This window comes from Pistacia vera, unplaced genomic scaffold (genome assembly GCF_008641045.1).
Source record: "Pistacia vera cultivar Batoury unplaced genomic scaffold, PisVer_v2 Contig164, whole genome shotgun sequence".
Lineage (NCBI taxonomy): Eukaryota > Viridiplantae > Streptophyta > Magnoliopsida > Sapindales > Anacardiaceae > Pistacia > Pistacia vera.
This window is the reverse complement of record NW_022195726.1, coordinates 335,857-622,128: the sequence shown is the minus strand read 5'-3', so window position 1 is coordinate 622,128 and position 286,272 is coordinate 335,857. Positions and strand designations below refer to the sequence as shown.

The window sequence follows — 286,272 nt, the reverse complement described above, 5'->3', positions numbered from 1 at the left end:
CTCGTATCGGCTTTTCCTCTGTCACTTTTTCGCCGGTTTTCTTGTACTTTCGGTGTACTTTTGCTCTTTACCCTTCCTATTAGGGAATTTATTACTACTTTTACCTCCCCGTAGTTCCAAAATTTTATCCTTTCAGGGGTAGGGGTAAATCCTCTTCTAGCACTAATTCTTAAAACGATCATTCTTTTCCATATAAAGTTGTGATATAGAAGATTCATTATTCATCTAATCGATTGTATAAGCACATTCGACTTTAACACCTCATTGAGTGCTTAGATTTATTTTTAAAAGGAACCTAACTTAGCAACACTTATAGAGAAAATGAATAATTATAAATTTTTATGAGAGAAAACAATATTATATAGAAGGAAAAGTCAAATTAAACGTAATGTGATTAATAGTAAAGAATTTGAATTTCATTCATAAAAACTAATTATTAATTATACATTATTACACTGATAGAATTTGGTAAAAACTTTACTATATTTTCTTATAAGATTTTATCCAAATTCAGTTTTATTAAAATATCTTCTTAATCAACAAGCTCTCATAATATGTAAATCATTAAGAAGCATGAAATTTTTTGAAGACAAGCTTGATTAAAATGACTTGAAATTATTTAATTTTTTTTTTTTTTAATACACTCAAAAGTTTCTATCATATAGTATTTTTACATTATTTGCACTGAGAAATCATCATCTTTTACGCTAATTCATTTTTCATGAGATTATTATAGAAACAATCAAATTTGTCTTTACAAAAATTTATAAAAAAAAGAATCGGTCGCGAAACGGAGTGATGCATTGAATTGGTCGGTAGAACAAAACTGACGCGTGACTTGGACGTAGTCGTGGAGCACGCTCTCGCTTATTATGTCTTCTCTTCCTTCCTTAAACAATGGGTTACATTAAACCCTTAAAAAGTGGACACGTTTTGAACTCACAACTTATGCTGTCATACACAGCCTCACAGCCACAACATAGTAGGCCCCATTGTCTGACGATCACGTGCAGGCCTGTCAAAACCACGTTAACTAAACTAGTTAGTTAATTTTAAGCGCTAATTTTGTCTTACCCTAACTCCTCCTACGTGGCATCACACATGCGCCGTCTCTACAGTCCACACAAAATAATACCGTTACCTCCGTCATCACCAGGATGGCTCTCAAACTTGCCCACGTGGTGAACAACGTGCATCGAACAGTCAATTGATATTATACACGTAAAAATTCGTTGGTGTAAAAATCAGCATCAACATTAACAAACCCCGAAAGGTTTGTCTAATTGGAGAAAGCTTATTCAGTCTTAGCAAAGTTTTTGGTTAGAGTCTCTCTTGTAACCACCTTTTACAGATTACAATCCTCTTTTAATTTGAGCTTTACATGACCTTTTTATAATCTGATATTTATGATATTAAAACTGTCCACTAAATTGAAAGGTGGCTACGGCCGCACGTAAACTAGCCAACTGCGGCAGCCACATATGGCTCTCTTGGCCAGGACGGAGCCCCTAAAGAGCAAAGTGAGGGGCTCATGCCTCCATTGAGCTTGAAAAAATTTAGTAGTACCCTTCTACCTTGAGTTTTAACATTAACACCCCTTCATTTGAATTCATTTTGTTTTTAATAATAAGAATAAGGATCATGCTTAAATATTATTGGATTCATATGTAAAAATAATGATAACCCCTCGCCTCATCTCTACACATGTGCACCATTATGGGTGTCTTTGCTAGTTTTTTAAGAACTATGGATTTGATGGCAATAGACAAAACCCAGAAGAGAAAAGACTATAGATTCCTAATTTTATTTGATAAGAAAATTGAGCAAGAATGGGTTTAAATCCGGTATTTAAGGAAGATAACTTATTATCATCTTTTTGTTTTTATTTTTAAATTTATTATCATACAGAGATTTAGTAAGATAAAATAAATAAGACAATAGGGATATTATCAATTAGGAGATAACATTTTTTTTTTTAAATTGAAAGAAAAGGGACACAAGTTTTAAAATAACTTAAAAGGGACAAAACTCTATTAGTTTTTATTAAATTTATGGAAAAAGATTAAAAGACATAAAAGCTCATACGCTAATATTTATTTAAAAAATTCAAATAAAATTAGTAGAAAATGCAAAAAAAAAAAAAAATGAATAACTAAATTTTTTTATAAAAATTAAAAAACCAAAAGAAAATAAAATTTATAACAGGAATTAAAAAACAAAGGAAATGAACATTATTATGGAAAAAAGTAAGTTTAAAAAATAGAATAATTACGGAAAGTTGCGGAGTTTTGACTATTTTTAAGCTATTTTAAAACTTGTGTTCCTTTTTCTTTTAATAAAAAAAAAAATGTTCCTTAATTAATAGTATCCCTTAAGGTGCATTTGGTTCAGGAAATATTAGATTACTGGGAATGTTAGATTACTGAAATCTTGTATTACCTTGAAGATTACTGGGAATCTTTAAAAAAATGTGTTTAGTTAGTTGAAATAAATTGGTAGGTATATTATATTAATATGTTTGGTTAGGAGGAATAAATTGGTGAGTATGTTATTTAAATTACTAAATTGCCCTCTTTTTAAATATTATTAATATAATAATAATATTATTATTATTATTATTAATTTTTAAATAATTTCTTTTAACACCCAATATTTCAAATTTAGCTAAAACATCCCCGTTTATGTAAAACTTTAATTTATAACAAACTCACCCCAACCATTCTGCCGTCACCTGCTGCCACAACCGGAAGTCACCGTGAGCAACCCACCATGACCAGGAGACCTCGATATGGCCGTTTTTGGCCATACTAATGGCCAAAAAGGCCATATTAGGGGCAGATCTAGGCAGAAATAGCCTGATCTATTCTGGCTATTTCTGACCAGATTGATGGGTCTGACTGTTAATGACCAGACCCATCAATTTGGCCAGAAATGGCCAGATCTGCTCCTAATATGGCTTTTTCGACCATCAATATAGTCAAAAATGATCATATCGGGGCCTCCCGGTTATGATGGGCTACTCACGATGACTCCAGGTGACTTCCGACAACTTCCCTCGATGGCCAATAATGGTTTGGCTGGCGACAAGCGACAACAAGGGGGTGGAAAATAGTTTGGGTAAGCTGAAATTTGTTTTGATTTTAAAGATAATTTTGTCTAAAAAATTAATTAATTTGAATGAAATAGTAAAAACAAGATTCATGTAAATAAATTAAAAAATAATAACATTATTATCCTAAAATTTTATTAATAAAAAATAAAATTGTAACAAAAAAAATTATCTAAATAATTTTATAATATTTAAGAAAATTAAAATAATTAGATTACCTTCAATATTATCAATAATAATTACTGTTGATATTTAAAAATCACTGGTGTCTATAGCCCCAATCTAACGCCAATATATAGTCCCCTGTTAATCTAGAATGAACGAGGAATTAAAGATAGCGCATTTTGTTGACTGGGTTTAGATTTCATTGAAGTGAAGACGTAGACAGTTGGTCTAATCCAGCTGTAAGAGATTCACCTAATTAGGTTTGGACGGTAGTAGTCGGCGGCTCGGCGCAATACCATTATTTACCATGCTCAAAAAGGGAGAGAAGGCACAAGAACAAGAATAAAAAATAAAAGGTCAACCATTAACTCATAAAAATTCAAGTCGTTTATGTACATATGTGTATAAACTCGTTTTGTTATAATACCTAATCTTCTTCTTCTTCTTCTTCTTCCAGCCATAATTCAAATCTTCCCCTCAAACAAAGCATTTGAAAAAGAATAATATTATATTTAATATAAAAATGGTGGAGCAACCACAATCTATGTCTATCTATTCCACCAACTATAACCAACTTAATTTCGACTATCACCAAATCCCACCTTTTTCATTCACATGTATTTACACAAACCCCAAACCTCAAGGAAAGAATATGCCAACCACCCTAGTGCAGGGAACAAATCATCTTCTTCTTCTGCCAAATTCCCACTTTAAGAATATGATCTTATCAATCCCAGATTGTATAGATTCCTTCTCACTAGACTCCCTAGTGAGAACAACACTGTCCCACCAACCCCAACTGTTTGCTCTTCACTTTCTGCCTTTTCATTATATATCAATGGCAATTCCTTCACTTTCAAATTACTCAATCCAACTTTTTGTCTAACTGCTTCAATTATCTTTGGATCAGCAGGGTTTCCTATGGCATCTGTTACATAGAATGCGTTTAGTGCCATCTCGCTTCTTGTTGATATTTCAGCTCTTGTGATATTAAGACCATTTTCTCTAAACGTTCTTGTCACATCTGCCAATAGCCCTTGCCTATCTTCCATACATAATTCTAGCCTCACACCCTGTCATTACAAGTAAATTGCACATTACTATTTGCAGATCAAACAAACATTATAAATGAAGTTATTCAACTCAGAACAAATGCAAAATTATACCTCAGATGCTCTTCTTCGCACTGCAGCTTGTAGGCATTGAATCACACGTTGCCTTTCAGGTTCTGAACTAATTGGAGTCCCATCAATGTGCTTAATATAAAATTCCTGAAACAACATTGAGAAATACTTAGTTAATAAGACAACTAATATCATCAAAAATTTGAGGAACTAACAGATAATACAATAAAAGAAACAATAAGTACCAGATATGCTCTATCTCCGGTTGTGTTAATGGTAGCATGAAACACCACATATTCCATGTCTGTCAACGTGCAAACAACATCGAACAAAAGCTTAGTCCTATCCTTGCACTGAACATTCACAACTGAGTAACCTCTTTCCACCCAATTTTGCACCGTTACTACAGGGTAATTAGTACAACGACTCAAAATGGGCTTCCTCTCATAATCCCTATCTGCAAACATCATCTGATGTAGCCTTCTCTCTGTGTGAGTGACCTCCATAGAAACAGTCGTTTTAGCACTCCTAATGTCATTATCCCCTTTCAAGACATTCCTTAAGCGTGCCTCGATTCTATCAATTTGTTGTGAGTCCTCAATTGGAGATCCTGAATTGCAATCTTTCACATAAATCAGCGAAGCAATTCGGCCATTGTGAGTCCACACTTTCGCTTCTACCACATTACACTGTAATTCAGCTAATACTGCAAAAACCTCTGACATTAGCCCAACACGATCCGTTCCAGTTAGTTCAAGTGCAGTTAAACCGCTAAAATCATTAACTCTTCCATGGTCCATGGTTCCAAGCGACTGCATAACAGAAACATAACGAAAACATAAATTTTCAGCTATAATATTGATCACCAATTAGTTCCAAAAATTAATTCCAAAAATTAATTCCAAAAATTAATTCTAAGATTATTTTTGGATGTAAATTTCTAAAATAAATAATATTTACCTCCTCAATGCAGCGAATAACTCTTTCGTCCGTTAATTTGTTTCCATTCAGATCAGTCACATGGAAAACTAAATACATAAAAAAGAAAAGCGTGTAAATATTACTTTCAAAGAAATTCTAACCAAAAAAATTAAAAATTAAAAAAAAAATTACCATCCATGAACCACCGTCCATCAGAAGAAATGTAAGCCTTTTTTATTGAAAGGTCCAGATCCGTGAGAACCTGAACAGCTTCTAACAAGATTCCATGTCTTCTAGCACTATCAACCTATGAAAAAAAATGACCAAATTAATGTTAATGACCGAGTTTCAGCCACTAAAATTAACACTGGTTCGTGTGTTTGTCAATTTTGTTATCAGTTCGTGGAAGCTAACCTTGACGAGAGTCGCAGTAGGGCAAACGGCATTGTCGATGACGACCCTGAAAAGCACCGAAAGGTCAAGTCAGTGAAACTGCTTTTTGATTTTGAAAATTCAAGCGATTGTATGAGAAATATCAACCCAAGACAGAGATCTTTGAAAAGTCTAAAGCAAGATTTAAGAAATTAAATTCTAGAAGGATGAGAAGAAATTGAAGAAAAGTCAGACAAATATTAAAATATTCGTTAATTAGACTAGTTTTCGTGATTATACTTTGATACAAGTCTTGATTTTCATGGCCAGATCTCGTACAGCACTAAAGGCCATGAATTTTTGTAAGAAAAATTTAAAGAAAGAAATTTAGAAATAATTTAAAAAAAAAAAAAAAAAGAGAGAGAGAGAGAACCCCGAAACAATTAGTGAACTTAAAAGTTTGATTTCAAGAAACAATGAACAAACCTGGGAGTGTTCATCCTGATAACAAGCTTCTCGTATTCATCTAAACAAGTGTGCCACTCCATTGTTTCTCTTTATTTCAACAAGCCTTGTATTTCCACCTTTAATAAGGCAGGAAAGTATGAAAGAATGAACAAGAAAGATAACAGAACAAATCAAATACCAGATCCTCTAAAAACTATAGCTTTAAATCCCTTCTTCAATTCTTCGACCAAATCGCTTTATCAACTCCCACCAAACTCTTTCTCTCCAATTTTCTTGTTTTGTTTTCTCTTGAAAAACCCAATTACCAAACTAAATTTATTTATCTCTCTTCTATGCAAGCGCAACGCAAACCACGCCTTCTTCTTTAACTCTCTCACTCCCTTTTTTATATGCCTACAATATTTTTTAAATTTTAAACCACGCGTCCACCCCTTCTAAAAGGAGGAATTACACGAGCAAGGTCAACCAGCGTCAAGCCACGTGTCTTTTGATCCTCAACTCTGGTTGGTTAAAATTTCCAGCTCCGATGCCACGTCTGTAAGTGAAGTGTACTTTGCGTGCGTTCGACTCAATAGAATGGTTGATGCTTCATCAACGGGAAGGGTCAGTCCATCTGGCAAAATGGTGGGTCCCATTATAGCTTGTTAATTAAGTTGTGATTTTGCCGACTCAAATTATGACATCCACACGTGACAACACCGCTCGTATCGGCTTTTCCTCTGTCACTTTTTCAAGCCGGTTTTCTTGTACTTTTCGGTGTATCTTTGCTCTTTACCCTTCCTAATTAGGGATTTATTACTACTTTTACCATCCCCGTAGTTCCAAAATTTTTATCCTTTCAGGGGTAGGGGTAAATCCATCTTCTAGCATCTAATTCTTAAAAGATATACGGATCAAATAATACTTTTCCATATATAAGGTGTGATATAGAAGATTCATTCTCATACATTAGATCGAGTTGTGTATAAGCACATTCGACTTTAATCACTTAGCAGATTTATTTTTAAAAGAGAACGCTAACTTAGGTCAACACTTAGGAGAAAATGAATAATTATATTTTTATGAGAGAAAATCAATATATATAAAAGGAAAAAGTCAAATTAGAATCGTAATGTGATTAATAGTAAAGAATTTGAATTTATGTTCATAAAAAACAATTATTAATAATACATTATAACCTGATAGAATTGGTAAAAATCTTTACTATAATTTCTTATAAAGATTTATCCAAATTCAGTTTTATTAAATATCTTCTTATCAACAAGCTCTCATAATATGTAAATTCATTAAGAAAGCATGAAATTTTTGAAGACAAGCTTGATTAAAATGAATTGAAATGTATTTAAATTTTTTTTTTAATCAACTCAAAAGTTTCTACATATAGTATTTTTACAATAATTATTTGCACTGAGAAATCAATCATCTTTTACGCTAATTCATTTTTCATGAGATTATTATAGAAACAATCAATTTGTCTTTACAAATTTATAAAAAAAAGTCGGTCGAAAAGAAGGTGGATGCATTGAATTGGTCGGTAGAACAAAAAATGGACGCGTGACTTGGACGTAGTCGTGGAGGCACGCTCTCGAACTTTTATGTCTTTGTCTTCCTTCCTAACACATGGGTTACATTTAAACCCTTAAAAAGCTGGACACGTTTTGAACTCACAACTTATGCTGTCATGAACACAGCTCAACGCCACAAACATGTAGGCCCCATTATCTGACGATCACGTGCAGGCCTGTCCGAAACCACGTTAACTAAACTAGTTAGTTAATTTTAAGCGCTAATTTTGTCTCTACCACTAAATCCTCCTACGTGGCATCACCACACGCCGTCTCTACAGTGACACAAACATAAATAATCCGTTTAGCCTCTCGGTCATCACCAGGATGGCTCTCAAAATCTTTGCCTCGTGGTGAACAATACTTTAAACTCCAAAACGTGCGTACCACTAACTAAACTAACGCCGCCCCACCAAATTTGAAGAATGAAGTTTGTAATTGTTAAAAAACTCTGGGCGGGAAAGCAGTGATCTTCCCGCCAAATCAGGCGCGGGTGGGACCATGTGCAAGGGAAAATCTAGATGGATAACGGGTTGGGAAAGAAGGACCCAGTGGTTGACGTGGAGAGCGGGAATAATTGGAGAATAAATAGAGCGGCTTTTAGCAGCAAACGAAAGGGTGATGTAGATGACACCTCATTATCCGGCTAACTTTTTTGAAAATCCCGCCTGGGATTGCTTTTGACCGTTAAGACTTGGCGCCAAACCTGAAAGTCATTTCACATGAGAGAGATTGATTGAATACAGCGGCGCGCCAATTTCTCCGTGAGACACTGGAACCAATGTTTTCCTCTAACGTTATTAAACATGACTATTTAATTAACACAAATGATTTTGCGAATTTTTATATATTAAAAAATATTATGGTTGGTCAAACAAGAATTTGACACATTCAGAATGAGAAGTGGTCAAATGAGTAGACTGTGCATAGGGGTGAAGCATGCTGTTTAAGTAGAGCACTAGCTCACAAAGTAGGAATTTGACTTGGTTTCAAAAAATAGTTTCTGAAATAGGCAGGTTTCTCCCACTCCCATGTATTATTTAAAATATTTATACCAATTACCAAATTAATAGACTGAGCTGATACTTACTGACAATAAAGGATAAAAAAATAATATAGTGTTGACTGTTGAGAGCATGAAAGTAAGTGATAAACCTAAGGCAAAGCAATTTAATTAAGAAGGGAGTTGACGCTTCGCGGGTTAATCTGAACAGCAGAAACAATTGGAGTCTTATCCATACTCTATAGCACTAAAAATAAAACTAATTCAATACCAAGAACAATCAAAATAATATCAAATTACATTAACACAATGATATATATGATAATTACTTTATTGAATATTTTTAATCAAATCGACGCGGTGTGTTTATTGCTAATAACCATGTAAAAAAATGATGAATTATACCAGCATTTTTCAAAGCAACAAGTAATTGAAAATAATGCATATTTTTTGAATTAATAAATTATGTATGGTTGAGGTTGACAAATGCAGGTAGTTAAAGCATCAAATGTTTGCCAGCTGGTGAAAGAGAGAGATATTGGTTTGGTGTGCCCAATGGCTTTGGGCTAAACCTCCTCATTACACAAAAATAAACACTTGAAATAAATATATGGAAAAAGGTTAATATCAACTCGCAAATTTGGTTACCCTATTAGTGAAAGCCACTATATACATATTTCAATAGACAATTTTGTAATATGAATCATAAGAAAAGAAATGTGGAAGACATTGGAGAATTTTCACTTCATTAACTATGCTTTTAGGATGAATTAAATCAACCATCTTCTAAAAAGCAAAATAAATATATATAATGCTAATGCAAGAATACACCAATTAGAGTGATCCGATTGACTAATGGGATAAAAACTGATGTGTACATAATTACGGATAACCAAAAAAGAATAAATAATCAGTGCAGTAAAGTAATGGTAAAGAGATTTTTAAAGTGGTTCGGCGAGCTAAACTCTTGAGCCTAAATCCTATTATTGTATTTGATGTGAGAGCTTACAATAACAATCCTAAAATAATTTATCAACCCCTTCTCCTGTGGAGGGGGTTTATATACAAAGTTTATGCAAAGGAAATAGCGAAATAAAGATTACAATTAAGTTAAAATGTAACTCTTAATATTCTGCGATTGGGCATTGTGATTGCACAATGTTGCTGTTGATCGATCCTTCCAGAGATATTCGGGATCTGAAGTTATCTGTGAATTGCTTGAACAACTGCCAAGATTGGTCGTGATTAGCTTGTGTAGGTCGAGCTATAACTCGATGAGCTTATGCTGAGTCAGACAATCAGTAGAATCGAGCTGGTTTGGATCGGGCTTAACCTCACAAATACTCTGAGTTGGTGGAAAAATCACACATAACAATAAAATATGTAAGTATCACTTCCAACATGGGTGCCTAGTCGAGTTCCCCTAAGAACTATAGAGGTGGTCATTAAAAGGATTTACTCAGTTGTTCAAACCCTCAAGGATTGGTCTGGTGGTCAAAAAAGTTTGTTCTATTCTTTAAGTTCTTAGGTTCAAACCTTGAGATTATTTCTTTGGTTCAAACCTTGATATCGTCCTAAAACATTTTGACTTACCTAGTCTTTTGGGCTTGTAAGGTGTTTATTGAACCTAAAGATTAGTTGAGGTAGGGCGTAAACTGGCCCGGATACCTTAGTTACTAAAAAACCAAAAATAAAAAAAACATCTAAAATTGGTCTTTTAATTTCCTGGCATGCGTCTATTGAAGAGCTTATTAATTGTGCATTAAATAACATAATTACAACTTAATCGTTGTAATGTTAATTTAATATATTTTAAGGTGGTGTGGACATGAGAAAGAATAGCTATCAAATTAATTGTTTAATTTCATTATTTTATTGGACTGTTTAATTGTACAGAATATTTTATCTCACCAAGTTGCTTAATATTTATTAATCAAATATATTTACACACAACTATTACTTTTACTAATGGTCGGTTTAATCACGACATGAGAAAAACAGTCAAATTTCCATGATTATCAAAATCTTTGGTTAAAATAAGTGTGTATAAATATAGGTGTATCTTGAGACCAAGAAATTTTTTGGAATTTCATAATGTGAACGGAGAATTGTTTACTCTTCATTAATTAAACTAACTCCATTAATGTTAATATACTAAAAAGAAATTAGGGCTTTTCATCTCAATCCCATACGTTTAATTAAACTTAACTAAGAGAGAGTTTTACAATGTGTTAAAGGTTTGTATGATACAACAAAAAAGGGCCCATTCACGAGATAGGCACATGAAATAAAGATTTTACATGTCCTATTTAATTATTTTACAATTACTGTACATATTTATAGATCATAGGTAACTAATTTAATGGTGCGTTACACCAAACCAAACAAGTTACAAGAGTGACACGTGTCCTGATAATCAATAGAAGATTTCGTTGTCTAATCACTTTACCAAAAGCTTTTTACTTCTATATTATCAATCATAATCTGAATAAAAATCAGGTTGATGGCAATCGCATATCTACAATAGGGTTATGGGCGAGGCTTTATTAAGTTCAAATTAAACCAAGGCCCACTTTTCTTCAATCTTGTTGTGTTTGGGCTCAATATCCAATGTCTATTGAATTGAGTAGTCGCTCTTAACCCAATCTATATATGCCTTTTCATTAGTTCGGATTCATCAAAACTATTTAGGCCTTTTTGGTATGAAATTTTCTGCCTTTATCCAAGAGAGATCTCTATTTTAATTTTTTTAATATTTACTTTTAAGCAAAAATACCACGACAACCAAACATCGCTTGTTTTGACGACACCGCCAACATGGTTGCCTAGATGAATTGGCGGCAATACAATCATGTTAGTGATGTCGACTCACTTGTTGTTAGAGAATTTTCTGACAATGACAGTCGACCACCATTGATAGGGATGTCAATGAGACGGGTTGGGTTGGATGCTAAGAAATCCATGCCCATGCCCATCTATTTTATGAATATCTAAATCCACACCGTTATCCATTCTTAAAAATGGGGTGGGTTTGGGTTTGGGTATTTTTTTTAAGGAAAACCTTGGATCGTCCTATTTGGTCCATTATATATATATATATAAAGTTAAGTCTAACACAATATATATAAACTATTTCTTCGAATAAATTAATTAAAATGAAAAATAATACTTTTTAACTATCTAATATAAATTTTTTATTCAAAATTTAATACTTCGACTACAAAAATTACACAAGCAAATCATAAACGAAAAAATAAAATAATATTAAATTGAATTATAATTTTATAATAAATCTAATTCCAAATGACGTAAAATCATAATTCATAAAAACTAATTATTTGGACAATGTAAAAGAAAAAATTTAATACAAAATTAATGTTCATACATTATAAAGTTGAATAAAATATATGATGATAGTAATTATACATTAAACAATTTAATTACATACCTTATTTCCAGATACACAAGTGTAGAAGATGATAAGAAATCAACTTGAAGTAATTCAATGGAGGAATAAGGTTGTGATGGCAAGGGTTTTCTTTTGTTTGAAAAAAAAGTAAATAATATGACCTAATTTAAATAAATCTGTAAATTTAATGTTAAATATTGAATACAATTATTTATTCATAGTTATATATTTTTGGGGTGAATGGAGTAGGTCGGTGTTAAAGTTAGCATTTTCACGTCTGCCCCAAAATAATTTGGATGAAGATATTCAAATCCAAATCCAACCCACCCCAAAATTTTAGGCTCCGTTTGGTTGGTTTTTGCGAATACTATTATTAGTATTCCTAAAAAAGTTAAATAGTAAAATGCTCAAAAACTCACAATATTATCTAATATTATTCAACTTTTTTTAAATCCCCTAAATTTGTTAATTTAATTAAATACCCCTAAATATTTTTTTCGAAATTGCAAAAACACTCCTAAACCCACATTATACCAGATTTCGGCCACCACTGTCGGAAGTTGGCCGAAATCTGATATAATGGCGCACTACTTGCTGAATCTGGTCGGTAGTATGCCGATCTAGCCTTTTTCGGCCAGATCCACGGTAGATCTGGTCGAAAAAGGCCAGATCTAAGGCAAAGAACGGTCAGATCTTTGGACGTAACCAGACGTCAACGACGGCCAACATATGGTCGTCGTTGACCATCAACGATGACCGTATCTTTAGCTTTCGTTGACGAGCAAATGCGGCCAGATCTGGCCGTCAATGACCAGATCCACCGTAGATCTAGCCAGCAAATGCCATATCGATGCACGACCGGCAAGTTCCAGCCGGTCATGCACCGATACGGCGACTCCGGCCACCCTCCGGCGGTGGTGACTGGCTGTGATTATTCAATGGGTGGGTTGGGGGTGTTTTTGTTAACTTTCAAAGTTTTATTATAGGGGTGTTTAGTAAATAAACAAACATAGGGGGTATTTTATTAATTTTCAAATCCTACATCGTAATACCCGCCCAATTCAAATTTTTTTAACTTTTTTCAAAAAACTTTTCTAAAAAATGCAAAAAAGTGAACCAAACGGAGCCTTACTATCCAAATCCAACCCATTAGGGTGGGGCTCCACTTATGGGACATTTTGACATCCCTAACCGCAGGCAATAATTGGATTTATTTTATTTTTGAATGCTTTTGTTAAAAAAAAAAGTCATGATTTAAGTTAATTTTAGGGTGTTTTGGTAGTTAACCTTTCAAATGTAGTTTTCGAATTCTAAAAGCTATAAATACCTACTTTTGGAATTTTTTTATAAAATAGGTTATTTCAACATCAGCTTGTTGAATAANCATTTTGACATCCCTAACCGCAGGCAATAATTGGATTTATTTTATTTTTGAATGCTTTTATTAAAAAAAAAAAAGTCATGATTTAAGTTAATTTTAGGGTGTTTTTTTAGTTAACCTTTCAAATGTAGTTTTCGAATTCTAAAAGCTATAAATACCTACTTTTGGAATTTTTTATAAAATAGGTTATTTCAACATCAGCTTGTTGAATAATCACTTTTCAAATTAGTTTATTAAACACTTTTTAGATTATAGATTATGAAATAAGTGATTATTTGAGAAGCTACAACAAACCCAAAACCACCCTTAGACTGTTATTGATTTAATTAAGAGATGTGATATTTGAACCCACTTATTTTATCTCAATTATTTTATCTCAAACACCAACTGTTTATTAAAGGGTAAATGTGTAAAAGAAGATAAATTCATAAACTTAATTAACCATCTATAGTGGTGAAGAGGAAGCTTCTGTATAATCTTTCATATAGGACTGGGCATATATTCATGAAAGATAGTTTGTGATTTTCAATTGGATGATGGGCCAATAGAACCACTCGATAAATTAATGTGAAAATAATATCTCAAGATATCAATTTTTTTTTTTTTTTTGATATAATAGGTGCTTTAGAAATCTTTATTAAAAAATACAAATATTTTAGTCACAACATTTTATCCGCAAATAAAACATAAAAGTGGAGTTAAATAACATTTTCATCCCTATGGTTTAGGGAAAGTGACACTTTTGTCTAGTGAAATCAGAAAGTGATAGAATAGGTCCTTGCCAAACAACTGTTGCTACCCACTATTAAACTATGTAGGGGTATTTTTGGTATTAATAAGGGTGCGTTTGGATCGGGGTCATATAAGATAACGGGGGTAATCTTCGTTTATTTTGCAAGATTCCGTTGTTTGGTTTGTAAGTAATAAAATATTACGGGTATCTTTCATTACAAATAGTGATTATTGTTGTTAATGTTGGGGGTAATCCGATACTCTCCCCCTGAGGTGTTATTTAAAGATTACCAGGTAATCTGAATTTTATACCTATTTTGCCCTTAATTAAGTACATTTTCAGACACAATGACCTTCAAATGTCTACCAAATAACCATTACCCAGCCTTCTTACATTTGAGAATTTAGCTAAAATACCTCAGCCACAAAAAAGTTTAAAAGTTAACAAAATATCCCCAGCCACCTAAGACCACCGTCGACTGCTAGCCACCACCGCCAGTTGCCTGAATCAGTAGTCGTAATGGCAGACGACCCGCGGGATCTAGTAGGTTATGTGCCTGTAAGGCCATTTCTAGTCATGGATCACAGATCCATGACCGAAAACAGCCAGATCTGGCCGTTTCTATGGTTGTTTCACGGCCAAAGATATGGCCATGAGACGGCCACAGATCTAGCCATGAAACAGTCGCTGTTTCACAGCCACATCTTTGGTTGTGAAGATCCATGGTCGGAAATGGCTTTGTTGGCGCACGACCGACCATATATAACCAATTGTGCACCATTCCGTCGACCAGTCGTGAGTCATTCTGTCGACTTTTGACGACGGCCAAGGGCGGTGGCTGGCTGCCGGTAGTGGCTTGGGGTGGGTGGGGGTGATTTTACTACAAATTAAAGTTTTATATGACTAAGGTGTTTTTGCAAAATTTCATATGTAGGGAGTTAAAAGAAATTATTCAAAAAAAAAATATTATATTAATATTTAAAAAGGAAGATAGTTGAGTAATTTATATAACAAATCCACCAATTTGTCCTCTCAATCAAACATATTACTCACTAATTTATTCGAACCAACCAAACATATTTCCTAAACATTCCCAGTAATTTTTAAAGTGATTTATCTTTCTATTAATATAACATTCTCTTATTATAAAATATTATATGATCCAAACGCACTTTAAGAAATAAATCTTATAAACTTACAAAATAAATTAAAAAATTGGGTTAAAACTAACCTCAACACCCTAAGGTTTGATAAATAACGAAAATCTCGCCAAGATTTCCAAAATAACAAAAAAGTTCTATGTCGTTAATGAACCGTTAGTAAGCTATTAAGAATTATACTATTTTAAGTTAATGAATATTTACGTACTTGCCTTTCAACCTTTTATTTTAAGACCTAAAATTTAACATAGGTGGATTTTTATTATTTTATAAACCTCAGGAGATTTTTTTTCTTTTTATTTAACCAAACTTAGCAACATTTAAAAATCAATTATTTAAGAATTGTGTTTATTAGGAATTGTGTTTGGGATTTTTATAGCTTACAAAATAATCAATTATTTTTTACACTACAAAACAAAAGTAAGGTAAACAACTTTTAAAATAGATTAATTTTGAAGCTGATTATAAAATAATTATTTCCATAAAAGCATTCTAAAAGCTAGGATGGGTAGCTTTTTAAAAATTAGATTACTTTTAAAGCTGATTTTACATTTTAAATTGACAAATATACCCATACACAATTCTTCAAATTATAAAATAAACTTTAAATCAACATTTAATAAATAATTTTATAATTTATTTATAAATAAAAAAATATAGAAATACTTTTGGTTATTGGTACCACTAATGGTGGATAACTACCATTAATTACTGTCAATGTCGATCAAATTGCCATTAACCAATGGTCAACAATGACTGTTTGAAGCCAAAATTGGTCTTGATGGGATCGAAAACTTCCGTCTGAAAAAATTCGATGATTCCACTAGATTGAGATGCTTGATTTGGCCATAGGAGGTGACAAAAGATTCAACCACCTTTTGCGGCCTAAATTAGCGTCAAAATCTGGTTAAATCACAATAATCTTGGATCGAGAATTTCTCGTCCCAATGGAACTGGCTATGGCTACAATGTGCCACCATTGATTAACTTTGACCATCGATCAACATTGGTTTGACAAGTGTTGACCAATGATTGACAACCATTGACCAAATTTAATATTTTATTTTTTTAAATTAATTAATAATTTTTTTTATATAAATTATTTTAACAATCTTTAAATGCTTATCAATTATAAAAATATTTTAAGAAATAAAATATATTCTTTGGTCATTATACATAAAACAATAATTTCAAAATCTAATTTACCAAAAACATTTATACACAATTTTGAAAATCATAGCAATTATAAAAGTGACATTTACTAAACATTTTCAAAGCTAATTATTTCTAGTGTTGAGGAAAAAATTGATTAAAGCCAAAGCTACAACAATATGAAACTAGTACTAAGTCTTTCAACAACCTAATGTCCCTTTTTCATTATATGCACAAATTTTTGTCTATTAGCGACTTGGAGTCTTTTCAATGCAATTCTTATGTGGCAAACAATTATGTGTGATAAAATATGAGTTAATAAACAATTAATTGTATAAATAAGAGATATAAGGGTTAACAAAGGTTTATAGTGTTTCAACAACAATCTGGCATATGCCACTCCTCCAAGCTTCTTCTATTAGAATGTTCACTATCTATAGGGGTGGGGACTTGTCGGTTCGGTTCGGGTTTACCTGATTTAAATTTGGTTTATATTTTTAAACCCGAATAAAACCATATAAAGAGTTAAAAAAAAAAAAAAAAAAAAGAGGATAACAAATCAAAGTTACAAACGCTTGAAGTTTTAATGATTTCAAACTCAATAAATAATTAAAGAGAAAAAGAATTAAGTAAAAAAGACACTGCATCATAAGGGGAAAAAAAAAAAATAACCAAACTTAATTTCATGCAAAGAAGAAAAAAAAAATATAATAATAAAAACTTCCAAATACAGTTTAAAACAAAAATAGAAGAAGTATACAAAAGTTGAATGCTTTAAATCATTGGGTTAGGAATGTTTAGCGGAAGCGCCCCGTTGCCTGGATTTTAAAACTTCCTCCCCAATTGTGCCATTATGATCGAGGTAATAACAATTTAATGCAAATGACACTGCATGTATATATGTATAAAAAACATGAAATACAAAACAAGAGTAAGAAAAGGTTACCGCCCTTTGCTATTTTCTTTCTCCTTGTTGAATCCTCATTGAGTACCCCGAGTGTGGTACCTCTAGATCGATACACACATGATCTCTCGTCGATGGGAATTAACCCACTACAATGGAATAAAAAACAACTTCTTCCTTAATATGGCAGAGAATATCAGTGGCTAGGGTTTTCTTATAATTTTTCTCTTATGAAATAATGAACCCTAAGCCTCCTTTAAATAGCCTCCAAATATTGGATTAGTAGGTCATTCTTGGAATATTTTATTCCACTTTAATTTATTCTCTGATGGATTAACTAATAACTAAACCTAGGCCCAGTTGAGTGTTAGCCCAATTTAGGTCTAAGTTTAATTATTAAACCCATTTATAAAGCCTCCTTATTTGAACTTAATTTTTAATTAATTAATTAAACTAATTAATCAACAATTAATTAATTTATCTAATTACAAAAATACCCTTTTAACCAATTCTACTAATTAGTCAATTAGGACTTCTGGAAACTTTAATATCCTCATTAACTATTTAATAAAAAAAATCATCGATTCCCATCAAGCTTAAAAATCCATAATGTGTGTGACCTAGAATTTCTAGGTTCATTTATTGATTGGTAGTAAGGTAAATATCAATTCTTGATATCCATCTTCCTTACGGACCATGAGTGACACCTAGCAGTATATCATGATCCCCAATCAATGAATGAAGTGGGATCATATGAACCTGTAAAATTGAGTGTTTCAGTCATGTCACCTCATTCCCTCCGATGTTGTGTTCCAATCAAGTGAAGACTATGGTATAGTCAAATCCCTAAATTGATCACATAATTCGGATCATCTTAAATGTGGAATTGTGTTTCTATAAAACTATTCATAAAACACAAATGCTTTGGCCAAAGACTTCCTCCACATTCGTTGATCCCTTGGAACACACAAGCTTGTAATATTCGAGCCATCAGATTCCTTATTGAATACGCATAACTGTACATAATTAACTCATGACCAACAAGCACTACACACTAGATATAAACAATCTAGTGATAACGTACTGAAGAACCATGAGCTCCCTGCACAAGACATGGGAGCATCTCAGGTCTAGGGATTAAGTGACACTAATGCAAATAACGATGATCATTGACTGAAGATATTATACCAATTTGATCAATCGTTCAGTGGTCACATTTGATGCTTCATTATCTAATAAATCACCTCATTACTCATGCCCTTATGATATGAGTCTCATCACCCAACCATCAACATCTCATGCTAATCAATGGCAGCACATGGTAATGCTGATCTTGCTATAATATTGCCTCCGATTATTATCACATCTGATCAGGAACATACTTAAGAGCGAGTCACATGAAAGAATCTTGATACCCATATTCTCAAACTCTTTGAAAATATAATTCTTTTTAGAACGAGCTCAGGGACATATGCAACTTAATTAAATATAGATGACTTAAAGTAGCGTAGAATAATCGTCATTTTATTAATGATAAAACATTAAAGTTTATATAAATGTTTCCCCAACCTTACATCTATCATTGGCTTTAGGGCACATAAACTAACATAAATTGCCAAATATCATTGATTTCTTTTTGAAAGTCCTTCCTCTCCAATTGATTACAAAAGATTCCAAAAAAAAAAAAAAAAAAAAAAAAAAAAAAAACATACGAGCACATTAAGTTCTATAGTATTTTCGCACAAATCACGTTGGCACATCTCTGTCTTTCGTTCAATTCATGGCACACATCACAAGAAGCAATTCACACGCATTATTGCTCGCTCTCAACATGCGCAACAAATCATTCAAACGGTGATTAGTCATTAAAAAGCAATAAGTGCAGTGATGCGTACTCAACAAAGATTAATAAAAACTTCAATAACATAAATTAAGGATTCAAATCGCCACGGAGAGACTATATCAAAGTCCCAGCAAAAGAAAATTAGTTCATATTTAAATGAAGAGAAATAACATTTGACAGATTGAAAGACATGAAATCTATAAAGAATAAAAGAAAACTTCTCTGGTTGATGATCCAAAGCTCTCAAAAGTAGACAACTTTCTTCTTCAAAATTGTAGCTCCTCTTTCTTTTTCTCTATTCTTTCCTCCCTTTCTTAAATTGCTAAGGACATCTATTTATAGTGCTAGGCTTCTAGGGAAATTTTGGAATAATATTGGGTGAATTAAACTAAGAAAATCCGAATAAAACTCAGCAAAAGAACCTAGGGTTTGTTTCTCCTCCACACAAGTCGCGGCGCTATTGAACAATTTTAATTCATCGCAAGTGCACAAATCAATATCACAGTATACTGTGCAGAAATAAGGGTCGATCCCATAGAGATTTGTAATCATTCAATTAATCTTAATATACTATGCCTTAATTAAACTAATAAATTCAAGTAAATCTGAAGAACTAATAACTAAAATAAAAATAAAGTAACACTAAATAAAAAACCAAAAAACCAATCTCAACTGACTTAAAATCCAATAAACTAAAACCTAGGTATCCAATTCCACCATAGTTATCCAACTTTATGTCACTAATCACTCTATGGTTATCTCAATTCACTTTCTAGGGTTTGTACTCTCGTAACTAAGGTATTATTGTAAGACGTTCGAGATTAACCTAGTATTGCTAACACTAAACTAGTTAGGGCATATAGTCTAGCCTAATGATTTAAAACCCATTAAGACCAAGAGCACTAGAAATCAAGAACCAATTCACATTTGCCAGGGTGTATGCACATATACAAATAATTCATTCACACCAATTATTTAAGACTAGCGTATGGCGTCTGCCTAATCTTAACTCATACAATCTATTAATTCACATTAAAGGCCGTCACACAATAATATTAACTAATGATTGAATAAATCATAATAAATGAATCTAGAATAAGATTGAATTATTAAAACATTAAGCCTTCAAATTAGGCTACATTGGATCCCTAATAAAGAGTTTAGTTACACATGATCATAAGGAAAGCAAACCTCAAAACCTTCCAAAGCATGAAGAGCAAAAGAAGATGATGAAAAACCCTAGGTAGATCTCATCTCCTTCCTTGCATNAAACTTCCAAATACAGTTTAAAACAAAAGTAGAAGAAGCATACAAAAGTTGAATGCTTTAAATCGTTGGGTTAGGAATGTTTAGCGGAAGCGCCCAGTTGGCTGGATTTTAAAACTTCCTCCCCAATTGTACCATTATGATCAAGGTAATAACGATTTAATGCAAATAACATTGCATGTATATATGTATCAAAAACATGAAATACAAAACAAGAGTAAAAAAAGGTTACCGCCTCCTTTGCTATTTTCTTTCTCCTTGTTGAATCCTCACTGAGTACCCCGAGTGTGATACCTCTAGATCGATACACACAGGATCTCTCACTGATGGGAATTAACCCACTACAATGGAATCAAGAACAACTTCTTCCTTGATATGGCAGAGAATATCAGTGGCTAGGGTGTTCTTATAATTTTTCTCTTATGAAATAATGAACCCTAAGCCTCCTTTAAATAGCCACCAAATATTGGATTGGTAGGCCATTCTTGGAATATTTTATTCCACTTTAATTTATTCTCTGATGGATTAACTAATAACTAAACCTAGGCCCAGTTGAGTGCTAGCCCAATTTAGGTCCAAGTTTAATTATTAAACCCATTTATAAAGCCTCCTTATTTGGACTTAATTTTTTTATTAATTAATTTAACTAATTAATTAATTTATCCAATTATAAAAATACCCTTTTAACCAATTATACTAATTAGTCAATTAGGACTTCTGGAAGCTTTAATATCCTCATTAACTCAAGCTTTAATATCCTCATTAACTCTTTAATAAGAAAATCCCCGATTCCCATCAAGCTTAAAAATCCGTAATGTGTGTGACCTTTTTAGGTTTATTTATTGATTGGTAGTAAGGCAAATATCAACTCTTGATATCCATCTTTCTCACAAACCATGAGTGACACCTAGCAGTATATCATGACCCCCAATCAATGAATGAAGTGGGATCATATGAATCTGTAAAATTGAGCTTTTCAGTCATGTCACCTCATTCCCTCAGATGTCGTGTTCCAATCAAGTGCAGACCATGGTATGGTGAAATCCCTAAATTGATCACATAATTCGGATCATCTTAAAATGTGGAATTGTGTTTCTATAAAACTATTCACAAAACACAAATGCTTTGACCAAAGACTTCCTCCACATTTGTTGATCCCTTGAAACACACAAGCTCGTAATATTCGAGCCATCAGATTCTTTATTGAATATGCATATAACTATGTACATAATTAACTCATGACCAACAAGCACCATACATTAGATATAAACAATCTAGTGATAACGTACTGAAGAACCATGAGCTCCCATGCACAAGACATGGGAGCATCTCAGGTCCAGGGATAAAGTGACACTAATGCAAATAACAATGATCATTGACTGAAGATATTATACCCATTTGATTAATCATTCAGTGGTCACAATTGATGCTTCATTCTCTAATAAATCACTTCATTACTCATGCCCTTATGATATGAGTCTCATCACCCAACCATCAACATCTCATGCTAATCAATGGCGGCACATGGTAATGCTGATCTTGCTATAGTATTGCCCCCGATTATTATCACATCTGATCAGGAACATACTTTAGAGCGAGTCACATGAAAGAGTCTTGATACTCATATTCTCAAACTCTTTGAAAATATAATTCTTTCCAGAACTAGCTTAGGGACATACGCAACTTAATTAAATATAGATGACTTAAAGTAGCGTAGAATAATTGTTATTTTATTAATGATAAAACATTACAAATTTTATATATAAATGTTTCCCTAAACCTTACATCTATCATTGGTTTTAGGGCACATACAATAACATAAATTGCCAAATATCATCCGATTTCTTCTTGAAAGTCCTTCCTCTCCAATTGATTACAAAAGATTCCAAAAAAAAAAAAAAAAAAAAAAAAAAAAAAAAAAAAAAAAAAACAAACAAACAAACATACGAGCAAATTAAGTTCTATAGTATTTCACTAAAAGCCGCACAAATCATGTTGGCACATCTCTATCTTTCGTTCAATTCATGGCACACATCACAAGAAGCAATTCACACGCATTATTGCTCGCTCTCAACATGCGCAACAAATCATTCAAATGGTTGAATAAATCATAATAAATGAATATAGAATAAGATTGAATTATTAAAATATAAAGCCTTCAAATTAGGCTACCTTGGATCCCTAATAAAGAGTTTAGTTACACATGATCATAAGGCCAGAAAGCAAACCTCAAAACCTTCCAAAGCATGAAGAGCAAAAGAAGATGATGAAAAACCCTAGGTAGATCTCATCTCCTTCCTTGTATTAATTCTCTCTAAGTTCAAGTCTCCCCCAAAAAAAACCTAAAGACATCCTTTTATAGTGCTAGGGTTGTGTGAAAGTAATGGGAAAAATCCTATACAAAATAGGCGAATAAAATTTAGTTCTAGGTGAAATAGAATAAGAGAATCCTAATGAAATTAGGATTCCTTAACACAAGCCGCGCAAAGATATCCAAAATAGTGTTGGGAATTAATCAAACGAATACACAACGGAAAACAAAAACTTAACGATTAAAACCTAATGCCCAAAATCCTTATAAGATATATAACGTTATTTACATGCTTAAGAACAATAAAACCCATTCATTTCTCACCCACGTTGATGGCTCCTTCAATTGATCGTTGAAAAACCCTTCCACTTCAAGGATAGAAGTGAACCAATGGAAATCCACACAAAGGCAAGACTCCACACACAATCAATTTGCTAGAGTGATTTATTTAGTTTAAAGAAGAAAAGAGTTAAGAAAAATTTTAGAGAAAATTTTTCTCTCAACATTTAGCTTCTGCGACAATTCAAGGGTTATGGGAGATTTAAGGATAAATGCCATTTTATAGGCCAATCCTAAGCTCCACTTATTAGGATATATTACTAATATACCCCCATCTAATTAAATAATTAGATATAATGATTTTCGAAGAAATTAATTAACTGGGTATTAAGCAATTGTTATTTCAGTCATCCAATAATAATTATTCAATATTTAAAACATATATACACTATATATATATAATGAAATTTTATTTATTTAAAATATACATATGAAATCTTACAAATTAATTCCAATACAAGATTGGATACAGGCAACAACCTTTCCAGCAAATTTAATTGCTCTATAAGATTGATCAAAATACCCATTCGTCTATAAATGAAGAAAATGTATGTTGCTAGTTATCTTCTTTAAATTGTCTTTTAAATGTGTAACTCGTAGTCTCTTCATCATATCGGCAGTAAGTAATATCGCGATCAACACCTTATTAATTGTCTCATCCCACATAGACTAAGATTGGCCTCTAGCAAGGCATCATGACAACCCAACAGATTCAGATTCAACATATTTGCTACCTGTCAATAATATGTTTACCATACAATCAAATCATTTCATCATCTATTATCACATTAAGGTTTGAAGCACATAAATAATGTCAGCTTCAAGTATTAACTACTTTGACATTTTCAGATTTGGCTATCGGACTAATCGACCAATCGAGTAACAACTCGATTCTACTGTGGCCACAGATTTAAGGTCGTGCTCTCTTACCAAATATCTCACTGAGATAGTTTCTTTTGTACTAAGGAGTGATGAATCCTTTGTTGATCCACTAGTGTACTTCTCAATGTAGCCAATCACTACCATACTGATAACCCTGGACAAGATTACATTAGGCTTGTGTCAAACTACACCAATGTTTACACACGACGCTTTGGTGATCTCAAGTCGAAAGACCATATGCACCACCATCCGTTAGAGGATATATTCCATAGACATTGGGGTTACCATCTATATGGAATCCTCCATATGGGCCAGTCCGGTGAACTCGTGAATAATAAGCACCTATGCGTCGCACCAAGTTGTCACCAAATAACCTTGACATGCAAGATCTGTCACTACCTTCTAGTAGGGTCATTCAATGCTATGATAGTCTATCATAATATATGTGCCCTAATTCAGGATAATACCAAGGCTATGAACGTTTCTAGAATGGCCACCATAAGTGATCATAGGGATATCACAATCAAGACTTATCACTGCTCGATTCTCTCATCACAGTTCAACCACTCTAAGGGCATATATTAACACATATAATATTGGGGCTACAGACGTTTCTAAAATGACCACCATAAGTGATCATAGGAATCTCACAATCAAGACTTATCACTGCTTGATTCCCTCGTTACGGTTCAACCACTTTAAGGGCATATATTAACACATACATATAGAATATGATTTATATAATATAAACGATGTCTTTTATTAATAGAATAACATTATTCATAGAGTCAATATACAATAATATGATTGGCTCTAGGGCACCTACTCTAACAAATAGAACACGCTAGTTTCTGAATCTGGAAAGTTGTGAACTTATGAATTATAAGGCTTCAAATAATATTTCCAATGCTTCAAAAATTGTCCAAATCTGAGGTCTACAACTCAAGTTATCATAGAAACATGAAAGCATGTTCCAGAACCCTTGTTTGCTTGTCTTCCATGCATTGATGTAACTTTTGGATCAATTTTTAACCATTTTTTTATGTCTAAATTGATCATGACCAAAACATGAAAGTTATAGCCTTCTCTCTTTGATTTCAAACGCGACCAGAATCAAGTCAATTAGAGTTTTGTAGCTCAAGTTACGCCCATTTTTGTGCAACATGTTCATGCACGGCACGACATAAAAATCCTTTGCCGTAGCATAATTCTTGCCAATTTTCATTCTTCTCCCGCTGCAACACAACAAATTCCTGCCGCGGCGGTCGTTTTGAGAACAATTTTAAAAAAGTCATAACTTTTTCGTTTGAGCTTCGATTCACAAACTGTTTGTTTTTGCACGATTTTGATTCTTTACTCTTCAACGTGCATGCTCAAAATTTCAACACCTAAGTACTTGGAAATTCAAAAAACATATCCGTAATTCTAGCAACCAAAAGAGATATAGAAATTAAGTAAAACTAACCAATTAACCTAATTTCCACACAAAATACCCTTAAAATCACTAAGTATGGGTGCACTTCCAAGCACTTATCAAGTGCACCCTTAAACTAGGGAAAACTTGAGAGTCCATCGCTGCGGTAAAACTTTTTTAATGTCATGATGCGCAAAGATGTCCAAAATCGAGCATGATAACTCCCAAACATGGCAAAGTTGTGAACATATGAATTGTAGCCCTTCGAGTCATATTTTCGATGCTTTAAGAATCGTCCAAATCCGAGGTCTACAACTCAAGTTATTGTAAAAATACTGAAGCATGTTCTAAAACTCTCAATTTGTACTCAAATCTTCTTGTTTGATTCAAATCCTAATAAAATCACAAAATAAATAAATAAATAAACAAAGGTAAGAGTAATCCATTGAAATTAAGACCTAAAGAGCAAAAATATAAGTAATAAGAGTATGAAATAGATATACAAATTCACGATCATCAATTAGATAAAAAAAAAATATATTTTCTAGGTTAAATTTGATAAAAGATAATATGGTAATTTTGAAATGGAGTTTTTCTGATGTATAATCAAATAACAAAAGTCCTCTTAAGATTTTAGAAATAACAAAATCCCCTTATTGTTAGTGAGCTGTTAGATTTTATAATTGAATGGATGGATAAATATTTATCTAATTACCCCTATTGGCCCGTTTGGATGGAGGGAATATTAGATAACTGGGGTAATATTTTTTAAATTGAGCAGAGGACGATGTTTGGTTGATTTGTAAAAAATTATTCTCGAAATCTTTTATGACAAACAGTGGCATTTGGAGGGTAAGTTGCCAGGAATATTATTAAAACTTACCACAAGTAATCCAATTTTGTGTCCCATGTTGACCCTAAACAGTTGGGCATTTGGTCCAAATTACCCTTATGTTAAGATTTACAAAACACCCAATTCACTCATGTAGACCCCTTTGTCCTAACTTTTTAAAATTTTTGGATGACATTGCCCTTGTTATTGTCATTATTTACAAAAATGCCATTGTACCTAGAACTGGCCACCACCGCCAGCCGCTGTTGATTACCGTCGGAGGCTGTCGAAAGTCACCATAATGGTGTAAGACCGATCATATAGGGTCACCCATGCAACGGTGAGGCCTTTTCCGACCATAGATCATAGATCCATGGTTGGAAACAGTGAGATTTAACCGTTTCACAACCAAAGACCTGGCCATGAAACGGCCAAATCTGTGGCATTGCCCGCGGCCACTGGCGGTGGTGGTTGGTTGCCAACAGTGGCTTGGAGTGGGTAGGGGTATTTTTGTTAAGTTTAAAATGTTTTTGGTTGCCAGGGTGTTTTTGCTAATTCTGAAAAGTCAGGGCTTAAAAATACAAAACAAAAAATACTATTATATTAATAATTAAAAAGGAAGGTGTTAGGGCCAAAAACCATCCTTGGCCCAAATAGGAAAACGGGAATGACAATGAGGAAGACATCAGGCCCAATCCCGATGCAAACCAATCCCGATTAGGCCCAGTTGATACGAGATGTAGTCGGCCCAAACCGTCCGGGCACAAGCCTCCTAATCCCAGTTCACTTCCTGGACCTATGAGCGAGTTCAGAGCCCACGGGTGCGCACATATCACTTTCCTATTCGAACACTGGTAAGGTAGCTCACTACTGCCCTAACTCCTCTAGGGTCCGTGTCAGAGTCACACTAGGATTCCCTTTCACGCTAGGATAAGGGCATGAAAGGGCGTATCCCTGGAGGAAACGGATTGCTACGAGAACTCCCAATCCCACCAAGATTGGGAGACCAGACAGTCACTATATAAACAGAGGCCAACCCTCTCACAAGGGAGATTACACTACACCTATAGACCCCAGAGTTCTAGCTTGAGAACTTCATATCACAGCCGTAGTCACTGTAACAACTTCTTTCTACTATCATATTCATAAAATATATCAATAAAAAGACAAGTATATTTATCAAAAAGGTTGGGTCCAAAAATTTTCTTTACTTAATAAATACATTCTTTACATAATACAATATCATTTGTACAAAAGACTCTAAAAAAGACAGTGGACAGTGCAGTCAAGTCTCCCCGCTTGCCGACGTCCATCGGACCACGTCCTCACCTATGTCCTAAAAAACAGAGAAAACAATGGGGTGAGCACAAAGATGCTCAGTAAGTAAATCTTCTACTCTATAATTGATGTGTGTTTACTACAACATGCAAAAACTAGCAAGTGCACTAGTCGCTCAAGTAATAAAGTGATGGGTAGGATATCGTCCCACGAGGACTGTTAGCAAAGCACTAAGTTTCCTAACGTTATCAAGTTGAAGCAATCGAAATCTTTGGATTGGTGGGAGCAAATTGAAATGAAAAAAAAAAACAACAATGAAATTAAACAAAGAATTAAATCTTAATTAAGAAAGCAAGATGAAACACGGAATATCAATTTAAGCAAAACGGGTAGGGTTTTGACTTCGTTTGGATTTTTATGGGTTAAACTTAAAATTACACTATATTCACATTCATGCACAATGGTTGTAAATCGAATTCACTAATATGTTAAACATACCCTCTCGGGCTATGTTTTCCTATTCATCCTTATTAACATTCCGCACCCAACAAATTGAAGGTTAATAATTCTGAATTCATTAAGCACAAGAATCCTAAATTGATTTCATTAATTCTTGAATCTATCTCTAGCATCCAATACTATAATGGTGATTACCCAAGAAGCCTAACATGAATTATTTCTCAATCTCATCATGTTCATCACATACAGCATTCAAATTCAGAGTAACACACAACCACAGCTTATTCACATGGAAATAACACAATCAAATACTTAACCCATTTAAATCCAAACTAACATCAAAACCCTAACCCATAAAAGATTGTTCATAGCTAAATTAATACTACAAAAACGGAAATAGAAATAAACAAGTTAAACATAATGAAACTGAGATGAAAGATAAGAAATCTCCCAAAAATGAATCTTCTGTCAAAATCTGAATCTTCTCCCTTAAACAATCCGAAAAACTCAAAGCTTTACTCTCAGAAAAGTGTAAAAACGGCTAACCCTAAAAGCTGAACTCCTTTGGCAAAAGGTTAAGTTTTTCTTTTATACTTAGTCCAAAAACCCAGCCAAAACCCGCACAACACGAAACTGTGCGTTTACAAAACTAAATAAATTGACTGTCGCCGCGGCGAAGAATGAAAAATCCCAATCGTCTTTGGCTTACTTCGCCGTGGTGAAGACAATTTCTTCGCCGGGGCGAAGCTCCTTGAAAAGTTATGAAATTACAGAACTGCCACTCTGCTTGCTTCTTCGTTCGATTCTTCGATTCTCGGCTCTCTTCCTTGGGAACAAGCTTCATCGTGCTTTGTCCTGCTCCGGAACTCTCCTATCTTCTGAGATCCGCTAATTTCTGAGTCAAAACTATCCAATTTTGTCTTTATTTGCTCAAAAATTCCATTTTAACCTGAAACACGAAAAGTAAAGAATTAAGCACCAATTCAGGTAAAAATGCACTAGAAAGTACCTGAAATCCGACAAAAAGATCAAATAAAAACTGTATAATTTACGGATTATCAATAATCCCCGTACAAATCTGTTCGTACTCTTGTTACTCTCTCTAGTTCAATCTCTCTTGTTCTTTCTCTACTTACCATTCTTTTCTTTCCTTCTACTCTCACACCCATGGAGAATATCATAATCATACATGGATGAGATATTAAAGTATAACAATGCATTTTCTTTCTATTCTTTTCTTATTCTTATTCTTTGCCGGTCCTGGTCGATGCATGGATTTGGAACCCTTGGTCATGTGAGTGTACTCTCTCTCGTGTATAGCCCTCATCCGCATGTATTCTCACGGCTATACAAATTCTGTTTCTCATTCTCATTCCGCTCTCTCATGGCGGGACCGCTCTCTCTCTTATGGCGGTTTACATGCGAGTAATTCTACACTCACGGGTTCCCCATCACACGACCTATTTTCTTTTCTTTTCTGTAGCACTTAATAATCATTTAATTCTCTAGTGCTAATTCTTTCTTTCTCTTTATTCTAAGAGAATTGGTTCTTTTCTTTATCTCTATTCTTAGAGAGTTTCTTTCTTATTTCTCATATTTCTTTCTCATTTCTCATATTTCTTTCTCATTTCTCATATTTCTTTTTCATGTGATTACTCAATTAAACATATGCATATGGATGGCTCATGCCTAAAATCTTTCTTATATGCATTCATGACATGAAAATATGCTATGTTGCATAAAGTAAGGTTCTCTACTTCTACTCATGCTTCTTTTAGACATTTCATCAAATAATATGTGTGCATACATAAACTCTATTCTAATTGTTAATGATATTTCTTTCTTAATCATCCAAAATAGGAGTTCACCTCCTTTAAAACATCATACATCCTGCAAGGAAAACACACTTCAAATATTCCTCTCAAATTCTTCTAATTCTATCCACACTTCTACCAAACTTTAACAACACAATCCACCCTTCTCATGGTGGAAATTCTTTCATATAACAACATTGAACTCATTCATGAATTCATCAACTCATTTCAAACATAAAAATTCAAGCATTAATCACATATATAAAATCTCTACACATCATTCAATCAAGTAAATCACAACTTAGGTGAATTTACTTACCTTAAGCTCAAGGAGAAACCACTTAAGCTCTCTACTCTTTCAACAATAAAACTTACATCTAGAGTAAGGATTCTCACCTTTATAGTGCTTAGGATCAACTTGTAACAATTTCTAGTCAAAAGCTCTTCAAAGATCGTTGGAAACTTGAATGAAAATTTGAGAGAATTGAAGGATGAAAGAGGCGGTGGTGAAGAAGCAAATGAAAGGGTTTCTAAAACTAAACCCTTAATATCTCATATTTTCTCCACTCTTTCCCAATATACCCTTGCTTCTTCTTTGAAATTCCACCTATGACCTTTCATTCTTTGCAAAAACAACCCTATTCAAACTATTCTCCATGCAATTTCCTTGCATTTCACTCCTCACTTTTCCTGCTAATTAGGGGTAGAATGGTCATTGAGTCCCAAAAGGAAGAATTCTCTAAAACTCAAGGAAAAATTCAGTCGAGTCTTCGCCGGGCGAAGCTATTTCTTCGCCTTGGCGAAAACTCACAGCAGCTACATGGGATGTAGCACTTCATCGCCGCGGCGAAGCTTTCTTCTTCGCCCCGGCGAAGACTGTAACATCCAGATTTCGCCAAGTCTTACAAATTTTCAAGGCATTCACTCAACCAAACCAATACACCCTTTCAACTAAGGATAAACCAAGCAATATTAACAACATACATACTCAAATGAGGATAAATCAACAAACATTCAAGCCATTCATCAACTCTTAACTACGTATCTCAAGTGGGGCATTATAGTCACAGTCCTCGACTAGACTTTTGGTAACCTCTCTACTCCCTAGCCCTCACTAAATCAGCTTTTCAGCCTTGCTGACTTGAGCGTCGGAGTGCCTACGGCAAACACCACCCCTGTGTTTTCCGTTGCTTCACGTTTGTTTCTCTACGTGTGTAGGTACAACAGATCGCTAGTGGCCTCAACCTCACGGGATCAGACCCTTTTTCCATACAGGTAGATTTTTACGTCTACAGTTTGGCACCCATCGTAGGGCCTCTAGCAATCATTCGGTTCAACAAACCCTACTATGTAAAGGAACTTTCTATGGCTGACAATTCTGACAACGCTAACCTCGGCCTCGAGGCCAAACTGGAAGCTCTGACTGCCCTCATGCAGCAGAACTCAGATAAGGTGGCTGCACTGGAAGTTGAGAACACTGCCATCTGGACAGAAAACACCTTTATTAGGGTCAAAAACTAGTATCTGAAAGAGAAGGTAAGTCAGTTTTATGACCTTGAGCTGCTGCTTTCTCAGGTACCACCCAATCGATTTCTCACCTCAGTTACATCTATGCAACCTTTCCAAACCCTAGAGCCCAGACCCGTGGCCTTAGATAAAAGGTTGCGTCAACTATGTTCGTCAGTGGTCGACGATTCGGTCCTAACCCATGGAGAAAAAGATTTGCTAGTGGAACCCTGCTCGGCCGAACCATCACAAGATCACGGTGTCCAAGCGATAGAAAGCCTACTCCAACAAGAACCACCCATCCTAGCCATCCCACCTCACCTCCAGTCAACCATCCCTACACCAAACCCATTCAGCTCGGCTTACACTTGCGGTTAGAACGGCCACCCACATCAAACCATCCTGTTCGAGTCCATCCATCCCAACGGACCGAGCAAGTACCAAACAAACCCCCTGACTATCCATGTAGGGCGAAACACTCAGATCAGTTACAATGGGGGTCATCCAACCGGAGGGAATGAACGGTGATCCAAGCTACCAGGCGATACATAAAGGAATGATCCACTAGGCAGCACCACACAGAATGACCCAGTAAAAATTTTCGAATGCAATGGCCGACCGAGTCAAACGGGATGACCTAGTGGTATCACCCCCTCCCATGGAACAGATTTTGGCCAAGAGGCTGGCCGATGTAAAGGCAGTGATGAGGCGTATACCAGGGATGCCAATCCCCACCAAGAAGAGTAGGCCCTACTGCTACGCCGATTTGCCTTTTGTAGATGCGATCGCCCTAGCCGGCATGCCCCACAAATTTACCATCCCTGACATGAAGCCCTATGATGGCACAACCGACCCAGATGGTCACATAGCCTCGTACAAGCAGCGAATATTCACTGTTTTGATACCCCAAGCGTTGAGGGAAGCCTACATGTGTAAGAGTTTCGGTTCAAGATTATCTGGTCCATCACTACAGTGGTACACGAATCTCCCAAATGGTTCCATCGACTCATTCGCATAGCTCACCAACACCTTTGTAGAGCAGTTCTCTAGTAGCAAAAAACTCGAGAAACTATCTACTGACCTATACAAAGTATACCAGAGAAGGGGGGAACCACTGAGAGAGTATGTCAGCAGATTCAACAAGGAGAAGATTTCCATCCCTTCTTGTAACCGCGAGACAGTCATAGATACTTTCAGGAAGGGTCTCCTCCCGGATGGAGAGTTATACAAAGAGCTGACGAAGCTTGGTTGCACCACGATGGATGACGCTTTAGCCAGAGATGTGATTCAGATAAGGTGGGAAGAAGATGAGATGAATCGGGCAGTGCACGCCAAATATGACCCAAGGTGCAATGATAGAATGCCAGAATTTAGATCAATTGAACCCCGTCACCAGCCCCCTCCTCGTAGCCATAACAGAGTAAGAAAACCATATGACTGCTAACCACGCAGAACTGACAACAAACAGGTCGGATCGAGCCGATACAAAATACCAAAATACAACCTCAATGTCGAACCAGCCCAAGTGGTGGCGATCATGAAAGGAATGGGATCTAGTGTTAAGTGGCCAGGCAAGCTCAATGCCGAGGCAAGGAGAGACACGACCAAGTGGTGCGAGTTCCACGACGACTATGGACATAACACCTCGGACTGTACTGCCCTACGCTTGGAGGTCGTCGTACTATTGAAAAGGGGACACGTCCGAGATCTGCTGACAGATAAAGGGAGGCACACCATCAGCCAGAAAAGCACTAAAGAAACATCTCCACCCCCGCGAGAGCCCACACCAAAAGGATTCTGCTCACTCATCTCCGGGGGGTCAGAAATCAGCGGGGTTAGTTACTTATTAGCCAAATGATACACCAGGGCTAGCAGCCACCATGAGATCTAGTCCATCCACCCGGTTTCTCGGTCATACTCCCATCAGGTAATTCAGTTTGAAGACGACGAGCCGGTCACCCTGGCCGCCCCTATCATGACGCTCTAGTTGTCTTTCTCCAGATCGCCAACATCCTAGTCAAGAGGGTATTCATAGATGGGGGGTCATCAGTGAACATTCTGTTCCTTGCAGCAGTGAAAGCTATGGGTCTGGAATAAGAAAACATCAATAGACGGCCGACCCTACTAGTTGGTTTTAATTCTGAGCAGAAGTACACCATCGAAGAGATCGTCCTTCCTATCTATGCCAACTGAGTAAACAAACAGACTGCCTTCCTAGTGATCGACTGCCTTTCACCATACAACTCCATCTTGGGCCAACCTTGGATCTATGACATGAGAGCGGTCCCATCCACTTTCCACCAAACGATAAAGTTTCCTACCAAATGGGGAGTATGAGAAATCAAGGGCGACCCGAAAGCTTCCAGAGATTGTTACAAGAACGCCTTCAAGGGCATGGGTAACGCTTCATAGCAACTACAATCCTATCTAACCCCTCCGACCGAGCCAGATCAACCATCTATAGAAAAGTTGGATGAAGTGCAGTTACATCCGGATGACCTCAAGAGAAAGACATAGATAGGTTCCCGCCTCAAGCCTAAGACAAGAGAGAATTTGATAGAATTCCTAAAGTAGAATCAAGACTGTTTCGCCTGGTCTCACGCCTACATGACAGGAATTAGTCCAGAGGCAATGGTCCACCACCTCAAAGTAGATCCGGATCACTAGCCAGTGAAGCAGAGGAGAAGGAAATTCGCCCAAGAGCGTAACCGGATCATCAACAAAGAGGTTGAAAAGCTAATGAGTAATGGTATGATTAGAGAGGTCTACTACCCCGAATGGTTGGCCTATGTCGTGGTTGTAAAGAAAAAGAACGGGAAAGTGGAGAGTCTGCATCGACTTCACTGACTTTAAAAAAGCGTGCCCTAAGGATTCCTTCCCGCTCCCACATATCGACATGATGGTTGATGCGACCGCAGGCCACGAGCTCCTTGGTTTCATGGATGCTTTATTAGGTTACAACCAAATCTTGATGCACTTGGACAACCAAGAGAAGACAACCTTTATAACAGAGAGGGGAACCTACTACTACAAGGTGATGCCATTCGATCTGAAGAACACTGGGGCTACCTATGAACGGCTAGTCAATAAGATGTTTGCTGAACACCTCGGGGACACCATGGAGGTTTACATCGACGACATCCTAGTCAAGTCCCTGATAGCCGACCAGCACCTTGACCACCTCAGCTAGGTGTTCGCTGCCCTAAGGAAGTATAACATGAAGTTGAATCTGGCCAAATGCTTATTCGGCGTCTCATTGGGTAAATTCTTGGGTTACATGGTAACTTAACAAGGGATAGAAGCCAACCCCGACCAGATCAGAGTGATCCTCAGTATACCATCCCCAGCTTGCATAAAAGACGTCCATCGCCTTGCAGGACAATTAGCCGCCTTGAGCTGATTCATCTCCAGATCCACCGACAAGTGCCACCTTTTCTTCCATGCACTCAAGAAGTCCAACAAGTTCGAGTAAATCCCCTCCTGCAAGAAAGCCTTGCAACAACTGAAAAGGTACCTGACCCCCCCTCTGTTCCTTTCTAAGCCTGTGGACGGGGAGAAGCTTTACACCTATCTGGCGGTCTCAAAGACAGCAGTCTCAGCAGTGTTAGTTTGGGAAGAGGATGCGAAGCAGCTATCGGTCTACTATGTCAGTAAGTCACCCCTCGACGCAAAAACACGGTACAGTCAGCTAGAGAAACTAGCCCTTGCGCTCATCCGTGCATCCAGAAAACTCAGGCCGTACTTTCAGTGCCACTCCATAGTTGTACTCACCTCATTCCTACTCAAGAAGATACTGCACAAACCAGAGCTATCGGACCGACTCACACAATGGACAGTGGAGCTTAGTGAGTTCGACATATCATACCAGCCTCGCACTGCTGTCAAGTCCCAAGCATTGGCAGATTTCATTGCGGATTTCACCCCGAGCACTACTATGCGAGCAGAGGAAGAAATAATATGCATGGACAGTGGGTCACCCTCCAAGTGGACTCTTTCAGTGGATGGATCAAGTAACGTGAATAGAAGCAGACTCGAGCTAGTATTGACTACCCCACAGGGAGACGTCATCTAGCGGGCAATACAATGTGGGTTCAAGTGCACAAACAACGAAGCTGAATATGAGGCTCTCATCGCTGGACTCTCCCTAGCCAAAGAAATCGGAGCGAGGAGACTAGAGGTGAAGCCTGACTCCCAGCTTATAGTTAACCAGCTGTAAGGTACTTACCAGGCACGCGGCCCAAAGATGGCGGCATACTTGAACTTGGTCAAAGAATTGCAGGCCTAATTCGAAGAGTTCTCCATCACCCAAGTCCTAAGAGCGGAGAACTCTCACGCTGATGCCCTTGCCAACCTCGGCTCAGCACTTCAATGTTCTTCCCAGTCATCCATCCCTCTGTTATTCCTACAATGACCAGCCAACTGGAAGGAGCAACCACCAAACAAGCCGCCAGAGGAAGCAATAGATATTGAGCTAGCCGACTGCTGGATGACCCCGATAGTCAAGTACTTAGAGCACAACGAACTCCCGACTGACAAGAGCAAAGCACGTCGACTGAGAGCAAGAGCTGGCAGATTCACCATCTATGAGGGCCAACTCCTCCGGAAATCATTCTCCGGTCCCTACCTCAAGTGCACAAGCCTAGAGGAGGCCGAACATGTTCTCGCCGAACTCCATGAAGGAAAATGTGGAAACCATGATAGGGGACGCAGCCTTGCACACCGAGTGATCATCGCTAGATACTACTGGCCGACCATATGCACTGATTCAGCTGCTTATGTTAAGAAGTGCGACAGTTGTCAGATATTCGCTCATGTCTCACACCTCCCACCCGAGCGACTCCACTCCACTCCATCCTCACACCTTGGCCCTTCATGAAGTGGGGAATGGATATAGTGAGGAAACTACCGACCGCACCCGGGCAACGAGTCTTCATGTTGGCTGTGATAGATTACTTCACTAAGTGGATCGAAGCCGAAGCTTTCGCACAAGTTAAGGACAGAGAGGTAAAAACTTTTATCTGGAAACACGTCATCTGCAGGTTCGGGATACTAAGGGAAATCGTCACCGATAATGGATCCCAGTTTATCAGTTCAAGCTTCAGGGATTTCTGCGACATGTGCGGGATCAAGCTTAGCTTCTCCACCCCCCATAACCCCCAGTCCAACGGCTAGGCCAAGTCATCAAATAAAACCATCATACAGACCCTGAAAAGCGACTGCAAAAAACAAAAGGTGCATGGGCAGAGGAGCTACTCGGAGTCTTTTGTTCCTACCAAACTACAGCTTGCTCGTCAACAGGCGAAACCCCTTTCTCCCTCACATACGGTTCTGAAGCGTTCATCTCGGCCGAAGTATCAGTTCCGTCCACCAGGCTTCAATGGGTGGACGAGGAAATCAACAGCCAGAACCTTTGCCAGAACTTGGACATGGTCGATGAGCTTTGCGAGCAAGCTAGCATCTGTAACGCTATCTACCAGCAGCAGGCCGCCCGACACTACAACCGCAGCATCAGGATCAGAACTTTCAAAATAGGTGACTAGGTCCTCCACAAGGTCTTTCAAAACACTAGAGAGATCAATTCTAGCAAACTCGGGCCCACTTGGGAGGGTCCCTACAAGATAATCAAAGAAGCTGGGAAAGGCGTCTATCGACTCTAGACTCCAGAAGGCAAAGACATTAGCAACAGTTAGAATGCAGTCCATCTCAAGCGCTACTACTTCTAGGTGAACTCATTCGTTTAAGTGTTTGCTTCTTTTTGTTTTTATTTTTAAAGGGATGAGTGGGCCTATCCACCTCCTCATAGACAGTCAGCCTTATGGCCCGAATTTAATGAAGTATTATTTAGAATTTCATATCGTCGGATAGACCTTGCTCGATCAAATTATTTTTACACCTTCGGATTAATCCTACTCAATCCACGAAATTACACCTTCGGATCGGCCTGTCTGATCCACAGATTTACACCTTCGGATTGACCCTAGTCAATCCATGGAATTACACCTTCGGATCGACCCTGCCCGATCCACGAAATTACACCTTTGGATCAGCCTGCCCGATCCACAGATTTACACCTTCGGATCAGCCTGCCCGATCCATGGAATTACACCTTCAGATTGACCCTGCTCGATCCACGGAATTACACTTTCGGATGGACCCTGCTCGATCCAGGGAATCTACACCTTCGGATCGACCCTGCTTGATCCACGGATTTACACCTTCATATCGACCTTGCTCCATCCATGGAATTACATCTTCGGATCGACCTTGCTCGATTCACGGAATTACACCTTCAAATCGACCCTGCTCGATCCACGGAATTACACCTTCGGATCGGCCTGCCCAATCCACGGATTTACACCTTTGGACCGGCCTGCCCGATCCATAGAATTACACCTTCGGATCGACCCTGGTCAATCCACGGAATTACACCTTTGGATTGACCCTGTTCGATCCATGGAATTACACCTTCGGATCGACCCTGTTCGATCCAAGGAATTACACCTTCGGATTGGCCTGCCCGATCCATGGATTTACACCTTCGGATCGACCCTGCTCGATCCACGGAATTACATCATTGGATCGGCCTGCTCGATCCACAGATTTACACCTTCAACCGGCCTCACCCTGTTCATGAAGCTACCCATCTTGACAGCCAGACGGAGTGAAAGGTTTCTTACACCTCAAAATCGACAAGTCATCGACCCAGCCTAGCAGAGAGTCTACACGACTCAGCCACTAGGCCGTACCAAAGTCACAGCACAAGCATAAGAGTCCAACCCCTAGTACATCTAAGAACAAAGATTGCAATCAACAACTCACTCACTCATCAGGAATATATCAAAAACAGAACAATAGGTTTTAACATATAAACAACCTTAGGCGGCTTAGTTTAGAAATACAATAAAAGGCATACACGCCAAGAAAGGGCATCGCAGGCCCCAAAATACATGAGCAAAGCAGAAATAAAGCTAAGTGTCATCGATACGAGTCGTCTCTCCCAACTCCGACTCGGTCACTCCATCGCCAGCACCAGTACTTGTCCCTGCAGCCTGGTCGCTCACATCCCTAGTAACCAATGGTCCCGGTCGACTAGCAAAATTGAGCATCTGCTCATCAATTTGCTCCTCCGTATGCCCAGCCCCCTCCTCCAACATCTCCTGCATGAGCTGGATGTCTTCATCCGGATTCTAGTGGGAAGTGTTCCAGCCTTATACTCGAGCATAAGCTCCCCCCGGGCCCTAATAATGGCATCATCAGCAATGGTGAGACACTACTCCTTGAGGGACTCAATCTCTACAGTCTTCTCAGCTAACTCTCTCTTCAGCCTCTCCAACTCACCTTCGGTCGCCTTCAGACGCTGCTGGCTCTCCTACTCGGCCTTCTGGGCTGTCGCCTCCCTCTAGCATAAACTAGTGTTCACCTTGGACACATCATGTATCCTCTTCTCCTGTGCCACTACGGACTTCCACAAATGCAGACTGCTTGTGAATGCCTGCACAATAAAACATTGTCATCAGTACAATCGTGATGAACAAAATAAAACGAAACTCCTACCATACTTGAAAGGCGCGGGATACCCCCCAGTCAGCGGCAGCAACTGCGCCCATCTAGTTCAAACGCGCCTCATATGCCGGGAATAAGAACGAGTCAGCGAGCTTGCTCATAAAAGCCGCGTTAGAATAAGTCGATGCGGTGGCCGGAGTCTTGAAACTAATCATCTCGGTCACCTCATCCAAGACCGCGGTCTAGGATGACCCGACTCCGGCTGTGGGCTGGTGACTCGACGGCATCGCCAACACATCCTCTGCTCTCACATCCTCTTTGGCCGAGGATTCCCTCCTCATCTTCTCCCGACACCGGGCGATGGACTCACTCGCACTAGGGACAGTGAACTTCTTCATCAGTGTCTCTGCAAGCGCAAACTCTCCAACGGTTAGTGGGTTTAGCCTTGACTTACCATAAATGATATGATTGCAGTACCGAGCCAGAAGCACATCCCAAGTCTGCCTCAATGAAGGGAAGGGAATACCTTGCTGAATTGCCTCTACTCCAGCCCAAAGATGGCTAGTCCTGAGATTGGACTTTGCCAATACTACTCGCTAATCCCTCTGCGCCTTCGGAATGCCTAGCACCTTCTGGGTCACCACGTCCAAGCCGTCTCTGTTCTGCCCGACCTGATTGTACTCAAGCTCTGCAAGCAAAAAACACAATAAGATTTAGTAATCAAAATACAAAAAAAAACACAAGGTTCTCACCAGTAGCTCGCCAACTGCTGGGGATATCGCCCTAGCTTCTCTCCCCAAAGACAGCCTGACCTTTCACAAAGAAGTACCGGTCCTTCCAGTTCTTGTCGCTGGACCAAAGATCAGTCACCAGATGAGACCGATCATGCCTAAGGTTTATCAGATACCGACCCTTCGCTTTGTCGTTCTCCTTCAGAAAGTATGAGTACAACAACTAGTGTAGCCCGAACATCACTTGGTTCCGAACACAGAGGTCCTCCGGAGTCATAAGCAACCTCCAACCGTTTGACATAATCTGAGATGGGGCAATCATGAAGTGGTTCAACACCTCCCAGATGAGGCGAGGGATATCCAACCTCAACCCGTTGTGAAACCACTTCTCATAAACACTCACCCAGCCTTTTGCCTCCCAATCAACCCGCTCGTACGACCGTGGTGCCCGAATCTCGACCGAACTCGGAATGTGATACATGGTCCGGATGCGCAACACATCGCTATCCTTAAGCATGGGCGGGTAATCCCTAGTCAAGATCCCACTACCCTATTGGCTCGGCTCTTCCTCAGAGCCGTTACTAGACGAAGATGGACTACCAGCTCCTTCGGAGTCTTCCTCATTTCCCCCATGCTTGCCCGAACCACTCGGACCGGCAGCACTCGTCCCTGGGGTAGCTACACTAATGTCGGTTGGTACACCCATCGGAACACCCCCCTCGGACATCATCATAATGGTGGGGGCTCGTTCGTACTCATTCCCAGCATCTACCACAACCCCGCTTGAGCTATCTAACTTTGAGTCTGACATGTCGACCTGTTCACCCAACCCGACCGACCGACTCAATCTTACAATCAAACTCAAAAACCCTAAGTGTTGGACAATAACTTGCCCCGTGCTACCTACCGAACTAGAATGAACTAACACCTCCAAAATGTTGCTCGCCCCCTAGCACCGGACGACCTGTCACCGTTAACACTAGTCAACCTGCACAACCCGAGTTAAAAATCTGGTCGACCTTCTCAACCGAACGACTTGGACCCTGACCTAGTACCAAGCCCCGAATCACCGATCGACCCCTTCAGATGGCACGACCCTCCCTACTCGGTTGGATGGACTTGATGACCCACTTAGGCCACTTATAACCTGCTTATTCCTACTCGCCACTCAATTCGGTCAGGCAGATCGACCGAGCCAGTATGCTATGTAATCTGGTGTCTCCTTTGTCCTGTCCAAAAAAACCCGAAAAACACCAAAAATTGGGCAACTCGCCGGAAATCCATTGGAAATCCCAAAATTCACGCCTATTCTAAAAATCAGTATTCTAAACGCCTCAAAACCCAGTCGAAACTACTCGAAACTTCAAAAAAATATTCACCCTATCTTCCAAAAACTCAGCAAACAAGTAGAATAAACCAAAAAATCAGCCTAAAGAGAGAGTATTTACCATAAAACAACTTCGAAAAACTGCAGGAAAACCTTCGCCACTCTAAGAAACTAGAACAAAGAGAAGAAAAGAAGACAAAAGATTTTAGTTTTGTAAAAGAATGGGGCCAGAACGCGAAATGGGAAGACGAATAGTTTGCTTCCCCGTTTTATTAAGAAAAATCTGACAGACGAAGACACGTGGCGGCTTGCGATTGGCCAATAGTCAGAGCAACCCTTCATTTTCCCGCCTCCAAAGCGAAGGGTTGATCGCCACTGTACACGTGGCATGCATCTACGACACCACTGTACACGTGGCATGCATCTACGACACCTAGGAAACCGCAGCGCCGTACAAAAGCCACGTTCAACCGCCCTGCCCTCCTGACCGATTTAGCACGAGACTGCCGGAATGGACCCAACAGGCTCCCATGTTTCATAGGTCTAGGAGATTCTCTTGATCGGTCGACTGGCTAGGAGCAGTTTAGCCCATGTTCACCCTTGAGACGATCAAGCCAAGAGGCCTCGCCCATTCGGTCTTCCGTAGCGGACGAATGGTTAGCCATAGGTCAAAAGTTTGTGCATTTTATTTAGCCCTATGGCATCCAGTAAAGAGAAATGTGGTATCACAAGCGCACGTCATACGTTCTAGTAACCCGACCGAGGCAATTCCTTCCACTCGATCACCTGGGTAGCCCGACCGAACGAACATTTAGTTTAACGTTGTCTTTAATTTACTCGACCTGGCATACCGAGCAGAAACCCTTGTCATAAGAGGCTATCTCATTTCTCCAGTCGGTCGGACACACCGAACGAGCACGTGAGCTCCAGAAGTCTCATCATCTTATTCCCCTCGGCCCTTCACACCGATCGGACAAACCCTCTTGGGATGATCGCATACTCCAGATCGACAGTAGATACCAAACGATCCCTGACCACGAATCACCTGAATCAAACTGATTGGTTGCGCTGACAGTCGGTCTTCTGGGGAAGGGAAACCAAAAACGCCTCGATCGCTTTCTACTCTCTGACTTAAGAAAACCTTAACTCAGAAAGTGGGGGGCAAACTGTTAGGGCCAAAAATTGTCCTTGGCCTAAATAGGAAAATGTGACTGACAATGAGGAAGACATCATGCCCAATCCCGATGCGGCCCAATCCGGATTAGGCCCATTTGATATGAGATGTAGTCGGCCCAAACCATCCGGGCACAAGCCTCCTAATCCCAGTTCACTTCCTGGACCTATGAGCGAGTTCAGAGCCCACGAGTGCCCACATATCACTTTCCTATTCAAACACTGGTAAGGTAGCTCACTACCGCCCTAACTCCTCTAGGGTCCATGTCAGAGTCACACTAGGATTCCCTTTCACACCAGGATAAGGGCATGAAAGGGCATATCCCTGGAGGAAATGGATTGCTACGAGAACTCCCAATCCCACCAGGATTGGGAGACTAGACAGTCACTATATAAACAGAGGCCAGCCGTCTCACAAGGGAGATTACACTACACCTACAGACCCTGAAGTTCTAGCTTGAGAACTTCACATCACAATTGTAGTCACAGTCCCCGACTACACTTCTGGTAACCTCTCTACTCCCAAACCCTCACTAAATCAGCCTTTCAGCCTTGCTGACTTGAACGTCGGAGTGCCTATGGCAAACACCACCCCGGTGTTTTCCGTCGCTTCACGTTTGTTTTTCTACGTGTGCAGGTACAACAGATCTTTAGTGGCTTCAACCTCACAGGATCAGACCCTCTTTCCGTACAGGTAGATTTTTACGTCTACAGAAGGCAATTTAGTAATCTATATAACATATCCACCCATTTATCCTCCCAACCAAACATATTATTCACAAATTTATTCGAACTAACCAAATATGTTTACCAAACATTCCCAATTTTCAAGATGATTTTTCTTTCTGTTAATATAATATCCCCTTATAATAAAACATTATATGATCCAAACACCTCTTATGTGTTTATTTTAACACCAAAAAGTTAATGTCAAGGGGATTTTTGTTATTTTTATAACTGTAAGGGGGATTTTTGTTTTATAACTATAGAGTGATTTTTGTTATTTTTATAACTATAGGGTATTTTTGTTCAACTATACCTAAGGGGGATTATTGTTATTAACTCTTTTTAAAAAAAAAAATGATTCGGCAATTAGATTTGGGTAACGGCAATGGGTTTACACTACAGGGAGTATTGTGTGACTTTCCTCAAACCTCAGGATGAAAATGTTATTAACGAATCAGAAACCATTTACACAAGAAAATTGTTTTCGTACAGTAAAATGCCGCCGTTTATATTTGTTTCCTTTTCCTATCCGAAAATTCTATCTAGTTAAAACTTAAAACCCATCTTCCAAACTGCAGAAGCTAAAAAGAAATGGCCGCTCACTTTCTCTGCAATCTTCCTCCAACCATCAAAATTCATCAATCAAGTTCTACAACTAAACGCAACCATCCACAAAAAACATGGCTAGCAGGTGCAAGAATTATCCTAAAAAACAGTACTCTCTCTCTTCAATCCTCATATCTCAAACCCTACCAATCCAAGCGCCGTACCATCGCTGCGACCGTCTTGTCTAGCCTCCCCACAGCGTAATTACTACCTTCCCATCTCATTTTTGCTTTCTAATTTGGCTGGACTAAATTGTAGTATAAGGTTTTCTTGATTTTTGGTTATTTACAGGACACCATATGGCATTGGTTCAGCTCCCAAGTGAGTTTTCGTTGAATGTTTGGTTTAATGTAGTTTAATTTGCGTTTAGTGGGGATTCACAATTTGGATTTTGTTTTCCTTGAAATTATAGATGGTCATGTAGAGCAATAAAGTCATTTGCTATGGCTGAGTTGGAAGCCAGGAAGCTCAAGTATCCAAATACTGGAACTGAAGCTCTTCTCATGGGGATCTTGATTGAGGGTTTGTATCATTCCCAATTCTCTAGCGTCACTGTATTTTTTAATTGTTAGAGCAAATAATTTCTTAAAACTTTATGGGTTAGTTGTATTTATGATTTCTCTGCCTTTAGTAAGTGAACATAAAATGATGCTCCCAGATATTGTTGTTAAACTAGATTCAATCAGAGTTATGTCTATGCACAAACTAGTATGATTTCAAGCAACTTTTGAGTAAGAAATACGAGTTTCCCTGGGTTCTGGTTTGTCATCATTGTTAAAAATCTGTGAATGGGGTAAGTCGAAGAGGGATTTGTTAACCAATAATGTGTACTAGTTCTGCTATTTGAACTATGTGGTTGAAGAAGGAAGATGTGCTTATGCAGACCTGTTGGCTAATTTATTAAAATAGAATGCATTTTGCTTTTTCGTGATGAAATAAATGCATTTGAGGTAATTGATGAAGTAAAGAAAGAAATTAAAGAGAATATTAGTTTTGTGTGCATGTGATGGGCTTTGTCTGCAGTTTTCTCTACTTCCAAATTATTTTGTTTGAAGGATTTATACTTAAAAATGGTGAAGTATCTTTGACTTTGTATAATCCAAGGAGGGCCAACCGCAGAAATGTCTATTCCCATATTCTGTTAAAGCTATGTCACGACTCATTATTTTCAATCTTGAAAATGCCCATGTTGAGAATAGACTAGGAGAAATTGCTGCTTGAGAATAGTGAAGGGGAAGGTGAACTGATGCAGAATATCTGATTGCATCTAACTTGAATTTTTCATACGACATATTGCTGAGTTACTTACAATGTATTGTTTCGGAAGAGGTATTTTATACTGAATCATGCAATTATTAGAAATCATATGAAATGTTTTGATTTGGTATGTAGGTACTAGTGAGGCAGCAAAGTTTCTACGGGCCAATGGAGTAACACTCTTCAAGGTGCGTGAAGAGACTGTTAAGTTACTTGGAAAGGGTGACATGTACTTTTTCAGTCCGGAGCATCCTCCTTTGACTGAAGCTGCTCAAAGGGCCATTGATAAGGCTATTGATCAAAAACTAAAATCTGGTTAGTTTTGACTAATTTTCTGATCTATAGATGTATTGGTTGTTGTTGTAATTTTTTTATGCTCCAAAAATTCATCTTTCATAATGATTTTAGTGATGAATAGATCCATGAATATGCAAACAAATTAATGAAAAGGTTCCATTTGGTGGCTGACATGATCTCAACATATTGTTATAGCCGATTAGATGGTGTGAAATCAAATATTTGATTTTGTGCTTGAATATGTTCTATAATTCAAAATTTCTGATTTGATGTCTATGCTTGTGAAAATGCATTTTGTCAAAAGTAAAAACACATTGGAAATGTTGGAGTTAGCGGGTTATTTTTTCTATCTTATGCCTTCAACTTCCTATGCTTTGTTAAATTCTGGTTTACTCATTTTGGAGCACAGGTCACTGTCACTTTTGAGAATTATGTTGAGAACAGTCAGCATGGAATCTCATTATGTTAGTACAAGCCTTTTCCTCTGGATGATTTCAGAATACAAAATCTATATTGATGTTTTGGAAAGCTTATGTTGTTATATATCCAAAAATTCTAAGCATTTGTTATTTGGATGTGTTATCTGAAAAATGCTTTAGTGGATATGAATTGAAGGTTACTTATTGTGAGGATTACTAGTTTGCAACTGCACATCTGTGGTTTTTATATTGATTTTATGTTTATAAAATTTTCCTGGATTGCGTTAGTCTTAGTTCTGTTACTAGAGAGACTTTCCTGATTACGTAGATGGAGACATAGTTAATACCAGTTACAATAAATACGATTCATCGTAGAAAAATGTAAAGGTTATTTATTGATACTTCTATAATAGAATAGTTTTATTTAATTTTACATAATATTTTAATGTAAAATCCGTCATTTACTTTGATTAAATGCAAAATGTATGAACTGTCACCAGAAAATAATAACTGTTCAAGCTTTCTTGAATGGACACTATTCCTATTCCCATTATTCTTATTCTTTTAATAATAATAATTATTATTATTTTTCTGTCTCTTATGAGACAGTTGCCATGCATTCATCATAATGGCTCTTACTTCAAATACAATTTGATTCACATAGTTTGCTGAGAACTCCAAATGCAGCTAATTGTTTCTCTTCTTGATTAGTTACTGCATAGTACATATTGAATGTATATCTCTTTGATAAATTGTTTTGTAATGTTGTGTATCCTACAGTATTGACAGTGACACAGTTTACACAATCATATCTTTCTCTGTTTTGGGGTTCACATTGTAGAATTTTACCTGTTGCACTTCCAATTGATTAATCAATCTGCCAATTGCAGGTGATAGCGGGGAAATTACAACATGTAATTTGCTTCTTGGCATTTGGTCAGAAGTGGATTCAGCTGGTCACAAGATAATGGCTGCCCTTGGCTTCAATGATGACAAAGCCAAAGAACTGGAGTCCTTGATTTCTAGACCTGGGTTTGTAGCTGACTGATACCTGCCTTCACATTCAATTTGTCCATTGGTGCAATTCTTTTTGATAAGAAGTGGATCAGTGATGCAATTACGAGCTTTTGATTGAGATTACTCATACTTTCATGGTCACAACCTTGAAGCCTTTACCGGACTTAACAATAGTTGGCATTAGGCCTTTTGACATTGCATTCTCCTGTGCTAGTTGTTCTCCATTATCGTGCATTTAGTTAAAATGCCCAAGGCATCAGTGCTTCAAAGGAAAGTGTTTTGTAATACATTTTAAGCGCATCTTCTTCAAGTCATTTCACTGGCAGCGTCTTTGCCATGTTCAGTATCATCTATAATGTGGTATGCTAGTCACTTGCTCATTGGCAATTCAATGTCTAGGATCATTAATGGCACAGCTATAATGGCCTTTACTGGAAGAAGTTAAATTTACAGTAGTTGCTTTAGATTATGATAAAAAGGACTGGAGATTTTACATGCTACCGGATGTTAGCATGTGCCAAGCTGGATATGTATTTGTGGCAAATTAGTTAAAGTTCATTCTTTCGCAAGGATAGATATACATTGCGTCAGTGATAGAGGAGTCGTCTGTACTGTAATATAAAATAAAAAGTATTTCCAGGCTTCCTCTAGGCTGAATTATTAACTGCAGATTTGTTATTTTCATCTTCGTTAATAACCTGCTGTAACCTGCAGGCAAGAAATTGTGCTTTGCAAGCTTCTTCGTCCCATTTTATCCTTGCAACAAACATTAACAATAGAGTTAAGCACGCAACCATTCCAATTAAAAATCCAATCAACAGTCCACCGAGCCCCAGTGCTGCTTTGAAAGCGAAAACTACGCCCAGTGGCAAGGCTATGAGGTAAAATCCACCAATATTGGCATACATAGCCAACCATGGCCTAGCCGTTCCACGGACAATTCCTCCACAAACTGCCAATGGGAAATTTACCACTTCCACTATAGCCATAAGCAACATCATCTTCTTCACACCCTTTATGATTCCTTTATCATGAGTAAACAAAAACCCCCAAAAACCTCTGGCTCCTATCATAACCAAAGCACCTATGCTACCTGAAATGATGCTCACTCCTAGAGACACATATGCTGACTGGTAAGCCACCCGAGATTGGTTAGCACCAAGCTCATTGGACACTCGGATGGATGCACATGTGACTAATGATAACATGACAGAGTACAGCAAATAGTCGAAGTTTAGCACAATGGCTAACACTCCTACTGCTTGTTTCGCATTTGATAGGTGTCCTGTCAACAAAACCAAGATCTCATAGCACCACCATTCAAGGCAGGTGGTTAAGCAACAAGGTCCAGAGAGTTTGAGAAATCTGAGCCAGTCGCACACGCCCTGCTCCCACCATCCTCCTTCTTTCCACTTCCCCTCCTTGTTGTAACGCTCCATCATCAACAAATATATTACAAGTAAAATCACAACTAGAGCATCACTTATCCATATTGCCATAGAAACTCCCTCAAGACCCTTAGTTTTTGCAAGCAAGATGTTGACAGGAATATGAAAGGCGAGTGCTAGTGCTGAGCTTAACAGTATAGGAATTGTTATGTTTTGTGAGCTGAAATAGGCTTTGAGAGGACAGAGAAGTGAAGTGAATACTAAGTCAGGAAGGAGATAAAAAAGATAGTGCTTAGCGACAATTGAAATGTCTTTTTGCTGGCCAAAATGGATGAGAATTTTGTCAACGTTAAGCCACAGGAAAGAAATAGGCAGGGTTGCTGTTAGTAACAAGAAAATAGCCATGAGAAGGGTCTTGTGGAGAAGCCTAAAATTTTTAGCCCCAAAAGCTTGGCCACATATTGGTTCCATGGCAGAACAGAGACCATTCAAGACAGAGAAGCCAGTTACATTAGCAAAGGTGAAGCCAAGTGTGCCACCAGCTAACTGCAACTCTCCAAGACGTCCAAGAAAGGCAGTTGTGATGGCTATCTTGGCAAACCATGTTAAATTCATACCCACCAGTGGAAGAGCCATAGCTTTTTGTGTTTTTAGCTCTAAAAGAATTATTTTCATGAGTGAACTGGAAGGTGGATGAATGGTTTCGTCTTGGAATGTTGATGTTGAGATTGAAGACATTGTTTTGGTGTGAAGCTGCGAGAATTTTGAGGGGTGTTTATTTTAGATTAAGGGTGGAACGCATGGATTTGGTGAGGAAGTTTGTTTGTAAAGATAGTGGCCTTTTTGTTACAGCCAATTAAGGAGACGGTGGGAGTTGCTGGTGGGATTTATACTTTTATAGTGCTTGGTGAGGATGAATTTCCTGAGGACCTATATTTCATTACTGTGTTACCATAAATATCATATTTAATTACCACAATGTAATTAATTTCATTTACTGTATTTGTTTTTAACTACATACATATAATGCCTATGTATATGTTCACATTAATTTTACTAAACTTACAGTAACTATTCTAAATAATATGATATAATACAATTTAAATGGGTGTTATATGTACAGAATAATATTGCAGTTTTCTTTTATCGACATATCATTCATCTATATTAATTAAACATTTATTGAGTTGATTTTTTGTACAAATTCATTCATGCAATTTATGTCATATTAGTTTGTATGCAAGAATTTGTACATCTAGTAGTGTGGTCAGTTTGGATAATGTTAATCACTTAACTATGGTCACCGGTGGCATAGGCTACTGATCTAATTTTTTTTCTTTTTATGTTTTTTCATTAAATTTAAAAGAGGGGATGACATGAATTTTTCGATTGAGGGGGGGAAGTGTTGTTTTTGAATACCTAGGGGACAACAAAAAAATTGGTCAACTTGAAAATCAATATTTGAGAACCGACTTTTTATGATGAGATACTTGAATAATAAAAATTGAAAGCCGGGAGCAATAGTAGTGTGGGTTACCTTGTTTTATAAGGAATCTATAAAGACTAGAAAGATCTAACTTTTCCTTTTCATTTCCTAAAGCGCTATTGATAATTTATTTGATATTCTTTATCTTTTCAGTTTTGTCAGTTTTCATATAATTTCACAGGAGGTTTGATTAAATCTTATAGGAATTAGATTTTGAAATAGTTTAACGAAGAAAATCCTGCTGGAACATATGCCCATGTCAAATAGAGGGTAAAAATGGGATGATATTTAGGACCCAAATGCTTTGTAAAGAATCCTCTTTTCAAAAGCCGGATTTATGGGGAGAAATAAAACATGGATTATATTCTGTTTTACTTACTATATTAAAATCGTAGTGATATATTACTGTGTAAAAAGAAAAGCAAACACCCCACTAATCATAATTATAGTCTTAGTATATTTGACACTTTGCAAACAATAAACATTGAACGTGAGCAATTATAAGCCAACAAGTAACTTCATTTTCACTTTCGATTATGAATTGTATTATCTTTAAAATGTCATTGGATCTCAGGATAATTGAATAATCCAATGAAGATACAAAGCTAGAGACATTTGTACACGAAATTGTTTAAAAAAACAAACAAATGTGATGGTGGATCTATCATTATTGAATCTTTTTCTTCTTTATATATATTATGACCACTTGGCTTTCCACTTGTTCCCCATTTAAAAAGCAACCACATCTGCCTCAGCTCTAGAGATTATTGTCCATTTTTGGATTGAGCATACGAAAGAATTTCCATTATTATTTTGATAAGGTTGAAATAGACAGAAATACATATAATAATAATAATAATCTATACAGAAGTATGAAATGAGAAGAGTATTTATGGAGCTTGAGTGCGCATGTATTGCGAATCAAAAGAGTTGCTGGTAGCAAACGAATTTTGAGTGTGTGGGGAATGATTCATGCAATTGATAAGAATAAGTAAAAGACATCTTTGCTAGGAACGAGGAATTATATATATATATATATATATATACTTATACTCAATCGAATCGAATGGAATATATTATCAAATATACTTATACGCATGTAAATATCCTTTGGTGTTTGATGTGATAGACACGTGTATAGAATCAAAGAATTAATAAATTAAAAGGGGTGTGTCGATAACACTGGATTCACCTGCATTAATGTATGATGCTTGTAAAACCCAGATGAAGATGAATGTGCGAAGTTATTGCAGCCAAATAATGAAATTGCTGCCACTGGTTTCTGATGTCCTTTTAACGAGTGAGTCAAAATCATATATCATAGAGGATGTACAGGGAAGGGAAAATATTCAAGTTGTACTGCCCCTCCAAGAACAAGAGTATCACAAGCATCTGGATCAACTATATAATTATAAGTATAATACTACACATATAATATTTTTCATACAATATGATGTAAAAAAAATATGATTGACTGATTTTAAATTAAAAATAAACTTTTATCTAATCATCTTTTACCATATCAAAAGTTGTATGAGAAATATTGTATAGAAATGTTATATGTAGTATTATTCTAATTATAAATAAGAAAATACTAACTATTCATGAGGATATGTAAACACTCATATAACTGGGACACCAAATACATCGTCTTCCGATTTGCTGCTGCACTAATCCATTGCAAGAAGAACATATATTCACATCAACTCCAACAAAAGAAAATAAATATAAATCACAATCTTTCTATACCACAAGCTAATGCTAATGTACATACTCCACTCCACCATTATCAATAATACTATTCTTATTCCATGCACCAACTCGCTTCAACTTCTTTATCGTTGTCACTACTCTAACAGCCACAGCCACAGCCACAGCCACAGCCATTACCATCTACCTCTCCTCCTCGGAATTTTGAATGGAATCCATCATCATTTGCATCCAAAGATGTCGCGGATCAGCTGGGGGAAGTGCTGAAGCTGATTTATGCATGGTTGGCTGCTATAAGGGAAGCTAAGAATTGGATTGTAATAGTGATCGATACATCATACATTGACTTGTAAGAATAACATATTAATGAAGATGAAGTTATTTGATTTTTTCAATAAGAATTGATTCATATAAGTTATTTGTTAATTGAATGAATTAGGGTAAAATCGCGTGTAATTCCACGTTCTTTATACTGTTTGTGGTTCAGTGGTTCCTGTTATTTTGGTTTTCATATCTCTCTATTCATTCATGCGAATATACAATTTTGTTTTTTCCAGGTAAGAAGCTTTTCCCATTAGTAATTGGCCATGGTTATGACAAGTGATGTCACGATGAATGTCTGTTTCTCATCAAAGGAGCTGACCAAGGTGGGGATGGGCTGTCAGAATTCAAATCAATGATGACTGCATCAACTAATTGAGTATCTAATTAAAATTAGAATTTATGTAACAAACGCTAGCCATTCATTTCTTTGAAAACAATGTTGATGTTTTACCCAAAGAGCTATTGATGATATTATAATAAAGTTGTAAAGGAAAATGAGGGGGGAATTTTCTATATTTGATTAGTTGCAGTCATGATTTCGTAAATAAGATACTTATATTGGGATGGGAGTTGTACAATATTGCTTTGTCTAGTCAATAAAATTAAGATTGGTGCTTGGTGACAATGTGTACTCATAAACTTCCAAATAACGTCAAGCGAATATTCAATGAGAGACTTTTTAGAATATCCAACACCACACTAGAGAAGGATATGACGTGAAATGGAAGGTGGATGAATGGTTTCGTCTTGGAATGTTGATGTTGAGATTGAAGACATGTTTTGGTGTGAAGCTGGAGAATTTTGAGGGGTGTTATTTTAGATTAAGGGTGGAACGCATGGATTTGGTGAGGAAGTTGTTTGAAAGTAGTGGCCTTTTTGTTACAGCCATTAAGGAGACGGTGGGAGTTGCTGGTGGGATTTATATTTTATAGTGCTTGTGAGAGGAATTCCTGAGGACCTATATTTCATTACGTGTGTACCATAAATATCATATTTAATTACCACAATGTAATTAATTTCATTTACTGTATTTGTTTTTAACACATACATATAATGCCTATGTATAGTTCACATTAATTTTACTAAACTTACAGTAATATTCAAATAATATGATATAATACATTAAATGGGTGTTATATGTAAGAATATAGCATTTTCTTTACGACATATTTCATTCTCTATATTAATTAAAATTTATTGAGTTGATTTTTGTACAAATTCATTCATGCAATTTATGTCATATTAGTTGTATGCAAGAATTTGTACATCTAGTGTGTGGTCAGTTTGGATAATGTTAATCACTTAACTATGGTCACCGGTGGCATAGGCTACTGATCTAATTTTTTTTTTTTTTTTTAGTTTTTCATTAAATTAAAAGAGGGGATGAATGAATTTTTCGATGAGGGGGGGAGTGTTGTTTTTGAATACCTAGGGGACAAAAAAATATGGTCAACTTGAAATCAATATTTGAGAAACCGACTTTTTATGATGAGATACTTAATAATAAAATTGAAAGGGGAGCAATAGTGTGTGGGTACTGTTTTATAAGGAATCTATAAGACTAGAAAGATCTAACTTTCCTTTTCATTTCCTAAAGCGCTATGATAATTTATTTGATATCTTTATCTTTTCAGTTTTGTCAGTTTTCATATAATTTCACAGGAGGTTTGATTAAATCTTATAGGAATTAGATTTTGAATAGTTTAACAAGAAAATCTGCTGGATTTTCTGTCTCTTATGAGACAGTTGCCATGCATTCATCATAATGGCTCTTACTTCAAATACAATTTGATTCACATAGTTTGCTGAGAACTCCAAATGCAGCTAATTGTTTCTCTTCTTGATTAGTTATTGCATAGTACATATTGAATGTATATCTCTTTGATAAATTGTTTTGTAATGTTGTGTATCCTACAGTATTGACAGTGACACAGTTTACACAATCATATCTTTCTCTGTTTTGGGGTTCACGTTATAGAATTTTACCTGTTGCACTTCCAATTGATTAATCAATCTGCCAATTGCAGGTGATAGCGGGGAAATTACAGCATGTAATTTGCTTCTTGGCATTTGGTCAGAAGTGGATTCAGCTGGTCACAAGATAATGGCTGCCCTTGGCTTCAATGATGACAAAGCCAAAGAACTGGAGTCCTTGATTTCTAGACCTGGGTTTGTAGCTGACTGATACCTGCCTTCACATTCAATTTGTCCATTGGTGCAATTCTTTTTGATAAGAATTGGATCAGTGATGCAATTACGAGCTTTTGATTGAGATTACTCGTACTTTCATGGTCACATCCTTGAAGCCTTTACTGGACTTAACAATAGTTGGCATTAGGCCTTTTGGACATTGCATTCTCCTGGGCTAGTTGTTCTCCATTATCGTGCATTTTAGTTAAAATGCCTAAGGCATCAGTGCTCCAAAGGAAAGATGTGTTTTGTAATACATTTTAAGGGCATCTTCTTCAAGTCATTTCACTGGCAGCGTCTTTGCCATGTTCAGTATCATCTATAATATGGTATGCTAGTCACTTGCTCATTCCCAATTCAATGTCTAGGATCATTAATGGCACAGCTATAATGGCCTTTACTGGAAGAAGTTAAATTTACAGTAGTTGCTTTAGATTATGATAAAAAGGACTGGAGATTTTACGTGCTGCAGGATGTTAGCATGTGCCAAGCTGAATATGTATTTGTGGCAAATTAGTTAAAAGTTCATTCTTTCGCAAGGATGGATATACATTGCGTCAGTGATAGAGGAGTCGTCTGTACTGTAATATAAAATAAAAAGTATTTCCAGGCTTCCTCTAGGCTGAATTATTAACTGCAGATTTGTTATTTTCATCTTCGTTAATAACCTGCTGTAACCTGCAGGCAAGAAATTGTGCTTTGCAAGCTTCTTCGTCCCATTTTATCCTTGCAACAAACATTAACAATAGAGTTAAGCACGCAACCATTCCAATTAAAAATCCAATCAACAGTCCACCGAGCCCCAGTGCTGCTTTGAAAGCGAAAACTACGCCCAGTGGCAAGGCTATGAGGTAAAATCCACCAATATTGGCATACATAGCCAACCATGGCCTAGCCGTTCCACGGACAATTCCTCCACAAACTGCCAATGGGAAATTTACCACTTCCACTATAGCCATAAGCAACATCATCTTCTTCACACCCTTTATGATTCCTTTATCATGAGTAAACAAAAACCCCCAAAAACCTCTGGCTCCTATCATAACCAAAGCACCTATGCTACCTGAAATGATGCTCACTCCTAGAGACACATATGCTGACTGGTAAGCCACCCGAGATTGGTTAGCACCAAGCTCATTGGACACTCGGATGGATGCACATGTGACTAATGATAACATGACAGAGTACAGCAAATAGTCGAAGTTTAGCACAATGGCTAACACTCCTACTGCTTGTTTCGCATTTGATAGGTGTCCTGTCAACAAAACCAAGATCTCATAGCACCACCATTCAAGGCAGGTGGTTAAGCAACAAGGTCCAGAGAGTTTGAGAAATCTGAGCCAGTCGCACACGCCCTGCTCCCACCATCCTCCTTCTTTCCACTTCCCCTCCTTGTTGTAACGCTCCATCATCAACAAATATATTACAAGTAAAATCACAACTAGAGCATCACTTATCCATATTGCCATAGAAACTCCCTCAAGACCCTTAGTTTTTGCAAGCAAGATGTTGACAGGAATATGAAAGGCGAGTGCTAGAGCTGAGCTTAACATTATAGGAATTGTTATGTTTTGTGAGCTGAAATAGGCTTTGAGAGGACAGAGAAGTGAAGTGAATACTAAGTCAGGAAGGAGATAAAAAAGATAGTGCTTAGCAACAAATGAAATGTCTTTTTGCTGGCCAAAATGGATGAGAATTTTGTCAACGTTAAGCCACAAGAAAGAAATAGGCAGGGTTGCTGTTAGTAACAAGAAAATAGCCATGAGAAGGGTCTTGTGGAGAAGCCTAAAATTTTTAGCCCCAAAAGCTTGGCCACATATTGGTTCCATGGCAGAACAGAGACCATTCAAGACAGAGAAGCCAGTTACATTAGCAAAGGTGAAGCCAAGTGTGCCACCAGCTAACTGCAACTCTCCAAGACGTCCAAGAAAGGCAGTTGTGATGGCTATCTTGGCAAACCATGTTAAATTCATACCCACCAGTGGAAGAGCTATAGCTTTTTGTGTTTTTAGCTCTAAAAGAATTATTTTCATGAGTGAACTGGAAGGTGGATGAATGGTTTCGTCTTGGAATGTTGATGTTGAGATTGAAGACATTGTTTTGGTGTGAAGCTGTGAGAATTTTGAGGGGTGTTTATTTTAGATTAAGGGTGGAACGCATGGATTTGGTGAGGAAGTTTGTTTCTAAAGGTAGTGGCCTTTTTGTTACAGCCAATTAAGGAGACGGTGGGAGTTGCTGGTGGGATTTATACTTTTATAGTGCTTGATGACGATGAATTTCCTGAGGACCTATATTTCATTACTGTGTTACCATAAATATCATATTTAATTACCACAATGTAATTAATTTCATTTACTGTATTTGTTTTTAACCACATACATATAATGCCTATGTATAGGTTCACATTAATTTTACTAAACTTACAGTAAGTATTCCAAATAATATGATATAATACAATTTAAATGGGTGTTATATGTACAGAATAATATAGCACTTTTCTTTTATCGACATATTGTTCATCTATATTAATTAAACATTTATTCAGTTGACTTTTTGTACAAATTCATTCATGCAATTTATGTCATATTAGTTTGTATGCAAGAATTTGTACATCTAGTCGTGTGGTCAGTTTGGATAATGTTAATCACTTAACTATGGTCACCGGTGGCATAGGCTACTGATCTAATTTTTTTTTTTTTTTTTTTTTACGTTTTTTCATTAAATTTAAAAGAGGGGATGACATGAATTTTTCGATCGAGGGGGGGAGTGTTGTTTTTGAATACCTAGGGGACAAAACATTACTTGGTCAACTTGAAAATCAATATTTGAGAAACCGACTTTTTATGATGAGATACTTAAATAATAAAAATTGAAAGTTGGGAGCAATAGTAGTGTGGGTTACCCTGTTTTATAAGGAATCTATAAAGACTAGAAAGATCTAACTTTTCCTTTTCATTTCCTAAAGCGCTACTGATAATTTATTTGATATTCTTTATCTTTTCAGTTTTGTCAGTTTTCATATAATTTCACAGGAGGTTTGATTAAATCTTATAGGAATTAGATTTTGAAATAGTTTAACGAAGAAAATCCTGCTGGAACATATGCCCATGTCAAATAGAGGGTAAAAATGGGATGATATTTAGGACCCAAATGCTTTGTAAAGAATCCTCTTTTCAAAAGCCGGATTTATGGGGAGAAATAAAACATGGATTATATTCTGTTTTACTTACTATATTAAAATCGTAGTGATATATTACTGTGTAAAAAGAAAAGCAAACACCCCACTAATCATAATTATAGTCTTAGTATATTTGACACTTTGCAAACAATAAACATTGAACGTGAGCAATTATAAGCCAACAAGTAACTTCATTTTCACTTTCGATTATGAATTGTATTATCTTTAAAATGTCATTGGATCTCAGGATAATTGAATAATCCAATGAAGATACAAAGCTAGAGACATTTGTACACGAAATTGTTTAAAAAAACAAACAAATGTGATGGTGGATCTATCATTATTGAATCTTTTTCTTCTTTATATATATTATGACCACTTGGCTTTCCACTTGTTCCCCATTTAAAAAGCAACCACATCTGCCTCAGCTCTAGAGATTATTGTCCATTTTTGGATTGAGCATACGAAAGAATTTCCATTATTATTTTGATAAGGTTGAAATAGACAGAAATACATATAATAATAATAATAATCTATACAGAAGTATGAAATGAGAAGAGTATTTATGGAGCTTGAGTGCGCATGTATTGCGAATCAAAAGAGTTGCTGGTAGCAAACGAATTTTGAGTGTGTGGGGAATGATTCATGCAATTGATAAGAATAAGTAAAAGACATCTTTGCTAGGAACGAGGAATTATATATATATATATATATATATACTTATACTCAATCGAATCGAATGGAATATATTATCAAATATACTTATACGCATGTAAATATCCTTTGGTGTTTGATGTGATAGACACGTGTATAGAATCAAAGAATTAATAAATTAAAAGGGGTGTGTCGATAACACTGGATTCACCTGCATTAATGTATGATGCTTGTAAAACCCAGATGAAGATGAATGTGCGAAGTTATTGCAGCCAAATAATGAAATTGCTGCCACTGGTTTCTGATGTCCTTTTAACGAGTGAGTCAAAATCATATATCATAGAGGATGTACAGGGAAGGGAAAATATTCAAGTTGTACTGCCCCTCCAAGAACAAGAGTATCACAAGCATCTGGATCAACTATATAATTATAAGTATAATACTACACATATAATATTTTTCATACAATATGATGTAAAAAAAATATGATTGACTGATTTTAAATTAAAAATAAACTTTTATCTAATCATCTTTTACCATATCAAAAGTTGTATGAGAAATATTGTATAGAAATGTTATATGTAGTATTATTCTAATTATAAATAAGAAAATACTAACTATTCATGAGGATATGTAAACACTCATATAACTGGGACACCAAATACATCGTCTTCCGATTTGCTGCTGCACTAATCCATTGCAAGAAGAACATATATTCACATCAACTCCAACAAAAGAAAATAAATATAAATCACAATCTTTCTATACCACAAGCTAATGCTAATGTACATACTCCACTCCACCATTATCAATAATACTATTCTTATTCCATGCACCAACTCGCTTCAACTTCTTTATCGTTGTCACTACTCTAACAGCCACAGCCACAGCCACAGCCACAGCCATTACCATCTACCTCTCCTCCTCGGAATTTTGAATGGAATCCATCATCATTTGCATCCAAAGATGTCGCGGATCAGCTGGGGGAAGTGCTGAAGCTGATTTATGCATGGTTGGCTGCTATAAGGGAAGCTAAGAATTGGATTGTAATAGTGATCGATACATCATACATTGACTTGTAAGAATAACATATTAATGAAGATGAAGTTATTTGATTTTTTCAATAAGAATTGATTCATATAAGTTATTTGTTAATTGAATGAATTAGGGTAAAATCGCGTGTAATTCCACGTTCTTTATACTGTTTGTGGTTCAGTGGTTCCTGTTATTTTGGTTTTCATATCTCTCTATTCATTCATGCGAATATACAATTTTGTTTTTCCCAGGTAAGAAGCTTTTCCCATTAGTAATTGGCCATGGTTATGACAAGTGATGTCACGATGAATGTCTGTTTCTCATCAAAGGAGCTGACCAAGGTGGGGACGGGCTGTCAGAATTCAAATCAATGATGACTGCATCAACTAATTGAGTATCTAATTAGAATTAGAATTTATGTAACAAACGCTAGCCATTCATTTCTCTGAAAACAATGTTGATGTTTTACCCAAAGAGCTATTGATGATATTATAAGAAAGTTGTAAAGAAAAAAGGGGCGAATTTTCTATATTTGATTAGTTGCAGTCATGATTTCGTAAATAAGATACTTATAGTGGGATGGGAGTTGTACAATATTGATTTGTCTAGTCAATAAAACTAAGATTGGTGCTTGGTGACAATGTGTACTCATAAACTTCCAAATAAAGTCAAGCGAATATTCAATGAGAGACTTTTTAGAATATCCAACACCACACTAGAGAAGGATAACCTCATTTTCAACTCCCTTTAGATCCTCAATCATGTCTTTTGTGCGAATTGAGTGTTATTACTTATTACAATCGAAGATTTGGGCTCTTACCTAACAATTGTAATTAAATTCTTTTAGTTAAACTGAAATTACCAGGATTGGTTAAATTAAAGAATGGATGCCCTCTTGAAATGTCTATATATCAATATAGAAAAATTAAATTCTACTTGTCTTTGCCGCGTTTTAGCCAAAGGGTTTTATTGGCCTTCTTTTTTTTTTTCTTTTGGATTACATTTCAACCCTTGATTAATGGGAAATTATAATAAATATCTCACTTTTAGAACCTAAAATAAAAACTAACCCATATCTAGAAATATCTTAAGAAATAATCCTCCAACAATTTGAAATACAATAATGCCCGTCAAATATAAGCAAATATTTTTCCTTCACTCAACAAGTCAAGGATACAAAATCTCTATCTGATAACTTAAAGAAACTCTAGCTAGCTCTCATCTTCCAATATGTAAACATGAAACTTGAAAAGATTATTATTGGCAAGGAAGGTTAAAGTTTGCTAAGTTCACTACTAAAAAAAACCCCATCCTTGATAGAATAATTTGATAGATTTTATTGATCGTTCTCAAAACTGTTAAGAATTTTAATTTTTGACAAATTTTTGATAGCTTCTGAACTGTCAAGAATTTGAAAAATTCCTTAACATTTTGGACGATTCTTGATAGTTATTAACTGTCAAGGATTAAGTTGAAAAAAAAAAATAAAAGAATCCTGAAATAGGGATGGGCACATAGCCCGGCCTCGTAGGGATCCGCCCCGACCCGTCTTGAACAGGGAGGATTTTCCCAGAATTTTTCGGGATTCGGGTCGGGCTCGGGCCCAAAATTGCCCCCAGAAATTTGGGGATGGGTCGGGGCCGGGATTGGCTTTGCCCCGGCCCGCTCCGTCTCATCCGCGGCCCATATATATATATATATAATATGATAATGTTATGAAGCAAAATTATACATTCGATATTATATATTATACATTTAACATTATACATTATATATAGTATACATTTGACATTATATATTATACATTATATATTGTATATTATGTATGATATATACTATATAAGTATAATGTATATAACATATATATGTTGTACATTATAATTTATACATAATATGCTATACTATTATCTATAATCTTACGTTAATATATAATATATATGTAATATATTATTTGTTGTTTTGATTGATTATAATGAATCAATAAATCACTATAATTTTTTGTGTCTCTCATTGAATCATTATTTCAATTATATTACCTAATTGTCTTTGTTATATTGTGAATTGTAATAGCTATTTATTTAAAATTTATTATAATATGTATGGTAGTTATTTATTTAAAATTTATTATAATATATATGTATAATGTATCATATATAATACATTATATTATATATTAAAGAGACATTATATATGTATACTTATTACTTAATACAATAATACATAATATTATATTATTAATATATAATATATTTATATATATGTATAATGTATTATAATTATCATTGTGATATGTAATGTATTTATATTTAATATGTATATTATAGATTAAAATTTTTTTTTTTTGATGATATGGTATTTATGTTTTATATGTATATTATATATTTAATTTCTTTTTTGGTTGGTATATATAATTGAGAGAAAATAATAATAAAAGTATAAATTAAGGAAAAAAGAAAAACCCAAACGGGGAATCCCCAAATTCCTCATTTGGGGAACGGGTTTTTTTTCAGAGATTTTCCGAATGAGCTTCGAGCCAGGATCGGAGAATTTCCTCGGGTTTTTGAGTGGTCTCCGTGCCGCCCCGGCCCGTGCCCATCACTACCCTAAACATTTGCTTACCTAATATTTCATTAAGGCAAAAGTTTCCCACCCATTTTTCATTAAAGCAAAAGTTTTCCATCCATTTTTCATTCTCTCTACCCTAAATTATTTTCCCCTTTTCATTCTCTACATCTCGCTAAGCTTTTCTCTTCGATTTTTTGTTCTCACCTTAAAATCCTTCTCCGATCTTCTTCGTTCTCACCCGATTATAAGACAAGCTCTGGTCTTCGAGTCCGTGACTTCAGTCACTCACCAATTCGTCATTCTTCAAGCTCTTTTCATTCAAAGTTAGGTACTGCTGTAATTTTGTTTTACTGGTGAGAATTGATTGTTTTTTTAAATGAAAGTTCGGTTCTTGCACCTTGTTTTCATTTGGGTTTAGCTTCATTTCTTTGCTTCTTTATCTTGTTTCAGTATTAACAGTGAATTAGTTGCTGATGTGTGTTTGGGTGTGAATGTGTAAATGACTTTGGATTAAACCTAGAGAAAGTTATATTAGGAAAGCTTTACAAGTTATCTGCACTAATTAAGAGTGAAAGATAATTGTAGGGAAATTTTGGGTACCTGGTTTATATTAATTTGCCTTCATGACCAGGGTGGATTAGGGTAGGGGTTCGTAACTTCAGGAGATACATGCGAGTTTGGGGCATCAAGAGACTTCTAACATGAAACATTAACCAATTTTGAACAGCCATAAATCTTGAGCAGACAAGTTGCAACTACTCTTCGACAAGTAGAGAAGGAGAGAAAGAAATGGAGGCAGTGGTAACAGCACAACAACTGGCGGCTCTTTGTGGGTCTCTTCGTAAAGCCTCCTTCAACTGCGACCTCATTCACTCTGGTATCCTCTCTCTCTCTCTCTCTCTCTTTTCCATATCCTTTATAAGCTTTATGAGTTGTGTTGTGTTGTGTTGAGTTTCTTCTAACAAATCATGGGTTTCTTAAACTAAAGTTATGTAGTTGGTGAAGGACTCCGTGAAAGGCATAGAGATAGAGCACATTGACATTGCACCATTGCCAATGCTCAACACTAATCTCGAAGTTAATGGAACTTACCCTCATGTTGTGGAAGCGTTTCATCAAAAGATTCTTAAGGCTGATTATTATCTCTTTGCTTCTCCTGAGTATAATTACTTTGTTTCTGGTACTCTCTTGATACCCGTTTGCCTATATTATTATGTTTTGCAATGATTTAGTCTGTTGTGAAATGGGATTTTTAGGAAAAGTTCATTTAGTTTATGACTTGTTTGTTTAAAATCCTGAGATAGTTCTTGACTTATAGGAGATTCCAGCATTATGCAAATTTATGAAACCTAAAATGGGTGCATTCTGACAAATACTGAGAAAGATTTTGGTTTGTTTTCAGTATTTTATGACATGTTTCTTTTTACTGAAGTTTGAAAGTAGTAGAGTAAGTTGGATAGAAATTTTCTATAATGAAATTAATTTTTTTAAAGTATCATGTGGAAGAACAAAGATTAAACAAGAAAAGTAGAATTGAGGGCATAAGATCTTTTACTGAACTGAAGACACATTGTCGGTTCTAGTTGGAAGTTGCAAGTGAGTGGACAAGGTATCAAATTTGTGCCACTAGGACCATATCCGGAGTTGGGTTCTTTGTCATCATTTATGGGGCCTTGTGGGTGATATTTTGAGTGTTCACATGTATGGATGACTTGTATTTCTTAATTTGTAATAGTACATTGTGAGGAAAATCACAAGGATACCATTGACCTTTAATTGGGAATCGTGTTGTCTTGGTAATGATTATAACTCAATGAGTTGGCTCATAAGTTGAGTACCTTTAATTCGTGAGTCACACATGATTGTTGAGTGGTGAAAATGCAGATTTATTTGGTGATTTGGAGGTGAAATTGTAAGGAATTCAAGATTTAACGCATTATTTTGGATGAGTTTCCTTATTTGTTTTGTTATCTTCCAGAATCACGGGTTTTGTTGTGTTTTCAGGTGTTTAGATGCAAAAAGATGAATTATTCATGCTTGTTTGGTGTTCGGACATCCTAGACTCGTCAAGTGCAGATAAATCAAGGCGAGCGGAAAAAGTGAAGTTCTACAACCGAGTCGCAGCACACTTTCTGAGCCACGGCGTGAAGACGACGCAACTCATATTGCACCCCAGCAAAGAATAATTGCGCTGCAGCACAAAGTCGACGAAATCCAAATTAGCCGTGGCGTAATTCATCCACGCCACAACGTGATAGGGTTTTTGTCGAAGGAAAAATCGCTTCGAGCTATGCTGCAACGCCATTCAACTGCGTTGTGGCGCAAATCATGATATTTAGAAAAAAAACTCCGCATTTTCCAGCCTATTTTTGGCGACCCATATTTGCAAGTTGCTCTAGTAAATGATTGATTTATGTATGTAAGATGCCCTCGACAGGTTTAAGTTGGTTTGTGTTCGTTTTTGGTACTTTTGTGCATAATGGGTTTTTGTTATTTAGACTATGCTACACGCCACTAGCTAGTTTAGATGATTAAAACACTAGGTTGATCCGGTTGGCCACGGCATGACCTTACCTTGGTAAGTATCGACCCTAAGATTTGGATCGAGAAACATCAGTTAGATTAATAACATAAAGTATAATAATTATGGTGAAGTTGGATACATTAGACCATTTCTCATTGTTTGATCATTTGTTTAGATCTCATTTTTATCTTAGTTGTTATTTTTAGTATTTTTGTTAGTCTTACTTGAATTTTAGTCAATTTGGATTTTATCAAGTTGTTGAGTAATTTTATTATCTCACTTGATTTTGTTGTTTTTGTACAATATTAGATTAATTGATAGCTCGACTCTTTGTGGGATCGACCCTTATGCACTTTACTGCAATAGTGACCTGTGCACTTACGGCGGAATTAAAGTTGTTTTCAACCAAACAATGATTACTCATAAAACTAATTTGCATGACTTGGATTACATCTATGTAATCTGAGGATTTATGAAGTTACATATTATATACAGTATCTTAGTTCACAATGGATAAGTATTTTAAAAGCAATGATACTATATTTGTACAAAAGTACTTAAGCATTTTGTTGTTATCGTGTATTCTTATCCCCGCATGGTTGTGCATGTATTTCCATTCCTCCAGGAAATGAAATTTCGCTACTTACTAACATAGAGAGCTTTAAGGTGAGATTTAACTTGCTCATAATTGTTTTTTGGCCATTTTTCTTTCCTCAGAGATATATGGTTGGTCAATGTAATACCCTGGCAATCTTGGTCTAAGATATCTAATATGTATATGATCTTTAGTCTAACTTGACAGTCTAAATCAAGCAAAGGTTTCCATCATCATACTTCCCCATTAAGAAGGAAATATTCATACTGATTTTGTTGTTTCACAAAGGAACGATTTCTGATCACATTTTTGCAATCATATATGATGTTTCAAACATGAAAAATACATACTAGTCCATGTTGCTTTTATAAAGCTACAAATCTGATCTCATTTAGTGTTTATAGGTTGAAATTATCCATTTTGTTTTCGTGTGAAACTTAACTAGTATGCTATCAATATTTAAAATGCAGGTGACAACAATTCTATCACTTGCAAGTGCATGCTCGGCAGTTGGGGTCACAGTTCTGCATACAAAAGACCTAACTTTGAATTTTAGTTTTGTTTTCGTTCGCTAGTTTGTCACCCGATTATGTATCAAACGTTTAATTATTGATGCACTAATGCCATGGGTCTTTTATTCATGTATATATACTGAATTTATCTACTTTCCATCTTTTATAGTTGTTTTTGTAATATTTTAAAACTTATATTGTTGTTCAATTTTTGTTTAATAAGAGCAACAGTAATATATATACCATTCAATAAATTAATTGAGACATTGTTGGATGTCTAAATTTATTATTGAATTGTGATAATTGTTGTTAGTTGAGGAATATTATGAATAATTTTGTTGTACTATTCCTTGATTTAATTGGTAATAACCAGGAAAATAAACTACAAAAAAATTTCTTGGTAGTTTTAAGACTGTCAAGGATTTGGTTAAAATTAGGCTATATCCTTGACGGTTTTCAAACTGTCAAGACCCTTTCTTGACAGTTTAAAAACTGTTAAGGAACCCTCTTCTTGATAGTTAATATCTATCAAGAATTAGAGTTTTTCTTGTAGTGGCTGTTGGAGAAGAAGAGGTGAGTCATTTTCAATATGTAATAAACTTTATTATTTGACACATATGCAGTTAGGGATGGGCATTTGCCTTGCCCGTCGGAGTGACCTCCTTGGCCCGAACAGGACAGGGATTCCACGAACCAATTGGGGAATGGGCCTAGGCTTGGACCATGGAAATTCTCCAGCCCTAGGGATGGGGGTAGGTCGGGCCTGCCCCAAACACACACACACACACACACACACACACACACACACAAATATATATATACATAAAAATAACACAATATCATTTCATTAAAAAAATTAAATATTAGATCTTTTGTATGCAATCTTATTAATATTCAATAATCATCCACAAAATTAGAAAATAAGAAGCAATTTATAATTTTATGTTCTCATTTTAATTAGATGCCACTGTAATAGGTTTAATATAATAGCTCGAAAAATTTTTAGTCAGGTATAAATCTTGTTAATCTTATATTCGTTTGACTAGTTTAAAATCAATCAATGAAGCAAACTAAACAAATTAGTTAGAAGAAAGAAGATCAACTTTATACAAGAACAAATTAATTACCTAAATCAATATTTAAAATCGTTGTAAATTAAAATTACCAATTAATTAGAATAAGGAAGAGGAATTTTATGTGATATTCAAAGAATTCATACATTGTATTATAAAGACAGAGAGACGTGATAAATTGTATCATATAACAAGAAACAATAACTATATTTACTAATTCTAAAATCCTTAAACTAGACAATAATCTTCTCTAACATCTAATTTAATACACATAACTACCATTCATTAATCATGGATTATATCTAACAAGTCTTACTACATATTATAATTAATTTGTGACATTTCATTTAAATAATAATTTATAATTAATTATTGATTATATCTAATAAGTCTTACTCCGAGTGATAAGGAGGGTTTTATTTGATTGTGATAGTTAATTTCAAATAAACCATTTCTAAGTTAAAAAATCACCTTAATAAAAATATAAACTAATAAACAAATTAAAAAGTTAAGATAATTTGTAAATAAATTAATTAAAGATGGTAAGTAAAAAAAAAAGAGCCGGGATTTTGTGGGGGAAATCCCCGCATGGGAGTTCTCCCTACGAAATCCCCGCATACGAAGTGGGGACGGGGATGGGGCTCACCTCAACTCTACAGACTAGGGACAAGGATTCCCTGATATCCACGTCTTGGGATCGGGTAATCCCCCAGAAGGTTGTGATCGGGCTTGGGGAATCCCCTAGGGGGTTGAGATCGGGCTCAGGGAATGGGGTTCTTGTCCTTTGCAGTTTAGTTATAGGTCTTGTTTAATTAGCGTTTTGGTGTTTAAAATAGGGTAAGAGACTATAATACTTTTTTCTTTTTTTTTTTTGGAGTTTAAGTGTAAAATAATATGAAAATATATATTGAAATATCAAAAATACCCTTGTCTCTTCATCTTCTCCTTTTCTCTCTCTGTAGCCAGCCCCATCACTCTCCCTTTAACTAGAAAACCCAATTGAACATATTTTGGTTTGTTGGCTAGCTGAAAATAGCTTTGGCTACTATATTGAGTAAATGCAAATTTTGCAGATACTTCACATCAGTTTTGGGAGAGAGCATGACCAGGGTTGTAGAAAGTTTATGGAGCTATCAAAAGTTCTGACAGGTTTGTAGATGATGACAGTCTGATTCTAAAGGCTCAAGTTCAAGTCATAAGGAATCATTATTTCGTTAAAGCAATAACGATGATTACTCTGTAAATTGTTCCCAATTTTACATGAATTTGGCTGAATGAAAAGTGATAAATATGGTTATGTTTGTGGTAACTTGTGAACTTGGATGATTACTTCATTATGACCATTTAGTACTACTATTATTTTTTGTCATAACCACATTCTGTTGCTAAATGTGTTATGAAATTGTCAGAAATTATGCCATGGTTGGCATTTTGTACGAAGTGACGTCCCCAAAGTCTTTATTTTGATGTTTGTTCTACATGTCATAACCCAATTCATGAATGAAGCAGAGTCTGGAAAGCCCAATTTATGAACGAAGGCCAATATAGACAATTAGTTAGTATATATTATCTACTCGTCTTAAATGAAACAGGAAATCAGAAAAAATGAAAAGGGAAAAAACCTCAGCATATATGTTGTTAAATTATTAATAAGTGTGAGATATTATGACTGCATCCATAATTTTATAAATCTTTTTCATGTTAGATAATATTAGCTCCATCTGAAAAGCCACACCTTATGAGATTCTACAGAAATATATCGATCGCATAAGCTTTTAATTACATGTGATTGTGCTTGTTATATTTTAAATACAACAAAACATAATCCCAACATATACACGACACATCGAAGAAGAGATTTGTTCTTAACTGCTTCAAGCACAAACAGCTAAGATAAGATATTTAGATTAATATTCTACCCCTTGTTTCTTTTTCTTAGCGGCTATGCTTTTTTAGGCTGCTTGTATATTATCAATATAGAACAGTACTAAAAGTTGTAAGTAGGCTTAAACTATAATTATATAGTCAAGAGCTATGTGCTTATTGTCTCAAAAACTTGAATATAATTAGTGCTGCCGTACGCTGATGAATACAATTTCTATCTAGGCATAATTTAACCGAACAAAAGAAAGGGTCAAGTATTAGTTTAATTATTATTGGACATGATGTGAAATTATTTATATATTTAGTTTTAAAATCTTTTAATGTGATAGTTTAGTTGTATCATAAATTAAAGCTCCAATTTCCAAGTTGCTTCTTGTGGCATCGATTATTTGTCCAAATGGGAATTGCTTTATCCTTACATTTGGGAAGACTAATTAAGAACTGAATTCTATGTTGTAAATCAAGTTTCACTTTTGGCACACAAATCTGTTGGGATGCATGCAATTAACGTTATCCATTATTCAATTTCAACAAATAGAAACGTATTCTCCCTATATTTGTTGTAAGGAAATTAAAATAATTATTCATCCTAATATAAGATTAATATGCTCCAGCCACTTGAAACCCAGATGATCATAAATATTATAAAAGATTGGCTATAAATGAAGATGAGAGTGAATTCCTTGTAGTGTGTAAACTTAATTGTATTTGGATTGTATTGGAAGTTGACCAAAAATTTCCAAGTTTGATAATGCAAGGCCGGGAGGCATATGAAGAGTGCAATGGTTGGAAAATTAATTAAGTAGGTAAGGCAAGATTCCTCATAGATTGGGATCCATCACGTGGGAACCTCATCAAGTTCAAGTTGTGATTTATTTAATTAGAGAAAAATTCAGTCTAATATAATCAGGACCACAATTTAATTAATGAACATGTGAAAGGGCTGCGTGGAGAATATATAAGCAAATAAAGATGGGATGAAACAGCAAGGGAGGACTTATAAGAAAGCAGAAACATGCAACAGTGCCAGATTCGAGGTGGGTGCCTTTCACATGGGACTTATTTTCTTTTCCTCCATGGACTTGTTCATATATATTTATTCTTTATTAGGAGATGGGATTTGTTTAATCATATCAATATGGACTTGATTAAGATACATAACATAAACTATACTTAACTTTGTCACCAATTAATTAAAGTAGCTTTCATTTAATTTTTTAATTTCCATCACCATTATCGTCAATAACTTCTCTCTCAAGCCCGTGATCAAATGCAGCAAGGAAAGAATGCTTGAGACGAAAGAGACAAACCTATCCATTCTTGAAGTTTTGACTATAAACTTAATCAATAATAATAAATATTGAAGGTGCTCTTTACTTATATTGAGAATATCAAGTCCTTAAATAAGTAATTTAATGAATATTTATTGGTTCTTCTTATTCAAATTCAATTTCAGGGTATAGTTTAAGATTAGATTGTTTTTAAAAAGGTTTAAGAGCCCAATGAATAGTCAGTTAAGAGCTTAATTATTGCCTTAAATTTAGGATTTTGACTATTTCATAGTTAAAATGCAGGATTATCTCAGTTTTTAAATCATCTTGACAAACTAATTTTGATTGGCCGTCATGTATAAAAACTTAGGTCAAAATAAAAAATGTTGGTTAATGAGCTTGCACAACAAGATATGAATGAAGGTCAATTAAAAGGAGGGTGAACCGGTGGGTGCTCCATTGACTGGCCTTGAACATGGTTTCGTTGTAAACTCCAATCATAGATCCATATTCTCTTTCATTAATTATTATTATTTGTCTTTATTAATCAAAATTAAACTAATTACAAGTGTTCGAAGGCCGGCCGGATCCAACCAAAAAGATGAAAGAAGTGGGCACGATGTTGAACAGGCTGTTAGTCGTCTAAAAGGGTCCTCAATTTCAGATTCTCTCAGCCAAGTCAGATCGAACACAACCCTTTATTTGCCAAAGAAGAAAAGGACATAGACCATAATTTTCATTTTTGTTAATGAAGTTGTTGTACTTATGATTCAATATAAAAAAATTGTCTTCAAGACTTTTAGCGCCTTGCCCTAATTTTTCAAATAAATTCAATGTAGGAGAAACTGACTGTGCATATTTTTATCTCTTAGATTGTAAGTTAATCCCAAAAAAAAAAAAGAAAAAAAGTCAACTTGAATGACAACAAATCAACAAGGATGGGGAAGATCCATCCGTTTATATTTGGCTGCAGCCTGCAATGCATATCATGCTCAATCTTATCCACTTCTAAATTGGACCTTTGATCATTAATTTTAAAGATATTGGGGGATTATCTTTAGCAACTTGAAATCCCCTGTAATATGGATTCTCAATGAACCAGATTTTAAGCTTTGCAAAGGGACAAATCTAGAATGAATAAACTAATGTATATATATGGTGGAGAGAATAACTTTGAACTTATTTGCGTTTTCTCCTCAACTGTCAACAAATTTGCCCAAGAATTAAGGATGACAATCCAAGGGATTATCGCCATTTTTTATTTTTTATTTTTGTATGATTGATTGGCATATAATTTTATTAATAATCAAAATGATCATGGTATTAAAGTAGTTATGAAGAGACAAATTAACAATCTATCATATTTCTAAAATTAATTTTCATCTAAAGACTGATAGTCTCTAGTCTTATTATATTCTAATTTATGATTGAATAGCTATTTTAATTATTCAACTTTTATAAGATAATGTCGTTTTGTCATTTTGCATAAATTATCTAACCAATCAACTTGGGAACAACTCATATATCAATATCTGTTATTATTTTGATAGAAATATATAAAATAACAGAAAAAAAAAGTGTGAATTTCATTACTAATACAATAAAACCTCTATATAATTATACTCTATATAGGAATAAACTCTACATAATCATAAAAAATTATATTCTCAATTTGGGATAGTTATAAATAAAAATAAATTCTACATTGTAATAAGTTATAATTTTTCTAATTCCCGTCTTAAGAAAAGTTACCTCCCTATAGTAATAATTATCTGTATATTGCAAAAAAAAATATGGTATGTTACATTAAAAGTTGAAGATAAAATAAAATATTTATCTGAAGTTGTTTGAGACAATAATTTATGTTTTAGAGTTGTTATTATATCTTTTAACTTGTGGGTATATTACTCACTAGCATGAACATTTTCTTATTAAAGCCAAAACATTTCTAGCTTCTCAAGCATATTTAGAGCTTCTTGACATGAAACTTTTAGTATTTCCGTACTATCAACCTCATAATTATTTCATTTCTCTTCTTGTTTAATTGTAGAAATGATTTCTTCTTTTGTAAAAGCGTACATGACTTGTTACTCATTTGGATGATTAAGGTTGACATTAATATTCATTTGATTAGTATAGTGAAGTTGTCGAATCTGATTACTCAATTCTACAATGACTCTTTGATTCTCCTCATCCACTTCATTTGTAACTTGCAATTATCGACATCGGGGGTCCTAATTTTGTAATGCTTAAAACAATTGGCAATTGTCTGTGACTTCACATAAGTTATCATGCAGCAACTACATTTACAATTTAATCAAGGACAGTTATCTTTGTTGGTTTCAAAACACGATCTTCTATCCGTTTCAAAAGTAGGCAATAGAAGGGTGAATTGAAACCGTAATATTATTAAAACATGAATTTAAATCCTAATATTATATTACTAAAATATGAATTATGAAATAAAAAAATTTTTTTAACTACACCTCTATTAAGTTATAACTTCTTCATAGTAATAAAATTAGTTAGTCACACCATTATGACTATAAAAAAGTTTTACTATATTTGATTAGTCTTAGGGTGACTACTTTGCAGAATTTAAACGAGAATCAGAGGTGCAAAAACATAGTCCAAAGTCNGTTCATATATATTTATTCTTTATTAGGAGATGGGATTTGTTTAATCATATCAATATGGACTTGATGAAGATACATAACATAAAATATACTTAACTTTGTCACCAATTAATTAAAGTAGCTTTCATTTAATTTCTTAATTTCTTAATTTCCATCACCATTATCTTCAATAACTTCTCTCTCAAGCCCGTGATCAAATGCAGCAAGGAAAGAATGCTTGAGACGAAAGAGACAAACCTATCCATTCTTGAAGTTTTGACTATAAACTTAATCAATAATAATAAATACTGAAGATCCTCTTTACTTATATTGAGAATATCAAGTCCTTAAATAAGTAATTTAATGAATACTTATTGGTTCTTTTTATTCAAATTCAATTTCAGGGTATAGTTTAAGATTAGATTGTTTTTAAAAAGGTTTAAGAGCCCAATGAATAGTCAGTAAAGAGCTTAATTATTGCCTTAAATTTAGGATTTTGACTATTTCATAGTTAAAATGCACGGTTATCTCAGTTTTTAAATCATCTTGACAAACTAATTTTGATTGGCCGCCATGTATAAAAACTTAGGTCAAAATAAAAAATATTGGGTAATGAGCTTGCACAACAAGACATGAATGAAGGTCAATTAAAAGGAGGGTGAACTGGTGGGTGCTCCATTGACTGGCCTTGAACATGGTTTCGTTGTAAACTCCAATCACAGATCCCTATTCTCTTTCATTAATTATTATTATTTGTCTTTATTAATCAAAATTAAACTAATTACAAGTGTTCAAAGGCCGGCCGGATCCAACCAAAAAGATGAAAGAAGTGGGCACGATGTTGAACAGGCTGTTAGTCATCTAAAAGGGTCCTCAATTTCAGATTCTCTCAGCCAAGTCAGATCGACCACAACCCTTTATTAGCCAAAGAAGAAAAGGACATAAACCATAATTTTCATTTTTGTTAATGAAGTTGTTGTACTTATGATTCAATATAAAAAAATTGTCTTCAAGACTTTTAGCGCCTTGCCCTAATTTTTCAAATAAATTCAATGTAGAAGAAACTGACTGTGCATATTTTTATCTCTTAGATTGTAAGTTAATCCCAAAAAAAAAAAAGAAAAAAAGTCAACTTGAATGACAACAAATCAACAAGGATGGGGAAGATCCATCCGTTTATATTTGGCTGCAGCCTGCAATGCATATCATGCTCAATCTTATCCACTTCTAAATTGGACCTTTGATCATTAATTTTAAAGATATTGGGGGATTATCTTTAGCAACTTGAAATCCCATGTAATATGGATTCTCAATGAACCAGATTTTAAGCTTTGCAAAGGGACAAATCTAGAATGAATAAACTAGTGTATATATATGGTGGAGAGAATAACTTTGAACTTATTGCGTTTCCTCCTCAACTGTCAACAAATTTGCCCAAGAATTAAGGATGACAATCCAAGGGATTATCGCCATTTTTTATTTTTTATTTTTGTATGATTGATTGGCATATAATTTTATTAATAATCAAAATGATCATGGTATTAAAGTAGTTATGAAGAGACAAATTAACAATCTATCATATTTCTAAAATTAATTTTCATCTAAAGACTGATAGTCTCTAGTCTTATTATATTCTGATTTATGATTGAATAGCTATTTTAATTATTCAACTTTTATAAGATAATGTCGTTTTGTCTTTTTGCATAAATTATCTAATCAATCAACTTGGGAACAACTCATATATCAATATCTGTTATTATTTTGATAGAAACATATAAAATAACAGAAAAAAAAAAAGAAAAAAAAGTGTGAATTTCATTACTAATATTTGATTAGTCTTAGGGTGACTACTTTGCAGAATTTAAACGAGAATCAGAGGTGCAAAAACATAGTCCAAACAGCCGGTTATGTATGTTTTTCATCTTCTAGATTTTTGAGAAGGAATTAGGTAAGTGTAATGGTTTATGTTATGTAGAAGGCAAAAGTAAAGAAAAGACGGATGCATGGATGCGTTGGTTCCACATGGAGCAACACAATTGGGCTGTCAAACATATAATTTGGGAGAGCTGTTGAACTAACAAAGAAGCAATAATATATATTATAGTTAAGAGTAAGAATGAATATGAGAAGTGAAGAATAAGAGAGTTGGGTTAGAGAGAGAGAGAAAGCCGACAGAGAGCATCTTTTGATGCATATGGGTTAGAGTCCGCAAGTCATGCGAGTGTCTTTCTTTCTTAAGAGTTGCAGCAAACTCTCCGGCGCTCGTGCTCCTGCTAACCCCTCTTTCTCTTTCTGAGTTTTGTCAGCGCTATCCACGCGTCTTTACTCTCATACCCATCCCCCCTCTACTTCTCTCTGCAGGAGGTTTATGCATGCGCTCATTTCATACCACTACTAGTCAACTTTAAGAAGTTTAACTACATTTTATGTTCAAGTTTAAGTACATGTTTCAGTTGATGGATTCTCTCTGGATAAATATGGACATATATTCATACTTCATCTTTTATTTAATAAGCTATTCTACTTTGTCTTCAGTTTTGGATTTTGATTACGATGTTGCATATATACGTGTTTAATATAATTGTAATTATGGATTAACTGGATAAGTACTTAAGCATGCATGGGTTCGTAGGGATCCTGGGTTGTCCTTTCACATAAAATCTTGGGTCCAAATTGAACTTACTAACCCATTTTCTAAAAGTTTCACAAACTATTTGCTAGCTCAACATTACTAATCATGGAATCCTTGAGTTAATTATTACATTCTGGTTGGTTATAATTTTGGCAGTTTCATGATCGAATAATGCATAGTAAAATAGTTATTAGGTAGCTTAGATAAATTATATCTTTCTTTTTCTTCTCCTATGTTGTGCCCTAGAAGTCTCAAAACTCAATAATTACAACTACGAGTTCTCAAAGGGAAACTAAATGAAATAGACCCGACGGGAATGGGGGAAGAAACACGTGTCGTATAGTGGACCCAAACATTAACATTGAAAGAGAGATAGAATTTGCAAAGCTAGGGTGCATGTGGGTCATGGAAAATTGAAGCGGACATCTCCATCTTGAGAGCCCCATTTTAATGCGCCACCTACTCTTTTCCTTCATTTAAATTACCCTGATGAAGTTGCTCCTCTATGAAAACAAGCTACCTTTACATTCTCTATAGACATTATAAAAGAAAATAACAAGGAAATGATGGAAGAAGAGAAGGGATGCATGGGAATGATAGATACGTAAGACAAAAATAACAAAAGGCAAGAATTATAATCAAATGGAGAGGAAGAAATTAGGAAAAGGTTAAAGAGGGCTAAGATTGGAGATAAGGAGCAAGTTGAGTTGAAGAAAATTAAAATAATAAGAGAAAGAGAGTGTTGGAGCGGACAAAAGAGTGAAAGTTTTGGGAACCATCCACCGCCCATAAGCGTACGCACTTATTACCCAAATTCAATCTATTCTCTCCTCTCCATCTAACCCTAACCCAACACCTCTTTCTTTTCTCCCAAACTCTCAACCTAAACACCATCGGAACCTCCACTAAGACTTTAATTTTCAGCTCTGAATTTGGTGGGTGACAACAATTTCCACTCATCTCTCTCCTTTCTGCTGAACCCAAGTTGTACTACTCTCCATTAAACAATTCATTCAACCAAGGGAGTAAGAATAAAGGAGAGTGGTTTCAATTTTCTTATTATTATTATTTTTTTTTCTCTAGCCTTTTTCCTTCCACTATCCTTCGTCTTTTACAATTAGCTCAACCTTTACGCCTTCCTACTTCCCTTTCTCGGTCCTTAATTTCTCACTTCTGTTTACGTTTTTGTGAGAGGAAGTAAGATCTCTGACGTAGTGGTTAAAGAATTATATACATAGCAAATTATAAGGCATGGATCCGGTTACAGCGCATGGACATTCTCTTCCTCCTCCTTTCCACACTAGAGATTTTCAACTTCACCACCACCAACAGCAGCAACAACATCAATTTCACCACCAACAGCAACAGAACTCAGAAGACGAACAAAGTGGCAGCAGCGGCGGCATAAACAGGGGTATCAAATTAGATCGCGATGAGAACAACAACAACAGTAACAACAACACAAACAGTAGCGATGGCAAAGAACTCATCCAAGCTTCGGGTGAAGGAGAGATGACAAGGAGACCACGAGGCCGACCCGCTGGATCAAAGAACAAGCCCAAACCGCCCATCATCATCACTCGTGATAGCGCCAACGCTCTACGCACCCATGTTATGGAAATAGCAGATGGCTGTGACATTGTTGAGAGTGTTGCTACATTTGCTAGGCGAAGACAAAGAGGGGTTTGCATACTGAGTGGCACCGGCACTGTAACGAATGTAACTCTTCGGCAACCAGCTTCACCTGGTGCAATTGTATCTTTACACGGTCGGTTTGAGATATTATCACTAGCTGGTTCATTCTTGCCACCACCAGCACCACCTGCCGCTTCAGGGTTAACCATATATTTAGCCGGTGGTCAAGGCCAAGTGGTTGGTGGAAGTGTTGTTGGGACGCTTATTAGTTCCGGTCCGGTGGTGATTATGGCTGCATCTTTTAGTAATGCTGCTTATGAGAGGCTTCCTTTAGAAGAAGAAGACCCTCAGGTACCAATGCAAGGGGGTTCTATTGGGTCACCTGGAGGAGTTTCACAGCAGCAGCAGCCACAGCAACAAGTTATGGGTGAGCAAAATGCGCCTTTATTTCATGGATTACCGCCTAATCTCCTCAATTCTATTCAGTTACCAACGGAAGCTTACTGGGCTACTGGTCGCCCTCCATACTAGCTGACAGATTTCATTGAAGGGTAATACGTGAATCAATTGAATCATTTAGTTACACACCATCGATCGATCTCACCTTCAGCAATTTACAAGAAGTCGCGGAATTTGTAGCTAGAGAATTTGGTTTGTTGAGCATTTCTCAGGTTTCTTAATTTTCTCCTTTAGTATTTGTTTCAGATTTGATGATTAGGTAATTATATGCTTGCATGTTGCATTGAAGGACTATGTAAATTCATGGATTCTCAGTGAGTTTGATTTTATGGAAATAACTGTTGCCTACTAAAGAACGAATATCGATAACTTTTCTCACAAAATTCAGTTGTCGGCCTTAGCCACAAATAAATCCCAATNAAACTCTCAACCTAAACACCATCGGAACCTCCACTAAGACTTTAATTTTCAGCTCTGAATTTGGTGGGTGACAACAATTTCCACTCATCTCTCTCCTTTCTGCTGAACCCAAGTTGTACTACTCTCCATTAAACAATTCATTCAACCAAGGGAGTAAGAATAAAGGAGAGTGGTTTCAATTTTCTTATTATTATTATTTTTTTTTCTCTAGCCTTTTTCCTTCCACTATCCTTCGTCTTTTACAATTAGCTCAACCTTTACGCCTTCCTACTTCCCTTTCTCGGTCCTTAATTTCTCACTTCTGTTTACGTTTTTGTGAGAGGAAGTAAGATCTCTGACGTAGTGGTTAAAGAATTATATACATAGCAAATTATAAGGCATGGATCCGGTTACAGCGCATGGACATTCTCTTCCTCCTCCTTTCCACACTAGAGATTTTCAACTTCACCACCACCAACAGCAGCAACAACATCAATTTCACCACCAACAGCAACAGAACTCAGAAGACGAACAAAGTGGCAGCAGCGGCGGCATAAACAGGGGTATCAAATTAGATCGCGATGAGAACAACAACAACAGTAACAACAACACAAACAGTAGCGATGGCAAAGAACTCATCCAAGCTTCGGGTGAAGGAGAGATGACAAGGAGACCACGAGGCCGACCCGCTGGATCAAAGAACAAGCCCAAACCGCCCATCATCATCACTCGTGATAGCGCCAACGCTCTACGCACCCATGTTATGGAAATAGCAGATGGCTGTGACATTGTTGAGAGTGTTGCTACATTTGCTAGGCGAAGACAAAGAGGGGTTTGCATACTGAGTGGCACCGGCACTGTAACGAATGTAACTCTTCGGCAACCAGCTTCACCTGGTGCAATTGTATCTTTACACGGTCGGTTTGAGATATTATCACTAGCTGGTTCATTCTTGCCACCACCAGCACCACCTGCCGCTTCAGGGTTAACCATATATTTAGCCGGTGGTCAAGGCCAAGTGGTTGGTGGAAGTGTTGTTGGGACGCTTATTAGTTCCGGTCCGGTGGTGATTATGGCTGCATCTTTTAGTAATGCTGCTTATGAGAGGCTTCCTTTAGAAGAAGAAGACCCTCAGGTACCAATGCAAGGGGGTTCTATTGGGTCACCTGGAGGAGTTTCACAGCAGCAGCAGCCACAGCAACAAGTTATGGGTGAGCAAAATGCGCCTTTATTTCATGGATTACCGCCTAATCTCCTCAATTCTATTCAGTTACCAACGGAAGCTTACTGGGCTACTGGTCGCCCTCCATACTAGCTGACAGATTTCATTGAAGGGTAATACGTGAATCAATTGAATCATTTAGTTACACACCATCGATCGATCTCACCTTCAGCAATTTACAAGAAGTCGCGGAATTTGTAGCTAGAGAATTTGGTTTGTTGAGCATTTCTCAGGTTTCTTAATTTTCTCCTTTAGTATTTGTTTCAGATTTGATGATTAGGTAATTATATGCTTGCATGTTGCATTGAAGGACTATGTAAATTCATGGATTCTCAGTGAGTTTGATTTTATGGAAATAACTGTTGCCTACTAAAGAACGAATATCGATAACTTTTCTCACAAAATTCAGTTGTCGGCCTTAGCCACAAATAAATCCCAATTATTTTGAAATTTTCATTTCTACATAAATGCAAAACTTGCCCTCGAGATTTGGCCTAGCTAGGAAGATCCCCTAATTCATCATCATAACTGGAAAAAAAAACACACACATATATATATATATATATATATATATGAAGCACACACCCCACTTTGATTTTCAGGAATCAAGGAAATAAATGGAGTTCATTTCTTGAGTCAAACACATTAACTCACTTCAATCTCTCTATGGATTTTTGCAACTTCAAGGCAAAAAAGAGAGGAGATATATTATGGCATATATATATATGTTTAACTAGAGTACAGGTAGTACAATTATATGAGTTGTTTGTGTGTATAAGGTGATAAGGTCAAAGGATGTGAATTAAAGCTATAAGTAGAAGGTGGCAAGTGAGTAAGGAACACAGAGGTATGGGGTTAAATAGTTATCATATGTATTTTTCTTCGATAGTTATAGGGTTTCTTAGATATGGAGACATGAAAATATTTGGGTACTAGTTGACACGTGCACTGCTCTGAACAAGCTCCTTTTCGAGGCAAACCTTAAAGGCAACAGCCGGGACAATGTGTGGGCTCTCTTTCTCTCTCTGTCTCTGGTAGATCCAGAGAATGGGGATTGGGCAGTTGTTCAAACTTCATACCTCAAGCCGAAAACCCATTACATCAGATTCCTTGCATTTGACACTTCTTTCTTCTTTCTAAAAGCTACCTACACCTTAACAGCCTTATCTATTCTTCTTTCATCATACTCCTATACACCCATCACTTCTAATCTCGCCTTTTGTTAATCTTATTGAGTAATTAACACCACCTCCCCCCCACCCCCCCCCCCCCACTTTTTTTTGTCTTTCACTTATTAATTTCTGTAAAAAGGCTTTTGTCACCAACCTCTTCTTTGTTGCTAACTTAAGACTAATAGTCATGTGTTTGCAAAGAGTGCATTAAACCTTGACTGTACATGAGGGAAGGAAGGTGTTATAAATTGAATTTCTATACATCGTGAAGTTGTTAGATTGTTATAGTGTATATGTGATTGGTCACCCTCATTATTTGATATAACTTTTGGAAGTGACATTTATCAATTTTAAACCCATGATATTTAAACACATCATTCTCTCACATAACTAATACATGTGATATTCTATTCCTAATATAACTAATATTTCAACAATCTTTACCTTAACGAGTTTTTCATTGAAGCGATATATATGACTAAGAGAACACTTGACCATCACGACTTCCTTGTTGTAGCTATACCAAGTTTGCTGCCAAGATGCTTAAACTGAGAACCACTCCATCAACAAATTCAATACGTTGTAATATCCATTGTTTTGTGTATATAACATCTTGAAAATACTCATTTTTCAGTTTGCTACTTAATACTTTGATACCACTTGCTAGGAGTTCGCCTGTGGAAATTAATAATATATAAAAGAGATACAATATTTAATATGGTTTGACAAACATAAGAGAGAAATCCACTAGTAATCAATACGAACACACAAAAGTACCTTAAAATTGTTTTTGATTAACTTTTTACAGGTAGTATATGCAATATCTATCTTTGAATTGATTCTCATCCATCTATTTATAGGTAATACAAGAGATATTATATTCCTAATATATTTTTTACTATGATTAAATTAACTTTCTTGAAAAAACAATTGAAAGAAACTTGAGTAGTTAATTAGCTTTAAATTAATCTTCTCTTGGTTGCAAATTTAATAGGATCCCTACATTTTGATCAATTCTTCTCTGGGCTAATCATGACAAGCATAAATAATATATAAATTGAAGTAGAATGAAAACTTGAATAATTGTGTACAATCCAGCATCACATGATTATGGTGATAAATATTTTACTTAAAAAATGTAAAAGAAGACACGCTAAATCAATTTAATTAAATAAAAATGGAATTAAACATGTTGTACTAGTTTTATATTACAAACTTAATAATACTGCTAGTCAGCAATTAAGTGTGCTGTGATACAAGTCCAGCATTCTCAGATAAGATTTCCCTGCATTTCTTCTTAGGGTACCATACACTCACTGTTGCAAGAATGTTTAATAAGTTTTTTGATGAATAAAATCAAATGCATTTGTCTCGGAGAAGCACAAAGATTGATTTAGACACCAAATATATGATGCTACCTTTGGGTTTGGGGGTTAACTTTGAAGCCAAGGAGAAAAAACACCGAAAGGTCATTTGTACAGATAAATCAAAGGGGGAGTTCGTACTCTGTAAGCTTCATCACAATAATCTCAAACAAATCAAATTCTGAATTTATTTCTTTACAAGGCAACCCTTCTTTCTACCCACTAAATACATACATATACAAATCAATTTATACATAAATTAGAAGCTACACAAGGAATTATCATATAACAAATTCAGTCTTCCTCTATTCTCTCTGTTGCTACATTTTAATTTTATACCAAAACTTCAAGAGGAACACCTCTACGTATTCCTGCTTGTTTATCTTAACGGAATTCGTTTATACTCTTCACCTCAATAATTTATACGTAGTCGCTTCATTTCAGCTTCAAAAGCAGGGCTGGAACTCAGGGTTCGATGTGCAAGTGTTCTTATGTCTTCCCGTGAACAATCTCGTGAGATGCGAACTAGCTCCCACAAGGCACCTCCGCTAATCATGTCTTTTGCATTCACTTCTGAAATGGAGTAAATTTAAGCCTCCTTTTCATGGCATTAATTGGGATATCATTTCATAACTAGAAAAGAAAAAACCTCACCATGTTGTGCTAAGTGGCAAAGGGCAAGCTCAATATGGCGCCGGATTGGTGAGGCTTCATTGTTAGCATTCTGTACAATCCATGGAAGTGCACCATCGTCAATCAGAAGAGACCTTCCACTTTTAGTTCCTGTCTCATTTACAAAATAAATCAATTCAGACAGAAAGATTGGATTACATATTGTCACAAAGATTATATATCGTCAAACATATGGTAGCATACAACAAAGCTTTAGGTTACATTCATTACATTAACAAAAAGTATTTACTCTAAGCTATTAACCTTGAGTTGAGGCTCTTGACTCGCATTTTGCAAAGTTTGCTATCCCACGAGCAACCTGTGCAAGAACGTCAGGATGTCCACATCTGACCATCCCAAGCAAAGCTTTGATACCTCCTTCAGCTCTTAACTTTGACTGCAGCTTATCTATAGAATAAAATATCATAGTACTTAGTAACCACAGTTCACCTAGTAAATGTTCATGTTTTAACCTCAAACAACCAACCAAATAATGACCCATGAAATAGAAACAGTCATATCACAGTTTTAATACTGAAAAAGTAGCTCAGATGAACTTTAGGTCAAGCAGTTTACCATTGCCACACAGATTAGCGATGGCTCCAGCAACCATTCGGAGGGTTTGAGGATCCTCAGCATTGGCTGCTGTCATTGACAACAAAGTAATGCCCCCTTGAGCCATTATGAGTTCTTGATTGGTTTCTGATATGAAAACATTCAATTATGGAGTTTCAAGAAATCAAAGTTGAAACAATTCGTGAAAAACTCATGAACAGTACACATATAGACTATGATAAAACAATTTAAATCACCGTTCATTGCAAGATTGGCTATTGCACCAGCTGCAACCCTATGTATGGTCTCATCCTCAGAACTTCTAAGTAGCATCAGCAAGGATGAAAGACCACCTGCTTCTACAATCTTCTCCTGATTTGATTCTGCACATCAACAAAAAAGTTCATACTTCATAAGAACTATGTATTAAGAAAATTGAAGTGATTGCTATTGAAAGGATTATCTTTTCTGCAGGGAGAGTTAGAAGCTATAGCAATTAACGCTGACTACATTCTCACCCTTATTATTATTATTATTACTTCTATAGATTTACCTAAATTAAAGTACCCAAGTTTATACTATATATTCAACAAAATTAGTTGGGGATGCAACATTAAAAAACATCAATTATAACTTAGAAGTTCAGAGCATGCTAAATTGAGGCTCAATTAGATTAAGCTGTTGACACAACAGAAATATATTATAAAATTTTGCAACTTATATGAGTTTTAGAGCTAAATAGAAAGGCACCTTCTGCAGCAAGATTTGCTACCACTTTTACAGCATGAATGCGCACATCAGCATCTTCAGCTTCCAGTAATGACAAGATCCTATGCAATCCCACTGTAGGGATATCAGATTTTAATGGTAAAAGAAGACACAGTAAAAAAATACAAAAAACAAACTTATATTAATGAATCCGCTAGCAAGAAAAAAATACAAAAAACTGTCCTGGCAGTAAACCTTGTTCAAAGAGTTTGGCTATTGAGGCCTTTTCTCCATTTCCTGAATCTTGGAGTTGTGCATGCCTAACTTGATTCATTAGAGAATCGAAGCCACCACGAACTTTGTCAGATCCACCCTTGTCAAGCCTTTTTCTAGTCTAAAAAACGATACATATAGGTCTAAATCAGATTTCAGATTGTGTAAATTGTAGATATGTGTGCCATAGGCATGTTTTAGCTTAACAGAAATACATATAGGTCTAAATCAGATTTCAGATTGCAAAAAGTGTAGATATGTGTGCCATAGGCATGTTTTAGCTTTAAAAAATGATAGAAAATGTGATGTTCTTAGGGCCTGGGGCCTGCCTTTTTTTTTTAATTTATTTAACACAGGAAACAAAGTATATTAACAAAAGAGATCAAAAAGTATAAATGTAAGTGAAATAGCTGTGATGCAGAACCGAGAGCTTATATTCAGATAATAAGTTAAGTCTTAAGATTTATATTCATTATCTAATAAGTTTGATGTTCCTTTAGATAAATTTTATTTGAATAGATCACCATTAGTAGAATTATCTATTTGAATAAATCTTATCTTCAGATTTATGTTAAGCGATCATAAATAGGCCTTGATGTACATCATTTGAAATGGTGAATATGAATACAAAATGCTTGAATATGGCCTTCATCATTTTAAAAGTCAAGTATTATGACAAATTACGATTTTTGGTTCCCAGAAAATTTGAATAGAAACAGGGTTATGTGCATGGTTCAAGCTTGACACTGATAGACCTCCTATAACTAAGATTTACAAGAAGAAGAAGGGAAGGGGCAATAAAAGGGCAATTGAGACTTAGTTAGGGAAATATTCCACGTGGATTCAAAAAAGGGAATTCGGTGTGACTCGACTTGGTATATAAGGGGGGAAAAGCATGATCAGGGGCATCATCACTTTTGGAATATTTATATAAGGGGGGGGAAGCATGATCAGGGGTATCATCACTTTTGGAATATTTGTTGGAAGGCCACTAGGTCCTCGAATTGCTAGTACCTTTATTTTCCTGCTTATTATTGTTCTTTGGATTTCCTAGCATCGTGTTTCTATTGTTTCTCTTTTCATATCAATATATACATATAATTGTTTCCTGTTGCTATTTTGATGTATTGAGGATTATTGGAATTGTTTTGTTGGATTGATTTCGGTTGAGTTCCCATCAAACACATTCAGTTATGGCTATCAAATTGTACCCTTTCCATGCTACATGAAACTCTATATAAGTGCTTTTCAATATTTTGGCAACTGAAACTTTTAGAAACCTCATTTTCCATCAAAATTTGAATTTTACAACAGCAAATCATGTTATCAAACAGTCCATTAGGCTAACTAGCTCAAAATGTCAAAAAACAAAAAACTGAAAATAGATGTGCTTTTACTCTCCCATCACAAGCAAACTTAACCAGGGTCACCAAAGAATAATGCATCATTACCATATGAAAACAATGAAATTATGAGAAATGTCTTAAACTCAGGGATGATGATGTTCCATATTGTAAATTCTGGAAAGTAGCTTGTCAATCATAAATACACCTTTTATCTCAGAGAAATTATCACTTCACTTACAAGAGAAAAGAGTTTTTCTCAGAATCAACTATAGGCCATTTTTTTCTAACAGATTAGATAAAAATATTCCCAAATTTTCAATAGAATTCAGTTACCCTCAAAAGTTGTGCTTTTGTAACTTATTCAATAAGCATCCAATTTCAATAAACTCTTTGTCAAATACCATTTAATTGAACTCCAAACAATTAAGGTGCTTGACCATCTACCTAATGTACTACTTAGTTCATAAGATGGAGAAACAATTGAAGAATAAGGAAAAAGAATGGAAAGATGTCATGAAAAATATGAACAAAGCTACCTCCAATTTACTGAAAGATAAATAGAGCATACCTCATCAGCTTCAAAACTTATGTGCAACAACTGACTTTGTAGTAGTGCTATCTCCCCTTCAAGTTTCTTTTTCTGATGTGCCTCATCTTCCAGCATCTTGCGAAGTTTTAAGATCTCGGTATTTCCTAATGCCTAGTGCAAAGAAATATACCTCTTATGTAACAACACCACTTATATGAAAAGATGAGTTTTGGGACAGAGACAAAGAAGAACAAAGCTGAATAAGAAATAAACGAGGCACAAAAGACACCTCTGATCTTTTCCATTGAGCTACTTGGCTCTTGAGATTATTAACTTCCTCTTCAGTAGCCTTCCTTGATTGAGTTTCTTTCAGAAGCAATTTTTTGACCTCTGCAAGTTCCTCAACAACAGACATCATGGAACCCTATGTAATGGAACAAATAATGGTTGGGACATGTTAGGAGACAGTTCACCAAGTAACCTATTAATAATATCCGAGGAAAAGAGAGAGAAAACATAAAAAGGGGACTGAAATGGGGTCCACTTGACTGAGTAGAGCAGTAGCACAACATAATATCCACAGTTTGAGAGACAGATAAGAAGGTTAGTTCTTCAAATGAACAAGCAGTAGGTCAGGAGGTTGAAACTTAACGTGAGCAGCATCTGAAAACACAGATGCTTAGGTGCTAATATAATGATTTTCGGAAAGGCTAGAAACTTTTCTATGGTTTGGCTTTTACCATTTATGCATAAAATAGTATAATGTGTAGAGGAATCTACCCACACCATTAAACAAGCTGAAGGTGATGCTTATACCAATCTTCACAGCATTGGCTATTCATTTATCAAACTTCTAAAACCACCAATGATGATGCTAAAGTTATAAAATGCTTTCATGTTATGATGTTTCATTTAGATAGACTTTTAGGGATGAGCTAAAGGTTAAGCTATATTACAAAACAACATTCAACAATTTTGAGTCCCAATATTGTCATCTAATATACTCACATCAAGGGTTCTCTATAGATCCACCTTTCATAGCAGTGGAAAATCTACCTAGAAAAATGCATCCATTACCTCTGAAAAAGAATTATTATTTGAGAGTACAAAAAGCAATAAAAGAAACCGATGGCAGAAAGGAGTACAATGAAAATAATTATCCTAAAAGAGGTAAGAGATACAAAAATGAAACAGAATATGGCTTTTTATAGTTTATATTTTTACAATTACACAGAAACCCGGTAATTTATGGCAGTGTTGCATGTTCCACATATGGAAATTATATGGCACAATGAAAAGAACGGTAATAAAATCACACTATTTTCTATTACCTACACTGCATAATAATAATGTATGATGTCATGATGACATATAAAGTCTATTAAGTTTTACCCTTTCATTTGATGTACCATCTTTTGATCCAATGATGATTGTTTCACTGCCCTGCTTTTGCTGATTTATCACCCATTTTTCCTCAAGCTTCTTTATTGATTCCATATAGTCTTTCTGATATTTCAATCTTTCTTTCTGGAAAGTGGAAAAAGGATCTCAACAAGCATTAAATCAGGAATTAATCTAACTCCTCAATGGGATCAGCATTTTAAAGAAGTTTGATGATCAAACTTGAAAAATTATAAAATAAAATTGTTGTCGCAAACAGTAATGTGAATAGTAACCAATAATAGTATTGTAATAGCTTCAGCTAGAGTAACCTGAACTGAGTTCAAAGAGGAAAAGTTAAGAAGAACTAGGAAATCAAAGGACATACAATAAGAGAAACTGAGAACATAAATGGACTAGAAAAATATAAAAAGCTCCAATAGCTACCAGCAACACTTTCCATTACACTAAAACAACTTCATTGTTGCAAGACCATGGTTTTAGCACTAGGCTTCCAAAGAGGATATTTTATTCCCTAACCATGCTGTAGATTCTACATTAATTTACATGGTAAACTATAAGCCTATGACAAAGGCTCTCTCTCTCTCTCTCTCTCTCTCTCTCAACACATAAGCAAAATCCATGTTAGAGATAATACTGATACATGTACTTACCTCCAATGAATCTGCATAATTTCTCTCAGCCTCAGAAATTCGACTTTCAGCTTCCAAAGTGATTCTTTCAATTTCATCCTCAAATGCTTTCTGCTGCCTTTCCTGCTCTGCAATTAGTTTGTCTAGTTGTATGTCTAGTCTTCTAGACAAACTTTTGTAATCAAACTCTTCCTTTAGTTTCAACATATTTTCCACCCTCATAGCCTGTAAGAGATACAAGATTTTGATATTCTCAGAGCAAAAAGAAGACACAAGTTATGAACTATTTATATATATTTGAACAAATCAGATAGAAAACACTCAATACTGCCATAATTGTATAACCAATATCGAAGCACAAACGTTGGCTGTCAATCAGAAATGTTAAATGATGTTACAGGAAAAACTGTAGAAATGAGCATGTGACAACCACAGCAACTATTTCAGAGAGGCATCTTCACATTATAAGTAACCCACCCTCTGTCCAAACATTATAGTACTGGCTGTCTCGCCTCGATGACGTGGAGATGGACCAATAGTAATAACAAGTGAAGTTCTGGCTGTGCCTGTTTAATATTCACAATGTCAGGAAGCACTTGTAACAATGTAAAAATCTAACAGTCCTTTACTCTTTAACACTTCATTATGAAAGCAAGTACCAATAAAGAGTAAAATACAGACACCAATCTAATAGACTACCTACAACAAAAAGCCTGCAAGTATTAATAAAAAAGGTAATCAATGAAAATGTCTTAAGCACAATTATTATAAATCCAGTAAACAGGATATGAACATTAAGCAACAGATCTTAAGAATATTTTTGCTTATAAAAGAGTGTCATAATCAACAATTATCAATACAATTTGATCATCCAACTTCTTATATCACTTGAAACATGACCATAACCACAAGTTCCAGTCCTCTATAAGACATCAAAATTCCATATAGAGATATGGTCAAAGAAAGTCGGACTCAGAACATTCACATCTAGAATTAATAAGTAGGCATTTAGTTTTAAGAAAAACTGTTCTGACCAATAAGTTCAATACTTTACTTTTTTAGTTGAAACTACAAAAGAAAAAAAAGAACACTGTTTTCCATTAAACTCACCTCCAAATGAATCCCGAAGCAATCTAGTAAGCTTTGAATCTCTAACTGGAACATGTGCACTACCTTCAGCCAGGGCATTAATGCACTTCCCTAAAGCACTCAAGGAGAGATTGATAGATTTAGCTTCCTCAAGTGTATGTCCCTCACTCCCTGCAGCATAATGAACAAACATATTTCAACATGCGAAGTTGACACCTAAAAGCTATACCAAAATGATACTGATTAGATGCATAATTAATCATTCTAGAACTCATAGATGCTTCTCTTGAAACAGTACAGACAACCGCACCCAATTACTTGCACATTTTTTTGAATTTAGCATAAACTACTCCGAATAGAGATACTTTCCCCAGTTAATTTATGACCAAAATACAATGTGTGCAAAACAATAAGCAAACAAGAATTTGTTCTACATAATAAGTTAATCCATATAGCTGAGATTATGGCAAAGGCACAAGAGTATTAATTAGATTTTCATAGATGCTTTTTGTGAAACAGTGTAGACAATTGCACCTTGTCACTGAAGTATTCTTTATATTTACCAACGCTACACTAGCAAAAGATGCTATCCTAAGCTAATGTGAAATTTACAAAATTATTTTGTCACCAAATTACAATGTGCAGAAGCTCAAAGAACTAATCTAATTTTATATTTTAATTGAAACATATTTTTCAGTTAAACTATCGATTGATTAGATAAAATCTACAAGCCTACATGTCTTTCCAAGTATGATTTTGCCGAACATATAAATGAAAGTAAAAATAACTAAGACAAACAGGTAGAACAATAAAACAACAAGCTTTCCATAAAGACAAAGAACAGAGCATAATAACTGATGACTCAGTCAAAATAAAAAAAGAGGTAAAGGAATTTATTTTCACAGTAAATGCAGAACCTGATTTATCAATTCGCTCTGAACCGGCAAGATCTACAACAACTAGTTTTCCCTTTCGGACAATAGGAGGCTTAAGTGCTTTAATTATGTGATTATTGTTACCATTTTCACCTGAATGAGTCATATCTCTTCCCTCAATAGATCGCTTTAAATGTACCTATAGCATTAGAGACACATATCATTGCTCCAACAAAGATAACAAAAATTCAGTCAACTGCCTAAGTTCGTAAGAATTCCAGAAGTGCAAGAATCATTAAAGTCAACAATCTCACCATCAAAATAGCATGACTACGAGACGATTCAGTATTTAATTTTGTATTTGCAGCAAAGCGGTGGGCTTCCCCTAATTTTAATAATTCCACAAAACTCTGTCGGTCCCTAATTTCAACTAAGGTAGCCCCAGGTAGTGAAACATCTCCAGTTTTTGGGTCTTCCACAATAGAAATGTTATCATTAGTAGGATCAAGAAGGTCTTGTATAGTCTCCATATAAAGCTGCACATATATTCCAAAACAAGTGTATTAGAAAGACTATAAGATCTGCAATAGTTCAGGAAAAAATAGAGGTTTAACTTGTTCTTCACAAAAAGAAAAATAAAAAAATAACATACATCTATAAAGGGTCCCAGGTAAAAAATACTTGAACTGTTATAAATTACTAAATAATTGCAATTTAAGAAACGAAAATAGATATCTGTAAGAAAAGCCAAGAACCTGCAAGTAGCAGACTGTGACAGAATCAGTCTCCAAAGAAACATCTGCTAATATATGCTCCATAGCGCGCACCATTATTCCACGAGTAGCTGGATCTTCTTCTCCAAGTCGTCCAAGAGTATATGTTTTACCAGTACCAGTTTGTCCATATGCCATGACTGTTCCATTGTAACCTTCCAGAACACTCTACAGAAGAAAATTTCAATAGTACATCTCACTAGGAGGCAGCCCACAAAAAATATGAAGAGAACACAGTATCATTCAAAGTCAGATAGATAAAAATTAAACACTTCCTTTATTGGGATTCTAAGGATTCCCAAACAAAATTGACTATTTGAGCTATTAAAACACATTCAAAGTCGGACTTCTTTTCCCCAAGCTTGTTTCATTACAGTTAATTATAAATGCACCATCCAAAAACATAACCTAAAGTAACAATAACCAACACTATCAAGCTGCTCAAAGATAATTATAAATAACCCTCATACTATGAAGCAAAAACAGATGAAAACAGAAAGTAGATCTTTGACATAGGCAAACCTCCACAACAGGCTTCGCAACAACTTCATAAACACGTTTTTGTGATGCAAACTCAGTAAGCACTTCATCAAACTCATAGGTCTCAGCATCCCAATTGTTTTTCCGTAGTTTCAACCTTTTAAGCTGAAACGGAGCGGATAAAGTACATATTAGTGCCATGAGACTTCTAATAAATAGTTAATCACGGATACCCACATGAAATTCTAAGTAAATTTGATACCTCAGGCTGTAATTCAACACAATCAGCAAAATCAGCATCTGCCACCATTTCCTCGGCATTACGGCATCTCAATCTTACAGCCACCCGAACCCTCCCAGGAACTACAAACAACAATAGCATCATTTCAATACATATACACAACATTGGAGACTCCTTGTGATCTATGACAAGAAAAAAGAGCTGTCCCCCTAACCTTGTATTAGTTACTCTAAAAATGAATGTGGGGCTATTAATATGGTAAAGACAAACATCTTTGGTTATAGAAAATTCCCCAAATTTTTCAACATTTTTGTTTTACCGACATTAAAGAATAAAGTTAGATTCCATTGTCAAAGTCGAGTCAATCCTTTACTCTAAATTATGTTCTCTTATTGGTCTATGCACCATAGTGATGAAGATGTTGAAAATGTAACTAACAACCTTAACATAAATAAATAGAAGTTAGAATGTCTAATTAGAACAAAATAAACAACTCTACGACCACATGTGATAGCACAAAATCATCCATGGAATTGCAGTTGTCTTCTTCAGGGAAAAAAATTAGAATCTAGCATCTTGAATCCCACACAATCATAATTCCAAAATTCCAATGACATACTATAAAACACCGCTTGGATTATAACTCTCTCTAGCATTTATCTCACAATCTAATCTTCAAGCAGCAACAAACATGTGGAAATAGAGATGTTTGAACCCTAGGTCTATCATTTCATCCTCGAGTAAACTAACGCTGAAAATTTTATTTGAAATCATTAATATGCTTATGTTGCACCTAAATCCAAAGTTGTAAACAATTCAATTTGCACGGGACAACCAAAAACGACCTCGGCAGTCGGTAAGGCCGAGTGAAGCTGAGCGTTTTATCTATCTTAAAAAAATAAATAAGATATTGAATCATTCAATTAACATAATGGAAGTAGCACAACAGAAGCATTTCTTCAGCTTTAAAAAAGAAAAAAATAATAAAAACTCCAGAAAATCGAAAAATAACAAAATGTAATAGATGTGTACAGATCTTTAATTGAAAGAAACTATAGAACAATCTAACCTCCAGCATCGTCCTTGAAGGCGGCGGAGGCGGCGGCAAGAGAAGCTGGAGTGCTCTTTCGGAGTCCGGAAACAGGTAAGGACTTGGACTTGGAAGCTGGTTTGGTGTTTGAATTGACAGAAAGTGGTCTGTCTATCTTGTTGAGAGAGCTCCTGTGAGTAGTACCGTTTCTGTGATTATTAGCCATTGTTTAAAGTTTAAACTGAAGGAACTTCCTCAGAGGTACATTGTGAGAAAATTATAATAAATCAGTGTTTGGAGCACAAGAAAATTTCAAGTTACAGAGACACAGCGCGTGTTGTGCGTTTTTAGTTCTAACTTCTGCGTCATGACTTTGAAAGTGGGCTAAAATCGTGAGAGTGGGTCCCGGAATTAACGCCCTTTTTAACTTTCATTTACATAAATACCCTTACTCATTGTACAAAATTATAAATTGTCCTGTAGCCGTGTCATATAAGAAGAACAATTTAATCACTATTTTTAGTGAAATAATAAAATGTATTGTACTGTTAATAAGTTCAGTAAAAGTTTGGAAATATTATGAGAAAGGCTATATTTCTGTTTTGACTATATTTCCATTTTCATTTAATTCAAAATCTTTTAATTTAAAAGAATTTTCAATTAAAAGATTTTGTGGATGATGTGTTTGAAATTAGAACAGATTTAGGCGCTATCATACAAACAAAAAAGAGTTACTTTTTAGTCATCATAATGCAATAAAAATTAACAACCAAATTGAAATTGCAAATTTGAAAGCAAAAGCAGAAGAGCACCAGAGGGAGGAGAAAGGTTGCATTAAAAATAGCAAAAGTAGAAATAATATAAAGAATAATATAAATTCAAATTCAAGTGAAAGCTGCACGCCTTCTCCGTGCCTTAAAAAAAGCCCGTAATCTTTTTTTTTTTTTTTGGGTTGTCCAGACGAGAGGACAATAATTCAACTAAAGAGTTTATATATATATATAGCAGCAGGCTTTTTGACTAAGCAAACAACACTTTTATAAAAATGCAAATACTGAAATTGTATCTACAGTCAAAATCAATGATCAATTAATGATTAAAAAGTTGTATATTCTTTGAAATAAAATATATATTTCACATGGTGGGTGGGTGATGGTACCTTCATAGAATGAAGATGGCAATGCAAAATCAAATAGAATCGCTAACCATGATTTAACATTTTAACTGTCTCTACCTTTCTAACAGTTCATATGTCTCTGCAAAGTTGAATTTAAGGTGTTTTATAGTTAAAAGAGAATGTAATCTTTTTTATCCTGGTGAATGAGAATTGACATAAATTAATTAACACCGCAGACCTTATGGGGATTTTGTCCTTATGATGAAGACAATTCAATTAAAAATGGTCCTCAATGTGCCTTAAAAGAGGTTTAGTACCTGTCTCCTACAGTCTACACTAACTAATGGAAGCAAAGCAAAGCTATAATGCGCCATATTACAGTATTTGCCACACCATCTATTTCAGTTCACCAAACGAAGTTGGCATTCCAAAACAATGATACACCCAAAATGAATGATTCTTTTATTGCAAATGAAAGATAAATAAATAATTTTTCCATCTTCTTATATAGAGGTGCTTGATCATTGGCCTGTCTCCCCACTCCCCATATTCTTAAGGAAGTTGGCTGCGATTATTACATCTCTTACACCATGGGCCTTAACTCTTTCACTTGACCTGAGCCGTTTGTTCTAGGCTTATTTACTACCAAATCTGGGCCTCGACTCCCAACAATAATTTAAGATTATTTTAAAAGAACAAAAAAGGCATCAGATCATTACCAACATAAAATTTCAAATGTGTAAACTGGAATCAAATAGTAATCTACTTAAACTGTATATCCACCAACTAAGACATGTAGACAAATAGATGGTAGTTTAGATGGCTGACTCAATTACTAATTCATTAAGACAAATTATACCTTCTTTCTTCTCATCTCCACCCAACCATTGTCTGAAACATTGTTGATACTTGATTTTGATATCAACGATCTCGCACGTGTAAAGTGCTAAGAGAATCTTAGAAGTTACAAGTGATATGATTGTAAGAGTTGTGTATGGTGCAGAGATGATAAATGTTTGAAGAAACATAAATAAAATATTGACAAGAGAGATTTTTATAGTGGTTAGATACTTTTTAAGTGTTTGTTGAACTCTAATTAGTGGTGCTGATGTCAGTGCATATTTTTTGCATAATAAACATTAAAAACTAAACCTAGGTTGACGTTTAGTAACTTGTCTAATAATTGTATAGTGTTGACCATTGAATAACTTTGAATAAAATATTATAAAATATTTTTAATATTTGATTATAAGTATTAAGTGTTTGTGTTGCAATTTTTATATATCTGAAAACTAGTATTTTTATTAATATTCTATTTATTAAGTATAATATATATTTATTTTTTGTATTACAAATCATGAATAACGAAAATATTTTAATTTTGCAAATAATTTGATTTATCAATTTTTCCATTATGTCTATTACAATGAAAGTAAACTAAGAAGGTGAATAAAATAGCTTAATAGAGATTAAAGTTTAAAGATGTATAATTGGAATTTAAAAATTGAGGGAACAACTTACACTGAACCGAGTTTGCTGTAAAGACAAATTAGTACCCAAAAAGTTTTGAAACGACAAATACCCACCTTATGTAAGAGTCTATTAGTAAAGACCGTTTGAAAAAGGACAAGATGGTAATTTTCTATACAACCAAAAAATCTAACACTACGTCCACACCTCCACCAAATCATCTATCGTCCACACCTCCATCAAAACCTCAACCATGGCTAGAACCACGGTGGCCTGGAAAAAATAATTTATGTACAACATAGTCACCTCCCAACTTAAAAATTCTCAAATCATTCCTCTCAATTCAGATTCTCAATTGCTCAACTCAAATTAAAATACAAATTCAATTTTTTTTTTTAATACTCCAATAATTTTATAGAAAAAAATTAAAAAAAAATACAGCCTAAAGGAGGGGACTCCCCTCCAAGCAACACACCTTGGGACAGGCCAAGGCAGCAACAACACAAGAAGCAAAAATAAACAAAAAGGAAATATCCTTTACTATCAAAGCCGAATCAAGAAAGAAACTCCACAGTCCAGTTAGAGGTGAAAATCGAGTCGAGCCACTCGCGAGTTACTCAAACTCAACTCGATGTTGGCTTGAACTCGACTCAGCATTAGTCGAGTCGAGTTCGAGTAGTGCGAGTAGTTAATCGAGTCGAGTTTGATCACAAAAGAACTCGACTCGATATGTTCGCGAGTATTTCCAAGCTTGATGGTTAAGTTGATAGTTTTTAAAGTAATATGGGTTATATGTAATTTAAAAGTTATAAAATTTGCAAATCCACCCCTGTTAGATGAGCTCGAAATCAAGTTCAAACTCGAACTCGATTAAAACTAAGGAAAAAAAAATCGATTATACGAACTCAAATTTGAACTCGAATTCTAATTTCAAGTACTGAATTCGAGTTCGAACTTAATTTCTTAGGCTCGATCAGGCTCGAACTCAATGTTGTAGCGATCGAGTCAAGTTCGATTTACTAGATACTCAACTTGACTCAATTACACTCCTAACTCTAGCTATCCCCCTTTATGCCACCTGCAATCATCATAATACGTAGCGGTTCTGCTCCAAAAACGTAAAACGAACTACAAGCAAAAGAATCAGCCATTTGCTTCACCATTCTGCCTAACCAAACAAAGTAAAAGCAAAACATAGGCATTCGCATGAAGAGCTTCCACAACAGGCAAGCACATAATTTGGTTTATTTAAGGATTTACTTCATGTTTAAACAATAGAAGGGAGAAGGAGAGAGGAAATGGTGGGGAGGAGGAGCTCGAGGCAGGGATGGAGGAGGAAATGGTGGTAGGTTTGATGGAGGTGCAACTGGTGCGATTCCGGCGAATCGCACGCCGCTGGATGCAATTTGGCCGCAATCGCACCCGACCCAGGCAAAATCACCCCCAATTTGATACAATTCCGGCCAAAATCGCACCGATCGGGTGCGATTTGGCCAGATGGGAAGATGAAGACGAGAAAAGTGGGAGATGAAGAAGATGAAGATTGGAGGAGGAGGAGGAGGGAGACAGAAAAGAGAAAGGGAGAAGAAAGGAAAGAAAAATAAGAGAAAGAGAAGAGGCAGAGAAGATGAAGTGATGAGATAAAAAATGCTATGTACACCAAAAGTTGGTACCAAAAATTTGCATCGAAATACGTGGCACCTGACTCAGACATCACCACGTAGGACGATAGAAGACTTCTGTAAATGGACGCCGTCCAACATTTTCGGATGACCGTCCATACTTCCTGGATAGCCATTCATTCAAGAATGGACGACGGTCCATAGAAAATATTTAAAAATAAATAAAAAAATCAATGGACTCTTGTCCAAATACTAGGGACAAGCATCCCTTTAATTTGGATAGTGCCGTCCAAATAATCACACTAGATGGACGCCTGTCCATCTAGTGTGGATGGCAGTCCCTTCCCTTTTAAAGGGATTGCTGTCCTGATTTAATGGAAAACGGCAGTCCGTGTGAGCATAAAGAAGGTTCCTGAAACTACTCCTAGTAAAATGGAGGTTATGTGTGATACAAGCCCAAACTATAACTGCTCCCTTATTAACAGAAGCTTCTATTGATGTGAGCATAAAGAAGGTTCATGAAACTGCTCCCAGTAAAGTGGAGGTTATGTGTGATACAAGCCCAAAGATGGAATTTGTGGCTACTCCGATTAAAGTAGGGAGCTTCTTAAATAATAATAATAATAATGATGATGATACAAGTCATGATTGTTTCAAGGGAGCTTCTTCAATGCAGGAAATTCCAGAAGGTAGAGATTTATATGTAGAATTCGTGGTTAAAGTTGGTTTGGAGTCTGGTTTCATAGAGGCATAATCTAATTCTAGTTTGGATTGTTTGCATAATGAGAAAAAGAAGAAGAGGCTGAAGAAGAAAAAGAGGCTTAATGCTCCAAAAACTGATTATATAGATGTTAATCTTCAGGAAGTTACTTCTGAAACAATTACTGCTCCCTTAAGAACAGAAGCTTCTGTAGATGTGAGCATAAAGAAGGTTCCTGAAACTGCAACCGGTAAAGTAGATGGTATGTTTGATACAAGCACAAAGATGGAGTTAGTGGCTACTCTTGTTATAATAGGCCCAATGAATTTGAGTCGTCTGTTGAGAAAAAGGATGAGAAAAAAGAAAAAGAAGGAGAATCTGAATGATTATGTGACAACAGATATGTTTCCAGAAAGGGACTCATCTTTACAACTGCCAGTCAACATATGCAATGGAGAAACAACCTAATGAGGATATCAGTTTGTGTCTAGAAGAGAATGAGAGTAATAAGCAGAATGATGGTCACAAGGCCTTTGAAAATTATAGTCCAGCTAATCTACAAATGGCTAATGTTGAGCATTTTGGAAAAGAAGATGTGAAAATTGCTCTAGAAAAGTTGGATTTGGTTTCGATGAAAGGAGATTTACGCCTCTCTAGAAATCAAAGTGATTCTTTGAAGAGTACAAATTTGATGGAGAAACAAGATCTTCCTTCCGAGAATGATATTGTTTCTCGTGAATGAAGCGATGCTAAGACTTATCATAGGAAGAGAAAGAGAAAATCCTCTAAGTCTTCGATTAATAGTTCAGACTGCATAAAGGATGGTAGAAGAGATACTTTATTCGACCATTCAGAAGAAGCCCATACAGTTGACCTAATAGAGAATAAGTTAGATAAGGTAATAAAAGTGGAGAATGCTACCCCAGCACACGTCTTGGGAGATATTGAGATGAGGGAAGCCTCTGTTAACAGTTTAGAGGGTCAACCTGCATGCCAGGATAGTGAGAAAAAAATGAAAAGGAAGAATTTGCAAAAGGTTGTTACTGAAGATAGTTTAATGAAGAATGTGTCTGTGCTACTTGAAGAGCATCTTGAAGAGAAAAACATAGAGAAAGCAGGTGAGATCCAGATTACAGTGCAGAATGCATCTTGTAAGGATGGTGGTTCTGTTGAAAGTTCATCTGGTTCCAAAGAAAAAACTTCTGATAATATATCTGACCATGATACTTTCTGCAAGCATCTAAAGCCGAAGAATGTGAAGTTAGAGACCAAGACCAAAGAAATAGCTCCTTCATCACATATGGTTGTAATAAAAGATGATTGTTCAGTAAATGAAACTAATAAAGAAGACAATAGTCAACATTCATCTCAGTCTATTCCCATAAGAATGAGGGAGGAGTTGAAGAATAAACAAGTGGAAGTGGAAGAATAGGGATGCCTGTCCATCTAATGTGGACGGCAGTCCCTTCCCTTTTAAAGGGATTGTCGTCCACATTAGATGGACAGGCGTCCATCTAATGTGCTTATTTGGACAGTTGTCCATATAATTTGGACGGCTGTTCATATTAAAGGAACACCTGTCCCTAGTATTTGGATGGTCGTCCATTAATTTTTAGTTTATTTTTATAAATGTTTTATGGACCATCGTCCATTCCTGAATGAATGGCTGTCCAAAAAGTATGGGCGGTAGTCCGAAAATGTTGGATGACCGTCCGTTTACGGAAGTCTTGTATCGTGTCTTACGTGGCAACGTCTGAGTCAGGTGTTACGCATTTCGATGCAAATTTTCGATACCAATTTTCGGTGTCTATAGCATTACTGATGATGAGATGTGATGGAAAGAAAGAGAAAATAGAGTAAAAGATAATAAAGAAATAGAAGAAAAAAAAATCTGGATTTTTATAAAATATAAAAAGTCAAAATTATCGCTTAGAGATGAAAGAACATTAATAATGTCACATCAGTTAATGGTTTTTACTAACAAACTATGGAGGGTGGGTATTTATCGTTTCAAAACTTTTTTAGTACCATTTTGTCTTTATAGAGGTGTAAGTCGTTTCCTCTTTAAATATTAGAGCACGGATATTTCATTATTTTGTGAGAAGTCATTTAAGGCAACAATTAAGTCTTTTGTATAAAGTTAAAAGCCAATTTTTTTTTAGTTTTTCCATTAAAATGAATGACTTATTCTCAGTTTTAATTGGTGAAACCAAACAACTAGTAAATATGTGAATGTTAAAAGATTCACTTTTTTTAAGTCTTCACAGATGAAAACAAACCAGCCCCAAGTAAAAACCATACCAAAACAAACCAAACCAAAATTAGATCTAAAATTCAAATCCTCTCCAATTTATCAGCTTTAACCACAGGATTTGCTTTTAGAAATTGTTTTAGGACGAAAACCTTGAAATCAAAGGGTATTTTAAGAAATTATGATTTTTCTAATTTTAGAGGGTAGAATTGTACTTTTGCTACATAGATTAGTAGGAAATAGTATGTTTAGACTAAAATAACTTTTGGAAGAATTTTTGAAAAACTTTCACACTAATTAAGTACCTTCCAAGTGAGCCTAATTCAAAGCAATATATTAGTTTAATAGGCCTTAGTAGATAATCTCACACTTCCACACTATAATCCACAAGCATTGCCTATTGAAGTGGTTTGGATCTATCGACTTTTGGTTAGAGTGGATTTTTGTCGAAGCCTTGGATTAGGGTGGACTTGTGCCAAAACCTTAAGAAATGATGGAGCTGTGAAAATGAATGCTAGAGCATGTCTGAGCCTTAAGTTACTATGACATCGGAGTCTTTGTTTATGGTGGGCTTATGGTTTGTCATTTGCCTTGAGAAATGGTGTACTTATGTGCTAGAGCCTTAAGAAATTGCGAACTTAATAAAGAATTGTTGCCATGACAGCTTGTTACATAGACTTTTCAAGTTCATTTCATTTCAGTACCATCTCCAATGTCTGGTTCTGGAATTTTGATGAATGCCACATCCCTATTTTCAATTTTGATTTTAATTTATATTTCAGCTTCAAGACATATTGGTTGGTTGAGTTCTGTTCTAAAGCTCCAAGATTTCTCTTCAGAAACCTGGTTGCTTTTTTCCATGAATATCATCTTAGATATGCAGATCTGGAAAGCATCCCAAAACTATTTGATCTTTGAATTTTACATTCGACAGCTTCTGGTTCATATTACATGAACAACCAAAGTTCTAATCGGAAACATCACATTCAAATGGCATACGTTTTGATACTAAGCTAATTACTTATATCAAGATTATAAAGACAAGCCATAATTCCAGTTCATATATCCTTACTTAGACCATAATGTTCAAATTCTAAACATTAACAATGAAGACTTCAGCTCCCCTCAAGCTACATAAAATCACAATCCCCAAGTTAAAGACGTCTATTTTACCAAAATGGCAAGGAAATATCTACTTGAAATCAGAGATTTCCAGGAGCAGTCACCAGTAAGAAATATGACACAAGTGCATTGTTCTCGACAAGGATTCTGCAGTCAGAAAATTACTCTGATTTAAGATCTTGATAAAAGCCTCCATTCTTCTTACCAACTCCTCTTAATTCCTCTTTCATCTGTAACAGATCAAGAAGAAATAATTAGCAAGACCAAAAAGAACCAGGACATTCAAGAAATCTCTGATAAACAACAGTGTGTTATAACTAAAGATTAACTGGAAAGCAATATGGCATGTGTGGTCAACAGGGACAATAGCATCCATGAAACAAAACACCCAACAAGTTCTAATTCTACCTAGATTAGTATAAAAATATCCAATTATAATATCTATCCAATTCATAAGAGGTGAAACAAGTGTCCAATATCTCTAAAGATATAACTTTTTCATAATGGAAAATCAACTGCTTTTACTACTTTTTATCACATTTTCATTGGACCTATATCAACAATGAGTAACACTTACCTATATGTTGAAGAAAAAAAGTAAACTCCACCAAGATACCATAGAAGGATAATAAATTATTAAATGAAAAGAAAAAGTGCAGCAGGTTACCTTGCTAAGGACCTTCTTTTGATAGCGATAACCCTTCAAAAATAAATAAACAAATAAATCTCAGAACCATTCTATCAGTTGAAATTATTAGCCAAAAGAGCACATAGTATAATCACACATAATAGGTAATCACCTTATCAGTTCCATAAATGAAATCACAATAGGTGAAAACAGAAGCAAAGTTGCTCTGGCTTTGTCCTCCCACGTAATGATGATAGTCATGGTAATCTGCACCACCATAAAATGGAATGTACTTTGTAGGAGTCCAGGGGAAGTCATACCTGAATAAGAACAAACATATTATGACATGCTTCCACGCTACAGTAATCTCATAAGACAAAAATAATAGAACAGAGCAACATGTGAAACAAGAAGCTTCAACACATAAATGATATGAAGAGCATTCTGCAGATAAGCATTGTTGGAGAATGGGATAAAGCCATCATAACAGCGAACAACTAAATAGAAGAAGGTCATTAATATCATATGAATCATATGTGTAGAAATTTATTCAGCACCATGATTGCTGAAAAATGCAACACAGCTCTTTAGGCATTTTAGTTCAAAATCTATATAAAAGAAAAACTCGAGTCTCCTTTCCGTTTCCAAGAAGCCCCAGTAGCTGCCTCAATCAGTTTGTGAAATTTAGTTATCTTTTCATCAAATTAACCAGTCTACATTTATAGTCCAATGGTGATCAGAAAGCTAAGCACATGCAGCGGCTTGGCAATGGAATTGTAAACAATGCAGGAAAGATGAACAAAAATTGAAGTGCATTAGATTAAACACAACAGCTAAAGAAATAAAATAGTAGCACACTTCAGTTCACAAAGTAGCCAAACTTTAAGTTTCTTGATATCCCTCAATTGACATGCTATAGTCGTAGTTTTAAAAAAAAAAAAAAAAAAAAAAAAAAAGAAATCCCTTTTGCCAATTTAAGAAACTCCAGCGGTTCATGCTAAAATAACACAAAAACATGAGTCAGCACTTGATACAAACTATGGCTTGATGTGAAATCATCCCTTGTCCCAAATTTTAGAGATTGATCAAGTTGTGCAGTAATAAAACCAACTAACTCACCAAAAAACAAACATAAGAGAAACAATAAAAAAAAAAAAAAAAACAGTAAAATTGAAAAGGAAAAGGCACCAAACCAATCCTCGTCCTCATCAACAAAAGACAAGCCACGATTAAAACATCTTTAAGACACTTTACGTAGAATTCCACCAAAAAGAAAAAGGCCTGAAGTAAATTCTAAAGTTGACATCATTTAATCATCATCAACTAAAGCTAAAAAAAAAAATACATGCATACATACCCACTATGAGTCTCAATGGCCTCAATCTGCCGCAAAGCAATCCACAACCAGAAAGTAATCATGTGGCCAGGAACAACTGCCGGACCAAGAAAAGATGGAATCCCAAGGATCAAAACCTCAGCCCAATGCGCATATGGCGCGGCATATGAAATTGGAGCAGAATATTCATGGTGAACACGGTGGATTTTCTCATACCCCCATTTCCCATGGAGAAATCTGTGGATCCAGTAATTTGTATAATCCTCCACCATAAAGTACACTGCCAATTGCACAAAAATCTCCCATCCCGACGGCAATGGCAGCCCAGTTCTAATCCCAATCAGCTGCATAAACCCACATAACTTATCAAGACAACAAAATCAGATTATACAATTCATAAATTCACAATGACTAACCAAGTCTCATATGATTTATCAAAAATTCACTCAAAAAAAAAAAAAAGAAAGCAGAACCCAGAAGGAAAATCACCTTGATGGAGGGATAAGACACAAGTTGAAGCGGGCCAACAACAAGAAAGAACATGCGCATAACATCCTTGTAACACCCAAACATCTCCGGAAAAGAGAGCCTAACTTTAGGCTGAATCTTGTACTTATCAAAACTACTAGATCCCAGGAGCTCAATGACCAACATGGGAAGAGGCACAACTGAAAAGATCACGAATAAAAACAGAATGTTGTGGCAGTAGAGAAAGTAATCCGATTTTTGAGCCGAGTAATTGAACCATAATGTCTCCGCAAACGTCAAGTTCCGACCCAGCGCAGTGGCGGCTTCTTCGAGAGTGGCGTAGGGCAGCATTTTTGGCGTTTAACTTGTGGTGAAGATCAGACGGTGATGGTGGCGCGTGATGGAGACGGGAGGGGGACCAAAACAACTCGTTTAACTTGGTTAAGTGGTGCGCTGGCAAGAGAGATATGTGTTAGTTAAAATATGCGGGAAGGGAACTTTGAAACCATAGAAAACCAGACAGATTGAATACTATTTTGGTGATGCCTATCTCGTCTTCTTCGTATCATATATGATACCAGTGCTGAAACAATATATATTACATAGCATTTATTTATTTATCTATTATTATTATTATTATTATTATTATCACGAAGTGTGTATTACTTATATTAATGGAAAGGTAGATTATCTTGAAGATTAGTAGGAATGTTTAAGAAAATATGTTTAATTAGATTTAAGGATAAATTTGTGGGTATGTTATAAACATTACTAAATTGCCCTCATTTTTAAATATTAATATAATATTATTTTTTAAAATATTTTTTAACCCCTTATATTTGAAACTTTGCTAAAACAATCCAACTATAGAAAACTTTAATTTGTAACAAAATCACCCCTACTCACCCCAAGCCACTGGCGGCAGCCAGCCACCACCGCCGGCCACACCAACCGGCTGGATCTGGCTGACCGTGCGCCACCCGCTGGTAAAGCCTTTTTCAGGTAGATCTAGTCGTTTCACGACCAAAGATGTGGCCGTGAAAAGGCTAAATCTATAGTCGTTTCCAGCCATAGATCAGATATCCATGGTCAGAAACAGCTTTAACGATGCACAGTCAGCCAGATCTAGCCGGTCGTGTGCCATTCTGTAGCCGACCGGCAGTTGGCGTTGGTGGCCGGATCCTACCACCACTCTTGGATAATTTTTTAAAGTCTAGGGGTATTTATATCCTAGAAAATGTGTACATGAGGATAAAATAGTCTATGAATATATTTGTAAATTAATTTCAAAATAAGGGTATTTTTGTCAAAAAAATTATTAATAATGGGACGTTTGGATCATATAATGTTTTATTATAGGAGTATATTATATTAACGAAAAGAAATATCACCTCGAAGATTACTACAAATGTTAAGAAAATGTGTTTGGTTGGGAGGATAAATGGGTGGGTATGTTATATAGATTACTAAATTGCCCTCCTTTTTAAATTTTAATATAATAGTAATTTTTTATTATTATTTTTTGAATTATTTCCTTTAACCCCCTACATTTGAATTTTCGCTAAAACACCCCAGCCATATAAAACTTTAATTTATAGCAAAATCACCCCCACCCACCCTAAAGCCATTGCCGACAGCCAATCACCACCGCCAGTCGTCACCGACAGTCGACGAAATGGTGCATAACTGGCTATATATGGCCGGTCGTGTGCCAACAAAGCCAAAAATGGCCATAGATCACAAATCCATGGCCGGAAAATGGCCAGATCTGTGGCCGTTTGACGGCCACATCTTTGGATGTGAAACAGCCATAGAGACGTCAGATCTAGTCGTTTCTAACCATGGATCTGTAATCTAAGGCCCAAAAAGGCCTTACCCGCGCACGACCAGCCAGATCCCGTCGGTCGTGCACCATCACTGCAACTGATGCTGGCGCCCGACGGTGGTGAGTCATGACCAACTGTGGTTTTAGGTGGCTGGGGGTATTTTGCTAACTTTTAAACTTTTTATGGTTGGGGTGTTTTAGCTAATTTCTCAAACGTAGGGAGGCTGTGTAATTGTTATTTGGTAGACATTTGAGGGCAATTGAGTTCGAAATGGTTTTTAATTAAAGGCAAAATGGGAAGAAAAATCATGTTACCCTGGTAATATTTTAGGGTCCGTTTGGTTCATTATTCTGATACGTTTTAGAATAATATTTTGAAAAAAGTTAAATTGGGCGGGTATTGCGATGTAGGATTTAGAAATTAACAAAAATACCCCCTATATTTGTTTATTTACTAAACACCCCTATAATAAAATATTAAAAGGTAACAAAAACACTCCCAACTCACCCATTAAATACGGACAACCGGCTACCACCGCCGGAGGGTTGCTGAGGTGTTTTTGCAATTTCTAAAAAAAAATATTTAGGGGTGTTTAGTTAAATTAACAAATTTATAAGGGTTTAAAAGAAATTGAATAATATAGAATAATATTTTAAGAATAAGTCAATTTTACTGTTTAACTTTATTGGGAATACTAATAATAACATTCCCAAGAGTGTAACAAACGGAGCCTTAATAACACCCTCTAACAAGGTAATAAAATTACCCTCCACATTACCAATAGTAAACACTATTTGCAATAAAAAAATTACCATAATATTTTATTATTTGCAAACCAAGCACATAAATATTGCAAGATAAACGAATATTACCCCCGATCCAAATGGCCCCTAAAGGGTAAAATTATAACAAAAATAAAATTACTAAGTAATTTTAAAATACCTAAAAAAATAGAGGTAATCAAATTATTTCAAATATTACCAACAATAATTACTATTGATTTTGGAAGATTACCGGAATCTTATATTACTTCAGTAATCCTCCATTACCCCCAAGCAAACACACCCTAAGGGGGCGTTTGGTTGGGGGTAATATGGGATTACTAGAGTTATGTCATTTTATATTACTTGATTACCACGTTTGGTTGTCAAATAATATAAGATTCCAGTAATCTTCAAATACCAATAATAGTTACTATTGGTAATATTAGAGGTAATCTGATTACCTCCATTTTCTTAGGTATTCTAAGATTACCAGGGTAATCTTTTTTCCCTTATTAGTAAATTTTTAGGGACAATAATGCATTTTTTTTAAAATTTATTTACATGAATATGACTTTTACTATTTCACCCTAATTAATTAACTTTTTGGACAAAATTACCGTTGAATTCAAAACAAATTGCAACCCACCCAAGCCACCCACCTGCCGCCGGCAACGACCACCGCGGCCAGCCATCGCCTCAACCGGAACGGCCCACGAAAGGCCGAAAATGGCCGTCGTGCATTGATATGGCCATTTTTGGCCAAATATCTTACCGGAAATGGCCAGATCGTGTCAGATCTAGCCGTTCATGGCCAAATCTAATTTGGTTGTTAAAGGTCAAATCCGTCGATTTGGTCATCAATGACCATCGACAGCCAGATCTGTCACGTCTGGACATTTTTGGCCAGATCTCTGGCGAAAAATGGCCATACGATGCATGGAGGCCATTTACTATCTTTCGTGCGCCGTTAGGTTGCTGGCGGCCTGTGATGGTTGCCGACAGTGGTTGGGTTGGTGAGGGTGCTTTGTTAATTTTCCAAACTTTTATTATGAGATTGTTTTTGCTAAGTTTTTTAATGCAGGGGGTTTATAATAATCCAAATAATAATCAATATTAAAAAAATAATATAATAATAATATTTAATTAGAGGACAATTAAGTAATTTAAATAATATACCCACTAATTTATTCCTCCTAACCAAACATATTAATATAACATACTCACACATTAACCAAACACATTTTCCTAAGGATTCCTAATAATCTAAGGTAATATAACTTTCTAGTAATCCAACATTCCCTGAACCACACGCCCCTTAAAGGTTAACTTTAAATGCCTAAGTTTCAAATTTCTTAACGGTAAATTTATATACATTAGTTTTAAAAAAAATATATAGTTTAAATGATTCTGTTATAACTTTATCATATAATTAAATACTTTTTAAAAATCTTACTTGTTTTATATTTTATTGTAGTTATGAAGAATATAGATGAAAATAATTATAATTAATATTTTATCATTTTTTCTAACTATACTCAAAAGTCTACCTCCCTCCCATTTCGCTTATAGTTCTAAACATTTTGCGTTTTCGTCAAATGTTAGCACTTTAATTTTAGTGGAAGGGTAATTGCAACCTAAATATCATGGTAAATAAATACAAAGTTGTCTAAGGCTAAATCAATGAAAATTTATTTTGACTTTGGACAAAAACATGTGCGCATTATGATGCATTAAAACTTAAATTTGACAATATGACAATTAAGAAAGATATGTCTGAATCATGAGTGAATTATGTAACTTGTGGACACAAACTGTTCTCTTTTATTATAGTAGAAATTAATATCATAATTAATTCGTCAATATTTTAGCTAGTTATGATAGTATATCTATGGACAGTGAGAACGTACATTCATAGGTATTAAACTTATAAATCTATGTGGAAAAACTAATAATACAATCTTAAGGATTAATTTACAAATACTTGGATAATCAAATCTAAGCTAAGTATTTACTCAATAAGTTTACTAAATAAAAACTATATCTGCCATAAATTTGTGGGATAACTGATTAAACCCTCATATATTTGGCGATTCATAGATACCACCTGCCACTTTCCAAAATGCATGGGTAGCCCCATTCAATTAATTTTGGTGATAAACAAGATATTCTTGGTATTTTCAAACTTTTAAAAGGGTACTTTTGCCTTTTTATAAGAACCGTAAAGCGTTCCCCTTTTGTTTCTTTCTTCTCTTTTGTTTTTTCCTCATTTTCCTTTTGCATCTCTCTCTCTCTCTCTCTCTCTCCTGGGCAATGCCGCCAAAAACTTAACTAAGCTTTTGGCAAGTGCAAGTAATATAGCATGTAAATACGAATATTAAACCCCATAAAATTACTAATTACTAATTACCAATTACCAAAATTAATTATTCTTATTATTATTTGATTAATTGAAATTTGATTGAATAATAACAATTTTTAAACAGAATAAAGAAATAAAGAAAATAAATCACAAATCACAAAGGAAGCTAGTTGTAAAACAACATGACAAAAACTTAGACATAGACTTCACACCAATTTACTCTCATATCTTGACAAATCATGCTATCATTGTTAAGCCTTTACTAAAGGCAAAATTCTCTGAAATTATAATATTTTCTCTCAAACAATTATCAGATTAACCCTCTATTACCAATCTAAGATATCTTTAAATTGAATTTAGGTCTTAAGGGTTCATTAAACCTTTTGAAATTTAAAACAAGTCCCACAAATCATGTCTAGTATCTCAACTATTCATTCAACTTACGTTGTTTATTATTTAGACTAACTAGATTTTATTTTTCGATCTCAACCTAGTTCATTAGATCAATCAACTCTCGGCACCAAAGGAATTGAAGGCAAAAGAACAATAATAAAATAGTAATGTTACGCCAACAACCTTTTCTCACAAACTTTTCTTACAACCCTTAACATGGTAGCTGAATTGGTGCTGTCATGTTAAAATGATTTTGACTAGACCAAAGTGACAGTTGTTCCTTATGAAGGAATAATAGTTTCTCATGGAAGGAATGACTGTTTCTTATGAAGAAATGACCATTCATAAATAAGGAACAACCATTCATCATGGAGGGAATAACCATTCCTTATGAAAGGAATGATTGTTCATTTGGTTGTTCTTTAAGGAACAACTGTTCCTTGTGAAGGAATAGTTGTTTATTAATAAGTAATGATTGTTCCTTCTAAAGAAACGATCGTTTGTTTCTAGTAGTGCTTTTGGTGTCTTGGGTGTTGTGGAAACTGACGTGACAGTGTCAATCTACTGACACATTAGGGTTGTAAGAGAAGATTGTGAGATTGGGTTGTAAATTAATGTAGTATTTTTCATAATAAAAACTTAGAAAAGAATTTCTTAACAAAGTTTAACATTAATCCATCAAAACATAATCATAAATTGAGTTGCATCTTAGCCCTAGAAAATTAATTTAGTTCATAATTAAATGAATCGAAATAAAAACTGACTAAAAGAAAGACATGAGTTCTAAAGAGGAATAAAAAAAAGCTTCCCTAATTGACGATCTAGAGCTTGCAAAAGTAGATGCTTTTTCTACTCAAAATTGTGGCTAGTCTCCTCCCTTCTCTCCCCCTTTCTAAATTGCTAAGGACATCTATTTATAGTGCTTGGCTTCTAGGGACGATTTTGGAATAATATTAGGTGAATCAAATTCAGAAAATCCGAATAAAACTGTGAAAAGAAACCTAGGCTTGTTTTACCTTCACATGAGCCGCAGTGCAACATTTTGAATGTCACGGTGCACCCTTAAACCAGAAAAAACCCTGAAAGTGAATCGTTGCGATAGAACATTTTTAATGCTGTGACACACAAAGTTGTTAAAAATCAAGCATGATAACTCAAGAATCTAGTGAATTCATGAACATATGAATTGTATCCCTTCAAGTCAGCTGTCCAATACTTTAAGAATCGTCCAAATCCATCTAAAACTCAAGTTATCGTAACAATAACAAATCATGTTCCAAAACTCGCAATTCGTACTGAAATCTTCTTGTTTTATTCAAAACCTAATAAAATCACAAAACAAAACAAAAGTGAGAATAATCCATTGAAATTAGGACCTAAAGAGCAAATAAATAAGTAATGAGGGCATGAAATAGATATACAGATTTAAGCCTATCAAATTTTCCCAAACTTAAGTTTTTGCTAGCCCTCAGCAAAAGAAAGAACAAAAGTAAAAGAGAAATGCAAAAGTTGATTCCTCACAATAGTTTCCACATCGATTGCACACAGAATATGATTCAAGAAAAAGAACACATATTGAACAAGTTTCAGTGCTAACTGAAGAGCATACCTTAAGTCACAAGAAATCCTCAATTGTGTGTGAAAAACAATCCCAATGTGCTACTCTAACAACCCATATCAATTTATCTAGAAATTTAATTCTCGAACTTCATATGCTCGATTTTCAAACCAACTTTCCACTAATGTAGTACAATCACACTATTAAAGATCATAAGATTTTTATATTAATTTGTAATGTTCAGCTTAGGGTAATGGTTAAGAAAAGAACGGATATAAATTTCAAAACAAGAAAATTCAATGAGGACTTCACCATTCAAAGAAAAAAAGAAACTATACAATTACTATCTAGAGCAACCAAACATGAGCACACATTGCAATTTCCTATTTTATTCAACTTTCTGAAACTTAAAAAAAAATAAAATAAAATAAAATAAAACTTATGGCAACAAAACCTTGCTCTTGCTCTTGCAACACTTTTACATAATTTTTCTCTTCTTCAATGACTATGCAATTGACAAATTTTCTTGAAAAAGGGTATGATGAATGTTTATAGGCAATACGGGTTGATGAAACAAAATGACCAACGTAATTAAAGCTCAAAGGGGAAACTAATGGTCAATCGAAATAAAAGATAGACTAGAAAAGATCAAATGTTCCAAAGAATGGCTAAATCACTTCTCTAGTAGTGTGTTGCCTAGAATTTTGTCTCGTGAGATCATCAAAAGGGTTTTAGAGTTCAATGAGACGTTATAATTTATCAAGTTCACATAAATTTACTCTTAAGTAATCAAAGCAACGTGTAGATCATGTTATGTGCATAAGTGTTCATATAATTTCAAGCAAACAAAAGCAAACACAAGAGTCATGCATGAAAGAAGGAAATATCCATCATGTTCCCAAAATCAAATCCAATTTTAACTAGGGAATAGATTGTTAGAAAAAACATGTTGAAAAATCAATAAATTTAGATAGCTATTGGAGGGTCAAAGAAAGTAATCATAAAAGTCAAGTTGATGATGCCTACTTTTAATAATTGTACCAGGCTTCATGTTCATCTACATTCATTTCACTTCATCACTAAGACCAAGATAAGAGAAACTTTGTACCATGCCTCTTTTACACTTTCTTTCTTTTCTTTTAGATTTCCACTGAACATGTTTCCATCATTGAATTTTACTTTGTATATATATAAAATGTTTTAAACCTTGATACTTGGTTTAAAGAATATGGCAGATTGAGGAATAACGATTGAAAATGCTATCAATGTCATGCTTATCTCTGAATGATATTCTGAAAGCATGACTACCACGACAATTTTATTGCATTCCCATCTTACTTTTCATCATCATCTCTTTCACGCTGTTACTTTCACTTTCACCCATTTATCCAATCATTCATTCCACATTAATATCTGATTTACGGCGAAGTGAAATAACAGATCAAACCGTATCCGAATCTAATCATCACGATGGACCAATGCAGCCCATACTTTAATATGACCTGATGCGTGGACTTTACCCGACTCAACCATATTTTAGGATTTTTACAAAAACAATTCACATTCAAAATTTTTTATTTAAATTTTATTTTTCTTACCCTTTTAGATGATGTTACGGTTATGGGCCTATTTACCTCTCATCTTTGATAAGAGTTTACTCTGATTTATGTCTTCGGTACTTTTTCTTTATCTTTATTAACGGATTATATTCACGTTTAGTTTTAAAAAAAACGTTTGATTTATTCAACTTTTTAATTAAATATGTATTTAAAAATGTATAGTAAATGATATGTAATATTTTGATTATCTATTCCATTTTTTTTTTTTAAATTTTAATCTAATTGCTCTGGTCTTCCTAATTTCTATTATTATTCAACATAAAAAAAAAAGGTATTATTTTCTATCTCCTAGTTATCATATTAATATTCAGTATAGTTAACTTTTTTATTTTTTATTTTATGCTTATCAATTTATTAAATGTAATAATAAGATGTAACGAGGTCATGGTTTATTAATTTGCATATGGTTTCAAAGATCAAACTTGAGCGAAAACACAAATTATATTTTATGCATTACATTGAAATTTGGAATAATACTTTAATATTGATTTTTTTTTTTATGTTATCAGTTTTGTAAGAAAAAAATTAATAACAATGTGCGAGATTATATGCTTATGAAGTTTTTATATGCTTTGATATATATAATTTAATATTTTAGTGTAAAATTATTTATAAGAGTTAAATAATATTATTTTTCATTTTTCATTTAGAAAATTAAAAAAAAAAAGTTAGGTCAACCCCTTTACAATAATATTTAGTAAAGTCGGCCCAGGCCCATTTAATATTATATAAATTTTATGCAAAATGATTTGAGTGAAATTGAAGCCAGGTCACTTCAATAACTTTCATTGGAGGGTTATTATTATGCAGTAATACTAAACTTACCGACTTTTCCCTACCGATTTACTATCCAGACTGATGTGGCATGAAATTATTGAGGCAGATTTGATGTGGATTGATGGGGCAGATGAGAGGCACATGCCACGTCAGTCTAGATAGAAAATCGGTAGGGAAAAGTCGGTAAGTGTAGTATTACTGTATTATTATGATAGACTAATACTATATCCAAAATCCCTTCTCATAAATTTTTTCTCATAACTTCTATATAACAGTTCATAATTGTTCAGTCGTAATTTATCAGATAGGATCTATTATGAGTTGTTATATTGAGATTATAAAATATAGTTTGTGAGAAGAGATTGTAGGTGTAGTATTGCTCTGTTATGATATTATCTATCCCTACGAAATAAGGAAGCACTATTTGCCCCCAACGTTGTGGAAAAGTATTGAAAACTACCTCGAAAGCCCATTCTTGTTAAGACTTCGTCCAGAAGTCAACACAAAAATCTTTTAAAGCTTCATAATTAAGTGAAAGACAGAATTTTCTTTCACTGAATTATGAAGTAATGTGCTAATTTAAAGCTTTAAGTTAAGTGATTAAGCCCACTTTCATGTAATTAAGACTTGTGTTTCTAAACTCGTCCACATGGAGGAGCATCAACTATGGGCTCAAGCCCACTTCTCCATATTGCACATTTGGGTCCAATTGCGTGGCTCCAATTGCATTTTAGTTTGATATAAAAGGACATTACTTTTTATATCAAACTAAAATTAACTTTAGTCTTCAACAACCTCTTATTTAATACATATTGATTATGGGAAAGATCTTCACAACGTTGAATGCATATGATTTTCATAATTGGATACTTGTTGTATTATGTAATGCTTAAAAAATCAGGGCTGACGTTAGCCTATGTCAGCGAGCATCAATCAGAGTTCAGAAAGACTTTGCGTCATCCAGGAGCTGTTACGTTGCTCCATGACAAAAATAATATGATTGTCACTAACTTAGCATATTCAGGTTTTGTCTATGAGTGACTGAAGATCGCACATCTGTCCAAGCCCTAGATAATTTGAGGATATTTCCTAAGTTATTAGCCAATGGGAGATAAGGAAGGACTTGCACGACACCTACCCACTTGCAGATTTGTCATCATTACCTTGAATTCCTCTACTATAAATAGAGGACTCTCCCTCTTATTTTCAGGATTCTGATACTGAACTCTCATTTTGATTGTAATTTTTATTTTCAGAGCAAAGATAACATATAGGAAAGCGACTAACTTGATATTCTCTTTGAATACTCAGTTATTGTATTTCTGTTAACTGTTCGCTATACGCGATCTCTTGTAATCACACATATATAAAAGAAACAGTGAACGTAGGATTTGCTTTAAGCATCCGAACTACTTTAAAAATCATATCTATCATTTTATTCAGTCTTTGTATCTGATTATAATCATTCACATGTAATTTTTAAGAACAGCTTAACAATTTACACGTGCAAGTCGTTGGTGTCAAAATCACGCATCGACATATTAAAATAGTTGGCTATTGATTAATCTACTAGATGTAAATTTAATATTTTCATTGTGGGTCATGAGTTGCTGCTAAATCACAAACTTGCTTTCATTCTTATGTTTGTACTTGGGACTACTACTGAGACTTTCACATGTCGAAAGGTCTAGCTATAGAAGCAAAATATAATTAATTAATATTGAAAAACATATGTCAATATATAGAAGAGTAAATGACTTTTTCCCATCTAAATAATAGCTTAACGGTACTTTTTTCACCCACAGACTTTTGAAATATAATTTTACTACTTAAATTTATATTCCGATTTCGGCATCGTTGCGATCCCACACCACCACTATTCTTTTTCTCGATTATTACTCACTAAAACCTTTCAAACCATACTCCCGTTGACCCCTCCAATCGTTGACAATCGAGCTATTGAGGTTTGTGCAATCGCCCCATCCAAGTCAAATACCGATCAATCCTAACCATTAAAATCCAATTCCACCACTAAAAGACTCATCAGTCTCCCCCTTCAAAAACCCTAACAGTCTGAATCCAATTTGCTCTCTCTTTGTCTCCAGAATATAAATTAAGATCGTAAAGTGATACTTTAAAAGTTTGTGGATGAGAAAGTGTCATTAAGCCATTGTTTGGGTGAGAAAAAGTCATTAACTCTATAGAAAAAGTATCTTCTAAGCAATACAGTTATGAAAATGAGTTGTGATTTTTAAGTTTTGTATTTGCTTGGGTATTCAGAGTTGATATATAAACAAAATAATAATATTAATAGGTTTTAAAATCTTACGTTTAAGGGGAGAAAAATGGTTATACCATACAATGTAATTAAATTTCAAGGTCATAAAAAACAATATAAATTATAGTTATAATGTATTAATGCTAAACGATTGAATTAATTAGTTGCTATAAAAAAAAAAAAAAAAACTGATACTGATTTTACATTCGACTCTTTACAACTTAGATAAATAAAAAAAAAATATATTAAAATAAAAATAAAATAAAACAGTTGGAAATGGGTTTTAGGTATTTGTGAGATGCATAAAAGGTAGTGTGCGCGGTAATTTACTGGGTCAGAGGTTCTGCTATGTTTTCCTACAACATCATGAAATGAATAATAATTTTTTATTTTAAAGAGTATCTTTCATATAGATAAAGAACATCTTTATTGATTTTTAAATATAAAGAACAAATTTTTTATTCAAATCCAATGAACTTTTTAAATTTTAGGAAAGAGAATATATTTTTTCAAGAAGTAAACTTAATAAGAAAGATAAATCATAAATAAAATGTATAAAAACTTGTAATTTACTATTTAAAATTAGAATAAATAGTAGAATTTGACTCTTTAAATATAGAGAGTCAAACTCACTCTTTAATTTATATATAAATAATAAAGAGCCTGCTGGACTCTTATTTCTATGAATAAACTCTTTATAATAAAGAGTTTGAGTCATATAAAAAGTCATTTGGAGATGCTCTAATAGGCCTAAGCCCTAAAGTCCATACGAAACTCTCTAAACCTGTTTCTTTTTTGTGATTTTAACCATGATTTTCAAATCGTGTATCGTATTACGTATCGAAAACCTAATTTTTCGAATCGTATATCGCGTATCATACCATATCATATCATATCATAGGATACACCTTTTTAAAAAAAATTAATAAAATAATAATTTTTTTTCTAAAAATTAATATCATCCCTAAGATTAATTAACGAATTTTGTGGTATTATTGGCTTTAAATTATGGTATTACATAATCAAAATTAATCATAAAATTAAGAATATATATCATTTTCTCTCAACCATTCATATCATTTTCAAGATTAATATCAATATATATCCCTTTTGGTTCACTATTATTACCCTATCCTATTCGACTATTCTATCATAAAAATCCAAAAATGCATTCGTTTCATTATTCTCAAAATCCAATTCTGTTTTATTTAGCTCTCAAAACATTAATAATTACATTTCTCGTAAAGATAACCTAACTTTATTTCCAAAATACTATTATAAAAAGCATCAGAATAGTGAATCAAATTGAGCCATATCTCCACTTATGTTATTATTATCATGTAAAATGGGTAACACATCTTCCTCTTCATTTTTTCTATGCAAAATGGGTAAATTTGGGTAGGTTTTAGTGAACCGGGTTGGTTGGGTGACTCGGATCTGACCTAAATTTTTTTTTGGCCTTCGACCCAAATTAATAAAGTCGTATTGATTTATATTGATATTTTTAAGGATACAAACAGATACGTATCGTATAATATGATATATATTAACGTATCGAAAGGTTTAATATATATTAAAGCTGGACATTTGGGACCGGGCCCAAAAGCCCAGCTCCAAAACTCGGTCCTAGGACCGGTCTTTGAAAGGATTGGACCTAGGAGGCCTGGTCCCAAAACGGGACCAGGCCTAAGGAGGAGGGCCATCCTCCAAGGCCCGGGCCTGGGACCAGTCCCAGCTTGGGCCCAAATTTTTTTATATTTTTTTAATATAGTCCCCTGTCAAATAACTAAAACCCCCATTGTTAATTTTAAAATAAATATAAATTATGAGGGCTAAATTGAAATTTTACAAAATTTATAAAAAAAAAAAAAAAAATCTTCCAAGTCTAATAAATTTATAAATTTTACCCCTAAAAAAAAAAAATACTAAAAACCGCTTATAAAATTTCGTTTTGCCCCTAAAATATAAAAAAATTGAGGGGGGAAAAAAATTTTCCAAGCCCCATGGGACCAGTCCTAGGCCCATGGGACCAGTCCCTACTAGGCCTAAGGCCTGGTCTGGGTCCTAATTTTTCTCATGGGCTTGGGACCGGTCCCAGGCCCATGAGTGACTGGTTCCATTTGAGACCAGTCCCAAAGGGACAGTCTCAAACGGGCCCAAGCCTGGGCCTGCTTAGGATCAGTCCCTGCCCACCTCTAATATATACTCCCTCATATGTATCATTGGTGACTCGTATCATATCGTATCATAGTAGGATACTAATAACCATGATTTTAAGCCCTCCTGCAAACTGAACCTTTTTCTTTTTACTTCCTTCTTTGGTTTTTAAATTACTATTCTTGTTTTTATAGATTAAAAGTTAATTAGCTATTATCATAAAGAAAACCCTTTTCTCTATATAAAGAAAAATGAAAAAATAAAAATAAAATTATCACTCTCTTTCTTTGTTTACAAAATTCAAAACTCTCTAACGGATACATTTCTCTCTCCTCTCTCCTTCTTGTCTTCAACGCCCTCAATCTCAACAATCTTTGCCCAAATTAACAAACCCTACTCTCTCTTCTCTCTCTTTAGTTTATTGATCGGAATGAAGCACTTCATGCAGCCAAGAAACACAATCTTGAGAAGTGAGTCGCCATCTCCAAACCCTAATTCAAAATTAAAGTCATTGCGGAAGCTAAAATCATCCAAAGAAAATGCTCCGCCGTCAGATCTGAACTCACTTCTTCCACCTTCTCCGGAACCTTCCAAGATGAAGAGTCCGCTGCCCCAAGCTGGCCCAATCCACTCAAGCGCAAGCTCACCACTGATACACTTCCCGAGAATGTAATGGTTGGGGTCCCCGACTCAGGTGTTCAAGTAATTGTTTCGATCTTCTTCTTTTCAGTGGTTATTTGATATTATCTTTTTTGTATTTTGACAGAATTTGGGGAAAAAGTGACTCAAGCTTGAGAAAATGTAAATTTTAAAGTTTTGTTTAGCTTCTGTTTTGTTACCGAGAGGAAAAGCGAGAAATTGTTGAGTGTTTTTTTTTTTTTTGGTTCTGTATTAGAAGAGAGAGAGAGAGAGAGAAATTAGAAATTTACGTACATGGTTAGAAGTAAAAGGACAACTAGGTTATATATTGCTGATATTCTTGAATGTTATTAAGTAGCTTTACTGCCCAACTGTATACAGAGTAGATTCTAATGTCTCTAGTTTGGATGTGTGGATTAGGTAATAGTCCAAATGCGACCTATAAATAAGGAAGAGGAAGAATGGGAGATGATAGTGCTAAAAGTTGGCAATGATGCTTTGAAAATCAATGGACATACATTCACATTTGATTCAGTTGCTGACATTGATTCGACACAGGTATTATCTCTTTTCTACTTGACTATTTGCATTATTACCATAAGGTGCTCAAATATAGGTTTGTTTTGCAGTTGGATGTTTTCCAGCTTGTTGGACTCCCTCTCATTGAAAATTGTTTAGCTGGATTTAACAGTTCAGTGTTTGCCTATGGGCAAGTACCTTTTATCTTGCTTTTGATTCCTCTCATCTCATATTTGATTTTACATGTAGTTATGCCATTAGCTTTCTTCATGTATCTGAAAAATTGATTACACCAGACAGGGAGTGGAAAGACTTATACCATGTGTGGACCAGCTAACGCCTTGTTGGAAGAAAACCTATCAAGTGATAAACAAGGCTCAACTCCCGTATTTTTGAGTGACTCTTTTCCCGCATAAATGAGGTGAGGTTCAAGTTTTTCAGGATTCAACTTGTCGAGATATTAATCCTTTGCATTTTCATGATATTAACCCCTTGTACTTTCTTTGTAGGAACAAATCAAGCATGCTGAAAAGCAGCTAAATTACCAATGTCGTTGTTCATTTCTTGAGGTTTTGTGACTGGACAGAATCCCTTTTGGTCTTATGAAATTTAATGTTGCATGTCCTAATATATCCACATATTATTGCAGATTTACAATGAACAAATCACAGATTTGTTGGATCCAAGCCAAAGAAATCTTCAGGTAACAGAAGCACTCACATCCAGTAAAAGACCTACATAAATTCAGTTTTCCTTGACTCTTTTTTGCTTCTCCTTCCAGCTAAGAGAAGATGTTCAAATCAGGTGTTTATGTTGAAAATTTGACAGAGAAGTATGTATGCACAATGAAGGATGTCACACAACTACTGATAAAGGTTTCCTTTGTTTTTTCTTCTTGGACCGCATAGTGAGGATGCTTAAGGTGGGTTCCTAGCATTTGAGACTTTTTAGAGAATGCATATAAAAGAATGTTGTACGATTCCTTGGATAGTACAAACATGTATATATTCATTTTCCTTGTCGTTATAGTGTTTCTTTGCTTGACAAATTTAATTCCATGTTACATTGATTATGACCTAATAGGTACACCCAACATATAGGAATTTTCCTGGTGCTTGAATTTATTTTAAGGGTTTACTGCATGTAATGCTTGGCAACTCTATTTGTTTTTCTTTTTCTTTTTTTGGCATGTGAATAGAGTACACTACAAATTTATTAAGTGTTTGAACATAAAAGAAGGAGGTGTTTTTGGCAAATACAGTACCATGGTTTAGGAAATAGAAAGTTCAAGACATGGTAGTAACAAAAATAAGTTTCTTTTTGGATGATAAAGAAGGAAGTAAATATAAGAATACATATCAAATATACACATTGGTGATTCTTATACATAGGAAATCATTCATGTTCTTCTAGGAGTTTGAATCTTATCCTAGTTCCCAAATGACTCAAAAGGAGACAAAGAACTGACCAGACAAAAGAGTTAAGGTGACTTGAGAGTTTTTTAATTTTTCTTTTAGTTTATATATAATAGTGAAGGATTTATATGGAAGTCTAAGCTTTTCCGAATAATCAATAAATAAATTGTAATAAAGATTGACAAAGCAATAAATTTTTTATTGAAATTGTTTTTTACCAAAAGGATGCTTGTACTTCTTTTAGGGGGATATATAACAGTGAAGGATTTATATGAAAGTCTAAGCCTTTTCGAATAATCAAGAAATAAATTGTAATAAATATTGACAAAGCATTAAATGTTTTGCTGAAATTGTTTTTTTTTACCAGAAGTATGCTGGTTTTACTTCTTTAAGGGGATTCAAATTGATGTATATTTGCTTGCTGGACTGAAGCATTTTAAAGATTATTGCTGATGGTGTAAGGCTTTACCTTAAGTTCTCACCTCAAATCTGGAAGTTTAGCTATTTGATGAGGTTCATGTAGATAATTGTCATCCATGAAATTCATTTTGTTTTGTTTTTATCTACTGCTTCTGGATCATAGTTAGTAGTTATTTTGGGGAAAATAAATTGGATTATTCACTTGTAACATTCCTGTCTCCCCTCAATAACTGATTTTAATATGTTTGATCTGTTAGTTTTTCTTGTATTAAATTAATGATTAGTGTTTTTAGGATGCAGGGATTGTCAAACAGGAGGACAGAATAAATGCAGAAGGCTCACGCTCACATAGTGTTTTCACTTGTTGAATCTCGATGCAAGGTAATAACTGCTGCAATTTAAAAATTAGTATTTTTTTTTTTTAAAATTATAAATTACAGATTGCATAAAGTGTTTCTGTTAAAGGTATATAAATATGTGTCTATATATTAGAATACTCTTTATCAGCTAAGCAATCTGATATTCTATGCAGTTTTGCTCATTATATCTGCTTCATTAACTTTGACGTAAGAGTAGAATCTATTGACATGCAACAACAACAGAAAACTTGAATATCTTTGTTTTTTTTCAAGACTAAAGGAGTTGCTCCTAAATTCTGGACAAAAACAAAGTGGATAACATAGCTTGATGTAGTTAAGAATTATTTTTTTTTGTAAATCAAATAAATGAGGATCTTTGAAAGCAAGAAAAACTCATTTGGGAAATACTTCATATAAAATAAGATACCACAACATATCAACAATGATGGTAAGAGAATTTACGAAACTGTTGATATTACACATTGTCACTTGATTTTGCTTACTTCAGAGTAATAGAACTAACATAATAGGAGCATTGATAAAGTCTTATCCCTGAATTCCGATGTAGCTTCTAATTGACGAGAACAAACTAGATAACAGGAGCTTGATTTAGTTATAAATTTAATTGTGGATCATTTTTCTAATGAAAGAAATGAGGATCTGGGAAAGCACGTATAAACCTATTTGAGCAATATACTATATGATGGATAACATATCAACAATAAGCTACGAGAATTTGTGAAACTGTTAAAATTACACATCATGACTAATGATTTTGCTTACTTTAATATGTATTGTTGATCATCTTTTCATTTCAAAAACTCGGGTCTAAAGAGCTTAGAAAGGCATGTAAGTATTAGAAAATGAGTAAAAATGCATATAATTTGATCATGAATAAATGGATCATGCTATAAATAGAGGAGAGAAATTTATATACAGATTATTGGTAAGTTGTCTTTTTGTCATTGGTTACCATATGATCACTTTGTGACTAGCAGAAGAGGAGCTTCTGATGCTTCTTTGTTTCATTTCTATTGGCATGTCAAGGACAGTTTATTAACGAGAAACATTCTTTTAGCCTTGCTCTCATTAGGCTTTATTATCGGATTTGCTGGAATTTGATAAATATTCTCGCTGAAGTTTCTCAAATAGGAAAGCAAAGGCATATTCCCTATAGAGACTATAGGTTGACATTCTTATTGCAGGAATCTCTTGGTGGCAATGCAAACTCAGCAATAATCTATCCTGTTTCTCTTGCATAGAGGTAATACTGCAGATTTTGTGTCAATAGAAGAAACCTTTTTTCTCTTTCTCTTGCTCTCCATATTTTTATTTTTTCCTCCATTTGTGGAAGCTCAGATAGGTCAATAATGCAGTTGCATGAGTGAAACATTCAGTACACTGAGATTTGCACAGCGTGCCAAGGCAATTAAGAGCAAGGCAGTTGTTAATGAAGTAATGCAGGATGATGTCAATTACCTACGTGAAGTGATACCGCAACTAAGGGTGTGCTCTTGTTTTTGATATTTCGATGAAGATAATTATATTTACCAGTGGAAATATTTGTGTATACAACTCTGATTGGATAATCCAATAGGATGAACTGCATCAACTGAAGGCAAATAGCTAGAATCTGACTGACACAAATGGAGGCTGCTCAGCCGGTTGGGCCCGTAGAAGCTTGAATGTAGTAAAACGTAGCTTACATCATCCTATGACATTACCTCATATTGATGATGATGGGGATGAGGAGATGGAAATTGATGAGGACGCTGTTGAGAAGATTTGTGACCATGTAGATATGCGGTTAGCAGGCGGTGAAGACAACAACACAATTACAGAGGGAAGAGTGGAAACAATTAAGTCTCATTCAATATTAGAGGTGTCTGAAAATGGATCTTTAATTGAGCCTCAGCTTAATACTTCTGAAACGGTCTGTATTAAAGAAAAAGGTTCAGAGGATACATATGTTAAAATGGAAGAGGGAATATCTGAACAAGTTGTGCTTTGTAAAAATGAACTCATGATTGCTGATTGTGCTGAATCTATTACAAATACTTCAGGCCTTTCTAATGGTATCCTCTGTGTAGCCTCTCGAGGAGAAAAAGGCTCTTAGCTCATCTGTCAGTGGATTGCCAGACAAAGGATCACTAAGCAATTCAGTGAGACATGGATCTTCATGCCCAATCTCTGATCCTTTGGCTGCTTTTTCCAGAGAAATTTCAAGAGAAGACATGCCTGATGAATCTGGAAATGGATCTGTGAATTGTGTGTCTCCTTCTTGTCTCAGCATAGTTTGAACTGATGTATCTCTAGTTCTTAAGTCTCCAAGTGTTTCACCCAGAATTAACAATAGTAGGAAAAGCCTGAGGACGTCATCAATGCTAAGTGCATCCTAGAAAGATCTGAATGATGACAACAAGTCTGACCTAGATGATGTGGATATGTTTTCTTAAAAGTGCATGAAAAGCTGCTTATCAAATGCTATTTTCACTCAAACAAGAAGGAATTATGTTGCAACAACTGAGCATTTGGCAACTAGCCTCCATCGTGGCCTTGAAATTATTGATAACCACCACCGGAGTTCAGGATTAAGGCGATCATCATTTAGGTTCTCATTAAGACCCACTGATTTAAACTAGTTTTGCCTGTTGCCAAAGTTGACGTCGGTGTGCAAACTTCTAAAAATGATGAGATGCCAAAAGAAAATACAAAATCATTCTTATGTAACCATTGCAAGAACAGAATGCAGCTAGATGTCAAAGAGGGGAATGACGGCTCAAATCTTCGGTTGCTACCTTTTGACGACTCACAATCTGCTGACAAGTCCATTAAGCAAGTTCCAAAAGTAAGTATAACAATTTCAACTGCATTTTGGATTAATTTAACATCGTGACTGCGTGCTTTTACATGTTTCTTTTTCGCTCAGGCAGTGGAGAAGGTTTTGGCAGGAGCCATTAGGAGGGAAATGGCACTAGAGGACTTCTGTGCCAAGCAAACTTCTGAAATTAAGCACCTTAATCGTTTGGTATGTTTTTTTACTAGTTTTACCAGCAAATAGCAATGACTATATAATGCTTTCTTTTTCATCTCTTTTTGTTTTTTTATTGGTGACATTTTTCTGCATTTCTTTGCAGGTGCAACAGTACAAGCATGTGAGAGAATGCAATGCCATTATAGGACGACAAAGGAGGATAAAATTCTGCGCCTTGAAGGCCTTATGGGTGGTGTCTTGTCAACTGAGGAGTTCATGGAAGAAGAATTTGTATCTGTCATGCCTGAGCATAAGGTATGTTAGAGCTAAAATATATATTAGCCTAAGTTTTTGGTTACAAATTTACTTAACATAGTAGTAAAACTCACTTTCAAATCCTTAAAAGTTTCACATGTTTGCATTTTACATATGTAATTGTATATTTATTTAGTTTGCATTTGTGTTTGCATCCATTTCATCTTTTGAAAGTATTGTATAATGACTTCATTATCAATACTATCAAATACATCTTTCTCTATATACACAGGGGGACAAAGTTAAAAGAATAATACAATTTTAAATTAACATAAACATAAATTTTGTATGTATAAAATTCTCATTAACTAGTACATTTATAATTGTCTTCGATGGGATTTCATCTTTTGAAAGTATTGTATAATGACTTTATTATCAATACTATCAAATACATCTTTCTATATATACACAACTAAGCTATCATTCAACCATTGATCACTCATTCTATTTCGCAAACGATTCTTCACAAAATTCATTGTTGAAAATACTCTCTACACCAGCAGTGGCAACGGATAGAATCAATGCTAATTTCATCAACAAATTAAACGAATGGAAACATCCTTCTTAGTTTCAATCATCATTTTTGTCAGATCTCCAATCCCTTTCAATCCCATAAATTTGACATCAAGTTAAGAATCAAGTGTCATGAGTTCTAAGTAAGAAAAATCATTAGGATAAAGTTCAGCAAGGTGTATCAATTTCTGTTTATCAAAAGCAACAAACGATTCATTTGGACATGGCAAACAAATAAGCAATTCAGTGTTTACCTCATTGAAACGATTATTCAACTCTTGAAGCTGCATATCTAGTATCTAGGACATTATAAAATAACTCAATGCGGCAATGATGCACATTTGTGATACCTTGAGCCTTACGTTGTGATTGCCCTTGAATAAAAAACTTGTCATCCTCATGATTGGCACAAAAAGAATAAACTTTGCTTAACAAAGTCTCCCATCCATTATCCCTCATCAATTGTAAAGCTTGCTTACATGCTTCAATCAAATTCATAGCATTTACAATATCTTGATCTTTTCTTTGTAGTGCTTGAGAAAGTTCATTTGTAAAGCCAAGTATATCTTTCATCAAAAATAGACTAAACACAAAGTCAAATGATTGCATCAATTTAAATATGTTTTTTTGCATGAAATCTTTGCTCAGAGTATGACCCATCTTTTGCCACAATTTCAAGAACATTGATAATGGATGAAAAAATCAAGATTATGCTCATTAACGTACCATAATGCGAGCCCCAACGCGTATCACTGACAAGTTGCAGATTAGCCTCTTGATTGACACATTTTCCACTTGAAAGTTCACCATTAGAAAGAGCTTCAATAACTTTACAGGCTTGCTTATCTCTAAGAAGATCGCAACGTTTTGACGAAGCATAGACAATATTAACCACAATTGCCATGATATTAAAAAGATCATTAACATCATCATGGTTCTTTGTCAAAGCCACAAGAACCAACTAGAGTTGATGGGCAAAACAATGAATATAATAAGCACATCTATTATCTTTCAAAACCAATGTCTTCAAACCATTAAATTCTCCTTGCATATTACTAGCTCCATCATAACCTTGTCCTCGCAGTCTAGAAAAACTCAACCCATGCCTTGAAAAGAAATTATCTAGTGTTGCCTTGAGTGAGAGAGTTGTGGTACTAGTAACATGTTCAACACTTAGAAAACGCTCCACAACAAGTCCATTCTTGATAACATAACGTAAGACAATAGCCATTTGTTCATTCCTAGAGATATCACGAGATTCATCAATCATTATAGCGAATAATGAATCTCCTAAATCTCTAATGATAGCACTTACAATGTCTTTTTGAATCTCAGGTGATGTTAATTTGAGATTATCAGGAGCATTCTTGAAAGCAACAACATTGTAATCTTCATTATGATTAGCAAGAAATTGTAGAAGCTCGAGAAAATTCCCTTGCTTGTTTGAATCATAGGATTCATCATGACCACGAAATGTAAGTCCTTGCCTTAGAAGAAAACGAATACAGTCAACTGTAGCATTTAAACGAGTTCGATACTCTGTTTGTGCTTGAGAAGAATGTCGATAAAAAATGTTTAAATATGTTGTTCTTGATTCAATAATGTTTCACACATTCTTCGAGCTTGGTTATGAGCACTATTAGAATCTCCAACATGAATATTCAATTTTTCTTTCTTTTTCCAATTTGAAAACCCTTGACCAATAAAGCGATCACCATCCCCTTTATCACCATCTGGCTTAAAAAGGTAGCAATAAAGAAAAACGCAGCATCTTTGGCTGTATTATATTCCAATCATTGTTCAAATTCACTAGACCAAGAAACAACAAAACGTCTTGAAAATCCACCAAAATACCTAGAAGGAAACTCATGACCCTTAGGTTGACAAGGACCCCTTTCCAAATATATTCTTCGAATTTGATCTTGAATACTAGGATCATAATCTGAAATTCGGGGTCTTAAGCATGGATCCGTAGGAAGATCTTGCAAATCAACATCCACATTTTTACTTGAATCACCAATATTTTCCTCTTGTTCAAATTATGAGATTATTGTTGACTTTCTTTTGAAATATCTCTCTATACTATTTCAAAACAATAATATATAGAGAAAAATGCAGAAAAATAAGTTATGTACTCAGTAAAACCAAACAATAACAATAATCTATGTATAAAATAATAATTATTAAGATAATTGAAATTACAACTACTATAAAAATTTATAAAGCTAATAAGTTAAACTATTCTAACAATACTTGCACATCACAATTCACAAGTATATCTCTTTCTTTTTCTAATTTGTAAGTACTTTAACAAAAAATAAATTAAAGTAATAGAAATTTAATTGAAATAGATCTTAATGCAATATTTTTTTTTTAAATATATCTTACATTATATACATTGGCTAAAATTCAATTGATATGTGTAAAAAATCTATTCAAATAACCAAACACTTGTACAATTAAATCCATTTTTTCATAACACTTGTAAAACAATTAAAATTAACTCCCATTTGAATCAAACACTTTTTTATAACAAATATAAAAATGGGTAAAATAGTGTGGTCCTAAGGATGAAGAACTCATCTTCTCCATAAAAAAAACAACATAGAATTGCCATTGGCCAACTCCAAAATCCATTTGAATCAAACACTTTTATATAACAAAGATAAAAATGGGTAAAACAATATGGTCCCAAGAACTCATCTTCTCCATATAAAAAAAAACACAAATTCAACTATAATGGTAAAACAATGCGGTCCCAAAGCCAACTTCAAAATTCATTTGAATCAAACACTTTTATATAACAAAGATAAAACTTAGTAAAACAATGTGGTCACAAGAANAACACTTGTAAAACAATTAAAATTAACTCCCATTTGACTCAAACACTTTTTTATAACAAATATAAAAATGGGTAAAATAATGTGGTCTCAAGAATGAAGAACTCATCTTCTCCATAAAAAAAACAACATAGAATTGCCATTGGCCAACTCCAAAATCCATTTGAATCAAACAATTTTATATAACAAAGATAAAAATGGGTAAAACAATATGGTCCCAAGAACTCATCTTCTCCATATAAAAAAAACACAAATTCGGCTATAATGGTAAAACACTTTTATATAACAAAGATAAAACTTCAAAATTCATTTGAATCAAACACTTTTATATAACAAAGATAAAACTTAGTAAAACAATGTGGTCACAAGAACTCATGGTCTCCATATATATAAAAAAAAAAGGGGCAATATGGAATAGGTAAAACAATGTGGTCCCAAGGCCAACTCCAAAATAAATTTAAAAACTATCTTCTTACTTCTTCTAATTTCAATATATCATTACAAATAAATAAAAAATGGATCCAAGTTGTAGTCCCAATGACAATTTCATCTTCCTAAATCCTAATATATAATTTAATCTTAAACTTTTAAAATAAAATAATACAAACATGAAATGTATTACTTGAAAAATTGAAGAAAAAAGGGACTTGTTGGCTTGATAGGAGGAGAAAATTACACTTGTGTGGATAAAGCCTTAAAGGAAAAGAATTGGCTTTATAGGTTATTGAAGAGGAAGAAGACGTCTGAGGGAAGGAGAATGATGGGTTTACTTTTAGCAGGAGAACGAAGGGTTTACTTTTAGTTTCACAGCCCCCAAAATAAAAAAGTGTAATTTATTGTGTATAAATGTATAATGCAACTTTTTGGCATTTTAATTTTATGTAGGGGTTAATTTTTAAAAACATAGCAAACATTTTTAAAAGTCAAGGAGGTCAACTGACCCTCCTTGACCCCCCCTCCCTCCGCTCCTGATTCTCGGTAATCTTCAAGCTAATCTAACTTTTCATTAATGTAACATTTCCAGTAATCCAATATTCCCTGAACCAAACGCACCTTTCAAATAATAAACAAAAAAATTCACAGATGCCAAACTCTGATGTATCAACACAACTAGCTAGCTGTTCTTATATAATACTGAGCTACCTCTCTACTCTCCTACTACAAGCGAAGACTTGGTGAAAGAGTAATGCCATATTTACACCATTCATTACACCATTTTCATTACATCATGATGTGACATATGTCATATCTACACAAATTTTTAATTATTTTGAATTTTTAATATTATAATAAAATAATTATTAATAAAATGGTCATGGTGTAATGAAAATGGTGTAATAAGTGGTGTAAATGTAGCATTACTCCTTGGTGAAATAAGAGTCGACATTAATGGAAGATTTCAATGCAGTTTTTGAATCTGCTGTTCAGACAGAAAACGAAGATGATAAATCAAACTCACCAGAGACAGAGTTACCGCAGCCTCCAGATTCTAATCCAACAGGTCAGCCTGCTGAAGCTTGGAAAAGTGGGCTATATGCTTGCTGCAATAATCCATGCAATGGTGATACTCTCCCTCTCTCTCTCTCTCTCTCAAACTTAGTGGTTTCATTTTGAACTGCGTAAATGTCTTAGATTTGTGTGAACTTTTTTTACTCAAACTCAAGTTTTAGTTATGGTAATACTTCAGCCACCACGGGCGGAGCCAGAAAATATTTTTACGGGGCAAAATAATTTTAAATAAATAACGGGGCTAGGAGTGATTAGGAAGTTACATATAGGGGCACTAAAGTGTTATGTTCGAAAACTAAGGGTGGCCAGAAGTAAGGCTAAATTTATAGACAACAAATTGATATTTTTCTTGATAAATTCTAAAAAAATTTGTTAGGGTCCAGGGTGACTATCAACCACTACTTTAGCTTAGGGACGTAACCATGAATTAACGTAAAGGGGTTGGTTAAGTAATTTAATAAAATTCTATGAATAAAATCAATAAATACAAATAATTTTTAATTTCTTACATTTCAGCTCTCGTAACTGCTTTATTCCCTTGCGTGCAGGGGCGGAGGGAGGGGGAGTCAAGGAGGGTCAGTTGATCCTCCTTGACTTTTAAAATTTTTTGCTATGTTTTTACAAATTAACCCCTATATAAAATTAAAATACCAAAAAGCTGCATGATATATTTATAACCAGTAAATTACACTTTTGTGTTTTGGGGGCTGTGAAACTAAAAGTAAACCCTTCGTTCTCCTGCTAAAAGTAAACCCATCATTCTCCTTCCCTCATACGTCTTCTTCCTTTTCAATAACCTATAAAGCCAATTCTTTTCCTTTAAGGCTTTATCCATACAAGTGTAATTTTCTCCTCCTATCAAGCCAACAAGTCCCTTTTTTCTTCAATTTTTCAGGTAATACATTTTATGTTTGTATTATTTTATTTTAAAAGTTTAAGAATAAATTATAGATTAGGATTTAGGAAGATGAAATTGTCATTGGGACCACAAATTGCATCCATTTTTTTTATTTATTTATAATGATATATTGAAGTTAGAGGAAGTAAAAGGATAGTTTTTAAACTTATTTTGGAGTTGGCCTTGGGATCACATTGTTTTATCCATTCCATATTGCTTTTTTTTTTTTTTTTTTTTTTTTTTATAGGAGAAGAGAGTTCTTGGGACCACATTGTTTTACTAATTTTATCATTGTATATAAAAGTGTTTGATTCAAATGAATTTTAGAGTTGACTTTGGGACACATTGTTTTACCATTATGCGAATTTGTGTTTTTTTTTTATATGGAGAAGATCAGTTCTTGAGACCATATGTTTACACATTTGTTATCTTTGTTATATAAAAGTGTTTGATTCAAATGAATTTTGGAGTTGGCCAATGACAATTTTGTGTTGTTTTTTTAATGGAGAAGATGAGTTCTTCATTCTTGGGACCACATTATTTTACCCATTTTTATATTTGTTATAAAAAGTGTTTGATTCAAATGGGAGTTAATTTTAATTGTTTTACAAGTGTTATGAAAAAGTGGATTTAATTGGTGTTTGGTTATTTGAATAGATTTTTTACACATATCAATTGAATTTTAACCAATATATATAATGTAAGATATATTTAAAAAAAATATTGCATTAAGAACTATTTCAATTCAATTTCTATTACTTTAATTTAATTTTTGTTAAAGTACTTACAAATTAGAAAAAGAAAGAGATATACTTGTGAGTTGTGATGTGTATGTATTTTTAGAATACTTTAACTTATTAGATTTATAAATTTTTGCAGTAGTTGTAATTTCACTTATCTTAATAATTATTATTGTATACATAGGTTATTGTTATTGTTTGGTTTTACTGAGTACATAGCTTATTTTGTTGCATTTTTCTTTATTAAGTAATAATATATTATTGTTTTGAAATAGTATGGAGAGATATTTCAAAAGAAAGTCAACAATGATCTCATCATTTGAACAAGAGAAAAGTATTGCTGATTCAAGTAAAAATGTGGAGGTTGATTTGTGAGATCTTCCTACGGATCTAGGCTTAAGACCTCGAATTTCAGATTATGATCCTAATATTCATGATTAAATTCGAAGAATATATTTGGAAAGGGGTCCTTGTCAACCTAAAGGACATGAGTTTCCTTCTAGGTATTTTGGTGGATTTTCAAGACGTTTTGTTGTTTCTTGGTTTGGTGAATTTGAACAATGGTTGGAATATAGTGTAGCCAAACATGTTGCGTTTTGTCTTTATTGCTATCTTTTTAAGCCAGATGATGATAAAGGGGGTGGTGATCGCTTTGTTGATCAAAGGGTTTTCAAATTGGAAAAAGAAAGAGAAATTGAATATTCATGTTGGAGGTTCTAATAGTGCTCACAACCAAGCTCGAAGAATGTGTGAAACATTATTGAATCAAGACCAACATATTCTGACATTTTTTTATCGACATTCTTCTCAAGCACGAACAGAGTATCGAACTCGTTTAAATGCTATAGTTGATTGTATTCGTTTTATTCTAAGGCAAGGACAATGCTGCTGTTTTCAAGAATGCTCCTGATAATCTCAAATTAACATCACCTGAGATTCAAAAAGACATTGTAAGTGTTATCATTAGAGATTTAGGAGATTCATTATTCGCTATAATGATTGATGAATCTTGTGATATCTCTAGGAATGAACAAATGGCTATTGTCTTACGTTATGTTAACAAGAATGGACTTGTTGTGGAGCGTTTTCTAGGTGTTGAACACCTTACTAGTACCAGAACTCTCTCACTCAAGGCAACACTAGATAATTTCTTTTCAAGGCATGGGTTGAGTTTTTCTAGACTGCGAGGACAAGGTTATGATGGAGCTAGTAATATGCAAGGAGAATTTAATGGTTTGAAGACATTGGTTTTGAAAGAGAATAGATGTGCTTATTATATTCATTGTTTTGCCCATCAACTCCAGTTGGCTCTTGTGGCTTTGACAAAGAACCATGATGATGTTAATGATCTTTTTAATATCGTGGCGATTGTGGTTAATATTGTCAGTGCTTCGTCAAAGCGTTGCGATCTTCTTAGAGATAAGCAAGCATGTAAAGTTATTGAAGCTCTTTCTAATGGTGAACTTTCAAGTGGAAAAGGTCTCAATCAAGAGGCTAATCTATAACATGCCAGTGATACGCGTTGGGGCTCGCATTATGGTACGTTAATGAGCATAATCTTGATGTTTTCATCCATTATCGATGTTCTTGAAATTATGGCAAAAGATGGGTCATACTCTGAGCAAAGATTTCATGCAAAAAACATATATAAATTGATGCAATCATTTGACTTTGTGTTTAGTCTATTTTTTATGAAAGATATACTTGGCTTTACAAATGAACTTTCTCAAGCACTACAAAGAAAAGATTAAGATATTGTAAGTGCTATGAATTTGGTTGAAGCATGTAAGCAAGCTTTACAATTGATGAGGGATAATGGATGGGAAGACTTTATTAAGCAAAGTTTATTCTTTTTGTGCCAATCATGACATTGATGTTCCTAATATGGATGACAAGTTTTTTATTCAAGGGCGATCACAACGTAAGGCTCAGGTATCACAAACGTGCATCATTACAGCATTGAGTTATTTTATAATGTCCTAGATATGCAGCTTCAAGAGTTGAATAATCGTTTCAATGAGGTAAACACTGAATTGTTTATTTGTTTGACATGTTTATGTCCAAATGAATCGTTTGTTGCTTTTGATAAACAGAAATTGATACACCTTGCCGAACTTTATCCTGATGATTTTTCTTACTTAGAACTCATGACACTTGATTCTCAGATGTTTGCATTTTGGATATGCACTCTAATGTCAAATTTATGGGATTGAAAGGGATTGGAGATCTGACAAAAATGATGGTTGAAACTAAGAAGGATAGAGTGTTTTCATTCGTTTAATTTGTTGATGAAATTAGCATTGATTCTAGCCGTTGCCACTGCTGGTGTAGAGAGAGTATTTTGAACAATGAATTTTGTGAAGAATGGTTTGCGAAATAGAATGAGTGATCAATAGTTGAATGATAGCTTAGTTGTGTATATAGAGAAAGATGTATTTGATAGTATTGATAATAAAGTCATTATACAATACTTTCAAAAGATGAAATCCCGTCAAAGACAATTATAAATGTACTAGTTAATGAGAATTTTATAAATACAAAATTTATGCTTATGTTAATTTAAAATTGTATTGTTCTTTTAACTTTGACCCCCTTATACATTATTTCTGGCTACGCCCCTGCTTGCGTGACGTTCGGTCAGGTTGCAGAAATGGTAGATGAAAGCAACATCGGTAAGTATTGAAATATTTCTTTTATTTTATTTATTTGTTTATGTTTCTTATAAATCCAATTTAATTTATAGATTTTATTGCCAATTCAATTAACACATGGTCTTCTGCTGCTTCAAATTAATAAAGCATGTTGTACTAGTATAATGCTTTACATGGGGATGTGCTTGGGGATAGGTTTATGTTGCAAGTGGAAGTATGGGATATGTAAACAGACAGCAAACTATCGAACTAAACTAAGGAAAAAGTTCAACCTTGCAGAGAGTCCTGCACTGGACTGGGTCACTCATTTATGCTGTCATTGTTGTGCTCTCTGTCAAGAATAAAGGGAGCTTCAATCCAGAGGCTTCGATCCTTCTCTTGGTAAATTCTCCTAACTCATAACATGTCATCATCCTATTTACCGACTTAGTATAAGGTATCAACTCTATAACAAAGTATTCAGGGGTAGAGCCAAGATTGTAATTAAGACTTAAGAGGTGGCCAGATGATATATAAAAAAGATTATGTACTATACAAAAAAAAATCCAACATCATTTACTTATAATATATATAACAAGAAAAAACATGAAATAATTAATTATATCATTAGTTTAAGACATTTTGAAACAAATTTTTTTAATAGAAAATCAAATTAATCATGATCGAAGCTTTACATATTGAAATCAATTATATATTTAAGGAACAAATAAGCAAGTTTAGTATTTATTATACAGAAAAGGAAACAATTTGTTAACTATTAAGTTTTGGTATTGTAAAAATGATAAGAAAGAAAGGGAATGGCATATATATATTTTTTGAAAGGGCGAACGACAACTTCGCACCCAAGGTTTGGCCTAGCAAGAAGTTGCCACCGAAAAGTTTTGAAACGACAGTTTTCCACCCATCCATCCAATTTCTCAATTAATTTCAACTGCAAAAGGATAGAATGGTAATTTCAAAAAAAAATTAAGGATAATTATATCCTTTTATCCCCAATATATAAACTTGAAAAACAAAACCCCAATTTTTTCTTTTTCTCTTTCCTTCTTTGTTCTTTGTTTCTTCTCTTCTTCTCTTTCCTCTCTCAATCGCACTAGGCGACTTTATGTCTTCCCCTTCTCTTTTCTTCTCTTGCTTCTTTTTCTATCTTCCCTTCCCTTTTTCTTCTCTTCTTATCTTTCCTCACTTTGGCAATGGTCGATGCTAGCCAGATCTAGTCGACACCTAAGGCCCTTGCATTGGCCAAAGGCGCGGTGCAAGAGACACATGTCGGCTTGATCTGTCCGGTCTAGAAGCTTCATTTGCCAACCAAACTAAGTCAAAGCCGAGTTGACGGAGAGAAGACTTGATTATTTGATTGCTTTTTTGATATGATTTTTCTTGATTGATATTGTTCTGTGTTGCGGTAATTGTGTTGAGAAAGAATTGAAGTTTGGTGGTGTGTTTGGGATGAGTTTTGCTCAGGGGAAGAGGTGACTAAGCAGCCACATGTACTTCTAGGGGGTGTCAAAACTGTGACTTTGGTGGTGGGGGAGATAATCGGGTTAATTAAGTTAACATTAAGATTGAGAAGGAGATTGAACATGAAGGCTTGAATAAAGACAACGTGTCACCCTACACACCCCGTTCAGTTGATGATCATGATCATGGTGATGATGTGGATCCTTATGGCGGTTTGTTTGTGATGAACGGGAAATAATTCTTGAAAATTGAAATTAAAGAACATCTTGAAGATCCTGACCTGGTTTCTTTAATTTTTTTTTTTTCATTTCAAGTTTTGGTTTTTATGAGATGAGTTTGATTTTGTTTTTTATTTTCAATCTGAAGATTCTCCGATTGATCTGCTTCGAAGTTTGACAGTATAACATTCAAAGCTTTAAAGTTAATTTTTTTATGGGAAAATTTTGGTTTTTGTTCTTGTTTGTTCAGTGATTGAAGTTCAAAACTTGATGATAATTTGAGTTGTAATTACAGGAGTTTGATATCAGGTTGGTTTGTGAATCAATTGAGAAAACAATCATCAAATGATGTCAGAAGATTACTGAAGCATCTTGTTAGGTTACCAAAATTTTTAAAAGAAAAGAAAAAAGAAAAAATAAAAATAAACTGAATTTACCGTTTTGTCCTTCTGTAGTTGAAATTAACGGAGAAATTGGATGGATGGGTAGGCCTCTGTCATTTTGAAACTTTTCGGGTGGGAACTTGTCGTTAGGCCAAACCTTGGGTGGGAACTTGTCGCTCACTGTTTTCGAAACTTATATTTGATCAAATGTTATTTAATTCATTCCTAACTTTTAGATTTTATATCAACAAAAATCTTTCCATAATTAAAACATAAGATAATGAGTTCAAATAAAAATTACCGAATATCATTCATGAAATAAAATATAGGTTCACCATTATAGAAAACCTCTATTAATTTTTCTATATTTGTTATATCTTGAAACTATTGCACCCAATGCCTAAGGGTGGCCTCGGTGGCTCTGGTGCTTTATCTCATGGTTTCAATATATATATATATATATTGAAAATAATGAGTTTATTATGTGTCTTAAGGGTTGGAAGAAGAACGAAGCGAGGAATAGAGAAAAGAATCAGCAACAAACAATGAAGCACCCAGTGAACCAAAGAATGACGAAATGAAGAAATTAAGTTCAATTAAAGTAGGAATTCCAGTGTCTACATTTCAAAGTTCATCTACTGTATTATTTACGAATGAAGTGTTGTTGCAGCACATTGAGATAATATCAATATCTCATAGCTGAAATAATGTTTTGAATTTGAATAAAAGTTGAATACATCTGAACGTGTGTAAATCTATTTAATTAAGTTGATGTTTGTTAAATATCTCCAAATGGTCAATTGTTGCAACTGTCCTGCAATAACATCAAAACATTGAGGTTTTTACATGAACACCCCTGAAGTTTAGTGAAATGAAACATATACATCCTTATCATTGATAGACACTCTGTGAAAAAGTTAAACACAAAATCCTAGTGCAATGACTAACATACTCTTATGATGTATTTTCTCCTACAATAATAATATAAAAAAGAGCAAACAACATGTTCCCACCCAAGGTTTACCGAAATTTAAAATTCATACCCTTGGTTTCATTTATTCTACATACCCACCCTTAATGTAACACCTTCTTTTATTTTAAAAGTTGAAGGGTAAAAGCGTCAAAATCCCATTTCTCTCAATTCACCACCATTGATTGTCCTCACATCTTCTTTCATCTTCGTCTCTCCTCCATTCTAACACAGGAACTTCATTTTACACTTTCTTTTTACCCATCCTTCCTCTTCTTCTTCTTCTTCTTCTTCTCAGCTGCTTCCCCTCGCCATCCCCACCAAAACTCCAATGCCATCTGGCCGCGTCGCTCACCGTCGTCACCCAATAGTCTTTTGGGTTTACCTCAACAATTTTTTCTTTTTCTTTTATAATACATATAACTAAAAAAAGTAAATTATTATAGGGTGAATATAATTTGTGTACAAGTATAATACTCGGATCTTGGATCAATAATCATGTTCATGTTGAGAATTATTCATTTCACTTTTTTTTTTTCTTTTTTTATAAGATGCACATGTCTTTAGTATTTTTCTTGTATTTTCTTTAATTTTTGGGAACAAACGAGGAGCAAATTGGTCGGGGTTTTGGTGGGGATGGTGAGGGGAAGCAGCTGGTGGAGAGAAGATAAGAAGAAAGAGAGAAGAAGAAGAATCTGGTGGAGAGAAGAGAAGAAGAAAAAGAAGAAGAATTTGGAAGAGAGAAGAAAAGAAGAAAAGAAGAAAGAGAAAAGGAAAAGAGGAGAAGAAGAGGAAGAATGGGTATGAAAAAAATAAAGTGCAAAATGGAGTTCCTGTGTCAAAATGGAGGAGAGACGAAGAAGAAGAAGATGGGAGGGCAGTCAATGGTGGTGAGTTGAGAGAGATAGGGTTTTGACGCTTTTACCCTTCAACTTTAAAATAAAAGAAACGGTGTTAGATTAAGGGTGAGTATCTGGAATAAATGTAACTACGGGAATGAATTTGGGATTTCGATAAACCTTGGGTGGGAACAGTCGTTTGCTCTTTAAAAAAAAAAGCAATATCTAACATTGTCACATAATCAAATGATTTAAAAATGCTAAAGTTTAATAACTTGATAAGACGTTTGGGAAACAAAAGACAGTTTCGCTCATTACAAACACAGCCACCACCGCAACAGCAGCCGCAACCAACACATTCTCCATCACCACCACCGCCACCACCAGAAGAAACTAACCAGAAATTATTATCCGGCTATCCCACCTAAAAGTCCACAATATGTTCAAGTCCCGCCAAGTCAAATAAATTATGCAGCGACTTTTCCGGCGTGGCAAGTTCAGTAGCCGCAGGAGCAATATGCGAGAGGAGTGGCTGCCGAAAATATAGGGAACATGTGGAACTCATGGAGTCAATTGCGCTTGCCTCACGTTGATTGGGTTGCCATCATGCCATGCATACATTAAATGCACATACCGGACTAAGCTTCGGATCAAGTTTGACCTTCTTGAGGATCCGGCACCCGACTGGTTCCTTCACATCTTTTGTGCGTTTTGTGCTCTTTGTCAAGAGTACAGGGAGCTTCAAGCTAGAGGCTGGGATCCCTCCATTGGTAACTTACTTACTCATAATATCTTATCAATTAATTTGCGGATATATATATTCTGAATACGAAACACTGTTTATTATTGTCGATTAATACTAAAAGACAATTTTTTTTTTTTTCTCATTGTAGGGTGGAATGGAAACTAATACAAAAGAAATTCATTCTTTTTCTCTCAATTTCGCATAGTATTAGAGTTAAAGGTCTTAAGTTCGAATCCTCACATACAAACTGGATAAAGAAAAATGAAAAAACCCAAATTTGATGTGAGAGGGTCCATTGGTCTAATATATATTGAATCCTCACTTAGCTACTAGCTTAAGTTGTTATCTTACCTAAAAGCTGAAGTTAATAAGTGTTAAATTCAGTATTAATTAGAGTCAAACGATACTCAAATTAACTTGATATATAAGTCAATTTTGTGTATATATATATATATATTCTTTGTGGAAGGCTAAAGTAAAGGTTTTGGCAACAACTTTAATTATATAAATTGATGCTCAAATAGTAATGGCTGACTGCAACTTTATTCCAGCTATATATTTTTTAGTAATTAACCTTCCATTTTCCAATCTTCTCCTACAGCTTGCTTGACCTTCTAATATTCCCCTGGAGTCATTAATTTTCATTTTGTTGTGAGATTTCTGAATTGTTTAGGGCATTTCTCTATAAATTTTAGTTTAAAATGACTCTTTTGGAGTGAAATAAGAATGACAATAATAATTCTGGACCAAAAATATATTATCTGCAATTGCATTTCACTTTATATTACACGTTTTTACAGTAATTTAAACCCTTTTAAAAAAAGAATACACAGTAATTAATGGCAAATAGATATAGCATCACCCACTCCTTTATATTGATCAGCTCTTATAGCATTCTCACAGTAGCACAGGCATTGTGAACAGCCAACTATATATGGATGATGAATTCGACTTGGAGATACCAAAACTTAATAATCCGAACAGTTCAAGTGAAGCTGCAGACTGGAGCAGTGAGCTATTTCGTTGCTGGAGGAGCCCTTTCAATGGTGATAATACTCTCTTTATAAACTCATTTTAATTTTCACACAATTAATAATAATGTTCATAATGTAAGTTTGATTTCTTGCATTTCAGCCCTTGTCATTACCTGCTGCCCATGCATGACGTTCGTGAAAGAACTAGAGAGTATTTGGAATTAGAGAAATTAAAGTATTAAACAATCACACAAATCACCAACAATAAAGAGAAAAAAACACGTGCGAGTTTATTCTGGTTCACCCAAAATCGGGCTACGTCCAATAGAGTCAATATTATTGCTAATAGAAATCCAAAGCGTCTCTCGTTACAATAAATAAATTTTCTATGATTTTCTAGATCACTCATACAAGAGAATAATGTATTTATATACGATGTTTAATTAAAAAAAAAAAAAAAAACCTTATACTGCCAGGATTCCTATTCCTAAGGCAAACCCTATTATGAATTTTATTTCTTAAAAGAACGCTACAATGTCTATTCTTCGTAAAAGTTCCCGTGTGCGTTGTACAAACTAGTTGTGACCTTGAGCTACGACCTTGAGCTGTGACCTCTATTGTCAAAATGGGAAGACTTTATAAGGTGTTGTACGTTTTACTATAATATCATGATTTTCGAATATCCTTGATTTGATTGTCTAAAACGACCAAGCCACTCTCACTATCACGATAGGCGCTCCTTCATCTCATCTATTTTATTCCTCAATAATGCTAAGCCTATAACCTTCTCTCACAACCCTTGACTTGGAAACTCGTCATTGGTTAGTTTGTAAATAAGCAGACGAGACCTATACAAGTAGGTGGGTCCCATTTTATGAGCTGACCAATGACAAGCTGTCATGTCGGAGGCTATGAGAGAAGGTTGTAAGATTGTATTGTAGACCTAACATTACTCTTTATTCCTTTCACAAACTAGCTATAAGGTTAGAGGTGTAATTTACTATTGGATAAGGGTACACCCATGATGGGTTACCCCAAGCGACGTGTGTGAAATGAAACTGCCAAATGCAGTTTCTCTCTAACCGCTACATATAAAAGAAAAGTTCTTTCTTTTAGTTACTCACTGTCACTCTAAAAAAAAAATACACAAAGAAAAATACGTTCTCTCTCTCTAGAATTTGGAAAATAGAAATACACTTTGTGGTTTTCTTCCAGATTAACTTTGTTGCTTCAGAGATAAGGAAAATAGGTATTTATGCTACGTTAATTCATTGTAGTTCATTTATATACAAATGTGATTGCAATAGTGACTATGATCTTGGGATTATGTTAGGATATATGTTATTCAATGTTATTTCCAACATTGGTATCAGAGCCGTGGTTCATATTGTTTTAAATTCATACTGTTATGTTGAAGCATGTTATTGGTTTATCAAATGCAGTTCTGATTTTTTCAAATTTTGTACGTAAAAAGTTGTTTTTTTGGTAATGATAATTAGACCATTAAATTCCTTATGAAATTATGAAGAAAATGGTTTTTGAATCATAAAAAATGGAGTTGAAAGGACTTAGATATGCTTCTTTGAAGTTTCGGGTTTCGTATGGGTTGTTTTCTGGGTTGGGTACGCAGTTGCAGACCCAGCCAAAGGTTGAAGACGACAAGAACCGACATGTCGTTTTTGAACCAACCTTATAAATGACATGTCGTTTTTCCTGTTTTGATCTCTTTTTGAAAAAAAAGATTTCAAATCAGCATGGTTGGTGTGACTTGAACCCAAGTCTCCATGGTTGAAGCCCAATTCCCTAACCACTGGGCTAATTTTGTTTTTGTGTTAACTATATATCACAAACCCAATATATTCCTATACGGCCCAACCCATAACCAAAATAAAAATGGGTCAAGTTGACCCATGTACCCGACCCGTAAGACCAAACGGGTCAGTCAAAACCCGGTCAACACCCGACCCATAAGTCAACAAGGTCAACGGGTCAAACTCGAGTCAGGATTGACCTGGTTGAATGTGAAACGGGTCGACCCGACCCGAATTTGTGTGAGCGTGTGGCCGCTTCTGGGCGACGCGTGAAGTATTCTAAATTTTTTTTCTTTTGCTGTAAGGAATAAAAATGAATACTTGGTATGTTGTTATGAGTCAAATTTTTGTTATTAAACCATAAACACGTATATATATTATTTATCAAATATAGTCAACATTTATTTGATAAATAAATAGTTTTTTTTGTATTTGTTACAGAAAAATGTTACGTTATAGACGTGCAATGGTTGCTAGAACACCCGCTCAAAAGGAAAGGGTTATGAACATGATTAGAACTCTACAAACTCACACATTGATTTTAAGAGACACAGAGGATGAGTTGGTGCAACTCGTAAATCATTTCATTCATGTAATGAAACGATTCAGGAAATTGTGCGGATAGGGGGATTAAGGAAGATGAGTCGAAATATCAAGTTCTAAGAGAGATCTTGGTTACCCCTAATCTTGTGGTCTCCTTGATATGGTTTGGACCCAGCTGAAAGTTCATAACTTTAAAGATGACAATAAAAATTATAGACGTTTAGTCAACAACTAATACAGGAGTACATAATTGGGGTGCAAAAAAAGACAGCTGGTGCATCTATAGGAGTCTCCACTCGTAAAGGACATCACAAGAAACTGGGAGTTCCCCTGCCTAGGGTTAATTACAAGTTAGATAAAGACCTTAGGATAAGGATTATCATATCTCCCAGTTTTAGGAAGTGGCTGTACACTTAATTTTTTTATTTTTTTTGGAATTGTTTGTTTTAATTTCATTACATGTTGAATTCTATTTACATAATGGAATTAGTTTTATTTATTATTTATTTATTATTAAAATTTTATATGAATTTATGTTGATTATATTTATATAATTGTGTTCTAATATAATTTTTAGAATTGTAATTAATTATATCTATGATAATTGAAATTGGAATTTGGATGATGATTGTTGACATTGTTAACTTTGATTCCAAATCTAATATACAATTATTATTGGTATAATTAATTAAATGTATATGTATGTTCGAGCATGAAAACATGCATATCCAACGTGTAATTTGTTTAGAAATGACATCTGCATCTAAGAACATTGTCGCCGAATAACAAAGGAGAAAAATTTAACAGCGACAATTATGAGATATGGAGCATAAAAATCAAATGTTTTGGAAGAAACAAGAGTTCTTGAAGCTCTTACTAAACCATGGAAGAGCCTGAAGAAGGAGTCACGGCTCAACATAGACGAGACTGTGCAGTTATGACATATGGAAGAAGAAGAATTCCACTGCTCGCATTACTTTGTTGAGCAGCATGGACAATGATCCCATGAAAAAGTATCGAGATTACAAATTAGCAAGGACATGTGATCCGCACTTGCTACAAAGTTTGACGGTTGTCCATTACCAAACTCCGGTCACTCACTGTCAAGTTTGACAAATATAAAAGAAGCCTGAACATACTAGAGAGTACATTTACGGCATTTGTCAAACATGATAAGTGAGTTGAGAGATGCAGGTCATGTCTTAACTGATGAAAACAGGCTCAAGCTGTCATAAGATTATTGCCTCAAAATTGGGAACATATGAAAATACATCTTACCCACAAAGAGGGCATCAGAAATTTAGAAGATGCCATACGCCATTGGAACTGGAAGAAGATCGTTAATGCGAGTAAGGCAAATACTGATATGATATGGTGGTTCCAGTTCACTGGTGGGAAGGGTTAAACGTAAATTCCAAGGTGGATCCCAAAGAAAAGGCAATACTGAAAAGGCTAAGGAAGAAGAGAAAGTTCTTCAAACACGAAAAGGAAAGCATCTTGCCGGAAGAGAAATATGGCAAAGGTGAAATGCTATAATTGTGGTAACAAGAGACATTTTGCTCGCGATTGTAGCAAGCCTAAGAAGGTAAATTACTTGTTTGCAAGTAAGTTATATAAATGTTTCCAGTTCTGTTTTTCGAACTGAATTTCATCCTTGTGGACTGTAGATTCAGCAGCAGCAAACACCACATAGCGAAAGACAGGAGTGCTTTCATGGAGTTTCGACAATACCCGAGAAACAAAATGGATATATGTAGGTAAAATTCAAAAGTGGAAGTTAAAAGGATTGGCACATGCAAATTGATCATGCGTGGAGGTCGAATCCTAATACGACGTGTTATACGCACCCGATATCGTCAAAATTTGTTTCCGTGTTAGAACTTGTTAAACTTGGTTTTAATTTAAATTTTTCCAGTACTGGTGTCCATTTATTTTTGGACACACATACTATGGTTGTGGTTTATTTCTGATGGTTTTATAGTACTTGATGTTGCTTATAATAATAGTAATATTTGTTTTTTCCTTTATTACATCTTCTAATAATGATGATGTGAATGATGGCATGCAAGGCTTGGCCATATTGGCAACAACGAATGAATATACTAGCAAGAGAAGGCTTGTTAGGATCCTTAACAAAAGTAGACTTGACTTCTTGTGAACATTGCTAGCTGAAAAAACAGCAAGGAAACCATTTGGAAAAGCGATAAGAGCTGAAGTTCCATTGCAACTAATTCATTCTGACAAATGTGGTCCAATGAATGTGAGGGCTAGACATGGGGCTGTTTATTTCATCACCATTTATAGATGATTTCATCGTATGGTTAGTTTTCTGTTTTCTCAAAAATCAGAAGCTTTAGAATGCTTTCAAAAGTTTAAAAACTTAGTTGAGAATCCATTAGATAAAAAGATAAAAGTTACAAATCGATCAAGGACAGAATATTTATTTGATCAGTTTAGAAATTTTGTGATGAAATGAGAATAGAACGTCAATTAACTATTCCCAGAACTCCGTAACAAAACAGTGTTGCAGAACGAAGAAAAAAGAACCCTACTTGAGATGGTGAGGTCTATGATGGCACAAGCAAACTTACCCATCACCTTTTGGGGTGATGCCTTATTGACTGCCATATATATCCTCAATCGAGTACCATCCAAATCTATTACTACTACACATATGAGTTATGGACAAATCGGAAACTCGATTTGAGTCTCCTAAAGCCATAGGGATGTGCTGCCTATGTTAATTATCCTTCCCATAAATATGGAAAATTAGGTCCAAGGGGAAGAAATGTATTTCATAAGATATTCAGAACATTCTTCATAATCTATCCTTCTTGTTGGTATACCTCTTCACGACTAAGCGAGCTTTGTATCTTTCAGTACTGCCATTAGCTTTACGCTTGATTTTGAGAACCACATGGTTCCCAATGGCTTTGCGTCCTTTAGGTAAATCAACCAATTCCTATACTTGGTTTGATTTCATAGACTCCAATCTTCTTCCATTGCTTTCATCCATTTTTCCTTAGAAGGGCAATTGAGAGCCTCATTTCATTCTTGGCTCTTCGTCATCGTGGAGTAACTAGAAAAATCCCCCTTAATCTCAAATCGTCGACGTGGAACTTGTTTCATGTTTGATCGATGTATTGGAGATTGATTGGTGTTATCTTGGACCAGCTATCATAGTTGGATCGCCAGTAGGGATGTGAAGGATCTGAAACTGATTCATCAACTTCCATATTGCTCCACTGGGATGAAGTATAACCAATTGATTGTCGGCAACATAATTGCCTTGGTCTGTGTGTCATATAGAAACAAGTCTTTACCTATTTTGCCCTTCTTAGGAAATCGGTTTATAGAATGTGACATCTCGTGATTCAAATCAGTGATGCTACCACTTTTTGTTCTCCTATGAAGAGTATCCTTTGAATGTTCTAAATATCTTTGAAGATACATTTCTTCCCCTTGGACCTATCCATATTTTGGAAGGATCAGAACATAGGCAGCACATCCCCATGGCTTTAGGAGACTCAAATCGGGTTTCCGATTTATCATAACTCATATGGTGTAGTAGTAATAGATTTAGATGGTACTCGATTGAGGATATATGTGGCAATCAATAAGGCATCACCCTAAAAGGTGATGACGAAGAGCCAAGGAATGTAAATGAGGCTCTCAATTGCCTTTTAAGGAAAAATGGATGAAAGCAATGGAAGAAGAATTGGAGTCTATGAAATCAAACCAAGTATGGAATTGGTTGATTTACCTAAAGGACGCAAATCCATTAGGAACAAGTAGGTTCTCAAAATCAAGCGTAAGCTGATGGCAGTATTGAAGATACAAAGCTCGCTTAGTGCGAAGGGGTATACACAACAAGAAGGAATAGATTATGAAGAAACTTTTTCACTTGTTGTGCGGTTTACCTCAATCCGACTTATTCTAGCTATAGTGCTAGCATAGATCTTGAATTGCATCAAATGGATGTAAAGACTGCTTTTCTCAATGGAGAATACAAGAAGAAATCTATATGATAACCAATAGGTTTTATTAGGAAGGTCAAGAACACAAAGTGTGTGACTTTTAAAGTCAATTTATGGCCTCAAGCAGTCCTAAGACAGTGGTATATTTGATTTCATAATGCGATAAATCGTATGATTTCAAAATGATAGATGAAGATCACTGTGTATATACAAGAGATCCAATAACAAATTGTTATATTATCATTATATATTGATGATATACTTATAGCTAGAAATGATAAGGGATTTGTTAATGAAATCAAAGGAAGTTATCATCTCATTTTGAGATGAAAGTAGGGTGAAGCTGCATATATTCTTGGAGTCAAGATTTCTAGAGATCGCTCAGAAAAATTAGTATTTCACAAGAACCATACATTAAGAAAATTCTTGAACGATTTCATATGCAAGATTGTAACCCATAGCAACCCTATCGCGAAAGGCGAGACTTTAAGTCGTAAAATGGGTCGAAGCTCCACAAGAAAAGGAACAAATGAAGAATGTTCCTTATACAAGTGCTGTTGGAAGTTCATGTACGCCATGATGTGCACTAGAGCCGACATCTGTTATGCCGTTGGGTTGGTAAGTAGATACCAGTCCGACCCAGGACAAGCACATTGGAAAGCAGTGAAGAGAATCTAAGTATATAAAAGGGACAGATGCTGATTACTCATTTGTTACAAGGAAATGATTACACCTAAAGACTACACCGATGCTGATTGGGGAGGAGATTTAGATGAAAGGAAATCTACTTCTGGAGATGTTTTCTTACAATGGTGGGGCCATATCTTGGAGCAGTAAGAAACAATCATGCATAGCCTTATCTACAATGGAGGCTGAGTTTATAGCATTTTCAGCTGCAGTGCAAGAAGCCGTTGGTTAAGACGGTTCATGAATCATCTGGGAATAATTAAGTTGCTATTGAACCAGTAAGAATAAACGTGATAGTCAAGCAGCAATGCATACACTAGGATCCCAAATATCATGGTAAACGAAACACATAGATATCAAATATAATTTTGTGCGAGACTTGGTGGCACAAAAAGGAGGTGACATGAAGTACCTATCTACGCATGACATGGTTGCGGATCCATTCACAAAGCCATACCAAGAGATACTTTCAAAGACAGTTAGATCTAGGCTTAATAGGTGTTGAATGTACTTATACTTTGAGATTTCCCAAAATTGTTCACATTTGTCTTATCAATATTAATAACAATATTGTCATGTCAATTTAGATATTATGGAAATACATAAGAAGTATATATAAATATATATAATATATATATTATATATATATATATACATATACATACATATTAGTTATGTAAATTAATTATGTGTATTTTGAAAAGCATGTCAGACAGCTAAAAGATTGACCTTCTCACAAGGCAATCGCCTCCATTACTTCGTAGGAATGGAGATGAGACAATTTTAAGCTTATTATCTAGGTGATAATAGAGAGCCAAGCTAAAATGTTTAATGTCACCTAGAAAAAGAAAAAAATAATGTTTAATGAATGTAACCACAAGTGATAAATGATCACTTTATCTGTCTAATTGCCAGATAAGTTCTGATGAATAAAGTATGTAAAGTGAACTCAAGTTAGAACATTAGGTATGCTGAACTAAAATCTATACAACATTTACAAGAAAAGAGACATGCACTCCAGGGAAAGGAGGAAATGCTGTGCATGGATCATACCACATGTGCAAAACATTGACCAAATGGGTAATGAAAGTCAAAATCTCAACTCTAACATTGTGTGAGACCCTGAGTTTTTTTATGAATAAAATCCATAGAATACCCTTATTCTCTATTCTGTTTCTTGAAAACTTCATTTAATGATTGCTATCTTAGAGTGTTACCAAAGGATTAAGATAAATTCAATCTGTGGGACATTTCTAGAAAAGCAAGTTAATGAAAGTTGCAAGAATCGAGAAAAGAGGAAGATTACGATTTTGAATTATTACATTATAATCACGTGTATTCATTGGTCGACCAATTATGTTTTACTTTTATGTAAAGATAGAACATAATTATGAATACAACGGATATTTTTTTGTAAATGAGATTGTTAGAAAAATGTGATAAGTAATCTAGGGTATTGCATACAACATACAAACTGAGTTTCAAAATTAAAAAAATTATATATTCCTAACAGATATATGACTAACGTGCTCTCGAAGTATGCATGGTCACACGACATATTTACTAAGGTATGAACCTTAAAGAAGCACAGAGAGAGATAGTCCCATCATGTGTGAGTGAAAGATATTGGATAAGGATACATCCATGATGGGTTACCCCAAGCAACGTGTGTGAAATGAAACTGCCAAATGTAGTTTCTCTCTAACCGCTACATATAAAAGAAAAGTTCTTTCTTTTAGTTACTCACTGTCACTCTAAAAAAAAATACGCAAAGAAAAATACGCTCTCTCTCTCTAGAATTTGGAAAACAGAAATACACTTCGTGGTTTTCTTCCAGATTAACTTTATTGTTTCATAGATAAGAAAAAGAGGTATTTATACTGTGTTAATTTATTATAATTTATTTATATACAAATATAATTACAATGATGACTATAACCTTAAGATTATGTTAGGAAATACGTTATTCAATTTCCAACACTTACAAATTTAAATTGTCTCAAGACAAACAGTCAATATATAATTGCCAACATGTGGCAGACCACACTTGTTTGTCGTTTAGTGTTTTTAAAGAGCTTTACAGTACCCATGAATAATTTAGCTGGGCCTTGGCCTACGGTGGAACGTGAATACAGATGGTGAGTCAGAGTCTCTATCACTCCATGCCAAAACGTGAAACATACATCAATACTTCCGTACAGAGTTTTGATATTTCATGTCTCCAACTGCACAGCTACCATGGCCCCATATCATATCAATTTTTAGATTTAAATTTTTTTGGCCGTAGACTCAAAATTTAAATTTTGGACTCCCTTTTGAATTTTGACTAGCGTTGATTAAATTTAAGTTACATTAAATTATCAAAATCAAGGATAAAAAATACTGTACAAACATTTTTTTTTTCTTTCAATAGAGATGATAATAATAACTTATGCACATCACTGAAGAAAAACTGAGCAATAATTACAGAATTCGAATTATAGAAGAAGCCAAGGCAAGTGAATTTTTTTTAACATAACAATCAAAAGTTTTCATTACAAAGTTGACGGGCAGAGAGTGCTTTGTATCTTGGCCAGAAATTAGCAATGAAAGTATGACACGTATACATTGGCCTCTTTCACACCATTAAAATCTCAATGTAATTTTTTTTTTTGAAAAAGCATGACCACGGAACGTTTGGTCCTCTATGAATAACTTTTTAATAATGTTATATATACAAACTGATGTTACAATTTTATATATTTATCATATAATCTTTTTTAATTATTTAATTTATTTTTATTTTAAAGTCTCACAATCATCTATCACTTTATACTAGAGAGTTTGTATAAAAAATATAATCCACGATTTTTAAATCCTGAAACTTGGTCATATATTCTGCTTTACCCTTTGTAACATTAGTGAAAGACTAATAAATATTATGTTTAGATTATGGTTAATATATATATATATATTGTTGAGTTGTTCAATGCTCACATGGCCTGTATGTACGTAATTGATGCATTTGTCACCTTGAGGTCCCAATTTCAGCTTTTGTCTCTGAGCTTGACCTGAGGAGAGAGGTGACTTGGTCTTCGTATAGAGGCCACGACGACGACTTTGTATCAACAGCCAACACAACTAGCTGTCCTTATATAATATTGAGCTACCTGTGTACTCTTTCTACAAGCGAAGACTTGGTGAAATAAGAGTTGACATTAATGGAAGATTTCGATGCAGTTTCTGTATCTGCTGTTCGAACAGAAAGAGAAGATGATAAATCAAGGTTACCAGAGCAGTAGCAAGGTCCTATGCAGGCCAGGGGCTTAGCCATAAATAATATATAGTGGGATCAAAGTTAAAACAACAATACAATTTTAAATTAACATAAGCATAAATTTTGTATTTATAAAATTCTCATTAACTAGTACATTTATAATTGTTTTTGATGGGATTTCATCTTTTAAAAGTATTGTATAATGACTTTATTATCAATACTATCAAATACATCATTCTCTATATACACAACTAAACTATCATTCAACTATTGATCACTCATTCTATTTCGCAAGCGATTAATCACAAAATTCATTATTGAAAATACTTTCTCTATACTAGCAGTGACAACGGTTAGAATCAATGCTAATTTCATCAACAAATAAACTAATGGAAACGCTCTATCCTTATTAGTTTCAACCATCATTTTTGCTAGATCTCTAATCCTTTTCAATCCCATAAATTTGACATTAGAGTGCATATCCAAAATGTAAACATCAAGTTGAGAGTCAAGTGTCATGAGTTCTAAGTAAGAAAAATCATCAGGATAAAGTTCGGCAAGACGTATCAATTTCTGTTTATCAAAAGCAACAAACGATTCATTTGGACATAAACATACCAAACAAATAAGCAATTCAGTGTTTACTTCATTGAGACGATTATTCAACTCTTGAAGCTGCATATCTAGGACATTATAAAATAACTCAATGCAGCAATGATGCATGTTTGTGATACCTTGAGCCTTACGTTGTGATCGCCCTTGAATAAAAAACTTGTCATCCTCATGATTGGCACAAAAAGAATAAACTTTGCTTAATAAAGTCTCCCATCCATTATCCCTCATCAATTGTAAAGCTTGCTTACATGCTTCAACCAAATTCATAGCATTTGCAATATCTTGATCTTTTTTTTGTAGTGCTTGAGAAAGTTCATTTGTAAAGCCAAGTATATCTTTCATAAAAAATAGACTAAACACAAAGTCAAATGATTGCATCAATTTAAATATGTTTTTTGCATAAAATCTTTGCTCAGAGTATGACCCATCTTTTGCCACAATTTCAAGAACATCGATAATGGATGAAAACATCAAGATTATGCTCATTAACGTACCATAGTGCGAGCCCCAACGCATATCACTAGCACGTTGTAGATTAGCCTCTTGAATTAGAAAGAGCTTCAATAACTTTACAGGCTTGCTTATCTCTAAGAAGATCGCAACGCTTTGATGAAGCACTGACAATATTAACCACAATCACCACGATATTAAAAAGATCATTAACATCATCATGGTTCTTTGTCAAAGCCACAAGAGCCAACTGGAGTTGATGGGCAAAACAATGAATATAATAAGCATATCTATTCTCTTTCAAAACCAATGTCTTCAAACCATTAAATTCTCCTTGCATATTACTAGCTCCATCATAACCTTGTCCTCGCAGTCTAGAAAAACTCAACCCATGCCTTGAAAAGAAATTATCTAGTGTTGCCTTGAGTAAGAGAGTTGTGGTACTAGTAACGTGTTCAACACCTAGAAAACGCTCCACAACAAGTCCATTCTTGTTAACATAACGTAAGACAATAGCCATTTGTTCATTCCTAGAGATATCACGAGATTCATCAATCATTATAGCGAATAATGAATCTCCTAAATCTCTAATGATAACACTTACAATGTCTTTTTGAATCTCAGGAGATGTTAATTTGAGATTATTAGGAGCATTCTTGAAAGCAACAACATTGAATCTTCATCAATTAGCAAGAAATTGTAGAAGCTCGAGAAAATTCCCTTGGTTGTTTGAATCATAGGATTCATCATGACCGAAAATGTAAGTCCTTGCCTTAGAAGAAAACGATACAGTCAACTGTAGCATTTAAACGAGTTCGATACTCTGTTCATGTTGAGAAGAATGTTGATAAAAAATGCTAAATATGTTGGTTGATTCAGTAATGTTTCACACATTCTTCAGCTTGGTTATGAGCACTATTAGAACCTCCAACATGATATTCAATTTTCTTTCTTTTCCAATTTGAAAACCTTGACCAACAAAGCAATCACCACCCCTTTATCACCATCTAGCTTAAAAAGGTAGCAATAAAGAAAAATGCAGCATCTTTGGCTGTATTATATTCCAATCATTGTTCAATTCACTAGACTAAGAAACAACAAACATCTTGAAATCCACCAAATAACTAGAAGGAACTCATGACCCTTAGGTTGACAAGGACCCCTCCAAATATTTCTTCGAATTTGATCTTGAATACTAGGATCATAATCTGAAATTCGGGGTCTTAAGCATGGATCCGTAGGAAGATCTTGCAAATCAACATCCCCTTTTACTTGAATCACCAATATTTTCCTCTTGTTCAAATGATGGATTATTGTTGACTTTCTTTTGAAATATTCTCCATACATTTCAAAACATAATATATTATACTTGATAGAGAAAATACAACAAAATAGCTACGTACTCAGTAAAAACAAACAATAATAATAATCATGTATACAATAATAATTATTAAGATAAGTGGAATTACACAACTACTACAAAAATTTATAAAGCTAATAAATTAAAGATTCTAACAATAGTACACATCACAACTCAAGTATATCTCTTCTTTTTCTAATTTGTAAGTACTTTAACAAAAATTAAATTAAAGTAATAGAAATTGAATTGAAATAGATCTTAATGCAATATTTTTTTAAATATATCTTACATTATATACAGTGGCTAAAATTCAATTGATATGTGTAAAAAATCTATTCAAATAACCCAACACTTGTACAATTAATCCAGTTTTTACTAACACTTGTAAAACAATTAAAATTAACTCTCATTTGAATCAAACACTTTTTTATAACAAATATAAAATGGGTAAAATAATATGGTCCCAAGAATGAAGAACCCATCTTCTCATAAAAAAAAACAATACAAAATTGCCATTGGCCAACTCCAAAATCTATTTGAATCAAACACTTTTACATAACAAGATAAAAATGGGTAAAACAATATGGTCCACGAACTCTCTTCTCCATATAAAAAAACACAAGTTCGGCTATAATGGTTAAACAATGGTCCCAAAGCCAACTCCAAAATCATTTGAATCAAACACTTTTATAACAAAGATAAAAATTAGTAAAACAATGTGGTCCCAAGAACTCATCTTCTCCATATAAAAAACAAAACAGGGGCAATAGGAATGGGTAAAACAATGTGGTCAAGGCCAACTCCAAAATAAGTTTAGAACTATCTTCTTACTTCCTCTAACTTCAAATCATTACAATAAATAAAAAATGGATGCAATTTGTGGTCCAATGACAATTTCATCTTCATAAATCCTAATCTATAATTAATCTTAAACTTTTAAAATAAAATAATACAAATATAAAATGTATATCTTAAAATTGAAGAAAAAAGGGACTGTTGGCTTGATAGGAGGAAGAAATTACACTGTGTTGATAAAGCCATAAAGGAAAAGAATTGACTTTATAGGTTATTGAAGGGAAGAAGACGTTGAGGGAAGAGAATGATGGGTTTCTTTTAGTAGGAGAACAAAGGGTTTACTTTAGTTTCAACAGCCCCCAAACAAAAAAGTGTAATTTATTGGGTATAAATATATAATGTAACTTTTGGTATTTTAATTTATATAGGGGTTAATTTGTAAAATATAGAAAATTTTTAAGTCCCTCGCCCTGGGTAGAATGATTATTACCAAAGTATAAATTTTTTTCTAAAGATAACATAATTAATATTTGTGCATATACTTACCTTATTTTTTACAGTTTTTGAAGGAAAAAATTGAGAATCACTACTGAAATTGGACTCAATAGAGTTCAGGAGCAGCTGGAACATTATCAGAATTTCTTACTTATTTTTTACAGCTTCTGAAGGAAAAATTGAGAATCATCCTAAAATTAAGGACAAAAATTTAACTCAATAGATTCAGGAGAGCTAGAACATTATCAGAATTTGTGATTTGGGTGAAAGGAAGTGTTGTGGAAGAGATCAAATTTAAGAAGCCAGTTACAATTTATATAGACTCTTTTCATTATTTGCTGTGGAAATAACAAGAATAACATATATCCTAAAGTAATCCCAAGATATAGTCACCATTGCAATCACATTTGTATATAAACGAACTACAATGAATTTACACAACATAAATAATCCTTCTCCTTATCTTCTGAAGATAAAATTAATTGGAAGAAAACCACGAAGAGTATTTTTCTTTTCCAATTTAGAGAGAGAGAGTGATTTTTCCTTTGCGTATTTTTAGTAACAGTGAGTAACCCTACTAAAGGAAAACTTTTCTTTTATATGGGAGCGGTCGTGAGAAACTACCTTGGCAGTTTCCATTTCTCAGCCCTTCATCATGGGTGTACTTATCCAATATCTCCCACCATACATGATGGGACTATCTCTCTCGTGCTTCTTTAAGGTTCATACTTTAGTAAATATGCTGTGACCATGCATTCTTCGAGAGCAGTTAATCATATATCTGTTAGGAATATAAACTTCTCGATTGTGAAACTCAGGTTGTATGTTGTATGCAATACCCTAGATTATTATACATTTTTTCTAACAATCTCATTATAAAATACGTTATATTCAATTATGTTTGTCTTTACATAAAAGTAAACAATAATTGGTCGACCAATGAATACACATGATATAGTGTGATAATTCAAAACGTAACTTCCTCTTTTCTCGATTCTTGTAACTTTCATTTAACTGCTTTTCTGAAAGTCCCACAATTGAATTTATCTTAATCCTTTGGTAACACTCTAAGATAGCAATCATTAAATAGAGTTCAAGAAAAGAATAGAGTAATAAGGGTATCTATGAGATTATTCTTAAAAAACTCAGGGTCTCACACAATGTTAAAGTGAGATTTTGACTTCATTACCCCTTTGGTCAATGTTTGCACATGTGGTATGAATCACATGCTACACATTTCCTCCTTTCCCATGGAGTGCATGTCTCTTTTGTAAATGCTGTTTAGATTTCAGTTCAGACTACCTAATGTCTAACTTGAGTTCACTTTACATACTTTTAATTCATCAAAACTCTAATCTGGCAATTAGACAGATAAAGTGATCATTTATCACTTATGGTCACATTCATTTGCATTATTTTAATTCATTTTTTTTTTTAGGCGACGTTAAACATTTTAAGCTTGGCTCTTATTATCACCTAGATAATAAGCTTAAAATTGTTCATCTCCATTCCACGAAGTAATGGAGGGATTGCCTGTGTGAGAAGGCCAATCTTTTAACTGTCCAAAGTTTTCAAAATGGACATATATAATATTACATAATAATATGTATATATGCTCCTTCATGTATGTTCCATAATAATGAATTGAGCATTGAGCAAATTGTTATTTAATATTGATAAGACAATGTGAACAATTTTTGGGAAATCTCAAGTATGAGTTATTCAACACCTACGTAAGCCTAGAGATCTAACATGTCTATTGAAAATCTCTTGGTATAGGTTTGTAAATGGACTGCAACCATGTCATGCGTAGATATGTACTTCATGTTCACCTCCTTTTTGCCACAAGTCTTGCACAAAATTATATTTGATATCTATGGGTTTTTTACCATGATATTTGGGATCCTTAGTGTATGCTATTGCGCTTGACTATCACAGTTTTCTACTGGTTCAATAGCAACATTAATTATTCAGATGATTCAGAACGTCTTAACAAAAGTTCTTGCACTGCAGCTGAAAATGACAAACTCAGCCTCCATTGTAGAAAGGCATGCATGATTGTTTCTATCGCTCCAAGATATGGCCCCACCATTTAGTAAGAAAACATATCCAGAAGTAGATTTCCTTCATCTAAATCTCCTCCCAATCAGCATCGGTGTAGTCTTTAGTGTAAATCATTTCCTGATAACATAATGAGTAATCAGCTTCCCTTTAGATATCTTAAGATTCTCTTCACTGCTTTCCAATGTGTTGTCCTGGGTCAGACTGGTATCTACTTCAACCCAACGGCATAACAGATGTCGGCTCTAGTGCAATCTTGCGTACATGAGACTTCCAACACACTTGTATAAGGAACATTTTCATTTGTTCCTTTCTTGTGGAGTCTCGGACACATTTTACGACTAAAGTCTCCCTTTCGCGATAGGGTTGTTATGGGTTACAATCTTGATATGAAATCGTTCAAGAATTTTCTTAATATGGTTCTTGTGAAGAATACTAATTTTTGAGCGATCTCTTGAAATCTTGACTCCAAAAATATATGCAGCTTCACCCATATTTTCATCTCAAAATGAGATGATAACCATCCTTTGTTTCATTGACAAATCCCTTATCATTTCTAGTAAGTATATCATCAACTATAATGAGAATATAACAAAGTTGTTATTGGATCTCTTTGTATATACACAGTGATCTTCATCTATTATTTTGAAATCATACGACATTATCGCATTATGAAATCGAATATACCATTGTCTTGAGGACTGCTTGAGGCCATAAATTGACTTTAAAAGTCTACACACTTTGTGTTCTTGACCTTCTCTAATAAAACCTATTGATTGGTCCATATAGATTTCTTCTTGTAATTCTCTATTGAGAAAAGCAGTCTTTACATCCATTTGATGCAATTCAAGATCCATGCTAGCAACTATAGCTAGAATAAGTCAGATTGAGGTAAACCACACAACAGGCGAAAACGTTTCTTCATAATCTATTCGTTCTTGTTGTGTATACCCCTTCGCGACTAAGCGAGCTTTGTATCTTTCAATACTGCCATCAGCTTTACGCTTGATTTTGAGAATGCACTTGTTCCCAATGGCTTTGCGTCCTTTTGGTAAATCAACCAATTCCTATACTTGGTTTGATTTTATAGACTCCAATTCTTCTTCCACTGCTTTCATCTATTTTTCCTTAGAAGGGCAATTGAGAGCCTCATTTACATTCCTTGGCTCTTCGTCATCTTGTGGAGTAATTAGAAAAATTTCCCCCTCAATCTCAAATCGTCGATGTGGAACTTGTTTCCTGTTTGATCGACGTATTGGAGATTGATTGGTGTTACTCCCACTTGGACCAGCTATCATAGTTGGATTGCCAGTAGGGAATGATGGAGGATCTGAAACTGATTCATCAACTTCCATATTGCTCCCACTGGGATGTAGTATAACCAACTGATTGTCGGCAACAAAATTGCCTTGGTCTTGTGTTTCATATAGAAACAAGTATTTACCTATCTCGCCCTTCTTAGGAAAATCGGTTTCTAAGAATGTGACATCTCATGATTCAAACTCAGTGATGCTACCACTTTCTTGTTCTCCTATGAAGACATATCCCTTTAAATGTTCTAAGTATCTTATGAAGATACATTTCTTCCCCCTTGGACCTAATTTTCCATATTTATGGGAAATACCATGAACATAGGCAGCACATTCCCATGGCTTTAGGAGACTCAAATCGGGTTTCCGATTTGTCTATAACTCATATGGTGTACTAGTAATATATTTGGATGGTACTCGATTGAGGATATATGTGGTAGTCAATAAGGCATCACCCCAAAAGGTGATGGGCAAGTTTGCTTGTGCCATCATAGACCTCACCATCTCAAGTAGGGTTCTATTTCTTCGTTCTGCAACACCATTTTGTTGCGGAGTTCTGGGAATAGTTAATTGATGTTCTATTCCCATTTCATCACAAAAATTTCTGAACTGATCAGATAAATATTAACGTCCTCGATCGGTTCATAGAACTTTTATCTTTTTATCTAATTGATTCTCAACTAAGATTTTAAACTTCTGAAAGCATTCTAAAGCTTCTGATTTTTAGAAATCAAGAAAACATAACCATATCGAGTGAAATCATCTATAAATGTGATGAAATAAACAGCCCCATGTCTAGCCCTCACATTCATTGGACCACATATGTCAGAATGAATTAGTTGCAATGGAACTTCAGCTCTTATCGCTTTTCCAAATGGTTTTCTTGCTGTTTTTCCAGCTAGGCAATGTTCACAAGTAGTCAAGTCTATTTTTGTTAAGGATCCTAACAAGCCTTCTCTTACTAGTATATTCATTCTTTGTTGGCTAATATGGCCAAGCCGTGCATGCCATATATTCACATCATCATTATTGGAAGATGTAATAAAGGAAAAACAAACATTACTATAATTATAAGCAACGTCAAGTACTATAAAACCATCCGAAATATAACCACAACCATAGTATGTTGTGTCCAAAAATAAATGGACATTAGTACTGGAAAAGTTTAAGTTAAAACCAAGTTTAACAAGTTCTAACATGAAAATCAAATTTCGACGAATATCGGGTGCATATAACACGTCATGTAGGTAAAAGATTCGACCTCCACACATGATCAATGTGCATGTGCCGATCCCTTTAACTTCCACTTTTGAATTGTTACCTACATATATCCATTTTGTTTCCTGTGGTATTCGTTGAAATTCCATGAAAATACTCCTGTCTTTCGCTATGTGGTCTGTTGCTGCTGAATCTACAGTCCACAAAGGATGAGATTCAGTTAGAAAAACAGAACTGGCAACATTTATATAACTTACTTGTGCAAACAAGTAATTTACTTTCTTCGGCTCGCTACAATCACGAGCAAAATGTCCCTTGTTACCACAGTTATAGCATTTCACCTTCGCCATATTTCTCTTCCTGGCAGGATGCTTTCCTTTTCCGTGTTTAAAAAACTTTCTCTTCTTCCCTAGAGCCTTATCAGTATTGCCTTTTCTTTGGGATCCACATTGGAATTTACGTTTAAATCCCTTCCCACCATGTGAACTGGAACCAGCCATATACACATCAGTATTTGCCTTACTCGCATTAAGGTGATCTTCTTCCAGTTCCAAATGGCGTATGGCATCTTCTAAATTTCTGATGCCCTCATTGTGGGTAAGGTGTATTTTCATATGTTCCCAATTTTGAGGCAATGATCTTATGACAGCTTGAACCTATTGTTCATCAGCTAGGACATGACCTGCATCTCTCAACTCACTTATCATGTTTGACAAATGCCGTAAATGTACTCTCATAGTATGTTCAGGCTTTTTTTTATATATGTCAAACTTGATAGTGAGTGACCGGAGTTTGGTAATGGACGTACCGCCAAACTTTGTAGCAAGGGTAGACCACATGTCCTTTGCTAACTCGTAATCCCAGTACTTTTTCATGAGATCATTGTCCATGTTGCTCAACAAAGTGATGCGAGCAGTGGAATTCTTCTTCTTCCATATGTCATAAGCTGCACGGTCTCGTCTATGTTGAGCCGTGACTCCTTCTTCAAGCTCTTCCATAGTTGCAGTAAGAGCTTCAAGAACCTCTTGTTCTTCCAAAACATATTGGATTTTCATGCTCCATATCTCATAATTGTCACCATTAAATTTTTCTCCTTTATTGAGTTCGGCGACAATGTTCTTAGATGCAGATGCCATTTTTAAAAAAAATTACACATTGGATAATGCATGTTATTCAATGCTCGGAACATACATATACATTTAATTAATTATATCAATAATAATTGTATATTAGATTTGGAAACAAAAGTTAACAATGTCAACAATCATCATCCAAAATTTCAATTTCCAATTATCATAGATATAATTAATTGCAATTCTAAAATTATATTTAGACACAATCATATAAATATAATTCAACATAAATTCACATAAAATTTTAATAAAATAAAAAAAATAAAACTAATTCCATTATGTAAATAGAATTCAACATGTAATGAAATTAAAACAAACAATTTCCAAAAAAAATTAAGTGTACTGCCACATTCCTAAAACTGGGAAGGATCTGATAATCCTTATCCTAAGGTCTTTATCTAACTTGTAATTAACCCTAGGCAAGGGAACTCCCAGTTTCTTGTGATGTCCTTTACGAGTGAAGACTCCTATAGATGCACCAACTGTCTTTTTGGCACCCCAATCTATGTACTCCTTGATGTAGTTGTTGACTAAACGTCTATAATTTTTATTGTCATCTTTAAAGTTTTGAACTTTCAGCTTGGTCCAAACCATATCAAGGAGACCAACGAGATTAGGGTAACCAAAAGTCTCTCTTAGAACTTTGTATTTTGACTCATCTTCCTTTAACCCCCCTATCCAGACAATTTCTTGAATCTTTTCATTCACATGAATGAAATGATTTATGAGTTGCACCAACTCATCCTCTGTGTCTCTTAATATCAATGTGTGAGTTTGTAGAGTTCTAATCATGTTCATAACCCTTTCCTTTTGAGCGGGTGTTCTAGCAACCATTGCACGTCTATAACGTAACATTTTTCTGTAACAAATACAAAAAAAAACTATTTATTTATCAAATAAAGGTTAACTATATTTGATAAAAAATATATAAACGTGTTTATGGTTTAATAACAAAAATTAGACTCATAACAACATACCAAGTATGCATTTTTATTCTTTACAGCAAAGAAAAAAAAAAATTTAGAACACTTCACGCACTCTCACGCGCCGCCCATAAGTAGTCACGCGCCTCCATGTGCCGCCCAAAGGCAGTCATGCGCCCTCATGCGCTTGTCACACGCCTCACACGAATTCGGGTCGGGTTGACCCGTTTCACATTTAACCGGGTCAATTTTGACTCGAGTTTGGCCCGTTGACTTGTTTGACTTTACGGGTCAGGTGTTGATCGGGTTTGACTGACCCGTTTGGTCTTATGAGTCAGGCGTTGACTGGGTTTGACTGACCCATTTGACCTTATGGGTTGGGTCCGTGGGTCAACTTGACCCATTTTTATTTTGGTTAGTGGGTTGGGCCGGAAAGGAATATATTGGATTTGTCAGTATAGTTAACACAAAACAAAAATAGCCTAGTGGTTAGGGAATTGGGCTTTTATCCTTGGAGACTTAGGTTCAAGTCTCACCAACCACGCCTATTTGCATGTTTTTTTATTAAAATGAAATAAAATAAAACGAATTGTCATTTATAAGGTTGGATTCAAAGCAACATGTCGGTCCTTGTTGTCTTCAACCTCTGTCCGGGTCTGCAACTGGGTACCCGACCCGGAAATCAACCCATACGAAACCCGAAACTTTAAAGAGGCATATCTAAGTCATTTTAACTCCATTTTTTATGATTCAAAAGCCATTTTCTTCATAATTTCATAAAGAATCTAATAGTCTAATTATCATTACAAAAAAAACAACTTTTTACATACAAAATTTGAAAAATTCAGAACTGCATTTGATAAACCAGTAACATGCTTCAACATTAACAGTATGAATTTAAAACAATATGAACCACGACTCTGATACCAATGTTGGAAATAACACAGAATAACATATATCCTAAAGTAATCCCAAGATCATAGTCACCCATTGCAATCACATTTGTATATAAACGAACTACAATGAATTTACACAGCATAAATATCTCTTCTCCTTATCTTTGAAGCAATAAATTGAATCTGGAAGAAAACCATGAAGAGTATTTTTCTTTTCCAATTTTAGAGAGAGAGAGCGTATTTTTCCTTTGCGTATTTTTGAGTAACAGTGAGTAACCCTTACTAAAAGGAAGAACTTTCTTTTTATATGGGAGCGGTTTGTGATAAACTGCCTTTGGCAGTTTCCACTTCTTACGCCCTTTCATCATGGGTGTACTTATCCAATATGCTTGAAAACGAAACTCAATTTTGCAATTGACTTATTCATGTGATCTCAATCTAGCACCACCTCTGACTACAATCCCAGAGTCAGCCAAAGATAGTGCTGAGGAGAAACTTGACTGAGAAAGAATCCACTGGACTGAGGTAGAAAGAAAGTGGTATCTCTTGCAGAAGAATTGAGGATCAAACTTGAAGCTAGCAGGTCCTTAGCAGAAAAGCAAGATTAGGAACTTGATGCTGAAAAGCAATGTACAGAAGAGTTGAAGGAAGCAATGCAAATGGCTATGGAGGGACATGCACGCATGCTGGAACAGTATGCAGATCTTGAGGAAAAGCATATTCAATTGCTTGCGAGGCACAGAAAGATTCAGGAAGGAATACATGATGTTAAGAAAGTGACTACTAGAGCAGGAGTAAGGGGTGCTAAATTTAAGTTCATAAATGCTCTTGCAGCTGAAATTTCAACATTGAAAGCTGAAAGAGAAAAAGAGAGAAAGAGAGGAGATGTCTCAGGGATGAGAATAAAGGGTTTCAAGCTCAATTGCGGGATACTGCTGAAGTTGTACAAGCTACAGGGGAAACACTTGTACTACTCAAAGAAGTAGAAGAAGCTGTTGCAGCTGCCCAAGTGTGCCTCCTGCTTGGTTGAGAAATTATCATGAAAAGTTCACCTAGTTCTTGCTAGCTTTTCTTTATTGTTTATTTTTTTTGATATATTTGAACTTTAAGGTGCATAGAAATTGCATTACCTGTTATGTGATGGGGATTTTACTTTATCTCGAAGGATTTATGAGCACATTATTCCTTTGTTTGATTAGGATAGTTATTTTTCCCGTACTATATGTAAGCACACTATATTTTTGTTTCGAGGAAATTCATTTGTCTCCGTGAGAGTGACACAAAGATTCTAGAACATGTAGGATTTACGACAGTCATGAATAGAATCCTCACTTAAGAGAAAGCTAACTGATCTTTGCTCATTCTCATATACATTTGTTTTAAATTGATTTAGATCCTTTAGTTTTTGTTTGAGAGGCATATAGACACTATTGTATATGAGCAATTGAGCTTGGCTTTCAGGTTCATTCATAGTTAATTCATGAAGTTCTATCTTTTTCTCAACATTTTAGATACACTGCTTCATTATTCATAGCCTTATTTATGATTATGGCTACGTAACATCCACTTTGCCTTATTTTCTTTTTCTCATGAAACTTGTCTTCCTTGATACTGTACAGGGTGCACTAAGGATACCTGTCTAGGTTCATTCATAGCTTGGATGTTAATCTCTCTACTAAAAGATCGAAATTACTATATAAGACATGATTTTAAGAACTTATTATTCTTTGTTGCTGATGGTTGCAACTAGAGCTGGGCATTTGGGATTGGTTTCAAAAACTCGGTCTTAGGCCTGGTCCCAAAATCGGACTAGGCCTAAGGAGGAGGGCTCGGTCCCTCCACTAGGCCATCCTCCAAGGCCCAGGCCCAAACACTTTTGGTTTATTATTTATTTATATTATTCAAATTTTTCTATTTTTCAATATTATTATCTATTTATTTTTCATTTTAATTATTTATTATTTAATCATAAATTCATAATGGATTCCCGAAATGATTCATTCGGAGGATCATCCCTAAATTAGTTTTACATTCCATCCATTGAAGAAATGGAAGGGTTTAATCCATTTTCACCATTTCCTCTAGAGGCGGCAACTACAATTCAACAATCACATTCGGCCGGGACAAGGTACAGCCAAACACAAGTGAACTGCGACTCAACAGGCATGGGCATGGCCCAACCTGCCCGACTGTCAAAGAAGGTCATGTCCGATGTACTGCGAAAGACAAATGGGGAGGGAGAAGAATAGTGTGGGGTATGTAATTTCTGTGGAACCATTATTAGCGCTGAGAAGGGGACTTCGATGATGCGATGACACTTGGTGAAGAAGCACCCCCAAATAATGCAACTGTCCGGTACATCTTCAACCGGATCAGGTAGGCAAATTCAAACTCAACTTAATTTTAATCTACATTCCTCAACTCTCTCAACAAGGCAATACAATGCACATGTCGCACGAGAGGAAATAGCAAGATTCATAGTTGCTACGAACTCTCCCATTTGTTTATCTAAAAATCCTTATTTTATTCACATGATTAAAACTGCATTTTGTCCAGCATATACCCTTGTTAGTAGAAGAATAAGTAGAAGAGATGTACTAAAACTTTATAACAAAATAAATAATAAACTTAAAAACGAATTTCAAAATTTTAGGAATATATCTATTGCATTTACATTAGACATATGGGCTTGTAGATCAAAAACAGATTTTTTAACTGTCACAATACATTTCTTAGATCATAGTTGGGGTTTACAACAAATATTGATGGGTTTTAAACCATTATATGAAAAACATAGTGTTGACACTATTTATTTTACAATTCTTGAAGTTTTGCAAGAATATGTATTAACTGATAGAGTTGTAGTGCTAACACTTGATAATGCAACTGCTAACACCACGACAATCTCTTTATTTGAAAAGAGATTGGATTTGCGTGGTGAAGGCAATTTTTTTCACCAGAGATGTGCTTGTCACATCATCAATTTAATTGTTAAAGCAGGTTTAGATGCTATACATTCGAAGATGGAGAGGGTGCATGCAGCTATCGGATTTATCGTCGATGGTAGCAATAAAAGATGGCAGGAGTATGTCAAATATTATAGGTAAGAGGACCAACCAGTTCGACCTTTGAAGTTATGTACGGACATGCCTATCCGTTGGAACTCCACCTACTTGATGTTGGAAAAAGTTTTGCCAACCGCAAGACAAATTATAGATTTTGTCAACTGGAAGAATCATCTAGAGGAAGTTGTCAGCTATGATGATTGGGCGGTTTGTGAACCTTTTTATTAATTTCTTAAAATTTTTTCTGATTCCACTAATACATTAAGTGGTATTTATTATTCGACTGCTAATTTAGCGTTAGATATTTTACTTCACATTTCTAAAACTTTTGCTAAATATACATATAATAACGTTTTAATGGAAATTATTTTAAAGATGAAGAAAAATATGAGAAACATTGGTTAGATATTCCATTCTTATATGAATTAGGCCTTGCTGTAGATCTTATGTTTAAATTACACGTAGTTAACTGTAAAATTACTGAGATAGGCCAGCATTTAGGACATTATTATACATCTTATTTGACTGACTTTCAGCAAAAATTGGAAAGCATTTTTTCTTTATATCAGAACAGGTACAATGGAAGTAGAAGTAGAACGTCCAGGAGAGACAATCAAGACCTTGATGAAGACCTCCATCAAGGATCGAGCATGTGGACGTATATGGAACATGGTGGAAGTAGCAGCTTCAACTTGTACATACATGGACCAAATGAGCTGAATCACTACCTACAAATGGACCTGTCCTACATGGCGATGAAGGAGAAACGTGAGATGGATTTGCTTCAATGGTGAAACCAACATCAAAGTCGATTCCTCATTGTAGCCCAAATGACACTTGACATTTTATTTGTGCTGGTTTCTACAATTGCATCCAAGTAAGCATTTTCAACTAGTGGCCAAATTGTTGAAGACAGAAGATGATCTTTAACCGATGAGATGATTGAAGTGATAACGTGTTTACGAGATTGGACTCATGCAGAGAGAAGACTACAACAGCACCCTGAAGATCCTGAACTACTCGAACTCTTTAGGAACACATATTTTAATGATTTAAATATTGTTAACGATGAAGATGAATAATTTAATAAAAAAATAATTTAATTGTTTATTTGTGAAGCGTGAATGTGTAATTGTGTGAATATTACATTTATGTTAAAATTAACCATTAATTAATTAATTATTTTTTAAAATTAATTAAACTTTTAAAAACTTACTAATCTACCCCTAAAAATTACTAAACCCCCCTACAGAATTTCATTTCGACTCTAAAATATAAAATAAAAGATAGGGGGGAAAATAAAAGTTTGTAGGCCACCGGACCAGTTCGGGTCCTGAAATTGTTCATGGGCCTGGGATCCCAGGCCCATGAGCGACTGGTCCCAAATGGGACCAGTCTCAAAGGGACCAATCCCAAACGGGCCCAGGCTTGTGCCTGCTTGGGACCAGTCCTTGACCAGCTCTAGCTGCAACTTCTTTCAAAATATGGTTTGCATTAGTTTGTTGGACAATGATTTATTCTTAATTATAACCTTAGCATGTTTTTACTTATTGAATACTCCATATCGGATGGATAACTTCCCAGTAGAACTTTATTATCAATTTTCCACTTGAAAATTATTGGATTTTTTTTTCTATTGCTAAATGATACATTTTAGCTTATACTTTTTTCTATTTTTCTTTTTTTTCAGAAGCGAGCTATAAAAGCCGAACAAGAAACTGCAAAGGCGTACAAACAAATTGATCAATTGAAGAAAAAACATGAAATTGATATTAGGACTCTTAATGAAATCATAGCGGAGTCTCGTCTACCCAAAGAAGCAATACAACCTGTTTATAACAATTCTGATGTGGCCAAGTACGATGTAGAGGAGCCTCATGATGAAGGCGATCAGCAGTGGAAAGAGGAATGCAAGCCATTTTAGACTGAAGATAGCAAGTTATCGAAACTTGCAGAACCCTCATCATGGTTCTCTGGTTATGATCGATGCAACATATAGAGATGGAACTCATCAGAAAATCAGTGTATGTATTACTATATAGTTCTATTATATAGCTTCAAAATTGTTGCATTTTTTATATGTTCATTCCAATTGTGAGGATCAATGTCTTGGTTGGTTCTCTTACTATGCGTTTTTATTTTCAATTTCAGATTTTGTAGTTCATAATAGTTGAATGAATTATTATTTTGTTTATTCTTTTGTATTTGCTAGAACACATTCTTTTCCAACTTATCGTATAGGCAACCCAAATTGAACTAGCTTTCACATTTTTTGTTACATGTATTGCTGGTAAATAAAATGAGGGTTTTAGCAGAGGTGTAATGGATATGGTGGGACCAAAGTTGTAGAGACAAAGGGAGAATAGCAAGATGTTAAGAAAATTGAGGTCCATTTATTTGTTTGGTTTGAGTGTCAAGAAGATGGGGAGCAATGTTGAAGTAAATGAGAGAAGTATGTTTACTGTCCCACTGTGGGTCATGAAGACCATAAAACAAAAAGCTTGTGGCCTTGTCTTCTTACATCTATCTATCTTCTACCTGTGGACCATTTCTAAACCACAACTAGTCTGCCTAGACAATTTTGGGGATAGAATTAGAATGAAACAAGTATGCTTCTAAAACCCTAGTCATACATTATACTATTAGGCAAATAAAGAGCAAAGAGGAAAATGGGTTTGAAAGTAACATCTAGATGTAAGAAGTAGGGTTGGGAAAACAGGTTAGTGTGTTGTTTGTGTCGTGTCATAACCGTGTCGTGTCAAATAAGCCTTAGCTCGAAATTATAGTAGTAAATTAAATAGGATGAAGTTACATAAGTAGATCATCAAGGCATAATGAAAGCTGAAATCTAACGGGGAGTGAAATATCCTATGTAGTAATAAAATGTTTCCACCTTGATTGCTGAAGCTATTTGATTTTGACAAATATAGTTACTGCTTCTCATATGCCAAGAAGGATTTTCTGGAGTTATGACAAGATTCCTTTTGAGTGTCTTAGTGGATCAATTAAGGCTGAGAAGCGTTTTTCTCCTATAAGAAATTTTAGTGCGCCATCAATCACAGGGAGATTCAATTTTTAAGCTAATGGAAATGATGCTTTTTGAAAGCGATTTTTCGTTTTTGGGCTCCAATGTTGTACGAAACATAATCTTCTCTATCTCTGTCTCTGTCTCTGTCTCTGTAGACAGACAAGCTCTGTAGTGGGCATAACAGACTTATCTCTTTCAACACTTACAGAGGAGACAATTCTATTTGTAAGAAGTCATTGGACTCATCCTAATCTTGTTTTCTCTTTCTTGAAGAGGTTTGTGTATAGATTTATAATCTTGATGATGACTTTCATTCTAAATTCTTCCTTTTAACTATCTAGTTCCATATGGAAATTTGGAGTTTTCAGATGACTATTTAATGACAATTTGTTGATTTTGAACTTCAAAGTTCCAACCTAATGATCAATATGATGTGATAAACACAAGCAGTCAGTTGCATAAAATTTTAAGCTTTTAATCATTAAATCAGTAAAGATTAATTGACTAAAATTTTGAACAACATGCAGATATTGTATCATGTCTCTTTTCTCTGTTCTCACTTAATGCACATTGTTTCTCTCCTTATTGAATGTCAGTGCTCTTGATTTTTTAATATTTTTATTTTGTTTTTGTGTCTATGTAATAGAACCATTCTTACCCCTATCCTAGTATTGAGCCTAAACCATTTGAAGAAGGTGAATACCTGGTTCAAGCATTTTTTTCATCTCGGTTTGGTAGACAAAGGATGTGGGTGTTTGCAGTCTATCTGTGTCGTTTGCTTGGAATAAGAAAAACTTTTGCTGCTTTTGTGTCTGCAATTTGTATTTGCCTTACTTTCTTGTTACATTGTTTACTTCCAACCAAAATGTTGTTTCAATTGACTTCCTGATCAGGCTAATGGTGAAGCTGAAATTTTGGACCAAATATTTCAAAAGTTGTATTTTTCCAGGCATCCTGTTCTCGTTGCCCAGATTACCCATATGCTTAATTCTGAAGCTTATGGAAATACTGCTTTTACTTTTATGATCTATACAAGAGTTGGGGAAGTGCTTTTGATTTTTATGGCTATTGATACTATGAGCTTTATGAAATTATCTACTAACCAATTTTTTACTCTTCACACTAGTGGAAGTTTTACCATTGGGCTTCGAATTTTTTTCTTAACCTAACATTGTGAGAAAGATGTTGATCTTTTTCTTTTAATCTTAAATGGGTTTTTACTAATTTCAAACTTGAGGCTGCAGGAAAGAAGGCAAAAGAGTAGAAATTGGTTAATTAGGATGCTTACGGATACCATTCGTGGTCTGTTAATGATTCTAGATGCCCAAAATATGGTCAGAAACTTGTTCTGTTTGTCTCATAAATTTTTCATTCATCCCTGCTGTTATATTCATGTTATTTTGTCGTGCTTTTGAGAAGTTTACTGGTAGTATTTCTTTGTCTCATATTTTGTTCTTGTAATCATTTTCTCTTCTGTAGTTTACTTGTTTATGCTTCGTTTTCTAGATGCATTAGTATAGTTTTTCTTTGAAATGTAAGCATGAAGCCATTTATCAAGCAACACTGAAAGGTCATGACTTTTCTTCTTATATTGCTTAGTTTATCTTATTATGTTTCACCTTGTAGATTTTTATTGTAATTTGTATCTGGGAAGCTATTGGAGGACAAGAATTCTTAGATTAGTATGAAAGCTGTACTAAAAATTTTAAGTTAAAAACTTCATAGCTAGGGCTTACCATTATCTTATTTATTTGTCTTTCTGTTTGAAATTGTCAAGTAATAAATTTGGTGTCATTAAGAATATTATGAATTTTTTGAATGCTAATTTTCCAGTTGCATTGATAACTAGAAACTGGGGGCATGGAGGGATGTTTTTGATGCATTCAAAAAACTTTATGTAAACATTGCTAATTCATATCAAAGGGCTTTTGTGTTAAGGGATATTAATCTTGGTGATCTGCATCGTCTACAAATTAATGGTTTCCTTTTATTTTCTTTCTAACCTTGTGTTATATATTGTTTTTTCCTATCTAAATTGCTTCCCAGGGCACACACAAACACTTATGAATTATTTGAATAAAAGATTGTTGTGTATAATCCAAGGCATAAACTCCTCAGAGTGATATATATATTTCTTAACCTGGAATGTTGATTCTAGTTAGTCGTTGGCACCTAGTTTTGTCTGACTTGAATTGAGTATTTTTATTTTTTAATGACAAATTAGGTGGCTTAGTTTCTTCATGTTACAAACTACAGTCTTGGTTTTAATATTTTGTCTTAATGCTGAATTTTGACTGATAGTTAGATTCACATCGGATGTCTCATTTCCTTTATGGCTATTTTAGTAATTATATGACAACATATAGTTGCCAAAACAAAATTACTTACAACTAAAAATTTAGTTATATAAAAATAATTTGAACACCCCAATTGTTTCTTGTTACCGAGAAGGTGGGGCGCCAAAAAATTGCAATTGCTTCGGGCAACTAAATTCAATTTAGTTGTTATATATGAGTTTTGGAAACTATTTTTAATTAGTAAAATAATGTGTTGTTGTTGCTATGTTTTCTTGTAGTGTAAACAAATACAAAATAAAATAACTAAATACTTCTGATCTCCAGAAGTTTTTCTTAGTTTGTGAGTGTGTTTCTGGAATTTAATTGCGAGAATAACAATTCACCTGTTACCATTGCTAACATGACCAAGTATATTCTAATCAATTCTAAGATTATCCAAACCTGTGAAAATATGTCTAAATCCTTCCAACATGAATTCTAAGATTCCTAAGTCTAAACTAACTCTGAAAAATATATCCTGTGGAATATACTCAAACAAGTTAACCAGAAACTCAAATATATATATATATATATTTTACCGATTGTTTTGTATAACGAAATAAACCAATCAACTCAGGAGGATGACTTCTAGAATTAGTCTCTACACAATTCTTCTTTAGGAAATCCATTCTAAAAATCCATCACATAAAAGTCCTTTCGACTCATTGTGCTCTAACAATCCTCTCCTCTGGCTATTTTGTTTCAAAACACTAAGTCAACAAAATAATTAGAGTACTACTAAAATATACTCATTGTTAGGGCAAAAAATCGTCTTGAGCTTGACGAGACCCAATAATGAAATAAACATGTTACGGCCCAAGGCCTCAACTCAATCCCGATTGGGCCTACGCTTAAAATCACCTTGTGAACTACCCACTCTACGAGTTGAGCTATCCTATAAGTTAAGCTATAAGTTAAGTTAAACTGGGTTTCAGCCCATTAGCCTGCAACAGTCTATAAATAGGAAATCAGAATCCCATTCTATTTCCTCTTCTACTAAGATTCCAAATCTTACTCAAACTATTAAACTTAATCTGATAAGGTTAAGAAATCATATTTTTTTCTTGATAGGGATTATCTCCCAAAAAAGAGGACTCAATGTCCTACTAGGATTTCAGCCCCTTGGGTTCACTATAAAAACAGAGGCTTGCCCTCTCATTAGGCATGCAATCTCTAACACATTACTCAAAACCATCTATTCGCTCCTAAAGTTCTTGCTCTCAAGAACCTGACGCCTCCGCCGTAGTCCTAGCCTCCGACAAGACTCTTGGTAATTCTTCATCTCCATAATTCTGATCAAATAATATCTTTTACCTTCACTGACTTGAGCGTCGGAGTGCCTACGGCAAACACCACCCCGACATTTTCCAGAAGCTTCACGCTTGTCCTTTCATGTGTGTAGGTCTAGCGGATTGTCAGTGGCCTCAACCTCACGGGATCAGACCCTATTTTCATGACGGTAGATTTTTTGCATCTACAGTTTTGCGCCCACTGTGGGGCCCTGACAATCATCTGCAAACGACTACTTACAACATGGGAGGCGACACGGAACTCCTTTTGACTGACAATGTTAATCAGAAAATCCCATCATGATAAGAATTTTTTTTCTTTATTTTTCTTCGTTTGTTTTATCTATTCACATGCCATATTATATCTATTTGGCATATCGTAATTTATTTTATATTATATCCATTAAGCAGGTAGTATAAGACCTTGAAGCTCAGATTATTGTTCTAAATTAATAATAGAATAATAATGTGTCAGAGTTTAAAGCGGTGTTCCTAAACCACTTGATTCATTGACTTTGCTTCAACAATCTCTCTTCTCTAATCCTTTGTTCAGATAAGGCAATAGCTTCTATCTCTAACCTCTCTGCGCGCGCCTTTTCACTTCAATCATCAAACCACCAAGTGGTCCGCCACCGTTATCAGAGCTTTGCAATGCATTACCTGCCATAAAACCAGTCAATTTGTTCATTCAAGAAGATGTCGCAATACGCTAGCATCTCCAGGACCTCTGCTCCATTAGAAGGTAACTCAAACTCGAGCAACCTTGATCCAATCCCAATTCAACTTCACAAAGATTTGCCACCACTTTGAAACCCAAAACCTGTCCACCTGTTCTCTAAAATCGCCCTAACAGCTTCTCCAATCACACAGTTAAATCCTAAAAACACAACAGTAATCCTCTCAAAACACCCAAAGTCATCTACTAAACACGAAGAGAAACCCCCCAAACAAAACCTGCTTAAGTGACGCCACCCCACTCTCGCCTAATCTCCTTACCCCCACCGTATTCCAAAACTCCAAACTCAAACCATCGCCCCTTCCCAACCAATACATATCAACTCAAGCCACCTTCATATCACAATCTCTAGCACACCTGTCACAAAAGCCCTCATGCTCCACGTTGTTTGCAAACTTTCCACCCCCCACTACAACTCAGCAACACTAAACAACACAAATAGTCCACTCAATGATATTTGGGTCTGCACATACAATATCAATGTGCCCATTCGGTTCAGCCCAAAAGTGAATCACGTGCCCACTCAACTTCAACTGGTTCAACTTCGACATAGAAAGTAACACCCCTCTCTCCACTCGGTAAAGCAAGCATGGGTTGCAACACTTGAAAGGGAAAGGTATATGTCATTATCTCCTTTTAACTACCACTCTATTTGGTTAAATCTTTCTCTATTCGGCCCATTACTTAAATACATGCAGCCCATTTTTCCATTTAGCTCACTTTTAATTCAGTCCGTAACACATGCACATCATGCATATTGACTCTCCATTCGGCTCTTTGCTTAAAACATGCATACCACGCATGTCACTGCTCTAGCTTCAATCAAATGTTTTCAACTACAAAGTCGGTCACGTCGACTGGGCCATATAGCCCTCAAAGGTTTCAACTACAAGTCGGTCACGCCGACTCGACTGCAAGCTCTATACAAGCTCCACTTGGCATACACCTTTAATCGGCCCAAACCGATTTAAAGTTTACACCTTCAATTGGCCCAGACCGATTCATAAGTTTACACCTTCGATCGGCCCAGACCCATTCATGAGTTTACACCTTCGATCGGCTCAGACCGATTCATGAGTTTACACCTTCGATTGGCCTAGACCGAGTCATGAGTTTACACCTTCGACCAGTTCAAACCGAGTCATGAGTTTACACCTTCGACCAGCTCAGACCTATTCATGAGTTTACACCTTCGATCGGGCCAGACCGATTCATGAGTTTACACCTTCGATCGGCCAGACCGATTCATGAGTTTACACCTTCGATCGGCTCAGACCAATTCATGAGTTTGCATCTTCGATCGGCCCAGACCGATTCATAAGTTTATACCTTAGATTGGCCCAAACTGATTCATAAAATTACACCTTCGATCGGCCCAGACCGATTCATAAGTGTACAACTTCGATCGACCCATACTTATTTATAGATTTACACATTCAATCGGCCCAGACCGATTGAAGGACTTGCACCTCAAATCGACAAGTCATCGACCCAATCCACATAATGATCCATCCGACCTAACGAGCTGCTATCACTAATCCGCTCATTCTACACTCATTCGATTAAATCTACTCTCTAAGCTAAATACTGTTTAACTTAGAGAGTGGGGGGCTAACTGTTAGGGCCAAAAATTGTCTTGGGCTTGACGAGACCCAATAACGAAATAAACATGTCACGGCCTAAGGCCTCAACCCAATCCTGATTGGGCCTACGCTTAAAATCATCTTGTGAACTACCTACTCTACGAGTTGGGCTATCTTATAAGTTAAGCTAAGCTGGGTTTCAGCCCATTAGCCTGCAACAGTCCATAAATAGGAAATCAGAATCCCATTCTATTTTCTCTTCTACTAAGATTCCAAATCTTACTCAAACTATTAAACTTAATCTGATAAGGTCAAGAAATCATATTTCTTTCTTGATAGGGATTATCTCCAAAAAAAGAGGACTCAGTGTCCTACTAGGATTCCAACCCTTTGGGTTCACTATAAAAACAGAGGCTTGCTCTCTCATTAGACATGCAATCTCCCATAGTCAATCTACACAACTCAAAACTATCTATTTGCTCCTAAAGCGCTTGCTCTCAAGAACTCGACGCCTCCGCCGTAGTCCTAGCCTCTGACAAGACTTCTGGTAATTCTTCATCTCCTTAATTCTTATCAAATAATCTCTTTCAGCTTCGCTGACTTGAGCGTTGAAGTGCCTACGGCAAACACCACCCCAACATTGTCCTTTCATGTGTGCAGGTCTAGCGGATTGTCAGTGGCCTCAACCTCACGGGATCAGACGCTATTTTCATGACGATAGATTTTTTTGCATCTACACTCATGAACAAGACTTCAACATATACTCACAACAACATCTATTCTTGTCCTGATCTTGTAATCTTCAATGTCGAATTTCTTTTTATGAATATTTAATTTCTTTATTCTTGCGCATGTAAAACTTAAACACAAAATTTGAATTGCATAATGTGTTGTAAAACAAATTTAAGTACTCAAATATCAATCCATCATTTGACATTCTTGATTCCTCTATAAATCAATCATCATGTGTTAATAACTCCCCCTAATGTCACAATTCGTTTTCTCTTCAAGAATGACAATCCTCTCTGTTCTCAGGATGAAATTTTCTCTATTCTCAAGATAAAATTCTCCCCCTAAATATGTAAAGGTCAAACTTCACTTCTTATGCTAAGATAAGAATTATCTTTTTTTATTGAGACCAGGAATTATCACATTTCTTTCCCCCATTTAGAAAGAATCATTACATTTCTCTCTCCCTCTTTTTGGAAAAAAATAGACAAAGGTGTGTTATCACAGATAATTAAGGAAACAAGACAATAATGCAAATGACTATCATAACATAATCTGCTTTTCGAACAATACAGGTTAATACAAAAAATAAAGGACCTTTAAATCCTTTCAGTAATCTATGTACTATAGCACATAAAATAAACATATAAATTATATCAAAGTTAGGAATACTCAACAATCATCCATCATGGCAATTTAATCTCCAAGAAAATGATGAACAAGTCAAGTCACATCTTGACATAACTCAATAACTGTCTTATCCAACTCGTCAATATGATCAAAGCAAAGTTATCTGTATGAATTCCAACTCTATAAGCTCTACACAACTAAGTAATCAGCCCACCAAAGAGTAATGACTCTCGTTCATTTCGCGTATGCGCTACTCTACATATTAACCTATAAATGTAACTTGCAAAGTCTATCCTCAAGGATCTAGTCATAGCATACATCAACTGCAATCTTTGTTTGCTGATGGTCGATATGTGTGAGACTAGATCAACATTGTTATATACAATGTCCCTCACTATCAATCTTGGAACAGTGTAGGTCTTATTGAAAAATGTGATGGCATCTCTATCAAAGTAGCATCCACAAAATCAAAAGCCTGAGCCTCTAAAAGGAAAGATCCTTAGTCCTAAAGCATCCTTCCTGTTTTAGTTCAACTCTAAAAACAAAAACACATATTAAAAAATTCGCTATGATGAGTTTTTCTTTGCTATAACGTACGTGACTTAACCTCATTTTCGTTATTGCAAACAAATTTTGCTATAGTGACTTCCATTTTCGCTAAGAGTTCGCTGCTGGAATTTAATAGCGAGTTTTTTATTTTTCGCTACAACGAGAATAATAAACTCACCTATTACCATTCCTAACATGACTAACTATATTCTGGTACAAATGACAATCTTAATGTCTGCCTAATCTTGTCCAGAGATAGCTTAACTATTCGTCCTCTACAAAACACAAAATAACCCTTGGGTATCTATCCTGTAGGTGGAAGTGGGGAAATGTTCACATAGAACTCCCTAATGATATCCACATGGATAGATTCACTACCCTCAAGAATTCCTGTCCACTACATTCTCTCGAAGAATGGATAACGAATGTGTTATGACTGAAATCAGTCCTAAGAAATTAAGAGAGAAAAAGAGTAGAAGGAAAGAAGGAAATGAGAAGAAGAAGGGAAAGGAAAATGAGGAGGGAAAAAGAAAAAATAGTGAGGAGAATTCTGGAGAATTATGTATTAACTCATCAATGAATCTCTCTTTACAAGTATTGAGTATATATGGTGGTTTGTTAGCGACGACTCTAACCAACTACAGTTGGCAATGCCTAGTGTCATGGACTGAGAGTTTCATGCCCAAAAGGCTAACTTATTAGGTAGAAGAACTCTTCCCATTTATAGGTTCAAAACCTCCCTAATACGCTTCCGATGTGGGATTCGTTACATTCTCTCCCACCTAATATATGTGATGCACTCATCATAGGTGGGGCTCCCTACCTACCCACCCACCTCACTCTCATGTGAACCCACAATCACATGTGGAATTTTCAATTTTTAATTCTCCGTCTTCACCTTCTAAAGCTAATGAATGCTTTCTTGTTAATTCTTTGGAGCTAATTACTGTTTCTAGTTCTTTCCGAGATAAGATAGAAGACAAATTGGGGTTAGCTTTGACTGCTGAGGATAGCAAATTTAATTATGAAAAGGCAAAGGCTTACTTAGAGGCCATTGATTGAAGAATAACTAAGACGTCTAATGTAGAGTTGAGGATGCCTCCTTGATCCATAGACCAAACATTCCGTCTAGCTTAGACATTAAACAAGCGCTTCTTGGGAGGCAACCAGAGTTTTTCATTTTTAATTCATGTTTCTGTTTTATTTCAGTTTGTTTGACTTCGTTTCAATATTTCATTTAGTGTGTTGTAGAGTAATTAATAGTTTGTTTTTTTTTAAGGGAAATCCAGTTCACTCCGCGGTGCAATTCGGTGTTTTATGCGCATTTGATTCGTTGTGACGATGCAGAGCAAGCTCCTACTCTGCGGCATAATTCAGCGTGAAACGCACAACGAAACTGTGGCTTGACTTCTGTGTTTTTGACTTCATGAGAAAATCCATGTCACGCTGTGGCGCAGAAACTCATGCCACAGCGCAACTCATTTCCTATATAAGAAAACACAAATATTTTTTCTTCTCATTTTCGTTTCTTCTTGTGCTGCAGTGCCATTTTCTCTCTCAAATCTTCAATTATTTGATGATTTTGTGCTGATTAATCACTCCTTACACATTGTAAACACTTCTCTACACTTGATTTTGCAAATTTCAATCCTATTTAGTGTAGAAATCTACCAAGGAGAAGTTAGGGTTGAATTGGGGTTTTTCAAATTGGATCAAAATTCAACAATCCAAGGCTTCTAGACTTGTCAATTGTGTTGGCAAGATCTTTAATCACTAGTTTGTCGTGTTATTTTGTGAGGAATTTCCAGAGATTTCCAATTTTGAAGATTGAAAATTTTGGGTTCTTGATTTTATTTCTGCAATTTGGAATATTTGAAACTGTTGATTGAGAAATTGTGATTGTGTGGGAAAATTTGGAAATTGGTTGATTGAAATTGTTGTGATTGTGGATTGGCAGTTTGTGTAGTGTGGTGTAATTGCCATGTAATTGGGCAAATTAGTTGTGGTGTGATTAGGGTGTGTAGGGACTGTTGCGATTGATTTAGTGTTGTGTAATTGGGTAGATTGGTTGGATTGTTTTTATTTACTATTTTGTTTCTGATGCTTGTTTATTGCTTTCATTTATGTTTTTGGTTTTTGTATAAACTTTATTTACTATAGTTGTTAATTTCATATCTTTCTTGTTTTCTATTTATTTCTATTTCCACAAACTCATGCTGATTAACCAATGAAATGGATTCTATTCCAAAGACACCATGTGTTCATTTTTTGTAGTGGTAGATGTTCATGTTGATTACAAGATGTGCATTCAATGGAGTTACTTCCAGTACTTCAGGATTTGTTAACCAAAGGGGGTAACTTGTTTCTTTCCCTTTACCTCTACTTTGTTTTGATGGCTATTAGGGACAATGTAGGATTTTGGTTGGAGGTAGGGAAGATATGAAATGTGCCTGTAAATTTTTTCTAGTTTTTGGGAATTTGTGTTTCCGAGATTACTTTATATGTCTATGATATAACATAATTGCAATGACATGTAGTTTCTAGAAGAAGTCAACTTTTACTCTAGTCTGGGAATTATTCTGGATATTGGTTTTGTTGTAGTTTGAAACTCTCAAGAATATGGCTTGTCTAGTTGGTTAGTTCTAGCACTTATAGATGTTTTGTGTGTAATCTTCCTAAGACATTGTGAGATCCCCCAAATTCTAGAACCTAATTGATGATCACTTGAGGTGAAATCCTAGACGACGAATAATTTAAGAAATGACTTAGGCCATCTTTGGACTGTTTGTGTTTTTCAAGCCAACCCTATATGTTATTACCCTTAGTCACCTGTTGTGCCGATATTGTATATATTTAGTTTTGATTTTCTTTCTTTTATCTTTCAATAACCTGCCCTATATAACCCTTAAACACATTTCCTAACTATGATATTCTTTTAAGAGGAGTTAATATGAATTTATGAAAGTGAAAATGTGTGTGGCTAAGAGCATCATTTTAAAAATTTGTGAAGATGTTCGAAACAACAGGTTGGGGGTTGTTGTGTAGGGAAAAGGGAAATTTGGTGATATCATTGCTTCCTAATTTATTAGTTCTAAAAAAAAAAAAAAAAAAAAAAAAAAACACGAAACAAAACGAATAAGGAAGTATGAAAAGGGTGTAGATTCGATTGTGGTTGGGAAGAGTGATGCAAAATAAAAAAAATAAAAAATTAAGGTTTCAAGGCTTGAGAGAATAAGTTGTTTTGAACGATCATGTTCTTTAAAGGTAAGGTTATTCCTCTTAATTGCTTGAATCCTTTACGTTCTTTCATAACCCAATACCTTAGCCTAACGTTACAAGTTTAATTAAGTCCTAATTATTTGAAGTTGTGCATTTGTTCTACATTAGTGGAGAGTGGTCTGAAAAGTAGGCCTACGGAGTTGTGTGTTCAGGGTTTTTATATTTATGGGATCAAAAATTTGTTTTCTTTATGGAAGTTGCATATGGAACTACCTCTAGGGCTAGGATTGGCGAATTATGGAATTGATTGGTGTTGGAGAGTTGAGAACAAAGGTGAAACTGATGTTTAGGGTGTTCTTAGATGTGGGTAATGATTGCTTATTCTTTTTGCTATATGTGTATGCAATGTATGAGACACATCTATTGATTAATCTGGGAAATATTTGTTTTGTAAATATGTGTGTTAGGACTTTTAAGATGTTTGTGGGTAACATCGTTGTAAATTGTCACAAGACTATAACTCGTCTACTAGGGGGACCTAAGGGTTCAAAGGCTCATTGCATACGCTAAATGCAATCGTGGTAACCTATGGAAGTGGTTTAGTTTAGGATAGTTTAGTTAGGATTAATTAGATTTTATTTTAGACCACTTTAATTGCTAAGGACTAGCAATAAGCTGGTTGGGGGTTGTGATGAGTGTTGGAAATGCATATATATTTAGTGATTTGGGGATGAGATTGTAGTGAATTTATGGTTTGATGCATCATTTATGATGAAATTCCTTGCATGTTTCGTTATCTTCCAGAATCATGGGTTTGTGTGTATTTTCAAGAATTCGGGTGCAAAATTCATGATTTGTACATGCGCTAATGTTCAGACCATCATGACTCATTAGAGTGCAAATGAATCAAGACATGAAGAAGAAAAAGTGGAACTTCAAAGTTGCATCGCAGCGCAACCTTAGTTGTGTCGTGGTATAGATTTATGGCGCTGCAACATATATCGGCAAAATCTAGTGCGCGTTGCAGCGTCAATAGGGTTCTGTCTAAGCACAAATTGGGTGTTGAGGCGCCGTTTGAGTAGAATGCAAAAAAGGCGCATTTCCAACCCTAATTTGATTTTCCAATTATTACAAAATTGCCATTATTTGTAAAAACTATAAAAGGGCAACAAATTTCATATTTTAGGGATTCCAAACTCTGTAAACAGTTGGGCTAACTTGGAGAAGGGGTCTTTGAGAGGCAAAGAACTAAATCTTGATTATTTGTTATGGATTTATGAACCAAATGCTAACAAGTAATATAGCTTAATTTGAATACTCTAAGTTTTTAATCTAAATTACTTGTTTAATCAATTCATTACAATCTTAGTTTCATTCATTGTTGTTTATTCAATCCTTAATCATTATTGTTGCTTGATCATCTTTAATAATTGATTAATTGATTGTGTGTATGCCCTAGCTAATCTTGAATAGCTCTTGTGAATGAATGGTTTGTGCCTTTACATACGCCCTGACAGATATAGATTGGTTTGTGAACTTTGGGCACTCGTAATCTTAATGGGTTTTTAGTAATTAGACTAGACTATACGCCCTAGCTAGTTTAATGATGAAAGCACTAGGTTAATCCTAGACGCCCTACGGTAATACCTTAATTTGGTAAGTATCAACCCTAAGATTTGAATTGAGAAAGCACTAGTTAGATTATTGGCGTAGAGTAAGATAATTACAGTAAAATTGAATACCTAGGCCTTTACCCATTTGTTTCTCACTTGTTTCATTATCGTCTTTACTTTAATTGTTAATTTTCGTTATTTCATTGTTATTTTAGAATTATTAGTTAGTTGATTAATTTTGTTACTTTATTTGGTTGATGCATGTTATTAGATTAATAGATAACTAACAATTCTCTGTGGGATCGAACCTTGCTTTTGCACACTATACTGCGATTGCGATTCATGTACTTGCAAGGAAATAGAATTTTATCTATCAATTGTGTGAGTCATTATCCTATTGGAGTAGAAGGAAGATGAGTTCCTAGTATAACCAGAAAAAAAAAATTAAAAAAAAGTTCCTCAATTAGAGGACAATTCTCAAGTGCTCATCAAATGGAATAGCCTATCGTCTGTTGACTCTACTTGGGAGGACCTCACTTTTATTCAGGTTCAATTTCCAAACTTTATGCATTCTAAGGAGGAGGAGGAATTGTTATGTATGAAGGGGAAAGGCAAAGGAAAATTAGTTACGCTTTATGGGCTTTTATGTTTTTCATAATTTCTAGAAAAGTTTATTATACCTCTTTAGATCCGTAGTGTAACGAATCCCACATTAGAAGCATATTAGGGAAGTCTTGGGCCTATAAATGAGGGGAGTCTCTCCACCTAATAGGTTAGCTTTTTTGGTGTAAAACTCCTAGCTCATGACAAGTGGTATCAAAGCAGACCCAGTTTGTCTTTCGATGTCCTACCAAGCACCCATGTAGGGGCATATCAAGAACCATCATTATTAGTTTCCCATTCTGAATGTTAATAATTGTTTTTGTTGTGGCCATGAACGGACGTCCAAGCAAGATGGGTGATTCCTTGTCAAAATTTGACGGCGTCTCCATATCTAACACCACAAAATCTAGAGGAACAATTAGTTTATCAAATTGAACTAAAACATCTTTAATAATACCTCGTGGATACTTCACTAATCGATCGACTAACTACAAGGTCATTGTTCTGGTTTTAGTTCTCCCAATCCCAATTGCTGATACATTGAATACGACATAAGGTTAATACTTGCACCCAAATCCAACATGGCTTGCTTTTCCTTTTTATTACCAACAATAATGTCGATAATAAAACTCCCAAGATCTTTCAGTTTGGGTGGTAATTTATTTTGAGCATCGCACTCGTTGTCTCAGAAATCGAAACTTTCTCATTAGGCTCATACTTACGCTTTCGTATATTCAGCTCCTTGAAAAACTTTGTGTAAGCAGGCAATTTCCTAATCAAGTCAAGCAAGGGTAAGTTCACATGAACCTTAGATAAAATTTCATAAATATCAGAAAATGACTTATCCCATTTGCTTTTAGCCAAGCGACTTAGAAAGGGCACAGGTGAAACATAAGGCTGAGGTGGAACATATGGATGATCAATCTCTTCACTCAAAATGGGTGCACTTGGTTGCTTCCCCTTAGCTTCCTTTTTCCTTGTATGTTCAAATAAAGGCGTATTAGTTTTAGAATTAATCTCCTTGTTAATTACCTTACAGCTCCGTAGTATTGTAATTGCATTTGCTTGCTCAAGTTGGCTTGGTAATTTCCTAGGAAAATGGTCTTGTAATGCTTTCGCTATTTGTCTAATATTAACCTCTATCTTCCCTATGCATGCAACCTATTGTTGGAATCTCTATTCAAAGTTTTGATTTGTGAGACACTTGAATAAAGTTATTCAGTGTTTCTTCCAATGAAGGTTTCTGCTATTGCATTATGTGATCAAAACTCCCTTGTTGTTGATTGTTTATCCAAGAAAAATTGGGGTGATTTTTCCAACCAAGATTGTAAGTGTTCGAAGAAGGATTATAAGGCCTTTGATTGTAAGAATTCATCATGTTGGCATGTTCCACAAATTTTGGAAAATTCTTACTAGAAGGACAAATGTTAGTAGTATGGCCAACTTTACAACAAATAGCACATACCTTGTTGGAATCGCTCTGTCCTTGTCCCATCATCATGTTGCACATCATCTTCATTTGCTTGGTCAATTCAGACATGCATTGCCAACTCAATGTTAGCACTTACTTCATAAATTCCTTTTGAATTTCCTCTAACACTTTTCTGTTGTGAATTGGCTCCAAGCATCTCATACAACTCATAAGTCTCATGTGTAGTCTTCTCTCCCATGGCACCACCTTCAGCATTATCAACTATAGCTTGGCAAGCCTGTGTTAGTCCATCATAGAAAAATTGGTTCAACAACTCTAACAGATATCTATGATGTGGACATTGAACTAAAATCAATTTAAAACGTTCCCAAGCCCCATGGAATGATTCACCTTCAATTTGAGAGAAAGTGGCAATATTACCTCTTAGTTCAGTAGTCTTTGCATAAGAGCAGAATTTACCAATGAACTTGTTGTAAACTACATCCCAAGTGGTAAGTGAAGTTGGTGTCAAAGACATGAACCAACTCTTTGCTACATCCTTCAACATTTATGGAAAGCATCTCATCTACAACTAGTCTTCATTTAAATTCTGCAACGGAAAAGTTTGCACAATTGAGTAAAAATTACGAATGAAAGTTAAAGGATCCTCTGTGGCTATTCCATGAAATGAATGAAGCATCTGAAAGTAAATGTTCTTCAGCTTATAATTCCTTGCGTGGCCTCAAGACTATGCAAGAGAGCAACGTTCCAATGGTAGGATGTGCGTACTCCTTCATACGACGGGGTAAGTTAGCCATTTCTTCTTTGGATTCAGAACTTGATTCAAATGACTCTTTAGAATTTTTTGGTTCTCTTCTCCTCCTTCTAATCAAATTTACTCTATCAAAGTAAGAAATCACTTCTTCATCCAAAGATCGATGACCTTGCATTCAAGAACTCACACACCAAAGAAAATAGAACAAAAAGTAATCCAAACAAAAGTAAAACAACAAAAAGTAAAGATGAAAATAACAAAATTAAAGCACACATTATCAAAGAAATCGAATAATTTAAACAGATCCCTGGAAACGGTGTCAAAAACTTGATAGACAAAATTCTATTTCCTCACAAGTGTACGAATCCCAATCGCAGTATAGTGTGCAAAAGCAAGGGTTGATCCCACAGAGAATTGTAAGTTATCAATTAATCTAATAGCATGCATCAACCAAATAAAGTAACAAAATTAATCAACTAACTAATAATTCTAAAGTAACAGTGGAATAACAAAAATTAACAAATAAAGTAAAGACGATAATAAAACGAGTGAGAAACAAATGGGTAAAGGTCTAGGTATCTAATTTCACCGTAATTATCCTACTCTGACAATAATCTAACTATTGCTTTCTCAATTCAAATCCTAGGGTCGATACTCACCAAATTAAGGTATTACTATAGGACGTTCGGGACTAACGTAGTGCTTTCATTATTAAACTAGCTAGGGCGTATAGTCTAGTCTAATTACTAAAAACCCATTAAGATTACGAGTACCCAAAGTTCACAAACCAATCTATATTTGTCAGGGTTTATGTATAGACACAAACCATTCATTCACAAGAGCTATTCAAGATTAGCTAGGGCATAAACACAATCAATTAATCAATTATTTAAGATGATCAAGCAACAATAACGATCAAGGATCGAATAAACAACAATGAAAAAAACTAAGATTGTAATGAATTGATTAAACAAGTAATTTAGATTAAAAACATAGAGTATTCAAATTAGGCTACATTGGATACACTAAAGGGTTTAGCTACTCATAATTACAAGAAAACAAACCTTAATCTTACTCATAAGCATTTGGTTCATAGATCCACAACAAATAATCAAGATTTAGTACCTTGCCTCTCAAAAACCCCTTCTCCAAGTTAGCCCAAATATTTACAAAGTTGGGAATCCCTAAAATACAAAATTAGTTGCCCTTCTATAGTTTTTACAAATAATGGCAATTTTGTAATAATTGGAAAATCAAATCAGGGTTGGAATTGTGCATTTTTTGCATTATGCTCGAACAACGCCACGACACAGTTTTATGGCACCATGGCAGAATCCTAGCGATTTGTGCTTCGACATAAACCTATCAATGTTGCGGCGCAGGATGAATCACGCCACGACGGGCGCAGGATTTTGCTGCTATATGCCATGCTGCCATAAATCTACGCCGCGGCACAACTAGGATTGCGCCGATTTGTGCCGCGACGTAGAAAACTGTGCCATAGCACAATCTTAAAGTTCCACTTTTTCTTCTTCATGTCTTTATTCATTCGCACTCTAATGAGTCCCGTGTTAGTAAATCAATGAACAAAGGTAGCGGAAAACAAAAATTTTCGCCCATCGATTACTTTGGATTTGCCTAGTCTGATATATGTATGTATGTATGTATTTTACATGCTTAAATTGAAATAATGAAAATCCATACAAGGATTCAATTATACCTGTGATTGGAGACTCCATCAATATCTTTGAATGTGATCTCGCTACCGATTCGAGAATGGAATATAATTCATGTCATCCACACGAAGACAGTATAGCAATAACCAAGAATTAATTTTGCTAGAATTAATTCTTGGCTTTAAAGAGTCAAGTAATGGAAGAAAGTGTGTAGAGAAAAAGAAGAGAAAAATTTCTCTTCAAAAACTCTCCCACGGCCATACAATGAATTAGATTGAGAAAACCTAATTTTTCTTTACTAATATAATAAGTAAAATATCCATTCCACCCCTCAAGTTTAGCATCAACCAACATTAGTTAGAATCGCATACTAACCCTTATTTAATTATTTAGTTAAATATTAATATAAATATTAATATTAACTCTAATAATTAAATTCATAATTTTGCTAAATTACTCCAATAATAAAATTGGACATAGGCTACAACCTCAGTAAATTTAATTACGCAGCAAAATTATTAATATGCCCATTCATCTAAAAGACAAATATACGCTTCCAAAAAGTCACCATCCTTAATCTATCTTCTAAGTATGTGACTTGTAGGCTCCTTATCATATCGGCAGTGAGTAGTATCGCAATTAACATCAATCAATCGTCTCATTACACACAGACCAAGATTGATCCCTAGCAAGGCATCATGATCATCCGATAGATTCGGATTCAGCGAAATAGCCACCAATTAATGATATGGTTATCATGCAATGAAATCTTTTCATCATCCGTTATCTCATCGAGGCTGGAAGTATAGAAATAGTGTCAACCTCAGTTATCCTCGATATCTTTGTATTCAGTTACTGGACAATGACCAGAATAATAAATTAGATTGAGCAACAACTTAATCCCACTGTGGCCACAGCTTTACTGTCATTGACATTTACTGAATCGCGCCATGAGATAACTTCTCCCGTACCTGAGAGTGATGAACCTCTGTCGATCTACTATAGTCTTGATATACTCCTCGATGTAGCCAATCACTACCGTATTGATAGCTCTAAATAGAACTACGTTGGGCTAGTATCAAACTACACTAATCGGTGCATAAGACAATCTGGTGATCTCAAGTCTAAGGATCACATGCACTATCATTCGTTTGAGGATTTATTCCATAGACATTGGGGTTACCATCTATATGGAATCCTTTGGTGGGTCAGTCTAGTGAACTTGCCTACAACAAGCACTCATGTGTTACACTAGGTTGTCAGCAAACAACCTTGACAAGTGAAATCAGTCACTGTCTTTCAATAGGGTCGTTCAACACTATGATAGCATTACCATATTATTTGTATCCTTGGTCAGAATAATACTGGGGCTACAAACATTTCTAGAATGGCCACCATATGTGATCATAGGGTTCTCACTATCAAGATTTGAAACATTTGATACCCTCGTCACGGTTCTACCATCCTAAGGACATATATCAATACATAGAATTATGATTTACATGATATAGTAGAAAACGCCTTTTATTGATTAATAAAAATTATTACAAATAGTTAATTTTATAATAATTTATTGGCTCTAAGGCACCTACTCTAACATCCCGTTGTCTAAACATTAGTGCACGTATGAATCATCAATTTTGCACCTAAATTCCTGAAAACACATACAAACCTGTGATTCTAGAAGATAACAAAACATGCAAGGAATTTCATCATAAATAATGCATTAATCCATAAATTCTCTACAATCTCATCCCCAAATCACTAAATATATATGCATTTCTAACACTCATCAACAAATCAGTCTCTGATTTTCTTTTTTAATAATGAAACAAGAAAAACAAAGTGGATGGAACTATTCTATAATAGTTACAGTTTGTAATCCACAGGTCCAATCTTCTCTAACACTTGGAAGGGTCCATAATATCTTCTTGTTAGTTTGAGTGACTTTTTGAGTGCCATGCTTGATTGTCTATATGGCTTTAGTTTTAAATATACCCAGTCCATTATTAGAAAAACCCATTTTCTTCACGGTAATAACTGAGGTTTCTTGACAGCTCTTCACCCGTCATTGAAGCCAGTGTCAAGAAAGGGTGGTGACCGTTTTTGAACTGTTAAGAATTTCTTGATAGGTCTCTTGACAGTTATAACCCATCAAAGATTTGACCGAATTTTAACAAATCCTTGACAATCTTCGAACTGTCAAGAGATTTGAACCAAAAAAAAATTAAATTACATAATAATAATAAAAAAAATTTTATTAATAATAATTCATCCTTGATGGTCTTAAAACTGTCAAGGACTTTTTTGTAAATATTTTTATTTTGTATTAATTTATTTTGTAATTCATTACCAATTAACTAATGGAATAATGCAATGAAATTCTTCGTAATATTCCTCAACCAACAACAATTATCACAATTCAACAATAAATTTAAACATTCAACAAATTTGTCATGGAAACAGATGAATGGGATTTTCATAATACTGTCAAATTATCATTCCAACACTCATATAGACACAAAAAGATAACTCCAATCATCAAACATTGCTATAAAGACCGCTAAATTTTACCCAAAATTTATAAACAAATGCCACAAGCCTAGAGCAGCAACGTCACCTGCAAGTGATTAATGAAAAATTGGGGAGAGAAAGATAATCCACCGTAAGGATAAGCTTCACATAAGTCAACCAGTAGTCCAGTACCAAATGATATCGCAAAAAAATATGTTAGCCAAATAAATACATGCACGTAAAAAGAGTTACTATGATAAAATTTAAAGAACAAGATGTTAATGGGAATTTGAGAGAAATAAAGCAGTGTAAAATTATGGTGGCAATACACATATAATATTATAAAATAAATACAGAATCTCATGTTTTATGACATACAGTCAAGGGACATGACTTGGTGATACAAGTTTTTGACTTCAATTGAGATAGAAATCCTTAACCACTCATCTATCTTCATCCAAGAACATAGGAAGTTATAAGTTAGAAACATCAAATGCAACTTTTGACTTCAAATCTTAAGTCTTGGATTAAAATAAATGAATAATTCGGAGTTTATGTCTTGTTTTAACTGAAAAAGTTTGGGTCACTCACAGCCTATGTAATTAAGCACTTGAAATGCATAATATATATCCCAAATTTTAAAATCCCACAAACTAAACAGCCTATGATGAAATTTAAAAGTGCAATCACTACTACAAAAGCCTCTGATGTATAATATATATGCTTTTGCATTCAAATTCATTAGGAGCTCTTGAATAAGAGCATCCACAAAAACAAGAGACCAATGTGACAAGCATATAGTTTCTCATGTTTTCCAATGGCCATGTGGTCTAGTGGCATAGGTCTCCACACATTTCTGGATTGCTAAAGTCTTGGATTTCGAATCCAGGCAAAATGGAGGAGTTTAAAACTGTAGGTTCATATTATCATTTGATTGCTCCTATCATTTATTGATCCGCATGAATGTCTCCATACTTCCATCAGCAATTCTAACCAAGTGCTTACTGGAACACACAAAATCAGATGAAAAATAAAAACTCAATACCTTTCCATCATTTTCCTTTCATGACGGGACCTCCGGAGCAATATATGCTAGAGTTCCAACAGTTGATTTAGGCTGTGAGTGCAACAATCCTGACTGCAAGATGTAAAGCAAAAACAATAATGAAAGTTAAAACTAAGGACTATAATGTGTCCCACGGCCGCACAATGAATTAGATTGAGAAAACCTAATTTTTCTTTACTAATATAATAAGTAAAATATCCATTCCACGCCTCAAGTTTAGCATCAACCAAACATTAGTTAGAATTGTATAGTAACCCTTATTTAATTATTTAGTTAAATATTAATATAAATATTAATATTAACTCTAATAATTAAATTCATAATTTTGCTAAATTACTCCAATAATAAAATTGGACATAGGCTACAACCTCAGTAAATTTAATTACGCAGCAAAATTACTAATATGCCCATTCATCTAAAAGACAAATATACCCTTCCAAAAAGTCACCATCCTTAATCTATCTTCTAAGTATGTGACTTGTAGGCTCCTTATCAGCAGTGAGTAGTATCGCGATTAACACCAATCAATCGTCTCACTATACACAGACCAAGATTGACCCCTAGCAAGGCATCATGGTCACCCGATAGATTCGGATTCAGCAAAATAGCCACCAATTAATGATATGGTTATCGTGAAATCAAATCCTTTCATCATCCGTTATCTCATCGAGGCTGGGGATATAGAAATAATGTCAACCTCAGTTATCCTCGATATCTTTGTATTCAGTTACTGGACCAATGACCGGAATAATAAATTAGATTGAGCAACAACTCAATCTCACTGTGGCCACAACTTTAGTGTCATTGCCATTCACTGAATCGTGCCATGAGATAACTTCTTCCGTACCCGAGAGTGATGAATCTCTATCGATCCAACATAGTCTTGATATACTCCTCGATGTAGCCCATCACTACCGTATTAATAGTTTTAAATAGAACTACGTTGGGCTAGTGTCAAACTACAGCAATCGATGCACAAGGCAATCTGGTGATCTCAAGTCTAAGGATCACATGCACCATCATTCGTTTGAGGATTTATTCCATAGACACTAGGGTTACCATCTATATGGAATCCTTTGGTAGGTCAGTCCAGTGAACTTGCCTACAACAAGCACTCATATGTTGCATCAGGTTGTCGGCAAACAACCTTGACAAGTGAGATCAGTCACTGTCTTTCGACAGGGTCGTTCAACATTGTGATAGCCTTACCATATTATTTGTATCCTTGGTCAGAATAATACTGGGGCTACAAACATTTCTAGAATGACCACCATATGTGATCATAGGGTTCTCACTATCAAGATTTAAAACACTTAATACCCTCGTCACGGTTCTACCATCTTAAGGACATATATCATTACATACACGATATAGAATAATATGCCTAACACTTGGAAGGGTCCATAATATCTTGTTGTTAGTTTGAGTGACTTTTTGAGTGCCATGCTTGATTGTCTATATGGCTTTAGTTTTAAATATACACGGTTCATTATTAGAAAAACCTCCTTTCTTCACAGGTAATAACTGTCAAAAAGGAGATTTCTTGACAGTTCTTCACCCGTCATTGAAGCTAGTGTCAAGAAAGGATGGTGACCGTTTTTGAATTGTCAAGAATTTCTTGATAGATCTCTTGACAGTTATAACCCATCCAAGATTTGGCCGAATTTTAACAAATCTTTGACAGTCTTCGAACTGTCGAGAGATTTTAACCAAAAAAATATTAAATTTAATAATAATAATAATAAAAGAATTTTATTAATAATAATTCATCCTTGATGGTCTTAAAACTGTCAAGGATTTTTTTGTAAATATTTTTATTTTGTATTAATTTATTTTGTAATTCATTACCAATTAACTAATGGAATAATGCAATGAAATTCTTCGTAATATTCCTCAACCAACGACAATTATCACAATTCAACAATAAATTTAAACATTCAACAAATTTGTCATGGAAACAGATGAATGGGATTTTCATAATACTGTCAAAGTATATACATAATCATTCCAACACTCATATAGACACAAAAAGATAACTCCAATCATCAAACATTGCTATAAAGACCACTAAATTTTACCCAAAATTTATAAACAAATGCCACCAGCCTGGAGCAGCAACGTCACCTGCAAGTGATTAATGAAAAATTAGGGAGAGAAAGATAATCCACCGTAAGGATAAGCTTCACATAAGTCAACCAGTAGTCCAGTACCAAATGATATCGCAAAAAAGTATGTTAGCCAAATAAATACATGCACGTAAAAAGAGTTACTATGATAAAATTTAAAGAACAAGATGTAAATGGGAATTTGAGAGCAATAAAGCAGTGTAAAATTATGGTGGCAATACACATATAATATTATAAAATAAATACAGTATCTCATGTTTTATGACATACAGTCAAGGGACATGACTTAGTGATACAAGTTTTTGACTTCAATTGAGATAGAAATCCTTAACCACTCATCTATCTTCATCCAAGAACATAGGAAGTTATAAGTTAGAAACATCAAATGCAACTTTTGACTTCAAATCTTAAGTCTTGGATTAAAATAAATGAATAATTCGGAGTTTATGTCTTGTTTTAACTGAAAAAGTTTAGGTCACTCACAGCCTATGTAATTAAGCACTTGAAATGCATAATATATATCCCAAATTTTAAAATCGCACAAACTAAACAGCCTATGATGAAATTTAAAAGTGCAATCACTACTACAAAAGCCTCTGATGTATAATATATATGCTTTTGCATTCAAATTCATTAGGAGCTCTTGAATAAGAGCATCCACAAAAACAAGAGACCAATGTGACAAGCATATAGTTTCTCATGTTTTCCAATGGCCATGTGGTCTAGTGGCATAGGACTCCACACATTTATGGATTGCTAAAGTCTTGGATTTCAAATCCAGGCAAAATGGAGGAGTTTAAAACTGTAGGTTCATATTATCATTTGATTGCTCCTATCATTTATTGATCCGCATGAATGTCTCCATACTTCCATCAGCAATTCTAACCAAGTGCTTACTGGAACACACAAAATCAGATGAAAAATAAAAACTCAATACCTTTCCATCATTTTCCTTTCGTGACGGAACCTCCGGAGCAATATATGCTAGAGTTCCAACAGTTGATTTAGGCTGTGAGTGCAACAATCCTGACTGCAAGATGTAAAGCAAAAACAATAATGAAAGTTAAAACTAAGGACTATAAGGTAAGATATAATTTATAACTTAAAACCCCTTAGTACTGAGTTTTTTTTTTTCGGGGAAAAAAAAAGGTAAGAGTTGTAAGAAAGCAACAGAGTTATGTGCCATTTATCAAGTCAACAAAGCTGCTATTCAACTAAAAACATAAACCTTAGAGTAACCAAAGTCACATATTTTAACACTTGGTGTTGGACTTCCATCCAATAGTGTGTTTTCCAACTTCAGATCCCTGTGACAAATTTCTTGCAATAAAAGAAATAAGTAAATAAGGTAGAGATCATAACATAAGATGTAACATTAAATTTTGGGTATCATCATACCATGGCATGACAGTAGCTGACGGCAGATATTAACTACTGGAAGAAAAACCTTGCCTGTTGTGAAAAGGGTTTTGCCAACAAACAAATCATTAAGAAAATCAATTTGCATCACAACAATACACATTAAACCAGAGATAAGTGACCTAAGATGTAATTTAAAGAAGCAAGCTCCATAATACAACCTCATCTTCACTAAATCGACCAGCACTGCATATTCTGGCAAAGAGTTCGCTACCAGCCGCATATTCCATGACAATAGCTAAATGAGTAGGAGTCAACAAGACACTAAATCATAACTATGAGATAAGTGTAAGTTATTGAACCAAAGGACAGTTTGCACCTATAGCTAATGAAGAAAATATTAACACCACATAAATAACATCTCAGGTTATATTACACTGATCTATAATGAGAGCCAATGGATCATGAATAATAACTATGATTTCCTGTAAAATGCTAGTGTGTACAACATTTATTGCTTATTTTGTAGTCAGAAAATTCTTAGTAAAATTGTCAAACCAAAATGTTTATTCTAGATAGTGACCGTCCTCGAATTTGACACTTGAACATAACATACTTCCCCCTCAAGTGTGATTTTTTCTCAAGAAGTGATTAATGGAACCTACACTTTTCTTGTCTCATCTCATTTGTTTCTGTTAGCTTTATGGATTCTTTCTATTATATTAATTTTTAAAGTCTTTTACTTCCTAACCAGAACTTCACTAGCATTCTTTCTAACAAAACCAAAATCTACAAAATTTTAACTCTTAATCAAAACACAGAGAACAATAGTCCATATTGTATCCCAATAAGCAAGTTATGCGCTAACATTAACTATGCCCTCAGCTGCCCCATAAACATGGTTACTTTTCATATATTTCACAACGCCAGAACCAGATATGAAGTCCTAAATTAAGTTCCATAACTGAAAGTACAACAGTTTGTTACTATGGCATCAATATATGATGATGAAGAGAAGACCACATCAAGTTCTCTCATTGAAGGCAGCCATTTATGGAAGATATGATAACCCACCACATTGCACAATACGAACCAGAACTTGCCTAATCATAGAATATCGATCAAATTTCCATTTATCACTACAGAACTTGAACAAATCCCAAATCGCCAAACTTGAGATCAACCCAAGAAGAGCCCGTGGCATCTGGTACCTGGAATCACAAAGACAAAGAAAGTCTAACTAAATGAATAAACAAAAACAAAATCACATAAATTAACATAAAAAAGAAAGAAAGGTACCATATTAACATTAAATTCCAATCTTCGCATTATAAAACCCAAGACAGAAATGATAAAATTACCAAAAAATGAAAACTTTACTCATGAAGACACACAATTTCGAAACTTTAAGCACTTTCCTCAACACCCACAAGGAACTAAACAAGAACCTACATGTATACAAACATAAACAGAGAGAAAGAGAATAAAGATTCTTACAAGGAGCAGGCAAAGAAGAGAATAAACAAAGTAGCATAATTTCTGCATATCGTTTGACGTTCTCTTGAACCCTCAATTTGAGAGTGTCCGGCAACGAGGGGAAGGAGTAAGAGCCGGCGAAGCCAAGAAACTCATGCGTCTAAGAGGGGGTGCAAGCGGAGAAATCATCAATGGTTAGCTTAGCAAAGGGGTTGACTTTGAGTAGAAAAAAAAAAGGTCCATAAATAATGAAAGAGGTTGTGGGTAATGGTGGCATTGGTGGTGGAGGAAGTGGTGGATAAGGCAGTGGAGTTGGTGTCAAGAAGTTCGTTAAGGTAAAATTTGTCTAGTGAAACAAGGTCTGGTTTGTTCAGAGATTCTACACAAGCTTGGTAATTTAAATTTAATTTGCCAATTGAGTGATAAGAGTTGAAGGATTGTCGCAGAAGTATTGAAGTCTGAAAACAAAATAAAATGTAAATCAATCAATCAATGAAGCAGTGAGAGTAAATCTAAAAAAGAAGATGTGCAATTTACAGGTACAATTGCAAGAAGCACAAAGATTTTGGTAAAAGAAGATCCAGTCAAATTGCTGACGAATCTGAAGAGAAGAGAATAAAAGAAGAAAAATTTAGATGAAATGGTGAAAGAATTGGAGAATTAATTGCGAGAGACAGGGTGCGTACTGTTCTTTGAGTTGCTTGTTGAGATTGTGAGACGCCATGAACGCAAATCAAATGACATCATTCTATTAAGCAGCCGAGAATCAACGCATCCACAAACAAATTAAAGAAACAACTGGGTAGAAACAAATTGAAGAAGACTGAAATACTTTTTACAGAGGACTGACAAAGAGTGGCTGCCGACTGGTGTAAGAGCGTTTGGCATAGAAGTCGGCTGTGAAAAGATTGAGAACAGATGAGGTTCGACGGACGATAGCCAAACTGACAAGGACAACTGGAGAAGAACAGATTTCAGGGAAACAATGAAGAAGAAGAAGATGCGAACGGTGTGGAGAAGTGGAGAGTGTTTTGCGTCTTAGGGTAAAATTTGTTTGGGAATTATGTATAGTTGGGTTTACTCTTTCTAATTTTCAACAAAGCTACCGGACACCCAAAAATTTGCACTAAAAATATGTACCGGCCTACGTGTATCAGGCGTCTGATTCTTTTATCAATTTTTTTCTAGTGAACGGTCATCCATCAAATTTGGACGGCCGTTCACTCACATGGACTTCCGTCCATATTATATGGACAGGCGTCCCCATTTAAAGGACGCCCGTCCCTGAATAAAATACAATAAAAAAATTTTATAAACATCAGGGACGGCTGTTCATCCGTTATGGACGGTCATCCCTTTATTTTGGACGGGCGTCCGCAAATAAGGGACGTCTGTCCTTAACCAAAATATGAAAATAAAAAAACTTTGGGACGGCCGTCCCTTACGTTTGGACTGGTGTCCATACTTTAAAAAAAAAAAAAAAAAAACATTAAACTTTTCTTCTTCGCTCTTCTTCTTCGTCTTCATTCCCATCTCCTCTCTTTTTCTTCGTCTTCATTCCCCATCTCCTTGGTTAATTATTTTTGGATTAATCCGTGAAGAAAGACCTAAAGGTCCTCTCATTCGAGAGTACCTCACTCTCCTTAGAGCGCTTACAGACAAGGAAGGAACTACGCTTAAGGCTTACACGCACGCGAACTATAATAGGATTACAAACTGCAAACTGCGAACTTCCTCCCCCCCGTGGTGAACTCGAGCTGGAAGACAGCCCTTATCCCAGCCCAACGGAAGCGTATTTCACTGTGGCCACCATCTCCGACAGCTAACCTTGTCGTCCCCCATAGATACGATACCAACTTTGCATAGCTTCTCCGCCATTTTCATTTTGCTCTCAGCCCCGAACAAGACCCACCTGTTAGTACCCAACTCCAGCCATAGCCCGTTTCACTTGCCCCCCCTACTATCTTCTCAACAACTCTCTCCAACTTCGCCGAAACCAACTCACTCATTGTGGATACACAAAAGAGCATCGGAACCAACTCACTCGTTGTTTCTGGGCTCTACTTTCTTCTTTCTTCTTCTCCTAAAACGCGCTGCTATTTCAGTGGCTGCAGAGCCCAGAATGCGCAGCTCCACGCTGCTGTTTCAGTGGCTGCTGCCATAGCAGCTGTTACAGCAGCCACTGCTATGTCTTCATCTTCAAGAAAGAATGAGCAGCAGCCTTTTCCTGGTGGGGTGTCCCTCCAGTTCCAAGGAGGAACTCCGGTGGCAGCAACGGCATTAGCTGTGGTAATAGCAAGAGGATGTCCCTCATGATCTAGCCGTCTTTCAAGATTGAGTGTCGACCTGCCACTAGCTGCACACCAAAAAACTTAAACATGAGGGAAAGCATATCTCATTTAATTTAAGATAAATCAATTGAAAAAGCACACAAGATATATGAGTAATATACAAATGAAACTCATAGGAATCCAAGAACCTTGTGAACAACATGCCTGCTAGACTCTTGCCATATACTTTGAAGATCTTCGAGGAGATGGTTTATTTTTTTCAACCTACTAGACTCTTGCCTGCTCGTAGAGTGAATTATATTGTGTTTTAGTGCTTAGTCGGCTTAGCCCACCCGATATATTAAAAACAAAGAAAAGATAGAAAGATCAAGTTCCAGAAAAGATCAAGTTCCAGAAAAGTCTTATATATTGATGACGAAGAAGAAGAGCGAAAAAGAAGAGGTTTAATGTTTTTTTTTTTTTAAAAAAGTATGGACATGCGTCCATTCCTAATGGACGCCCGTCCAAACGTAAGGGATTGGCGTCCATTCCCAATGGACGCCAGTCCAAACGTAAGGAACAGCCGTCCCAAAGTTTTTTTTTTTGGAAAATGCTATCCTTACTCATTTCTCTTACTCACCTTTGTTAAAATGACATATGGTACCCGTACCATACTATATATTTACAAAAGTGAGTAGCATTAATCGTTTTTTTTTTTTTTTTCATATTTTGGTTAAGGACGGGCGTCCCTTATTTGCGGATGCCCGTTCAAAAAAAAAGGGATGACCGTCCATAACGGATGAACGGCCGTCCCTAATATTTATAAAATTTTTTTATTGTATTTTATTCAGGGACGGGCGTCCTTTAAATGGGGACGCCCGTCCCTGGTATATGGACCCCTATTCATATAATATGGATGGGAGTCTATGTGAGTGAACAGCCGTCCAAATTTGATGGACGGCCGTTCACTAGAAAAAATTGATAAAAAAATCAAGCGCCTGATACACGTAGGCCGGTACACATTTTCGGTGCAAATTTTTCGGTGTTCGTAGCTTTGTTGTTTTATTTTTAAGGATTCAAACAATTCCCGAGCAAAATTGTTTACTCTTTTTTTTTATTTACCCTGAAACCGGGTTTGGGGTTTTGTTTTTCTTTAATTGTAAGGATTTAGGGACTTTTTAATTTGTTTACTTCTTAAATTTTAAAGAAAAATTGTTTACTTTTTTTTTTTTAAATAAAATTAGAAATTTGTTTTTTTGCATTTCTATGGACCAAAACCGAATCAGTTTTTGCGATAAACGGAAAACCAGTTTGGTTCCCAGTTCAGTTTAGTTTCTACATTTTTCTAAACACCCCTGCATTTGGGTGTTCAGGATACGCCTCGCCAAGAACTCAGCGAAGTTAACAATCTTTATTGGAATAGGCATGGAGTAAGCACCAGAGTCAATGAGCGAGTCGTCGTCTACTGAACAAGAGTAGTAGAAACGAGAACTTTTTTTGCTAGTGTCGGAAGGAAGTCGACTATGAGGGTTTGCACAAATGAGTGAAATAGCAGGTAAGCATATGTTTTAGGGAAAAAAATTGTGGGAATAATTAATGAAAAATGGGCGGCAAAAAATGGGTGGGAAAAGTTTTAGGCAAATTTTTTTTTTGTTTTTTGTTTTTTATATACTTAATCCTTGACAGTTAAAAACTGTTAAGGATTGAGACTACAGCAGTCAATAACAAGATTCACAAAATTTATTTTTAACCAATTCTTTGATAGTTAACAACTATCAAGAATCATCTAAAACGGTCAAGGACTATTTCAAATTCTTGATAGTTCATAAACTATCAAGAATTACAATTCTTGACAGTTTTTTAGAACGGTCAAGAAAATCTGTCAACTCATTCTGTCAAGGAAGGGGGTTTTTCTAGTAGTGGTCCCCCACTTGAAATTCTCTTTTTGACCTTTTTCTGTTTGCATACTTCATTTTATTGCTTGCAATTGCTAATTGTTCCTTTAGTTGTTCCAACATTTGAGCCCTCTAGGTTAGGAATTCTTCAACAACCGCCACCAAAGTGGAATTTTTAGGCAAATCTAGTAAAAGAGGAGGGTAGCCATATGGGGCCTGACCTTTCTAATTTTCAACAAAGCTAACGGAAACCCAAATTTGCACTAAAAATATGTACCGGCCTACGTGTATCAGGCGTCTGATTTTTTATCAATTTTTTCTAGTGAACGGTCATCCATCAAATTTGGGGCCGTTCACTCACATGGACTTCCGTCCATATTATATGGACAGGCGTCCCCATTTAAAGGACGCCCGTCGAATAAAAACAATAAAAAAAAATTTATAAACATCAGGGACGGCTGTTCATCCGTTATGGACGGTCACCCTTTATTTTGGACGGGCGTCGCCAAATAGGGACGTCTGTCCTTAACCAAAAATGAAAATAAAAAAACTTTGGGACGGCCGTCCCTTACGTTTGGACTGGTGTCCATACTTTAAAAAAAAAAAAAAAAAAAACATTAAACTTTCTTCTTCGTCTCTTCTTCTCGTCTTATTCCCATCCTCTCTTTTCTCGTCGTCTTCCCCATCTCTTGGTTAATTATTTTTGGATTAATCCGTGAAGAAAGACCTAAAGGTCCTTCATTCGAGAGTACCTCACTCTCCTTAGAGCGTTACAGACAAGGAAGGAACTACGCTTAAGGCTTACACGCACGCGAACAAAAGGATTACAAACTGCAAACTGCGAACTTCCTCCCCCCCGTGGTGAACTCGGCTGGAAGACAGCCCTTATCCCAGCCCAAGGAAGCGTATTTCACTGTGGCCACCATCCGACAGAACCTTGTCGTCCCCCATAGATACGATACCAATTTGCATAGCTTCTCGCATTTTCATTGGCTCTAGCCAACGCAAATCAAATGACATCATTCTATTAAGCAGCCGAGAATCAACGCATCCACAAACAAATTAAAGAAACAACTGGGTAGAAACAAATTGAAGAAGACTGAAATACTTTTTACAGAGGACTGACAAAGAGTGGCTGCCGACTGTTGTAAGAGCGTTTGGCATAGAAGTCGGCTGTGAAAAGATTGAGAACAGATGAGGTTCGACGGACGATAGCCAAACTGACAAGGACAACTGGAGAAGAACAGATTTCAGGGAAACAATGAAGAAGAAGATGCGAACGGTGTGGAGAAGTGGAGAGTGTTTTGCGTCTTAGGGTAAAATTTGTTTGGGAATTATGTTCAGTTGGGTTTACGCTTTTTATTTTTAAGGATTCAAACAATTCCCGAGCAAAATTGTTTACTCTTTTTTTATTTACCCTGAAACCAGGATTGGGGTTTTGTTTTTCTTTAATTGGAAGGATTTAGGGACTTTTTAATTTGTTTACTTCTTAAATTTTTAAAAAAAAAATTGTTTACTTTTTTTTTTAAAATAAAATCAGAAATTTATTTTTTTTGCATTTCTATGGACCGAAACCGAATCAGTTTTTCGGATAAACGGAAAACCAATTTGTTTCCCAGTTCAGTTTAATTTCTACATTTTTCTAAACACCCCTGCATTTTGGTGTTCAGGATACGCCTCGCCAAGAACTCGGCAAAGTTAACAATCTTTATTGAAATAGGCATGGAGTAAGCACCAGAGTCAATGAGCGAGTCGTCGTCTGCTGAACAAGAGTAGTAGAAACGAGAACTTTTTTCTCTAGTGTCGGAAGGAAGTCGACTATGAGGGTTTGCACAAATGAGTAAAATAGCAGGTGAGCATATGTTTTAGGGAAAAAATTGTGGGAATAATTAATGAAAAATGGGCGGCAAAAAATGGGTGGGAAAAGTTTTAGGCAATTTTTTTTGTTTTTTTTTTTTTTTTTTTATATACTTAATCCTTGACAGTTAAAAACTGTTAAGGATTGAGACTACAGTAGTCAAGAACAAGATTCAAAAAATTTATTTTTAACCAATTCCTTGATAGTTAATAACTATCAATAATCATCTAAAACGGTCAAAGACTATTTCAAATTCTTGATAGTTCATAAATTATCAAGAATTACAATTCTTGACAGTTTTTTAGAACGGTCAAGAAAATCTGTCAACTCATTCTGTCAAGGAAGGGGGTTTTTCTAGTAGTGGTCCCCCACTTGAAATTCTATTTTTGACCTTTTTCTGTTTGCATACTTCATTTTATTGCTTGCAATTGCTAATTGTTCCTTTAGTTGTTCCAACATTTGAGCCCTCTAGGTTAGGAATTCTTCAACAACCGTCACTAAAGTGGAATTTTTAGGCAAATATGGTAAAAGAGGAGGGTAGCCATATGGGGCTTGGAATGGTGTCCTCTTCAAAGAACTGTGAAAAATGGTGTTGTACTACCACTCCGCAAAATGCAGCCATTTAGCCCAATGTCTAGGTTGTGCAAAACACATGCACCATAAATAAGCTTCTAGGCATCGATTCACCCTTTTGGTTTGGTCGTCCATCTGAGGGTGATAGGCGGTATTAGGTTGTATTTTAGTGCCCAAAAGAGTGAAGAGTTCTTGTCAAAATTGACAAATGAATAGTCTATCTCTACTAGAAATAATATTTTCAGGTAGCTCATGCATTATGAACACCCCTTCCTTGAATACATGAGCTACCTTGGCAGCAATATAAGGATGTGATAGAGCAAAGAAATGGCCACAGTTTGTGAATTTGTCCACCACTACTACTATGGAGTCGAACGAGACCTAGGTAGTTTGTCAATGAAATCCATCAACATGGATTGCCAGGCTTGTGATAGGATAGGCAGCGATTGAAGCAATCCTGGATAGACATAGGACTCTGACTTGCATCTTCAACAAATATAACAAGTTAGAACCCACTTTATCACTGATTTTTGCATCCCGGGCTAGTAAAATGCTTGTCTCAACATCTGATAAGTGTTATGGATTCTTCAATGGCCTCCAAGAAGTGATTCATGAAAAATCTCAATTAATTTGGACCTCAAATCTCTGCTACTCCCCATATGCAACTTTCCTTTATAATATAAAAGTCCAGCTTTGAGAGTATAGTTAGGTGCCAAGTTAGGTTTAATCGACATAGCTTGTAATAGTTTGATAGCTTCCTCACCGCCTTCATATGAATCCTAGACTTCTTCCATCCATGTCTGAATAATAGAAGAAGCAAGGTAGTGTATGTACTCCATATCTGGCTTACGGGATAGAGCGTCCGCTACTTAATTCTCAACCCCCTTCTTGTATTGAATTCTATAGTCCACCCCAACAATTTAGTGACCTCTTTCTACTGAACATAGGTGTGTAACCTCTATTCCAGAAGATGTTTTATGCTCTTGTGATCAGTCCTTATAATAAATTGGCATTGCTCTAGGTAGTGCTTATCCTTAGAAACCGTAAATAGGAATGCTAACAACTCTTTTTCATATGCTGATAGCTATTGGTTTCTCAGGTTGAGTGGCTTTGAGTGGAAAGCAATAACTTTCCCCTTCTGCATAAGGACTACACCAATCTCACAACCATTGGGGGTCAAATAATAATGTAAACTCTTGAGTAAAATTTGGTAGAGCGAAGATTGGAGCTGAACTCATTGCAACTTTGAGGTTTTCAAAAGTTTCTTAACCCTCAGAACTTCACATAAAAGTATCTTTCCTCAACAAATCAATCAAGGGTCTACTAATTTTTCGATAATTCTTAATGAACCTTTTATAATAACCAGTTATTCCTAGAAATCCTCTTAAGTTTTTCAATGTAACTGGTACTAACCATGAACTCATTGCCTCTACTTTGGACAGATCCATTGCTACCCTCTACTAGATATAAGATTTCCAAGATAAGTCATCTCAGTCTTTCCAAATTCGCACTTTGACATCTTAGCAAACAGCTGATGTTCAACCAATATTTGAAAGACTTGTTTTAGATGCCTCAAGTGGGACTTAGGGTGTCATCAAAGAAAACTAGAACAAATTTTCTCAGATAAGGCTAAAATATTTGGTTCATTAGGGCTTGGAAAGTGGTAGGGGCATTAGTTAGGCCAAACGACATAACTAAAGATTCCAAATGGCATGTGTGCATCCTGAATGTCATCTTAGGGATGTCAATAGGTTCCATTTGTATCTGATGGTACCCAACCCTAAGATCCAGTTTAGAAAAAATGGTTGCCCCATAGAGCTCATCCAATAAGTCTTCAATTATTAGAATTGGAAACTAGTTCTTCACAGTTTTCTCATTAAATTGTTGGTAATCTATGCAAAATCCCTTTTTTCTTGAATAAGAGAACTAGAGATGCGTAGAGGCTGCTACTAGGCTAAATTATTTCAGAATTCAACATTTTAGTAGTGAGTTTCTTAATCCCTACCTTTTGAAAGTAAGAATATCAATATGGCTTGACATTGACGGGTTCAACTATTGTTTTTAATGATATTTAGTAATTGTGTATCCTAAAGGGGGTAACTCTTTAGGTTCTGAGAATACACAATAGAATCTATGGAGTAGCTCCCTCAATTCCCATTGGAACTCACTGTGTTGCTGTGACCTTCCTAAGACTTCAAGTTCTCTGATGGTTAATGAAAAAATCCTCATTGTTATTCCACTCCATTTGTTTTTTTACCAACTTCTGTAACCCATTGCAAATCATCACTTTAAAGAGACTTCCTCCGCTATACCATTTAATTCCACCAATTTCTCGTCTTTCTTAACTATCAAACCATTTTCCTCAAAATAAATGTTATTGGTGTGCAAGTTTTCATCCAATCTACACCTAATATCATATCATAGTCTCCCAATTCCAATACCCTCACATAAAACTTGAAATTATGTCCTTGCATAGTCCATGTATAGCCCAAACATTTGGCATTCACCATTAGTATTTTGCCATCAGCTACCATGACAGTAATTAGTGGAATTTGCATCCTCTCAAGCTTAAGCTCCTACAAATTCTTGCAATCCACGAAGCTACGGGTACTCCCACTATCAATCAATATCAAAATCTCTTTTCCTTTCATTTGCCCTTTGAGCTTGATGGTATTGTCACTTACTCCCCCATCGATGGCAGTCATAGATAACTTCATTCATTCTTCCTTTTCATCACCACATTCAATCATTTCCTATTCATGGCCCTCTTCCATCACCCCTTCTTCTTCTACTACTAATTCTTCTAGTTCTTCTTGTAAGGCCATTAATTTCTTTGGTTCACAATGTTGCTATGGAAAAATACCTTTCCGTACATCTATAACATCTCCTAGGGTTTTTCTTGGGTTGGATTTTATTTGCATTAGATCCACAAGATTTAGTGAGGGTGGATTTTTGGCTCGGATGGGCAGGTTTTATGGGGTTTGTGTTTGTGGTTCGGGTAATTGGATTTAAGATAAGGCTAGTTGTTTAAGTTAGTAAGACTATGGGTGTTTGTTTTGGTACTAGAATAGGGATTTTGATTATGGTTAAGGTTTAAAGCCTTAGACATCTCTTAAAGGAGAATTTCTTGAATCTTGGCATGTTCAATGGCTTGGTACAAATTGGTAGGCCTTAGGAGTCTTACCATGGGCTTAATTTCACTTTTGAGGCCCCCAATGAAGCTAAAGATGAAATAGGACTCAGCCAAGTTAAGGTTCAATCTCTCCATATGAGGTTCAAGTTCCTCAAATTTGATTTGGAACTTTTCCACACTACCTTCCTACTGTAGTGAGTTAAATGACTCAATTATATCTTCCATAAGATTATCCCCAAACCTATCGTACAATATTTCACAAATTGCTCCCATTCTATCACTTCTTTTTCCTTCAATTTTGGAACCATATCTCTGTTTTTCCCAACAAAAACAGAGAAGCTAATTCAACCTTCCTATTATCACTTACATCTTGAATATTGAAATACCTCCTGCTTTTAGTAACCTAAGTCCTAGGATCATCTCCCTCAAACATAGGAAGATCTACTTTGGGCAATAATTTGCTCCAAAAAGAAGGTGCCATGGTTGGGTAATTGCTTGTAACGCCCACATCAAGGTATGTAGCTTTATTTATGCCCTAATACTCTTAATTGAATTTGTTAAAGTTATCTTGAATAAGTGTGAAGAAAATTCCTTAAACCTTCATTAGGGGTAAAATGGTCTTTTCACTCATAATTAGTTGAAAAAATGGGGAGTGAAAAGAAGTAGAATAACATGGAGAAGTGAATAAAATGAGGGCATTGTGGTAATTGATTAAGGGAGATAGATGAAATTTCATAGAAAGTGCAAGGGTAAAATGGGAAACTATAAGTAATATTTTGTTATATTAAGAGTTCAAGAATGAAACCCTAGCCATTCTTCCCCTTCCATTCACGCCACTTTCCACCCAGGTTCTCTCAAATTTCTTCAATCATTTTTCAAGGAAAATTCATAGATCTTGGTTTATTTTTAGTGGAATTTCAATCTCAAGCATCCTTAGGTAAGATCCTTGCACTAAGATGTGAGATTTAATTTTTAAAGTGTTGAATTCTTATGATTTGTGTTCATAGGATTTAAGAGAAAGAGAGTTGAATAAAGGAAGACTACTAAAGTGTTGGATTGCTCACATCTAAGGTAAGTAAATCCAACCCTAGTCATGATTGGAGCAATATTGTGTAGAGAACTTCTTTTATGCATGTATGTGCTTATATGTGAACAATTGTTGATGGAATGGATGTTGAATGATGGTTAGAATTTATCCATGAGAAGTAATGTTTGTGTATTTGATGTTTGATGAGAGTTTGGATGAATTATGGAAGAATTGGAGTAGAATTTATGAAGTGTAAATCCTGGCCAGGTTTGACATTGATTTTGGTGAGTTTTGTTCCAAATTTTGGTGGCTTAGAAGAGATGTAAAAGTGTAGCCAATTTAATGTTTGTGTGTGCATATAAATTGTTTGATGAAATGTTAAAGAGAAGTGCATGCATGAGTATGATTATTTGTTGTCTTGAGATGAGTTTGTAGATGGTAGAGAATGACATGTTCACATTCCATATTGCATTATTGCATCCAAACATGTGAATTTAGAAAGAATAATAAGCATGAGCCCATCTACATGCATACATACTCATAAGAGCATTAAAGAACATTAAAGAACAAAGAGAAGAAAAGAGAAATATTAAAGAATAATTCAAATTTGAAACTTTATTTAAAGAAGTGTAAAAAGATAAGAAAGGAGAAGGTTGTTGCGATGGGGAACCTGTGAGTGACCTAGCCCCGCATGCATGCAGCCTTTAGTGAGTGGCCTCAGAATCAGAAAGAATAATTGTATAGTCCGTTATAAGTGAATGTAGATGAGGACTGTACCCAAAATTAGAGAATACACTCACACGGCCAAGGTTCCGAATCCATGCCTCAACCAAGTTCGATCGGCAAGAAAGAAAGAATAGAAATAAATAAATAAATAAAAGAAAAGAAAAAATAGAAAAGAAAAGAAAGAAAGAACAGAAAAGAAAAGAAAAGAAAGGAAGGAAGAATAGAAAGAAAGGAAGTATAGAAGGAAATACAGAGAAAAAAAACATAAAACAGAATAAGAAAATAGAAAAACAGAAAAGAAAATGCACATCCTATGCATTTGTGCATTTGCATCATACTTATGCATGATGTCATGCCTACTATCATGAGTAGTGAGAAATTAGAAATTGAGAAAGAACAAAGCAGAATAAAGAAGTGTGATGTAAGGCAAGAAATTCAAAATATGAGCAACGGAGATAGAAAAGTAACATAGTGGGTTTACTTACTGAGCAATTAGTGCTCACCCCGTTGTTTTCAATATTTTTGCAGGTAATAGGTGAGATGCGGTCGCTTGGAACGTCAAGAAGCGGAAGGGTTTGGCAACACTGTCGAGTTGATGTTTTCTGACTTTATTACATTATATAATTGTGTATAAAGAAAAATTAGTTATGGGCCCATTATTTTATACTCATCTACATGTATATTTTCTTACATGCATATATATATATATAAATTGAGTTTTATTGTTATTTTATGAGGATACTAGCTAGAGAGAGAGAGAGAGCATTACATTGCTACTGATATCATCATATTCCCTAGGAGTTGGTAAAATTCCCCTGGTGTCTCGAGATGTTTTGTCATAGAGATAGGTTCCTTACCTCGGTGTAAGTTTTGGACATCTATTTGAGGTTGGCAAGGATCTTTTGATTTTCAGGGAATGCCTTTTGCGTTTCATTCCTCATGCTCTGTTGGTTTAGATCACAACTTTTCATATAGCGATTGAGATTTTTGTTAGTCCTTCGTCATCTCTAATTGCTCCACTCTAATATCTTCGAACCGTCGAAGATTCTCTTGATGAATTGCCTCCAGCCTTTCGAGCCCAAAGTCATTCATTCTTCCAATCAGTTTTGTAAAGAATTTAATTGATCCTCTAGACCTTATATCGCCGACTCCTCTGCCGAAGCAGCCTTAGTGTTCCTCGTCTTTTTACTTATCTGCATAGTCAAGACCCAAGGTTCTTCTACTCTGATACCAATTTTTTAATGACTGAAACTAGTCCTGAGAAATTAAGAGAGAATGAGAGTAGAAGAGAAGAAGAAGGGAAAGGAGAATGAAGGAAAAGGACAAAATAAGGAGGAGAATTTTGCAGAATTTTTGTATTACCTAATCAATGAATCTCTCTTTACAGGTATTGAGTATATATGGTGGTTTGTTATTGACAACCTCCAACCGACTACACTTGGCAGTGCCTAAGGATCTAAGGAGGTATAACAAACTCTTTTAGAAATTATGAAAATATAGAAGCCTAGAAAGCATAGCTAATTTGCCTTTGCCTTTCCCCTTCTTTTGATACATAACAGAATGCCATGGAAGTCTATCCTATGTAGAGAGATCTCTGTCTTTATCAGCACTGGTCTATGACCAAATGTAGACTGAAAACACTATCGAGCACCCTCATCTTCATCAACCTAAATTTGTCTCGGAGGCATCCTAAACAAATAACAAAAGTTATGTAGAAACAAATCTATACAACTAATCAATATTTAGAATCTATATGCAACCTTTAGACAAAATATAAAACAAACATCTAAAAATTTGGAATTTCTCTAAGTTAGCCGAAGTTACAATTTTGCTGGTAAAACTTCAAATTTCTCAAATGTTGTCAAAATTCAAATTTAAGCAGATATTCATAACCTAAACATCATAACAAATTTGATAGTACTTTCAAATTTGAAAATGGAGATTTCTAAGTTCACAAAACCCTTTCCTTAAATTACTAAAATAACCCCAAAATATCAATAAACGCGTTTTTTTTCAATTCAACATCAAAATCATAAATTTTTAAATTTCAAGACATTAATCATTCACTCTTTCAATCTAAGTAATCATAGCATAATATTCAATCAAAATGCAAAAGAAATATTTGATAAAGGTCTAGTATCAACATACCTTGAGTGATTGAAAAATGATCGAGAGTTGAGAGAATTTTGAGAATTTTGAGAATTTTAGTACTCAGTTTTGCGACTTAGGGTTTGCAATTGCAAGTTTAAAACATTACCATTACCATTATCTCTCTTGATAAATAAAGTTTTGTCTATAGCTCCACGTTTATAACCTTTTGTTAACAAATAATTAGATCAACATTTATACCAGGCTTTGAGTGCTTGCTTCAAACTATATAGTACTTTCTTTAAATGATAAACACGATCAGGATAATTTTGATTTTCAAATCCTATCGGTTGATCAGCATAGACTTCTTCATCAAAAAATCCATTAAAAAATGCACTTTTGACATCATCTTAAATAACTTAAAATGTAGATAACAAGCAATAGACAAAAAATCCTAACTAATTCTAACCTACCTCCAGGTGTAAAGGTTTTATCAAAATTTATATGTTCAATTTGGGTATAACTGATGGGAATTCACATTCAAGGCAGCCCATTAATCTTTATATGAGCCAAGCAAAGTTCATGGGAAAAGCCATTCATAATTCTAGAAGCAAATCAGCCCAAGTTGAAGTAACATTGCAAGGCAAATCCAAACCCATAGTCAATTCAATCCAAGGAGAAGGAATGCAGCAAGATGAGCTCAAGTTAAGCCCATTTCGTCCAAGCCCCTCAATTGTTGATCCAATAGGCCCAATCCATTTTTTTGGGTGTAGTTTGAATAGTTGGAGCCAAGATTTTCAAGTTAAAATGGAGGGAACAAAAGCTAATCAAACATATGCACATTGAGGCATTTAATAAAGTGGACAAGATTATGACATGGGCGGCTCAAGACATTCTTGATTTGGCAAAGACAAGGTTGTCATCCTTGGCGGCTCCATGTTCCTTACCATTTTGGGAAATTTCTAGGTCAAAGATTCTTACTTATGTTTGTAGACATTTTGGCTTTTAGAGGACATTTAGGGTGTGTCCCATAGTTTATTATTATCTTGAATTTGACTTTGTAATTCTCTCTCCTATGTGGCATCCAATGTAACCCTATATAAATGGGTCTTCTCCTTCATTGTAATAGAAGTTGAGAGTTAAATTTTTGGAAATGAAAATGTGAGAGCTCTTAAGAGAGTTTTATCATTTTCCCTTTACCAAGTTCTTGCCATGCTTGGTGGTGGAATCCAAAACCAGTGGCCATGCCTTTATGTTTTGGAGACCCTTGACCGTTGGTGTTGCCTTTAAGCCTTGGGAATTTGGCTTCTATCTTGTTAATGATGTTCCATAGCCGGTGGCATAGCCTTTACGCTTTGGAGATCATTGGCACTTATCTTTACTTTATCTTGTTATTTGTTGTGTATTATCTTTAATTTATCCTTTACTTTATCTAGTTCATGTATTTTAGCGTGTTTTGTATGTTTGTGTTGTTTAGAAGAATTACAACTCACTCTAAGCCTTCAAAAACGCATCAATAACCTTTAGCTACTAAGCAAGCTTTATTTCTTACTATCATTCCAGTTTCATTAGTTTTGTTCTTAAAGACCCATTTGGTACCAATTACAGTGATTGCTTCTGGTCTAGGAACAAGTTCCCATACATCAATTCAACTATTCTTGCATGGCATTAATCCAATTCTCATATTTCAATGTAGCTTCAGGAGTCTTAGGTTCATAACTAGAAACATAGCAAGCATGATTCAATTCATTCTCTAATTGTCTTCTAGTCTTAACTCCACTCTTAGGATTACTTAGAATGTCTTCCTTAAAGTGTAATTTCTAAACCTATGTAGAAGGTTGTCCTTTCTTCTCATTTAAATCATCTTTAATCAAATCATGTCTAGTACTTTCCTCAATTTGGATAGTTACTGCTTCATCTTGATTCTTAGTACTATCAACTCTAGAATCATCTATCACAACATTATGTGGATTCCAACATACTTAAAGTCCTCTTATTGTAAGCTAGATAAGTAGTACTATTTGGAGAATACCTTAAAAATACTCCTTCATCACTCTTAGGATCCATCTTTTCTAGATACTCTCTATCCTTAAGAATGTAATACTTACTCCCAAATGTTCTTAGGCATTTAAGGTTGGGTTTTCTATTATTCCAGATCTTATATAGGGTCTGCTTAGTTCCAAGTCTAAGATATACTCTATTAATAATGTAACAAGCAGTATCCATAGCTTCAACGCAAAAAAATACTTTGGTAAATCCTCACTTGCCAACATCACTCAAGCCATCTTCCTTTCAAGAACTCCATTGCGCTGAGACATCTTAGGTGTTCGCTTTATCTGGATTGATTAGTCAAGTTACGAATATCTTCTATAATCATGTAAAGCAATATTATCTTGAATTTGACTTTGTAATTCTCTCTCCTATGTGGCATCCAATGTAACCCTATATAAAGGGGTCTTCTCCTTCATTGTAATACAAGTTGAGAGTTAAATTTTTAGAAATGAAAATGTGAGAGCTCTTGAGAGAGTTTTATCATTTTTCCTTTACCAAGTTCTTGCCATGCTTGGTGGCAGAATCCAAAACCAGTGGCCATGCCTTTATGTTTTGGAGACCCTTGGTCGTTGGTGTTGCCTTTAAGCCTTAGGAATTTGGCTTCTATCTTGTTAATGATGTTCCATAGCTAGTGGCGTAGCCTTTACGCTTTGGAGATCATTGGCACTTATCTTTACTTTATATTGTTATTTGTTGTGTATTATCTTTGATTTATCCTTTACTTTATCTAGTTCATGTATTTTAGCGTGTTTTGTATGTTTGTATTGTTTAGAAGAATTACAACTCACTCTAAGCCTCCGAAAATGCACCAATAACCTTTAGCTACTAAGCAAGCTTTATTTCTTACTATCATTCCAGTTTCATTAGTTTTGTTCTTAAAAACCCATTTGGTGATAATCCGTGGATTATACCATTTTTATTAGACTTTTTAGTCGGATTTCAGGTACTTTCTAGTTCATTTTGACCTAAATTGTTGCTTAATTCTTTACATTTCATGTTTTAGGTTAAAATGAACATTTTGAGCTAATAAAGACAGAATTGGAAATTCTGGACTCAAAACTAAGCGGATCTCAGAAGTTGGGAGAGTTCTGAAGCAAGGTAAAGCACTATGAAGCTTGTTCCCAAGGGAGAGCACCGAAGATCGAAGAATCAAGCGAAGATGCAAGCAAAGGGGCAATTCTGTAAATTCAGAATTTGTCAGGAAGCTTCGCCGCGGTGAATGTTGTTCTTCGCCACAGCGAAGTGCGCCAGTCACGCACCAAGTCTGCTTCTTTCTTCACCGTGGCAAGATTTCTTCTTCGCCGCGGCAACTGTTGTAATTTCCAGTTTTGTAAAACGCACAGTTTTACTTTTACGTGTTTTTCTGAAGAATTTGGGGCGAGGTATAAATGAAAGCACTTAGCCTTTTGGGGGGGAGTCTTCGAATAGGGTTAGAGCTGCCTTTTACATTTCCTTAGTTTCATTTTGAGGCATTTTTGAGATTGAACAAGGGTAAAGATTCGATTTCGAACCAGGGGATTCGTCATTTGGGGAGATTTCTTATCTTTTCTTTTATTTTCATTATGTTGAACTTTATCGTTTCTTTCATTTGTTTTGTTGATTTAGCCATGAACTAACCCATTTTGGGTTAGGGTTTTGATTGTAGTTTGGATTTTTATGGGTTAAGTTATTGATTATTTTCTGTTCATATGATTTTGCTTTGATTGTGTGTTTACTCTGCATTTACTGGTTTTATGTGATGAACATGATGAGATTGAGAAATGAATCATATTAGGCTTCTTGGGTAATCACCATTGTAGTATTGGATGCTAGAGATAGATTCAAGAAACAATGAAATCATTTTAGGACTCTTGTGCTTAATGAGCTTAGAATTATTAACTTTCAATTTGTTGGGGCGGAAGGTTAATAAGGAAGAGTAGGAAAACATAGCCTGAGAAGGTATGTTTGACACTTTAGAGAGTTCGATTTACAATCAATGCATGTGAATACGATTTTAGCTTAATTCTTTAGGTTTAACCCATAGAGTCCGAATGAAGTCAAAACCCTACCCGTTTGTTTGAATTGATTTTTATCCGTGTTTTACATCTTGCATTCATAGTTCCCATTAATCCAAAAGAATTCGGTTGCTCTAACTTGAGAACATTAGGAAACTTAGTGCTTAGCGAACAATCCTCGTGGGAACGATACTCACTCATCATTCTATTACTTTTTGCGACTAGTATACTTGCTACACGTTGCATGTGTATGAAAAAACGCTCATTTGGTACCAATTACAGTGATTGCTTCTGGTCTAGGAACAGGTTCCCATACATCAATTCAACTATTCTTGCATGGCATTAATCCAATTCTCATATTTCAATGCAGCTTCAGGAGTCTTAGGTTCATAACTAGAAACATAGCAAACATGATTCAATTCATTCTCTAATTGTCTTCTAGTCTTAACTCCACTCTTAGGATTACTTAGAATGTCTTCCTTAGAGTTTAATTTCTAAACCTATGTAGAAGGTTGTCCGTTCTTCTCATTTAAATCATCTTTAATCAAATCATGTCTAGTACTTTCCTCAATTTGGATAGTTATTGCTTCATCTTGATTCTTAGTATTATCAACTCTAGAATCATCTATCACAACATTATGTGGATTCCAACATACTTAAAGTCCTTTTATTGTAAGCTAGATAAGTAGTACTATTTGGAGAATACCTTAAAAATACTCCTTCATCACTCTTAGGATCCATCTTGTCTAGATACTCTCTATCCTTAAAATGTAATACTTACTCCCAAATGTTCTTAGGCATTTAAGGTTGGGTTTTCTATTATTCCAGATCTTATATGGAGTCTGCTTAGTTCCAAGTCTAAGATATACTCTATTAATAATGTAACAAGCAATATCCATAGCTTCAACGCAAAAAAATACTTCGGTAAATCCTCACTTGCCAACATCACTCGAGCCATCTTCCTTTCAAGAACTCCATTGCGCTGAGACATCTTAGGTGTTAAGAATTCATGCTTAATTCCTAAGCTATCCAATGTGTTGGTTAATGCCTCTCATTCTGTTAAGAAGATAAGACGGTTATTCAGCTGCATGGCTAGCGTTTGTTACGTTAGTTATTTTCTAACTAACCACGCTAAGCTCACATGGTTGTGATAACCGTCAAACCTTCTCTTAGGATCATGTATAAAGAAGGTGGACTGTACCTTCTGGAAATAACGAAAAACAGAGTGAGAAAGACGTGAGAGTTAAGCTTTCAGAATTGTAATTCTCAGATTAGTTTTTGTATCTGACTTCAATATAGTGGACGAACTAGGGCCTTACAAACCCTGCCTTGGAGTAGGATTCTTGAGTTAAAATCCGAACCAAGTAAACACCGTGTGTATTCTTCCTTTCTTTGTCATTCCTCCCTGTCTCTGTTTTTGCTGTGTTCTTCTTGATAATCTTGATCGTGTTTGAACTCTCTTGGAGGATTTCTGGTTTATATCCCAACACCAATGCTCATCAAAATTAGAATTTGAAATCCACCACATGGTCACTTTTTATTCTAATTATTTGATACCTTTTTCACTTTAAATTGTACTGCATATAGTCATAAAATTATCAAAATCATCTAACTTCTATTTTAGAAAGGTTACCCTTGTATCCCTTGAATAATAATCTACAATAACTAAGGTATAACGTTTTCCTCCTAAGCTTTCTATTTGCAATAGACCCAATAATCCATATGAAGTAGCTCTAATACCTTTTTAGAACCCATAAACAGTTTTCTTTTGTTTGAGAAGCTTTAATTGCTTTCCTAATTAACATGGACCACCAAACATCCTTATCAGATTAACTCAACTTAGGTAAACCTCTTACAACTTCAATTTTAACAAGTCTTTTCATCTCTAAATTAAGGGTGTCTTAACCCTTGATGCCAAATATCAACACTACCTGCATTAGCTATGTCATAAACAAGTTTTAGTCTTTGTACGGATACAATAACATTTGTCACATGATGTAGTACTACCTTATTGTTACTGTCCAGCACACACACATTGTTCTAGTAAAATGAACTTAATGATTCTCATCATAAATCTGATTTTTACTAATCAAATTCGCTCTAAGATTCTCTACATACTAAATATCTAACATAGGTAGTCCTAATGCTTTTATAATTCATTTTCCAAGAATATATAAAATAATGTGAAGTAGACTGCTTCTTCTGTGCCACGTAGGATTGATATATGATTGTCATGTAGGATGTTGCTAATTGGTCCACGTGTTTGCGTTTATTGGGCTGCTATAATAGTCATGGTTTCAATTACTAGTAATAATTTCTCAAAAATATTTTAAAGATATTCACTAAATGTAACTATTTATCACAATCTCTTAACTATTGATATTCCATATGTACATTTAATCTGAACATGATAATATTCATCAACCCTTCAGTTATCACAACAATTTAGTGGAAACTATGCACTAAATATGTTCAATAAATGTAAACTATTATGAGAAACAGTCTCTTGCTATTCTGCCTTTTGCATTTTGTGTTCCTAATATTTAAAGATATTCACTAAAACTAACTATTTATCACTATGTCTTAACTATTGATATTCTACATATGTACATTTAATCTGAACATGATAATATTCATCAAACTTCAGTTATCACATCAATTTAGTGGAAACTATGCACTAAATATGTTCAATAAATGTAACTATTTACGAGAAATAGTCTCTTGCTATTTGCCTTTTCGCAATTTGTTGTTCCTATATATATATAACAAATACAATTTGAAATATCACATGTTTTTGGATTAATATCTTTGCAAGATAGTTATGACAGTTTCGAATATTGTTTAAAGATATTAATCAATTGCAAGATGATCGGATATTGATTGTCAGGGTTTCTAGATTGGGGAATGTTCTAATTTCAGAAGGGACAACGAGCTGATTAGTCTTGATATGATTCTTATTGATGAAGAGGGATTATATTTTTTGTTAAATTATATATTTTACCAACATTGAAATCGTGTAAGTTCGTTAACCTTTTTTATTTGTAATTATTTTATAGCATGATGTGATGCATGGGACTATACCAAAAAATAGAGTTGTAAAATTTAAGAACAAAATTCGTGAAGGCCATATAACTGATTAAAAATGTGAAGGTCATACCATGTGCTGCTACTTACAAGCTGTTGAAGGTGCTTATCGTTTACAATTTCTCATGAATATTCCATCGAGGAGATCAAGGAAGTAACAGTTGCTATTCCAGAGTTAAATTTCAATTTGCTGGTATCAATGATCTGCAAAATAGAAAAAATGACACATCTTGTTATCAGGTAAACCTTTTATTACTATTCATGTTATACATTGTATTATCTACTGTAATTCTAAATACAGTAAATGGTTTACAGATGTTATAGGTATTTTGAATGGAGTAGGTGAGATCGAAAAAATCGTATCAACAAACTGTATAAACGAGATATCATTTGCAGATTGAACAGTAAGTTCTTTCTGAATATCGCAATAATGTGGTACAATTTTGATTATCTTAAACGATGTTATTTTCAGGGAGACATTTAGAGTTTCATTATGGGAAGAAATTCGAAAAAAAATTGATGAGAGCTGCTAATGGGAGATGACAAATCAATTGTCATAATTATCACATCAACAAACGTTAAAGAGTTTCAAGGTATATCAGGCTTTTGATATTGGATAGAAATTTATGGTTTGATAATTTGTGATTTTAAATGTACAGGTAAGATAATCTTAATAGTACTTCAGGACAAGAATCTATATCAATCTGGAAATTGACGTGGTCCATCTTTTTAGAGAAAGTACGTGTTTTAGCAACCTTTTCTGCAAATATTTTAAGAAATAATTATACAATTGTGTCTCATTTGCTGTACGATTTGCAGTAATGAAAATTTAGTTGTTAAATTGCAAAAGAGAAAGCAAATAAGATATCGGTTGAGGAGGAGATGTTCAAAATAGAGTATCTTTGAAATATCTTAGCAGCCTTATGTGGTATACTGGGATCGGATTACAGAATATACAGTAAAGGCAAAAATAATTAGAGTCAATGGAAGATTTGGTTGGTGTTTTATCTTGCAGTGTTTGTAAGAAGAAAATTTTGATATGAAAAATAGCAATTTCTACTGTGTTAAATGCAACAAGGAGATAAAATTTCCACAAATGAGGTGAATCAGTTTTTTATTGAAAATTAAATAATTGTTGTAAGACAAGCATTATAACGTTAACATTTGATATCTATTAATGAATATGTTTGTTATAACAGGTATAAAGTTGATATTGTAGTCACAGATGGCATGTTGAAGCGGCTTTATAATGTTGATTTAGTATGCCAGAAATTGGTTGGATTGTCATGTTCCCAGTTATTGAAAAACCAAGAAAACAATCATGAAAGAATTCCAGATGTTGTAAAGCTTTTTGTGGAAAGACTTTGTTTTCAAAATTAAGTTGTCAGAAAAAATGATTTGAAACAAGGTTATGAGATTTATACTGTATTAAAAAATTTCTAGTCAATGATGAACAAGAAAATGATTACAAGCTACAGCGATTGGAAGAGGTCGATATATTTTATTTTTTATGTTAAGTAACACATTTTTTAAATTTCAAATGATAGCAATAGTTGCTTGACATTAACATGCTATTATAGTTTATACAAAAATTACAGGTAGTTGAAGAGGAAGATGGAAAGGATTCATCAACAGTAGATGCGATTCAACATCAGGCTTTAACACCAAAATACTGACAAAACATCAACTAGCAAATCACTATCGAAGAACAAGACATGCAGTACAATGCAATCTTCTAATTCAAGTATCCCAAACATAAGTAAAGAAAAGGTGGGAAGGAACAGACACCAAGAGCCAGAATACAGTGAACAGGAGGAGAAAATATTATTGATGAACCTTCAGCTATTGGTAAGAGATATCAAAGCTCTAGAAGGAAAAAATGGAGATTTTGAGAAAATTGTTGTTCTTTCTTCCTTTTTGTGTTTTTAAATAATTCATGTAATATTTATTACTAACTAACACAAAGTAGATATTCGCATCTATTTTTAGCAACATGTTTTTTGGCAAAATACAAAATTTCAATTGTTAGTGCAACATAAATATTTACAAACAGTTTCAAAAATACAAAGCAATTAACAGGTTTTTCCTGCGAACTTTATATAAGTTAATGTTCAAGATTATTGACATCAACAGAGATACTGTCTTCCAACATGGCTTCTTCTAAAAAATCTGCACTGGCTTTTGGGAAACTCAATTTAAATGCTTAGCACAATAAAAGTTGACTACTTCTTTCTTCAGATAAATCATGTAAAAAATATTAATTATCCACATATATATAGGATTCAAAGCAACGAATCCTTAAGTGATACAAGCATCTCATCAAATCAGGAAATTCAACAATACACCTTATCAATATATTAATGCTCGCATTTATTCAGCATATTATTATAATGAATATTATCTATATATATCTACCCTTTACGTTCTATACTCCACATTCATAGACGAAACAATGAAAGAAACGTATAATCATAAAACATTTATCATGAATGTGAAGAGTTTCTCTTGATCTAATTTAATATAATAAAACAGTTAATCTACAAAACATTGAATATATATAGTAAATACAAAATAGTATAAACCAATAACATGAAAACACTTGCAGCAATTATAGCCAAACCAATAAAATGTAAACACTGGTTTCGGGTTTTGATAAACTGTCTGTCACAATATCAACAGCTTGATCTCTCTATCTTTCTATTTTGCAAGAGCAGGTTAAGTCTGTGTTTTCATCCAGTAATCTTTTTCCTGTTTCTTAAGGACAACAAGCTGTTCCCGTCTCTGCACAAGATTTTCCAACAACTTTTCAATCTCTGTTTGTCTTTTAATTCATTTATAGTTCTTCAATTCTTTTTGTAACAAAATTATGTCCCCAGTACACTTTTCCTTCTAAGTTTTAGAATCCTCTGATTTCTTTCTAATCGTGCCATCAATTGGGTGAATCTAGCCATCATTGCTTTATTTCTAAGAACCTAAGAAAACCTGTCAACAAAATATAATTGTAATTAGAAGACAAGTAAATAATTAGAAACCTAAATAAAAAATGACGTAACAGACTCCTCCATAACACTTTGAACTATTAATTCATTATGCTTTCACATCAACTTTCAGAAACTAAAAAGTCTAAGAAACCCAGTGAACAGAGATATTATACGATGCGTACAAACAAGAATAATTGAAAGCCTGTAAATAACATAGTATAACAGACTCTATCCCCATAAACACTTTGATACTATCATACAGTATTAAATGTATATAATAAACATATAAAACCAAGAATTGTACTAAAATGGACACACTATATGACTAATTATAGCAATAACGGAATTAATTCAAACAAAAATAACCTAACAAACTGCACCCATAAACACTTTGAACTGTTATATATAAATGCTTTCAACTTCAACCTTTCAGTTCCATGAGTAACCATTCAAAATAATAATTTAATTGTATTGATTAAATCATGACATAACAAACTATTAAATACATAATTTGTGCTCACAATTTAACGTCATAATTTTTCTATTTTTAATTCAAACATGAGAGGAATACAAAGAATCTGCCATCACTGAGGGTCAACTTGGAAAATGAGGCAATTTTAGATTGACTTTCCAAAGTGAATTAGTTGGTGGACAGGAAGCAAGGAGGAAGGGGTATAAGATATACTAATATTAGTAATATTAACTGAATGTGAAGGGGTACAGATATATTAATATTAAAATTAATTAATAATAAAATTAATAGCATGATTTGTTTTGTTGATGAATTTGATGATTCATTGTTTTATCTATATAATTCTGAAGCACTTGATATGATTGCCATAGGATCTCAGAAGCTCTATAATTGTACAAGTGTCTGCATGTTATTGGTTTAAGCTATTTGGTTTTATTAATAACAAAATCTATATAACAAAATACATTCAATGTTTGTTGGATGTGTTTAATTAGATAAATAACTTCACATTCACAAAATGTTATGATTATATGTTTTAATTAAAATTTAGTTTTATGATATACGTTTGTTCGATGAATTTAGTTTAATTCATTGTTTTGTTTAATTGAATGTGAAGGCTAGGGGTAAAGATATATATATTAGTAATAATTAACTGAATGTGAAGGGGTACAGATATATTAATATAAAATTAATTAATAAAATATTCATATGCATGATTATATGTTTGTTTGATGAATTTAGTTGATTCATTATTTTTGTTAATGAATGTAAAGGGGTAAAGATATATTAATATTAATACTAATTAATTGAATGTGAAAGGGTACAGAAATATAATATTAATTATATTCATGAAGAATGTGAATATTAATGGATTGATAAGGTATTATTTGAATTTGATGAATGCGAAAAGATACGTTGTATCAGTTAAATGACTCATTACTTTGAATACTATATATATATATATATATTAACAGTTTGTTACATGATTATCTGAATTGTACCAAGTATTTTAATTTAATTTCAATGCTAATGTTAATATTTATGAATGTGAAGTGACATATTTATTACCATCATGAATTCGAAGAGGTAGTTTGTATAAAAGAGAATTCATATAATTGAAACTATGCATATGTCTATTATTTGTTGGCGGTTTATCACAACAAATAGAGGTGTTTATGCTGAATTTATATAGTATATAATTTCTCCTGGATCATAATATTTGTTCACGTTGCTTAAAAATACATGGTGTCAAAGTTATTGTATTAGTTTATCTATTACAATAACTGTAATTGTAAGTTTTCTTAATGTCTAAATGCAGTTGAAATTTTTTTTTTTCTTAGTGCTTTTATGACACCAGACTAAATTTAGTAACCCATTATTTTTTGAGTATAAACTCAAACTTCTTGCAAAAAGAGTTTTTCAAATAGAAATTTTTAAGTTTTTAGTGAGCTTTGCGTAGATCTTAAGTTTGGATTAAAACAATGCGGATGTTTGACAAATTCTTGGATATTCTATTCATATTTGGCTAATTTGACTAACCTTTGACTGAGGACGAACTAAGCTCCAGCATCAAGCTCTTTGGAGAATCAATGATGCCTGTTTCATTATCAGTTTTTGATATATTCATGGAGCTTGGAACTACAGTTCCCATCTTTCTTCTGTGCTTGACTAAAAGTTGTTCCACCTACAACAACAACCTATACACCACCGTTGAGCAATCGGAAGGGTCATTCCAAGTGTAGCCAGCCATTGCCCCACTCACAGGTGCTTACTTTAAACCAATGTTTGTTTATGAAATTTCATATTATTACTGATTTATTTCTGAACGTAAATTGATTAAGTTTTGATTCCTTTATTGCAGCCAACCTTTGGCAATGATGGTCAAGGAGCATTGATGGGGTGACATTCGGATAATTTAACAAACACTTTTTTTTTATGAGACGCAGTATGAACCATTTAAAATATATATATATATATTATTTATTATATTATAATAATATATATATATATTATCCATTTATTTGTTTTTCTGTGTTATAAACACATGTATATTGCAAAGTGTTTATCAATGAAGCATATTTATTATCAAAAATTTGCAAACTTGCATTCTTAGATAGGTTATACATGGTTGTTGACTCTATAGCTAGTAATAGTTTGTGTTTTGTGGCCAATAGAGTTTGTGTTGGATGAGGAAGGATGAAGGATGACAAGTTTTATTTTATTTATTTTGCTCATTTCATGGTGTGGGCAGCCTTTAAAATGATGAAAGATTAACTGTTGGACCTCAAAGCAATGTTTATTATTGCGTACATTGCAGGAACTACTAATTTTAAGAAGGGCAAAATTGTCATTTCAATCATATTATTATGTACCAAATTGTTGTAAGAAAAGTGTTGCAACTCTTCTTTTGCTTTGAAAAAGGAATATATTCCTATCACTAAAATGTTCCAGTATTATTTCGTTCTTCAATTAATTAATTTATTTGTGTTAAAATCACTTTCATAAGTTGTGGGACTTTCAACTTCTATGTATTGAATTCAATTAATTCAATTCCTGCTGAATTACAAACTGACATTTCCAATCTTCCATCACTTGCATTTTATCAAATTAAAAGAGGAATGTGAAAGATCTGTACTACATACATTAATTGAATGCATGTGAATCGTCCCTATTTTATCAACACTAATAAACAGTAAACACAAGGACCAATTAACGACATCTTAAATGGCAATCATATAACAATTCTCGACAATCTTTAAACATAAAAATCCAATTAAAAAAAAAAAAAGAACAATAACAAAATGTTCTATTATAATCAATATTTGACATATTTTTTGTGAAACAATAATCGTTTACAATTTCTTAAAATATAAAAATTCGATAATAAAATAAAAAAATATAATAAATAAACCCGCGCAAGTTCTAGACTTATTTGCATCATCGAAAGTAACAAAACCTTGAAAATGACTAAACTTTGACTTATCACCTATCATACGTTTTGAGCAACCACTATTAAAACACCAAATCTTATTGTTATATATTTTAAGAGCAATATGTATAAACAAACATTGATCTCCTAAAACATTATCACAAACATCATGAAAACAATCATTAACAACTTGAGTTTTCCCTTTAACTTTGATCTTCTTTTCCTTGGTCTTTGTAGTTTTTTGAAGAGGAGTCTTTGTACATCTAACATTAAAGTTTTCGTGGCTTTCAAAAGTCTACAACTGACTTTTCTTTAATCCATCTTACTTCTGTGGGCTGATATTATCTTTTGGGCTTGGCCTGAAATGGGTTTGTCTCTTAATTGGGGCCCCTAAGAGTATTAATTTTGGTCCAACAATTTTTAATTCCAAAAAACCAATTAATCTAATCAAACATGTCGCAATCATTTGTTCATGTGACATATCCAATTTTCTTTATAAGAGGATTTATGATTATAAAAGAAAATCTTTGTTATTGGAATGAAGTTGATTTCTTTTTCTAATATGTCTTGCTTTGGCTCAATTATTAATTCTTGTGGTGCCAGAAGCACCGCTTATTAAAATCACGTAGTAACAAAATATCTACACAAAAGTGTTTTATCGATCACAGAGCATCTCCTCCTCTTTTTTATCATTTTTCCTTAGAATATGTTGCAATGTGTCTTTTTCAGCTTTTTAACCTTTCAATCGCCAATAGGAGGAGCTGATTATGGTCACTGTTTAAAGCGCAATACTACAAAGGCGTGTTCTCCTGTGAAGATAAAGAAAAAGTACTGCACAATGACAGATGACAATGCAACTCCACTGCTATAGAAAACTGCATTTTCTCGTCGTATTTGGCTTCAGCAATTTGATATTTGATAATCAATCAACTATAGTGGTTTGGGGAAAAAAAATTGAAAATCATGATAACGCCAGGAATCATTACCTCGTTTAGAGTGAAATTCTAAAACTGTAGTCAAATAATTCTTTCATTTCCCATTATTGCTGGTTAATATAATAGATTAAGATTGGTATTTGCAAGCCTGGGTATCTTTTATTGCACTGTCACATAAAACATTTGCAGTCTCAAATATTCAGTTAAAGAGCACATGATTAACAAGCATAACCCGTCAAGTGTTCTTGGAATAGATCCTCAATAAAAAGATCCAGGTATTGATTTTATTTGTGGGAATCACCCTTTTATACTAGCGAAAATTTGTACATAAATTACGGTACAACAAAGGGAGAGTAGAAAAGTTGTCAAGATGAAGCAGTAGTCTTGCATACAGGAAGGTCCTTCTCAAGATTGGGTGGGATCCGGAGAATAGGGTTACTCTCAAAGAAATTCACAGGCTTTAAATCAAAGCTTGAAGACACAGTTGGCATAATGGGAAAATCCTCCTGGCAGGGTACGTGATGGAATCCAAGTGTGTACCAGACCACAATGTCTTTATTCTCAATCGGTCGATCCCTACAAAATAAGGAAATTTTAGTCCACAAGTAGCCAAGTTTAAGAGCATGAGGATGTTTTTTTTACCTGTCAGACCATACTGCAAGAGTGTCTTCACCCTGGCTCTGGTAAACAAACAATCCACCAGCCCATTCCTCGCTTCGATTATATGGAGTGACCCATATTTGGTTATTTGTGAATGCGCCTCGCTTCTGGGGTGGATCTTCAAGATCAAGCAAGCTAGCCGCGGTGCCACCAGGAACAACCTTATACCCAACCGGGTTACCCACCCGTGTCTTTTTAGTTGGATTTATCACATGGAACTCAGCTGGATCATATAGTTTAAGTTTAATTTGTGCATCTTTCTCAGTTTTAGCAACATTTCTTGTAGCCTTTAAATAACTGGCCCTCGGTGACTTTCCAGGGGCCGTGTCTTGCCTCTGAATATTTACCTTTACAAATGAATTATCAGACTCATCAATGTCCATGTCGAGGTAAAATGTGATATAGTGGTCATGGATTACACCGATAACATTTTCAGACAAAAGGGTGCCAAAGAGATTTTCTTGCTCGCTCACTTGGTTCATGTTCTCATAGGGAGTGCCTTTCACCATCAAAATCCCACTTAGTCCAACCTGTCATTTAGTATCCGAAAGTCCAATTCTCCCATTAAATCAAAGCTAAAGTTGATAAAGAATGGCCATGATGGACAATTTCAAACGAATCAATCACTTACCTTAATTCTGATTAGTCCGTCTGTTTGGAACTCCCAATCAACAATATAATCATAGTTTGCGACTGATGCTGCCATTCTAACCACTAATGTCACCTTTGGCCTTACTTCTCTAATCTGCAAAAGGAAACAAACAAATATCAACTCATGATCTTGAAACCTGCATAAAATCTACAGTTTTATTTTACCTTTATATATATATATAATTTCCGTAAAACTTCATTTGGAGGTGTGTTAGAACTTAGAAACAAATTTAAAAGGTTTATTTCTTTTTCCTTTTGTGAAATCGTTTATTATTAAATTCATCCATTTTATTCCAAGAGCATTAAAACACTCATATAATTATCAAAAACCCCTTCAAATACTTTCTGAATGAAGTGTACGAGCTTAATACTAAACGAAATAAAACCATTTTCAAAATAATAAGATATTTTTATACTTTAAAAATTGAAAAACAAAAAAAAAAAAAAAAAAATACTATATGCGGCAAGGATTAAACACCTTACCTCCATACCCGTGATGGGACTCTCAGAGTGGCGCCATCCAATATCACCGGCGTACCTCTCAAACACGCAAACCATGTTTGATCGCACGTACGGGGTGCCATCAGCTGCCGCAAACACACCATCCATATAATAGGCGTTCCGTGGACAATCATTAAGCGGGTCAAGCGGCATGGACTGTAACCCGAACCCGTATTCACCCGCATCCATATACGTCTTAAAATACCATGCGTCTGTGGGATCCATGTACGGCACAAACAATTCACTAGAAAACCCTTTGTACATCACGTTCCTCACTTCCCCTGTATTCGGGTCCTTTACCCGAGCCCGAGAAACAATAACTCCAGCTCTCGCGTCGGGTTTCAAATGAAATTCCCAGTTTGCCCATTTAACCATATGTTCATCTTCGATAACAAAACTTGGACCTTTTGGTTGCTCTATTGATATTGGGTTTATCAAATTCATTTGCTTATGTAACTCCTGGGCAGAAAATCTATAATCTGTGTTGGCGGCCTTTGGTATTGGAATGGTCCTCCCCTTATCTGAAATTTCCACCACTTGCTTTGTGTCCATGTCAAGAAGCACAGTCAAACCTTCAATCGGTCGCATGTAAAAATTTGCGGTGTCCTTCATCGAGTAACACTGTACCTTAATCAACCTCCTGTTCTCCTCTGCTTTTCCGAACCAACCTAACGATATCGGAAGACAAGCCAAGTCCTTCAGATCAACACCACGTTCAAGGATCGTGCGGTTAAACGTGGCGTTCGCGAGAGGAGCCCATGTCGATGACGTCATGTCTTCAACTGTCATGGTGGGATAACCGGAGAGGGGAACTCTGCTGTGCAGACTAACCTGTTCAGTAGATAAGTCGACTGTTAACACGTATGATTTGTTGTTGACACGTGCAATCACCGAGGCTTTTCTTGGTAATAGTGAGTCACCTCGTTTCCAGTTGAGGACAAGTGGTTTGTCAGGTTCTTCCAAGGAGACGGAGTGGAAAGCGTAGGGGGAGGAGAACTTGAAAAGGGGGTGGGAGGAGAGGATCGTACGGACGTGGTTGATTTCTTGGATGGTGAGGGGGTCAAGAGGGTGCTGAGGGGTGTGAGAGGCAAGGTGGCGGGTGGGTTTAGTGAGTTGTTTGAGGGGATTGATGATTTTTTTTGGTTGGAAACGATTCTTGGAGGTGCACCATGAAGAAAAAGAATTGCAGTCGAAAATCTCAGTGGCGTTGGGTGGGGCGTAAGGGAGGTTGATCCATGTGATGACTAAAAGAGTGACTATGCCGAGGAAGAGAAGGAGGAAGCGAACAAAGTGTCTTGATTCCATGGAAAGGGTTGAAGTGAAGTTCAGTTAGTGAGCAAAAAGAAGAATGGGAACGGAGATGTATATAAGACTTAGAAAATTCCAAACTAAATGGGGGAGAGAGATGCAAAGAATCTTGATAAGTATTGTTGTGCAGATCTTTTCGGACGATCGGATGCATGCCACATGTCCTTACACCATGTCCGGATCTACGATGGAGTTCACCCCATGTGTTGCCCCACAAAACAGCTTCATTAACAAACTCATAGTATTAAGCATGAATACTGTACAAGCTTAGGTGTTGGGATGCTTGATTTAGATTCAAATGACGGAGATTATGCTTATAATCCACCCCGTAGTAACCACTATCAAAAGAAGTATATAAAAGAGAAACACCATCTCCTTTTTGGGTGATTAAGAGTATAATCTATCTCGTAACAATCACTATCAAAAGAAGTGTATGAAAGAGAAGCATCATCTCCTTTTTAGGTGATTGAGGATTTACATGAAACTATTTAGAGAGAGTTTAATCTCATATTTACGTGTTTTTCCCTATGGTTGGTTCCAAGAGGGAGGCATGACAATTTTTGTTCCCATAATATGGGGAATAATGATCCTAAAGGAACAAGGTAAAGCACATCATATAGCCCATGTTTGTTTCACTCTTTTGAATCATTTTTCTATTATTCTATTTGAATAAAAAAACAGAATATGTGTTTATTTAATTATTTGGATCATTATTTTGAAAATTAAATTGAATCAAATAAGATTTTTTCTTATTGAAAATGAAAAGAAGGGGGACTTGTTTTCTATTCTCTCATTTTATTCAACTCAAAACATTTTTCCAACTCTAATCAACTAAAAACAATTACCTTTCACTTTTTTCAAACTCCACCACCGATCGTTTGCGTTGGAACGATGCACGATTAGTCGGATCTAGCCGGTCGTGAGTCGATCTGGTCATTTCCAACCAAATCTACGGCCGGATTTTAGCTGTTAACAACAACTAGATTATGGTCGTAGATTTAGTCGGAAAATGCCAAATCAACACACGACCAGTCAGATCCAATAAGTCATGCTCTATTTCGATGATTGTCGGCTACCATTCAACAGTGGTAGCTGGCAATCAACAGTGTTTTGGGTGGATGGGGGTGTTTTTGTTAATTTTTAAACTTTTATTTGGGGGACGCTTACCTAAATTAACAAATGTTGGGGGTTAAAAATAATCTAAATATTTTTAGAAAATGATTTTAAAAAATATACCAAACAACTTTTTAACATTTTATCAAACTCTGATATAATTTTCAGATATTATACCAAATACATTCTCAAAATTTATCTTATTTGATTTAATCTAACTCAACCCAACTTAAAATAGTTTTTAGAATATCATTTTTCAAATATTCTAACAAATGGCATAGATGTGGTAAAATTATGGTGCAAAATAGGACTAATTAATAGAAGTGTAAAAATGAGTTAACCATCCAGAAAAACTTATGTGGTATATTTATATCCTTCGAGATTGATATGTCCAGAGGTTACCAAACTTTTTTCTCTGTGTACGCTTAGCATCTATTCAATACTCTATTATTGCTTTAATGTAATCGGTTAATACGGTCGATGATTGATAAATCTTAAAGAGCAATGTTACAATTATTAAAGAATGCACATCAAATTTATGCATTTAATGACATGGTGGCATCATATTTTCTTTAAAAAAAAATTATAATTAATCGATAATTATAATAATGTCACGTTATTCGTTGTATAAATTTGATGTGCATCCTTATTATTTTCCAATCTTAAATGGATAGATTTAAGAAAAAAAAAAGTACTAAAATCCAATATACTTTATATAATTTTTGTGCTGTGCGTGGGGAATGGTGAAATATTCGAATCTTGGACTCTTGGTCCAGATTGGAGGTCAGGACAAAGATTCTAAGTGGGTCTTCACGGGTCCGCCCTTTTTTGGTTAAAAAACAATGAACTGTGGTACAACCATACACACGAATTGCGAAAATATTAGTTAAACTCTAGTTATAAATTCCTTAGCAATAACAAGATTACAAAATCACCATCTAAGGGAATGAAAAACGTTAAAAGGAGGTAAAAAGAAAAAAAAAATATCACTCTTCTCGATGAGAGAAGCCATGTGTGTGTGTATATATATATATATGTGAAACAAATATGAATGGAAAAGCTTGTTTGTATGTTGGAGTTCAAAAGATTTTAAAGCCTTATAATCATCAAATCATATAAATTTCATAGGAGTTACAAATTTTAAAATATAAATAAATTTGTAATAAGTCACAAAAAATAACAATAATTATACGGGTTAGTAAAATTTAAGCTGGACTATTAAATTATAAAAGTGGCTGTTATAAAAATATCTATATGGGTTAGTCTCACTCAAAATACATAATACATACAAGCTTATAAAAAAAAAAAAAAAACTCCTATCAATTCTTACAACTTTGATGTTATGAGACTTGGTGATTAACTTCCGGTGGTTGTGCTCATCGAGAAGAGTGGTTGGGAGCTTTTGAGTTGTATATGTTGAGGTTAGGAATATTTACGGAATCGTCAGATTGCTCGGATTTTAAAAATTTTCTCCCCATAATGTCATTATGATCGTGTTAATGACGTTTTAATACAAATAACACCTGCATGTATATATGTATCAACAATAAATCCAAATATCATATATGAATATAAATAACATAAATAATACAGAATGAGTAAGTAATTAAAAGGTTATTGACTCCTTTGCTATATCTTTCTCCTTGTTGAATCCTCTCCAAGTACCCCAAGTGTGTGGTACCTCTAGATCGATACACACAAAATCTCACACTGATGGAAATTATCCCACTACAATAGAATCAAGAACAACTTCTTCCTTGGGATGGTAGAGAATATTGAAGGCTAGGGTTTTTCTTATATTTTTGTATAGTGTATATTTTGAACTCTCTTAAAAATAATGAACCCTAAGCCTCCTTTAAATAGCCACTCAATATTAGATTAGTGGGCTATCCCTAAAATATCTTATTCTAGTTTAAATTATTCTCTTTGGATTAACTAATAACTAAACGTAGGCCCATTTGATTGCTACCCCAATTTGGATCCAAGTTTAATTATTAAACCCATTTATAAAGTCTCCTTATTTGGACTTAATTTTTTAATTAATTAATCAACAATTAATTTATCCAATTTCAAAAATACCCTTTTAACCAATTCTACTAATTAGTCAATTAGGACTTTCGAAAACTTTAATATCCTCATTAACTCTTTAATGAGAAAATCTTGGATTCCCATCAAGCTTAGAAATTCATGATGTATGTGACCTTTTTAGGTTCATTTATCAATTGGTAGTAAGGTAAATATCATCCTTAACAGAAAAATTTGATAGATTTTCTTGACTGTTCTCAAAACTATCAAGAATTTTAATTATTGACAGTTTCTGAACTGTTAAGAATTTGAAATATTTCTTAACTATTTTGGATGATTCTTGACAGTTATTAACCATCAACAATTTGGTAAAAAATAAATTTTACGAATTTTGTTCTTGACAGTTGTAGTCTCAATCCTTGACAGTTTTTAATTGTCAAGGATTAAGTTTAAAAAACAAAAATAAAAGAACCCTAAAACATTTGCTCACCCAGTATTTCACTAAGGCAAAAGTTTTCCACCCATTTTTCATTAAGGCAAAAGTTTTCCACCTATTTTTCATTCTTTCTACCTTAAATCATTTTCCACTTTTAGTTCTCCATATCTCGTTGAGCTTTTCTCTTCAATTCTTCATTCTCACCTTAAATTCTTCTCCTATCTTCTTCGTTCTCCACATATCAATTGCTAATAATATGTAATTTGATGATTATATGTTTTTTTTTTTCTATTTGATTCTTGAGAAAAGAAGGGAGTAAAGCTACAGAACATAGAAAAATTGAAACTTTGAGGTATTGTTTGAAAAGATTAGAAAATTTGATCCCTTCACTCTTTGGGTTTAGAGGCTACATTTGGGAGTTTGTGTGTTTATATGATATGTTCTGTTTGATTCTTGAGAAATTGAGGGGAAAAGGCTAGAAAATGTAGAAAACGTGAAACTAGTGTCCTAATGTTGTTATTTCCGATGTAATTCATTTTTTTATGTTTGATTCCTTGAAGAAATTTAGATGCAAGAGCTTTGAAATACTGTATGAAAAGAGGTGAGAAGGGTAAAATTTATGATTTGGGATATATTGTATTTATGATATGTAATAATCATGCTATTCTCTTAGATTTGCTTGCATTAATTCACCTCAAATTGTTGCCAAAGTTGCTCATCTATGGTTTTCTTAATTATTTTACTCACTACTTGCTTTGTTATCTAATTATTGTTAACCACATATATTGGATAAATGACACTGTTAGAGGCTAGGAAATATGATGAGTTATGATCGACACCTCTCAAACATGTGTACACTGTTTACCTTCAATCCTTTCAAAAGTTGCTCCTTCAAGAGGGAGAAAAGATGGTCCTTGTATGGTTCGATACACCATATAATCAGGCTGTATATGGACTTGTAGATAAATTAGGCAAGTGGAAAGTCCAAACATTCTTGCATTATAGAATTACCGTGAATAACCTTGCTATCAGGATAGACTGTTTACTTGAAACAAGTGCTACTGATTTTTATCTTTTTCTACTTTAGTTAAGAAAATGTAATCATTATTGCATATGTATTAATCTTAAGAGAATTTTTAGTGGTATGTTTTGTTGTAATCCAGGGAGCTTAGTATTAGTTGTTGTCTGGGGTTTTATGTAGCGGAAATTAAAAGATCCCCAACAACAACCATAAGCCCTAGATCCTTATACACAATTTTTTACGTTATTAGCATATAAACCGACATTAAATAAAAACATTCCAGGTTTCTACTACAAGAAAACTGGCATTATGCGTCTAGCAAAATTAGACGTAGAAAGTCACATTTAGACGTTAACCCATTTTTAGTATCTAAATTTGGTAGTCGCCCCTTAGTTGCAGTAGACTGATCNTATGAAACATTTGTTTCCGGATTTATTTTCTCAGTTGAATAATTTTGATTTTCAATGTGAAACTTGCATATTGGCAAAAAGTCATAGGGCTTCTTTTCTATTAAGTTTGAATCAAAATGATACTCTATTTTCCTTGATCCACTCTGATGTGTGGGGTCCTTCCCCAATTACTACTGTATCTGGCTTCAAATGGTTTGTGTTGTTTGTTGATGACTACACTTGCATGACTTGACTGTATTTGCTCAAACATAAAGATGAAGTACTCGGTGTGTTTAAATCATTTCATGCTATGTTGCAAACACAATTTTTCGCTAAGTTTCAAGTCCTTCGATCGGATAATGGTGGTGAATATGTCAATCACCAATTTCGTGAGTATTTTAAACAACATGGCATTATTCACGAGACTTCATGCTCCCAAACCCCTCAATAAAACGGCATCGCTGAGCAAAAAACCTTCATGTTCTTGAAACAACTCGAGCTCTCTTAATTAGTGCCCATGCTTTTAATCAGTTTTAGGCTGATGCTGTCCCCACTGCCGTTCATTTGCTCAACCAGATGCCCTCGAAGGTGTTGGATTTTAGAACTCCATTACAAGCCTTCTCTGGCTACACTCATGTGGCTACAGTCTTGATGCTTCCTCCACGTGTATTTGGGTGTGTAGCATTTGCCTATCTCCATAAAAACCAGCGGACTAAGCTGGACCCTTGTGCTCGCCAATGCTTTTTCTGGGCTATGCTTTTCATCAAAAATGATATAGATGCTATGATCCCACTTCTGGTCGCACTTATATTACTATGGATGTCACCTTCATGGAAACCGAAACATTTTTTCCACCCACTTCTCCTCTTTAGGGGGAGACTAGATAAGAAGAGCAGAATTGGATGGAATTAAATTGGCCGAACTTATTTGAAACGCATGTGGAACCAAGGCAAGCGGAACATATCTCTTCGGCTACTAAACACAATGAAAATGATCACGAAGTGCATGTTTCTTCCCTTTCTGCAGTACTCGAAGACCCAACTCCTGAGAATGATCTTGAGGTAAGCCCCTTTAACACAAATAGCATGACATCTCCTGTTAGTTATGTGTTACCTGATAGGTAAAATCATGGCANTATGGATTATTCCATAATAGATTAATCAAATATTTAATTACCATCACAAGGTAATTCCACATGGCATATTTCAAATTCAAATTCATTCATATATATATAATCTCACTTATTTTAATTCCCATATGAAATTAAATATAGGCAACAACCTCAACAAATTTAATTGCACTATGAGATTACCAAAATGTCGTTTCATCTTGAAAGATGAAAATACCCTCTGACTTGTTTATCCTTAGTTTATTTTCTATGTATGTGACCTGAAGACTCCTCATCATATCGACAGTGAGTAGGATCGTGATTGACACCTAATCAATCGTCTCACTAAACACAAACCAAGATTGACCTCTAGCAAGGCATCATGGCCACCCGATAGATTCGGATTCAGTGAAATAGGTTACCTATCAACGATATAGTTACTCTGCAATCCAATCCTCTCATCATCCATTATCTCATCAAGGCCGAGGTACAGAAGTAGTGTCAACCTCGGATATCCTTGACATCTTAGTATTCGGTTATTCGACCAATGACCAAAATTAGATTGGATTGAGCTACAACTCAATCCCATTGTGGCCATAGATTTAGTGTCGTTGCCATTTACCGAATTGTTTAGTGAGATAATTTTTCCCGTACCTAGGAGTGATGAATCATTTGTCAATCCACCACAATCTTGATACACTTCTCGATGTAGCCAATCACTACCGTTCTGATAGCTTTGAATAGAACTACGTTGGGCTAGTGTTAAACTACACCAATTGGTGCACAAGGCGCTTTGGTGATCTCAAGTCTAAGGATCACATGCACCACCATTCACTAGAAGATTTATTCCACAGATACTGGGGTTACCATCTATGTGGAATGATTTGGTGGGTTTGTTTAGTGAACTCGCCTATGACAAGCACCCATGTGTTGCACTAGGTTGTCGACAAACAACCTTGACAAGTGAGATCAGTCACCGTCTTTCGACCAGGTCGTTCAAAATTATGATAGCCTTACCGTATTATCTATGTCCTTATTCAGAATAATACTGGGGCTATAAATTATTCTAGAATGGCTACATATGTGATCATAAGGTCCTCATTATCGAGATTTGAAACACTCGATACCTTTATCACAGTTCTACCATTCTAAGGACATACATTATAACATACAATAAATACGAATTACATAACGTAGAAAATGCCTTTATTAATTATAAACATTATTTACAAGAGTCAACATTTACAAAATGGATTGGCTTTAGAGCACATACTCTAACAATCTCCCACTTGCACTATAGTCAATCATTCATATATTTAATACCAAATGACCTCAAGTGTCTTTCATGCTTCTGTTGTGACAGAGCCTTAGTCAGTGGATCTGCGAGATTGTCATCAGTAGGTACTTTGCAAATCTGCATATCTTTCCTCTTAATCATTTCTCTTATGAGATGAAATTGTCTGAGTATGTGTTTGGACTTATGGTGAGATCATGGTTCCTTTGCTTGAGCTATTGCTCCATTGTTGTTGCAAAAGACATCTATTGGATCAACAATTGTGGAAACCATACCAAGTTCGGTGACGAATTTCTTATTCCAAACCGCCTCATTGGCCACATCAGACAATGCGATATACTCAGCCTCCATTGTGGAGTTTGCTACAGTGCTTTGCTTGGAGCTCTTCTAGCTCATTGGAGCTTCATTTAGACAAAATACAAACCCAGACTTCAAGCAATAATCATCTTTATCTGTTTGGAAACTAGCATTATTGTATCCTCTTATAGTGAGCTTATCTTCCCCTCCATAAACTAAGAACATATCCTTAGTCCTTTTCAGGTCTTATGGATATTGTTAGAGGAGGTGCCCTAGAGCCAATCAATTATTGTAAAATTGATTATGTAATAAATGTTTATTTATCAATAAAAGACATATTCTTCTATATAGTGTATGTAATGATATATATCCTTAGGATGGTAGAACCCTGACGAGGGTATCAAGTGTTTCAAATCTTGATAGTGAGAACCTTATGATCACATATGTTGGCCATTCTAGAAATATCCATAGCCCCAGTATTATTCTGACCAAGGACACAGATAATGCGGTAAGACTATCATAGTGTTGAACGACCTTGTCAAAAGGTAATGATTGATCTCACTTGTTAAGGTTGTTTGCCGACAACCTGATGCAATGCATGGGTGCTTGCTAGAGGCAAGTTCACTAGACAGACCAACCAAAGGATTCCATATGGATGGTAACCCCAGTGTCTATGGAATAAATCCTCTAACGGATGGTGGTGCATGTGATCCTTGGACTTGAGATCACCGAAGTGCTTTGTGCACCAATTGGTGTAGTTTGATACTAGCCCAACGTAGTTCTATTTAGAGCTATCAATATGGTAGTGATTAGCTACATTGAGAAGTGTATCGAGACTATGGTGGATCGACAAAGGATTCATCACACTTGGGTACGGGAGAAGTTATCTCACTGGGTAATTCAATAAATGACAATGACACTAAATCTGTGGCCACGGTGGGATTGAGTTGATCTCAATCCAATTAATATTCTTGTCATTGGTCCAGTAACTGAATACAAACATGTCGAGAATATCTGAGGTTGACATTATTTATGTACCTCAGTCTCGATGAGATAACAATTGATGAAATAATTTGATTGCACGGTAACCATACCATTGACAAGCTGCGGTTTTGTTGAATCCGAATCTATCGGGTGGCCATGATGCCTTGCTAGGGGCCAATCTTAGTCTGTGTATAGTGAGATGATTAATTGGTGTTAATCACGATACTACTCACTGTTGATATGATAAGGAGCCTATGGGTCACACACTTAGAAGATAATTTAAGAATCAATTTGTGAGAAATGTATTTTCATCTTTCAGGACGAAAGGGTATTTTGGTAATCTCACAGTAAAATTGAGTTTGTTGAGGTTGTTGCCTGTATTTAATTTTAATATTAAAATTAAATTAGTGAGATTATATTTAAATATATCTATGTATATATTTAAATGAATTATTATTATTAATTGAATGTTAATATATTATTATGTATTAATTGATTTTAATTATAATGATAATTAATTAATTAAAATACCATAAAGGTGTGTTTGGTTGCAAGGATGAACTAGGGTTGGAGCCCATGGCTATTCCTAAGTGGAATATGGTTTTTAATTGTTGCACTATATAAGTGTAACTTAAAATTAAAACATGATGAAATTATTCATTCAATTAAAAACCCTAGCCACCCTATCTCTCTCTCTCTCAAGAAGAAAAATTTTATTGTTCTTCTTTCTTGATTCTTGAAGCCCTTGATTGTTCTAGCAAAATAATCAAGGGTTCTGCGGATTATCTTTGTGTCGACTTCCGTGAGTGCAATCCTACTTTGGATCGATTGGCAACAGTAGATGGTGAACAATAACCGTGAAAAGTTGACGGTGAACGGTAAACGTAAATAGTAGATGGTGAATAGTAACCGTGGACAGTGTTCCTATCCGAAATCAGAGATATTCGAAGGAGCCTCCAAATGTACATAAGTATTCTAATCCTTGAATGGATTTACTTTATACAGATTTTTGTTTATAAACATGTAAACGGTATAATCTATACTCGAATCTAGGCAAAGAAAGGTAATTAATTTACCGATTGAATTTTTGTTTTCTACTGCATACGGTAGATTAATTACCTCGACAACTATCTAGTGACACTCACCTAGATTTGATTGATATCTACTACAAGTGCTTAATGCACATGAGACATTAATCCAAGTACACAAAATGACATACATGATGGACCCAATTACTAATGCATATGAGATCTATTTTGTTCTATCTCTCTCATCATGTGTTTTAGGACACATATCCTTAGAGAGATAGACACCATGTGACATCAGAAAGAATCCAATCTTGGATTCTTCCATACTGAACATCTTCAATACCTTGTCTATATAGGTACTTTGACTTAGGCCATGTAACCTACGCGATCTATCATGATCGATCTTTATTCCGAGGATATAGGCTGTTTCTCTTAAGTATTTCATGGAGAAGCACTTGGATAACCTAGTCTTTACCGACTGCAAGTTCGGTATAACATTCTTGATCAAAAGTATGTCTTCAACATACAACACCAAGAATGCTACTACACTCCCACTTACTTTCTTGTAAACACAGGGCTCATCTTCATTCTTGATGAAACCGAAGTCTTTTATAGCTTCATCAAAACAAATGTTCTAGCTCCTTGAAGTTTGCTTGAGTCCATAAATAGACCTCTGCAACTTGCATATCTTATTAGCTTGTCCCTCAAGAACGAAACCATCGGGTTGTGTTATATACACATCTTCTTCAAGGTTTCCATTCAGGAAAGTTGTTTTGACATTCATCTGTCAAATTTCATAGTCGTTATATGTAGCAATCGCAAGCATAATCCTGATAGACTTAATCATGGTAACTAGAGAAAAAGTTTCTTCATAGCCAATGCCATGAATTTGTTTGAAACCTTTGACAACCAATCGTGCCTTATAGGTATGCACCTTGCCATCCATGTTAGTCTTCTTCTTGAAGACTCATTTACACCTTATGGGTTTTAACCCTTCAGGTGGATCCACCAAAGACCATACTTGGTTCTGGTACATGGAGTTTATCTCAGATTTCATGGCTTCAAGCCATTTAACAAAATCTAGATTAGATATAGCGTCATCGTAGGTCCTGGGTTCATTGTCTTGGTAAACTAGTACGTTGCCATGCTGTGTCATGAGAAAATCATATCTCTTGAGCTCATGACGTACTTTTCCAGACCTACGTAGCTCCTATGCTACTTGAGGTGGTTCACTTTGATCCACAGATTGTGGAATAACCTCCTCACGATGTTTAACCACTTTTTGTGGCACATCATCTCGTCCTTCATCTAATGTATTTGTGGTTCTAGAACTTCATCGAGTTATACTTTTCTCCCACTAGTACCTCTTAGAAGAAATTCTTTCTCTAAGAAGATACCAATACGAGTGACAAAAACTTTGCTCTCTTCTGGGTGGTAGAAGTAGTATCCTTTGGTCTCCTTAGGATACCCACAAATATACATTTATTAGATTTTGGGCCCAACTTGTTCGAAGTCAATTTCTTGACATAAGTTTCGTAACCCCAAATCTTTAGATAAGACAACTTGGGCTTTCGCCCACTTTATAGTTCATATGGAGTTTTATCTACAGACTTTGATGGCACACGATTAAGTACGTGAGTCACACTCTCTAGGGCATAACCCCATAATGATGTGAGTAGATCACTAAAACTCATCTTGGACCTAATCATATCAAGTAAAGTCATATTCCTCATTTCAGACGCACCATTATTTTGGGGTGTATACGGAGGGGTGAGTTGTGACCTTTAGGTATTTAGAAAACTTGGAGCTCAAGTATTCACCTCCTTGATCTGACCGAACAACTTTAATACTCTTGCCCAACATATTCTGTACTTCACTCTTGAATTCTTTGAATTTATCAAAGGCTTCAAATTTATGTCTCATAAGATAGACATAACCATATCTATTGAGGTCATCAGTAAATGTGATGAAATACGAATATCCATCTTTGCCTTCAATTTTTAGTGGACCATATACATCACTATGGATAATGCCTAACAATTTAGTAGCCCTTTCACTTTGTATCGTGAAAGGCGACTTGTTTATCTTGCCTAAAAGGCTTGACTCACATACCTCAAATGATTGAAAGTCAAATGGGTTCGAAACTCCATCCCTTTGAATTTTTGCAATGCGGGTCTGATTAACATGACCCAATCTACAATGTCAGAGGTATGTTTGGATTTAATCGCTATGTTTAGCTTACTTTGTTTCCACATTGAGAATATCCTTATTGTTTAAATCTTGATAAGAGCTTGAAAATACACATTTTGTTAGTGATTTAATTGGATTATTTGTGGAAAAATGTGTTTTTAATTTGAAATTTGAGTTAATTATTTCATAAATATATTTTATGGGATCACGAGTGTATTTTGAGTATTTTCAGGTTAAAAATGATATTGGAATGAATAAGAATGATTTTGATGGAATTTTTTATGAGTAGGGATAAACGGTGCAAGAATCAGAGTTGAAATGAGAAAGTTGTGGAAGATGAGATGTAAAACCTGGAAATTTGTCAAGATGAGCATGCTTTGATGTTTTGATCATAACTTGAGCTGTAGAAATTAAAATTCAATGATTCTTGTGGCGTTGGAAATCTTATTCATAGATCTACAAAGTTTATTTTGATAACTTCATCAAATTCTAAATATTCCAGATTCATGGGATAGAAAGAACGATCGTCGCAGCGACCATTTATGTTGCCACAGCGATGTATTGCAGGCTTGTTTGGGTTATTGTATTTTCTTAGTCCAAATCTGAATGGTTTAAGGCATTTAATTCTTTTCTAATTAATCTCAAAACCCTAGCACTATAAATAAGGTTCTTTATTTAGTTTTTAGGGGGGTTAGAGAAGGAGAAAGAGCGGCTAGTATTTTAGAGATCAGAATTCTTGCAGTTTTCGTTAACCAATTAGAGAAGTTTTTCTATTTTCTTTCTTGAACTCATGTTATTGAGTACAATGGTTGTTTCTAGTATTGCAATTATGAACTAAATTTCTTTTCTAGGGCTAAAGATGTAGCCCAATTTATGAATATGTGTTGATTTTATTGTTGTTAATTTTAATTTGGCATTAATTCTAAGTTTTATTATTGTGTGTAATGCTTTCAATTCTTAAGAGCTCAAGAGTTGAATGATTTTATGGGTTGGGTTAAGATCGAAAGATGAAACCTGATTAGTCTAAGGTAATAAAACCATAGATTCAAGGAACGCTAGAGATAGGTTACCACGATTTTTGAGGCTCTAGTAAATTCCATAGAACTTAATGATCTCTTAGCTTCTAAATCCACTTTAGAGATATTTTGGGTTTTTGCTTAAGGATTAATTTGCTAATTGTTTGAGAGAAAGTTAGTAAAATATTAGGGAGTTTGGCCTTTTGGAATAAGCTTAATTAGGTTAGCAATAATTGTCAATGCATAGGATTAAATTGGTGTAAAATATGTGCCTTAGGTTTAGTCATATTGATCTTTTTACCAGAGTATTAATAAAATTCTGCTTTTGTTTAGTTTTTAGTTTGCTTTATTTTTCATTAAATCATTGTTAAAATTCTGTTTTATCAAATAGTAATAAAATAGATTAATTTGGTACTTGATAAGTAGTTCTCTTGAGATTCAACACTCGTTTACTAGAGCTTTACTACATGCGCGATTTTGTACACTTGCGAATAGCCTGTCAAATCTAGAATATATAATTCATTGTGTAACCTTGTATTTCCATATAGAATACCATTCAAACTAAAGGACAGCAATCCATTTGAAATCTCAAAACGATATCCCATACCATCCAAAGCGGATACTAATATAATGTTTCTTGAAATGGAAGGTAAAAAATAACAATTATTGAGTTCTAACAATAAGCCCAAAGGCAAAGACAAACAATAAGATCCTATATCCAATGAAGCCATGTGCGCTCTTTTTCTAACTCGTAGGTCCACCTCTCCCTTGGCAAGCAATCTACTTTGTCTTAGTCCCTGCACATTAGTACAAATGTGAATACCACATCCTATGTCAATGAACCAAGATGTTTAAGGGGAGAAGTTAATTCAATCATATACATACTTGAAGTCAAAGCATCTGACTCCTTCTTACTTATGAGGAAAGCCTTGTAGTGTTTACTTCAGTGGCCAGGCTTGCCACAGTAAAAGTAGACTATCTTCCCACCTTTACTAATGCCACCCTCGAACTTGAGAGCATCTTGTCCTTGGGTTTGGACTTGGGATAGACCTTGGCATTTCCTTTACCTTTACCCTTACCGTTTCCTTTACTAGTAGCAACTAGTAAAACAGGTTTAGACTTTTTCAAGTCCTACTCCGCAATCCTCAACATGTTTAAGAGCTCTAATAAAGACTTCACCATCATGTTCATAATGAAGTTCATTATGAATGGTGAATAAGAATCTGGTAGTGACTACATAATTAAATTTACTTGTAAGTTTGCATCCACAACAAAACCCAAAGTCTCAAGCCTTTCTATGTATCCAATCATCTTGAGCACATGAGGACCAACTTGGGCTCTCTTGGCCATTCAACTCCTAAACAGTGCCTTTGACACGTCATACCTCTCATGTCAAGCATTCTTTCTGATATAACTCCTTAAGGTGCAGAATTATGGCGTGTGCATCCATATTCTCAGCTAGTTTTAAAGCTCAAATGTCATCAATGCTAGCATAATGCATTGGACATTATCAACATCATCAAGTAACATTTAATAAGTGTCCTTGACCTCTTGAGTGGCATCAGGTGCAGGCTTAGCCAGATAAGGCTTATCTAGGACATACAATTTCCTTTCGGACTTCAATACAATCCGAAGATTTTAATACCAGTCTGAGAAATTGGATCCATCCAACCTGTTTTCTTTCTCAATTATCAGTCGTAGTGATATGTTGGTATTGCCCATTTTAACAGATCTATAAATGTAGAAAAACATAAGTCATTATAATGTTTACTATTATTTAATAAGGTCTTTTATTAAATAATTGCTCCTATTATTTTCCTCAAGCCAATAGCCCTCACTATTAACTCGAGAAATCCCGTTGGCTTTCTTAGTGGACCAAGTTCCCATTTAGCCAATTTCAAACCTTCACTTTAGCAGACAAACTAAAATGGGTTGATTAGGTAGGTCAACAAACTTAACTTACACCAGTTGATAGCTCCAACTACCAACCTCTAATGTAAACCAAGCCAACAAACCATTTACACAATTCCATGGCCCAAACCATTGTCCTCAAGTGTAATTCTCAGTATCAATAGAGTGGACACTACATGTCACCATGTACACATAACAAGTGTACTTCTCTTACTATGCCTATGATGATGTGCTTATCAACCTTTGTTTTGGCGAACAAACAAATCACATCACTTAAGTCGACCCATCACCATTAAGGAAAAATCCAATGATGCTTGACCTCCCACTAGTAGTAGAAATGTACCCTTTGCTTTAACAAACAAGGTTCTGATGAACAGTGGTCTAATCAAACCCAGATGATCCTAGAACCTATGCAGAAGTGATATTAGATATTGATTCTAGAAAGTGGCTAGAAGCTATGAATTCTGAGATAGAATCTATGCACACTAATCAAGTGTGGAATCTTGTTGATCGTCGAGAAGGAATCGTTCCTATTGGATGTAAATGGGTCTTCAAGAGAAAGATGGGCAAAGATGGATAGGTGGAGACCTACAAAGCAAGATTGGTTGTGAAGGGTTATACTTAGAAACAAGGGTTGGACTATGAGGAAACCTTCTCATCAGTTGCTATGATTAAATCCATCATAATTATGCTAGCCAATAGCTGTGCACTATGATTATGAGATATGACAAATGGATGTCAAAACAACATTCCTTAATGGATTGATTAAGGAAAATATCTACATGCAACAACTTTTAGGTTTTATATCCAATTCTGAAAGAAACAAGGTGCGCAAGTTGTATAGATCCATTTATAGGTTAAAACAAGCTTCAAGAAACTGGAACATCCGGTTTGATGAAACAACCAAATCATTTGGTTTTATGAAGAATTTGGATGAACCTTGTGTTTATAAATGGACAAAGGATCATACCATCATATTTCTCATACTATATGTAGATGACATACTATTGATGGAAAATGATAGTGAAATGATGACAGAAGTTAAGTTATGGTTATCCAGAACTTTCTCCATGAAAGACTTAGGAGACGCGACCTATATCCTAGGAATTCATATCTATAGAGATAGAACAAAAGAATTAATAGGCTTACCCCAAAGTATGAACATAGAAAAGATGCTAAAACGGCTTGACATGCAAAACTCCAAAAGGGGCTTTTTGCCCTGCAGTCATGGAATTCATCTTTCAAAAGATACGAGTCCCAAGACTGATCAAGAGCACGAGTGGATGTGTGGGATACCCTATGCTTCAGTTGTAGGTAGTCTCATGTATGTCATGCTATGTACTAGGCCTAATATAGCATATGCTGTAAGTGTTAGAAGCATATATCAGTCCAACCTAAGGGAAAAACATTGGTCAGCTATGAAAACAATCACTAATTACTTGAAAAGAACTAAGAATTTGATACAAAGTTATTGTAAAACCCCCCTCCAGTCAGGTATCCTCTGAATATCCCTCAATGAGAATCCCGAGGATACATGTCTGGAGAACGAGTTGTATTTAGAAAAAAAATCTGTATAAGGATAATAATAATAATATCCAAAACATGCATATAAAATATCACGCAGGATCTAAACTTATAATTTACAAACTTTAAGAAATTACAGAATCAAAACATATTTATAGGGTGGAAGCTTCCAAAGGTATTTCTCAAATATTTATCATTTACATTATTTACATCAAGATAAAACATTGAGATGACAATAAATCATCTCCCCTCACGTGTAGTCCCACTGTCTCTAGCATCCCTCGCTTCTAGTCTACCTGCAAAACAATCAACAATGAAAGGGTGAGCGCTAATCGCTCAGTAAGGAATGATCCGTTTCATTCTGAATGTACTATTTGATCTTTATTTAAACATATTTATTAACACATCACTTATCTTTTACATCTAGGGATACTTCCCCTTTTATTACTAATTCATATGCTTTTCATCATTTTATCCCATGGCTATATAAACATCAATGTGTACACATACAAATAAGTATGTAAACATAGTACACACACATCACATATCATGACATAACATCTAAAATCATCTAACATGAGTATAAATCATCTCATGATGTAAATAACATCATAACTCATGTAATGCAACTAAATGCATATGAAACATTTAACGTCTAGCCGATCGGACCTTTCTTAGCATCTTAAGCACTTCATATCATCTAGCCTCAAATTTCATCTAGAGCTCATATCATCGGGAGGCGTGCTTACGCGTTATTTAGCATCTAAAGCATATATTCATCTTTCCTCAACCGGTATACGAGGATATGCTTACGCGTTTTCCATCATGTCTATATGCATCTCTATCATGTCTATTTGCATCTCTAACATCTTATGGCATGTAAATACATATTTTGGTGAGCTTAATACTTTTAATTCATCTATGGATTATCAATCCACTTACATTACCTCTTGCTCACATACATCATCTTAAAACATGTATTATATTGCATCTTCATGCCATTTCATAACATTAATCATGTATTAACATCATGACCATGTATATCTTTCAAATATCATCTAACTAATGGGTAAACATTAGTACATGTCATACTTACAATAATACATTAATAATCAATTCATAATCATAAGAATTGATTATGTTAAATCTTAAACTTTAATAACCAGTTTATGCTTCAGGCCATTTTCCATCCTTTTCTCAAACGAATTGGCTCTTGGCATAAACATAAAAGTTATAGGTCTGTGTCTTAGCTTTCTAATGCTTCAAGAATCATCTCATTTCGATTTTTATAACTCAAGTTATGGTCGAAATACAGAAGCAGGGTTACCAAAACCCCTAAGCCCATTAAATCCGAATTTTCATATTAACTATGCCACATCAATTCCTATTGACATTAACCAATAGGTTAACTTGTGGATCAAATAAACCTCCCCTTAATAGTCTTTAACATCTTAAAGGAAGTGTAAAATCTCATTTCCATAATCATCCATTATTGCTATAACATTGTAAGCTAATGCAAACAACACATCAACACTTCTAATAGCAACCATTCAACACCATGTGGCCTCCAATACTACAATTTTTGCCACAATCAGCATCCACACTTCATTTTCTTCAATCAAACATAACAACTCATAAAACATAAAGAGCAATAACTTCATGTATAATGAATTCAAGGCAATAAGTAGAATAAATGAGTTCAACTACACTTGCCATCAACTAATTCTATGCCTTAAAGCCTTAATTTAAGGTTTCATAAAAATCTACAAACCCTAGCATAAACCCTAAAGTCATGGGAGGTTCTTCCTTACCTTTTTAAAGACTTCCTCCAACAAATCCTTTGCCTTTGACTTCTTTTACACCTTAATCCTACATATATAACATTATACCTCAACATCTACCTCAAATCTTCAAATCACATCAAAACTAAAGTTTTTAATCCTTACCTTAAACCCTTCAAATTGAAGATCCAAGGCTCCTATCTTGTTCTCCTTGAAAAATTATGCAAAACTCCTTGAAAACCTAGAGAAAGAAAGCTTGTTTCATGGAAGATTTGAGAGAAAATGGAAGAAATGTTGAAGAAAGGCTCTCTCCTTTGGCTTGAACGAATTTCATCTCATTTATAGGAAAATATTTCATTTATTTTCCAAAATTATGCAATTGGCCCAATTATTTTAATTGTATAACTCATAAGTCCTTAATTCTTCATATAAGGGCATTTTGGTCATTTCACACTAGACATAATTATTACTTAATTAATGCCATTAAATGCAATGAAGCCTACTCATCCTTGACTTTTTCAATGCTTATCCATAGGCAAAATAACCATTTTGCCCCTAAGCCTCTTTGTGGATAATTGATTCATACCGTTCCAAATGAATTGACTATTTTGCCCTTAGTTAGATTTTATGCTTTTTAACATAAAATTAACATCTAAAGGACTATTTTGAGTTAGGAACATACCTTTGATATCTTGGGTATTACAGTTATGAAGGTTCATAATTGAAAATTGAGGGATACTCTGACTTTGCTTTTCAATTAGACGTGGATGATAAAAATTCTACATCCAGTTTCATTTTCACGTGTAATGGAGGAGCAGTTAGTTGGAAGAGTTCCAAGCAATTGACTACTATCGATTACACTATAGAAGCTAAAGATATTGTCGCTTCAGCAATAGCAAAGGAAACTATCTAAATGCGCAGGTTCTTAACTGAACTTGGTGTGGTTCCAAACATGGATTATCCGATAACCATGTACTGTGATAATACTGGTGCTATTGCACATGCAAAGGAACCAAGAGAGCACCATAAGTCAAAGCATATTCAGCATAAATATCACATTTTAAGAGAATTCATTGGATTTGGAGAAATTTTGGTGCAGAAAACGTAGCTGACCCACTGACTAAATCTATGACTCAGAAGCAATTGGACCATCATCTTGAAAAGATGGGTATTAGATACCACAGTGATTGACTTCTAGTGCAAGTGGGAGTATTGTTAGTGTATGCCCTAAGAACCAATTATGTTATCGATTTTAGGGCATTATATTTTGTAAATACTCTTTTAAGAATGGAAGAAAGAGTTATAATTTCAATTTATGTTTACTGCTTCATTTATGTTATTTATAACGCATGTTAAATGTCCAAATTATACATATCTTTAGAAGATCAAATCATCAAAGCATTCCCTACGTAAGTAATGTTAATTGGGCAATAACATTACATAGTAGACATGTTGAATGTCTCTATTGAATATCATGTAATGGTATTAGTGTGGGTGGTTATAAGAAAATGGTGAATCAAGTGATGTGTTCTTTTAGGGCTGATTGATCTCCGATCGATCAAAATTGGGCCAAGAAATTACCCAACTTCGCAATGTAGCAAGAAGAAGATGGCCAAAAAAGGTGAGAGAAGATGACAAGTGGGGGTATAGGTTTTGAAAAGGAGGTCGAGAGGAATTCAACGAAGGTCTCAAAAGTGATTTTGGAGGTTGGGCTCTGCTGAGAAAGCAAAAAAAAAATGGCAGCTTCATCATCTTCCCATTTGTTATGGGTCTGGATCTCTTCAGGAGTAGCTTTATCAACCAAAGGCTTTGGTGGTTTGTTTTCCAATGCATAGCCAATGTGTTCGAATTCGAGGACCACCCTCAGTTTCCGACGCCAATCCAAAAAATTTGGGCCAATACATTTGTCCTTGTCTAAGATGGTTGCCAAGGGATTCATTTTGTGTTTAGATATAGTTTAATCTACAAAAGACAATTTTTTTTAGTGTTTTTAATATTTTAACATTTTCATATTAATTTAATTAATCAATTACACTCCCACTATTTTTATTCGAATTCCACACTTCCATCTAGGAAAACAGAAACCTGCGTTGAATAAGTTTCCAGTAGGTGATTGATTTCTTGTTGAGCATAACATACCTCACCTAACAATTATTGACATGCTATGTTCAATAAGTGGAAAAACTCTTTTCCATTATATCTTATATAAGATTCGATCATTTTCTGTCCTCTAGCTTACTAACACCTCTCCTAATAGTTATTGGTGTTTTAGGCTAGTTAAGTTAAACTTGACTGATAATCCGAGGATTATACTAATTTATTTAAGCTTTTAGGCCAGATTTTAGATACTTCTTAGTTTATTTTTGCTTGAATTGCTACTTAGTTCCTTACATTTCGTTTTTCAAGTTAAAATGGACATTTTGAGCAAATAAAGACAGATTTGGAGTTTCTGGACTCAGAAGCAAGCGGAGGGCAATTCTGTAATTTCAAAATTCTTTAGGAAGATTCGCCGCGGCGAAGGTTGTTTTTCGCCGCGGCGAAATGGGCCAGTGACACACCAGATTCAGCTCCTTTGTCGCTGCGGCGAAGTCTGCATTCTTCAGTTTTTGTAAAATGCACAGTTTCATTTTTAGGCTAAGTTTTAAGATTTTGGGGGAGGTATAAAAGAAAGACATAGTCTTTTTGTTTAGGGCATTCGTGGAGAGATAGACGGCAATTTTTACATTTTCTTAGATTTATTTTTGAGTGATTCTGGATTAAACAAAGTGTGAAGATTCGAGGCGAAACCAGTGGATTCGTCAATTGGGGAGATTTTTTTCCTTTTCTCTTGTGTCCATGATGTTGAACTTGGAATTTTTCGTTTCTTTTAATTGTTTTATTGATTTAGCCATGAACTAACCTATTTTGGGTTAGGGTTTGATGTAGTTCGGATTCTAATGGGTTAGAGAGTTGATGATTATTAATTTCATATGATTTTGCTTTGATTGTGTGATTATTCTGTATTTATTGTTTTTATGTGATGAACATGATGAGATTGAGAGATAATTCATATTAAGCTTCTTAGGTAATCACCATTGTATTATTGGATGCTAGAGATAGATTCAAGAACCAATGAAATCAATCTAGAATTCTTGTGCTTAATGAGCTTAGATTTATTAACTTTCAATTTGTTGGGTTTGGGGGGAAGTTAATAGGGAAGAGTAGAAAACATAGCTTGAGAAGGTATGTTGGACACCTTAAAGAGTTCGATTTACAATCAATGCATGTGACTATGATTTTATGTTAATTCTTTAGGTTTAACCCATAGAGTCCGAATGAAGTCAAAACCCTACCCGTTTGTTTGAATTGATTTTATCCCCTCTTAATCTTGCTTCATAGTTTAATTTTATTTTAGTAAATTTTACTTTAGTTATAGTTTAATTACTCCCTTTAATCCAAAAGAATCGATTGCTTCAACTTGAAAACGGTAGAAAACTTAGTGCTTAGCAACAATCTTTGTGGGAACGATACTCACTTATCACTCTATTACGTGTGCGACTAGTATATTTGCTACATTTGCATGTTGTAGGAAACAGCATCAATGACACTCTTCTCAAATAGCTTACCAGCTAGCCCCTCACCTAATAGTTATTACAACACTAGCCTACAAGGTTTATTGAACATTCTAGTATCTATGATGCAGGTAGGGTTTCTCACCTAACGGTTATTGGGATTGCCAACGACACTCAAGAAGATTATGGATCGAGTCAAAGGGCCTAGACTTAATTAATTTTAGGGAGATCTTTAATAAACAATTTATTGTGTAGTTTTGTTTGTATATATATGGTCTCATTTGTCTATGCATATCAAAGTCTATGTATGTGTATCTCATACATATCATAGAGGTCATGCATTAGCACATTGATTGACTATGTTCTTTATCTATAAATATATACATCATGTGGCTCTAAACGTGGGATCCTAATTTTTTATCAAGTTTTAATAAAAAAAATATGTTCTTGGGTTTATTCTCATGATTGATAGAAAAGAAAATTCCTATGAGAAATTGGGGGGTCAGACCTCTTAGAATAATGTTATAATCACTGGGAGTAGTACACCGAATCTGTGCACCGAATGACGTGATATAATTCTGACCGTCGATTAATTATAACTTAATATTAATCGACGGTCAGAATTACGTTACGTCATTCGGTGCACTACTCCCGTGTCTCTATTATTTTCCCCTCTTAAGCACAGTCCTTAAGCTTATAGCCTTAGTGACAGTAATTTTCTTTAATCATTTCCTCATTCAAAAATATCTTAGGCTTTCATGGATAGTTCTATCCTAAATTAATCTTGAAACTTTTAAAAGACTTAGTTTAAATTTTGAATTTTAATCTTTTCCATCTGTTATTTGTTTAATCATATTTGATAAATTTTAATGGATTAAGATTAATCAAAATTTAATCTTATTAAAATTTAACCTTTAAAATTAAATCTTTTGATTCAACCCGATCTTTATCTAATCTTTAGATAACCTTATCCCTTTAAAAAAATTATTATTATTATATTATCACTTATCACTTATAAGATTATAATCTAATTAAAGTTAAAAGTGAATTTGATAATCTAGAATTTTCAAACTCATCTAATCCCATTACTTAGGGATTTTATTCTATCATAAAGAATTAACAATAAATAAATAAATACAATCCTGATTTCATGCAAAATCCAATTTCATAAAATCAATTCTATTTATTTTAGCTTTTTAGAATTCAAATCTAAAACAGATTCTGATCCTTGGAAATTACTTTTTTGATCCCTTGTAATTTTTCATAAGTTTACAATTTAAAATTTCAAGTTATGTAAATAGATGTGTAAATTATAAGGCAAAATATTAATTAATAGAAGTTTAAAATTAGTTAACTATCCTGAATAACTTATGTGGTACTTTCATATCCTTGGGATTTATGCGTGCAGAGTTACCAAATTTTTTTCTTTGTGTACATGATTTATTGCTAAGCATCCATTCAATTCTTTATTTGCCTTAATATAATCGGTTATACGGTCCATGATCGGTAAATCTTAAATGGATAGATCTAACAACCAAAAAGTACTAAAATCCAATATACTTTATATAATTTTTGTGTTGTGCGTGGGGAATTGTGAATGTATCAAATTATCAATTATTTCTATTGAAGGTATGAACTTGTACACCGTCAAACACTTTAGAGACCAACTTCTAATATCGTTAAAATTAAATGATGTGGATTTTTTAATTCCAAGATGTGTATGTGAAAATTTATGAGGGATGATGTGTACATGTAGCACTAACGAGGATGATGTGTACATGTAGCACTGACGAGTGACAAACTTTTTTAGGGTTGAAGTGTATATTTCATATTTTAAATTCTTCAAATTTACCTATTCCTCTAATTTTAATTCCACAAAAAGCACAAAATACAACCAAAATAACCAAAACCACCCAAAATGAAAATATTAAAATAACAAAATGCACAAAATGCACCAATAATTTCATATGAATAATATTACACATACATCATTCCCATACAATATTTGTAACAAGATGTGATTGGGTGAAAGTTTAATTTTACTTTAAATTAGTCATCATATCTTATCACATAATTTGTATGAGAAATATTGTATAAAAGAATAATTATGTTAGTATTACTCATTTCATAAATACGTGACCCAAACTCTATTACGATGAAAGGTATAAGTAGTCTTTTCAGTTTTCTATCTAATTTTTATATTATTATCTTCTTTTCTTTTTTCTTCCCCTCCCCTCCCTTTCTTTTTCTTTCTCATTTTCTTCCCCACTCTACTTCACACTCATTCCCTTTCTGCAATCCTCTTTTTATTTTCATTTCTGTAACAGTGAATCTAATCAAAACTCTAACACAAACCAAATCAGAACCTAATCAATTACAAATCAAACCCTACATCTAACACAATCACAAATCAAGCAAAAATTAAATTGGGTATCAAAAAATACCCAAAAACAAACTCAAATCTTGAACCATGAAGAAACCAAATCTTAACCATGAGTGTGGAAGAAGAAGAAGTGGTGGAGATGGAAAGAAATAAGGAAACAAAAAACGAAAAAAAAAAAAAAAAGTGGACGAAGAAAATGAAGAAGAAGTAGGGAAGTGGAAGACATAGAGAAGAAAATAAGGGAAAATGCAAGCAAAACCAAAAAAAAAAAAAAAAAAAAAAAAAGAGGCTGAACAGAAGAAGAACAAGAAAAGACAGTGGAAAGAATTAAAGAAAAAAAAGAAAAAGAGATAATGGGTTTTAATTAGGATAAGTTTTCATTTTGGGTAGGTTTTATTTATGATGGGTGGTTTTTATGATTTTTATTGAAATAATAAAAAATAAGGGGTTAATTTGAGATTTTTTAGATTATAAATGTCTAAGCCAACCTTAATTGCTACGTCAAAATGTCTAATCAACATACCAAAATTGCCATGTCAGTAATTTTTTACGGAAAAAATGCTATGTCATCAATATTTAACACCATAGGAAAAAATATGAAAGTTTTGTACCTTCAATAGGAAAAACTTAAAGTTCGATATCTTTAACAGAAATAATTGATAGTTTGGTACTTTCAACAAGAACAAAAATAGTTTCGTACCTTCAATAGGAAAAAAGTGATACTTTGGTAGTTTGCACAAATATAAATGGAAAAGCTTGTTTGTATTTGTTGGAGTTTAAAAGATTTTTAAGCCTTATAATCATTAAATCATATAAATTGCGTAGGAGTTACAAATTTTAAAATATAAATAAATTTGTGATAAGTTACAAAAAAATAACAATAATTATACGAGTTAGTAAAATTTAAGTTGGACTATTAAATTATAAAAGTAGTTGTTATTAAAATATCTACATAAACGGGGTTAGTCTCACTCAATATATACAATACATAAAAGCTTAAAAAAAACTCACAAACTCTCTTAACAATTCTTATAACTTTGACGTTATAAGACTTGGTGGTTATCTTCCGATGCTCGTGCTCATCGAGAAGAGTGGCTGGGAGCTATTCAGTTGTATCTGCTAGGGTTAGGAATACTTAGCGGAAGCATCCGGTTGCTCGGATTTTAAAAATTTCCTGCCCTTAATGCCATTATGATCATGATAGTAACGTTTTAATGCAAATAATGCATGCATGTATATATCTATTAACAATAAATCCACATACACATATGAATATAAAGAACCTAAATAATACGGAATGAGTAAGTAATTAAAATGTTATAGTTTCTTTGTTATATCTTTCTCCTCATTGAATCCTCTCCAAGTACCCTAAGTGTGGTACTATTAGATCGATACACACAAGATCTCACACTGATGGAAATTATTCCATTACAATAGAATCAAGAACAACTTCTTTCTTGGGATGGAAGACAATATTGGAGGTTAGGGTTTTTCTTATATTTTTGTATATTGTATATTGTGAAATTTTTTAAAAAAAAACAATGAACCCTAAACCTCCTTTAAGTAGTCACTCAATATTGAATTAATAGGTCATCCCTAGAATATCTTATTCCAGTTTAAATTATTCTCAATTGAATTAACTAATAACTAAACTTAGGCCCATTTGGGTGCTACCCCAATTTGGGTCTAAGTTTAATTGTTAAACCCCCTTATAAAGTTTCCTTATTTGGACTTAATTTTTTGATCAATTAATTAAATTAATTAACAATAATTAATTTATCCAATTACAAAAATACCATTTTAACCAATTATACTAATCAGCCAATTAGAACTTTTGGAAACTTTAATATCCTCATTAACTCTTTAATAAAAAAATCTCTGATTCCCATCATGTTTAGAAATCCATAATATGTGTGACCTTTCTAGGTTTATTTATCAATTTGCAATAAGGTAAATATCAACTCTTGATATCCAACGTCCTTACACCTAGCCGTATATCATGGCTCCCAATCAGTGAGTGAAGTGGAATCATATGAACTTGTAAAATTGAGCAATTCAATCATGTCGCCTCATTCCCTTCGATGTCATGTTCCGATCAAGTGCAGACCATGGTATAGTCAAATTTCTAACTTGATCACATAATTTAGATCTTCTTGAACGTGCACTACAAGGAAAAAGACCTTTCTTGACAAAAAATTTGAGAGAATTTCTTGACTGTTTTTAAAAACAATCAAGCAATCTTTTCCTTGACAACTTTTTGACTGTTTTCAACTGTAATCCTTGACTGTTTCAGCAAATCTTTGATCGTTATTAGCTGTCAAGGATTGTGTAAAAATTAAGCTATTCAATTTCATTCCTTGATTGTTTTAGTCCTAATTTTTGACAATTAAAAATTGTCAAGGATTTTGAAAAAATAAAGTTTATTTCTTGATTGGTATATTCTTAATCCTTGACAGTGTTTAACTGTCGAGGATTAAGTTAAAGAAAAAAAAAAAAATTCCGAGATCTCAAATTTGGCCAAAGCTTCCCACCCTAATATTAGGCAAATTTTCCCGCCCAAAACACACAAATCTCTTCCACCCTAAATTTTTGCTAAGTCAAACGTAGGGCAAGAAACAAACTGCCGCCAAAAACCAAAATCTCCTCCACGAAATTAATCAGAGCCCGTAAACCCTAAATCTCCTCCACTAAATCGCCCAAGTCTCTTCCACCAAATCGCCAAAATCTCTTCCATCGGTTGTTTCTTCAGTTCTCGGTATCGGCAATAAACAGTGAAGTCATCACTTTGCCACCTCCGCTGCCGCAAACCATCACCTGTAAGATTATTGTTTTCTTCCTTGGGTGAACATGTCTTTGTCTTTGTTTTTATTTTTTATATTTTTTGGGTTTTTTGATGGTTTTGTGTTGTTTTGAAGGGGATGGAGATCAGGGTGATGAAGAGTGTCAAGTGAGTAAATTTAAAGCGTTTGGTCTAAACAAGCCGAGAAAAGCGACTAATGGGTTTAGCTCAGCTTATATGGTTTCTGAGAGTGGGGAGAAGGCACCCAATGTGGTTTATAAAGGAAAGTTAGAGAAATAGTTTGGTTGCTGTAAAAAGGTTTACTAAACAATCTTGGCCTGACGCTCGACAGTTTGTGGTCAGAAACAACACTTCTCTTACTTTGTTTTTATGTTTGGTTGATGAGAAATGAAGAAAGTGGGAAATATTTTTTGCTGGTAAAGAAAAAGGGGAATCCGGGTTTAATCCCCTTTTTCGGATCATGGGTGGATGAGGAAAAAATTTGAAAAGATAAATGGAAAAGTAGATACAGTTTATGCTTTGTTTTGATTGCTGAGAAAATGAATTCAAGTTTAGGACATCAATTGGGAATTTTCTTTTTGGTTTTTGCTTTGTTTTCTACTTTCTTTAGAAAATAATAGTTGTAAATAGCTTAATGATAATGTAAGTTGTGTTGGTTGGTGGTTGTCTTGAAACAGGTATGGGATTTAAGCACTCAACTTGTGTTGTATTTGTATGGTTGTGTTGAAAGTGACTAGTAGCTGTGCATTCATGAATAAATTTGTCCTAATTACATCCTCACAGGTTGGACAGTGCTTTCTTTTCTAATTTTTGAATTTAATTTATAATTATGCTATGATTATGAGGAATAAAACTTTGCTAAATTGCACAGTTTAATATGCTTTAACAAACACATAGTTGATGTTTGTTGTGATCAGCAGTATTTATGATGCTTGTTGTTATATGAGCACAAAGAAGCCAAGCTCTTTGGGGAATTCCAGGTTATATTTTAAGTGATAAATGCCAAATCTCATGATAACAAGATGTGTGACTCACCAGTTATGCGATCTGCCTTTAGCTTGTAAGCGTGTTTTCTTCTTGTTTTTTCTACTATTACTTCTGTTTCTCTGGTTATGGATGGAGTTTTCAGTTCTATTTTTTCTTATGCGTTTTTTTTTCCTATTATTGCTGACATTTTCATACAGAAATAGTTCAATCTCCAGATTTTCTGGTTCTGAAGCGAGTTACTACAAGTCAGACTCTCAATTAGATGTCGTTGATGAATCTTGCAGTGATAATTCATCCTTAGAGGTTAGTTCTGGGGTAGGCATTTCTTTTTAGTGCATTATAAAGTTGGGGTTGAGATTAGTGTGGATAAAGGTTGAGTAAAAAACATAAATGGACCAAGCTATTGGGTGCATTGTTGTTTCTCTTATTTCCTTTTTGATATGTACTGCATAATTTTGGTCAAGTGGTTTGTTCTGATGTTTCCATTTGGGTTTCCATTTTCAGAGGTTTTTCTTGATTTTGAATAATTCAATGTTGCAACGGTACTTGTTAATGGGAGTGCTCTAATTACGGCCAATAACATGAGTTTTGAGTTGCTATGCTGATTTGGATGGACAAATGGCTTCATATGAAGTCTTCATTTCTTTGTTGACTTCAGTTGGAAGTCTTTTTAAAGTTTCATTCTCCCTGGTACAAATGCTTCAAATAGACTTGTAGTTGAATTTGTTAGCTTTCTGTTGAGTTTTCTTGTATTTGGTTTTAACACTTGCATAACATCTTATTAGTTATTATTAATATCCTCTTCCTTTTCTTTTTCTTGTCTTCAAAACATCTTGTGTTGACAGAAAAAATTGGTGATTGATTTAGGTGTGGGACTGTAGTGAAGATGCTGAAAGTCTTGGATCATGTGCTAAAAACAGAGATTCTTACCCATACAGACTTCAGCTTGAGAAGGATGTAAGCTTCAACCTTTGAATTACTGTTGTCTATGTTGTGTTTTACTGAGTAGTTTGCTTTATTTATTTATTTGTTATTCAAAACGTTAGAAACATATAACCTCAAATAAGGTTTTAGATGGAGAATGCTATAGAGACTATGGTTCAGTACTTCAGTGTGTTAGTGGATCATAAAAAACTAAATTATCAAGAGAATCTTATACACCACTTTCATCCTCTCAGTGCTTGTTTCTTTCCAGGGGTTTCTGATACATTAATGTACTAGGTAGTGCTTCTGTATTCATTGTTATGTGTCTTATCAAGCTTGGGCAGGGCATTATGTCATTGCTAATTTGGTAAATTCATTCACAACCTTTTTCACTTCCTCACAATTGCAATGTTGTGTTTGCCTATTTTCTTCATAGAAGAGACTCTATCTTCTTGATTTAGCTTTTAGATTCATTCTGTCACATGCTTATTAACCTTGCTGTTAGGAAGTATTTTACCTGTTTAATTTAGTATCTTACATGGTTCCATAAAAGTAAATTTACAGGCTTAGTTAACGAGATACATTGTAACTTACTGTAGCCTCACAAGAATATCAATGTAACTGGTACAAAGGTTACAACAGAAGCTGCATGAAGAGATGGAACTCCATATTATTCTGGAAAATGCTATTAAGAAAAATGCTGTGAAGCTATCCAGTTCATCATGTCTCCCACACCATGTAGGCCATTTATTTATTCTTTTGCTATTTTCTATGGCCACTACCAATTTCAATATTTTGAAGTAATTAGACGAGCCTTTTCATGCTGTGCTCCTAACAGTTAACCTTGTCTTTATGGACCTAGCCACCTTGTCTTTGAGATTTTTGCGTTCAAACTACCTAAAGATGTGTACAACAATTTACCTTTACCTTTATGGACATCTCTGTTATATTCTTCAAGTTAATTTGGAGAATTAGTGGCATTTCATCATGCAACAGGTAAAGTGTACTTATGTAGGCTGCATGCATGCTGTTCAACATTATCCTGATTTGAGTTCTTGGACTCAAGACTTTCATAATGAAGATACAGATTGCTCCAGCTCTATAATCTTATCATTGTTAACTTTTGCTTATTTTTTCCACTGCAAATTGAACGCCCATACATCTTCAATCACTATGTTTAAGCTTTGTTTCTAAGTGGTCATTTTATTAATGGAAAAGACATTTATTTTTTGCTTGTATTGACCTTTAAATGATTAATATTCTATAGGTAAGTTCTAAAATGAGTGGAACTGGAACTGGAACATGTAACATATTATTCAATCATCAATTTGATGTTCAGTGATTTGTTAGCTCATTACCTGCCATCATGCATTAACTTTTTCCATTTGTTGAAGCTATCAAAATTTTGTTTGACCTATTAGGGTTCAAGGTTCAAGACAGTGCACTATCAGGAGACCGGAGTTCCTGTATTTATTATTGCATACAGACTGTTTTATAGAGCATTTGATTATTTGCTCTAAAGCACACCATTTCTCTTCTACTTGGTGATGATATTAACTTATTGTAAGATGAACATAGCTAACTTATGGCATATTTCAGGAAGGTGAACCTCGTTTATCCAGTTTCGGCCTTATGAAAAATAGCAGAGATGGAAAAAGCTATAGTACCAACTTAGCATACACCCCACCTGAGTTTCTGTAGAAAGGTACATTGCATGATAACAAGTATTCTCTAGGATTTGATTGAAATCTAATTGTAGCTTATGTCTTAAATTATCTTGGATGAATTGGGCCAAGGCTTTATATTAGAAGCTGAAGGATAATGGGGTCAATGTAAATGAAATTGGTTTCATGAGCCCCAACTCATTGTCAATAGCAGGCAGCACTAACGCCATGGGAACAAGAGCCCAAAGGGCACGGTTGCTTGCCAATCGGTTGGCAAGTTTGAAGAACAAGAGTTTAATTATATTGCCATACAACCTGTTGAAGTGTATAATTATATATTAGGATATTAGGATTGTAATCAATAGATATTAAGAACAAAATCTGTAAAATAGGAAGTTAGATTATTCATTTCCTAGATTAGTTCTTTATTTTCCAATATATTGATGAACTATTTTCTGATCATAATACAAGAAATATAAACACACTATTAGTTTCTCTGATTTTTCACATGATATCAAAGCTAGGTTGTCAAAAATTTTAATTTTTTTTTTCTGGCGAAGCTTTCTGACGACGATTAGATGTCTCTCTCTAATGGTTAGAACCTCCATCTGACTATACATGTCTCATCGTCTCCATCTTGTTAGTAGAACCTCACAAAGATCGACGTCATCGGCCATTGCACGTGCCTTCACACGTGGTGTTTCTTTCCGATAGATCCAACTCTGATCTCATTTTCCGACGAGCGTCAGTTCTCCCTGTCAACACCAGCTTGCTTAGAAGACTACGACGAGCAAAACCCACTAAGGTTCTACTGCCTTCAATGTCAACTCCGATAGCTTCACCAGATTCTGTCGCTATCCTTGTCGGATCTTCTGCTTCAATTTGTTTGTTTGATCCGTGTTACCTTTGGTTTTGGTTTTCGGTTGGATTTGCTAATTATCATGGTTACTTCTAGCTCAAAGTCCACTTTCGGTGGTTTTCCTTTCTTGTCTCTCCCATTAATCACCATTGATAAGTTGATTGGGAGTGCGAATTATTCTTCTTGGGCTACCTCTGTTGAGTTATGGTGTACGGGTCAAGGTTTGGAGGATCACTTAACCACAAAGGTTGTCAACATCACATCAGATAAGTCTTCTTGGATCAAAGCTGATGCTTTATTGTGTAATCTATTATGGTAGTCAATTGACACTAATTTGCATCTTATTTACTAAACATACCGCACATGTTGTGAGATATGGAGTCAGGCTAAACTATTATATACCAATGACGTTCAATGCTTGTATTCCGTTGTGTCCAATCTCATTAATCTAAAACAATAGGATATGAGTATGTTAGATTTTCTTGGTAAGATGGCCTCTCTTAATGTAGAGTACAATCTTCTCTTACCTGCTGGTAAATCTGCTGCAGAAGATCTAGCACAACGAGATAAATTCTTCATGGTTCTAACCCTTGCTGTTATTAGTCTTGATCTCACTCCTATACGAGATCAGATTTTAGTTAGCACTATTGTGCCATCTCTTGATGAAGTATTTGTTAGGTTACTTTGAGTTTCATCCCTAAGTACTGTCCCGAGTTCTATCGCTGTTGACTCTTCTGCTCTAGCTTCTCAGTCTCAAACTACTTATAAGGGAGAGCAAGGAGATCGTGGTCGAAGCGGATGACCCAAGTGTAGTTACTATCATCGTTGGGGGCATACCAAGGAAAAATGTTACAAATTACATGGTCGCCTTACTCTGACTGCTAATGTTGCTCAGGTTGACCTTCGTTTTGACTCTCCTGAAGGACACCTTGTAATGCTTTCTTTCTAGCTAGTATACTCGTAAAATAATTAATAAATAATAAATCTCATTAACAATATATATAAAAAAATACACATATACGAGTAACAAAGTATGGGCCCGTATTGAATTTTTCTTTATATACAAATATTTACAAAATATACTCAAAATAGCAACGTGACAGTGTAGCCCAACCCATCCATTGTGCGATGTTTCGTGCGATCGCAACTCACCTATTACCTGCAAAAACATTAAAAACAATGGAGTGAGCACTAATTGCTCAGTAAGTAAACCCGTTATGCTACCCTTCTCTCTCCGTTGCTTAAAATTCTGAATTTTCTTTCCTTACATCACATTTCTCAATTCTCTATTTTTTTCCTGTTCTTCTCTGTTCTTTCTTTATTCTTTCTCTATTTTGCTCTCTGTTTTCTAATTTTTTCACTACCCATGATAATGAGCATGGTATTATGCATATTCATGATGCAAATGCACAAATGCATAAATTATGCATTTTCTTTTCTATTTTTCTTATTCTGTTTTTCTTATTCTGTTTCTTTATTTCTCTATTTCTTTTCTATTCTTTCTTTCTTTTCTATTCTTTCTATTCTTGCTAATCAGACTCGGTTGAGGCATGGATTTGGAGCTTTGGCCGTGTGAGTGAATTCTCGAATTCTGGGTACAGTCCTCATCCACACACACTTCTAACGGACTGTACATTTTTTCTTTCTGAATTCTGAGGCTGCTCACTAAAGGTGGCGTGCATGTGGGACTATGTCACTTATGGGCTTTCCATCGCAACAACCTTCTCTTTTTTTTTTTTTATTTTTTTATTTAATCTTTTTACACTTCTTTAGGTAAAATTTTAGATTTGAATACCTTTAATATTTTCATTTATTTCTATTTTCTCTTTAACATATTTTAGGGCTTTTTCATGCTCTTATGAATATATATGCATGTAGATGGTTTCATGCTTATAATTCTTTCTAAATTTACATATTTAATTGTAATTATACATTATGGAATGCCAACATGTCATTCTCTACCATCTACAAACACATCCCAAGGTAACACATAATCATACTCATACATGCATTTCTCCTTGGCATTTCATCAAACAATTTATGTGCACAAATCAACACTAATTTAGCTACACTTCTATCTCTATTTTAGGCCACCAAAAACTTGGAATAAACTCCTCTATAATTAACTCCAAATCTGCCCAAAATACACACTTCAAAATTTTCGCTTCAACTCTTCCAAATATCAACCAAACATTCATCAAGTATCACATACACCAACCCAACTTCTCATGGATAGATTCTAATTATTATTCAACACCAAATCCATCAACAATTTCACATATAACATATATATATGCACAAAGAAAATTCTCTACACAACATAACTTAAATCACACTTAGGGTAGGATTTACTTACCTTTGATATGAGCAAATTCAACCCTTCAAGAATCTCCTTTGATCAAACTCTCTTCCTCTTAAATCTATGAGCAAAAACCATCAAAATCAACATTTTAAAAACTAAAATTCACTTCTTAGTGCAAGGATCTTACCTATAGAAGCTTAAGATTGAAAATCCACTAAAAAACATCCAAAACCTTTGAATTTCCTTTGAAGAAGAATTGAAGAATTTGAGAGAATATGGAGGTGAAAGTGGCGTGCATCTAGATTAAAGTGGCTAGGGTTTCACTCTTCAATTTGATATAACATAAAAATTATATATAGTTTCCCATTTTGCCCTTACACTTTCTTTAAAATTTCATCTATGTTCCTTAGTCAATTACCATAATGCCCTCATTTTTATTACATTCTCCATAAAATTCTATCTCTTTTCACTTTCCATAATTTCAACTAATTTTGAGTGAAAAGACTATTTTACCCTTAATGCAAGTTTAAGACATTTTCTTCACATTTTCCTTAAAATAACCTTAGCAAAAATCAACTAAAGGTATAAGAACATAAATTAAATTATTTACCTCCATGTGGGTGTTACACACACTCAGCCATCATTAACTCTCACTGGGGCTGATTATGAAGAATACCTCTAGTTTTAGGCAAATAAGCAGTTTTCTTCATCTATTGCCTATATTGCTCAATCGGGTAATTCAGTTGTGTGCCTTACTCAGTCTTCTTCTCTTGGATCTCGGGTTCTTGACTCAGGTGCCTTTGATCACATTTTTGGTGACCCTTAATTACTATGCATGGCAATGGGGCGGGGCGGGGATCTCATTCACCGTACCCATCCCCACCCTCAAAATCATTCCCCACCCCCTGTAATAGCCACTACTACTCAAAAACTTATAAAGAAATACATATAACATATTATAAAGAAATTGGGCCCAAATTTTTCTTTTATTAAACATATATACATACTCTTTACAAACATATACGTTTTTACACAAAATATATAACGTATACAAAAGTCATCAAAAACATCAGGGACAGTGGAACCACTCCTCCTCGCACGCCGACATCCATCCGACAGTGTTCCTCACCTAGGTCCTGCAAAACATGAAAAAATAACGGGGTGAGCACTAAAATAATGCTCAGTAAGTAAATCCTCTACTCATACTAGCCCCGTAACTCTCTATCTCTAATTCTTTCCTTACAACTCCCCGTTCAATAACTCTTTGGGTACGCCTTTCTTTTCCTCTTTCTCTTTCTCTTAGAAACTCTTTTCTCATAACTCTTTCATAAATCACGACCCCATCTCACCGGGGGTACGGCCGGGACTCACTCCCGCTCTACGTGATCTCTATTCACTCTAGCCGATCGGACTCGGTTATGCATGGATTCGGAACCCTTGGCCATGTGAGTATATAATCTCTCTCTCGGGTACTCGGGTATAGCCCTCATCCGCATGCACTCTCACGGGCTACACCACTTCTCTATCTCATACTCAGGCCGCTCTCTCAATGCGGCGTACATGCGGGAATACTCTACCCATTACTCACGGGTTCCCCATCGCACAACCTACTCTATTCTCTTTCTCTTAACTCTTAAAGTAGCTTATACTCACATTCTCTACTATATCTCAAGCTACTTCTTACTGCTTAAGTGCATAAACAATTGTGTAGAACTAGCTCATGCTCACTAATGCACTAATGAAATGCCAACTACAAGATTTCCTCAAAACCGTCATTCTGCACAGGTCACACTAAAAAGACCATAACTTTCGTTATACACCTCTGATTGCTACGGTTCTAGTCTCGTTTCAAAGCTTAGAAACAGGGCTACAACTTCTATGTTTTGGTCTCAGCCCAGTTCAATCCGTAAGATGCCCAAAAATCACTTAGAAAGTTACGGCAGTGACAGGGCAGATTTCACTTAGGCATTTCATCAAACAACTCATGTGCATAAAAACACTCTACTAAAATTACTACTATACTTCATTCTCTAGCCATCCAAAATGGGAGAAAACTCCCTCAAATACTCATAATCCCTGTCAAGAAAAGCACTCCCAAAAAGCTTCACACAACATCTCTCAAACTTCATCTCAAATTCCATTCTCAATACACATTAAAACACTTCTCATACATGGAATCTATCCAACAACTACAAAAATAGCTACTCATCTCAATTCAATTTCTCATTGATCATACTACATACTGATCATGCATACATCTCTACACAAAAAGCTTGTTTAAAACTCAAGTTGGTTGGATTTACTTACCTTGTGCAAAGATGACTTCTTTAGCACTTTTCCTTCCCTTTGTGGTCTTGTCTCTTCTCTACAACTCAAAACAACCACAAGGACAGCAACAACCCAATAAGACTTCACTATAAATATAAGAAAACTCACATCTAAAGCATGAATTCTTACCTTAGAAAGCTTTAGATGAAATCTCTACTCAAAACCCCTCTTAAATCCCTTAGAAATCTTGGAAGATTGGATGGAGAAATTGAGAGAAAATGGGCAAATGGAAGAGGCGGTGGAATGAAATGAATAAAGGCTTTCTCTACACTTTACTTCTTTTTAGTTCATATTATAAGCATCTTTTCCCATTTTGCCCTTACTCTTCTTTGGAAATTCCATCTATATCCTTTGATTCCTTTCAAATATACCCCCATCCAAACACAATCTCTACTAAATTTCCTTTCATTTTACTCCCCACTTTTCCTACTAATTAGGGGTAGAATGGTCATTGTGTCCCAAAAGAAGAATTCTCTAGAAAACTCAAGAATCTTTGTTTTAGGCTCTTCGCCGCGGCGAAGCATTTTTCGTCGCCTCGGCGAAATAGGGCAGAACCTACCCGTAATGCCACTTCTCCTCCTCGCCGCGGCGAAGCTTCTTCTTCGCCCCGGCGAAGATTGGATTTCCAACTTCACCAAAACTCAACCAATTTTAAAGGCAACAATTCAACCAACTCAACATACAAACTCAATTTAAGTTAAAACAATAAACTTTTAGCTAATACGACAAATCTTAAATACGTACCTCAAGTGGGATATTACACCCCCGCCCTATCCCCGTTACGGGGATGAGAAGAATTCCCTTTCCCCGTCCCAAAGGGGAATGTTGGAGGCTCGTCCCCGCCCCGTTAATTTTATATAAACATAAATTAATTTGAGCATTACCAAACACAATAGTTAATTCTCGTCCACATGTCAAACACTTAAATTAATTGTTTAAACATAATTAATTATACATAAATATGGGTCAGGGTTTGTTGTTCAATTGTTTAGGGTGAGGGGAATTAGGAAAATATGGGTTTATATAGGTAGGATAATTGTGTAATTAGGTGAAATATAGGGATATTAGTGAAAAGTAAATATATATATACATTTTTTTAATTTTATATATTATATATGGGGCGGGCTGGGGGAAAGGCATCACCCACCCCTGCCCCATCCCTAAGGACGGGGATTAAAACACCCCCCACCCCCGCCCCTATCCTAGAAAAAATCGGGGCTTCACCGCCCTATATGGGGCGGGGCGGGACGGGTCCCCGAAATCCTGGGGAACATTGCCATGCCTATCAATTACTTTCTTATTTAACTAATGTTGCATCTTTACCATCTGTTACTTTAGCCAATGGCTCCAAAGTTGTTGTTAAAGTTGTAGGTCATGCCAAACCACTTCCATCCTTAGAATTAGACTTTGTTCTCTATATTCCCAATTGTCCATTTAATCTTGTCTCTGTCAGTAAACTTACCAACTCTTTAAATTGTTCTATGTCTTTTGATACTGACTTTGTTGTTATACAGGATCGAGGCATGGGATGGATGATTGGCACAAGACATGAATCACAGGGCCTTATCATCTCCATCTACCATCTATAGCATGCATTGTTACTGAATCTCCAACACTCCTTTATAATCGTTTGGGTCATCCCAGTTTAGTAAAGCTTAAAAAGATGCATTCTGGTCTATCTAATTTATCGTCTTTAAATTGTAAGTCATGTCAGCTTGGAAAACATTCTCGTAGCACCTTTCCAAAACGTGTCAATAAACGGGCTGCATCCCCTTTTGAGTTAGTTCATTAAGATGTATGGGGACCTTGTAGTGTGTAATATGTTTTAGGTTTTCAGTACTTTGTTACCTATACTTGATTATTTCTAATGAAAACTTGTTCCGATTTATTTTCCTTCTTTGAATCTTTTTGTGCCGAAATTTAGACTCAATTTAATTTTGTTATTCGAGTATTACGCAGTGATAATGCTCGCGAGTATTTCTTTGATCCCTTTACTAAATTCATGTCTTCTCAGAGAATCCTTCATCAGTCCTTTTTGTGCTTATACCCCACAACAAAATGGGGTTGCTAAGCGTAACAACAGACATCTTGTTGAAATTGCCCGTACCTTGATTTTACATAATAAAGTCCTTTTTTGTTTTTGGGCGGATGCTGTTTTGACCACCTGTTTCTTAATAAATCGGATGCCCTCTTCTTTCCTCAATGACAAGGTACCTCATTCCATTTTATTTCTTGATCAATTGTTGTATTCTATCCCTCCTCGTGTCTTTGGCTGCATATATTTTGTCCATGTTTTCCCTCTTGGTTAGGACAAACTGACAGTTAAATCTACTAAGTGTATTTTCTTAGGGTATTCATGTCTTCAGAAAGGATATAAGTGTTATTCTCTATCAACACATTGCTATTTTCTCTCTATTGATGTTACTTTTTTTGAGTCGTCTCTATTGTTTTCTTCTTCAATCTTAGATTGTGAGTTAATAACCACGGTCCTTCCCATACCATACATTACCAATCTTCCTGAGTCTGTCATAGCGCCACAGTCTTCCACTACCAAGTCTCCTATTACAGACCATAGTCTTGTTCCATTTATAGGTACTACTCCTAATCCGATTAGTTCTTAGAGTAGGTGTCTTAGAGTCAATCAATTATTGTAAGATTGAATCTATAATAAATGTTTATTTATCAATAAAAAACATATTTTTCTATCGTATAAATTATAGTTATATGTAATGATATATGTCCTTAAGATGGTAGAACTGTGACAAGGGTATCAAATGTTTCAAATCTTGATAGTGAGAACCATATGATCCAATATGGTGGTCATTCTAGAAACGTTCGTAGCCCCAATATTATTCTAACCAAAGACACATATAATACGGTAAGTCGGTAAGGCTATCATAATGTTGAACGATCATGTCGAAAGGCAGTGACTGATCTCATTTATCAAGGTTGTTTGCTGATAACCTGGTGTAATGCATATGTGCTTGCTAGAGGCAAGTTCACTGGATAGACCCACCAGAGGATTTCATATGGATGGTAACCCCAGTGTCTATGGAATAAATCCTCTATCAGATGGCAGTGCATGTGATCCTTAGACTTGAGGTCACTAGAGCGCCTTGTGTATCAATTGGTGTAGTTTGACATTAGCTTAATGTAGTTCTATTCAAAGCTATCAATACGGTAGTGATTGACTACATTGAGAAGTGTATCGAAACTATGATGGATGGACAAAGGATTCATCACTCCGGGTACGAGAGAAGTTATCTCACTGGGTGATTCAATAAATGGCAATGACACTAAATCTGTGGCCACAGTGAGATTGAGTTGATACTTAATCCAATTTATTATTCTGGTCATTGGTCCATTAAATGAATACAAACATGTCGAGGATATCTGAGCTTGATACCATTTCTGTACCTCAGTCTTGATGAGATAACAGATGATGAAAGGATTGGATTGCATGGTAACTATATTGTAGACAGGCTGCGGTTTCGTTGAATCCGAATCTATCGGATAGCCATGATGCCTTGCTAGGGGCCAATCTTGGTCTATGTGTAGTGAGACGATTAATTAGTGTTAATCGCGATATTACACACTGCCAATATAATGATGAGCTTACGGGTCACACACTTAGAAGATAATTTAAGAATCAATTTGTGAGAAGGGTATTTTCGTCTTTTAGGATAAAATGATTGGTAATCTCACAATGCAATTAAATTTGCTGAGGTTGTTGCTTACATTTAATTTTAATATTAAAGTTAAATTAGTGAGATTATATTTAAATATGTTTATGTATATATTTAAATGAATTATTATTATTAATTAAATGTTAATATATTATTATATATTAATTGATTTTGATTATAATAATAATTAATTAATTAAAATACCATAAATGGTGTGTTTGGTTGCAAGGGTGAATTAGGGTTGGAGCCCATGTCTATTCCTAAGTGGAATAGAGTTTTAATTGTTGTATTATATAAGTGCAACTTAAAATTAAAACAAAGAAGAATTATTCAATAATAAAAAACCCTGGCCACCCTATCTCTCTCTCTCTCTCTCTCTCTCTCTCACGTTACACTTTTGAGTGAAGAAGAATATTTTTCTTGTTCTTCTCTCCCGATTCTTGAAGCCTTTGATTGTTCTAGCAAAATAATCAAGGGTTATGTGGATTGTCTTCGTGTGGATTTTCGCGAGTGCGATCGTACTTTGGATCGATTAGCGAAGAATCACGTGAATAGTATCGATGAACAGTAGCCAGAAAACAGTGCTGTGAACAGTGTTCATGAGCGTAGTCAAAGATATTGGGAGGAGTCTCCAAACATGTGTAAGCGTTCTGAATCCTTGTATGGATTTACTATATTGTTGTAATGCAAAATTTTATAAACGTTATAATTTGTACCCAGATTTGGGATTAAAGCATATGATCGGTTTTTATTTGTTTTAAAACTGTGTTTTTCTGCTACGTAAACCCGATCACTTGCTAACACTAGTGTCCTTAAGGCTCCTATTGATGGCAGTCTTGCTCCTAATTCCTCCAATGCCATGGTCCTCTCTCCTAATGATCAGTTTCCCATTGCCATTCGTAAAGGTATGTGGTCTACTTGCAACCCTCATCTGATCTATAATTTTTTAAGTTATGTTTCGCATCATTATCACACATGGGAGTTAGTTCCATTACCTTTAGGACATTCGACTATTGGGTGTCATTGGATTTATATGGTCAAAGTTGGTCCTGATGGTTAGGTTGATCGTTTAAAGGCTTGATTAGTTGCCAAAGGCTACACTCAGATATATGGGATGAATTATTTTGACACTTTTTCCACGGTTGCTAAGATGTCTTCTATCCTCTTATTCTTAGCAATGACTACTATTCAACATTGCCTTTTATGTCAATTGGATATTAAGAATGCCTTTCTTCATGGTGAACTTCAGGAAGATATTTATATGGAGTAACCTCTTGGGTTTGTTGCTCAGGAGGAGTCTGCTTGGTATGCAAACTTCGCCGTCCTCTGTATGGTTTGAAACAGTCTTCTAATGCCTGGTTTGAACGATTCAATACTATTTTCCAAGAGTTTGGTATGATTCGGTGCAAGTCTAATCATTATGTCTTTTATAGACATACACCACCAGGGCATTGTATCTATCTGGTTGTCTATGTTGATGATATTGTCATTATAGGGAGTGATCAAGATGGTATTGAACAATTGAAGAAGCATTTATTCAGACACTTTTATACCAAAGATTTAGGACTTCTTAAATACTTCCTTGGTATAGAAGTTGCTTAATCCAAATTTGGTATGGTTATCTCTTAGAGAAAGTATGCATTAGATATTCTTGAAGAAATAGGAATGTCAAATTGCAAACCAATAGACTCTCCTATGGATACTAATTTAAAACTCTCACTTGGATAGGGGGAGTCGCTGGTTGATCCTGGAAGATATCGAAGACTGGTTGGTAAACTTAATTATCTCACAATCACACGACCTGATATTTCCTTTTCTATTAGTGTAGTAAGTCAGTTCCTACAGTCTTCATGTGATAGTCATTGGGATGCAGTTGTTTGGATTTTAAGGTATATAAAGGGTGCACTAGGCAAAGGCTTATTATATGAGAATAGGGGTAATTCACATATTGTTGGATATTCTGATGCTGATTGGGCAGGGTCTCCATCTGATAGACGTTCTACTTTGGGTTTTTGTGTTCTTATTGGAGCAAACCTAGTGTCTTGGAAAAGTAAGAAGCAAGCTGTTGTTGCCTGATCAAGCGCAGAAGCTGAATATCGTGCAATAGCCTTAGCTACTTGTGAGCTTATTTGGTTAAAGCAACTGATCCAAGAGTTGAAATTTGTAGAAGTGTCACAAATGAAGTTACTCTATGATAATCAAGCTGCTCTCAATAGTGCCTCTAATCTAGTATTTCATGAAAGGACTAAGCACGTAGAAATTGATTGTCATTTTATTCGGGAAAAATTTCTATTTGGATGTAACCATTAGTCATGTCAGTTCCAACGACCAGTTAGTAGACATCCTCACTAAATCCCTCAGGGGTCTGCGTATTGATTTTATCTGTAGCAAGCTTGGTACATATGACTTATATGCTCCAACTTGAGAGGGAGTGTTGAAGTGTATAATTCTATATTAGGATATTAGGATTGTAATCAATATATATTAAGAACAAAATCTGTAAAATAGGAAGTTAGATTATTCATTTTCTAGATTAGATTATTTGTTTCTTAGATTAGTTCTTTATTTTCCTATATATTGATGTATTATTTTTTGATCATAATACAAGAAATATAAACACACTATTAGTTGTCTCAGATTTTTCACACAACCCAAGGGTAGTAATTCATTGATTTCTATACTTTTAATCTTGTTTGAATAATCTGTTCTTAAGATTAAAAAACAATGTTAGTGGAGGGTGGTTAGGTGTTATTTGCATGTGAAGAATCAAGTGGTTAGTGGAGGAATTGTTGGGTTGATAAACTCTTGCTTGGTGATTATTCTATTTTTCTTCTTTGTGGTTGCTGTGTTGGGTGCTTATAAAATTTTGTTCATAGGTTTCATTGGGTTCTTGTTGCTATTGACATGAAGACTTTAACTATGTACTATCTTGATTCTTTGAGGGGAGATATTGGGTAGGATTTACAGGAAGTAGTGCAAAAGTTAGTATTTTTACTTATGTCATTTTTAATGCTCTATATAATATCAAATACTGTGTGTTAATTTTAGAAGTTGTTTTAACTTTCACAGTGGTATCTTAATCCATTCTGCCTAGAAGGTGTCCAAAAAAAGGGCTATCTCATGGCAAAAAGTATTGGTGCATAGAATTGTTGTTATCAATAGCAATTAATTTTCAGTTATAATATTGTTTTACCTTTTGAATATTAATGCTTACTTTCGAATTAATTTAGTGTAGGGACCCATTCAACTGGAATGCGTTGAATGTGGGTTTTATAGTATGAGATATAGCAGAGAATGGGTTGTCATTATTGAAAAACAATGTAAGTCTTTTTTTTTTTTTTTTTTTTTTTTTTTTGGGTTTGTTTTGAATAATAAGATATAGTTGATATTTGTTGATTAGTCTTATTGTGTTTACTTTTATAGTTCATGGGGAAAGAAATATACGAAAATGCGGAGGTTGATGAAGTCAAAGCAGAATGGGCGATGTACGTAACAAACTTTCTTTAGTTATATATTGTTGTTTCAGGGATGTTAGAGGCCAATGAGGGCAAAGAGGCCAATGAGGCAAAAACTATGTATCAAACTTTTCATTACTGTTTATGCAATATTGTAAAATTTATACTGTTCAATTTTGTCTACTCAGAGCAACATAAATATATGTGCTATTCGATCAATTGTTCGATGTCTCATTACATATTGTTGAATGGTCATAATATTATAAAGCATTTCATTTGACTATTCTATAATTTAATACGTAATAATAAAGAAATTTCACTAATTAAAAAAAAAAAAATGAACATACGAAATCTTGACAGTGTGAAAACTATTAATAATTTGGCTAAAATTCTGAAAAAATTGAAAATTTGGCCAAATTTTTTACAGTTATTGAACTGTCAAGGATTTAGTTAATTGTCAAGGATTTAGCTAATTGTCAAGAATTTGGTTCAAATTTTGTTAAATCTTTGACAGTTATCGAACTGTCAAGGATTTGTCAAAAGGTCCTTGATAGTTCAAAAACTGTCATAACCCTTTCTTGACAGGGGCTACAATGACAGTTCAAAATCTGTCATTATACCCCCTTCTTGACAGTAATAACTGTCAAGAAAGGCCTTTTTCCTAGTAGTGGTGGAATTGTGTTTCTATGAAACTATTCATAAAATACAAATGCTTTGGCCAAAGACTTCCTTGTTATTCGTTGATCCCTTGGAACACTCAAACACATAATATCCAAGCCATCCGATTCCTTATTGAATGCGCATCTAACTCCATACATGATTAACTCATGACCAACAAGCACTTGATAGTGTCGCAGCACAATTGCGATTCTAGAATTTTCTACATTAAATTTATGACATGTTTTTCCTATTTTATAAGATATGGGGAATCACAAGCCTAGCACGCTAGTGATATAAATATAAGTCTTTTGCCATATTTTGGGGAGAATAGGGGAGAATTAGAGAAGGCTAACGCAAGGGGAGATCAAAGTGGCATAATTTCTTGAGCTTTCGATTCACAATACAGATAAATTCTTCTGATTTCTATCTTAAACTCATATTGATTATTTTAATAAAGATGATTGTTTATTTTATAATGATAATGAGTTGAATTTATTTTCTAGGGCTGAGATGTAGCCCAATCTCTATGATTATGTGTTGATAGGGTCACAGGTATGTTTTGACTGTTTTTAGGTTATAAATGCCTTAACATGATATTCATATGAAGAATAATGTTGGTGACGGAATGAGTGACGACGAGGAACAAACAGTTCAAGAATTGGAGTTGAGACGAGGAAGTTATGGTGTTTTAAAGTAGAAGTGAAAATCCTGGAAAACATTCTCATTTGAACATGCTTCACTATTTCGACAATACCTTGAGCTGTAGATATTAGATCGATATGATTTTTTGACCTTGGAAAGCTAATTCAAAGTGCTATAATTCATATATTTACCACTTGACCAGATTTAAACGTTATCATGCTTAACAATCATCGTTGTTTCAAGATCGTAAGTTTTGGGGCAGAATCAACTATGCCTAGGCATAGTGTTACAGCACAATTGCAATTCTAGAATTTTTGGTATTAAATTTATGACGTGTATTTCCTATTTTAAGAGTTCTAAACTTAATAGGAAAGGGGTAATCACAACCCTTGCACCCTAGTGATATAAATATTAGTTTTAACCATATTTTAGGGAGAATAGGAGATAATTAAAGAAGGCTAACGCAAGAGGAGATCAAAGTGACATAACTTCTTGAGCTTTCGATTCACAATACAGAGAAGTTCTTCTTATTTATGTCTTAAACTCATGATGATTATTTTAATAAAGATGATTGTTTATTTCATAATAATTATGAGCTGAATTTATTTTCTAGGGTTGAGATGTAGCCCAATCTCTATGATTACGTGTTGATATATTATTGTTAATTCTTATTAGGCATTGTTTTGAAGTTTCATTATTGCGCTTAATGCTTGTGATTCTTAAGGCCCCGAGAATTGAATGAATTAATGGACTAGGTTGAGATTGAGAGATGATACTTAATTGGTTTAGGGTAATAAAACCATAGGTTGAGCGAACGTAAGAGATACGTTACCACAACTTGTAAGGTTTTGGTAAACTCTATAGAGCATAATGATCTTTTAATACTTAAGTCTGATTTAGAGATATCTTAGGTTAGTAATTAGGAGTTAATCTGGTAATTGTTCGAGAGAAAGTTATTGGAATTCCAGGGAGTTTGACATGTAGAAAAGGCTTAATACGATTAGCATAAATTATCAATGCATAGGAATAAAATTGGTGTGAAATCTGTGCCTTAGGTTTAGCAATCTTGCATTAGACATCAAGGCTTTTGTTCATAGTTTATGTTTGTTTTAGTTTTAAATTGTTTTCGATTGATTATTTAGTTTAGGTTTTTCTTCATATATTTTTGGTTAATCAAATAGTAACAAGATAGTAAATTTTGGCAATTGATAATAGTAATTCCCTAGGGTTTGACATTCGTTATTTACTCGTCATTACTTGCATGATTTTGAATGCTTGTGAATAGTCCTGTCAACACTACACACTAGATATAAATAATCTAGTGATAATGTACTAAAGAACCACAAGCATCCATGAAAAAGACATGATCGCATCTCATGATTAACAACAAAGTGACACTAATGCACACAACGATGATCATTGACTAAAGATATTATACCCATGTGATCAATCGTTCAACAGTCACGTTTGATATACTTCATTCTCTAATGAATCACCTTATCATTTGTGCTCTTATGATATGAATCTCATCACCCAACCATCAGCATCTTGTGCTAATCAATGGCAGCACATAGTAATGCTGATCTTGTGATAAAATTGCCCCCGATTACTATCACATCTTATTAGGAACATACTTAAGAGCAAGTCATGCCCAAAGAATGATGATACTCATATTCTCAAACTCTTTGAAAATAGAATTCTTTCTAGAACAAGCTCAGGGACATATGCAACTTAATTAAATATAGATGACACACAGTAGCGTAGAATAATCATTATTTTATTAACGATAAAATCATTACAAAGTTTATATATATAAATGTTGCCCTAAACCTAACATCTATCATTGGTTTTAGGGCACATATACTAACAGTATCTTGGAGCCCTTATAGTACCGTTCATACCTGCATGGAATGAAAGACTCTTTGGCTTTAGGACAATGAGTATACGTGTGCCTCTCTCTAAGCTCAGGTCTTAATTTCTTACTTTCTTTATTTTAATTGTTAATATTTAAATTTCATAATATTATTTATTAATAATTGTTAGTAGAAAATTAGGTAATTTTTATAATATTTCCTATCAGTATTCCATTAGTTTATCTATTTACATACAAGTATATGTACTCCTTCAAGAGAAAGCAATTAAAATAAAATTTTCTAAAGTAGGAAAAACTAATATATCTTAGTTATACAAGAAATTTAAAAGGGTATCAAAAAGAGCTTTATTTGCCCTTTCATCCTTAGATCTGGAGTATATCGCAATAACTTCCAATACTGTAAGATATCAATAATTTAGTCCAATCAAGTATGTTTTTCAATAAAAATTCTATAATACCCTGTTAACTTATACAATGTTATTAAAAATGAATAATGTGTATATAAAACAGTAGAAAATATACTGTACACCTAAAAGAAAAAGTAAATTTTTTATAAGAGTAAGATATGAATAGCCCATTAATATATATATATATATATACACTTTCTTCATTTCTAATAACAAGGGTAATCTAGACTTTTTATTAAATAATTTACCTAACAAGACTAAACTGTTCATATCCTGTAATAACTGCTTCATACTAGGATACGTATAGAAATACATCAAGTAAATATATTTATATTAGCAAAAGTAAATGGGCCCAAAATTTTCTTTTAATACATTTAATCTTTCTTTATACAAAGTAAGGCATCATAAGTAAAAGTTATCAAAAACAGTGGACAGTGTAGCTATTACTCCTCGCTTGCCGATGCCCATCCGACCGCGTCCTCACCTAGATCCTGCAAACACAAAGAAAAACAACGGGGTGAGCACAAAATAATGCTCAGTAAGTAAATCCTCTACTCGTCTATCCCCGTAACTCTTTCTCTTAATTCTTTCCTTACACTCTTCTCATCTCATTTATTTTCTCTTTCTGTTTCTCTTTCACATAGCTCTTTTCTATTAACTTTCTGTTGTATGTCACGGCCTCATCTTACCGGAGGCACGGCTGAGTGGAGATCACAAAGCACCCACCCACTCTTCGTGACTTCTACTCATTCTCTTCCTCTATTCTTTCTCATATTTTCTCATTCTTTCTCACTTGAATGTCACGGCCTCATCTTACCGGAGGCACGGCCGGGTGGAGTTCACAAAGCACCAACCCACTCTTCGTGACTTCCGGTTGGAGTTCACAAAGCACCAACCCACTTTTCGTAACTTCCGGTTGGAGTTCACAAAGCACCAACCATTCTTAGATTTTCTCATTCTCTTTACTTTTAGAGTAGCCCATTCACAAAGTTCTTTACTCTTTCTCAAACTACTTCTCAATGCACAATTAATGCATAAGGATGGTTCATGCTTAAAGTTTCTTACTTAATGCACTTTTGAAATGCACAAATGCAATATTGCATCAAAACTGTCATTCTGCGCAGGTCACACTCAAGAAGGCATAACTTGAGTTATACACCTCGGATTGCTACGGTTTTGGTCTCGTTTTAAAGCTTAGAGACAGGGCTACAACTTTTATGTTTTGGTCTCAGCCCAGTTCAAACCGTAAGTCGCCCAAAAATTACCTAGAAAGTCACGGCAGTGACAGGGCAGATTTCACTTAGGCATTTCATCAAACAACTCATATGCATAAACAAACCCTAATTCAATTATCATTCTATTTAGTTCTCAAACCATCCAAAATGAGAGAAAAACTCTCTTATAGCATCACATACCTACATGGCAAACACACTCCAAAAAAATTTCTCCAATTCTTCCAATTTCAACCCATCATCAAATCATCACATATACTTCTCATATTCAAATATATCCAACAATAAGCATAATACATCATACATCTCATCTCAATTTCTCAATAATCACAACATATGCATATTTAAAATAAATCTCTACTCACTTGAATTCTTAAATTTTAGCTTGAGTTGGATTTTGAGTGGAATTTACTTACCTTGTGCTTGAGTAGTCTCTCCTAAACTCTCTACTCTTGTTGGATTCCAATCTTCTCTTAACCCTAAGCATAAACTTTATAAGAACTCAATCTTTACACAAATAAATCATAGATAAAGAGTATGAATCCTTACCTTTTGATACCTAGAATCAAAGCCCTATGAAAAACCACTTAAAAGCCCTCAAAATCCTTGGAGGATTGAATGAAAATTTGAGAGAAAATGGGGGAGGAGTGTGGCGGTGGAATGAAGAAAATAAGGGTTTCAAACCCTTAACACTTTAGTTTATAACCACACTTTCCCATTATGCCCTTATTCTTTCTTTGAAATTCCATCTATGTCCCTTAGTCAATGACCATAATGCCCTCATTTTTAATGCATTCTCTATGAAATTCTATCTCTTTTCACTCCCCACAATTTCAACTAATTTTGAGTGAAAAGACCATTTTACCCCTAATGAAAGTTTAAGGGATTTTCTCTACATTTTTCTCAAAATAACTTTAACAAAAATTCAACTAAGGCCAACCAACCAATATTAACAATATATCGACCCAAATAAAAGCAAAACAATAAATATTTAAACAATACACTATAAGTTAACTATGTACCTCAAGTGGGGCGTTACATATCCCAAAGTATTAGAAATAAGTGCAATATACTTATAACCTTAAGGATGAAAGTGTGAAAACTCTCAACAAGGTTACATATCTCTAACATGCCCCAGCAAGATGCTACTCCCATCAAAGACACAAATGTTGGCTTGAAGGTGATGAAGACAATGCAGAGATACGGGCAAGAATTAACAAGTTGATATTGGCTAGAAACATGAGATGCTCAAAGCTCACCATTGGACAATTTGTCAAGGACAAATTGAAATTAATTAGGGCTACAAAAAAAAGTCTGAAAACCAAACCGAACTAAAACGGGTTCAAAAAATTGATTTTTCTGAATAACTAGTTCGGTTTCGGTTTGAAAATTAAGAAAACCAGAAAATCGGTTCGTTAACGGTTCAAGTCTAATTTTGAACCAGTTAACCGAAAATGGTTTTCCTAAAATATTTAAAACCCTATCTTCAATAAATCTACTATTGGTTTTCCCCAAAAAATTTAAAAACCATATCTTCAGTAAATCTATTTTGAAAATTAACCCTTCATCTTGGCCTTACATCTTCTAAACAGCTAAACCTAATCTACTCATCTTCTCAAACACGCCTCTTCTCATCTACTCATTTTCTCAAAGTCAAACATGCCTCTTCTCAAATCTCACCCAAATCTTAAAGCCGTGACATAGGGTATTGGTGATTCAAGGCCGACTACACAATGCTGCAACTTGCAGCATTGGCAGCCATCCATGGCCTTTTGCTTGCAGTTTTGCTAAGCTTTGCCAGGCCACCACCACTAGGTCGCGACTTGTGGCCTTAGATAGTGACGGTGATGCCATTGATGATTATTTTGGTTTGTGGGATAGTTTGATTTTGGGTTATGGTTCGATTTTTATTTTTAGGGTTTATTTGGATTGGGTAATTCGATTTGATTTGGGATTTTGAGAGCCCAACTTAACAAAATAAACTATATGATTTTTTTGAAATGTTCAAAGCCAATGATAAAATGTTTGATTTTTTATAAGTAAGAGTGGCACAGGTGTGAGGTTGAGCGTGACAATAGGGGAGGAAGAAGACAAGAGGAAGGTGGATGTAACAACTGCTGAAATCTAGTACAATGCATACATAATAACAAGGCCCAAAACTTTTCTTTTTATTAAAAGTAATACGTCTTTTATACACAAAGAGCATCATTTACAAAAAAACCATTTTAAAAGACAAAAACAGGGGAAACAGTGTAGCTATTGCTCCTCGCTTGCCGACGCCCCTCCGACTGCATCGTCNGTTTCGGCAAGGTTGAAAGCAGGCCATTCCGCTAAGTGCTCATAAATGGCATATGAGTAGAAGCCTGAGCAACCACGAAGCAGTACGAACCTATGACCAGATATAGAGCAACATCCATTAATCTTAAGGAAGCTTTGTAACATAAGCAGACGATCGGTACAATTTAACACGTATAACATATAATACGTAGTATAGTTTAAGAAATTAAGGACCTTTTGTCTATGTTTAAAGGAACGAGCTTGCCCTCCTGAGAGGAATCCCACGTTCTTGTGAATGATATTTCTACTTGCTCATCATTTTCCACTATAACGTTAAAACTTGTTCCTTTAATCCTGCACAGTGATCTTAGATATTAACGAACGGGAGCATGTGCTCATGATTTAAACTGAATAAGGAAATTGACTTAACAATTTAGTTTTGATTTTATTAAGATAGAGAGGGGGATCAGAGGCTTACACATCGAATATTCCAGTTGTTCCTGTACTTCCTGGCGCACTCCAAACAAGGTCCCAGTACCTACATATTGCGCATTTCGGAAAATAAGACTTAGCTCTCCCAAAAGCTTCAACTTTTGAATGAAACAAAAGACTCATGAAGCTTAAGTTTTTAATAACGTCAAATGTGTGTAGACTAACTGGTGAATTGCTATGGCCATTAATGCTGTGTGTACCCTACAAACTCAGGTTTTCAAATACTAAACAGGTTTTCTGTCCACGTAAAAAGCATATTCAAAGAAGAATTACAACATTGGCACGAAAGAATTCGAAAGAAACTCAAAGAACAGTAAAAGAGAGATGTAGAAAGAGATTAATGAAGATTAAAAACAGTTGTAAAGCTAAAGGTAGCTGTAGTAGTAGTAGTACCCTCTATTAGATTCATCATTAATAACTTCAAGCAAGTTGTCGATGTTGCCGTAACGAACTCCAGTTACAATTCCCTCAGGATTCGACAATGTCACTTGGAGTATCCCATTATCCATCACCACCTACACAGATAAAGCATGACCAAAGTTAAACTCAGCTCCCTCACGCAATACTATAGCCAGCGAGGTACGTAGTTTATGTAAACATATAAAATTCAATTTTTCCACAAAAAACACTAAAAACAAAAACTACGTAGGACCAATTGGATCAAGTTTAATTAATTACATGACTATCCAGAACTCGCAACTGCACCCCTCGAGGTGACATGTTGATCAGGGCGATCTCTCACAAAACTCCGAAAAGGCTTCTTACCAACTACCAAGTGATGAACTTTCAACAGTACTATTTCTGAAAACCATGAAAGTTAATTTATCTCCCACCTCCCAGCAATTTGAAGTTTCCTTGAACTAGAGACGAAGCATTCTTTTATACTTTTATGTTTACTAATCTAATCGGGTCTATTGCGCAAACCACCCCTTAAGTTTTGAAATCAAAGTTAGATGCTGACTTTAAGGTCATTATACCAATAACATCCTTCATGTTTCAAAAATTAGTCAGATACGACCCTGGGACTGACGCCGTCACAAGTTCCGTTACTAACCAAGGAAATATTTGTCTTTTCACACTTGCCACTAAAAATCGTAAAAAAGGGCTGATTAGAAAAAGAAGAAACCCAAGTTTCAGTTCTTTCCCGTCTTTGTCGTCACTTACGCTTTCAGAGTGTGTGCAAAACCCATATTTTTCACCTCTTCTTCATAAAGAGTGGCGATAGATGGTTCAGAGCCATCAACAGGAATCCTTTTCTGGCAATCCACAAAGAGGTATCATGCTGTTTTTGTGGCGTTTCCTACTTTGCACGTGGGTGGGGAAGGAGCAAGAAGAGAGGAGTGAACTTCCGTGGATGGTGGGTGGGGGAAAAAAGAGCTAAAAAAATAAAAAATTGGAAAATAAATTTTGAAAAGCAGCCATATGTCAAATCTTAAGGGTAAAGAGGTTATTTTAAATTATGTTATGACGGAAGTTGTAAGGGAAGTTGACGGGAGGGTGATATTAAAAATTTGTAAAACATCAGGGGTTTTACAACCACAAAGTTAGATTTCAGTTTCTAAAATAAGGGGTGGTTGTGCAATTGACCCTTTTTAAATCCCTTTACTTTGTCGCCAACATGGTTTGGTGCAGCATGTACAGGCGTGCAAGAGTCGCTATGATGAATCCCATTGGATTAAATGGAAAGAACGGCCAGAGTGTTTTGCTTGCTACTACGATAGCCGGCCCATTATCTTCTCAGTAGAGAAAAGATTATTCTTATTGAGAAAAGATTATTCTACCTAACTTATAAACTCAAACTAGTCGGCCAACTTAACTAGATTTATGGTGTTGTTCATTGCAGTTGCATCATTACCTAGCAACTTTAAATAACTAATTAATAAATACTCCTGGATAAACTTTTCCTTTAATTAGCTGAACAAAATGTTGAGGTTTATGAGTATTCTAAATTTACGCATAAATGAGCGAGCTTAACTTAATGACTTGTGTTTTGTGTGATTTTTCCATCAAGTTCGGACAAGTACGAGGTTATAGCTCGATCAAGAATTAGTTCGGCTCAAACGATTGTCCAACCCAGCATAAACTAGTCACGACCAATCTCGATAGTTGTTCAAACAGCTCACAGATAACCTTAGATCTCGAATATCTCGGAAGAGATTAGATCAATAGCAATTAAGGCGCAATCTCAGTGCTCAATCACGAGAATATCAAAGTTGCATTTCAATTTTAATTGTAATCTCTTTATTTTCACTATTTCCTTTGTACAAGATTTATATATAAACCCCCTCCAACGATGAGAAAAGGGTTAGCAAATTGTTTTAAGAATATCATTGTAAGTTCTCACAACAAATACAAAAAATAGTGGATGTAGGCTCAAGATTGAAACTTGCCGAATCACTTTAAAAACTTTTCTTGTTATTTTACTTTACTGCATTCCATTCACACATTGTTGGTTATCCTTAATCGCGCACACATCGGTTCCGATTTCATCAAGGTCAATCGAATCGCTCTAGTTGGTGCGAATCTCGTATCAATATTTTGGCGCTAGAATGAGAGCCTCCGCCAAATTTCAGAATTTTCGGCAATCAATTTGAGTGACCTAGTCACCTGAAAATTCCAAATGGCTCATACCAGATCAAAGACCAACACAAGAAACCATGACAACATGGAAACGGCCAATTAGGAGGTTCATTAGACTGTGCCTTTAGGTCGACCACTAGTACCGTCGATGCAGCAGACTGCAAACTAGCTGGCGTTAGGGACGTCGAATCCCGAGAATGGGCAACTGGTGGAGATGATCAGAACAATGGTTGCTCAAGCGATGCAACACAACGTGGCTGAGTTAAGAAACCAGCAAACGGCCCCACAAGACCTTGACTAGCCATGTTTCACCAACATCACCTCGACAGGTCGGAACTTAGCCAGCGACCAATCTAGTTCGTCGACACCAAGGAACGGGCGACACCCCCAACACTGCCGGGCAAATTCCACTCATGAACGAGAGTTCCACGGGCAGACTAACCTTAGAAGGCAACCGGGCAAACAGCCCATAGTGGAGGATGAAGGTAACAGTCGCCAGAGGGATGCTTGACCTGCTCGATAATATCCCCAACGTCAGCGTGCCAGTTTTAACCCATGCTAAAGGCGAGCTTAGACCTCACAAACTCGCGAGATGAGCCACATGCTCCAATTTGGCAATGATCGACGTTTCAGTTCTGACCAACGTCGCGAGCAACGCACTAATGACTACGATAGCACTTACCAACCAAGCTATTATGACTCAACCTCGCGCATTAATGCGCACAATGGAGGGGTTTCACAAGCAACAGATCTCCGAACTCATATGCTCGAGGTAAGGTTGAATAGAGTCAGCCAGAGTAATCCCCATAATGAAGATCTAGATCGGGTGCAAACAATGTTTAACAATCTAAAGGCCCGCCAAAACAATACGGCTGAAGAAATAGTGAGCTCTCCGTTCATGGAGGAAGTTCACCAGATCCCACTCCCCTAGGGATTCAGGGCGCTAGAGAGCAAGTTCGACTGGAATGGGGATCCTAGAGACCACATTGCCTCTTTTAACGATCTGATGGAGCTACATCAGGTCTGTGACTTGGAAAAATGCCATTGCTTCGTGGCCACATTGGTAGGGGATGCCAAGAGGTGGTATAAAAGGCTCAAAGCGAACTCAATTCAGTCCTAGTAGCAGTTCTCCTTGCTGTACCTACAGCAATTTCAAGCGATGAGACAGTTTGCAATGTCGCTCAGCTGTCTGAGCAATATTCGTTAGGAAAGAGACGAAATACTGACCTCGTACTTAACAAAGTTCCAGAATGAGCAGGCAAAGGTCACAGATGCACTTGAAGAGTCGATCTGGACTTTGCCAATTACAGGTATAAGGCTGCAGACGAAGTTGTGGAAAGAACTGCAAAGTGAAAATCATGTGAGCCTAGCCAAGTTCTATCAAATGGTTGCCAAACATCAATTGGTGAAAAGCTTGCTACCGGCCTTGACCAAAGGCTCTCCAAGAAAAGCCCTAGACAAGCGACAAGATCTCCTAACAGATAAACAGAGAGGCCAAAACCACAATGATAGGGACCGAAAGAGGTTCCAAAAGAAATAGAGTACAAAGAACCACGGGGAAAAGCAGCATTTCCCATAGTATGCAGAATACACTCGTCTAACTCAAGATGTAGCTCACATCTATGAGGTCTCTCATGAGGCCAAGAGACTGCCTACACCAGAAAGAATGAGGGGGGTACCAAGTAGAAGAGATTGCCAAAAATACTGTCGGTACCACCGGGATATTGGGCACAACACTAATGAGTGTCGAGCTCTAAAGGACGCTATTGAGGATCTGATCAGGAGGGGCCACCTGAAAGAATTTGTCAAGGAGGCCCTAGCTCACGAAAAAATAAGCGAGCAGAATAATCAAGTCGAACAAAATTTGACGAACAATGACGTTCTGGTGGGAATGATCTATGGGGGACCCGACATTGCAGAGAGTTCCAAACATTCTTGCGAGCAATACAGACGAGAGGGCAGGACAAACTCAGTCCCCGAAGTAATGAGTTGTGTACAAAAGTCATCAAAGTGGCCTAAACAAAAAAGCGAGGTGATAAGATTCACCAAGGAAGAGTGTGAAGAATCTCCTCCCCACAACCGCGATAGGATTGGCAACGCCCGAGTACTTCGGGTAATGGTCGATAATGGCAGTGTAGAGAACATCATTTTCTTGGGAGCTTTTTGAGGAATGAGGTTTATAGAGCTATATTTGAAGGCATGTCCATCACCACTCTATGGATTCACCGGGGATAGCCTAGTCCCCAAGGGAACAATCGATTTACCCATGACTTTTGGGAAAAAGCCTAAGATAAGGACGGTGATGGTGAATTCTTAGTGATCGATTGCCCGACCATGTACAATGTCATTTTCGGGAGACCGATCCTGGCTGACCTAAGCGCAGTCACCTCGGTGCACTACCAAGCAATGAGATTCCTAACTCTAAACGGGGTCACCACAATTAGGAGTTGTAGGAAAGATTCTCAGGAATGTTACAATCAGGCCATTCATGCTGCACAAAAATTGTCGCTCCCGAGAACTATGGTCATCGTTGAGTCCGAGCGTAAGCCTAGACTTTTGGAAGACACTATAGATCCTCGCATCCACAAAGAAAAGCCCGTAGTAGGGCCTACAGAAGAGTTGTGAGAGGTACTTGTCAGCGAGGAGGACCCAACTTGCGTGTTAAAAATTGGCAGGAGCCTGAGCGACGCGTTGGCGAACAATCTCGTGGGGTTCCTGAAGAAAAACCTTGACGTGTTTGCTTGGATTCACGCGAACATGGTGGGGATCAACCCCAAAGAAATGTGTCACAGATTGAATGTCGAATCAAAGGCTTGACCAATTAGACAAAAAAGAATATCTATGGATGTTGAGTGATCCAAAGCACTCAAGGATGAAGTTGATAAGCTCCTAAACATTAGCTTCATCAAGGAAGTCAAGTACCCAGACTGGCTTGCCAACCCTGTCTTGGTGAAGAAGTCGAATGGCAAGTCTCAGCTAAGGCTCGCTTCCTATCAACAACGAGCCAAACGATCCTTCATCTCCAAAGTCAAAAACAGAGATTTTGGAGTAGGCGACCTAGTTCTCAGAAAGGTCATCCCTGGTACACAAAATCCAAACTTGTGAGCACTTTGGCACAAATGGGAAGGTCCTTTTAGGATCTCTAAAAAGATTGCATTGAGAATTTTCCACCTGGAACACCTCAATGGTGAAGTTGTACTACAATCGTGGAACACCGAACATTTGCGAAGGTATTACCAATAAGCAACTCGAGTTTCAATTATGTTTTGTTTTTCTTATTCAATGTAAGGTCTTTTGCGGTCAAGTTTCATTCAATAATAAAGAGGTATTATTCATAAACTCTATTTTGCTTGTTATTGTTTATCTTTTGTTTCAAAATCGCGACCTAAGCGATCACATCCAAAACTCAAAGTCAAGAGTTCCAAAAAGGCAGCTTAGCTTTATAATTCATGCCAAAATTCATCTCATGAAGGGAGATATCCCCCGAATCGACGAAGTTAAAACTCGAGTAAAACACGTCAAAGGAAAATCAGTCATAAACTGGTGACCAAAACTCGAGACAGACAACTAGTCTAAACTAGGAGTCGTCTCACATAAGACTTTCTTATATATTCAAAAATTTCCTCAAGAAGCGAGCCGCGCATAACTTAGAACTACTTTGTTCACAAAGAAGCGGGCTATGTATAACTTGGAGCAAATTCGAATTTTTTATGTTAAGTCCGATCAGGATGATTGAGATGACTCTACAGAAATGAAAAAATTGCTTGACAAAAGTGGGCAAAATGAATTGTTCATTGACTGTACTAGTTTAGTTACAAGCTAAACTAAAAACAAAAAGAAAAAGATAAAAAAAAAAAAATCTAAATAGTAAGAGCAGGGGCATCGTTGCCAACAAGATCGGGGAGATCATTACCAACGGGGGCAGGAGTATCATCGGTAGCAGGAGTCTTGGCAGTCTCTTTAGGGGTAGCAACCGGGACATCATTTGGAGGCTTGACCGGGGGAAGGTCGACGGCAACAAGTGGGAGTGTAGCTAGAGGGGGTGGATCTTCAACCTCTTGCTTAATCTTGGCTTCCTCCTCTTCTTCTTTCCTCATCCTTACTATCGGGCTCAAAGCTATCCGAGTAAATGTACTCCATACCTTGGGCCTCAATCTTCATCTTATCAACCTCCTTCTGATAAGCCCTTGGAAGGAAGGAAAAGTCAAGCAAGGGATGAGCTTCCCACAGCTTTTACACGAGGAAGACTGAAATGTCCCAAGCATGACTCATAATGGCTAAGTTAAGCTCCTTGATATCGAGTTTGAGCCGCTCAACCTCAGCCTCGGCCTCTTTGCGATCTTCCACCTCCTTGGTAAGCTCACGCGAAACTTTCTCATACTTGGCCTCCCAGTCCGAGGCAGCCTTCTAAGCCGAGGTAAGTTCAGAGTTCAGCTAGTTGTTGGCACCTCACTGCTATGCAAAATTCTTCTCAGCCTCGGTCGACTTCGCCTTAGTTTTCGCTCGAGCGGCCTCGCTTGCCTTGATTTTGTTAAGGAATTCCCTCTCCTTGACCTCGAAGGCTTCAACCTCTTTTTTCAACAGCTCAAGCTCAGCCTGCTTTAAGTCCTTCTCTTTCTTTGCCATCACAGCAGAGAAATGGCCAAGTGTTAATTACGTCGACTAGAGATGAGTCAGACTCATGAAGCTCGACCAAATCTGCATTCAACACACAACCGACGAAGTCCGAGGTTGACATTAAATCGAGCAATAGTCTTCAAAGCTCGAAACGAGCACCGAACACAAGGGGTAGATGTTGTGTGTGATTTTTCAATTAAGCCGAGATGTTATAGCTCGGTCTAGAATTAGTTCAACTCAAACGATTGTCCGACCTAGCATAAGCTAGTCGTGCCCTCTCGACAGTTGTTCAAACAGCTCACAGATAACCTTAGATCCCAGATATCTCGGAAGGGATTAGATCGACCACATTCATGGCGCAATCTCAACACTCAATCATGAGAATATCGGAGTTGCATTTCAATCTTAATTGTAATCCTTTTATTTTCGCTCTTTTCTTTGTACAAAATCTGTATATAAACCTCTTCCAACCATGAGAAAGGGGTTAGCAAATTGTTCTAGGAATATCATTGTAAGCTCTCACAGCAAATACAAAAAACAGTGGAAGTAGGCTCAAGATTGAAACTTGCCGAACCACTTTAAAAATTTTTCTTGTTATTTTAATTTACTGCATTCCATTCACACATTGTTGGTTATCTTTAATCACGCACACATCGGTTCCAATTCTGTCAAGGTCAATCAGATTGCTCTAGTTGGTGCGAATCTCGTATCAACACCTTGGAACCAAGCTTGATAGTGTCAATTGTGATTTTCACACTAATTGATTGTCAAAAAGAAAAAAAAAATGCTATATGTTGTGACGTTTTAAATACTTTTAAAGAAAAAGATTTTGATGAATTTTCCAAAAAATATTATTCCTCAGAATTAGTTTGATACTAATTCCATTTTTGTTAGTTGCCTTGTCTTCCGTTTTAGATGGCTTAATATTCATAGCAACTGTAGAGCTCTGTTTTAAAAACCGGACTGGACCGGCCAGTCCAACCGGTTGGACCGGGACCTAGGGCCTTCTTCAGGTCGGTTCACTTTTTTTTAACTATTTGAAGTTTAAAATATAACAAACACACCCCTGATTATTACCATCAGTCCCTGAAGGTTTCGAATCTAGCAAGCACACCCTTTGGCCAAATGTAAATCGGCAATGACCTCCCCTTTTCCCGCGACCTTCCACCTTCCCTTATTGTCGGAAACCACCTTCTGAGTTATGACTTTCTCCGGCGCTGTCAAGCTTCATCTCCAGCTGTCGCGTGACGTTTCGTCGTCCACCTTCGCCGCAAGATTTTTCTTCCATTTCCCGGCGTCGATCGGCCTTCTCCGGCATCGACAGGCTTCCTCAGCCACCGATCTACCTTCTCCCAAGCTCCCTTGCCGTCGTTCACGAAGATCCTGTCATCTCACCAAAAAAAGCAACCGCGACCAGTGACTTTACCACTGATCTGCCAGTTTTCGGCGATGCCTCTACTTGCTAGCTGCCGATTCGCCCTCCCCATCATCCGATCTACCCTCCCTGGTGTGTCGCCGCTGCTCTCCCAATCGATCATCGATTTGCATTTGGCCAGGGTTGTGTTTGCTAGATTTCAAACCTTTAGGGTCTGATGGTAATTATTAGGGGTGTTTTTGTTAGATTTTAAACCTGTCAAACCGTCAGTTCAACTGGCAGTCCAACCGGTTGGATCGGTTGAACCGTGACCCGACCATCAGAACGGTTTGCCCTCCGGTCCGGTTTTTAAAATAATGTTGTAGAGTCAATTACATAATTCAATAAATAGTAAACAAAATAACTAATAAAAGATGAAAACACTTTGTTGATACCAAATTCGCACTAACCTGAGAGAATCAATTGACCTTGACGGAATTGGAACTGATGTGTGCGTGATAAAGATAACCAGCAATTGAATGTAAAAAATGCATAATAATGTAAAGAACACAAAGGGTTTTTAAAGTGGTTTGGTAAGTTAGAACTTGAGCCTACGTCCATTGTTATCTTATTACTTTTGAGGGATTACAAGAACAATAAAAACTGCCTAGAATAATTTGTTAACCCCTCTCTCATCGTTTGAGGAGGTTTATATACAAGTTTGTAATTAATGGGGAGAGATTAGTTTGGGGATTGCAATCAAAATTGGTTTGCAATCCCGTGATCTTCGAGATTGTACGTTGGGATTGTGCTGCTAGTAGTGTTGATCTTATCCCTTTCAAAATATTCGAGATTGGAGTTTATCTTTGATTTCGTTGAACAGCTGTTTGGGTTGATCATTGTGGCAAGCTTCACCTAGGCTGAGCTTACTCTGAGTCGAACTGATTTTGGATTAAGCTTGTTTTGGGTCGAACTATCTTTGTTCGAGCTTCCGATATCTGCGAGCTTTTATGGTAGTATCACACACAACGCACTTGTTGATAAAGAAATGGACAGATAAAGCTAGTATGATTAACATTTCTCTTAATTTTTTTATTATTATTATTTTTTGGGGTTGAATTTGACCATATCATGTTACCAATCCTTGGCAGTCGTAATATTCTTTTAATTTGGTTAGCATATCTTGATTGGGGTAAAGTATAATTGGATAAGCAAATCTTGATTAAGGAGGACCCATCACCATCTCAGACAGACTCGTACAAAGGAATTATATTGCCAATCCATAACCATTTCACCTCAGCTCCAATTCTTAACAGAGAACGCAATTTTATAACGAAAGTTTTGCCGTTTTTGATAGCCTTATTTTATATAAAAATTTATGGGATTTAAGCTTTTAATATACCCAACCAGAAAACGGTGATCATATCCCCCGTGAGAAGAGCGTGATATATGTAACAATTTCAGTATATGCAGATTGATAGGAAAATATTAACATGATACATAATATATTCATAATGTTTTCATTATATATCTGCAAACACTTTTAGTAGAACAATTTCATTGCATAAACAGCAATGAAATGAAATCTATGAATATATATACTAGCGCAAACATAGATTTCTTGTCAAGGAATCAGGAGCTGGGGGGACCTTCCAAACGAATATAATCATACATAAACCCTTGGAAAGGGCTCGTGCATCTTGGTTGTTTCAGGAAGATGGTATTCTCCCCTTCAATAAGCTTAGTAGCCGGTATGTTTACATGGTACAGCCAGTAAAGCCCATGAATTCCATGTCTTGCAATTGCATTGTCCCTCCCAATCAGTCCGGTTGTAAACAGAGGACGATTTGTGTTTGGATCATTAACTCGGACCTGGAAAAGAGGGGAAATTCAGTAGGTTACAGACGTCAAATAAATCCATTGTCTAGAGAGATGGAGTGATCTCAGGGAGTTTTCAATTTTCTCAACAAATTACATGCAAAAATGAGTCAAAAAATCAACCATGTTACAGTTTAGTCTTTACCTGCAACTCGGCTAGGGTTGCTGATGCAATTGCCACACGCAATTTGTAGTTACTGCTCTGATCCAGCTTGTCAAGTTTGAATTTAATCTGCCAAGTGGTTCCTTGATACGTATCACCTGTCTTCCTGAGGGATAAGAAAGATTACAAAGTCAGACATGATGGACATAATGTCTAATCGGCTAGAACAACCACCAATCGAGTATGAATTNAATCAACTATGCCTAGGCATAGTGTCACAGCACAATTGCGATTCTAGAATTTTCGGTATTAAATTTATGATGTGTATTTCCTATTTTAAGAGTTTTAAACTTAATAGGAAAGGGGTTATCACAACCCTTGCACCCTAGTGATATAAATATAAGTCTTTAACCATATTTTAGGGAGAATAGGAGATAATTAAAGAAGGCTAACGCAAGAGGAGATCAAAGTGACATAACTTCTTGAGCTTTCGATTCACAATACAGAGAAGTTCTTCTTATTTATATCTTAAACTCATGATGATTATTTTAATAAAGATGATTGTTTATTTCATAATGAGTATGAGCTGAATTTATTTTCTAGGGCTAAGATGTAGCCTAATCTCTATGATTACGTGTTGATATATTATTGTTAATTCTTATTACGCATTGTTTTTAAGTTTCATTATTGCACTTAATGCTTTTGATTCTTAAGGCCCTAAGAATTGAATGAATTAATGGACCAGGTTGAGATTGAGAGATGATACTTAATTGGTCTAGGGTAATAAAACCATAGGTTGAGCGAACACAAGAGATACGTTACCGTAACTTGTGAGGTTTTGGTAAACTCCATAGAGCATCATGATCTTTTAATACTTCAATCTGATTTAGAGATATCGTAGGTAGTAATTAGGAGTTAATCTGGTAATTATTCGAGAGAAAGTTACTGGAATTCCTAGGAGTTTGACTTGTAGAAAAGGCTTAATAAGTGTTAGAGTATGTGCCCTAGAACCAATCAATTATTATAGAATTGACTCTTTGTAATAATGTTCATTGATCAATAAAAGGCATTTTATTCTATATCGTGTAAATCATCATTGTATGTATTGATATATGTCCTTCGAATGGTAGAACCGTGACGAGGGTATCAAGTGTTTCAAATCTTGATAGTGAGAACCCTATGATCACATATGGTGACCATTCTAGAAACGTCCGTAGCCCTAGTATTATTCTGAAGTAAGGGCACAGACAATACGATAATGCTATCATGGTGTTGAACGACCCTTTCAAAAGGCAGTGACTGATCTCACTTGTCAAGGTTGTTTGGTGACAATCTAGTGCAACACATTGGTGCTTGCTGTAGGCAAGTTCATTGGACTGACCACCAGAGGATTCTATATGGATGATAACCCTAGTGTCTATGGAACAAATCCTCTAACGAATGGTGGTGCATGTGATCCTTAGACTTGAGATGACTGGAGCGCCTTATGCACCGATTGGTGTAGTTCGACACTAGCCCAACGCAGTTCTATTCAAAGCTGTCAATACGGTAGTGATTGGCTGCATCAAGAAGTGTATCAAGACTATGGTGGATCAACAGAGGATTCATTACTCCTGGGTACAGAGAAGTTATCTTACGGCGCAATTCAGTAAATGACAATGACACCAAAACTGTGGTCACAGTGGGATTGAGTTGTTGCTCAATCCAGTTTATAATTCAAGTCATTGGTCCGATAACTGAATATATACATATCGAGAGTAACTGAGGTTGACACTATTTATATGCCTCGGTCTCGTTGAGATAACGGATGATGAAAGGATTGGATTGTACAGTAACCATATCATTGACAGGTAGCTGCTTTGCTGAATCCAAATCTATCGGGTGGTCATTATGCCTTGCTAGGGGCCAATTTTGGTCTGTGTGTAGTGAGACGATTAATTGGTGTTAATCGCGATACTAAACACAACCGGTATGATCAGGAGCCTACGGGTCACACACATAGAAGATAATTTAAGAATCAGTTTATAAGAAGGGTGTTTTCGTTTTTTTAGGCAAAAATGGTATTTTGGTAATCTCACAGTGCAATTAAATTTGTTGAGGTCATAGCCTTTATTTAATTTGATATTAAAATTAAATAAATGAGATTACGTTTAAACATATGTTCGCATATATTTAAATAAATTATCATTATTGTTAAATGTTAATATATATTATATATATATTAATTGAATTGAATTGAGATAATGATAATTAAAATTAAAATATCTAAATGTGGTTGTTTGGATACAAAGGGTGTTTGGGTTGGTGCCCAAGACTATTCCATGATGGAATAGGGCAAAGTGTGCACTATCTAACTGCAACACTTTGTGAATTAAAATTTTAATTCATTCAATCATTAAGATTAAAAAATTCTAGCCCCATTTCTCTTCTTCCCACACCAGTTTGCCTTTTTGCTTGAAGAAAATATTATTTGATTCCTTCTTGGTTCTTAAGGCTAAAGAGAATCTAGCAAATCCCTTTTTAGTTCATTGGGGTTATCTTTGTATGGACTACATTGGTTCGATCCTACTATTGGGTCGGTAGCGAAACCCATTCAGAGACAAGTTGGAGGAGCATCCAAGCGTGCATACGATTTCTTAACTCTAGACTGAATTTTCTGCAGATTCTAATATAATGTATAAACTGTAAATTTTGTGCCCTAGTCTTGGTTCTAAGGAACGATCCATGTTGTAAATAATTTTTGTTTTCTGCTGTCATGACTTGATCGTTTCCTAACAATAAGATTAGCATAAATTATCAATTCATAGGAATAAAATTGGTGTGAAATCTGTGCCCTGGGTTTAGTCATCTTGCATTAGACATCAAGGCTTTTGTTCATAGTTTATGTTTCTTTTAGTTTTAAATTGTTTTCGATTGATTAGTTTAGTTTAGGTTTTTCTTCATATATTTTTGGTTAATCAAATAGTAACAAGATAAGACATTTTGGTAATTGATAATAGTGATTCCCTAGGGTTTGACATTCGTTATTTACTCGTCATTACTTGCATGATTTTGTATGCTTGTGAATAGTCCTGTCAACACTACACACTAGATATAAATAATCTAGTGATAATGTACTAAAGAATCATGAGCATCCATGAGCAAGACATGATCGCATCTCAAGATTAAGGATAAAGTGACACTAATGCACACAACGATGATCATTGACTAAAGATATTATACCCATGTGATCAATCGTTTAGCAGTCAAGTTAAATATACTTCATTCTCTAATGAATCACCTCATCACTCGTGCCCTTATGATATGAATCTCATCACCCAACCATCACCATCTCATGCTAATCAATGGCGGCACATAGTAATGTTGATCTTGTGATAAAATTGCCCCCGATTACTATCACATCTTATTAGGAACATACTTAAGAGCAAGTCATGCCAAAAGAATCATGATACTCATATTCTCAAACTCTTTGAAAATAGAGTTCTTTCTAGAACAAGCTCAGGGATATATGCAACTTAATTAAATATAGATGACACAAAGTAGCGTAGAATAATCGTTATTTTATTAATGAAAAAATCATTACAAAGTTTATATATATAAATGTTGCCCTAAACCTAACATCTATCATTGGTTTTAGGGCACATACACTAACAGTATCTTGGAGGCCTTATAGCACCGTTCATACCCTCACAAAATGAAAGACTCTTTGGATTTAGGACAATGAGTATACGCGTGCCTCTCTCTAAGCTTAGGCCTTAATTTCTTACTTTCTTTATTTTAATTGTTAATATTTAAATTTCATAATATTATTTATTAATAATTGTTAGTAGAAAATTAGGTAATTTTTATAATATTTCCTATCAGTAT

The 286,272-nt window shown here is 34.9% G+C and overlaps 12 protein-coding genes, 1 long non-coding RNA gene, 1 other non-coding gene and 1 pseudogene across 22 annotated transcripts; 7 read left to right on the top strand and 8 right to left on the bottom strand.

The window, feature by feature from the left end:
* Positions 1 to 3,969: 3,969 nt before the first annotated feature.
* On the bottom strand, positions 3,970 to 6,541 carry LOC116125406 (ACT domain-containing protein ACR8-like). Its single transcript, XM_031411143.1, has 7 exons — positions 6,178 to 6,541; positions 5,734 to 5,779; positions 5,512 to 5,626; positions 5,359 to 5,426; positions 4,644 to 5,210; positions 4,441 to 4,545; positions 3,970 to 4,347 (listed from the first exon to the last, which is right to left on the bottom strand). The coding sequence occupies exons 1-7, from the start codon at positions 6,237 to 6,239 to the stop codon at positions 3,985 to 3,987; spliced, it is 1,326 nt and encodes a 441-aa protein (XP_031267003.1). The 5' UTR covers positions 6,240 to 6,541; the 3' UTR covers positions 3,970 to 3,984.
* A 36,862-nt stretch (positions 6,542 to 43,403) lies between these two features.
* On the top strand, positions 43,404 to 46,906 carry LOC116125408 (ATP-dependent Clp protease ATP-binding subunit CLPT2, chloroplastic-like). Its single transcript, XM_031411146.1, has 5 exons — positions 43,404 to 43,676; positions 43,768 to 43,797; positions 43,889 to 43,998; positions 44,869 to 45,048; positions 46,340 to 46,906. Exons 1-5 carry the CDS (start codon positions 43,462 to 43,464, stop codon positions 46,495 to 46,497), a joined length of 693 nt encoding a protein of 230 aa, XP_031267006.1. The 5' UTR covers positions 43,404 to 43,461; the 3' UTR covers positions 46,498 to 46,906.
* Positions 46,907 to 47,050: 144 nt separating this feature from the next.
* Positions 47,051 to 48,701, bottom strand: LOC116125407 (protein DETOXIFICATION 56-like). The gene has a single exon (XM_031411145.1). The coding sequence runs from the start codon at positions 48,590 to 48,592 to the stop codon at positions 47,114 to 47,116; it is 1,479 nt and encodes a 492-aa protein (XP_031267005.1). The 5' UTR covers positions 48,593 to 48,701; the 3' UTR covers positions 47,051 to 47,113.
* Positions 48,702 to 54,116: 5,415 nt separating this feature from the next.
* LOC116125417 (protein DETOXIFICATION 56-like) lies at positions 54,117 to 55,672 on the bottom strand. Its single transcript, XM_031411152.1, has one exon. It carries the CDS (start codon positions 55,658 to 55,660, stop codon positions 54,182 to 54,184), a length of 1,479 nt encoding a protein of 492 aa, XP_031267012.1. The 5' UTR covers positions 55,661 to 55,672; the 3' UTR covers positions 54,117 to 54,181.
* A 5,214-nt stretch (positions 55,673 to 60,886) lies between these two features.
* LOC116125416 lies at positions 60,887 to 63,732 on the top strand. 7 transcript variants are annotated; one of them, XR_004127331.1, is made up of 4 exons: positions 60,887 to 61,324; positions 61,724 to 61,873; positions 61,985 to 62,176; positions 63,001 to 63,732. It is a non-coding gene; the product is annotated as an uncharacterized LOC116125416 (long non-coding RNA). The 7 variants fall into 7 exon arrangements; XR_004127333.1 differs by having other exon boundaries at positions 60,887 to 61,319; positions 61,985 to 63,732; XR_004127334.1 differs by having other exon boundaries at positions 60,887 to 61,319; positions 61,628 to 61,873; positions 61,985 to 63,732.
* An 11,195-nt stretch (positions 63,733 to 74,927) lies between these two features.
* Positions 74,928 to 76,564, top strand: LOC116125414 (AT-hook motif nuclear-localized protein 26-like). The gene has a single exon (XM_031411150.1). It carries the CDS (start codon positions 75,354 to 75,356, stop codon positions 76,266 to 76,268), a length of 915 nt encoding a protein of 304 aa, XP_031267010.1. The 5' UTR covers positions 74,928 to 75,353; the 3' UTR covers positions 76,269 to 76,564.
* A 66-nt stretch (positions 76,565 to 76,630) lies between these two features.
* On the top strand, positions 76,631 to 78,245 carry LOC116125415 (AT-hook motif nuclear-localized protein 26-like). Its single transcript, XM_031411151.1, has one exon. It carries the CDS (start codon positions 76,996 to 76,998, stop codon positions 77,908 to 77,910), a length of 915 nt encoding a protein of 304 aa, XP_031267011.1. The 5' UTR covers positions 76,631 to 76,995; the 3' UTR covers positions 77,911 to 78,245.
* A 2,273-nt stretch (positions 78,246 to 80,518) lies between these two features.
* On the bottom strand, positions 80,519 to 91,291 carry LOC116125418 (kinesin-like protein KIN-UA). The gene is made up of 19 exons (XM_031411153.1): positions 90,997 to 91,291; positions 89,949 to 90,049; positions 89,729 to 89,851; positions 89,189 to 89,374; positions 88,748 to 88,969; positions 88,476 to 88,632; positions 87,580 to 87,729; positions 86,947 to 87,035; positions 86,491 to 86,694; positions 85,829 to 85,963; positions 84,726 to 84,860; positions 84,476 to 84,607; positions 82,544 to 82,682; positions 82,331 to 82,423; positions 81,838 to 81,963; positions 81,602 to 81,727; positions 81,290 to 81,433; positions 81,008 to 81,136; positions 80,519 to 80,926 (listed from the first exon to the last, which is right to left on the bottom strand). Exons 1-19 carry the CDS (start codon positions 91,181 to 91,183, stop codon positions 80,766 to 80,768), a joined length of 2,739 nt encoding a protein of 912 aa, XP_031267013.1. The 5' UTR covers positions 91,184 to 91,291; the 3' UTR covers positions 80,519 to 80,765.
* Positions 91,292 to 99,003: 7,712 nt separating this feature from the next.
* On the bottom strand, positions 99,004 to 102,247 carry LOC116125412 (methylsterol monooxygenase 1-1-like). Of its 2 annotated transcripts, XR_004127328.1 has the most exons (6): positions 101,693 to 102,247; positions 101,225 to 101,547; positions 100,040 to 100,187; positions 99,907 to 99,939; positions 99,344 to 99,469; positions 99,004 to 99,247 (listed from the first exon to the last, which is right to left on the bottom strand). XR_004127328.1 is itself a non-coding variant. In XM_031411149.1 (5 exons), the coding sequence occupies exons 1-5, from the start codon at positions 102,020 to 102,022 to the stop codon at positions 99,401 to 99,403; spliced, it is 903 nt and encodes a 300-aa protein (XP_031267009.1). In that variant the 5' UTR covers positions 102,023 to 102,247; the 3' UTR covers positions 99,004 to 99,400. The 2 variants fall into 2 exon arrangements, 1 of the variants encoding a protein (XP_031267009.1); XM_031411149.1 differs by having other exon boundaries at positions 99,004 to 99,469.
* Positions 102,248 to 115,771: 13,524 nt separating this feature from the next.
* Positions 115,772 to 163,598, top strand: LOC116125401 (annotated as a pseudogene).
* Positions 163,599 to 179,449: 15,851 nt separating this feature from the next.
* On the top strand, positions 179,450 to 179,556 carry LOC116125430. Its single transcript, XR_004127341.1, has one exon. It is a non-coding gene; the product is annotated as a small nucleolar RNA R71 (small nucleolar RNA).
* Positions 179,557 to 188,045: 8,489 nt separating this feature from the next.
* LOC116125390 (serine/threonine-protein kinase SAPK3-like) lies at positions 188,046 to 190,325 on the bottom strand. Of its 2 annotated transcripts, XM_031411126.1 has the most exons (5): positions 190,119 to 190,325; positions 189,696 to 189,832; positions 188,661 to 188,944; positions 188,491 to 188,582; positions 188,046 to 188,292 (listed from the first exon to the last, which is right to left on the bottom strand). In XM_031411126.1, the coding sequence occupies exons 3-5, from the start codon at positions 188,902 to 188,904 to the stop codon at positions 188,098 to 188,100; spliced, it is 531 nt and encodes a 176-aa protein (XP_031266986.1). In that variant the 5' UTR covers positions 188,905 to 188,944; positions 189,696 to 189,832; positions 190,119 to 190,325; the 3' UTR covers positions 188,046 to 188,097. The 2 variants fall into 2 exon arrangements, with proteins under 2 accessions (XP_031266986.1, XP_031266988.1); XM_031411128.1 differs by lacking the exons at positions 189,696 to 189,832; positions 190,119 to 190,325 and having other exon boundaries at positions 188,491 to 188,569; positions 188,661 to 188,939.
* A 28,031-nt stretch (positions 190,326 to 218,356) lies between these two features.
* Positions 218,357 to 221,311, bottom strand: LOC116125409 (primary amine oxidase-like). Its single transcript, XM_031411147.1, has 4 exons — positions 219,909 to 221,311; positions 219,406 to 219,519; positions 218,757 to 219,304; positions 218,357 to 218,690 (listed from the first exon to the last, which is right to left on the bottom strand). The coding sequence occupies exons 1-4, from the start codon at positions 221,229 to 221,231 to the stop codon at positions 218,480 to 218,482; spliced, it is 2,196 nt and encodes a 731-aa protein (XP_031267007.1). The 5' UTR covers positions 221,232 to 221,311; the 3' UTR covers positions 218,357 to 218,479.
* Positions 221,312 to 249,056: 27,745 nt separating this feature from the next.
* LOC116125400 (serine/threonine-protein kinase BSK8-like) lies at positions 249,057 to 251,697 on the top strand. The gene is made up of 5 exons (XM_031411138.1): positions 249,057 to 249,145; positions 249,270 to 249,375; positions 249,940 to 250,029; positions 250,621 to 250,734; positions 251,596 to 251,697. Exons 1-5 carry the CDS (start codon positions 249,108 to 249,110, stop codon positions 251,695 to 251,697), a joined length of 450 nt encoding a protein of 149 aa, XP_031266998.1. The 5' UTR covers positions 249,057 to 249,107.
* Positions 251,698 to 271,108: 19,411 nt separating this feature from the next.
* LOC116125399 lies at positions 271,109 to 272,593 on the bottom strand. Its single transcript, XM_031411137.1, has 6 exons — positions 272,552 to 272,593; positions 272,267 to 272,388; positions 271,860 to 271,919; positions 271,616 to 271,735; positions 271,379 to 271,493; positions 271,109 to 271,228 (listed from the first exon to the last, which is right to left on the bottom strand). The coding sequence occupies exons 1-6, from the start codon at positions 272,591 to 272,593 to the stop codon at positions 271,109 to 271,111; spliced, it is 579 nt and encodes a 192-aa protein (XP_031266997.1).
* Positions 272,594 to 286,272: the final 13,679 nt, after the last annotated feature.

Bases quoted from the DNA above. Each gene is read 5' to 3' on its own strand.
- LOC116125415 (XM_031411151.1), top strand. From the start codon at position 76,996: ATGGATCCGGTTACAGCGCATGGACATTCTCTTCCTCCTCCTTTCCAC.
- LOC116125417 (XM_031411152.1), bottom strand. From the start codon at position 55,660: ATGTCTTCAATCTCAACATCAACATTCCAAGACGAAACCATTCATCCA.
- LOC116125412 (XM_031411149.1), bottom strand. From the start codon at position 102,022: ATGCTGCCCTACGCCACTCTCGAAGAAGCCGCCACTGCGCTGGGTCGG. The intron at 99,940-100,039 runs GTGATTACCTAT...TTATTTTTGAAG, and splicing joins TCATTTATGGAACTGATAAG to GGTTATCGCTATCAAAAGAA. The intron at 99,470-99,906 runs GTAACCTGCTGC...GATCTGTTACAG, and splicing joins AAAAGAAGGTCCTTAGCAAG to ATGAAAGAGGAATTAAGAGG.
- LOC116125390 (XM_031411126.1), bottom strand. From the start codon at position 188,904: ATGCGGCTGGTAGCGAACTCTTTGCCAGAATATGCAGTGCTGGTCGAT. The intron at 188,583-188,660 runs GTATGATGATAC...TTTTATTGCAAG, and splicing joins TCAGCTACTGTCATGCCATG to AAATTTGTCACAGGGATCTG. The intron at 188,293-188,490 runs GTTTATGTTTTT...TACATCTTGCAG, and splicing joins GTGACTTTGGTTACTCTAAG to TCAGGATTGTTGCACTCACA.
- LOC116125407 (XM_031411145.1), bottom strand. From the start codon at position 48,592: ATGTCTTCAATCTCAACATCAACATTCCAAGACGAAACCATTCATCCA.
- LOC116125400 (XM_031411138.1), top strand. From the start codon at position 249,108: ATGTGTGACTCACCAGTTATGCGATCTGCCTTTAGCTT. The intron at 250,030-250,620 runs GTAAGCTTCAAC...TCAATGTAACTG, and splicing joins GACTTCAGCTTGAGAAGGAT to GTACAAAGGTTACAACAGAA. The intron at 250,735-251,595 runs GTAGGCCATTTA...GGCATATTTCAG, and splicing joins CATCATGTCTCCCACACCAT to GAAGGTGAACCTCGTTTATC.
- LOC116125406 (XM_031411143.1), bottom strand. From the start codon at position 6,239: ATGGAGTGGCACACTTGTTTAGATGAATACGAGAAGCTTGTTATCAGG. The intron at 5,627-5,733 runs GTTAGCTTCCAC...TTTTTTTCATAG, and splicing joins CTACTGCGACTCTCGTCAAG to GTTGATAGTGCTAGAAGACA. The intron at 4,546-4,643 runs GTACTTATTGTT...ATGTTGTTTCAG, and splicing joins CCGGAGATAGAGCATATCTG to GAATTTTATATTAAGCACAT.
- LOC116125408 (XM_031411146.1), top strand. From the start codon at position 43,462: ATGGCCGCTCACTTTCTCTGCAATCTTCCTCCAACCATCAAAATTCAT. The intron at 43,798-43,888 runs GTGAGTTTTCGT...TTGAAATTATAG, and splicing joins GGCATTGGTTCAGCTCCCAA to ATGGTCATGTAGAGCAATAA. The intron at 45,049-46,339 runs GTTAGTTTTGAC...TGCCAATTGCAG, and splicing joins TGATCAAAAACTAAAATCTG to GTGATAGCGGGGAAATTACA.
- LOC116125409 (XM_031411147.1), bottom strand. From the start codon at position 221,231: ATGGAATCAAGACACTTTGTTCGCTTCCTCCTTCTCTTCCTCGGCATA. The intron at 219,520-219,908 runs GTAAGGTGTTTA...TTCCTTTTGCAG, and splicing joins GTCCCATCACGGGTATGGAG to ATTAGAGAAGTAAGGCCAAA. The intron at 218,691-218,756 runs GTAAAAAAAACA...CTTATTTTGTAG, and splicing joins CTTGCAGTATGGTCTGACAG to GGATCGACCGATTGAGAATA.
- LOC116125418 (XM_031411153.1), bottom strand. From the start codon at position 91,183: ATGGCTAATAATCACAGAAACGGTACTACTCACAGGAGCTCTCTCAAC. The intron at 90,050-90,996 runs GTTAGATTGTTC...TGTTGTTTGTAG, and splicing joins CTTCAAGGACGATGCTGGAG to TTCCTGGGAGGGTTCGGGTG. The intron at 81,728-81,837 runs GTGATTTAAATT...TTTTCATATCAG, and splicing joins AGCCAATCTTGCAATGAACG to AAACCAATCAAGAACTCATA.
- LOC116125414 (XM_031411150.1), top strand. From the start codon at position 75,354: ATGGATCCGGTTACAGCGCATGGACATTCTCTTCCTCCTCCTTTCCAC.